This window comes from Sorex araneus, chromosome 9 (assembly GCF_027595985.1).
Source record: "Sorex araneus isolate mSorAra2 chromosome 9, mSorAra2.pri, whole genome shotgun sequence".
Lineage (NCBI taxonomy): Eukaryota > Metazoa > Chordata > Mammalia > Eulipotyphla > Soricidae > Sorex > Sorex araneus.
The window spans coordinates 33,578,608-33,866,965 of record NC_073310.1 but is presented as its reverse complement, the minus strand read 5'-3'; the positions used below and the strand labels follow the sequence as shown (position 1 = coordinate 33,866,965).

General features: G+C 42.8%; 2 protein-coding genes across 2 annotated transcripts in view; one reads left to right on the top strand and one right to left on the bottom strand.

Annotated features, from left to right (window-relative positions):
• The window catches only part of GALNT2 (polypeptide N-acetylgalactosaminyltransferase 2), a 224,189-nt gene extending 135,889 nt beyond the window's left edge, over positions 1 to 88,300 (top strand). Inside the window, exons 3-16 of the mRNA XM_055146756.1 lie at positions 11,548 to 11,701; positions 53,050 to 53,148; positions 53,610 to 53,677; positions 54,109 to 54,174; positions 58,589 to 58,710; positions 60,451 to 60,538; positions 63,725 to 63,812; positions 64,800 to 64,903; positions 68,526 to 68,652; positions 73,933 to 74,025; positions 74,503 to 74,586; positions 77,715 to 77,841; positions 80,338 to 80,457; positions 85,704 to 88,300. Of these exons, the coding sequence (XP_055002731.1) occupies positions 11,548 to 11,701; positions 53,050 to 53,148; positions 53,610 to 53,677; positions 54,109 to 54,174; positions 58,589 to 58,710; positions 60,451 to 60,538; positions 63,725 to 63,812; positions 64,800 to 64,903; positions 68,526 to 68,652; positions 73,933 to 74,025; positions 74,503 to 74,586; positions 77,715 to 77,841; positions 80,338 to 80,457; positions 85,704 to 85,859 (1,496 nt within the window). The 3' untranslated portion in view covers positions 85,860 to 88,300. The remainder of the gene's footprint in view (positions 1 to 11,547; positions 11,702 to 53,049; positions 53,149 to 53,609; positions 53,678 to 54,108; positions 54,175 to 58,588; positions 58,711 to 60,450; positions 60,539 to 63,724; positions 63,813 to 64,799; positions 64,904 to 68,525; positions 68,653 to 73,932; positions 74,026 to 74,502; positions 74,587 to 77,714; positions 77,842 to 80,337; positions 80,458 to 85,703) is intronic.
• A 17,178-nt stretch (positions 88,301 to 105,478) lies between these two features.
• PGBD5 (piggyBac transposable element derived 5) lies at positions 105,479 to 225,510 on the bottom strand. The gene is made up of 7 exons (XM_012935099.2): positions 225,053 to 225,510; positions 148,615 to 149,042; positions 136,867 to 137,001; positions 119,523 to 119,703; positions 116,588 to 116,785; positions 108,892 to 108,997; positions 105,479 to 107,489 (listed from the first exon to the last, which is right to left on the bottom strand). Exons 1-7 carry the CDS (start codon positions 225,387 to 225,389, stop codon positions 107,294 to 107,296), a joined length of 1,581 nt encoding a protein of 526 aa, XP_012790553.2. The 5' UTR covers positions 225,390 to 225,510; the 3' UTR covers positions 105,479 to 107,293.
• Positions 225,511 to 288,358: the final 62,848 nt, after the last annotated feature.

The following is a 288,358-nucleotide window of genomic DNA, read 5'->3' as shown; positions in this document are numbered from 1 at the left end:
CTTGTCTAAAAATCTCAGAATCCCTGGAGTGCACGGCCGCTTTTCAGCCACACAAGTTTCTTATACTGTGCTCCACATGACAGGTTTGGGTGGTGAGGGGTTAATTAAAAGGGATGGAAAGGTGTTATGATGGTGGAATTGTGTTGGAATACTGAATGTGGTAAATTACTGTGAACTACTTCATTAAAATAAAACTGGGGGGTTGGGAATCATTACCACATTGGATGGATTTTAAGTCACCAATAGTATAAACACTTAAGATGACGACGTCTTTCCTCTTTTCTCCACAAATGTCTTAAATCCACTAGAACAAAGCAAAAAAAAAAAATCCGCAGGAAGGTTCTCATTAATCCTTACATCAGATTATTATCTGACTGTTTCACTCAGAGATTCCACACCGTGTGGGTAATGCTTATTTTATACAGGAAGAAACTGTGGCTTAAGGCTCCCTGACCACCCCACCCCCAGGAGATAAGGAAGAAGGGGTGGGCACCACAGAACTAATAGATGGATCTAGCATAAGCCTTTAAACTTTCCTATGTCTGGTGCTACTGAGATAATGAGAAGAGTGTAGACAATGGAGGGTCTGCACTCTCAGAGGGGATGCTTGTCTATCTTCTGTAAGACCTGTGAGTATTCAAAGTCTCTGTCACTGGGAAAGACGAACTTTGACAAACCGGCTTTCGATTTCTGGTCTAGCATGGGATGAACTTGGAAGTCATTGATCTATCCTAAAAACTAGCTCTGAGGTCGATCCCTTGATTCTGGAGTTTTAACATCTTTCCATTTTCTCTTCCTAGAAAAGGGTTAATCTTAGTATCCTTAAGATAAACCAAGAATAGATACTTAAGTCTCTCACCCCATATTTCATTTCAAGTCTAGAGTAAAAACACTTTTGTCCTTAAATTCTATGATCTTTTCTGTTTCAGCATCACAAGTTCTGTAGCCACTAATTTTTTTTTTTTGAGTGCTGGTTTTCAGAAACCTGATGATGAATTTTTTTTTTCGTTTGTCCTGGATGTGAAGAAAGCTCTTTGGTATGAAAAATTAGCTTCCTCTATTTCTTTACCTCTGGTCTCTTCAGTATCGTTGGATCTGGGAGGTGAGATGCTGGTGGAGCAGCCTCTGATGCAGAAGAGCCTGTGAAGGAGCAGAGGCCAGTGGGCCACTGACATGCTGCCTCTTTCCCTGTAGACATTGCTCATGAAGGTCTCATTAGCGAGTTTCCTGTCGTCCGTTTACATGTCACCTGACTCCTGATTGTCTAGCCAAGTGTTGCAGGTGACTTTCTCATGAAATAGGGAGCAAGTGAGGATCAGCCTCCAGAGAAGTGCTGCCGCCTCCCTCCTCTGCCCATCTTGGCCACCTGGTACCTGACATGGTCGAGCCTGGCCAAGGATGCCACAGGACACTTCCTCTGGGTGGATGTTAGTGTCCAACCAGCCCCACTGGACAGTTGTTGGACCTGTCCAGCCTATAATAGACTTGATCTACATGGCGCAGGAATTGGTCCCCCCTACTTGAGAACTGTGTGCGCAGGCTGGAACAAGGAGCAGGAAAACCAGGCTAGGATTCTGGGTTCATTATCGTCCCTGCTTCACAAATAGTGGAGTGACTATATTTTGTTTAGAAAAATAGGAGAGTGAGAAATTTACATGCAGGGGACAGCATTGAGGAAAGCAAGTCATCCTAAGCAGGTTTCTATTCTGGGAAAATCCCCTCCCACCTTGGATTCCTCAACCCTGCCCGGTATCATAACCTTTCTCCAAACAGCACTTGCTTGTGTTCCCGTAAATATAAATTTACATATGTATAATTTGCCAATGATGAACAAGGAAACACTTCAGTTTTTCTAAAGCTTAAACCTGCCACAAAGAAAATGGGGTAAACTGATATCTGTTCAGCATTGCTGCAGATTTGGGAAATGCCCAGCCCTGATCTCTCCTCCTTCTGGGGGAGTGAGTGGGCTCTGGCATTGCATATTAAACTATTAGGATTCACTCCATGCAAAAGGCTACCATTTTTTCCCGTTTTTGTGTATACAAGTCAGTGTAGATGCACATTCTCCAGTCTTCTCCAGCACTGTATCGGCATCACCAACTGAAACTGTCCCCATTAAACAGACTCCCCGTTTCCCCTCAGCCCCCGGTAAACCGTTTTGCTTTCTGTCTCTGTGATTCTGACTTCCTGGTGCCACATTTAAGTTGAATCATGCAACTTCTCTTCTTGCGACTGGCTTCCTTCACATAAGGCAGTGTCTTAAGGCCACATCCTTACAGCAGCAAAACGGCATTGGCGCACACAGGGGACTTGAGTATTCAGTGGCCGAGAGCCGCCTCCCCAAGATCGACGACAGTGCCAGATGGACAGAGAACCCAGGGAACAGAGAAACAGGGCCGGGGCCGGTAGTCGGTTTATTTCTCTCTACTCCCAGTGTACTGTCTTCCTGTTGTTCATCGATGTGCTCGAGCGGGCACCAGTAACAACAGTGCTACTCTCCAGCGTAGTCTTACAGCACAATCGTAGTTGTAGTTTTGCTCGTATTCCCAAACTATGGTAAATAGTTCCATCATCCTAGTCTCCTTGTAGACTTCAAAGTCCTCTCTTCCGTTAGTTACATCTTCTTCCTCGTCTCGTCATTGTCTCATAGTCCTCTACTTACAGTCATCATTCATTGTCTAGTCCTCCTTCTAGTTCTTGCAGACCCTTTAGTCCTCAAAGACCTCAAAGTCCAAAGGTCCCCTTTTTCCCCTTGCAGCATAGTTAAATAGCAATCATGAAGGGTGGGGTACACATAGGTGGGGTTAAACATTGCCATAACAACAAACAGAGGTAAAGCCACTCCTACAGGGGAAGTTCTAGGAGATTAATTCAAGGACAAAATCTCATCTGAGGATTCTGCACTCTAGATTACTAAGATCCACTCAAGGGCGGGATTCCATCTAGGGTGCATTGCTTTCTCCTTTCCTCAGCTAGCAATCCATTTAACCAATCATAGTAAATTTACTTCTTACAATATTTTTATAATATTTCTATTCATTTTGTATGAACACAGTAAGAGGTATATTAAGCTTAAAGGTTGGCCCTTCCTGGAGACGTCCTAGACTTCAGTCCTCAGGCCAGGTTAGTCTTTCCTAACCCCAGGAGAGCCCTTATTAAAAAAAAACTTCTTTTTGGGTAATCACAGAGTTTGTTCCATGACTGTGCTCTTAACTTATTATACTTACAGTGCTTAGCTGTCTCCTTTCGATACCAGGGTAGTTTACAGCTTTCCCTGGGTCCATCCAGTCCCTTTGTAGGGACCCTATTTTTGGAGTGCTAGGAACTAAGGGTAACTGAGGCTTACGTCAAGCAAATATGCCCAGGAGTAAATATTATTTTGGAGGCAATTAGCTCCCATGATACAAAGCATAGCATGAACTGTCTTCTGTGTCTATACAAAAAGGACGTTGCTAAATAAACCAGACATGGCTGGCACCTTCTAAAAGAGTGTTTGCTATGGGGAAATGAAACCTGCCAAAAAAAAAAAAAGAGAGAGTGTAGATTGCCTTTGGAGGCATCACTTAAACTTTGCCCATTTACAGTGAGAACTAGAAACCTAAATTTGTAAGGGGAGAGAAATCTGGATTTGAGCTGTGGTTCTTGCATTTTATGGCAGCAATATGCATGATAAGTTTAACTTCTAAGTTTTAGTTTCTATTTCACTTGTGGAATGGAAAAGGTTATTGTACTTTGCATCTGCTTAGAGCAATTGACTTGTAGGTCCTGGTTTTTGATGTTCTTTTTCCTTCAGCTCTCCATGCATTGATTTTATGTGGGTGGTAGGTTTACTTTGTTCCCTGCACTAATATTTCATACAAGAAAAAGCTCTATGTATGACAAGCATGTATGACAAGTTGAGTTTATTGTGGTTAGATTCTGTCACTCATGAAGGAAAAGTGGAGTTTCTATTTAAAATTTGGAGAAGAATTATGTGAATATTCTTTTATTTCAAGCCAGATGTAGCCCTCAAAATGCAAATCAAACTATTTATGGGTGGGATTTTTTTCACTGTAATACTGGCACAAAAAAAATTAAAGTAAATAGTGTATTTATTGTGTTTACCCTATACCATTGGATTTCTTCTTCTATTTTCTTTTACAAAACTTTTGGTCATTTGAATATTTTTCTTTTTTTTCTATTTTGAAAATTAATTGCAGAAGATGCCTTATTCTAATATACAGTTTCTCCAGGTGAACCAAGTTCATTGTCATACCAGATATCCTGTGACAAATAATAAAGTATTATTTACTTACCTTTGTAATTTAAATGGATATATGTTTATTTGTAATCCTGGCCTTGCCCTGTCTTCCCTTTCATAATGAAGCATTGTAACCTTCTAGATGAAAGAAAATTAGGACTTTTTTTTCCTTTTAAGCATAGTAAAAATACGTTCAATTTGAGTTCAAACATGAGGTTGAAATAAATCTAAGAGCTTTGTCCTTTGATTCAAAATACATTCTATTTCCCTTTTTGGCTGCTTTCCCAGAAGGACGAGTAAAGAGAGGCTTCTAAAATCTCAGGGCTAGGACAAATGGAGACGGTACTGAGACTGCTCAAGAAAACCAACGATCAACGGGATGATGATGATGATGATGATGACAGTGACGACGACGACGATGACAACGACAAGGGCGACAACTAAAATGACTAGTTGAGGGGCCCTGATGATCCTGATATAGAGCTGAGTTTATTTTAGAATAGGCCACTAGCATTTTATTTTCCAAATAACTGGACTCAGTCCTACTTCTTTCTCTTCATAAAACCCAGGGCTTCTGAGCAGGTCTTCTCTCTTCCCCTCTCCCACCTTGATATGGGACATGTCACACATTGTACCACTGCTTGAAGCAATCAGAATGACAGTTATGTTTTCCAGGTATTTCCTGGTAACAGCAGGCAGGTGAGGAAGGAAGAGGTGTAAATATAGGCTGACCTTTGTCCTTTCAAGCACTGGAAGGTCATAGGCCAAAATTGCCTAAGGGGGTAGTATGAACTCAGCTACTGAATATAAATTCAGTATGCCTATGTGTTTCTGCCAGTGCTCACTCAGGTAGGTAGTGCCTAATTGGAGCATAGGAAACTGAGAATTCTCGGTGGTGTTTCCTGCTGGTCTCTCAGGGTAGGTGTACAAGTGGGAGGAGCCTCATGTGGAGGCAACAGAGAGATCCAAGGGACTAAGTGCTCTCAGTGACTCCTTGGAGGGTAATTGTGATTGAGGGTTAATTTTTTTACCTCTATTGTTCTGGGGATTGTCTTTGTGTTTGATCAGTTGTTTGTGTTAGGTCAGTTGCTTATAGATAACAGTGGACTTAAGAGTTGCTTTAACTGTCAAGATTTTTGTGTACTGTAAATCACAGCTCTGGGAGTAGTTGTGTATAATATAAAAATATTATGTTTTTATAAATTATATATTTTTATATATTAAGATATATATCACTGTCACTGCCACTGTCATCCTGTTTCTCATCAATTTGCTTGAGCAAGCACCACTAACATCTCCATTGTGAGACTTGTTGTTGCTGTTTTTTGGCATATCAGATACGCCATGGGAAGCTCACCAGGCTCTGCCGTGCGGACAGGATACTCTTGGTAGCTTGCCGGGCTCTCCAAGAGGGACGGAGGAAACAAACCCAGGTCAGCCACAAGCAAGGCAAACGCCTTATTTGCTGTGCTATCACTCCAACCATATTTTTATATATTCCTGGACCACGCAACACATCATCATAAAGGAACTATATATTTGTGCCTCTCGGAGCGCCCAGCAAGCCACCAAGAATATTCCTCCCACAAGGAAGAGCCTGGCAAACTCCCTGTGGCACATTCAATATGCCAAATACAGTAACAATAACAGGTCTCATTCCCCTGACCCTGAAAGAAGCCTCTAATCATTGGGAAAGACAAGTAAGGAGAGCTTGCCAAAATCTCAGGGCTGGGACGAATGGAGACATTACTGGCACATGCTGGAGTAAATTGATGAACAACGGGATGACAGTGATACAGTGATATATTAGATTGTTCCAGGCTCTGCCGTGAGGGCAAGATACTCTCGGTACCTTGCCCGGCTCTACGAGAGGGATAGAGGAAATATGCTAAAAGCAGTAACAAGTCTCACAATGGAGACGTTACTGGTGCCCACTGGAGTAAATCAATGAGCAACAGGATGACAGTGATACAGTGATTAGATTGTTACATGAGAGCTGTGGTCACAGTTTTAGGCTGAGCCCCCTTCCTTTTGTGAAGTATTTTTTCAACTGCTCCCCCACTCAGGTTCTGCAAACACCAGCTAAGGTCCCAAGCTCCGTCTGTGACATAGGCCATTTGTTGAACAGCTCCATGCCCTCAGTTCCCCTTGTGTCGGGGAACAGTTTTTCCCCAACATGCCCAGACATGTTATGCACCATGTCCGGGCAGACTCGGGACAAGGGATGATCGGTGGGTGGAGAAACCACTCCAGAAGACAGCTGATGGCCGCTCACTTTGCCAAATACACACATATTTTATAGGGGTTCTCGGCTTAAGAGGATGCTCCAATCACATAAAGTTTAGCGTTGCTGACCTATCACCTTTCCAACTCTGCTTTACTCCAACCTGGTCCCAATTAGGGCTGGATGCTGCAGTTACTTGACAATTCTCGAGGGGGGGTGGGGGCGGGGAAGGGGGGGCAGTTGGATGAGACTCAACACCGGATACCTGGTGCTTGCTTGTAAAATGCACCCAGACACTCCCTACTGGGTCACTCTGCAGGGATAGGTTTTATCTGCTACACAGGGACAGATCTTATCAGCTCTGGTGCCTGTTGCTGTGTTCTGCGCTCTTGCCTGGTAATCTGACTGGGATAACTTAATCAGCCTCGGAAGCAAACTCAAGAGGACAGCATTTTAAAAAATGTCTGCAGATGAATGGAAGGAGGTCTGGGAACCATGGCCCGACACTGGACAAGAGCATTTCTCAGTGGGGGTGTTAGCACTGCAGTGATATCATCTTCATGATACGGAATGAAGTTGTCTTCAGAAGTAGGCAAGAGTTGGGTTGCTTTATTATTTATTTCTATAATTTGGGGGGGGACAGTGATCAACTCTTGTCAGGGTTCAGGGAATTGAACCTGGGAGAGTGCTGGGGGTGGAATCTGGATTGGCCGTGTACTCAACAAGTACCCTGCCCAGTGTACTATCTCTCCAGCCTCCTGGAGTTGGGTTGCCTTCTATACGATGGACTTGGGGTGCCCTGACCCAGGATAAAATAATCAGATCAACAACAAGCATTTATGGATAGTACACAGAGGATATTGGGATTCTCTGGGTAAAAATTAGCAATACAACTGGAGACTTGGTCCATGCATATGGGAACTACCCACTAAGCCAGCTAGGAATAGAATCTTTGGTAAGAATACAGGACTGTGAGCGGACATGGTGCTCCCAGGACAGGAAGGGAAGCCTTGGGTTGATTGCATTGTGTTCAAGGAAGGGAACCAGAAACCCAGGGAGGCTGCCTGAGGGCTTGACTGGATTGGGGTATGTGTCTTCATCCTAACTCAGCAGGTCTGTATGAAATCACAGACATGTGGCTTGTCCTGCCTACACCAAAGAAAGTAGAGGAATGTGGAAAGATAGTGCGGGAGCTAAGGCCCTTGCTTTTGCATGTAGCTAGTCCCAGTTTAAATTCCTGGTATCACATATGGTCTCCTGAGCACCTTCAGAGGTCACTTCTGAACCAGGAATAGTCCCTGAGCACCACCAGGTATGGCCCAAATCCCCTTCAGCCCACCCCTACCCCTCAAAAAAAAGAAGGGAGGGTTTTTAAGTAAGTAGACTTGACCCTTGAACAAGTTGGATTTGTGCTGCCCAGAACTGCATGGCTCCAGTTACTTTGATGTTGGTTGGTTGGTTCAATCTGCAGACATAGAACATGTCTAAACATAGGATGTCCAGAAGCAACTCTAAGCTATATGTATGTAGGTTTTCAACAGGAATGGTATGGGGAATTGGTGCCGCTGACCCTTGGGTTGCTCAAGGACCGTCTGTAATCATCAGGAAGCAATTCCTTTACAGACACAGGTCTTGACCCTTTCTAGCTCAGATGACACAGCTCAGCTCTATAGACTGTCCAAGAGAAGTCTGTCCTCTGGAAATACATTTACTCATAAAAAATAGTTCCCTAGCCTCATTTAAGAAGTGAGCTATTTCTGCATCTCCTTGTAGAGTAATGTTCTTTTCCCTTCTTTTTATTTTATTTTTGTGAAGTCATTTATTTTTTTTATTTTTTGGGGGGGGTCACACCCGGCGATGCACAGGGGTTACTCCTGGCTCTGCACTCAGGAATTACCCCTGGCGGTGCTCAGGGGACCATATGGGATGCTGGGATTAGAACCCGGGTCGGCTGCGTGCAAGGCAAACGCCCTACCCGCTGTGCTATTGCTCCAGCCCCCTTGTGAAGTCATTTAATAAGTGAAATAAGTGAAAGAAATATATTTCAGACTCAATTCTTTTGTTTCCAGATATAATACCTACAACTCAATAATAAAAATATACAAATAATTGTTAAAATTTTTTCATCCAGTTTTCTTTTTTTCTTCCTCTTTCTTTCTCTTTCTGGGATTCTGTTTCTGATACTTTCTCTTTTTTCCTTTTAGCTTTTTTTTTTTTTAATTGAATGACCTCGGATTACAAAGTTACAAAGATCATTGTGACTGAGTTTCAGGCATAGATTGTTCCAAGCCTTTTGAAGTAGAAGATGAGTTCCAAATGTCATTTTTGGCAGTCTATAAGTTCAGACATTGAATCTATTATTTTGATTGTTTCTTTCCAGCCTCTCACTGAGGCCATTGAACCCTCAGTTGTCTGCTTATCTGACTGCTTTTCTTTCTGCCTAGACTTGTACTGGTAATGTGTCCCCTCTAAGAAGTCTGTTCTGTGCCTTCTCTGCCTCTTCCCAGGATAGCTTCAAACCTAATTCTATATATACAGTACAGAAATAACTGATTTATAGAATGCTTCTTTAGCCCAGTGATTTTTTTTAATGTTTTAATTGAATCACTATGAGATACAGTTACAAAGCTTTTGTGTTTGAGTTTCAGTCATACAATGATCGAACACCCATCCCTCCACCAGTGTACATTTTCCACCATCAGTGTCCCCAGTTTCCCCCTCATGCCACCCCTCCCCCTGCCTCTATGGGAGACAATTTTCCCTCATACTCTCTCTCTACTTTGGGGTGTTATGGTTTGCAGTACAGATACTGAGAGGCTGTTAATGTTTGGTCCTTTATCTGCTTTCAGCACACATCTCCCACCTTGAACCATCCCTCCAACCATCATTGACTTAGTGATCCCTTCTTTATTCCGGCTGCCTTCTCCCCCAGCTCTTGAGGCAGGCTGCCAACCATGGAACAATATTTCTGGCCCTTGTGTCTACTGTCCTTGGGTGTCAGTCTCATATTGCGTTAGTTTATATTCCACAAATGAGTGCAGTACTTCTATGTCTGTCCCTCTCTTTCTGACTCATTTCACTTAGCATGATTCTCTCCATGACATCCACTTAAAAGCAAATTTCATGAGTTCTTTTTTCTAACAGCTGCATAGTATTCCATGTGTAGATATATCAAAGTTTCTTTAACCAATCATCTGATCTCGTAACCCAGTGATTTCCAAATCCTGTTGTGATCCTATAGTAAAATATAAAATCAATTTCACTAGCTATACCCATGTTAAAGAACAATCCAGTAAAGTGAAACCTTTGTTTTAGTTTTATGTGTGTGCTAACATAATGGCTTCTGCACATGATGTAATATGTATAGTATAGGCAGGCCAACATGTCTCTACTGCATTCTTACACACTGCCAAGCAATGAAAGAAACCACTGTGACCTGACTTTTGTATGTTATTCCTTTGGAAATACTGTAATAAGACAAGACAGGCCCACAAGTACTATTGAAGACATTGCTATGTCAAGAGAAAGCTGTCACCTTGGGAATATCTTTGGATACGAGGCTATCTTTGGAGATTGAAGCAAGGTTTTTAAGTCACAGGAGGCTTCTATGTTACACTACATTGTTCAGCACGTAAGTCAAATCTCCCTTCTTGAGGGAATCCATCACAATTCCCTCTCTTTTCTTCCTCTCTGCCCCATTTTTAATCTGGTCTGTTAGATGCTTCCACAGAACATTTTTCAGAGTACTCAGCTCAGCTTTTTTATAGTACATGTATTTTTATGATTTCTTGTTATGGCTGTTGTCTCCATTTCCTAGAATGTGGTGTGCAGGGACAGACATTCGGCCTGTTTTTGCTCCTTTTCCTATAGGAACCAATATGATACCTAGCACAGAGTTAGCATCCAGAGTATTCCAGATATTTCTGGACAAGCACAGACCACCTCCAGCTCCTCAGGTGATTAACATAACATTTTCTGTCATAACCTTTTTATTCCAGGACATGTGTGGGATTGGAATTTGAAAAGCTCAGGGAGGCCAGCCCCGTAGTTACTGCTACCTCCTCATGTGGACCACACCGATCAAGGATAAACTCCCTTCTCTTCTTACCACCCCCACTACTTCAATGAGTAAGGTAGCACTGTAGCACTGTCGTCCTGTTGTTCATCGATTTGCTCGAGTGGGCACCAGTAACGTCTCCATTGTGAGATTTGTTACTCTTTTTAGCATGTCAAATAAACCACGGGTAGCTTGCCGGGCTCTCTGAGAGGGATGGAGAAATCAAACCCAGGTCGGCCGCGTGCAAGGCAAAAGCCCTACCTGATGTGCTATCACTCTGAATGAAGGTAGAAGTACAATTTTAGACAAAACACCTCCCACAGAATAGTGTCTTACAGTGAAGAAGATTCCCTATTAGGCAGTCTATTAGGCAGTAAATTGGACTCAGACCATTTGAATTCTGCAGTAGTTGCTGCTGATATAGATTTAACTGAGGTTCCTATTTGTGTGTGAGTGGAGTGAGCAAAGCTTAAGAGGAGAAAGGCTCAAGTGTTCACTGTCTCCGAGAGTGCATGAGGGAAAGGCAGGAAGGTACAAAGAGAAGGAAGATTAGTTAATGTTTCTAGTATTTCTAGGCATCAGTGAGTCAGTCTTGGTCTGGAGTGCATGTTCAGAAATATTTTAGGTAGATCAGCATTCTGACTGGCTCTCATAGCTAGATGTTTACGGGGACTTGAGCTCATTGTCACAGTCTGGGAGCTGGTGGGTTGTAGAACTGCTTTCCCCGGACCTCTCTGACATGAAGCATCATTTCCACAGCAACCAGTTAATGATGAGATAAGGGTTGTGACCTCAGATAGTAATTCTAACAAGACATGGTTGAGCTTTCAAATAGAAAATTTATTCTATGACCTTGGACAAGTCCCTGTAACTGAATCTGCTTCCTCATCTCAGAAATAGATAAATAGACAGGATATTCTCTTGATTGTTATAAAGAACCCATGTTGGGAAGCATATATGCAGGTTCACACATTGGCTGTCATAACTCCACGTCCCACACCTTCTGTTTTGCCTGGCTTTTTCCAGGGAAAGTCCGATGGCGGGACTTCAACCAGGAAGCTTACATCGGAGGGACGATGGTCCGCTCTGGGCAGGACCCCTATGCCCGCAACAAGTTCAACCAAGTGGAAAGTGACAAGCTGCGAATGGACAGAGCCATCCCTGATACCAGGCATGACCAGTAAGTAAGACACCGCCAGATACCAGCCTTGCTCTTGATTTTTCCAAAACCCCCAAGGAACTGGATTTTTGTTGTGTCTTTATGGGGTAGGAAACTTTGAAAGAGTACGGTGGATGTGAATCTTAACCCGTTAGCAAGCCAAAGAACTGATCTGTATTGGTACAGGTTCTAGTCTTTCAGATACTCCAATGACAGTAGGTGGGGACTGACCAAAGACAGGATGTTGGCAAGAAAAAATTGTGTTACTGGCTTCATGTTCATTGATCATATGTGATATTTGAAGTCCCCTTTCAAAGAAAGTACAGGTGCCATGATTTACAGCCTTGCTGGAAGGACAGAACTAAATTTTACTTATTGGTATAATGTAAGAATGAATAGCTACTGGAAAAGGGAAGGAAGGGCTATTGCTGTAGCTTCAAAGGGCTTAGGTGCTTGCTCTGCATGTGAAATACTCAGTCACTTAAAGGATCTGGCACTTGATGGTGCAAGGTACCAAATATCTGTGTCACCCCCGGGAAAGTGATATCTACAACCCTCATGGCCACTCAGCACCTTGAACCTTGTTGATAAGAAACTTTGATTGGGAGACTGTTCATATTGAGATCCCTAGAGGGTGAGTACTGATTCAGATTTAAAAACTTAAGAATCCACATTTAGGAGGCAGCCATTTGCCTGGAAACTTGGTGCCTTCCTGCTCACCAAGTCACTTTGAGTCATTTATCCTTCATGTAGGGAAACATAGTTTAAACATCTACAGTTCAGACACTGTGCTCAGGTGTTGAGATTCCAGTCAGAGAGTCTTGTCCCAGTTTGGCAGTGGGAATGACAGGTGACCCAGGAGATGAGGACATAGAGGAATCGGAGGTCTAAGGGTGAGGAAAGGCCCAGGAGGCATGAGTTCTGAGCTGGAGACATCCAAAGAGATGGAAAGCAAAGCAGTCAAGGCTGGCAACCCTCCAGAGAGCCAGTGAAGGTCTGCTTTCTCTTCAAGTGTCTTGGCAGAATTGAAAGGTGGGTAAGCAGGGTAACAACAAAAAAGTCAACTTATGACCATATGTTAAAATTTTTCTTTCCAGGCCAGAGCAATAGTACAGTGGGGAAGGGCATTTGCCTTGTACACAGTCAACTTGGGTTCGATTCCCGGTATCCCATATGGTCCCCCAAGCACCGCCAGGAGTAACTCCTGAGCATAGCCGGATGTGACCCAAAAAGCAAAAAAAATATAAAATAAAAATTTGCTTTCCATTGGAAATTAATGGCTTACATTAAAAGAGCACTTTCTCCCCTATCCTAACTTTTTCTCAAGAGGATGGGGAGTAGGGGAGCTTCCACACTGTACTCAGGAGGCCGGGCGGGGGTGGGGGCAGCACCTTATTTGGCAGTATTTGGGGAAACTGCAAGGGTGCATTTGCTTGGGGATCCATGTGGCACTGGGACTTGAACCCTTGTTGGATGCATGACAGGCCTGCACCCTAACCAGGTTGCCATGTTATCTCCCAGTCTCTCCTCTCTCTTTTAAGGAACTTTACTAACAGCGTCATCATGAGTTAAGTGCCAGTATTTGCTTCCATTTCTTAACAGCTTTCTTTGGGTTCTGATCCGTTCTCTTTCCGTATATCACACATACATAAGTAGATTCACAGTTATTTTTGGCTAAGGGAGTGTGTATGTGTAAATGTGTCTGATATTTTTAGTGTATAAAACTTATAATGGGTATACAATTCTTATGTTGTACATAATAATGTAAGAATCTAATCATTTTTCTAAACAAAGTCCAGAAGATTGTCTGTGCCTAATATGTCCTGTTATCAATTTCTAATGCAGCTTTAGATAGTTCTTAAACTCTGCTCCCGGAATAGTTAGTGCTTAATACTAAAGTAGAGTTTGTTAGGTGTCCAACGACAGATGAATGGATTATGATGTGTTATATATACACAATGGAGTACTATGCAGCTGCAAGGAAATATGAAATCATGCAGTTTGCAGTAACATAGTTGGAACTGGAAGATATGTTGAGTGAAGTAAGCGAGAAGAAGAAAGACAAACATACTATGATCTCACTTATCTGTGGAATATAGACTACTGGATGAGGAAATATATTGTGGTAAAAGAGGGATGCTTAGATTATCCTCGACCCCAGTGTTTAGAGCGGAGACAGAGAAGGAAAGAAATCAAGGGAGTGGGGGGAGAAGAGAATAAGAAATAATAGGTTAACAGGCATCAGGGCTTCAGTTTTACCAGTAGTATGAGTGAGGGGTATAGCCCGCTCAGATTCAACCCAAATCATTGATTCAACATAACTGAAAGCCTGAGATTTAAGCTGCGACCACAGAAACTTTGTAGTGTGTCTGTCAAGTTGACCGGCCGAGGGTGGAGTGAGGGTTGCGTTGGGGTGGGAATCTAGGAGCACTGGTGAAGGGAATTTGACACTGGTAGAGGGGTTGCTGTTGAATTATTGTATGCCTAAAACACAGCTATCAGTAATTTTGTAAATCATGGTTCTTTAACAAAAATGTTTAAAAGAGAAAACATGGCACTAAAAAATAAAGTAAGGGTTGTTGACTTAGAACCTAAGAAAGCTTTATATCATCTCTGGGACTCTGGGACAAGATATGTCTGCATATGTAGGATGAGAGTCCCAGGTGAGTACATCCCCACCCACCCTCTATCCCTTTGTACCTAGCCAGTGCTCCTGAGGCCCTTCTCAAAGTCCTCACGGCTTACTATGGTAAACACTAAGTCAGTGCTTACTGCATGAAGAGGAGCAAAAGCCCCCAGAGTGTAATAACTTGCCTGGTAACTAGGGGCAACTGCCTGAGACCATTAAAATCCACACAGAACTTCTCAGAGGGGCTTGGCATAAACACTGGAGTGTGGTTAAAGCACTTCGCTTTAAGACTCTTTAGCTGGTAACTAGAATTGTCTGCTGGAATTACAGCTCCATGAGTTCGACTCTGTGGTTTAAGAGTTGATTTTCCTGCTGAGACTTTCCCTCTACCTATGCTTTCCCTTAGACCAAAGAGAAGATGGTGTCCTCTCTGGTGACCTGTCAGCATGTGGGCCAGGGTTCTGCCTATGCCACAAGTCCCTCAGATGACCTCCAAATTATATGTCTTTATATTTGAGGGATTTGAAATATGAGTTTATTTGAACCCATTTGAATATTCATCATGTTTTGGGAGTTACATTTTTGTTCCAGTGATTGTGTCATATTCATTCATATGGTTAAAGAACAGCTGGCATGGGCTTCACTGATGTTGGATTTGGACTAAAAGTCCAGTCAGATACGGGGTGGGGCCTCGATCCCTGTGTGTGGTCAGCCACACCCATTTTGTAGGAGAGAACTGGAAACCCATGGGGGCTTCCACCGTAGAAGCAAAGATGTGGCAGAACCTCAGCCCTTCTGCACGCACTCCCACAGCTCATACTGCTTCCTGCCCAGTCTCAGCTCTGAGCACAGCCTGGTAGTGCTAGGAGAGTGAGTCCAGCCAGACAGGGTTCTGCATGACTGCTGCTAACGGGGATTCTCACCACAGAGACCTGCTTGGCCTTGGCTTCAGGGTGAGTGTGGGGACATGTGCAATTCCAGGACAAGTTTCCAAAGGCTGCAAGCACTGAGCTCACCAATAGGTCCATGAGGAGATGCTATATACAATCTGCCTTTTATTTTCTTTATTTGGCAGTGTGAGGAATTGAAATGCTGAGTCACATTCCCAGTCTAGCTACTTCTTATTGTCTATTCTTTTGTATAAAAGGGATCAAGGGTTTGGGACCTTGTAAAAATTTTAAAAAATAATTGCACATTAATAATATTTCATTTATTTTTTTTAAATGAAACAGGTTTATTTGGAAAATAAGAGGATTGGGAAGCAGTAGAAGAGAAGAGGAGAAATTGATTTTAAGGAGTTGACTTATGTGACTACCCTGTGACTGTTGAAACTGGAAAATCTCTAGAATAGGCCAACAGTCTGGAGACCCAAGGAGGTGATGTAGAAAAATAAGAAATTGCAAAAAAAATCCCATCAGTAGCTTGTAAGACCCAAAGAGAAGCAAGGAAAACTGATAGTACAGGAAGCTAAGGAGGGAACTTTAGTGACAAGATTCTCTGCAGTGACAGGCACTGCAGCAAGAGCAAGGAGGGGGAGATGAGCCATGAGAAACGGAGAAAGACAGCACATTGACATGGGAACTGACAGTCTGCAGTGGATTTGGTGGAATGTTTCCCACGTTGAATCATGGTTGAACACTGGATAAAGAAACTGGGGGTTGTGGAATATAAAATAACATAATATGAGACTGACACCCGAGGTCAGTTGACACAAGGGCCAGGAATATTGTCCCATAATTGGAAGCCTGTCTCATGAGCTAGGGGAAATGGCAGGTGGAATAAAGAAGGGATCACTAAGTCAATGATGGTTGGAAGAATCCTTCAAGATGAGAGATGTATGCTGAAAGCAGATAAAGGACCAAACATGATAACCTCTCAGTATCTGTATTGCAGACCATAATAGAGAGTATGGGGGAAACTGTCTGCCATGGGGCAGGGGGAAGGTTGGAAAGAGGGGGGTATACTAGGGACATTTGTGGTGGAGAATGTGAACTGGTAGAGGGATGGGTGTTTGATCATTGTATGATTGAAACTCAAACATGAAAGCTTGTAACTGTATTGAACAGTGATTCAATAATAAAAAATATAAAAAAGAAAGAAAAGAAACTAATACATCTACACAATGGAATGCTACGTAGCCACAAGGAAAAATGAAGTCATGAAATTTGATTATAAATGAATGGACATGGAGAATATCATGTCTGAAATGAATCAGAAGGAGAGGGACAGATATAGAATGATTGCACTCATTTCTGAAATATAAAAAACTAGTATCACTTATATCACTTATCGTCCCGTTGATCCTCGATTTGCTCAAGCAAAGGCCAGTAATATCTCCATTTGTCCTAGTCGCGTGCTAGTGTAGCCCAATGATATCTGCTTGCTCCAGGAATAGGACGAGCCTCAATCGTTCATTCAGGGTTTTGACGAAGTCTGACTATCTTGTTGGTGGGCGGCCACACGGTCTTTTGACATCCCGTGGAATCCAGTCAGTAACAGCTCTAGTCCAGAGGTCATCTCTGAATCACATTACGTCCAGCCCATCTGATTTTCGATGCCTTGGCAAACAAGACAGCATCCCTGATTCTTGACTGTTAACGGAGGTCGAAATTCCGGATTCCTTCTTTCACTTGAGTGAAACGTGATACTCCTAACATGGCTCTTTTGATTCCTCTTTGGGATATCAAAAGATGTTGTTATCCTATTTACGTAGGCCCAGGTCTCTGAGGTGTATGTTAGTGCAGGAAGAACGAAGAACGGTGAAGTCGAAAAGATGTGCCCAGAGCCAGAGGTTCTTCATTCTCTTAACCACTTCTTCGACGCTCTTAAAGGTGTTCCACGCTGCTCTCTTCCTCCTACGCAGTTCTGGCGCCAAGTCATTCCTCATGTTGAGTTCTCGATCCAGGGACACATAGCTGCTGCATTCGGAGATGTTCGTTCCATTGAGAGCAAATGGGATGTCAGGGACTAATTTGTTATTCATGAACATCGTTTTGCTGAGATTCAGCTGCAATCCAACCTTTCCACAGTCGCAGTCGAAGCCAGCCAGCATTTGCGCCGCTTGGCTAAAGTTTGGTGTTATGAGAACGATGTCATCAGCGAAGCAGAGTTGGTATAATTGCCTACTGTCTATCTTCACTCCCATTCCAGTCGTCACATGATGTTCTTGAGAGTGGCACTGAAGAGTTTCGGTGAAATGGTATCACCCTGCCAAACCCCTCTCTTTATGTCATTGATCACTTCCTTGTAGAATGGTGAGATCCTGGTGGTAAATCCATAATACAGCTCTAGGAGGATCTTAATGTACTGAGTTTGAATGCCCTGTTGACTAGGGCTTTGATGACCACTTCAGTCTTGACAGAATCGAAGGCCTTCTTTAAATCTATGAACATTAGACAGAGCGGCATCTTGAACTCTCGCAAAACTTCAGTGAGTTTGATCACTGTGTGGATATGGCCGATCATGCTGAATCCTTTTCAGAACCCAGCTTGCTCGCTTGGTTGTCCTTCGTCTAGTGTTTTGCCTATTCATTTAAGGATGACTCGAATGAACAACTTGTAGACGACAGATAACAAGCAGATTGGGTGATAGTTGCCAATGTTGTGGATGTCTCCCTTCTTGTACAACAGAACAGTTCTGCTGGTTTTCCATTGGGACAGAACCTTGCATTCGGACAGGTAGCATGTGAAGAGGCGAGCCAGTGTATTGACGAATACTGGCAGCAGATTCTTCAGGTGTTCGGGTCTGACCTTGTCGGACCGGGTGCTGTACACATCTTTACCGATGAAATGGTGTGTCAAATTTCGGAAGGGAGGATGTTGGGAATGACATAATCCATCCTTCGGAATTTGATATGTGGGCAGGTTGACGTGGCTGTCGAAGAGATCCAAGTAGAAGTCGTGAATAATCCTCTCCATTGCCCTTCTGGAAGATGTGATAGATCCATCAGGACGTCAGAGGGCAGTCATCTTCATCTTGTAGTTGGCGAAGGACAGGCGAGCATTGCGAATACTTTTCCCGACTTCTGCTGCATCGGCCAACGCTGCTCCTCTTCTCTCTGAGGTCTTCCTTTATCGCTTCTCTGCACAGCTTTGCGAGCTCGGACGTTAGCTGGTGGTTGCCTGAGTCTCATGCCAAACCACGTTGGCGAATGAGCTCAAGAGTTTCTGAAGACAGGTGTCTGTTTGTGATTTTCTCACTCTTGGCATTTTTTACGCAATCATGGAGGTGCTGAACCAGTCGATCGTATTCCTCGTCGATGTTGTCAATGACGGCATCCTCCCATGTTGCTGCAGTAGTGCCAAAGAGTTCCCAGTTCATAGTCATTCTGGGAGTCCCCTTCTTGAACTTAAACTTTGCAGTCCTTTCTCTCCGCCTTGTGAAGTAGGAGACGTCTGATCGTGTTCAGAATTTTGGGACAACAGCGACATCAGTAAGGCAAAACCTTCAATTGAATATGATGTGGTCAATTTTGTTGTGGAACTGTCCACCAGGAGACTTCCATGTCCAACGTTTAGATTCGGCCTTCGGGAACTGTGAGTTACCATGGATGGTCTTGGTCCACATGATAAACTCAGTCTCTCACCCTGTTCGTTCAATTCTGGTTCATGGGACCCAATGTGGAGTTCTTTGGTTGGCCTTCTCGGTCCTGTCTTGGCATTAAAATCACCAACAGTGATCTTGTAGAAGGTGTGGTCTTCTTTATAGAACTTCTTCAGCTCCATGTAGAACTTCTCAATTTCTTCTCATTGTAGTTAGATGTTGGTGCGTAGACAACGATGAGAGAAACTGCCAGCAGTGAGCCACATCTATTCAAGTGTAATCGTTCAATTTGAGTTGTTAGGCATTCGAATGAATCAATGCTCATGGCCAAGTTTGTGTTTGACAAGGACACTGATGCCACTGACGCCTCTGTTGTTGCATGTTCCGAGGAACAGTTCTCCAGTGTTGAAAATGGCGTAATGTGATTGATGCCTTCTTGTCTCGGTGCGACCAATGATGTCATACTTGGATCTTCTGTGCTTGCACCATCAGGTCCTCGATGGATGCTTCCAATGCCAGCGTACGTGCATTGAAAGTACAGTCATTTTAGTCTTTCTTCATTTGGGCAGTCTAGTTCGTCCCTGAGAACAAATTATCAGCCTTTCCTTGCTCATCCTTCTTAAGGCTGCCATATTGGGGGCTCTTTCTGTGTCAGGCAAATGAGGCCCATTGATGTTACTGTTTTTGGCATATCAAATATGCCACGGGTAGTTTGTCAGGCTCTGCCATGCGGGCGGGGTACTCTTGGTAGCTTGCCGGGCTCTCCGAGAGGGATGGAGGCTTTTAGGGTGGCCTCCAATCACCCTTACTGGTGTTCTGATGGTTCAGACCATATATGAAGCCCATCAAGTATGGTGCAAAAATTATGGAAAATGGGTATTAAATGTCTTATGCAGTGCCCAGAAAGCATCCTGGAGCGTGGTGGTGGCTGGGTAGTGGAGGTAGTGAAGGTCTGACGGTCATCAGACCTTCAGGAGGGTGGGTCATCTGGCTTTGATCCAGGTCCCGTTGAGCCTGGAGTACAGAAGGTCGCAAAGTTCTGCTTTACTTGGTTCTGTGGGCTTTACTCACACGTGAGGTTCGTCTCGACTGTCCAGAAAGCGTCCTGGAGCGTCGTGGTGGCTGGGTAGTGGAGAAAAAATAATTAGTATGAGACTAATATCCAAGGATGGAAAGAACACAAGGCAAGAGGGCTGGTCAGTGGTTGGAAGCTTGCCACAAGTGTGTGGGAGGCAGAGGGTAGTTAGGATATAGGAGGGACCACTATGACAATAATCGTTGGAAATGATCACTCTGGACAAGAGCTGAGTGCTGAAAGTGGGTAAAGGGATATACATGATAACTTTTCAGTATCTGTATTGCAAACCATAATGCCCAAAAAGGGGGAATGGAGAGAGAGAGAAGAAAATTGCCTGCTATAGAGGCAGGGGTCGGGTGGGGGGAGGGAAATTGAGAACATTGGTAGTGGGAAATGTACACAGGTGAAGGGATGGGTGTTGGAACATTAACGTGACTGCAACCATGAGTAACTTTCTGACTGTGTATCTCATGGTGATTCAGTAAATAAATAAATAGAATCATGGTTGAACAAATTAAGACAGGAAGAATGTTAGGGAAAAACGGGATTGATGGGACACTGATTTTCAGAAATGCTTTGAAGGGAAGGAGAAAAAAAAAACTTTAACAAGGAGTATAGAATAAAAGCACAGTGCCTCAAGACCTTTTGGTTCTGGCTTTCTGGCAAATTCAACCTGTGCCAGTCATAAAACATAAATTTCTATGTTTTGTCAAATCTCCTGATCATAGGAGCTAGCCTCAATATCTCGAAGACTCTTTTTGGGGACCTAGACCAGATTTTAAACTCATCAATCCTTGACCTCTTTGCAGTGCTAATAAGACACAGCCCTGCTTTCTAGGAATTTGTCCTTCAAAATATGTAAAGAATATTATTTGATGATTTCTTATATCAAGCATACTCATGTGGACAATAGGACAGTATACTGGTGAAATCTGAGACTTCTGGTCATTTTGGGAGACCGTATCATGGAGTTAGAAATGAACTGCTTTTGGTTGGCTACACATGAAGAAAGCTTGGTTGTTTAAATTCCTTTACAATAGCATGCAGTTGTATCTACTTGAGAGTAAATTACATTTAGAGTGACAGAAAATTATCTGTGGATGTCTTTTTTGCATGTCTCTAATATTGTCTCTAATGCTTGAAAATGCAAGTCAAAGGAAAATTATGTTTTGACAAAAAAATTTCTCTCTTATGATCAAGTTGAAATACAAATTTAATTCTAAAAGTAACTGCAACGTCACCCCCAAATTTGTGGGTCCAGGATACATCTTTTATTTGCTATTTGGCTTTATTTTGGTTTAGTGGTTTTTGAACTCAGCAGTGCTCATGGATTACTCCTGATTCTATTCTATCACTCCTGGTTGTACTTGAAGTGATATGCAGTGCTGAGAATCAAACTGGGGTCAGCCTCATGCATGGCAAGCGCTTAAACTCCTGCACTATTTCTCTGGCCCCAGAATGTATTTTTAAAGCTGGGAACGAGAGCCAGAGAGTTAGTATAGCAAGTTAGTCCCTTCCCTTGCACAATGGCAACCCAGGTTCAGTCCCAGTCACCTATATAAGGTCCCCTGAGCCCTGCCAAGAGTTATTCCTGAGTGCAGAGCCAGGAATGGGCCCTGAACACATTTGGTTGCGGCCCAAAAACCTGAATAAAGTAAAATTGTTGAGAGCTAAAAGCATTTATTTCTTCTGGTTTCCTTTAGCTATATGCTTTGAATACAAATTCTTGGCATTCTACTAATTTGCCTTCAGAACCCCTGCTCCCACCCCATGTATATGCTGCTAGCTCAACTAGTTATTATCTACTGCCAATCCAAGTTTCGTATGCATCTCTTTATATCTTTTAGGGTCCACTCTTTTATTTTTCAAACCCAAGGTAAACTACACCCTGAAATACTCTTCCTTTTACTCTATTTGAAGATTTCACTATAGAGTGTTCACTCATGACTCTTTTCACTCTTACTATTCCAGTTTTTGCTGGTCCAGTTTTGGCTTGTATACGGGTTTGTCTCTTTTCCCAATCTTTTTTTACATATTGGACTTACTAACTGACCTCCTTCGAAACCCATTTTGGTGAGAGTTTTCATCATAAACAGGTGAAAAGAACAATCCCGTTCACAGTCATGCCCCCAAAGGGGAGAGAGAACAAAAGGGAATGCCCTGCCACAGAGGTGGGGTAGGGGGAAGAATGGAGGGGGGTGGTAGGAGGGATACTAGGATCATTGGTGGTAGAGAATGGGCACTGGTGGAGGGATGGATACTTGAGCATTGTGTGACTGAAACACAAGCATGAAAATATGTAAATCTGTAAATGTACCCTCACCGTGATTCAGTATTAAAAAAAAACAATAATAAATTTTTTAAAAAAGAAAAAAAAAAGAATGTCAAAAGAAAATCATCAACAACTGTAAGTTCCCTCCTTAGGCAATCCTAGCAATGGGGTCAATTTGGAAAAATTATACATAAACTAAATCAGCAGATTAAAAAGGTGCTAATTTGCACTTAGCACAAAAGCTAGGATATGAAATCAACCCAGCTGTCCAAAGACAGATGAATGATAGGGCAACAATACTGTGCAGCTACAAGGAATGATGAAATTATAGTCTTCTACAACTTGATTGGAACTGGAGGGTTTCATGTTAAGTGAAATAAGTCAGAAGAAGGAAAAATACTGGATAGATTTCCATTATCTGTGGTAGAATTGTATTAAAAAAAAGGGGGGTGAAAGCCAAGGGCAGGGGGATCTGGATACTCTGAATCCTAGGTAAAAGAAATAAGAAGGGCAGGGAAGGAAAGAAATTGAGGAAGCGAGTCAGAGGGGAAATGGGAAGCTCTAAGCCCAGTCTCCACCTCTGAAAGCATCAGGAGAAGGCTTGGGCGTTGAGTACTAAAACATCACACCACTTCCCCAACCCTGTGAACTCCTCAGGTGAGCACCAGGAACATGAGCTTCCAGGCCAAGGCAGCAGGGAGCCCAGGATGGACAATAAGCATCTCAGGACAAGAGGAACATGTTCCTGGCCTCCATAAGGTGTCCAGTCCTTCTCATCCTAATAACAAACACAGAGCACACCGGGAATCAGGCAGTAAATTCACAAGACTACAGACAGGCAGAATGGGAAAGCAGTGCAGAACTCCAGCATGCTTGGTGACCAGAGGCAGTAGGTGGCCCTGATGACTCAACCAGTAATAGCTGCTTTGGTAAGGACTTTAGAGAAGAAATGCTGTAAATATTTAAGGAACTCCCCCCCCCCAAAAAAAAAAGAAAAAGAAAAAAAAGAAATGGACAACCAATACAAAACATCAGGAAATGAGAGCAGAAGGTGAGAGACAGAGACACATCTTACTTATATGTGGGGTATAAAGAAATATAGTAGGGGAATGGGCTGGAGCAATAGCACAGCGGTTGGGCATTTGCCTTTCACGCAGCTGACCCGAGTACGATTTCTCCGTCCCTCTCGGAGAGCCCGGCAAGCTACCAAGAGTATTGAGCCCACGTGGCAGAGCCTGGCAAGCTACCCGTGCATATTGGATATGCCAAAAACAGTAACAATAAGTCTCTCAATGAGAGATGTTACTGGTACCCGCTTGAGCAAATCGATGAGCAATGGGATGACAGTGACAGTGACAGTAGGGGAATAACTGATGCCCAAAGTCAATATAAACAAAGATTAGGAGAAGTGGCCCTTACTAGGAATCTCTCCCATGTGGGGAGAAGGGGCTAGGTCAGGGAAGAGACCACTACTAGGACCATGTCATCTACACAAAGATGACAAGGTGCTAATGGGAGGGAAGATGTTATGCATGATGCCCTGTCAGTAACAGTATTGTAAATTACAGTATCTAAAAGGAAAAAAGAAAAAGCAAAAAAGTGCCTTCCCTGAAACAGGCTGAGGGGTTGGGAGGGAAACTGGGGACATTGGTAGAGGAAGGTGAACGTTGGTGAAGGGATTGGTGTTCAGACATTATACACACAAAACCAAGTCATGAGCAACTTTTAACTCGTGGTGATTAAAAGATTTTTAATTAAAAAAGGAAGAGGAGGAATGGACTTAAGAGGAGCAAGGCTCAGAAGCCCACTGGTGGTGTCAGAGCCAACCACGCTGCATCCGAGGAGACCCAAACTGAGATAACTAAACTAAAGGTGTGTGCCTGCCAGTGAACAGGCTAGATGCGGAAGGGAATCTGGGGACACTGGTGGAGGGAAAAGTCGCACTGGTGAGCAGGTCTGGTGTTAGAGCCAAACTTGTATGCCTAAAACTCTATTATGAACAACTTTGTAAATCATTGTCACTGTCACTGTTATCCCATTGCTCATCGATTTGCTCGAGCGGGCACCAGTAACGTCTCCAATTGTGAGATTTGTTATTGTTTTTGGCATATCGAATATGCCATGGATAGTTTGCCAGGCTCTGCCGTGCAGGCGATACTCTCGGTAGCTTGTCGGGCTCTCCAAGAGGGGCAAAGGAATCAAACCCAGGTCCCCCTCGTGCAAGGTGAACGCCCTACCCGCTGTGCGCAGCATCTTAATAAAATGGAATTGTTTTTTTTTAAAGAGGAGGGGAATGGAATTCTTCAAGTGATTATTTTGGAAATTGGCTGCCTAGCACCATCCAAGTTACATACTTGATGAATATATCTGGCAGACTTTAAATCAAGACCATACTGTGTTTATGGATTTTGTATTGTTTGGGGTTTCCCCATACACATTTAGAAGAACCAGTAAAGGACTCTATTGGACTTAAAATACAGCCTAAACAGAGATCTGAATCTTTGAGGCGCTAGCTTTCTTTAGTTCTTAGGACATTTTGACAAGAAGGCCAGTTAAGTCATAGACTACAGCACATTTACCTGCCCCGGAATGTCCGCTTGATGTCAGTTGTTTTAAGCATGGCTAATCAGGACTTTAGGTTGCGGAGAAAGATGCAGTCAAAATAGTTCATTGTTACTCAGCAAGAATAAACATTGGTGAAGCTAAGGACAATATTTCAATATAAACTCAGCGGCTTGGAAGGAAGCGTCTGTTGCAGGTGACTTCAATAAAGTGGGGAGAAAGGGAAGTGTGTATTCAGAAAACAAACTATGGGGGCTGGAGCCATAGCACAGCGGGTGGGGCGTTTGCCTTGTATGCAGCCGACCTGGGTTCGATGCCCAGCATCCCATATGGTCCCCTGAGCACCGCCAGGGATAATTCCTGAGTGCAGAGCCAGGAGTGACCCCTGTGCATCGCCCAGTGTGACCCCCCCAAAAAAAAAACTATGAAAGGCCGAGGCGGCACTCTGTCTCTCTCTCTCTCCCTCTCTCTCTCTCTCTCTCTCTCTCTCTCTCTCTCTCTCTCTCTCTCTCTCTCTCTCTCTCTCTCTCTCTCTCTCTCTCTCTCTCGCTCTCTCTCTCTCTCTCTCTCCCCCCCTCCCTCCCTCCCTCCCTCCCTGCTTTCCATGGTCTTGCGCCGCTTTCCCCACTCCAAGGAGGTCAGTGGTGATGGGCGGATGAAAGAGGAAATGAGGGCCAGGCTGCTTGGTGTCAGTTGCAGTTTATTCCGAACTCACCTCCATTCCTCTTCCTCAACCCCTTCCCTGATCCCCCTCATCCTCCTCTTGGGTCCTGCTCCTTCATACTTCTCCTTCCTGCTTCTGCCTTCCCCCAGCCCACTCTTACAGTCTTCGTATATTCCAAAGCATGAGGGGTTGGGGTAACAATTACACATAGGCGTCATCATACAATCAGCAGATGTAAGGTCCTTCCCTCAAGGGAAGCTTCTTCTAGGACAGATTCTCATCTGCCAAGACAAACTGGCCTAAGGGCAAAATATGGGTGTGTTTCTCCTCTCCTTAGTCCAGCAAACATATAAACATTCATAATATTAGTCTTTTTGTATGGACACAGTAAGAGATACATTAAGCTTATAGGATGGCTCTCCTGGGGGCATCTCACTGTAGATCTCAGACTACAGTGCTCAGCCCAAATTAGTCTTTCCTAACCCTAGCAGAGTTCTAATTCTGTTGTTACTTTTTGGATCATGACAGAATTTGTCCACGATCATGCTCTTAACTTATAGGTAAGTATTGTGGTGCTTTGGCCTGGCCCACCTCTATGCCAGGGTAGCTCACAGCTTGCCCTGGGTCCATCCAGTCCCTCATTGGGACCCTGCTTTTGGGGTGCTAGGAACTAAGGGCAGCTGAGGCTTCAATCGAGAAAGCAGATGCCCAGGAGTGAATATTATTAAGATTAGTTATTTAATTATTTAATTAATGTATATTTAATTATTCAATTAACTCCCAAATAATATTAACTGTCTTTCTGTATCTATACAAAAAGGACATTGCTTTAAAGTAAACTATGCAAAGGACATACGAGAAGGAGAAAAGCAACATTTCATTCACAAATATAAAATCATGGATTTCTGAGAAATCTGACCTTACAAGTTAACAGAGTCTGATTAGGGGGGGAAAGGTGATAGACCGGTGGGGGAAGAGAGCATAGAGAAGAGTTTACAGATAAAACACAGAGGAATGGAAGTGCCTCAGGAGCACTGTGATAAACCTAAGCTCTCTGTGTCAAGGGAAACAGGACATACCAATGTTATCCTAAAAAGCTTAGAGCTATATTCCAATAAACACAGAGGAGTGGAGGTGCCTCAGGAGCATTGTGATGGGTATTACTCAGTAGACCTAAACTTCTTGTGGTAGAGGAGGAAGCACAACGTTATCCTACAGGAAGCAGCCAACAGAAAACAGCTGCCACCTCTGCGTACCCTGGGAAGTGCCTGACTTGGGTCAGGACTGGTAAGACCTGTCGAGAGCACCGATGCCACATGGACACTCAAGCCTCAAGTGCAGCATTCAAGCTGTGCCAAGCCCACTTGTTCTGCACAGTGGAGGAACTGGTCCCCACAATCCGAGTTTTTGGGGTGCCGTGAATGCAGCTTGGAGCCAGGAATTGCTGTTTGCAGGAAGGGGAAAGTCGGTTATCCCCTCAGCACAGGTGTTCCAGGTCTATAGCTTTCCCTTGCAAAAGAATTTTAGGAGTAGGGAAAATAGTGAAGCAAAGTAGCTTGTACTGAAAGATTTAGAGAAAGATGTTCAAGAGGAAACATCTACTTTTCCAGAGTGGAAAAAGCAGAGGATGACCTGTAGGAGAAAGTTATTTATAATTTCTCCAAATTGCATATTGTTTTAGCCTGGATTCTCTACATATAATTAAAGTTAATTTGGGTGTTGTCACAGGGAAAGCCTTGCACTGTTGACGATCCTTCAATATTATAACCTTTATTCTCCTGTAGCTTCATCTTTTCTAAGGTGGTCCATCCTGCTCTGAGAGATTCCTTGTTTTCTGCATCTGTGTGGTACCTCAGTTTCTCCATCTCCATAGAGATCAGTATTTACATCTCAAAGGGATGTCGTCCTCTGTTGGATATTAACAGAAGCCTAAACAGTGGTTTAGGCTTCATCAGTGAATTGCCCCCTTTCCCCTCTCCTAGAGAAGTTTACAGTTGCTAGCTTCCCTAATCCCGTTTATCTTTAACCTTTCCTTTGTGTTTTACATCTCATTGTTTCTCGTTTGTGTTTGTCCTTTGGCATCAGAGCACCTAAAAATCAGGACAACTTTCACTGTATCACTGTCATCCCATCGCTCATCGATTTGCTCAAGCGGGCACCAGTAATGTCTCCATCTTGAGACTTGTTACTGTTTTTGGCATATCGAATACACCACAGGTAGCTTGCCAGGTGTACAGGTGGGATACTCTCGGTAGCTTGTGGGGTTCTCCGAGAAGGATGGAGAATCGAACCCCGGTCGGCCACGTGCAAGCCAAACGCCCTACCCACTGTGCTATTGCTCCAGCCCCAGGACAACTTTAGTGGTGGTAGTTGAGAACCAACTCAGAACATAGAGAAAGGAGAAGCTGTTTGTTTCTCATTTCCGCCTCATTTCTCCAAGGAACCATCATGGAAGAGCACACTCAGTTTCCACTCCTCTGGAATGTGGTTCCTGCAGCTGGGAAACTGAGCCTATGCCGTGTTGGTCTGTGAGAACTCTCAGTGCTGTATTGGAACGGTGCAAGGGCCAGAGATGCATACAGCTGGGCTACTCAGAGGGTGCCAAGGCTGTTTGCTTCCACGTATCCTCCCCCAGCTCATCCCTTGTCCCAGGGGCAAACTTACTCCTCATGTGCAAAATTCAGACCAGAGCCATGCCACTATTCAGTTTGCTTTTCTAGTCTTTGCTTCTTTTCATTTTACTCTTTCTGTGCAATACGGATCCAGGTGCTCAGCTGCAGATCACTTTTCTTTTTCTCTTTTTGTCTCCCTTCCTCTTTTTATCTTACCATTTTATTTACTTTACCATTTTAAAAGGCCTTACCTACCTCTAAATTAATTACACACCGAAACTAGGAAAGAAGAAAGGATTTAGTAGAGATTCAGTTTGTGTCGCCCGTGTTTGAATCTCTGGAGGGCCTAGAATAGGGAAGTTTCTTTTTTTAAAAAAAAGAAGTTAGCAAATGTATTTTTAGACCTTCATCCCGAAGTGCCTGTCTGTATATGACTCAGTTTCTTTAGGTATAACTTTGGGCAGGAATGGATGGTCTAAATTGAGTAATGTAATTTTATTTCTTTATTCTTTGGCCCTTCTTTCCTGGGAGTTTGGTGAAGTGCTGTAGTGTGTGATGACATGAATGGCCATCCCTGTCCTCGGGAAGTGTGTGAATTGTGACTAGTGGGGGACGCAGTGCGCTGAAAAATAAGGTTGTGTTTCATCTAGTGTGTTCTAGACCTGTGTGAATTTTTGTTAACTTTTTAATAGTTGGACTCTTTATTCCACTATGGTATGCCTTTTGTACCTACACTGTCACTTTTTATATGGTCACACCATCTTCCTTTAGTTTACATTTTGCTTTTCTTACTTAAACTTGAATCGTTTTGAATCCACACATCAATACATCCAGTATATCTCCATACATAAGTATATGGGACCAGAAACATGGCTTGAGTGAGTATGTGCTTTGCATGTGGAAGGATGGGTTCAGTCCCAGCAGTTTTGGGAGTAAGCCCAGAGAACAGAGCCAGGAGTATCCGCTGAAGCCCTGCCAGTGTCAGCTCTCTTCCACCCCCAGCCCCACATACAAACAACGAACTGTAACTTAGCTATAACTTAAAATATCATTAGATTTTGGGGTTTTAATCTGCTGTGACAGTCTCATCCTTTCTCAGGAATATTGCATTTTTAATGCAAGTTCTGGTATATTTAGGTATAATGCTAATATCTCATCGTCTATGTTCTTCTATTAATCCCACCTGTTTTGTGTTCCTTTTCTTTTCATGCTTTTTTTAAAAAAAATTATTTCCTTTACATTAGCTCTTTGCACTCCTGACTTGTTAGAATACAATCTAAAAATAATTTCATTGCTTACTGGATAGTGCACAGACCTCAAATATGTTACTCTTCTCAAATTACTTCCCTCTCCCCTTTTATACTCTGTTGTGATTTGGTTTAATTCCCTCTGTATAAATCCACAGGACAACTTTATGCAGTAAAAAAAAGTTTGCTTTATCTACATATTCACATTTCCATTTAGTCTCACTTCTAATAGTTTATCCTGATTTCTAATAATTTATTTTTCCACCTGGAATTGTTTTTCCAGTTCTCATTGAATTTCTAATTATTTTTCTGTTAATGCCAATTTGATTGGAATGAATTGTATCACTTTTACTTATCTAGAAAGCATCTTCAGTTTAGTTTCATTTTGAAATAAACGTGAAATGAAGAGTGTTCTCAGTGACTGTACATTGTTAGTTGTTTGTCTTTTGGAGTTCATTGTTTCTGATGAAATGCACTCTTTGTTTCATTGTTGCTTTCTGAAAGTATTTTGACTTTCCCCTCCGGTGACTTAAAGATAACTTCCTTGTGTCTTTGGTTTTCAGCAATTTTGGTATGCCTTGCTTAAATCTTTATTTTGTATTGAATCTGAGTTTGTAGAATTTCACAAATCTGTAGCTTTTTTTTCTTTTCCTTGCCACTTTGGCTTGTGTCCCACTTTCCTCTCTCACTCTGGGGCCCTTCTTACATCTTAGTTATTTGTGCATATCTTTGTTCCCTCTTATGCCCTTTTTATCTTAATTTTTGTTCCCTATGCTTCATTCCAGAATCTAAATTTTTTTTTATTATAGTTTAGGTAACATGGTTAAAATGCTTTCAGTGTTCATGATACTGAGGTACAAAGTTGCAGTACTGCACAGCTATCAACAAGCTCAGTACCCTCCTTCCTCTTGTCACTTCCAGTTCACTTCTTCGTTCCTTCCAACCCTCCCCAAACTGCTTGGTCATTTGGGTTTTGTAGTCCAAGGTCAAGGAGTTTGACATTTTTGGTCACTTTATATTTAAAGTGGTTTTGCCTCCATAGGTGAGTGAGATTATCCAGTTATTTGTTCTCCTCCCTCAAGTTTGTTTCAGATAACATGTTCTAGTTTTATTCACATTTTAGTAAACTATATTTCATCTTTTTTAAAAGTTGTGTATATATGCCAGGTCTTCCTCATCTGTTCACCTGTGGTAAGATTTGGGTTGTTTCCATATGCTGGCTGTTGTAATAAGTGCTACAGTTAACATATATGTGCACTTTTTTTCAACTAAATTTTTTTATGTTTAGAGGTAGATGTCTAGAAGTGGGGAAAAGTGCAAGTTGCATTCTATTTATTTTCTTTTTTAGAAATCTCCATATTGTTTTCAAGTGACATTCTCAACCAGAATGAATGAGGATACTTTTTCACCATAACCTAATATTTGTTGTTTCCTGTTTTTTGATATATGGCAATTTTTTTTATTATTAATCACAGTGAATTGCAAAGTTACAAAGTTATTCATGACTGGGTTTCAGGTATATAATGTTCCAACACTAGGTGTCTACTTTCCTTTACCACTATCCCCATTTTCCCTCATGACCCTAACCTGCCTTTATGGAGGCACTTTTTTCCTTTTTTTTTTTTTTTTGTAATTTTTTTATAAAGTAAAACAATTAAAATCAGCCATTGATTAAGCTAATTGAATTGGGCATGAACATGCTTACAAAAAAGTGTTCATATAGGAAACACTGTGTAGATTGTTCTATTTTGGCAGGAGCCATAAAGACATTCTACAGGATACTAACATGTTAAAGTGTGGGTGATGTGAGCTTTGCTATATATATCTGAAGATATGTATATATGCACATATATATAGATATATACATTTCCCTCTATGGTTTGTTTCCTACTATCTGAACCCCATCAATTGTGGTAATTATGGAGAACGGGTAAAGAGTGTTTTATGATGTGGCGTGTTGCCACTTTTGGTCCAGGAATATGTTTACTCATATGTGAGGCTCAGCCCAAGCACCTGGAAAGCGGCCTTGAGCATGGCGGCAGTTTGGTTGCAGAGGTTTTTGGCTGCCAGAGCTGGGTTCCTTGGGGTAGGGAGGGCTCTCTCACCTGCCCCCCTCTGGGGCACCCAGGTAAAGACACCTTGGCGAGGGGTCAGGACATTCTGTGTCGCTCTCTTTCAGGAGCTTTAGTTTATAGCCTCTGGGTCTTGGCCATTGATGAGATTCCATGATGCGGGGGGAGGCGGGGAGTGGGGGGCGGGGGGGCATTTATGGGTGTGACTGCCAAGCTACTGGAAAACTGGGGAAGGGGGTAGGAGGCCCAGTCCCAATCAAGCTCTCAGTCATGGGTTCCTGCCTACCTCTGCACTACAGGCCCTAACTGTGTCTTTTGATCGCTTTCGAGATTTATGGGTCTCTGAAATAAGGCCAATGAATGAGCTTATATAGCTGAGCCGGAGGTAGTTTGTAGGTGTGTCTCCCACATACCTAACTCTTGGCCGTTTAATTTTTTGCTAAACTTGGCCCCAAGTTGTTGGGGTCTGGCCAAAGGCACAGCAGCAATTTTGGGATATCTGGAAATCTGAAGGCACCATCAGGCTGCTGATGCACTTTTCCCACAGGTACAGGTTGACCTGCTGGCGCCACCATACCCCTCACTTTTTCCTTTCTATGTTTTTCTTTTAGACACTGTGGTTTACAGCACTGTTACTGTACGGCATCGTGCATATCACTCTCTCTCCATTCGGTACCGAGTCCTCATCCAGAGTGACCACTTCCTGCTATTATTTTCATAGTGGTCTCTTCCCCCACCTACCTCTTCCTAACCCTCCTCCCCCCACACACACATTAGCCAGGTTCTTAATAAGGGCCACTTCTCCTGCTCTTCTTTTCTATTATCTTTGGGTATTAGTTATTCCCATACTGTTTCTTTATATCCCACATATGTAAGAACAAATCAATGAGCAACAGGATGACAATGATACAGTGATGTAAGAACACTCTGTCTCTCTGACTTATTTGCTTCAGCATGATACTTGCCAGATCCATCTATGTATCAGCAAATTGCATAGCTTCTTTCTTTTTATAACCAACTAGTATTCCATCGTGTGTTGTTGGTTGATTTTCCAAGCATCTTAGGTTTAATATTGGGTTGTCCTTTCTCCTCTTGCAGAGAACTCTAGTGCTCCTGGGGGTATGTCCAATTGCACTGGAGTACTCCCAATCCTCCGTATTTTTATCTTTAACCTCTCCTTTGTGTTCTTCTTCCACTACCTGTTGGTCACAAGTATCTCCAAATCAGGCACATAACTTATAAAGTCAAATCTTCTGATGGCTCTGTATTTTACATATGTAAGTGAACTATTGCTTTTCTCTTTCCTTTGTGTCCTTTGCACATTTTTTATTTTAGAGCACTGTCCTTTTTAACATAGACACAGAAAGGTAGTTAATGCTGTGTTTTTGTAATATGGGAGTTAATTGACCCCGAGTTACTCCTGGCTCTGCACTTGGGAATTACTTCTAGCAATGCTTGGGGGACCATATGGGATACCAGGGATCGAACCCAGGTCAGCCGCATGCAAGGCAAATGCCCTACCTGCTGTACTATTGCTCCGGCCCCATATTTACTTGACTTAAGCCTCAGTTGCCCTTAGATTGACCTTAGTTCCATATACCCCAAAGGTGGGTCCTGCCAAGGGACTTGGATGGACCTGGGGCAAGCTGTAAACTACCCTGACTTCAACATGGAACAGCCTAAGGGCAATAAGAAGTATAATAAGTTAAGAGCACAGTTATGGAACAAATTCTGTCATGATCCAAAAGAAATAACTGAATAAGGACCCTACTGGGATTAGGAAAAACTAGCCTGGCCTGAGGACTAAGTCTGAGAAATATAGTGAGATTTCCCCAGGAAAAGCTGCCCCTTTACCATGAGTCCAGAGAGACCATTTTAAGCTTAATCTAGGGTCTAGATAAATGTCTTTATCTCTTACTGTGTTTATACAAATTACTAGAAATATTTTTAAGAAGTAAATCTAATGTGGTTGTTTAAATGGATTACCAGTAAAGGAAAGGAGAAAGCAGTGTGCCCCTAAGTGGAATTCTGCCCCTGTGTGGATCTTCTAGAAGGAATCAAGAGTACTGAAGCCCCCTAGATGAAGTGTGTGGATTTCCTAGAAGGATTTCCCCTGAAGAAGGGGCTTTATATCTGTTGATTATTTATGTTAATGTTCAGCCACACCTGTGTGTAATTGCTGTCTCCCCCTACACACACACACACACACACACACACACACACACACCCCAACCCTTCAGGATTTCTCTACAGTAATCCTGATTGATTTGAATAAATTGCCACTGGTTACCAGCCTGTGGATCCAGTCTTCATCTGGGGCATGGTCATTGGCCCCAAACACACCAAGGGACTCCGGTCCCCACGGGGCAGTAACTCAGACAACTGGTGCCTGAACAGGCACATCTCAGGCAACGTTGTGTATATACCATAGCTTTTTATCCAGGCATCTTTTCTTCAGCATTTGGATTGTTTCCAGATTTTTACTATTATAGAGCTATAATGAACATAGGAATACAGACTTTTTTTCTGCCTTCTGGTTTTGGGCCCTTGAGGTATATTCCCAAGAGTGGTGTTTCTGGATCATATGGAAGTTTCGTTCCTCAGGGTTTTTTTGTTTTGTTTTGTGGTTTTGTTTTTTTGAGGAATGTCCATATTGTATTCTAAAAAGGCTAAACCAGTTGACATGCCCACCAGCAGTGACTGAGGGTCTCTTTTTGCCCACATACGTGCTAATACTGGTTGTTGTTGTTCTTTTTGTTTAGTGCCAATCTCTTGTGTAAAGAGATATCTTATTGTTGTTTTGATTTGCATTTCCCTGATGATTAGTGATAGCATTTTTGGGGGGCCTTTTTGGGTCACACCCGGCAATGCACAGGGGTTACTCCTGGCTCTGCACTCAGGAATTACTCCTGGCGATGCTTGGGGGACCATATGGGATGCTGGGAATCAAACCTGGGTTGGCCACATGCAAGGCAAATGCCCTACCCGTTGTGCTATCACTCCAGCCCCGTAATAGCAATTTTATATTAACCCTTTATCAAATAAGTGGTGGGAAAATAGTATCTTCCATCTGTGGGGCTGTCTTTGTATTCTAGTCATGTTCTCACCCACAAATAGCAAGAGCTTGACTTCTTCCTTTCCTATCTAGCTGTCCTTAATATCTTTTTATTGACTAGCTGCTATGGTAAATACTTCCAGTAGTGTACGGAATAGAATTGGTGTGAGTGGGCAGCATAGTTTTCTCCCTGATCTTAAAGGGAAGGCTTTTAGTTTTTCTCCTTAAGCATAATGTTTGCTGTCGGCTTGTGGTAAATGTCTTTGACTATATTGAGGAAAGTTCCTTCAATTCCCATTTTACTGGGGATTTTTATTATGAATGAGTGCTGGGTCTTGTCAGATACTTTTTCTGCATCTGTTAATATGATCATATGACTTGATTTGATATGATGTATTACATTGATTGACTGGCATATGTTAAACTACCTTTGCGTTGCTGGGATGAATCCCACTTGGTCATGGTGTTTGATCTTTGTGATGAGTTGTTAGATTTGATTGCTAGTATTTTGTTGAGGATTTGTGCATCTATGTTTATCAGGGCTATCGGTATATAACTTTTCTCTTTTGTGCTATCACTATCTGCTTCTGATATCAGGGTAATCTTGTTTTCTAGAAACCATTTGAGAGTGTTCTCTGATGTCCTGAAAGAGCCTTAAAAGGTTTGGCAATAGACTTCAAAGGTTTGAAAGAACTCTCTAGTGAATCCATGTGGGCTGGGCTGTTATTTGCGGGGAAGGCTTTTGATCACCATTTTGATTTTCTCAATAGTGATAATATATTGAAGTGCCCTGTATATTCTTGGTTCACACTTGGAAGGTTATAGGAGTGCAAGGATTCAGCCATTTCTTCTAAGTATTCTGATTTCATGGCATAAAATTTTTCAAAGTAATCCATGATGATCCTTTGGATTTCTGTGCCACTTATTATGATGTCCCACCTATAGTTTCTGATGCAGTTATTTTGGAATTTTTTCTTGTGAAACCATTGCTAGTGGTTTATCAGTCTTGTATATTCTCTCAAAGAACCAGCTCTTGGTTTTATTAATCTTTTGAATTATTTGATGTATTTGAGGAGGATTCTAATTCATTAATTTCTCCTCTGAATATTATTTGTTTTTTTATATGGTATATTTATTTGCCTATATTGAATCCTTGTGTTCCTAGAATGAATTCCGTTTGGTCATGGTGTATGATCTTTATGATAAATTGTTGAATTTGGTTTACTCAAGTTTTGTTGAGAATCATTGCATTAATGTTCCTTGAGTTCTTTGATTTTTTTTTTTTAGTGTTATCTTTGTCTTCTGATAGTTGGTTAATGTTGAGTTCATAGAAACTGTTAGGGAGGATCTTTTGTGTTCATTATTTTGGCAGAGCTTGAGAAATATTTCTTGTTTAGGTCCCTTGTTTCCTTACTCAGTTCCTTACTCAGTTGTTTTCTTGTCTAATTAGTCAGCTCAGTGGCAAGAATGGGATGTTTAAGTTTGCTACCACTATTGATGTATCTTTCCAAATGTATTAGTAGTTGCTTTAAAGTTTTTGCTGGCCCAAGATTCTCCCAGATTCCACACAAGGATGAGTCATCCAGGGAACCCCAGAGGTGGGCAGGTGAGCCCAGCCCCGCCCTGAGGCCTGGCAGCTGAAAACCTCCACATTCCTTAATCGCCTCCATGCTCTTGGCTGGACTTCACTACTGGGGACAGGCCTCATCCAAAAATTAATCTGTTGAAAAACTCAGGTATGCAGATTTTTCTGACCTAAATCTCCAGACTTTTCCAGAATCAGGGATGGAATACTTCCTCCTACCTCCCTGTGCATGGGAAGCCCCAGCAGTAAAGCATTTGTCCCAAAGGCACCATCCGGTTAAAAATTTAACTCCAACTCTGTCACTCCATGTAAAGTTTTGTTTGGCTTCCTGGAGCAACATATACAACACTGACAAATCAGGAGTACATCCTGACTGGACAAATCCCAGATTGGATGGGATGTAAAGTAGAAAGCAACAAATGCCATTAACAAAATGTAAACACAGAAGGCTTAACCTATTAACATCACCTTAGTAATCTCCTATACAAGGACTTAATGGCTCCATGGTGAGATACAACAGCCTTCACTAACTTTCTTCTAAGAAAATGTTTTTTGATCATTCTTTTAGCAAATTATTTATAAGAAGCAATATTTTAAAAAATGATTGATGGCCCGCTATGGGGGCAGGCTTAAGGGGCGATTGAAAAACTGGAAATGATGGTGGTAGGAAGATGGAGTGGTAGTGGGATTGGTGTTGAATGTTGAATGTCTGTAATAAATCATCATGAGCAACTTTGTAGAAAAATTAAATAAATAAAATGACCAAAAAAAATATTTGCTGGCCCTTTAATTGGCATATATGTCTTGGTGAGAGTTAAGCCCTCTTGATCTATTAATCCTTGAACCAGTATGTGATTATTGTTGTTGGTTTGGGGGAAGGGTTGTTTTTGTTTTTGTCAGACCTGCCTTGTCCTCTAGGCTTATTCCTGGCTTTGCATTTAGGGAACACTCCTTGAAAGACTTGGGGCACCATTTACAGTGCTGAGCATGGAACCTGGGTTGACTGTGTGCAAATCAAGCACTTTACCTGCTATAATATAATATCTCTCCAGCCACACTTAGTATTTCCCTTAGCCTTAATGCTGTCTGGTTCTGAAACAGGAATGGCAGAGTCTGCTTTTCATTTATTTATTTATTTTTTTATGATTGTTTTCCAGCATTTAACTCTGTAATTACACAAGTTCACATGAGTCTCTCAGAGGGCATCAGTAAATTAAACTTTGTTTCCTGGCTCATATAGCTAATCCGTGTCTTTTAATCGGAGAGTTGAGACCATTGGCATTTAGAGAAATTATTGATGTAAAAGCATTTGTTGTCATTTTCCGTGAAGATTTTGGTCACTTTTGCCATTTAATGTGTTTGTAGTTAGTTTTCCCTCTCGGAGAGCCTGGCAAGCTGCCAAGAGTATCCCTCCTGCACGGAAGAGCCTGAAAAGCTCCCCGTGACATATTCGATATGCCAAATACAGGAACAATAACAGATCTCATTCCCCTGACCCTGAAAGAGCCTCCAGTCATTGGGAAAGATGAGTAAGGAGAGGCTGCTAAAATCTCAGGGCTGGAACGAATGGAGAAGTTACTGACACCCGCTCGAGCAACTCGATGAACAACAGGATGACAGTGATGCAGTAATGCAGTTATATATATTGATATATCTTGATATAGGTATATATATATATATATAGTTACTGTTTTCGGCATATCAAATATGCCACGGGTAGCTTGCCAGGCTCTGCTGTGCAGGCGGATACCTTCGGTAGCTTGCCGGGCTCTTCAAAGAAATGGAGGCTTTAAGGGAGGCCTCTAATTGCCCTTGCAGGTGCTCTCAGTCTACCGAATACAAGCTTTTGGTCGACTGGCATGTTGTAACGATCTGCATGCTGACAAACACACACCTGCCTTCATCTCTGGGCAGCACCTCTTGGTTCACTCTTTGCTGGTTTGCACCGTAGGCACCCCCAACCACAATGAGGTGGTGAACCATCAACGGGACTTCAAAAGAACGCCTGGCCACCCACCTACAAAATGGTCAGACTTCTTTATCAAGACCCTGAATGAACGGTTTGATGCTCTTCGTGTTACTGGAGCAGGCAGACGCCATTGGGCTACACTAGCACGTGACAGGGATGAATGGAAATGTTACAAGTTCCTGCTTGAGCAAATCAATGAGCAATGGGATGACAAGTGATACAAGTGAGATATATATATATATATGTGATACAAGTGATATATATGAATATATAATATACATATATATATATATAAGAGCTGGAGCGATAGCACAGCAGGTAGGGCGCTTGCCTTGCACAAGGTCGACCCGGGATCGATTTCTCCATCCCTCTCGGAGAGCCCAGCAAGCTACCGAGAGTATTCCGCCCGAATGGCAGAGCCTGGCAATCTGTGGCATATTATAATATGCCACATAATATCCACATAATATCACCTGTGGCATATTTGATATGCCAAAAACAGTAACAAGTCTCACAATGGAGACATTACTGGTGCCCACTGAGCAAATCGATGAACGGGACAACAGTGCTACAGCGCTAAGGCTAGAGAGACCTTTATCTCGGCAAACCCAGAAACTTTAAATTTTTTATTTGTTCACTTGCTTATTTCTTATTACTTTGTTTTGTCAAGCTAGACTTGATTCTCAGAGGTAATGCAAGCTAAATCCACATACTGAATAAATCTTTAAAAAAAAAAGTGCATATGAGGAGCACCCCAGGCTTCCCTCCCCTCCGGACTGCCGGCCGAGTGGCCGGTACGCCGACCCCAAGCGCCGCTGCCGTCCTGTCTTCCGGCAAAGGTCTGTGACGCTCCCTCGACCCGCCCTTCCGGACCCAGCCTGCTCCGCGGCCCTGAGCACCCCGGGCTTCCCTCCCCTCCGGACTGCCGGCCAGGCACGCCACCCCCAGCACATTGACCGCTGTCGGGTTGTGGGAAAGGGGCGTGGCCTAACCACCAGGGGCGTGGCCTAAGAAAAGTGGGCGTGGCCTCATTGCCGGCGGCCAAAGCTCATGCGGCGGCAAGTAGTTTCTTCAACATCCTATCCAAGACTAACATCCTAGCTATTCGCAAGCAGTAGGACAATAAAACACAAGACTTCACATAAGAACTGAAGGAAACATCTCAGTAGGAGACCAGGTTCTACAACCGGCAAGTAAAAAGCCAACCACTGTTAACTGAGCCTATCCACAATCCTTTTTCGCAACAAAAGGAAACAGGGACACTCATCATCAAGGGCCCTCTTTCATATCACCACAAACAACATGAAGAAACAGCGAAAATCCCCATTGCAACCAGAGGACGATCAAAGGAGTTCGGAAACCTCACTGGGCGCTTCCTACAAACTTGACCTCTCTGAGAAAGAATTCAGACTTGAAATCCTCAACATGTTCAATGAACTCAATGCAAAGATGGACAACTTCAAGGAAGACCTGGCGGAAACAATACAACAGACAGCCGACAAAATACGGGAAGAAATGAGAGCAGAAATAAAAAACCTTCAAAAAGAAATGAAGGATTCCGTACATGAAATCAAAAACTCTCTCACTGCCCTCAACAATAGGATGACTGCAGCCGAAGACAGAATCAGTATGCTTGAAGATGAGCTGCAAGAGGCCTACAGGCAACATCAAACCATGGCAAGAGACCTCAAAATAGCTCTAGCCAGAATCAGAGTCCTAGGGGATGAATTCAAGAGGAACAACATTAGAATCATTGGACTACCAGAACCACAGGGAACCAACCCCAACGAAAAAGACACAGTCAAACAAATCATTGCGGAAAACTTCCCACAGCTGGACAATGCAGGCATCCAGATTCAAGGCGCCCGAAGAGTGCCAGCTAAAAGAGATCCTAACAGAAGAACCCCAAGACATATCATAGTGACAATGATGGACATCTTCCAGAGAGACACAATACTCCAAGCAGCAAGGTCCAAGAAGGAAATCGCATACAAAGGAGCACCCCTTAGGCTCACAGCAGATCTATCAGAGGAAACCCTCCAAGCTCGAAGGCAATGGTGGGATATAGTGAAAAAACTCAATGAAATCAACGCTTCACCAAGAATACTTTATCCGGCTAAACTCTCATTCAAACTAGAAGGTATCATACACTACTTTGGGGATAAACAACAGCTCAGGAACTTCATAGACTCAAAACCAAACCTAAAAGAAGCACTAAAGGGGCTATTGTAAGACAAGAACAACCTCTACAAGCACAACAAACCCTTGCACAAAGACGGCACAAAATCCCATAACAATAATCTCCCTTAATGTCAATGGTCTGAATTCACCAATTAAGAGACACAGACTGGCAAAATGGATTCAGAGACTCAACCCAACATTCTGTTGCCTGCAAGAAACACATCTGAATAGCCAGAACAAACACAGACTCAAAGTCAAAGGATGGAAAACAATCCTGCAAGCAAACAACTCCCTCAAGAAAGCCGGAGTGGCATTACTAGTATCGGACAACATAGACTTCAGGTTGAAAAAGATTAGAAGGGATAGTGAAGGCCACTTTTTATTAATCAAGGGATGTGTACATCAGGAAGAAATCACACTCCTAAATGTCTACGCACCCAATGAGGGACCAGCTAAATACCTACAACAGCTGCTAAGAGACCTCGAGAAGGACATCTCGAGCAACACAATAGTAGTTGGAGACTTCAACACCGCACTGTCTCCTCTGGACAGATCTAGAAGATTAAAACTCACCAATGACATACTGGCTTTGAAGGAAGAAATAGAAGAGAGAGGGCTAATAGATCTATACAGGGCTTTATATCCCCAAAAAAAGGAATACACATTCTTTTCCAGTGCACATGGAACATTTTCCAGAATAGACCATGCGCTGGGCCACACAACATACCTCAACAGAATCAACAAGATAGACATTGTATCAGCTATCTTTTCAGACCATGATGCACTGAAGATAAAACTTAACTGTGGACAGATGCAGAAAACCAAATCAAACACCTGGAAATTAAATAGCTCGATATTGAACAATGAGTGGGTCAGGAAGGAAATCAAGGAAGAAATCAAAAGATAGGTACCTAGAAACAAATGAGAATGAAGACACGAGCTACCAGAACCTGTGGGACGCAGCTAAAGCCGTTTTAAGAGGAAAATTTATAGCTCTGCAAGCATATCTCAGGAAGGAAGAAAGGGCCCACATAAATAACTTGACTTCGCAGCTCAAGACCTTAGAAAAGGACCAACAAAAGGAGCCAAAACCAGGCAGAAGGAAAGAGATAATAAAACTTAGAGCAGAAATTAATGACATGGAAACCCAAAAGACAATCCGGAAGATCAATGAAACCAAGAGCTGGTTCTTCGAGAAAATAAACAAGATTGATAAACCACTAGCAAGACTCACAAAGAAAGAGAGAGAGAGAACCCTTATAAGCCGAATCAGAAATGAAAAGGGGGACATCACAACAGAAACCAATGAAATTCAAAAGATCATCAGAGACTACTTTGAAAATCTCTATGCCACGAAACAAGAGAATCTAGAAGAAATGGATAAATTCCTCGACTCCTATAATCTCCCAAGGCTGAACCAAGAAGACCTGGAGTACCTGAATAGTCCAATTAACATCAAGGAAATTGAAATGGTAATCAAAAGTCTCCCCAAAAACAAAAGCCCAGGTCCAGACGGATTCACTAGTGAGTTCTTCCAAACATTTAAAGAGGACCTTTTGCCTGTCCTTCTCAAGCTCTTCCAGGAAATTGAAGAAACAGAAACCCTCCCTAACAGTTTCTATGAGGCTCATATCTCCCTAATACCAAAAGCAAACAAAGACACCACAAAAAAAGAAAACTACAGGCCAATATCCCTGATGAACACAGATGCAAAAATTCTCAACAAAATATTAGCAAATAGAATTCAACAACTCATCAAAAAGATCATACACCACGACCAAGTGGGATTCATCCCGGGGATGCAAGGATGGTTTAACATCCGGAAATCAATCAACATAATCCACCATATCAACAAAAGAAAAGATAAAAATCACATAATCATATCAATAGATGCAGAGAAAGAATTTGACAAGATCCAGCATCCGTTTATGATGAAAACACTAGCCAAAATAGGTATAGAAGGGACCTTCCTCAATATAGTCAAAGCCATTTATCACAAGCCTATGGCAAGCATTGTCCTCAATGGGGAAAAACTAAGAGCCTTCCCTCTGAGGACAGGGACGAGACAAGGATGCCCACTCTCTCCACTTCTGTTCAATATAGTACTGGAAGTACTTGCAATAGCGATTAGGCAAGAAAAAGATATTAAGGGCATTCAGGTAGGAAAGGAAGAAATCAAGCTCTCACTATTCGCAGATGATATGATACTATACTTAGAGAACCCTAAAACCTCTACCAAGAAACTCCTAGAAACAATAGACTCGTACAGTAAAGTTGCAGGCTATAGAATCAATACCCAAAAGTCCATGGCTTTCCTATATGCAAATAATGAGAGAGAAGAAAGTGACCTGAGAAAAGCAATCCCATTCACAATTGCGCCTCAAAAAATCAAATACCTCGGAATCAGCTTAACAAAGGAGGTAAAGGACTTGTATAATGAAAACTATAAAACACTACTTCAGGAAATAAAAGAGGACACGAGGAAATGGAAAGACATCCCCTGCTCATGGATTGGAAGAATTAATATTGTCAAAATGGCAATTCTCCCCAAAGCATTGTACAAATTCAATGCGATCCCTATAGGGATACCCTTGACATTCTTCAAAGAAATGGAGCAAGCGCTCCTGAAATTCATATGGAATAATAAGCCCCCACGAATTGCTAAAGCAATCCTTGGGAAAAAGAAAATGGGAGGAATCAACCTCCCCAACTTCCAACTCTACTACAAAGCGGTAGTCATTAAAACAGCATGGTACTGGAACAAAGGCAGAGCGGCAGACCAATGGAACAGAGTTGAATACTCTGACATACACCCCCAAATATATGATCATCTAATCTTTGATAAGGGAGCAAGAAATGTGAAGTGGAGCAAGGAAAGCATGTTTAACAAATTGTGCTGGCAAAACTGGACGGCTACATGCAAAAAAATGGGCTTAGACCTCCATCTATCACCATGTACAAAAATCAGATCAAAATGGATTAAAGACCTCAACATCAGACCAGAATCCCTAAGGTACATTGAAGATAAGGTCGGCAAAACCCTCCACGACATTGAAGCCAAAGGTATCTTCAAAGTTGACACGCCACTGGCCAAGCAAGTGAAAACAAAGATAAATAAATGGGACTATCTCAAACTAAGAAGCTTCTGTAACTCAAAAGAAACAGTGACCAAAATACAAAGACAATCTACAGAATAGGAAAGGATATTTATGCAGTACCCATCCGATAAAGGGTTGATAACAAGGATATACAATGCACTGGTTGAAGAAAACTGCCAACCCAATCAAAAAATGGGGTGATGAAATGAACAGAAACTTTTCCAAAGAAGAAATCCGAATGGCTCAGAGGCACACGAGAAAATGTTCAACATCACTAATTATCAGGGAGATGCAGATCAAAACAACAATGAGATATCATCTCACACCACAGAGACTGGCCCACATCCCAAAAAACAAAAGCAACCGGTATTGGCGTGGATGTGGGGAGAAAGGGACTCTCCTTCACTGCTGGTGGGAATGCCGACTGGTTCAGCCCTTTTGGAAAACAATATGGACGATTCTCAGAAAGTTAGAAATTGAGCTCCCATTTGACCCAGCAATACCACTCCTGGGAATATATCCCGGAGAGGCAAAAAGGTATAGTAGAGATGACATCTGCATTTCCATGTTCATTGCCGCTCTGTTCACAATAGCCACAATATGGAAAAAACCAGAGTGCCCGAAAACAGATGATTGGCTAAAGAAACTCTGGTATATTTACACAATGGAATACTATGTAGCTGTCAGGAAACATGAAGTCATGAAATTTGCATACAAGTGGATCAACATGGAAAGTATCATGTTGAGTGAAATGAGTCAGAAAGAAAGAGACAGACATAGAAAGATTGCACTCATATGTGGAATATAATGTAACTGAGAAATACAAGTTGGCAACGATGCAACTTCTGGCAGATATCTCTCTGGACTTAGTTACTAAAATACTAAATTACAGAAACCCAAAACTGAGAGGCCGCTAAGTGTGGTCACTCGACCTCATACTTCTTCATCCTCAGCAATGGAAAACAAATTATCTAATGCTTTCTTTTCAGCAGGTCTGACTTTAAGGGAGAGACTCTCCAAACAATAATAGTGAGTTTTGTTGAAATATTGTATGCAATCAGAGTGAAAGTAAAGTGAAATTTATTAGTTACACAGGCGGGGGGGCGGCTTAGGGTGGGGGGGGCTAGGGGCGTGGGGGGGTTTGGGGTGTGAGGGGGTGGGGTGGAGCTATACTGGGATTCTTGGTGGTGGAATATGAGCACTGGTGAAGGGATGGGTATTCGAGCATTGTATAACTGAGATTTAAACCTGAAAACTTTGTAACTTTGTAACTTTCCACAATAAAAAATTAAAAAAAAATGCATATGACCTGAAACAATACTTTGAAATACCATGCATGGCTTTGCATGACCTGGTGATAATACCTCTGTATAAGACACAGGCCTAGCTATGTTGTACCCATTGGGTAACTTGTCTGCATTACCTGAGGGTGGTTACTAAGGGTTTTTGTTCCCACTTGAGTAAGTTACTGGCATGCCTGGCAGCTTTCCCTTGAGTAAGTTTAAGGGAGTTGTAACCTGGCAGAAGATTGACTACTCTGGAGACTGATTTTGGGGAACCTCGTTGCCAGTGGATTTTTTTCTACATAGGACTCCAAATCAAAATTATAATCAGAATATGGGATGGGTATTCAATGCTTTGGTTAATGAGATTGACCTCCCCAGAAACTCCGGTAAGTATCCTGCTAGCTTCGGAGAGAAAGTACCTTTCTCACACTGAGTAACTAGAACATGCCTACTTAGGCTCAATATTATTTTCAACTTTCCTTTCCTTTCAAAACCTTTATATCCTTTATATCCCTTCAATGGGTATATTTTCCTTCCTTCCTTTAATAGAAATCTGTTGTTTCACCATTTATAAATGTTTTGTCTCTAAGTTCACTATTTTCTTTACAAAGACTGATTTTGATGAGCATTTTAGGAAGACGACATGGTGTTTACTCATATTCTTACTTTCTTGTGACTCTCTTTCCTCACCGTGGGCATCTCCCAACAAGTAATGCTCTTACTCTTAGCCAGGAGCCACCCACTGGTGCTTGTGGAAATTATGAAACTCTCTTATCATCTTTATCTCTCCTCCATCCTTTAAGCATGTTGTACAGACTGAAGAACCTTTATTCCTCTGAATCACTGACCATGCATTCTTCACTTGACTCATCAAATGTGCATTTAGAAGTGTGTCCAGGTTCTCCTTACTGACCACATTACCATGTTCCTAGAGAAACTCTTATCATGTGCTTAACTCTGTCATGTGTGAATCATTAGTACCTCCAGGTACTAAGTACGTTAGAGTTAAAGGGACTTCCAGTTTCATACATTTTTATTTTCACTGTTACTGTCACTGTCATCCCATTGTTCGTTGATTTGCTCAAGCGGGCGCCAGTAACGTCTTGATTCGTCCCAGTCCTGAAATTCTAGCAGCCTCTCCTTACTCGTCTTTCCCAATGATTGGAGGCTCTATCAGGGTCAGGGGAATGAGACCTGTTATTTTTACTGTATTTGGCATATCAAATATCCATGGGTAGCTTGCCAGGCTCTTCCGATTTTTATTTTATATTCACAGTAATCATGCAAAATTTTTTAAGATTGTTTTCACAGATGAGTGACAGCAAGTACCCCAGGTCTCACAAGCCCTGCCAGTCCTCTTTCCCAGCATCACGATGCTTCTAGCGCACATTATTTGGAAGAGCAAAACTAACTGCAAACACTTCCTGCTGCTGACTTCAAATAATCTACAGTTTCTCCTCAATTTCCAGAGAAAGTGTAAAATTTACACCAGCATCCACCTCCCCTTGAGTGTCTATTTGGGGTGTTCTTTCACTAGTTCTTGCACAGTGATGAAGACCATGCTGGTAGATTCTTTACAGGCAAGAATAATGAGGGGTCGCAGTGCCAGCACAGCAGGCAGGGCATTTGCCTTGCACACGGCTAACCTGAGTTCTATCTCCGGCATACCGTACTGTCACCAGAGCACTGCCAGGAATAATTCCTAAGTGCAGAGCCAGGAGAAACCTGTGAGTATCGCTGGGTGTGGCCCAAAAAGCCAAAAAAATTAAAAGAATTATGCTGTTTTCTTGAAGAAAATCTTTCAGCCCTTTATTTCTGGCTCAGTTGGTGAATGTGTGATTTGAAGTTCTATACATTCATACACATGCTCACAGGGTTTAAGAAAATTCTGGTTTTGTTTGTTTTCCTTTTCAGTCTTCAAAACAGGATAGTACTTAAATGTTTGGATTGCTAATTCCTAGCAAAACATGGCACCTTATGAATATGTAGAAGAATTTTAATAAGGTGACAGCCCTCTGTGTTCTGAAAATGTTTCCAGAATCTCTTGAGTCTTCTAAATGCTCATGGAAGCCTAGGATCCCTGCAGGAAAAAAAGGGAAAATGAGAAAATAGACATGATTGCATTCATTTAGTTAACTATCATTTTAGCATGAAAATGCTTTCTTCTCTCGCCTTTTTAATTCTCACGTGGCTGCATAAGTCATTCAACCCAGCCAGCTTAGCCCCGCGCTTCACACTGCACTGAGAGCTTCCTAATTGCAGAGAATATGACCTTCTAGGGTGGTTATTTCATTTGCATTACATATCAAATTCTAAAGAATGGCATTTTTGGTAATTTATTGACCACTGAACCTTGCAGATACCTGCTTCCTTAGTCTAACAGTCTGCTTCCAGAAACTGAGATGGTGTGGAGGTGAGGACCCACTAACTTCAGTCAGCTTGTCATTAAAAACGACCTACCAGACCTCTGAGAAAGAACAGTATTAATTCCAAAATGTAGTTTTTCTCCCCACATAACAGTGACTGTCATATTATGCAATATTCTTGTGGGGTCCCATCCTGTCCCGCAGGGAGGACCCTTCGTGGGGCTAAGGAGGGGATGTAACCGAATGAACAGACACAGAGCCAGAAGGAGGAGGAGGAGAGAGAGAGAGAGAGAGAGTTTATTCACAGCAGTTACAATACTTATACCTCTTGGTGGGAGGGGGCAGTACGCATGCTTGGACACCCATAGGAACAATAGTAAAATGCAGATCAGGCATGGGCGTTGGCTAGTGAGAGGAATGGCGAACTGATAAGATCAGTAAGGTCAGCAGTGGTGACCTTGTTACAGAAATCCCAAGTAAGCCTCCACTTGACTAGAGGATAAGAGCCGGGCTTGTAAAATGGCTCCCTACATCTCCCCCTGTTTTGTTTTAAATTAAATGTGGTCAGGGGAGGCATTGTCCGGTATCCCTTATGACACAAACACGAAAGCATGAAAGTACACATCTCAAGGGGGGGAGATGCGGGCGACACATGTGCTCGGCCACATGGCACAAGCAGCACATGGGCTCAGGCAGCATATGCGTGCCCTTCCTTTGTTCAAGGTGTCTTTTATAGGGTCTCTTCAACCTGCCCCCTCTCTCATGATTAACTAAAATCCAGCTATCCATATAACTAAAACAAACAAAAGAAGCCCATTCTCTGATTCTTGGTAATTGCTTTTATTTTTTGTTTACTTGGGCCATGCCCAGCACTGTGCAGTGGTTACTCCTGTCTCTGAACTCAGGAGTCACTCCTGGCAGGGCTCAGGGAACTACATGGAATACAGGGAACTGAACCGATTGTCGGCACATAAGGCGAGCACCCTACCCAATGTATGTCGTTCCAGCCTTCCTGATTGCTCTATGATTGCATTTCTCTCTTGATCATTTTCAGAACTTACTTGTCTATAGTACTAGTAGTCTCTTCCAAGGAGAAAAAAAAAAATCTCTGTTGGCACACTTTCAGGTGCAGCCATTGTTGTGGAATCGTAGGACACTGGGGACAGCCTGGCAGCTGCTTGAGTGTTGTTCATCCTTATCTGCTTTAGCTATGACTAAGCTCCAGAATATTTTTTTTAATTTTTTTATTTTATAAAGTAGTTCACAATATTTCGTTACATTAATATTCAAACACCGATCCCACCACCATGACACCTTCCCACCATTATATTTCAGGTGTTTCCATCCCAAACCCCAATCCCTGCCCTCAAGCAGAACCGAAATAATATATTTTGTATTGTTTGTTATAAAAATCTGCTGAGAAAGCTAGAAAGAAAGTATCCTTAGAGGAAAGAGTGTGAGGATTGTTGTATTTCACCCAGGGACCAATAAGCTCTTCTACAAGAGATCACTAACACGTTGTTAAAGGTTGAGCCTTATGTGCTTTAGATAGATAGATAGATAGATAGATAGATAGATAGATAGATAGATAGAGAGAGAGAGAGAGAGAGACATATATACCTGTAAAAAAATGTATATTTCACTCTAAAATTGGTTGCCTCCTGTTTTGAACCCTGTCAGATATGGTGCAGTAATCTTGGAGTATGGGTAGAGTTTTTGGTTTGAACGTGGCCACGCGGTCCAGGAATAGATGCACTTGTAGTTGAGGCTCGCCCGAGCGTGTAGAGAGTGGCCATGAGTGTGGCAGCAGCTGAGTTGTAGAAGTTTTGAGCTACCAGGACTAGGTTCCTTGGGGCGGGGAGGGGTCTCACCCTCCCTCCTCCAGGGCGCCCTGAGTGAAACAGCCTGGCATGGAGTCTGGTTGGCATTGTTACGTATGTTGCTCCCTTCCAGGAGAGAAGGACGTGCAATCTGGATGGTGGCCGATGACGTGATTACTTGGCACCAGCCAGAAGTGGGCTATGGGCGTGACTACTGAGTCACCGGAGACCGAGGGATATGGGCGAGGATCTCAGTACCCAGTCCCGTTGAGTCCAGTGTTCTCACAAAATCCCGCACACATGGGTTTTCCGGAAATTCACTCATGGGTGAGGCTTGGCCCGAGGGTGTGGAAAGTGGTCATGAGTCTGGCAGCGGCTGAGTTGTGGAAGCTTTTGGCTGCCAGGACTGGGTCCCTTGGGGCCGGGAGGGGTCTCACCCGCCCCTCTCTGGGGCATCTCAAGTGAAACAGCCTTACACAGGGTCCAGCGGCATGGTTATGAAGAGCGTCATGTTGCTCCCTTCCAGGAGAGAAGGACGTGTGACCTGGATGGTGGCTGATGAGACGTGATTATTTAGTCCCAGCCAGGGGTGGGTTATGGACATGGCTGCTGAGTTGCCAGAAAGTTCTAGAGTTTTGATTGGATTTTTTGTTGGAGTTTTTTGTCTGTGGGTTGGGGTGGGCTCCTAAGCAGTCCTCAGTGGGACTTGTGGCATTCTCCAGGCTATACTCTGCTAAATGGTTCTGTGCAAGGGTCAAGTGAAGTGATGCTATTTGGGTTGGCAGTGCTCACCGGTCTCTGGGGGGTGAGCATCTCTAGTGATGCTTGAGGAAACAGGAAGTGCTAGTGATCAAACTCAGGACCTCACCCATGCCTGGCGTTCCCTCCAGCCCTTTGTTTTATCTTCCGGGCCCCAGGACTTTTTTCCCTTTTTCCACTGCTTCCACCATTCAACATGGCTGTGGGACCAGCTTCCAGAACTCCATCCTGTTGCAGTGAAGTCACCTTCCCCATGTAAGAGTGTGTGGTGAGAGCCGCTGGATCCATCCAGGCTTTGGCTGCCAGCCCAGCCTTTCTTCCAGCTGACGTCTCACGAGGTCAACCTCTCAGTGTCCTGCAACACATTGGATCTTATCAGTGATCCACTGTGATCCTGCCCCATGGTGTTCTCAGGAATCTGGCACCTTTACCTCTATTCTGGTCTGTTCTTTAAGTTTATGGAACCTACTTGTGTGTCCCTGATACTGGTTATGCTGTGCCCAATTCTACAATAGGGCCTTTGTCTCTGGAGTGCGTGTTACTTTGGCGGCTTCAGCCTAGAGGTATAAAAACTCTGATTTTGTTTTATTTGGGGCTTGGGGCCACCACGGTGTTACTCGGGAGCTACTCCTGGATCTGCTCAGAGTTCACTCCTGGTGGTGATAAGGGGACCTTGTGGAAGTGGGATCACCCTCATGCAAGACCTTACCCCCGTCTCTGACCCAGTTTTTAAGTAGCCCTTTAATGCTCTGGTGGTTCTGCATCTGAAGTCCAGACTTGATAAACTCTGTCCTACAGAGGCCAGTACGTACGTCACCTTTATTTTTTTTAATAAATTATTTATTTTTAATTAGTGAATCACCGTGAGGGTACAGTTACAGATTTATACATTTTTGTGCTCATGTTTCCCCCATACAAAGTTCAATAACCCATCCCTTCACCAGTGCCCATTCTCCACCACCAGTAAACCCAGCATCTCTCCCACCCTCCCCAGTCCCGTCTCCCCCCCACCCCACACTGCCACTATGGCAGGGTATTCCCTTTTGTTCTCTCTCTCTGATTAGGTGTTGTGGTTTGCAATAAAGGTGTTGAGTGGCCATTGTGTCTAGTCTCTAGTCTATATTGGGCCCGCATCATCTTTCCCCCGCATGACCTCCGACCACATTTTACTTGGTGTTCCCTTCTCTGAGTTGCCCAGAATGAGAGACCAGTCTCCAAGCCATGGAGACAACCTCCTCGTACCTCACCTTTAGATGCAGTTCACAGCTACCCTGCGCAGCTTCACATGGGAGGAGCAAGTGGCAGGTTGAGGTCCCTTAGATCTCACGGTGCCCACAGGCCCCGCAGCACCTACACCACCACCATCTGTGGTGTTTGCAGACAGCTTGTCTGCCTTTTCTGGATGAACAAGAACAGTCGGCAGAGGACCAGCCCGGTTCTAAATACACTTTGGTGGTGGATCTGCAAAATTCTACAGGCTTGCTTTAGGCAAAGTGTACATGTTCACAATGTGTGGGCACTTGCAGCGTGCATTCAGTGGCCCTGAGCTGCTTCCCCACCCCAGGCCGCCACCACCAACAGACACAAGGAGGGAACAGGGCCTCCAAGATGGTTGGTGATCAGTCCACTTCATTCCAATCTCCGTTCCGCTTTATTCCATGCTCCCCACAATCTCACTGAGCGCCCACTCCGGTCTCACACTGCCCCTCATCCTGTCTCCTACTTTGCCCCAAGTTGGTCTCTCTCTGCCAGTCTTGCAGCCTTATTCATCGACCCACTGACCCAATTCCCCAGAGTTGGGGGTAGCAAATACACCTAGGTGAGATAGCACAATCAGCATATGTAGAACCTTCCGTCTGAGGAAGCTCTTCTAGGACAGTATCTTATCCTGCTAGGAGATCTGCCCAGTCCAAGAGCAGAATTTCATCTAAGGGCGTTATTTCTCCTTCCCCTAGTCCAGATCCATTTTAAAAAGTCATTTTAAACTTACTTCTTAATAATCTTCCTAGTCATTTTGTATGGACCCGATAAGAGATACGTAAAGCCTAAAGAGTGGCTCTCTTGGGGACATCTTGCTGTAGATCCCAGACTACAGTCCTCAGCCCTGATTAGTCCTCTCTAACCCCAGCAGGGTCTGTATGCAGTTTTTTTTCTTTGAGTCATGACAGAATTTGTCCATGACTGTGCTCTTAACTTACTATAAGTTTTATGGCACATGGCCTGTCCCATTTTGGTTTCAGGGTAGCTTTCAGCTTGCCCTGGGACCATCCAATTCCTTCATCAGGACCCTCCTTTGGAGGTGCTGGGAACTAAGGACAACTGCGACTTAAGTCGAGTAAATATGACAGATGCCCAGGAGTAAATATTATTCGGAGTCAGTTAACTCCCAGGTTATGAAAGCATAGCATTAACTGTCTTCCTGTGTCTATACAAAAAGGACATTGTTCTAAAATAAACTATGCAAAGGACATATGCAAAGGGAAAGAGAAAAAAAAAAGCAGTATTTCACTTATAAATACAAAATGCAGAGTCCTTAAAAGAACCTGACCTTACAAGTCACAGGGTCTGGTTTGGTGATATAGGTGATGAACAGGGGAAGCAGAGCACAGAGAAGTTAAAGATAAACACAGAGGAATGGGAATGCCTTGGGAGCACTGTGATGGGTGTGTCTCAGTAAACCTAAGCTCCCTGCAGCAAGAGAGAAAAGACAAGGGAGGAAGGATGAACCACTGTTATCCTACAGCAAACTAGATGAAAGAAGAACAGTAACCTATCATTGGTGTCACTGCAGAAAGAGGCACTGTTAACTGAGAAGCACAATAGAGGTGTATGTGCTCGTGAGAATAAGTGGAATTTCACTATTTAAAAACACGCTTCTAACCACAGTGCCTCAAAGGAAGGAGAGGAGAGAAAGGGAAAGGAAAAGTGTCTGCCCCAGAGACAGACTGGGGCTCTGGGGTGAGGTCGGGGGGCAGGGAGGAAGGGAAACTGGACATTGGTGGCAGGGAAATGTACACTGGTGAAGAGGTGGGTGTGGGAACATTGTGTGACTGAAAATCATGAACAGCTTTGTAACTGTGTCTTATGGTGATTCAGTTGAAAAAATGCTCTCCCCACCCACCACCATCCCCTGTTACCCCCCCCACCTCCATGATAGAAAAAAAAAAAATTCTTAGTTCCTTTTCCCTGGAATCATTCATCTAGTTTTGCTGTTTCCAAACACTGTCACTCACTCTGTCTCAGAATAGGCCAGTATTTTTTTTTTTTTTTTTTTTGCTTTTTGGGTCACACCTATCGTTGCTCAGGGGTTACTCCTGGCTCTGCCCTCAGGAATTACTCCTGGCAGTGCTTAGGGGACCATATGGGATGCTGGGGATTGAACCCAGGTTGGCCGCGTGCAAGGCAAACACCCTACTCGCTGTGCTATCACTCCAGCCCCAGGGCAGTAATTTTTGAGGTAATCAAAGTAACCCCTGTCTGTCTCTGCTGGTCAGTCCATGCTGTGCTCTGCAGGAGCCCCACCGCGTCCTAAAGGGCTTCGTGTTCAGAGGGTGGTGTTTCTTCTCTTCGAGGTGTCAACGGAAACAGTGGCGAGTGGATCTGCCAGCTACCAGTGTGGTGATCACGTTTCACAATGAAGCCAGGTCGGCCTTGCTGAGGACAGTGGTCAGGTGAGCACTACCTGGCCCATCCCTGTCCATTTCCACATGTGGTAGCTTCTGGGAGGGAGTGGACTACCCTAGCCGTGCACAGAGCTTAACCCTGACTCTGTACTCAGGGATCACTCCTGGAAATACGTGGGGACCATAGGTGATACCAGGGATAGAATCCATGTCAGCCACATGCAGAAGGCAAGTGTTTTAACATTTTCACTGCACTCTCTCTAATCCTAAAGTTGCAGCTTTTGAGAGCAGAGAGTTTGAGCAGTGCCCTGGCGATGATCTTATCCACAGGTTGTGAGCCCAACACCACTAGACTGGGGTTGTCTGGGTAAACACACAAGCCACTAGACCATAGAGCACAAGGAGGGGTCAGTGTCTCTTTCTGCCAAGGACTGACACCATGATAGGAAAATTGCCTGCCCCGAATGATATCCCAAAGACCAGTTACTTTCATCTTTGTCTTTTCTCAGTGTACTTAAGAAAAGCCCACCCCATCTCATCAAAGAAATCATCTTGGTGGACGACTATAGCAATGACCGTAAGTACCAAGACCAAATCTCACCCTGAGTGGCCCTTCTCTCGAATGCCAGCTTTTCTACAGTGTGGTTGCTAGTGATAATTTTCATGAAAAGATAGATAATAAGGGCCTCGGAAAGAAGAGGGGTCTCTGTGAAGGTAAAAAAAAAAATACTAGGGACTGGAGCAATAGCACAGCGGGTAGGGCGTTTGCCTTGCAAGCAGCCAACCCGGGTTTGATTCCCAGCATCCCATATGGTCGCCTGAGCATGGCCAGGAGTAATTCCTGAGTGCATGAGCCAGGAGTAATCCCTGTGCATCGCTGGGTGTGACCCAAAAAAGCAAAAAAAAAAAAAAATTACTAGTCTGTCAGTGATCAGGAATCCCAATGCTTGAAAACAAAGCCCTTAAGGACTTTGAAGTTCATGCTACTCTCTGCTGTTCTTTTTCTAGCTGAGGATGGCGCTCTCCTGGGGAAGATTGAGAAAGTACGGGTTCTCAGAAATGATCGCAGAGAAGGTAAGACACTTTGTTAAATTCAGGACCAAGACAGTTGGATTCCTACTTTTCCAGAGTCGAGTAATAACTTAAACATTTCATCCAAAAAAAAAAAAAATTGTCTCCTATTTTTCTCCTGCCAAAGCCTCTTGAAAGTTCTGCCAGTAAATACTGGATGAACATTCAGCGTTTAACTAGTGGAAATTATATACCAGAGCAAGAGTTCAAATTACATTTTTATTTATGTATTCGGAACTTTTTTCCCCCACCCCACCATCTACACAGAAAGTCTTATCAGCCCCTTGAGTACTAGAGTTAGGAAAAAAAATAAAGACTTTTGCATTGAGAAATTTAATGACTCCATACTCCAGGCAGGCATCTGATGAAATTAATTGGAATTCAAGTTTGGTAGCCTGCTGTGTGTGTGTGTGTGTGTGTGTGTGTGAGAGAGAGAGAGAGAGAGAGAGAGAGAGAGAGAGAGAGAGAGAGAGAGAGAGAGAGAGAGAGAGAGAGAGAGAGAGAGAGAGAGAGAGAGAGAGAGAGAGAGAGAGAGAGAGAGAGAGAGAGAGAGAGACTGCAATTACACACTTATTGGATTTTGCAAATGCCTACTTCAAAACCTGCTGTCAGTCTTGTCTGGGCCGGAACTGGTCTGTAGCTGAGTCTGCTCTCCTGGCAGGTATAAAAGACTCCAGACAGGGGAAGTATTACTTTGAAGTGTCTGGGGAAAAAGGCTTAAAGCATAATATAATTAGCATTTAGTGCACCAGTGCTGGTTTAGAGTTTGCTTAGCTGAATCCTAGGTTCCACGATGGTCCTAAGAAGAAATCTTTCAGTATAGTATTGACAAGCTTTAAAACATGAGCTGTTTTTGCAATTTGAGCTGTTTTTGCAATTTGAAGATGATTTTGTTGATCCTACAATAGTGCTTGTGTTTTTTGATCGCTTTATGTCTTTCTTCTGGTTCCTTGTTGCAGACCCGCTGGAGTCAAGGAAAACAGCTTTCCTTAGTGGGAATCTCATCAGCCAGTAAAGTTATTGAGCCTGTTAGGGTAATGTCATCAGCTCCATATTAAAACCAACAAAGATCTGTGAGCACAGATGTTCAATGTACATAAAAATGGGATCAGACTTGTTCTTCATCAGCCTTTGTTTGCTGGACTTACACACTTAGATTAAGCCAAAATCATGAGATCAGCCCAAAATGTTGCATTACATTTACCCCTTTAAAAACTGCACATTAACTCCTTGAATTTATTACTGTCTACCAGCAGAATAATAATTTTAAAAAAAGAAAGAAAGGAAAAAGCAGCTGAAGACACAACAATTTTTTTTCTTTTTTTTTTTTTTCTGTCTTTCATTTTTGGGCCATACCCAGCAGTGCTCAGGGGTTACTTCTGGCTTTGAGCTCAAGGATCAGTCCTGGCCAGGTTCGGGGAAACCATATGGGATGCCAAGATTTGAACCCAGATCGATCTCATGCAAAGCAAGTGCTCTCCCCACTGTGCTCTCTCCAGTGCCCAGAAAAAATTATTTTTCACATTGGTATTTTATAACTGTGACAGATCACTTACCTTATCAGAGAATGCTTTTAACCTGCTTGGATATCATAGTAATGCTTCCAAAGGTGAACTTTTCATTTGTTTTAAGTTAGATATTCACTTAGATAAGAACTGGATGCTTAGTTTTTTGTTTGTTTTTAGAACTTGATGCTTAGTTTTGAGAGGGAAAAATGTTACAGTAAGTCGGTGTGGAATAGATGAAATAACTGGCAATACCCCACACTCTAATAAATATATACTTGTATGAGTATATGTATCTATTTGGCCATATAACAAGTATTTACAATGATACAGTGATAGAAGATGTAAAATCAGGCTTGCTCTTCAAGGCCCATCATCTTCCTTGAATATGTATCTTACTTATTTGTCTCTGTGTCTCTTTGCTTTTTCCACTCTGGTGAAGTCTATATTCTCTCTTGAATACTTAATTCCTCTCCTTTCTTTTTCCTCACATCAAAATAACTTTCAATGAAATCTGTCTTGCTTCACTTAAAAAAAAAAAGATGAAGGTGGTGCAAAATCAATCACATAAAAAAGTCGCATAAAATGTTATTATAGTAAAAAAGCTGTCTTAGGTGTAATATAAGAAATGAGGATTTTATAATAACAATAATTTCTTAATATGGCTATTTACAGTCATGGGTAATTAAAAAGTCATGCTTTGAATAAAATTCACTAGATTTCTAGAGTCAGGCCTTGTCATGTGCATTTTTAAGCCACTTAGATGATTCTGATGTGCTTTCAAAAGTGAAAACCTAGTCCTTCTTTCTCATTTTACAGATAGAAATATAAGAGCCCAATTATAGTATGTGGCTTTCATGTTCATAACCTAAGTTCTGCCTTTTTTCCTATCTTGACTATTTCTGGATTAATTTGTATTTCCCCCAAATTTATTGATAATATTATAAATGCATAACTATTAATTTGATGTCTATAAGCATACTGACTTAAAATATGTTTATATTGAAAAATGATTGTTGTAGTGAGTTTTAATAGCCTCACTCACCACAATAACAAATTTTTTTCTTATGATGAGTTTCAAGATTTACTCTCTGTCGTTAACTATAGTCACCATGCTATAGTTAACTGTAGTCACCAAACTTAGTTTCTCTTATAATTGGAAGTGTGTATGTTTTGATCAAATTCACCCACACTTGACTCCCAACTTCTAGCAACCACCAAACTGTATTTCTCTGCATTCAATGTTCTGAATCTGCTCGGTATTTTTCTTCATCTATCTGACTTATTAAGATAATAAGTCCTTCATGTTGTCACAAATATCAAGCCCTTAAAGTCCTTCATGTTGTCACAAGTAGCAAGATTTCTTTCTTTTATATAGCATTATATTTCCTTTTGATGTTGTGTGTGTGTGTCCTAAGGATAGATCATATTTTCTTATGTAAACAATGCTGTTCTGAACAGTGGAGTGTTGATATATCTCCCACAAAACAATACCCAGAAGTGAAATTTCTGCATCATGTGGTAGTTTTATTTTAAATATTTTGAGTTTTATTTTAAATATTTTAATATATTTTAAAATAAAAATATATTAAATATTTTTATTTTAAATATTTAATATTTTTAAAAAAATTTAAATATTAAAATATTTAAATAAATATTTAAATATTTTTAAATATTATTTAAATATTTTAAAACTTTCATGCTGTTTTCCAGAGTGGCTGCATCAGTTTATGTTCCCACTAACACTGGTCAAGGATTCCCTTCCTCCATATCCTAACCAACACTTCTATTGTTTGTCCTTTTTATGATAATCATTGTAATTGGTAGGAGGTAATAATCCAATTTCCCCATTTTCCCTCCCACCACCAGCCTCCTTCTGTAACAGGCACATTTTCCTTTTAGATGCTGTGGTTACGGTACTGTTCTTACAGCACATACAGTCTGTAAAATCATATAAAGCCCATTTTGACTACTGTAAAGAACCTTAAAGCATTCTTATTGATTGTGAATAGTTGTGTCATTTGCATGTCTGTAAAGACCAGCGTAAGAGTCAGAGTCAAGCAGGATATCACCTACAGACAAACACTATTTATAATAAGATTTTATGTGGTAATCAAATATTTGTTACTAGATCACAAATATACAGACCAATAGCTTAACTCATCTTGTGTAAAAATCAAGCATGTGATAAGTCTTGTGACAGCTTGTGATAAGTCTTTGAAGACCAATATATTTGCAACATGGTTACCATTAAATTATCAGTTAAAGTCAGCATCATTAGCACTTTTAAGTGTCTGGTTGACACCTTACTTAGCCCAGCTAATTGGAAAACTCTTGCAGTCAGAGGAAAGTGTTTCTTGAAGTGCTGCATTTCATTTGCTTGATAAACGAGATATAAGTTATGTAAAGACCTTTTCTCAGAAGGCATCTTTACTTTCTCAAAAAGTCATCTTCACAGCCATCCAATTAACTTCACAAAAAGAAGTTGGAATTAGACTGGTCCTACCACACAAGTCTGCCATTAGTGAGCCCTGTAGGGCTGGAGCCATAGCACAGCGGGCAGGGCGTTTGCCTTGCATGCGGATGACCCGGATTCAATTCCTTCGCCCCTCTCGGAGAGCCCGACAAGCTACCGAGAGTATCTTGCCCGCATGGCAGAGCCTGGCAAACTACCCGTGGCATATTCAATATGCCAAAAACAGTAACAACAAGTCTTGCAATGGAGGCATTACTTGTGCCCACTCGAGCAAATCGATGAGCAGCGGGATGACAGTGATACAGTGATACAGTTGGGTGGGGCTGTAGAGCTGAGTCAGGGTTGATACACGTGCTGAGTGTATGATTTTTGTTGCTTTTTCCCTCAGATTCCATGGGTTCTCCCCACTAATGTAATTTTGAATTCACTTCTACAGGTCTGATGCGCTCCCGGGTCCGGGGGGCTGACGCAGCTCAAGCCAAGGTTCTTACTTTTCTGGACAGTCACTGTGAGTGCAACGAGCACTGGCTGGAGCCCCTCCTAGAGAGGGTTGCTGAGGTGAGGAGCTCAGCGGGAGGACCCGGGCTTCAGCTGGGGTTTTCTGTCATGGCAGAAAGGATGCCTCCTTTACTTGTGTTCAGAATTTCACTGCAGGACTCTCCTGGTAGGTGGGCAAAACATTTTGCCACATAGGAAAATTGCAGTGCAGTTTTCAGCTGGGGAAACCTGATGAGTGTAAGACGGTACTTCTCCTAGGAGGGTTTTCCTTCCTGCTGCAGCTCTTCAGTGCTCTCTGTTTTCGTAAGTGGCGAGGTGCTCAGTATGGTCCTTGATCTCTCCAAAATGTTATTTTTTTAAACTTTTTTTTTTTTTTTGCTTTTTGGGTCACACCTGGCGATGCACAGGGGTTACTCCTGGCTCTACACTGAGGAATTACTCCTGGCGATGCTCAGAGGACCCTATGGGATGCTGGGAATCGAACCCAGGTTGACCTCGTGCAAGGCAAATGCCCTACCCACTGTGCTATCGCTCCAGCCCCCAACATTTTTATTTATTTATTTATTTTTTAATTAGTGAATCACCATGAGGGTACAGTTACAGATTTACACATTTTCCTGCTTGTGTTTCCCTCATACAATGTTTGAGAACCCATCCCTCCACCAGTGCCCATTCTCCACCACCAATAAACCCAGCATCCCTCCCACCCCCCAGTCCCATCTCTCCCTGCCCCACCGTGCCTCTGTGGCAGGGTATTCCCTTTCGTTCTCTCGCTCCAATTGGGTATTGTGGTTTGCAATAGGGGTGTTGAGTGGCCATTGCGTTCAGTCTCTAGTCTCCTTTCAGCACGCATCTCCCTTCCCACACGTGGTCTCCAACCACATTTTACTTGGTGTTCCCTTCTCTATCTGGGCTGCCTTTCCCACAGCATGTGAGGCCAGGTTCCAAGCCATGGAGACAACCTCCTGTTACTTATTTCTACTATTCTCAGCCCCCAACATTTTTTTAAATGATTTATTTATTTTGCTTTTGGGGGCACACCCAGCGGTGCTCAGGGGTTTTTCCTGGCTCTGCACTCAGGAATTACTCCCAGCAGTGCTTGAGTGACCATAAAGGATGCCGGGGATCAAACCCGGGTCAGCCGCTTGCAAGACAAACACCCTCCCCACTGTCCTATCACTCCGGCCCTCCAAATTGAGTCTTTACTGCTTTTCTGCCAACGGAGGGTGGGAGTACTCAGCTAGGGAAGCTCAGAAGGGCATAAGGCTCTCGCCTCCAGCTATGCTGCTGCCTGTGAGAACCAGCCTTTGTGAAGGGGCAAGGGGGCAACAGTGACCACTTCGGGACAGGAGGTGTCTGTACGGGTGATCTGTGGGCACACTTTGTGCAGTTTAGCCTTCAGAATGCTTATAACAAGTATTCTCTCTGCCTTTTTGTCGTTTCTCTGGCCTTCTGCTGGTTTCACTGTCTGTTGTCTTCCTTCTAAGAAAACTCCCCTTAGGGTAATACAGCAAACTTAATGAAAGTACAGGAGAAATCTAAGGTAAACAACTCATTCCTTTCTACAGCATAGCCAAGATAATTGATGGGAAGTAAGTTAGGAAATATTAAATAGCCTCAAGGTCCTAGTAATTATGATCATTCTACTTGCTACCATTTATTAAGTGCTGGATACGTGACAGGTGGGAAAGCAGATGGAGAGAGGGGGGCGTCTCCCAAACGGCCTCATGTTATTCTTTCGTGGGGAAGGATTCTTGTTTGGGGCTTTAATCCTTACTCTTTTCTTTATTTGCATTGCAGGACAGAACGCGCGTCGTGTCACCTATCATTGATGTGATTAATATGGACAACTTTCAGTATGTGGGGGCATCTGCTGACCTAAAAGGCGGTAGGTGCCGTTCGTGTTCTATCCTGACGCTTTTCTGTCCGTCCTGCATCTGAACACTACTGCCCCTCGATGTTGTGCTGTGAGTGGCAGGAGCGGTCAGTTTGCACTGTCTGTGCGTGTGCCCCAGGCAGAGAGCGTGCCTGTGCTTGATGAATAGATTCCCACTGGGAGTGAAAAGTAGCATTGCTTCCTTTAAGGAGCTCTCTCTTTCCTGTTGTTCTCTTATCTCTTTAACCTGTCGCTGTTGTTGACACGGTGGTTTTGTACACACAATTTTGTTGTCATTTTTTTTTTTAATCAGAGAAGATTAAGTCTTCCCCGTAGGACTCTGGATGTCAATACTTCAGAGCTGACAGGCTGTGTGTGTTGAATGCCACACTGCCAAGGATTTGTGGAATTGAAGGAGCCTTGGAACCCAGACCATTCCTGGGGAACACTGTTCTGAAAGGCTCTGTGAGACTGATGGCGGTGCAGGAACCGTACCAGCCCTTCCGAGGGGGTGCTCATGTTACACTGACTTCCTGAGAAAAGTGTCTGTCCTCTGGATTGGTAGAGTGACGATCTTTACTTCAGTGACAGGTGCACCAGACTGTGAAACTCTGAGCACCAAACTGTGAGCCACTGTTGCTCTGCATAGCCTGAGAGCTGTTAGAGCCTCTGCCTTTGTGGTCCCTGTTCATTTTCTGCACCCAAGGTCAGTGAATCCTGTCCTAGAGATTCAGCACCTCAGTAGCTTTATGTAAGATGGGGGCCACCTTTCCCCACCCCCGTCTTAAAACTTAGCCCTTTATAAGAAGAGACACATAGACTGAAGATTGACCTGCAGTCTCACCACAAAAAAGAGAGAAAGAGGAGGCTGGAGCGATAGCACAGCGGGTAGGGCGTTTGCCTTGCACGCGGCCGACCCGGGTTCGAATCCCAGCATCCCATATGGTCCCCTGAGCACAGCCAGGGGTAATTCCTGAGTGCAGAGCCAGGAGTAACCCCTGTGCATCGCCAGGTATGACCCAAAAAAGCAAAAAAAAAAAAAAAAAGAGAGAGAGAAAGAGAGAGAAAAGGAGGGAGGGAGGGAAATGAAAAAAGTTATTAACACTATACAAAATGAGTTGAGCTTCAGAAAACAAAATTCTGAGAAATTTGTTCATGTTTCTCAAAAACCTGCTCATGGGAACTGGGCCGCTGGGACCCCCTGCCTTCCTCAGGGAGTACTGTCGTGTCTCCTCCTGCTCCTCAGTGCCCTGTCTGAGAAGAGCAGAGAGGGTAGCCACAGAGGAGCAGGGTGGGATTGGGTCAGCAGAGTGACCAAGCAGCTCCCCTCTGCCAGGGCACCAGCAAGAGGTCTGTCATGCTGGGTAGCCTCCCCTAGAGCCAGGGAAATAAACCAGGAAAGATTTATAACAAATGCTGGCAAGGTCTCTGGGCTCTAAAGAGGACTTCAGCTACCAGAAAGCTTAAGTATTGAGAAAGACTGATCTTTTGGGGAGTTGAAAGAGCTGATACTCGAGGAGTTCTTTCTCCTTGAGCAGCTACTTACGTGTAAAGAAGTGTGAGGGTGGCGGGTCACCTGTTGGATCAGAGATCAAGACCCAAATTTACTTATAGGATGTCTTCTGAGTTCTCTTTCAGAAAGAAAAACAAAAGCTTAGAGCAGATTCTTTATACTGGATATGATTTGTGTTTTTCAACCATACACGTATGGTTTTTAAAATGAAGTTAGGGGCTGGAGTGATAGCACAGCAGGTAGGGCGTTTGCCTTGCATGTGGCCGACTCAGGTTCAATTCCCAGCATCCCATATGGTCCCCTGAGTATCGCCAGGAGTAATTCCTGAGCGCAGAGCCAGGAGTAACCCCTGTGCATCGCCGGGTGTGACCCAAAAGGCAAAAAAAATAAAATAAAATAAAATAAAATGAAGTTAATATGGGCTGGAGCGATAGCACAGTGGTGGGGCGTTCACCTTTCACGCGACCAACCCGTGTTCAATTCCTCCGCCTCTCTCAGAGAGCCTGGCAAGCTACCTAGAGTATCACACTCCCACGACAGAGCCTGGCAAGCTACCCATTGCGTAGTCGATATGCCAAAAACAGTAGCAAGTCTCACAATGGAGATGTTACTGGTGCCCGCTCGAACAAATCGATGAGCAACTGGATGACAGTGACAGTGACGTGTGGCACTGAGGCAAATTGCTCAAATGGAGATGGGTCTTGAGTACTGACTAGACTGACAGAACCTTGCAGATGCTGTCTAATGAGTCACATAGTGCCCAGAAATTATCTACTCGTGTGCCAACAGTTTTGTCTGCTGACAGCTAGGGACTTCCATTAGGGCAGTTCTCAGTACGGCCGACACCTGATGGCTGGGTACAGGGACCAGGCTTTGCAGTCTGGAGTGCTCTGTGAATTTTGAATGTGTATCCAAAGTCGCCATGGTTACCAAATGTTCAAACTTGCTACATCTCTGGGGCTCTTTTTCATCTCCAAGTTTTCCTTCCTCCATCTCACCTCACTGCAGTTTTGTCTCCTGTGTGATTCATTTGCAGCTAAGAGATGTTGAGGCGATGAAATTTATAGGAATCCCTCCTTATGTCCTCTCATGATGTGTTGCCTTGTGCTGGGGAAGTGTGAGAGGCAGGTGGCTAAGTTATCCAGCTAACTTTTTATATATCACCTCCTTCTTCCAACCACTTTTCCCTTCCACACTTTTGTTCTTTGGGGCTTGTTCCCCTCCACTGGCTATTTTTCTTTAACTTTTCAGTGAGTCTCATCCGTCCAAATGTCAGATAGTCTTATAGACTGAGCATCATGCCTACTTAATACCTCTGTAGCAAACCACAACACCCAGAAGGAGAGAGAGAGCAAAAGGGAATGCCCTGCCTCAAAGGCAGGGTGGGGTGAAGGGGACGGGGTGGGGGTGATGGGAGGGATGCTGGGGCCATTGGTGGTGGAAAATGGGCACTGGTGGAGGGATGGGCACTCGATCATTGTATGACTGAATCTCAAGCATGAAAATTTGTAAGTCTTTAACTTTATCTCACAGTGATTCATTAATAAAAAAAATTATATGACTGCAATCTGGGAGGGAAAATTAAAATTAAAAAAAATGTCAGATAGTCTTAAACTGAGGGTCAAGGTAGTTGGGGCACACAGCAGTTCTTGTCAGCTCCACGTGTTCTCTTCTGTCGCTGGCAGGTTTTGACTGGAACTTGGTTTTCAAGTGGGATTACATGACCCCCGAGCAGAGAAGAGCCCGGCAAGGCAATCCCGTTGCCCCCATCAAGTAAGTACCAGACATCATGTAGAGTGTCCCTAGCAGGGGAACCCTGGGCTCTGGGCTCCCAGTTTCTCAGACACCCACTCAAATTCTTCATTAGATCTTATGCCTCCTCAAGGAACCGTATCTGTCACCTGATCACTGGGAAAAACACAGAGATTTCTTTTCCCCAGCCCAGCCTGGGTTCTGTGTACAGAGCAAAGCAAAGTTGCCACTTTTCTGTGTTCGGTCAGATGTGTTATATTGAGCATTTTCCACAGCTGGGTCTATCTTCAGGTTGACCTCAGAGGCCAGAGGAGGGGGTGGGCGGCAGGCACGCACATGTCTCTCTGCCGCTGCCTGTCCTGGTCTGTGGTGCTTCCTCAGCAGCCATGCCCCCCTGTGTCTTGTGCTCTCTAACACCTGTCTATGGAATCCCCAGGCTGTGACTTAGCTTCATGGTGGAAGCCAGGCAGGATGATGGGACCCAGAGCTAAGTAGGGGGAAGCTTGCTGCCCGTACTGAGTGGATGAGTAAGTGTTTATCCCCGCCCTTCGCCCTGAGTCTCCAGGGCCTCTCGAGTAAACCAAGGGTCTCAGTCAGTGGTCTACTACTAACCCTTCTCCGAGCTGATGAGATGAGGACAGTGGTGTTCCTCTCTAACAGACAAACCTGCCCCGTAACATGCTAGGGGAGTAGGCATCACCAGGGGTGTGGTTTGGGGACAGTCCTCTGAGGAAAAGCACAGAAAGTCTACTTACCGGTGGACTCTTGTCATTGAATATTCTGGCCTCCAGAGTCTATCTCCCTTAAGGAGACTTGGTGCAACCCCATGTACTCACATGTACTCTGGTAGCATGTCAGCATGGCAGGTAGGGAGATGAGAGGGACACCCAGAACTCTGACCCTTGAAGGTCAGCTTATAAGGTTGACTTTGATGGAATGGATGCCGGTAATCTAACCTTGACCTCTGACTTCTTTCTCCCTTTCCTCTCATCCTCTCTGCCACTTTAGAACTCCCATGATTGCTGGAGGGCTGTTCGTGATGGATAAGTTCTATTTTGAAGAACTGGGAAAATATGACATGATGATGGATGTGTGGGGAGGTGAAAACCTGGGTACGTATAAGCCTTGAATCTTCAGACACACACAGTTTCCAAGTGAAACTTCGAAAGTTTGAAAAATTCCTCAAGCAAGGGCATGTGTTAATCCAGGGTATGACTTGGAAAGAGTTTTAAAGATATTAGAATTCCTGGGGCAAAAGTGGTCCCCAGGTAAGTATAAAATCCACTCCTTTCACTCTTGAAAGTGTCTTGGGTTAGAAGATAGAATGAGTCACCCCAGGACCAGGAAGGTGGCTCTAAGGGCTGACATGCAAGCTTTGCATAAGGCAACACCAGTTTCAGTGCCAGCACTGCACGGTCCCTCCAGGCACCATAGGGTGTGGCCAAAAACAAACACAAAAAGAGCCATCCTAAAAGTTCAGGGTGCTATTCACTCTGTTAGATAACTTAAGTCCCTTAAATTCCTTGAAGTAAAGAAAATGAAATGTCTTTAATGAAATGGAGGGTCTAGAAAGAAAAGTTAAATGGGAAAATGTTCAAAACATGGCTCTTGGAGTCATTTTAGCCCTGTCGAATGGAAAATGAACTGGGGGGGGCAGGGAGGTCCCCTCGGATTTACTGAGTGGTAACCATGAAAATCATATGGGGTGGAAAGACTCTTTAGCTATCCCTAGGTTGGGAATGACTTTAATGTGTTTTTTTTCCCACTAAAAACATTCCCATTAACTTTTACCCTTTAAGGGACAATGAAATTTTATAGATCTTAATCTATATCACTAGTACCATCATTGTTACATAATGATAAAAAAAAAAATACTTCTCAGAGCCTTTTGTTTGTTTCCCTTGAAGTCTTTCATTCCAAGTGCTTGGGTTTCTGAGCCGATTGGCCTCCTCTCCCGGATGCCATATATTCACGCTTGTGATGACTGCAGCCCTCCCACCCAGCGACAGCCTTCCTCAGCGGTTCCCACAAGACCCCCCCTAAGTCCTCTCATCTTCAGAGGTTGGGTAGGGATACTGAGTTCAACAGGACAGCCCCCACCTTGAGAACTGCCCCAGACTCTCTGCCTGGGTGCTGCCAAGCACAGGGGCAGTGGACAGCAAGCCTCAGAGGCATGGGGAGCTGTACGGGAGAGACGGGGGCTGAGGGCACCTGAGTACAGTCCAACGCTCGTCTCCAAGTGGGCGCCAGCAGAACTACTGGAGTGCCCGGTTTTCCTTGCGAATAATGTAAATCTGACCTAAGCACTGAGAAAGAAGGCAAGGAACTCCTCCCTTCACCTGTGAGCTGCGGGTGTCGCCTCCTGGAGAGCATGATGTGTGTCCTCACAGTGTGGGGGCGGACGGAACCGCCTCCGTGTGGCATCTCACTTGATACTTTCTTGGAGGACTCGAATCTCCACTAAAGTCTCAGAGCTCATTGGCAGAGCCACAGTATCAACACAGGCTGGCTAAATTCAACACCCCCCAGTCATATTGACTTATGCCCCCCTCCCCCAGGTACAGGGTTCAAGTGAAGTCAGAAGTACAAACTGCAGTTGTACGTGACCTTTAAAAATCTCCTGTCAAAAAAACCCTGAACAGATCCTTTACTGCAAAGGATTTGGCCTTCCACCCCCTTTTCAGGGGAGTGGGGAAAAAAAAAAAAACACCATTCATTGGCCCCCCCTGGAATCTACCTTTTTTTAAGCCAAAGAACATTAAAGTACCACCCACTCCCCACCTTCACCAGGGCAACTACTGACCTCCCAATGGTTCCTGCCTCCTGTGGGGGTGAGAGAGAGGGGGGAGCAGTTATCACCCACTTTAGAAAGCACAGCTTTACTGCTTTAACAGATCACACAGAGAGAAGCAGGGAGACCTTCTGCTACCCCAGTGCTGAGCTTTCCAATTAGGCAGTGTCTATTTCAACTTTATATCCTGAAATATAGAGAAGTTCAAAGCTTTCTTGGGCACAGTGAGCAGAAAAGTCAAACTTCACTGCATAGGCTTGAGTGGTCGTGACCCCCACGTGTGAAACTCCTGATCCCTGGCCCAGGAAGCCACCTCAGCTGCGTCCGGCTCCTGGCCTTGGGCTCCTGGCCTTCTGTGCACAAGGCTGGACGGACCAGCATGAGGGCAGTTACCCCGCTCCTTCCTCACTCATCAGTCTGGTGGGGGGCCATGGCTGCTGATGCCCTCACTGGAGATTCCGTCTTGCAGATCCAAACGTGTTCTTTGTGGAGGAAGTGCCCTTTTATCGCATATGGACTGTTTCAGAGGGAAAAAAAATGACTATTTTCTTTTTCAGTTTAATCTTTTCATACATTCAGTTAACCACCTGGTTGGGGCTGCACTTGGAACAGGTGGTGATTGGGATCAGTGCATGGGTGTGGCCCAAGAGTTAACTGAACTTCTCCCACTCTGGGACACAGACAGTGTGTGCTTACAGGAGTGTCATGGCACCGGCTCTCTCTCTCTCTCTCTCCCTCCCTCCCTCCCTCCCTCCCTCTCTCTCCCTCCCTCCCTCCCTCCCTCCCTCTCTCTCTCTCTCTCTCTTCTTTCTCCTGCAGGAGCCTCTGCGAAGGCTCCTACCCACTAGGAACAATAGGTAGCGACTGACAGTTGTCTGTGGACAACTTTCAGGTATCCATTGGTCACTTTACCTGGTCAATACCACTTTACTTGGTCAATACCACAATCCACAAGGTATCTTTCCACTTTGAAAGGTGGCTTGAGGCCTGATGTACAAGGACAAACTATTTCCAGTTGGAGGTACAAAATATTTTTCCTTGATTAAAAAAGTCCAGATGTATTTAATACTGCTCAGTGCATTGAAATGTATATTAAAGCATTGGCTCCTGCCTTATATATGTGAGACTCTGGTTTTGAATCCTGGCACCATCAGGTGTGGCCTTCACAGTTTTTTTAAAACACTTATAGAAAAAATATATATAATTTTAGATAAACCTACCTGTTAAATCTCCCATTGAAGTTTAGTTGTGTTTAACTTTATTTTTTATTTTTTGTTTTGGACCCAATCCAGCAGTTCTCAGAAGTTACTACCAGTTCTTTATTTGAGATCACTCCTGGTGGTTCTCAGGAGACCATATTGGTGCTGGGGATTGAACCGAGATCTTACACGTCAAGCAGGTGCTTGATACCTTTGAGCTATCTCCCTGGCCCATAACTGTGGGCATTTTGATGCGTGGGTGCTTATGTACCTTCAAATTGCCTTTTTTAACAGTTTGGGCAGAGCAAGTCCAGTTGCACCTCTCCATGATCATGAACCCGTTAGTGAAGAACTCAGGATTTCACCAGTACTAACTGTTAATGCTACAGTGATAAGCCTGGAGTCCTTCATGTTCGGAATAGACCCCCCCCCCAATCACTCCTGTAAAAATTTCTGGTCTGAAACAATTCCCTATAGTCACACTAACAGGTTCTCCTCACTTAAAACTTTTGTGATTAGACCGTGGAGATAACCTAGATGTCCAGGGGGTGACAGCCATCTCCTCTGTGAAATGTTCCAGAAGCAAGTCTGCTCTTTACTCCCATCTCCTTCGGTAGTAGAGGGCATGGGGGGATTCAGTGATGGGGGAAGGTGGGTATGTGGATATCTACGCCCAGCTTTCGGTGACTGCTGTTCAAAGCAGCCTCCAAGCTTGGTTGATCACCCCTCTCTCTGTCATCTCAGAGATCTCATTCCGAGTGTGGCAGTGTGGTGGCAGCCTGGAAATCATTCCTTGTAGTCGTGTGGGGCACGTGTTCCGGAAGCAGCATCCTTACACCTTCCCTGGCGGCAGTGGCACTGTCTTTGCCCGGTAAGTGTTTGCGAAAACTGAGAAGGGACCAAGAATGTTGTGACCACCACGCAGGTAGAAGTTGACCTTGGACTCTGAAAGGAGATACTCAAAATGCTGAATAAAAAAAAAAAATTTTTTTTCAACCCAGAGTCCACTACCCTGCAAAGCAGTCCTTTAGATTTGAAGGATGCATAAAAACCTTTTCAGACAAACAAGAGCTGGTGACATTTGCTACAACCGAACTAATCCTGCAAGAATTACTGAAAGGTCATTTGTAAAAAGAAGTGACCAATTGCAAAAATTATTATAGCACAGCTATATGTGTTTGTATAATTTATATATATACACATAAATATACGTATATTAAAAGATCACTATGAATTGTAATGTACTGAAAGTGTAACTGGGTGGATCAGGAGACAAAATCCAACTACTTACAAGTTCATGGGCTCAGACTGAAAAGATGGAAAACAGTCACACAAGCCATTGGTAGACAAAAAAATATAATAAAAATAAAATTAAAAACTGGGACAGCCATACTATGTCAAGCCAAATACATTCAATGTAAAGACTGTTTAGAGACAGATGGACACTACTTAGTGCTTAAGAAAACAGTAAATTGAGGCATACTGTATTTGACAATAAGGAGACACCTACAGCAAACTCAGAATGAAAAGATGGACAAGTCACACAACCTTATTATAGACCAAAAAGTAGCTGGGACAGCCATACATATATCAGACAAGTAGTATTTTATCTAAATAAGATAATTAGAGATAGGGACAGACAAGACCTTTTGATTAAGTCAACAGTAGATCAAAAAGTACTAACATATGTGTACCAAATGAAGGGTCAAAGATGTAAAACTTTTGCCACAGACCTAAAGAAACATATTGAGAGAAACATAATAATAGTGACAGACTTTAACTTTCAACTCTTATTGAAAGATCCAGAGAATAGAGTATTAGTAAAGATACAAGAGCCCTAACGGAGGAGTTAATAATTCTAGAATGAATTGACATACTTGGGGGATTCCATTCTCAAAACACTGAACACATATTCTTCTCTTATGCATACGAAACATTCTTGAGGGTAGATTGTATACTAGGGCATGGAAAAATTGCCCATGTTTTTAAACTGGAACAATCAGTGTTGTCAGAGTCACCAGTCTACCTAAATTACCATATAGTTTCAATGCAATCTCAATCCAAATTTCTGTGTCCTTTTTTTTTATATATATAATGTAGGAGCACTGCTATTTATTTAGCCATTGATTAAGCTGATTGAATTGGGTATGACCTCCACATTACTTTTTTTTTAAATTTTATAAGTTAATACACAATGTTTGATTACATTCAGTATTCAAACACCAATCCCACCACCATTACACCTTCCCACCACCAAATTCGGGATGTTTCCATCCCAAACCCCAATCCCTGTCCCAAAACACAACCAAAATAATATATTTGTATTTTCTGTTATGAAGAACTGCTGAACATGCTTACAAAAAAGTGTTTATATAGGAAACAGTGTGAAGATTGTTCTATTTTGGCAAGAGCTGTTAAGACATTCTATAGGATATCACTAACATGTTGCTAAAGTTTGGGTGATGTGAGCTTTGGGGGGTGTGTGTGTGTGTGTGTGTGTGTGTGTGTGTGTGTGTGTTTACACATATACATATCTGTGTATATATATACATACATATATATTTGAATGTATATATATGCATATATATCTATATGTATAGATATGTATATGTATATATGTGTGTATCTATATATGCATATATAGATACATATATGTGCATATATATTTCCCTCTATGATTTGTTGCCTACTATCTGAACCCCATCAGATGTGGTATGGCAATTATGGAGAATGGGTAGAGAATGTTTTATGATGTGGCGTGCAGCCACAACAGTGGCCGCGAGGTTCAGGAATATATTTTACTCATATGTGGGGCTCAGCTCCAGCTCGTGGGGAGCGGCTTTGAGCACGGTGGCAGTTGGGTTGTAGAAGTTTTTGGCTGCTGGAGCTGGGTACTTTGGGGTAGGGAGGGCTTTCACCTGCCCCCTTCTGGGGTGCCCCGGTGAAGACAGCCTGGCGAGGGGTCAGGACATTCTGCAGGCTCTTTCAGGAGTTTTAGTTTATAGTCCCTGGGTCTTGGTCGTTGATGAGATTCCATGGCACCGGGGGAAGTTTGTGCTGTGACTGCCAAGCTACTGGAAAACTGAGGACCTGGGGTGTGACCTTAAAGGACTTAAAATGATCAACAGTAAGTTTCTTTTTGGAACCATGTTTCCCTGAATAGCCATAGCCCTACTGAGAAACAAGAAATTGGAAGTTATCTTATTATATAACTTGAAACTCTGTTATAAAACTATAGTGATCAAAACATCATGGTACTGGAATAAGGATAGATTCTCTGACCAAAGGGTTAGAATTGAGAACACAAAGACAAATCCCCATATCTGTGCTCAATTAATGTTTGACAAAGGGACTAGGTACATGAAGTTGAATAATGATAATATCTTCAGCAAATGGTGTTGGGGAAACTGGATAGGCATATGTCAAAACAATGAAGCTGGATCCATATCTTGCACCTTAACTCAAAAGTCGATTCGAAGTGTATCAAACCTTAAGGTCAGATCAGAATACAGAAAATATGCTGAGGGAAATATAGGCAGAACGCTCCAAGATTTGGACCTTAAGGTTGTTTTTAATGATATGACTCCACTGGCAAAGGCAAAAGAAACCAAGTTGGTGTATTACTAAAGAAACACGGGTAAACCTTAAAGACACCATACTACATGAGGAAAAAGAAAATTCACTTGACACATCAGATAACAGATTGATATCCAAGATAAATAAAGCACTCACAAAAATCAATAACAGAAAAGCAAATTGATTTTTTTTTACTTTTTTTATTGAATCACTGTGAGATAGACCCTTAAAAGCTCTTCATGATTAGGTTTCAGTTGTATAGTGTTCCAGCACTCATCCCTCACCAGTGTACATTTCCCAGCACCAGTGTCCCCAGGTTCCCTCCCATCACCCCCACCCCCTACCCCACAGCCTGCTCCTATGGCAGGTGCTTTTCTTCTCTCTCTCTCTCTCTCTCTCTCTCTCTCTCTCTCTCTCTCTGTCAAGAAAAATGTTTAAAACCCTTTCAAAAATATGGAGAGAGGAAGTCAACAGACTCTGAAGTGCTCGTCACTACTTATTACCCGGGAAATCCAAATAAAGATGATAATGAGATATCATCTCACACCAGTAGGAATGATGCACATCGGAAAACCTGGGAACAATCTTTGTTGCCCTTATGGACAATAGTATGGAGGTTTCCCAGAAAAGTCAAAATAGAGCTGTCCTCTGACACTGCAATGTTTTTTCTTGATGCCTACCCCCAGGACACAAAACATTCAAAAGCATAAGTACACCACTATTGCAGCACCTGAGCACTATAGCTAGGGTGGGGAATCAACCTTGGTAACAACAATAGATGAATACAACAGATAAACAGATAATGAAAGTATAGGTGTATGCGTGTGTGTGTGTGTGTGTGTGTGTGTGTGTGTGTGTACACATACACACAGTGGAATATTATTCAGGTACAAGTTCCACTGAAACTTAAATATTAAGTGAAACAAGTCAGAAGAAGTGGTGGATGGTCTCATTTTCTGTGGTATATGGAAAAATAATAAGAGAAGGGAATGCCTATGTATGGGGGGAGGGGTTAAACCCAGATTACACGACCCTGTGTCATAGAAATGAGGACTGGGAAGGAAAGAAACCAAGGGTAGGGGAGTAAGAAAAGTTGGATAGCAGGTAATGGGCACGGAGTACATAGTATATCTAATGAACGATGGCGTCAACTAGACTGGAACATAAAATCCAAAGTACCACAACCAAACTCAGGACACAGGCTGGGATATGAAAGCAGAGCCAGGGACATTGTTGGAGGGAAGTCAGCACTGGTGGTACTGGAGTGGTATTGGAACATTGTACACCTGAAGCTAAATATGAATAACTGTAAATCTTGGTGTTTTTGTATTTAATGAATATTTTTAAAAGAAAGATGCCTTCTCCAAACAAATGTTTTAATTTAGATTATTTGAAAAGCTAACCATTTTTAGGAGGCTTTTCAGAGAGAGAAAAAGAATTACTTTCTTTTTTTTTTTCTTTTTGGGTCACATCCAGCAATGCTGAGGGGTTACTCCTGGCTCTGCACTCAGGAATTTCTCCTGGCTGGGGGACCATATGGGATGCTGGGGGTTGAATCTGGGTTGGCTGCGTGCAAGGCAAAGGCCCTACCTTCTGTATTATCACTCCAGCCCCAATAACTACTTTCAAAGGGAAACATGACCACCTCGTGGATTTACTTTTGAGGAGCAGAATGCCATCTTTTGGGTTCTGGAAGCCAAGAAGCTAACTGTGAATGCTCTCATAAACACTTTACCGAAAGTTGGCAGGGTCATATGCTGATGTCTGTGCGGGTGGGAACCCTTCATACAAGTTAGTCTTTCGAAGTAGCTGGTTCCAGTGGCCTGATTGGTCACAAACCGTGCTTCTCTCTTGGTCATGAGATGTAAGCACATGATTCCCATTCTAGAAAAGCCCTGCCAGTTGAACAGAACAGACTGTAAGAACTCCAGAAGGAAGGCCTCTCTTCCCTCACCTCGTCCAGATAGGAGAGTGAACTCGGTTCTGTAGAAAAGGACGTAATTTTGATACAGCTCATTTGTTCTTAACTTTCCCAGAGCTACCCTAGAGGCAAGAATGCCTTTGTTCTGCCCCTTGGTACCAGCCTTCAGTGGATATGTAGTATTGGTTATTTCAGAATTCTCTTTTGTTCTATATGATACAGACTGGGTCCTTTATATGTGTGTGTATGTATATATATGTGTGTATGTATGAATATGTCTGTATACATGTGTGTATATATTGTATATGTGTATATATGTGTATATATGTGTATGTGTATATATGTATATATGTATGTATATATGTGTGTGTGTATATATATATATCTGCTTGTGCTACAATTTAAATTTGACTTGAGCTTTCTGACAGTTTGTTCCCTGAAACACGAGGGAGTGAGCTGTCTTGTTCAGTAGGCACAGAGCATGCCATCTCCCCGTAAATACAGCACAGAGTGCTAAACCAGCAGTCTTCTCCTCTGCCTAGTGCTGCGCATCACTGCCAGAACCTTAGCCCACCCAGCAGGAAGCAGTGCTCACAATGCTCTTTGACAGGAAGAAAGCAAATCACAGATCAAGGAGATTTGTTTTGTTTCTAGTAACACCCGCCGAGCAGCAGAGGTCTGGATGGATGAATACAAAAATTTCTATTATGCAGCAGTGCCTTCTGCCAGAAACGTTCCTTATGGAAAGTAAGTGTTACTTGGTCCTCTCCCGGGGTGCCGTACTTGGAATCACTGTGTGTGTCCTGGGGGGGTGGGGGTTGGGGGGCGAGCAGCGGTGTTGGGAAAGAGGAAGCAGGGCAAAGAAGGAGCATAACAAAGTCTGCACCCTAAGAATCATTCTGTGGCCAGACCTGAGAACAACTGCTAGGTGTCAAAGGATGGTCTCTGCTTAAGTTACGTGAGGGCCCTGGGTGGAAGCGCATGGATGGGGGTGGAGGTACAAGGGGGACTGAGACTGGGGGGAGGGGTGGGGAGGGCAGGGGGGTTGCATGGAGGCCCTAGCGGAAAGGTAAATGGGGGCTGGTGGGTCACAGAACAGAAGTTCACATAATCCGCACTGTGCTACCTTCCCCGACCCTATTCTGCTAGCATATTTCCAAGCTTACGTAGGAAGCCTAACCCTCCATAAAGTTTCATGAATGAGTCTTGTTTCCCTACCTCCAGTATTCAGAGCCGATTGGAACTTAGGAAGAAACTCAGCTGCAAGCCATTCAAATGGTACCTTGAAAATGTCTATCCAGAACTACGGTAAGCTCTTATGGATTTCTCCTTGTAAGCGCATAGAAGTGACAGTACCAGACAGTGAGACCTTACGAAATGAAGGAATGATTGAACTTGGGTGGCAAGAGTTGGGGAATTGGGGCTCCCAGTGAGAGCCCTATGCCCTCACCCCAGCTGCTCTCTGTAGGGCCCTAAATGTCCTCCCTGAATTCTGTTTTCTACTAAGTCGCTTTCCCTTTGTTCATGGACAGTCTCTAGACGGTCTCTCATTGTCATGCCTTTCTACTTGATCCCCTTTGGTAAGACGGCAAAGGTTATAGAACCCAGTGGACTGTTGCATCACCCTTCTGCTCCTTTTGCTCTCATCACTGGGCATCCAAACCCACTAAGGGTGGGCGGTGCAGATATTATGTCCCCCTTAGTGGATTTGTCACTTTCCATGTTGTTCTTCTTACAGCATGCATCATCTCCCGTGGGCTGATACCTTAGGGCCCTCACAGAGACTGGGAGAAGGGCCCCCTGCCTGTGCCTACCTTCCTAGACTGGTTTGCGACACATGTAATATGGGGATGAGAATGCTGGCATCCTGCATTCCGCCAGGACAAAAATGCTGCCTATCCTCTCTATTCTGGCCTTTCTTTTTTTTTTTTAGGTTTTTTTTTTTTCATTTTAATGAGTCATCATGAAATAACAGTACAGACTTAAAAATTTTCATGATTACATTTCAATCGAACAATGTTCAAGTACCCATCCCTCCACCAGTGCCCATTCCCCACCATCAATGTTCCTAGTGTCCCTCCCGTCACCCACCCCTTTCTAACCCCTGCCTTTGTGGTAGACACATTCCCTCTTTCTCTCTCTCTCCTTTTGTGTGTTATGGTTTGCAACATAGACACTAAGCAGCCATCATGTTTGGTCCATAGTCTACTTTCAGCACACATCTACCATCCTGAGCGATCCCTCCAACCATCATTTGCTTAATGGTCTCTTCTCCATCCCACCTGCCTTTTCCCCCAGCACATGATATCAGCTTCTGAGCCGTGAGGCCACCCTCCTGGCCTTTATCTTTACTATCCTTAGGTGTTATTCTCCTATTATGTTACTATGTATTCCACAAATGGGTGTAGTCATTCTGCATCTGTCCTGCTCTTTCTGACTCGCTTCGCTTAGCATAATACTCTCCATGTTGATCCACTTATGTGCAAATTTCATGGTTTCATCTTTTTTAACAGCTGCATAGTATTCCATTGTATAGATATACCAAAGTTTCTTTAACCAGTCATCTGTTCTCAGGCACTTGGGTTTTTTCCAGATTCTGGCTATTGTAAATAGTGCTGCAATAAACATACAAGTGCAGATGTCATTTCTACTGTGCTTTTTTGCATCTCCAGGATATATTCTCAGAAGTGGTATTGCTGGGTCAAATGGGAGCCCAATTTCTAGTTTTTTGAGAAACGTCCATATTGTTTTCTGAACAGGCTGGACTATGCAGCATTCCCACAAGCAGTGAAGGAGAGTCCTTTTCTCCCCACATGCATGCCAACACAGGTTGCTTTTGTTTTTCTGGATGTGTGCCAGTCTCTGTGGTGTGAGATGATATCTCATTGTTGTTTTGATCTGCATCTTTCTGATGATTAGTGATGAAGAGCATTTTTCATGTGCCTTTTTGGCCTTTCATTTTAAATTAATGTCAACTTTCTGATCCTAAGTCCTGAGGGATCCCTGCTGCTCTTAACAGAGAACTGGAAAGTTTTTGCAGGGTTTGGGCATCCTTTGGACTTTCAAAAGGAGCTGTCAGGCAAAGATTTTGCCATAATGTGGCACATTCTTTATTTCTAATACTGCCAAACATTTTTGCAGTAAGTCATGTCTCTCTACCACAATGACTCCAGACCAGAGACCACTGTACTGTCTTTTGTGCTGACAATGCCTTCAGAGCCTTGTCACAGGTTTGTGACAAGCTTGATAATGTGACCTCACTGCCTTACTGCTGTTCACCTATATTGCTCTCTGGAACTATTTGCTTTTAATATAATATCTGGGACCCATGCTACCCTGCTCCCGGGTGGTGAGGATTCCAGATATCCTCCTCACCTTACATTTGGAGTTGAGAATAGCAGTAGTCACCATGTGGCAGCCCCTGATCATTGTCTCCTCAACCCAAACCCCACCCCTGCCAATGAGGGACACTCCAAGAGTGGATTAAAGCCACATAGTGATACAGTGCTGTTTTCACTGCTAATCATTAATGGATGATGATGCCAGCCGGGACACACAGTTTTTCCCTTAGGTCACCTGTGAGTTAGGGTGACATTGGACTGTGTACTGCTTAAGATCACATCTGAGGGGCTGGAGAGATAGTACAGCAGGTAGGGTACTTGCCTTGCGTACAGCTCACCCAGGTTCAATCCAGGGCATCCCATATGGTCCTCTGAGCACCACCAGGAGTAATTCCTGAGTGCAGAGCCAGGAGTAACCCCTGAGCATTGCTGGGTGTGCCCCACCGCTCAAAAAAGAGACCGCATCTAAAGTATCCAGTACCACATCCATGGGAAAATAATGCAAGTTCAGGGAGACAGTAGCTGGATATTTATGCCAGACCTATATCATTTGCTGAGACCCTGGCTGCTTAAACTGCAATATTTAAGGTTTCATTTGCAACCAAGCACTGTGCAGAGGGGGAACTGAGGTTAGAGAATGTGTCCGAAAGACCACATGGCTGGTATTTGGCAGAGGCAGGTTCAGTTCCAATCTCCGCCTAAAGCATTTGGCTCTCAGAACCTGCCATGCTCCTTGGCCTCTTTTCATAGAAACCTGGCAGAACTGCTTCTGTTTCCCTACCAGGGCAAGGTCCAGTTTGCAGTCTTTTGGAAAGTTTGTGGCTATAGGACCTGACACCATTAATTGCTTTCCTAAGCGACTTATGACATTAAAGGAACTTTTTCTCGCCAGGAAAATTGCCCTGATGCAAATTATAAAGGATTCTTCTCTGACTTCAGTCTCGATATGGGTTAAAAACCTAGAAACTGAAAGACATGCTATTGCATGGGCCTGCCTGAGGTGGGGTGGGCCTGCGGTCTGGTAACAGCCTTCATTTCTCCTGCTGCCTCAGCGTGCTACAGAGCCTAGCAACTGATTCTCCCCTTACTTTCCAGGGTGCCCGACCACCAGGACATAGCTTTTGGGGCGTTGCAGCAAGGAACCAACTGCCTGGACACTTTGGGCCATTTTGCAGATGGAGTTGTTGGGGTCTATGAGTGTCACAATGCTGGGGGGAACCAGGTATGTATCCACAGGGGCAACCAGCTCCTAGAGAACCCAAGGAAACAGAGAGAAGAGGGACCTGAGATTACGAGTCCTGTGTTTGTGCCACCATTCTCCTGTAATGGGAGATGTCTGGTTAGAAGCACTGGGTTCTTGCTAGGAAGCAGCCTGCATTAGCTGGGAAGTACCCCACCCCACCCCCCACCATCGCTGCCGACATAGTCTGTACTGACTTACAGAGCCTGTCGTCAGCCTCAAGACAGGCTCTTCTGGGGGCTGGCACGATAGCACAGCAGGCAGGGCGTTTGCCTTGCACACGGCCGACCCAGGTTCGATTCCCAGCATCCCATATGGTTCCCCCGAGCACCGCCAGGAGTAATTCCTGAGTGCAGAGCCAGGAGTCACCTCTGTGCACCGCTGGTTGTGACCAAAAAGCAAAAAACAGAAAAAGAAACATTCAGTGCCCCCCTAGGGAGTGTAGTAACCACTTTGGGAAACCGTGCTCCACTCTAAGCATGAAGATTTCTGTGGGACATGGGGCACCATATTGGAGTGAAAAGGCAGTGATCTTCCTTACCCTCCCTACCCCCAGATCCTACCCAGAAGTTGGTATTTGAGCCCCAGAGCACTTCTCCCTGGAGAGCTGGGCAGGCCGACCCTGAGGCTACTGGATTCCTGTATAAGTTTTAGCATCTCCTTTTAGGCTCCAGGGTGTCTTGCTTTGTACCGTTAATCCTCGCCTCTGTGCTCTGTGCTTAGGAGCTGTTCCCAGGATGTCTTACTTGAGGGGAATAAATCAGGGCCTCCCAGTATCATGCTAAGTGAAATGAGTGAGAAAGAGAGGGACAGACATAGAGGGACTGCACTTTTTTTTTTTTTGTGGAATATAAAATAACATCACATGAGGCTGACACCCAAGGACAGTAGATACAAAGGCCAGGGGGACTGCCCCATAGCTGGAAGACTGCTTCATGAGCAGAGGGGAGAAGGCAGGTGGAATAGAGAAGGGATCACTAAGAAAATGATGGCTGGAGGAACCAGTTGGGATGGGAGATGTGTGCCGAAAGTAGATAATGGACCAAACATGATGACCTCTCAGTGTCTGTGCTGCAAGTATAATGCCCAAAAGTAGAGAGAGAGTATGGGGAATATTGTCTGCCATAGAGGCAGGGGAGGGTGGGAAAGGCCCCCCCTTTCCCAGGATATTGGTGGTGGGGAATGTGCACTGGTGGAGGGATGGGTGTTTGATCATTGTGAGATTGTAACCCAAACATGAAAGCTTGTAACTTTCGGTGACTCTCACGGTGATTCAATAAAATTTTAAAAATTAAAAAAAAAAAAAAGTAAGGGCCTCCCAGCGGTAGCCACTCCCAACTATATGAGGTAACAGTGTTGTATCATGATCTTAGCTCAGGTGGTGGCCTCACTCAGAGCCTAAAGCTAACCCAACTCAGCTCAGGTCTGCCTTGAAGAATAGACAGGACTGCTCTCTTGCCCTTATTGTGTTTGCTCTTTCGATACCCCTAGCAGAGGCTTTTGTTTCCTCTCCAGCAAATGTGACTGGCACCTGCCATGCCAAGTGCTATGTGAGGTCATTGTGGGTCATGGTTAAGGGCCAGAGAGATAGTACCATAGTACAGCTGGTAAGGTGCCATTTGATCCTTGACATCTGATATGGTCCCCTCCTCGACCCCCCCTCCCACACACACATACCCACAAAACATAACAGGAGTGATTCCTGAGCACAGCCAGGCATGACCTAAAAACAAAGACAGTCATGGTCAGGCTCTTTTAGCTCAGCTCAGTTTTTGTGTACCTAAAAGGGAAATTATAATTGCCTCTCCTGGGACTGTTGTGTAAAGCACTGTAAATTTTACTCAGCAGATAAAAGCAGCCAGTGGATATGAGAGTGTGTGTGTGTGTGTGTGTGTGTGTGTGTGTGTGTGTGTGTGTGTTTGTAAATAGGTCAATTTCTCATTTCAGAGAACTTACTGAGCAGTGGTGGTACAACTTACTACAATAGTCGTCACTGTGTTTTTGCTTCATTATGTAATTAATCTCTTCCATTAATTACAAAACACATTTACAAAGACTCACTCTCTCCAGCCCAACTGCATGCGGAGGCAGTCATTCTAAAATAATGTAGGTGGAACAGTTAGCCCTGAATTTTCGGGGTAACTTAAGTTTGAGCTGCAGTGTTTCTTTACAACTCATACGTAAATGATAGAAAATTGTCGCTCGGCATTTTCATTTGGGGCCCACATAATTAAACAGTTTGTCCAAGGAACTCTGGTTTGTGAGGAACGTTTGCACATCATTCAGGTCAGTCAGTGATGCATCCTGAGCCTTGCCTCTCCCAGGGCTCACTCTTAGGCAGGGTCCTCTGTTACGTGATACGATTTTTTTCCCGTAGTTTCATCCTTCCCTTTTGCCCCTGTCTCTGGGGCTTTTACCTCTCTCCTTTCATTTCACAGCCAGGTGCGGCATGCCTCTGATTTCTCTTTTATGTTCTAGGAATGGGCGTTGACAAAAGAGAAGTCAGTGAAGCACATGGACTTGTGCTTGACCGTTGTGGACCGGGCCCCTGGCTCCCTCATAAAGCTGCAGGGCTGCCGAGAAAACGACAGCAGACAGGTGCGTCTTCCTCCTGCCGTGGACTGCAGCTTGTGTTCATGTCGTGCTCTGAATAATGTGCCACTTCCCTTTCTCCCTGAAACTCCTGTCTCTCCTCCGACTCCCCCAAGTCCTGTGGTTCTGATTTGGGGTGGCTGTAATCATGAGGTGTGTTGGGGTCCTGACCAGTCAACCCTGGCACACTGGAGTATGATCCCCCAAAGTCGCCAGACTTACTCCCTATAGCAGAGGGAGTGGGTAGGAGAGAAGGCTCTGCCCCGGCCCTCTGCGCACCGCGGACTCCAGCCGCCTCAGAGAAAGAACCACCCGGAGACGGGGAAGGCTGGTGGTCAATCAGCAATCCGTTTATTAGCTCTCACACGGGGTTTTATACATATGTTTCAGGGAGTAATCCACGTGTATCACATTTACCTCATCAGGCTCAGTACAGATGTTAGTTAATGATTTGCATCTCCTGCTCTCAGGGCCAGGTGTATCAGCTCAGGCAAATGGTAACTGTTACATCCCTCATCCTCAACCAGAGTGCCTGTGTGTGTGGCACGCTGGAGCAAGCCCCTGGCCCCCCAGCTCTTGCTTTCAGGGGCAGGGGACTTGGTCCAAGCCTCAGGCAGGCTGCAGAGACCCCCAGCAGTGAACCTGCCCTGCAGCAGAGGCTGTTCTGTCTCACTCCAGCTCCATGCTCTGGATTGCTTCCGGAAATCTGCCGTACTACCCTCCCTTCATCCGTCCTGGGTCATGGCTTTCCGTATATTCATGATCAGTGTGTATTTGGGTCTCACACTCTGCATTGACTGAGAAGGCAAAGCCATATTTTGTCACTGTCTGTTCAGCTACCTTGAAGACTTGTTAGGACATGCTCTGAGCTGGGCACTAGTGGGGTGTTAGCTTGCTGCCTCCTCATAGTGAGGTGCAAGGTAAGCAGTGCTGGAAACGTCTTGGTAGTCATTATAATACCACATCGTCTAGATGTGGATGTCTCAAAACTGGTCACAGGGGCTACTGTCTTAGAGATGGAGATGTTGGTAGCTGGAACATACTTTCTGATTTATGCACATTGTGGTAGGAACCCCACAACTTTCACCTTATCAGACCTTTGTATGTAGCAGTACAGACAGGTGCAGGAGTAGGGAGGAAAAGAAAAGCGATATCCTGTGGTGCACAGCTTCTCTGTAGGGCAGAAGCAAAAGGCAAACTAAGAAGGCATGTGGTGGCAGCCCATCACACCACACCGTGCACATGGCCCAGGCTCAGATCCACCTGCAGTTAGGAAAAATGCCAGTCTGAATGAAGAAAAGCTCTCTATTAAAGCTTTGTTTAAAATATAAGCTTGGGGGCCAGGGTGAGAGTACGGCAGGTAGGGCATTTGCCTTGCACACAGCCAACCCAGGTTGGATCTCTGACACCCCTTATAATCCCCGGATTGCTGGGAATAAGCTCTGAGGTCACTCCCTCAAAAACAACAACAGAAATCAATAAAAGTTTGTAATAATATAACAAATTAAAAGCTGACTTTTGTTAGCAATTCTTAAGTCACTAACCTACAGATTAGGAAGAATAGAAAGTGAACTTCATCAGAATGTCACTGAGGGGGTGTCCTTGTTCTGTGTCCATTACTCATTTTGATCTCTGCCCTATCATGAAGATCTACAAAGAAGCCTTTAGGTTTTTTCCCCCCATTCTTATTGAGGTGCCCTAATTTATAACTTAATGATAGTTTCAAATATACATCATTCCAATACCACCCTCATCACCAGAGTGTCCGCTTCCCTTAACATATGTCAAAAAGATCTTTCCCATCCACCCAAGCCCAGATAAATTTAGTTCTGTATACCAAGTCTTCAGTTCTGTTGCCTTTGGCCATTTTTTGCTCCCTTGCTTTGAATCTTTATATTGCACATATGAAAGAGATGCTTTTGTATCTGACTCTCCGTCTCACTGACTTCATTCAGCATAATACCCTCTAGTTCCATCAACATAGCAAGTTGCATGAATTTGTCTTTTCTTACAGCTTCATAGTATTCCTTTGAATATATATACCACAACCCTTGTCCACTTATCCCTCATTGGACATTTGGGTTGTTTTCATATCCTGGCTATTGTACTAAGTGCTGCAGTGAACATAGATGTGTATATATGCTTTTAAATTTGTATTTTATTTTTGTAGGGCAGCTGCCAAGAAGTCTTATATGAGTCATATGGGAGTTCTAGTCTTTTTACTTTTAGAACTCTCTGTATTAGAAGTTTTTATTTTCTTGTCAAAGATTAATTTTTCCCATTTTCAGTTACATTCTCATTCTCCTTCCCAAACCACTCAATGTTTTTAAAAGATGTCATGTGCTTCTTTAATTCATTAATTATTCTTCCCATTTAAATTCACAAAGTCTAAATGATTATAAAGTTTAAATAGATACATGTGTATATGTGTGCATATGTCTGTGTGTTTTACTTTCCCAGTCAAGAATATTATTTTTTCCTTTTTAAGCTTCTCTTTTCCAAAATACTCCCTGGTGGTAACTTGAACCGTGGAATGGTGGCTAGTGGTAGAGCTAGAAACAGTCACAAAAAGACCTGCTATCATGACACTATGTGGAATACTGGCTCTCGGTTCTTCTACCAATTTCCTACACCAAATGTAGGAAATTTCCTACATCAAATGTAGGAAATTGAGCTGCTGAGCCTCCTGGAGTCAAATCCAACGCTGATTTCACAAAAAGAAAAATATTCAGTGTCATGTGGGAGACCCAAGGTCAGCACCAGGTCCTTTGCCAAGATCCTAAGTGTCAGGAAAATGCTGGCCAAGGACCACCACCTGCCCATCATCCAGGCCCTCCCTGTGCGTCCACCTCTCCTGCTCCACTCCTCCTTGTTGGGTAGAGGCTGTGTACCCTGCAGGGCTCTGTTTGCTTTGGCATTTCAATGCTTGTATGTGCTGCTCTTGCAGTTCCCTGACTGAAATGAGTATCGTCCCCGCCCCAGGACCCAGCCCCCAGGAATTCTTGCAGATCAGGCATTGGAGGAGCTTGTATTGCCTGGCCCTGCTCACACTCACACGGTACTGCCCAGACTAAGGGAGGTCTGGAGATAGCAAAGGGAAGATAAAATGATGCTTTCATTTGTCTCTAAACCTTTTTGAAAAAGAAAAAACAAATAATTCCTTAATCTTAAAAGGGATTACCTTTACTAAAAGTGTGTTTTATTTCATAAGGTAAAAGATGCTTCTGCTGTTTTATCAGTCTGTTATTTCAATTTGGGGGAACCATTACAACTGACACCCTTTAAATGCTCCCATCATGGGATAAAAAATAAATAAAAGGCCTGCAGACAATGTGCTTTTTGGAGTGTGTGGCCCATATAAATTCATTTATGAAGGTAAACAGCCCCTTGGAGTGGCACCAATTTTTTACAGCCTCCATGTCTCAGATATATGCCCATCCAGCCCTGTCCTCTCAGACCAGTGGCTGCAAGCTGCCTAGGCACCTAGAGAGTGAGAAAGGGTAGGTAAGTTATTGTTTTTTAGACCTTTAACTTAAGCTACAACAAGCACATCCCCTCTTAGGAGTAGAATCAGGTCCCATTCAGTCTGCCTTCTTTGGTCACGCATTTTCTGGCCACATGTAGTGATATTTGGATGCTGGCAGCCACGTTCACGCATGTATATGACACATGACAGTGGAGGGAAACAGCATGAGGAATGGCCGACAGCAGAGAGTGCCAGAAATGAAGAAAGAAGTAATAGGCAGGCACTGATAGCCTCGCTGGTGCACATATGATTGCACTGAATTTTACTATTAGTAAAAAAAAGTTAGCATCTGGAGTTCATAAGTATCACCAGGTCCCTCTGAGAGCTCTTTTGAAGAAGAGGAGACTGCCTCCCTAGCATGCTGGGCTCCTCTTTGTGGACTCCTTGCATCATTCATCTGCCCTTTGAGAAGAGTCTCTTCAGCTAATTTTATCTTAAATCTGCAGTTTTGCCAGTTGGAACATTTGAATTCCAGGTATACCTGTGTATTCATGCTGTTTATGCATCTGCAGGGCTAAAGGGGAAAGGGATGCAAGAGTAAGAAATACTAATTTCATACTGTCAAAAGATTTTCAGTAATACTTACATCTAGGAGCTTTAGTAGTGCACACAGTGTGAAGAAATCAATTAGATGAAGAGAATAAATGAAAGAGGAGATTTTGGAAGAAAAAATGTTACTTTTATTTTTTAAGAACAAACAGGTTTTCATATAAACAACAGGGTAAGTTTCCAATTTCCTTCAGGCCTGGTTTAAGCTTTTCTTTATGAGCAGAAGACGGTTGGCTGGTTGGTTGGCTGGCTGTCTCATTGGTGGTTGAGTCTGATTGGTTGACACAGTCATGGTAGGGTGCACTGTGTTACATACTTGAGAAGGAAGGCCCCTGCCTTTCACATGCTTTGTGTTCAGAACTCAGCAGGTATCAATTGATCCCTGTTACACAGAGCATGGGGTAACTCAGGACAGGTTTCTCATGCCCCAAGTTCACATAGCTGTAAGAACATAGCTAGAGATAAGTCTTTCATAACTGAGACCATAACTGTTCTTAACTGAGCAGGAGGCCTGAGTGGGAGCATGCTGATGTACCGGCCTCCGGGCAGGCAACTGCCCAGTGACCATGAGCAGGACCAGGGTCTCTCTGAGGGCTCAGCTTCCTGGGGCTCTTTTTTGGGGAGGAAGTGTATTCAGTTGAGCGAATGCAGGAAATTCCCTTTCTCAAGGTCTTGTGTGGGCACTCGAGAGGAGCAGGAACCCAGAGTTACTGGGGCTTGAACAAGGGGACATCGAAGTGAGTAAGGGTGGGACAAGGGACATGGTCTCTTGTCGTCCCCAAAGAGGAGCCTTAAGTTGCAAATCAGAACAGAGCACAGACTTATTTCCTGTGCCCTTCCCTGTACCTGGCTGGTCTTGGACTTCTGCTACCTCCCATCTTTCAGATTCAGAAATTTCCAAGAAGTTTGTTTCTTGTGATGAGACAAAAACAATCCTATAGGGGGCTGGAGTGATAGTACACTGGATAGGATGTTTGCCTTGCACTCAGCCGACCCGGGTTCAATTCCCAGCATCCCATAGGGTCCCCGAGCACCACCAGGAGTAATTCCTGAGTGCAGAGCCAGGAGTAACCCCTGTGCATCGCCGGGTGTGACCCAAAAGGAAAAAAAAAAAAATCCTATACCATGCACACATTGTTGATACTCATATCCTAATGGATCCTTGTTCTTGTTGCAGAAATGGGAGCAGATCGAAGGCAATTCCAAGCTACGGCACGTGGGCAGCAACCTGTGCCTGGACAGCCGCACTGCCAAGGTGGGGGGCCTGAGTGTGGAGGTCTGCGGCCCCGCCCTCTCTCAGCAGTGGAAGTTCTCGCTCAACCTGCAGCAGTAGGAGGGCCAGAGCCCAGGCCGTCCCGCTCCTGTGCCCTCCGGCTGAGTTTGATGATTACATTCTTGATTATGTTTCTTAAACTTTCCACGAAACTATATACCTCAGTATTCCATCACGGTTCAACAGTCGGAGGACTTCAGCAGGACACAGGGTACGGGCAGACCCGGCAGAGGCGAGGACAGAGAACTGCTCTCCTCAACTCCCAGGATGCAGGCGGGTCTCTTTCGGGGGGGGGGGGGGGCCCATGGTGCCCCTCCTCCCTCCCAGCTTCTGCTGAGCAGCACCTCCCGCGACGGCATGAACCAGTGGCCGAGAGGGAACCTGAACATGTCAGTGGAGGCCAGGAAGGGCGTGTGGTTGCCACATCACAGTGTAGAAGAGAAAGAAAAAAAAAAAAAAAAACGCTTTTGACTCTCCTCTCTTGATCCCATCCAGATTCCATATGGTTTCCGTAGGCCCGAGTTGTGTTTCTTTGTTTTCAGGTTTATGTGGTATCCCTCTCCCGGCTCCTCTGTCCCCACGGTCTTCCTCGCACAGACCCTTCCTGCACATGATGTGCTTGCTCTTTTCAAACATGGACTTTTCTACGGTGGGACACTAAATAGAATATATATAAAGAATGGGTGGTCAGTTCCCTATGGTTTCTCTAGGTTGTCCTCATCTCGTCACTTCCCCACAGAGCAGTTCACGGCCATAAGGAGGAGGACTGGTGCCCGCCGGGGCCAGTTCCCTGCAGGAGGAAGTCACCTCCTTTGCCCCTGCAGCCTTATCAGTGAGTAGGTGCTACTGTGGCCATCGGGGGTCTCTCCCAAACCTCCCCAAGGCTGGCGGTGTCTGAGTCTGCACCCTTAGCCTTCAGCCCTGGCGTCTTTGTTGGGCGTCAGCGTGGGAATTTACTCCAATGTCTTGAAATCCACTCTTTTGTGCCCTTGGTATCTGTAAACCTGGATGAGTTACTCCATTTTGGCAAATATTACTTTGGGTATATTTAAAAAATCATTTTTAAGAATAAAACTAATCCCACAGTGCACCATGAGGGTAGGAAGCTGGTTCACCTGCTGGAACTTCTGTCAGGCGCTCTGGGCCTTACGTCTCAGAGGGGAAGGCAGGAGTGGCCTGGCACTCAGTCCCCTGCAGTGAGCCAGGCCTCAAGGCACAGCTGAGGCTTGTGGGTCAAGAGCAGATATCATCGTGGTCCAGTCCAGACCCACAGTGGGAACAGGCAGAGGTGTCACGTGCTGAAGTTTCTGCTGGGCAGCGCCCCACCATAATGACAGAGCACACCTCAAGGTGACTCCTCTGTGACTCTGTGATCACTCTGTGATCACTCCTTCCTGCTCCACGTACCCCTCCTGTCACTCCTGCCCACACACATAACCAGAGGCTCTCAGGGCCTCCACATGGTGGGATATGCAACCTAAGTGCCCATTCGAATGCCCTGTAGGGGGCCTGGGAGTTGCAGGGTGAAGAGTATCCGCAGGAGACTCTCATAGGTAGACGCTTATTAAAGTGGCACCACGTTTCCTGCCTGTTTCATCTGGGAAGACCCGTCAGTGTTCACCATGTGGCGGTGATGTGTCCTCTGGCTTCTCCCTTCTTGCCCATTGCCCAGTAACCTGAAATAGGGTCTCAGGCTGATTCTTTTCTGCACACTTAACCTAAATCTCCGAAAACTGATCCTGCCAAGTCTTGAGAGAGCCCCCGGGACTTGTTTCAAAAAGTCGGATTCAGGGGTGGGGGCACAATCATTATACCAGTGTTCTCACCCAAGCTTCCGGGTTTCCTTGTCAGACCCTATCACCTGTGAGCTACCACAACTGTTCAAATAGAGTACCCTTTGGTGAAAAATCAATTTGGCGTTGATATAAAAGAACAAAAGTTCAAAAGAACAAAATTCAGGTTCTTGATGAAACCTTCATTTGCGCACCTCTACCCACCAGAATCTTTGTACCTCTGGGGCAGGTCCACTAAGTCTCTTGGGGTTGGGGGAGTAGTTGCCTATGCCTGAGCTGTGAGCGGCAGTGGCCCTGGGCAGTGCAGATGCGGTGAACAGAGGTGGGCTGGGCGGGCTCCCTTGAGGTGAGCTATGTTTACATGTCACAGTGTGCCAAAGTGACTTACTGTGGTTGCATTATTTTCTAGTCATCGGGACTATCCCACCCTCCCGCCCTCTTTTTACAAGTAAAGATTCTTTCCTAAGAGCCCTCTGAGCAAAGTGTGGTGAAGTTAGTTATTTCTCTGTGGTGGTTTTTCTTATGTCTTCATAAAAGCTACAGCGATGGTATGTTTTGCAAATTCAAAATATAGTTTGGTAATTTTTTTTCCAGTTGATTTTTAAAAAGAACTGCTGTACAGAGCTTGTACTTTGTCCATTTTATAGATGGAAACCATCCTTGAAAATTGTTTAACTTAAATAAAGAGAAGATACTTTATAGATAATATTCTACTGATGGCTGTTGTCATTCTTGAACTTTACAGGATAAACTATTGCTTGGGGAATATGATTATGGTCTTTCTCTGCAAGGGCCCTAATAAATTACTATTTCTTATCACATTTTTTGAAATGCATTCACCCTGGGATAAAGAAATAGTTCAGTGGACTAAGGCTCTACTTTGCATGCTGGATGTCTGGGTTCAGTTCTTGGCACCACGTGGTCCCCTAGCACTACCACAAGTGACTCCCACAAACACAGAACCAGAAGTAAGTAGTAGCATTGCTGGGTGTAGCCCAGAAACAAAACAGATCTAAAACTTGTGTTCAGCTTTTACTGCTACATTCTTGTATTGTTGATTCTTATTTGCAATAAAAATTTGTCATTTGTGGAGTGTTTATGTGTGCCTGGCAGCAAGCCACTCTTTTACATTCTCCCTGTCTCCTCACAGTCACCTGTGGGAGAGTGCTCAGACCTGCATTCCCCAATTGAGTGGGGGAAGTGGCACTTACAGCCTCATTTTCCTCAAGGTCAGACTACCCTTATGTTTGCCTGGAATCACGCCCCAGCACTCAGACTGTAATCCTGCATTCCACACCAGTGTAAGGAAAGGGCACGGGGCAGATCTTCTCACCTTTTGAAGCTTTTCACATCTATACACTCATTTACCAAATATCTCGGGATCTTCAGCTACATCAGAGGGTGACTTGGCCTCTTATTAGTCTAATAAGGGCCACACCCCATGATGCTGAGCCCAGTGCCAGAAGGAAGCATGTGGTGCTGGGGATGGAACTCGGGGCCTCGCATCTGCTTGGCTCATGTGCTACTGCTTGAACCTTCTCCCCAGTCCAGCTGAGGCCCTTCATCTCCATCCTTGGCCTTTGCGAGTACTGCCTTTGAACATCCCTACAGATAAGTCAAGGATACACCTGTTGACCAATTCTTGGTTTAGCAGTTTGGATCCACGCTGGGTAGGATAAAGGGGTGGGGGCTGAAAACATTGGCCTGTTGAAGGTTCGAACCTTCTGGAGGCCTCATTTTTGCATCCTTTTTCTTTCCCATTAATTGAGATAACTGAAAACTTGACTCTCCTGCCAACTGCAAAATAAAAGCTTTTCCTATAATTTTGCAGCACCCATTCGAGCAGTCCTTTAGGAATCATACGCTCTCTTGCAACAGTGAAAACAGATTCACTGGGCAGGTATCTGCAAAGCTCTTAACACTGTTTGTCCTGAAGTACTGAGAAGAAATAAAGCCAAAAACCTATCCCATGCCAGAGAGGGGGATAGGATGAATGGGCCAGGTACAGGGTCCTGGGAGCTCAGGAAGGTACTGGACCTATTTGATATATGGGTGCTGTTCCATGAGCTGTTAACTGGAGCAGAGAGCTTCAGGTTTCCAAAAACTTTTGGGAGGGGGGTCACACCCAGCGATGCTCAGGGGTTACTCCTGTCTCTGCATTCAAGAATTACTCTTGGAGCCCAACCTCCAAAGGAGTCCAACCTTCCGGCCGCCGCAAGTCACGCCCTCGACCCACCCTTGGCGCCATCTTGCCACATTCAACAGAGAAGAGGCCAGGCATTCTGGTGAGCAACGCGGCCGGAGAAATGCCACGGACCCGAAACCGGGCGGAGGAGGTACAGCCAGCACACCTTCTCTAGATGGAGCCCTGGCAACACTGAGCAGCAACTAACATGGCTCCAGGTTGCGGGACTGGGACACATCCGAACCGTGGGGGGGCACTGGAGTGGGGTGGCACCAGCCCAACCTCCAAGTGGCTCTGGGTTGCGGGACTGGGACACATCCGAACCGCGGGGGGCAACTGGAGTGGGGCGGCACCAGCCCAACCTCCAAGTGGCTCCGGGTTGCGGGACTGGGACACATCCAAACCATGTGGCCACTAACGCGGCCGCGCGACCTTTTCTAAAAACTGAAAACATACAATCTTCTAATGAAAAACCAATTATCAAATGCTTCCTTAGTAGGGCTGTCTTTCTTGGGGGGAAACTCCAACAACAATAGTGAGTTTTGTTTTGCAATATGGAACGTAATCAAGGTAAAGAGAAAATGAAGTGAAATTCATCAGTTATACAGTTGGGGGGGGCGGGGGGTATACTGGGGATTTTGGTGATGGAATATGGGCACTGGTGAAGGGATGGTGTTTGAATATTGTATAACTGAGACATAAACCTGAAAACTTTGTAACTTTCCACATGGTGATAAAATAAAAATTAAAAAAAAAAAACAAACCTGGAGAAAATACAAAAGAAAAAAAAAAAAGAATTACTCTTGGCAGTGCTTGGGGGACCATATGGGATGCCAGGGATTGAACCCAGGCCAGCTCTGTGTAAGGCAAATGCCCTACCCACTGTACTATCACTCCGGCCCCTGCAAAAAAAGCAAAAACTTTTAGAATCAGATTACTTACCCAAACTAGCACTTTGATCTTACAGTATAAGATCTCAAAATTTCAGAAAACTAAAATCTCATACTTCTTTTGACCAGGGACTTAACCTCAAGGAGATAAAGAAAATCCCTTCCAGCAGTCCTTTCATATTCCTGAGACTGTATCTGTAAGGTCCCAAAGAAATGATGCATGCTCAGCAAGTGATTAAGGTTGCGGGGTGGGGGTTTGGGGGGCCACGGGCTGCAAAAAGGACTAGTAGTCGTCTTCACCTGGGTCACAGCCACAGAAACAGACTTTAAACTCAGTAGTGAGAATAAGGACTAGGTCTCACATAAATCTCGAAAGAGATCAAAAGCCACAGTTAATCTTGGACCCTCGCAGGGCTGAACAGACGAGTAAATCAGAGGGGGCTGGGTCAGCCTGGTGCCCGTCCAGGCAGAGCCCCTGGCAGGCAGCTGTTTGTTTTCACAATCCAAAATTCCCTACAGGCCTCTGGTCTGACTTCACCATCTCACTGAGAAATAATCTGCTGAAAGTTGGGATATACGGGTTTCATGACTGAAATCTCCAGGCTTTCTCGGAGGTCAGAATGGGCTACCTCCCCCCCACCCCCTATACTTATGGAAACCTCAGCAGTCACGTCCACACCCCAAAGCTGCCACCCAGTTAAAAAGCTACTCCATCCTTACTGTCCCGATAAAATTACCGAATTCCCTAAATAAACACAATGACCTCTTTGTACCTGTATTGCAGACCATAACGCACAAAAACGGAGACTGGGGGTGGGGAATGGTGGGAGGGAAATGGGGAACATTGGTGGTGGAAAATGTATTGGATTGATGGAGGGATGGGTGTTGAATCATAGTATGTTTGAAACCCAATCAGGAACAGCTTTGTAATGATCTATCTCCAGGATCACTATCACTATCATTATCATCCCGTTGATCCTTGATTTGCTCGAGCGGGCCCAGTAACATCTTTGATCGTCCTAGCCCTGAGATTTTAGCAGCCTCTCTTTACTTGCCCTTCCCAATGGTGCCGCATTAGAAGCTCTTTCAGGGTAAGGAGAATGAAACCCATCATTGTTACTGTATTTGGCACATGAATACACGGGGAGCTTGCCAGGCTCTCCTGTACGGGCAGGAAAACTCTCGATAGCTTGTCAGGTTCTCCGAGAGAGAGAACTAAGCTATAAGATGTCGCAGCCGTGTGCTTCCAGGATATTCAATTTAAAAAATAAAGTAATGTGGAGTTCATGCCTGCTCCAGTCAGCTTAATCAATGACTGAATATACAGCAGTACTCCTACATTTAAAAAAAAAAAAGACTGAGTCTCAGAGGTGCCAAAAGATAGCACAAGGTTAAGGCAAAGCATGTGCCTTTCCAAGGATTTTTTATGTTGCTGTGAGCAAACTGCTTGCTTGCTGCTTGACTCGGCCCCCTTCTGGTTTCACCCACCAAAGCACACAAAAGACCCTCAGTGTAAACAAAGGAAGTTTTCTCCTGTGTGTCTCCCTCCCTCCACGGAATTCTAGAGAAGCAGCACTCAAGTCCACATCCTGGCTGCACAGGATAACCCCCTAGGAAGCTCTGTAGCCAGGGTAATGCTCAGCCTATCAGTCTTTTTTTTTTCAATTTTTTTATTGTCACTATGAGATAATAATTACGAAGCTGTTCATGATTGGGTTCAGTCATACAATGTTCCAACACCCATCCCTCCACAAGTGCACATTTCCCACCACCAATGACTCCCATTTCCCTCCCGCCACCCTCACACCCCCAGTCTGCTTCTATGGCAAGTGCTTCTCTCTCTCTCTCTCTCTCTCTCTCTCTCTCTCTCTCTCTCTCTCTCTCTCTCTCTCTCCCCCTCCCTCTACTTTTGGGCATAATGGTTTGCAATACAGATACTGAGAGGTTATCACGTTTGCTCCTTTACCTGCTTTCAGCATGCAGTTCTTATCCAGAGTGATCATTCCCAACTATCTTTGTCATAGTGGTCCCTTCTCTATCCCAACTGCCTTCTCCCCCAGCACTTCAGGCAGACTCCCAATCATGAACCAATCCTCCTGGCCCTTGTTTCTACTGCCGTTGGGTATTAGTCTCATTATTTTTATTTATAACCCACAGTGGGCTGGAGCAATAGCACAGCGGTAGGGCGTTTGCGTTGCACGCAGCCAACCTATGTTCGATTCCTTCGTCCCTCTCTGAGAGCCCGGCAAGCTACCGAGAGTATCGCACCCGCACAGCAGAGCCTGGCAAGCTACCCGTGGTGTAATCGATATGCCAAAAACAGTAACAATAAGTCTCACAATGAGAGACATTACTGGTGCCCACTCGAGCAAATCAATGAGCAATGGGATGACAGTGACAGTGACAGTTACATCGCACAGTGAGTGTGATCATTCTGTCTGTCCCTCTCCTGACTCAGCATTATACTCTCCATGCCCATCCATTTACAAGCGAATTTCATGACTCATTTTTCCTAACAGTGCATAGTATTCCATTGTGTACATGGTAGCCCATCATCAGTCTTTCAGTCTTGAAATGCCATGAGCCTCTGTTTTCACTTGGCTTCTATTAACTCTCAAAGGAAATATGTTGTATTTTAGTTCTAAGCATTTTAGGTTTAATGTTAGCTTATCCTTTCTCCCCCTTACAGGGAGCTTAGGTTTATTGAGTTATTCCCACCACAGTGTTCCCAAGGTACACCCAGTTCCATCAGGCACTTCTAATCCTCTAGCTTTACCCTCTCCTTTGTGCTCTTCTTCCACTGTTAATCACTTATATCCCCAAATCAGACTCTGTAACTTGTAAAGTCAAATTCTTTTGAGGGCTCTGGATCTTGTATATGTAAGTGAAATATGTAAGTGCTTATCTCTTTCCTTTATGTCCTTTGTATAATTTATTTTAGTACAGTGTCCTTTTTGTATATACACAGGAAGATAGCTCATGTTGTGCTTTTGTAACTTGGGAGTTAGTTGACTCTGAATAATATTTACTCCTGGGCATCCATCATATTTACTTGACTTAAGCCTAAGTTGCCCTTACTAAAGGAGGGTCCCAGTGAGGGACCCAGGGCAAGCTGTAAACTACCCGGGCATCAAAAAGGGACAGGCTAAGTGCCATAAGAAGTATAATAAGTGAGCTCTGCACCCACCCATATATATATGTATATATATATACTATTAATAAGTATTATAATAAATGTAATAATAAATATTATTAATAAGTAAATTTAAGGTGATTTTTTTAAAATGGATACTGGCTAAGGGAAGGAGAAAGCAATATATCCTTAGATAGAATTCCACCCTTGGGCAGATCTAGCTGGAATCTAGAGTGCTGGCACTTAAATGAGATTTTGACCTTGAATAGTTCTCCTAGAACTTCCCCTGAAGGAAGGGCTCTAGATCTGTTCATTGTTTAAGATAATGTTCTACCACACCTGTGTGTAATTGCTTTATAAAGGCCCCAGCCCTTTATGATTTGTCTATAACTAATGCCGTGAGACTTGAATAAAGGGCCATGGATTACCAACCACCCTGGTGGCCCCTATTCCTTCATCCATTAATTGCCATAAGATGGAGGAGGGAGGGGAAGGATGGTGATAAGCCTTGAATGTACCCTCAGGTCATCACAGGCTGGCTGGAAACCACAGGAATAGCAACAGTAAGTTTGAGAATTGGGAGAATGGAGTTTGAGGGACTCCTAACTATTCTGCTGATCCTTCCAGTTCTTAAACCTTTCTAAGCCCCTTCTGTTCATCTGTTGAAAAGGTGAAAGTGAGGGTTGGAGCAATAGCACAATGGTTAGGGCGTTTACCTTGCATGTGGCCAACCCCGGTTCAATTCCCAGTATCCCATATGGTCCCCTGAGCATAGCCAGGAGTAATTTCTGAGTCCAGAGCCAGGAGTAACCCCTGTGCATAGCCGGGTGTGACCCAAAAAGCAAAAACGAAAAAAAGAAAAAGAAAAGGTGGAAGTGGGAGTTGAATGAGATCACTCATGGCGTAACTAGCATGACTAGCAAAGCAGGCACTCAGTGAGAGCCCTCATCTTATAAATTGGCAGCTTGTGCATGCTCACCAGCTAATGCCTGAAGACTGGTTGTGCACCTATGTGCACAATCAGACACTCTGGAGATCTGACTGGGAGTTGGCAGGAGGTAGGACTGAACTGTGCAAGTGGCTTTAGATTTATAGAAGGATGTTCCGATAGATTTGCAGAGAGCTGGCTTGAACAACAGACATTCATTTTTTCACAGTTCTGGAAGCTTAAAGTCCAAGATGAAGATGTTAGTTTCTTCTAAGAAGTATTTTTTGACTCATCTCCTGACTCTGTGTCTGTAATTCTAATCTGCTCTACTGAGAGGGACCGCAGTTGGACTGGCTTTGTCACCAATTGAAAAATCAGATACCTTCATTATTACATTGATTATTGTATATGTTCAAAATACTGTTAATGACTCATACTTGGAAATTGTGGTAGCTGTTATAAATGAGGCCTTGGGTCAAAGTGATAGTACAACAGATAGAGAATTTATCTTCTATGCATCTGACTCGAGTTTGGTCCCCAGCACTACCTATAGTCCCCCAAACTCAGCCAGGCATGATCCAATCACAGAGCCAGGAAATAGCCCTGAGAACCACCAGGTATGCCACTACCCCCACAAACAAAAAGAAATAAGGTCTGTTTTTTTTTTTAAATCACATCTTGTACAAAATATTTTGATAACTTGTCAGTTTATCCCTTTGGTAGCTGTGTCTTATATCCCTTGGTAACCTTTGCCATCCCTACAATGTGTCTATGCATTGGAAACATCAGAAGAAGCCCAAGTGGCCAAGAGGTACCACAGGAAGTGGTGGGAGCTGAGTGAAAGCCCAGGCCTGCTGCCCTCGCTGAGGACAAGAACCTTGTTGGTTGAAGCTTTCACAATCCTTTGAGCTCAGTGTGAAGAGCACGAGGTTGCCCAATCAGTAGCTGGCCCTGTCTGCCCTCTAATCAATAGAGCCCCTAAGCTCCTGGTTCTGGGCCTTGGAACCTGAGAAATATGTGAGAGGATGGGGTGCTCGCTGGGGAAGAAAGAGACTTTGGAGAAGAAGGGACTACAAGAGTCCATACTAGCTCTTTATGAATGACCTCATTTGATCCTCACTGCCACCTTGCCTTTTTAGTATGTTTTTGTGATAGAGCCTCCCCAGGAATACTTGGGGGCCCAGTGGTCACTCACCACCACACATGGTGTGGACAGTATGATTCTACTTGAGCTGGTGGTGCTAGGATTCATCAGGACCACAGCTGACAGTATTGTGTGGGTGGGGGTCACATGGCCCTGGAGATCAAACATAGGGCGTCATTCTACCCATCTGAGCTATCTTGCTGGTCCTCTCTTCTAAATTTTCAACAGATGAACAGTTGGTGCTTAGAAAGATTAAGTAATAGTTGAGGGATCAGGTATATGGTTAAGTGGTCAGTTGAACAGTCCTCTGAAACCAATTCTCAGAACAGTTCTTTGTGTAATCTATAATCCCCAAACTTACTCATATTTCAATTCCTTTGAGAGTTAAAAAACAAAACAAAACATGTTCATACCAAGCCAAGACTGATCGGCTAAGCTTTGTCTGGCTACAGAACTCCCAGGGGGTGATCATGTGCAGTTTGCTCTGAATGAGAGCAGTGCTGCTTCAACCTCAGCCCATCAGAATCCCCTGGAGGCGTCAGGAAAATAGATTCCTGGGCCCAAGAGTTCCTAAGTTAGTGGGTTGGGATAGGATCTGAGAATGTATATTCTCACAAAATGCCAAATAATGCTAATCTCAGTTAAAGGAAAATAATGCTTAATTCATGCCAGGCTGGTTTGACAGAATGTGATAGACTGTGCCGGAAGTTCCCCAGGATTCTTCATTTGATAATATTACCAGAGTCACACTTGAGAAGAGTAAAGGGTAGCATTGGGTTCTGTCTGGCCAGTTGCCAGCTGCACCTTGAACTCTGGGATATGTGTTTTGACACACTCACTGTGGTGTCTCCTCCATAAAATGGGTTATGAGATGAGCAAAGTGAGAGAAACAGGGGAGTTAGATCCTTCCCTTTCCTCTTCTCTGCTTCAGCAGAAAACTATTTTCACATCTGCTGTTTGAAGAGATATCATGGCTCTGCACTCTTCGATTTCAATTTGGCATCTTTGAGTTCAGAGGCCTTTGAGTGACAGAACTTACAAATTCAAATTTTATCAAACAAGCACTGCATCAAGTATGCAGATATGAACGTTGATAACTTCAGATATCAAAGATTGGGCCCCCGACTGAGAGGAATCATTATGTATCTATCCCTTCCTAATGACTTCTTGGAAAGGACTAAGCAAGAGACAGGGGTGCCATGGAAGGTTCTGTGGTGTTTCTTCATAGGCATTCAGTTCTTTGGAGGGAACAAAGTAATGAAAGAGCTCAGATTTTTTTGATCAGCAAGGATGGAGCCCACCTCAGCTGGCACTTACCAGTGTAAATTGATTGGCCTCACAGATTGCTGTCAGCAAATTAGTGAACTGCCTCAAATAAGGCGGCTTCCCACCAGTCCCTTGTCTGATTCTTAGTATTTAAAGAATTAGAGAGACGTTTGAACAGTGGCAAAAATAGTAAACTTAAAGAGGCCCTTGCAGGGGAGAGAATGACACAGATGAGAAATAGTTTCTCAGAGTCAGTCAGTCCAATTTTAAAACCATCTCAGGCAGTCTTCATGATAATCTCACTCATACCAAACATTGGCCAGGCCTAGCCTACAGGACAGAAGAAAAATCTGGAAAGGTTATTTTGATAAGGACCAGATGACATGAGTGATAACCGTCAGTTAGGACTGTTTTGACAGTAAAATGTAATTATGTCCAAATTAAAAATATACACTCCAGGAGCTGGAGAGATGACTTAAAGGCTGGAGCACATGCTTTGCATGCGGGAGCTCAGGATTCAATTCTCAACATCACATGGTCCCACAAGCACCAGCATGTATGCCCCCCTCCAGTATGCAATAATGTCATAGTGGAGGTGGGAGGGGGTAGGAACCAGATAATAAGTAAAGTGGCCATTTACAATCTCACCAAGATAAGTGGTAGGCTGTCAGAAAATAGAAATGGCCACAGAGTGGGAATAGGAACACTTAAAAGGGGGAGCACAGGCCAGGTAACTCTCTTTGATCCACCTTACGGCAGTGGCCAGGTGGAGAACAGGAAAAGCAGCAGATATCATACACATGGCTGGCAAACAAAGAAAAACCAAAGGGAAAAACGAGCAGCAGGCACTAGCAAGGAGAGGTGGACAAGAAAGCATCAGAGACAGCTGGACAATGAGGATCAACCCAGCAAATGAAATAGAACTTCAAGAGACAGAGTCAATGAGAGATAAGCGTGGACAAGGATGACATCAAGCAGTAACACCAGGGACTGGAGCGATAGCACAGCGGGTAGGGCATTTGCTTTGCACGCGGTCGAGCCGGGTTCTATTCCCAGCTTCCCATATGGTTCCCCTGTGCACCTCCAGGAGTAATTCCTGAGTGCATGAGCCAGGAGTAACCCCTGTGCATTGCCGGGTGTGACCCAAAAAGCAAAAGAAAATGAGAGGAAGAGAGAGAGAGAATACCAGTGAGAAAGCTACATGAGACCTGAACACAGGATATTTGGGAGACCCAAAACCACCTTCTTTTTTCTTCTTTTTTAATTAAATCATCATGAAAGATACAGTTACAGAGGTGTTCATGGTTGGGTTTCAGTCATACAATGTTCCAACACCCAACCCTCCACCAGTGTACATTTCCCATCCCCAATGGCCGCAGTATTCCTCCCAGCACTCCACCCTACTACCACCGCCACCTGCCTCTATGGCAGGCACTTTCCACTTTCTCTCTCTCTCTCTCTCTCTCTCTCTCTCTCTCTCTCTCTCTCTCTCTCTCTCTCTCTCTCTCTCTCTCTCTCTCTCTCTCTCCCTTCCCTCTCCCCGCCCTCCTTGGGCATTATGGTTTTCAATACAGATACTGAGGGGTTATCATGTTTGTTCCTTTACCTGCTTTCAGCATGCAGTTCTTATCCAGAGTGATCATTTCCAACTGTCTTTGTCATAGCCTTCCCTTCTCTATCCCAACTGCCTTTAACCCCAGCATTTGAGGCAGGCTAGTCAATAGTGGACTAATATTTATGGCCCCTTTTTCTACTGTCCTTGGGTATTAGTCTCTCACTATGCTTTTTTTTATATATCACAAATGAGTGTAATCATTCTATGTCCATCCCTCTTCTTCTGATTCATTTCACTCAGCACGGTACTCTCCATGTTCATACATTTATAGGCAAATTTCATGACTTCATTTTCCTAGCAGCTGTGTTAATATTTCATTGTGTAGATGTACCATAGTTTTCTTTAACCAGTCACCTGTTCTCAGGCACTCAGGTGGTTTCCAAATTCTGGCTACTGTGAATAGTGCTGCAATGAACATAAAAGTGTAGATGGTTCTATAATTTTCAGTAATTTGCAATTCTATTTAATATGTTAAACTCAAATTTTACATCATTGCAAAACCTTGGGAATATAGTAAATATGTATGCTATGAAGATGTTGTCATGGTAATTAACAGGTCCCAGTAGAGGACACTGGTAGAACTTAGATATATTTCTCATCTCCTTTACTTTCTGTTCCCTCTGGCTTCTTACATTCGACTTAAACATCCACACATAGACACTTCTTGGATACAAGCAGTACATAAGCAGTAAATGCAAACAGTCAATTTTAGAATATGTTGTGAGCCAAGGAAGCCAACTATGTTGTCCTAAAGCTTCAATCATGTTCTTCACAAGAAAGTTTATGCAATGTAAATGATCACCCTCCAGGAACACCAGATACTGGTTTTCCTTTTTATGAAATACAAAATACTTGATATTTATTTTTGGTTTGTTTTGGGACCATGCCCAGTAGTGCTAAGGACGTATTAAGGACCATATGTGGTATAATGGATCAAACCCAGCTTAAACATATGAAAGGCAAGTGCCCTGCCCACTATACGACTCCAGATCTCCAGATGTAGATCTTTACTGTATGTCTCCTGCCCACTTGATAGCTTTAAAAGTGTTTTACAAGTACTGCTTTGGTTTGTTTCTTTTATGATGGAATGCAAAGTCTAGAATAACATGGGTCTTTAAATTTTGTGCCTGGAGGACCCCATGCCAGGCTGAGTCATCGGGACACCCTAGAGGGGCTGGGTGAGCCCAGCATCCGACCAAATAGAACCCTGGCAGCTGAAAACCTCCACACTCCACAATCACTGCCATGCTCACGGCCACACTCCATTGCTTGGGACAAGCCTCATCCATAAATTAATCTGTTAAAAAAAACTCAGGTACGCAGGTGAAATAGCTAGGCTCTCACTCTAGAATTCAGGGATGGGTTATCTCCCCGTATATCCCTATACTTCTCAAAACCTCAATAATCACATCTATGAACCACCTCTGGCACCAAATAAGCTCATTAACCACCCCTGATCCAGAGACTCAAAAGAGATCAACAAGTTGTAGAGATGCTTCTGGATCCCGGGCTTGGCTGTCATCTGAGGAACTCAAAGTCACCACATACTAAAAAATTTAACTCCAGCTGTATCACCCCGTTAAAAATTTTGGATTTTCTGGAGCATGAGGCTGCATTTGGGGCTGCATGACATCTCAAACGCTACATCATTGCTAAACCAGGAGTAGCACACCACATTGGATGGGATGTAAAGTAGAAAGCAACCAATCTCGATTAATAAAATATAAACACACAAGGCTTAAACTGTAACAACATCTTAGTAATCTCTTTTACAAGAGCTTAATGGCTCCATGGTGAGATACAATCTTCACATACTTTCTTCTAAGAAAAAATATTTTGATCATTTTTAATGAATTATTTATAACAAGCAATATAATATAAATTATTCATGGCCTGCTACAGGGACATGACTGAGTGAAGGTTGGAAGAATTGGAAATAATGGTGGTGGGAAGGTGCAATGGTGATGGGATTGGTGCTGGAATACTGAATGTAACAAATCATCAAGAAAAACTTTATAAATGATAAAACACACAAAATTTAAAAAATAGTAATAAAAAATGTGTCTGACGTCTAAGACTCAGAAAATGTTCAGCTGAATGAACATCAAATTTAGCAAGTTCCCTTTCCATTCTTGCCTTCCACCTTTCTATTATGGTTTTATGGTATGATGACTTGCTCATTGCTCTCTCATCTCACTGTGGATCAACAGAGACCCTTTTTTGTCTTATCTGCTTTATCCACAGTGCCTAGAATCTTGTCTGATCTCAAATTCCAACCACACTTAATAAAAACTCTGTATAGTATGCTTCAAAAGGCATCTGCTGCCCTCTGCTGAGCAATGTGGGAAAAATTTCATCTCAAGGTGGATGGTTAGGGAGAATTAAAAACTTAGTTTGGAAGATGATTGTTCCAAATTAAAACCAAATTGTTTAATATACCCCCACCCTCAGCCAACACTGTTTAAATGAAAAGGATCACCCACATCTTGTCACTTTGCCTAGACCTTCTGCACTCTATGCAGAGCAACAACACTTCTGGATTTTTTAAAATTCCATGCCATTATCTCTGAAAATTCGTTATTGCAGGGAATAGGTCTAGAATTTGCTGATTTAGTATTCCCACTTCCTGGCCTCAGAGTTTCTGGTCTTGATGATAATACAAACTAGAAAACCATTGCAACCACAAAGCTTGCCCACAAGCTGCCCAAAGTCAGGTTGTTCTATTATCCCGGTGGCTTGGGTTAGGAAATCAAGAAGAACCATCTCAATTTTTGTCTAGTTCCAGGGCTGGGGAGAAATAGGAAAAGGGAGAGAGCGAGGATGAGCTTACTACTCCCCTTTTTATCAGATATACCTGGTACATCAGATCCACCAGGTGCCTTACTTGCTATACTATCGGTCTGCCCCCCAATTCTGACATTTTAATAGAAACCAACATGACATTTTCTCACTCAGAAGTGTCAGAGTGTAAGCTGAAAAAAACTGTTGGGCTTGTTCCTATTTATTAACTGATACACCTAGTGGCAAATGCCAAGGACTGTTTACCCAAAAGGTAAGCCAGGGTCACGTGGGTTTACTTCAAAAAGCAAGACCATTTCAACAAGTCCATTCCATTACTGTGTGAAGTAACATTCAGGTGACCTCTTTTTGGTCCATATAAATCTTCTGCAACAATTCCTCTAAAAACACAGTCTCACTGGCAGAACATGATTCCATCTGTGGGTGAGAAAATAAGGTTCCTTGACAAGTTTTTATTTACCGTTAATTCTCTGGTCACAAAAAGTTGTGTGATACCCCACTTCTTGGCAATGCATAGTGGCAATTGTCTAGTTCAATGACTAGTGGTTTAAAAGAGCACAATTAAACTTTCTCTAATGAGTGACTTCGGTTTACTTTCTCTCTGCTATCCCATCTCCTATGCCAAAGAGCAGCTGTTTGATTTCCTGATTATTCCTGTGAGCCACATACATGCCAATAATCACTATGATGATTGTTTAATAAGTGTGACTTGGTAATTTGGCTCCTAGGATCAGTAAACTTAATCCTAGTATTCCTCTTCCATATAAGGGGTCTTCCTTTGTCTTCTCCTTGCTGAAGTCTTGGCTCTTTCTGAGATGTCTCTGTTCGCAAAGTCTTTGAGAGAAATATCTCACCCTGTATTCCTAGTGTTCACAGGGAATGATGACTGTGATCTGGAGGTGCAAGGCTTGAGACCCGTTTCTGGGCAAAAGGAGGAAGAACTGAGGCCAGCACCTCCCTAAATCTTAAAGGATAGTCCATTCACAGAAGGGAAGGAGAGGGAAGGGAAGGGTAGGAGGGACAAAAGAAATAGAACTACAGAAAGATGAGTTAGAGGTAGATATGTATAAAAGAAAATCAAATGGAAGAGAGAAATATGACAGTGGAAGGAAATCACTGAGTATAGTAAAACAATCACATTAGGGGTCAAGAGAACATATTAAAGGTAAATCCACTGATTTTAAAAAGCTCAGAGGTCAGGGACTGGAGAGACAGTATGATGGGTAAGGTGCTTGCCTTGAATGTGGCCAACCCAGGTTTGATTCCTGGCATCCTATTTGGCCCCCTAAGCAACACCAAGAGTAACATGAGCTTCCCTGAGTATGGCCTAAAAAACAAACAAACAAACCCCAAAAAAGTTTAGAGGTCAATGATTTTAAATCATCACAACACTTTAAAAGAGTGACTGAAGGTTGTATTTTGGTTTACAGAACTTAAAACATTGTCATGATATGTTATATCTTAATTGCCATTAAAAATCGAAAAGCACATGCTTCTTTGAAATCTTACTTTGAGGATGAAGTACAAGAAGAACTCTAAAAAGCAGCAGCAGACATGCCTTTATATATAAAGATTTTCTGTATTATGAAAACAATTCCCTCTGCGGATAAGTTCCCTTTCAGGAAATTACCACCAAAAAAGCTATACTCCCCTTTGGCATTTCCTCACAAAGACCCAACTCTAGTTCACAGGAACTTTTCCTTTTCCGTTTTGTTCACAAGGACCTAGTTTTTGTCAGAGGATGTCGCTCTCTGTCAGAATCAGCATCCTGCTGATTCCAGGACCAACTCTGATGGTGGAAGGGATCTTTGTGTTTCCTCCCCACCTCCCACATGGAGATACAAGGGAGAGATGATGGAGGTACCACACATGGAGATGATGGTGGAACTCCCAGGGGAGGCCTCCCTCTCACTTCATGGGGGCAGAGTGGAGAAAGCTCAGGTGTCAGGACATAAATGTCAACTTTCTGTGCCTACAGGAGACTCCCAGGGGTCGTGCCTAAGGCTCAGTCCAACTTCTGCCTCTGACAATGGATCACATGATTCTTCCTTTGAAATTCCTTTATCACGGCCTCTCTCCCTGTTTTCCTTCCCAGAAGAAATCATTAAAGAAAAAAATATTGAGTCACATAGAACATGAGCTTGCCTGCCAGGCCTTTCAAAATGTCACCCCTGGGTCAATGACCATGTGGGTGAACAGCATAGCCCCAAGTCTCCTTTCTCTTTCCCATCAGGAGGTCACTGACATGTCCTCACACTAATTCATAGGGCCTGGGGAGAAAATGTCTTTTGCCATTAACCTTAAGTCAGAGGAGAGCAAATGCAGTTTGCTGCTCCTCACTGATGTGTGATCTGCCTAAATTCCTCACAGATGATCCTCAGACTGCACTCAGACTGCATCTTGATTGCATCTTAGCTCCAAGGCTGGGTATTGTAGCTGTGTTCTATGCTATACGGGATGATCCAGAACCTTCTGGTCCATCATGGGGGTCTGTAATATTCTTGCATTTTGATTGAACTGCAGAATTAATTTGATTTTGTTGGTGAGGCCTTGTCTAATGTAGTCAACAAGCAGGATCTCTTTCTCCAAAATGACCATGACTTCCTTATGTGACTTGACTTCTGAAATACTGTACTTACATACTGCTCCATTAACCGCAATGAGACATTTTCAAAACTGAGGTTTCAAATCTAAAGAAGGGCTGGAGCAGTAATGCAGCAAATCTGGTGCTTTTCTTGCCTGTGGTTAAACTGGGTTCCATACTCAACACCACATATGGTCTCCTCAACCTGCCAGGAGTGATTCCTGTTCACAGAATCAGGAGTAAGCCCTGAGCACCAGCAGGTATGGCCCGAGAAACAAAACCCAAGCAGAATGTGTGTTGAGAAACAAATGAAATACAGAAACATTAAGGGAGCACTTAAGTTAAATTCTCCTAAGATTAATAATTCTAAATACTGTCAGCCACATTTATGAAATTATATACCAAATTATGATGCTCAGTATAAGTTGACATGAATTTCATCTACTAGAACTTTTCTTTGTGAAGTTTAGAAGATTTTGTTAATGTCTGGTTTTACACAAGAACAGGTGAGCTCCTTTTTCCTTCTCTTGACCTTGTACCAATGTGTACACATTGTGGCAGGAGAAATTGAAAGAGGTCTCATTGGTCAGAGTAAGCAGATGTGTCCACTGGCTATACAACCTTTGAGAGGCCTTTTCTTGTTACCAGATACTTCAGGCTACTAAATAAGCTAACAGTATCCATATGTGAGTCCTCAAACCCAAGGAGATATGTACCTGGTGAAGTTATTTCAGCAATTATCAAAGTAACTCCAGGCCAGTGTTGGGTTTTTAGAAGCTATTCTGATTTGTACTTTAGGTCGCTTTGTCTTTCTGGAAGAAGAAAATTTTTTTCTTAACCTTGTGAGGATTAAAGTGATCAGTCAATGCAAAGTCTATGAAACACCCAACTAGACACTCTTCTTATAAGAATTTCAATCTGTGCAACAAGTGGCAACCATAACGGTTCTAAAAGAGAGTAGTCACTCTCTAATTACTTGGTAATTAGATGCAAAGGAACACATTATTGCCATAAGTACACCTCAATGAGTAGCTCTGAAGAGACGCAGGACACAAACTAGAAGAAAGCAGGAAGAACCAAACAGTTGGAAGACAGGCTCAGTGTTTTTTTCAATGATCAATAGTGTGACTATATCCACTGGATCAAGACATCACAATGTTTCTATTATTCAAAACTTAAAAGAAATTTCTGTTTTAAACTTAACAGAAATTTGTTTGCAAACCGCCCAGTGATTCAGTTAAGATTGTAGCCATTAGATTATGCAACAAGCAATTAAGTCTCAAAAGAGCAGCCCGTGTTTTTTCCCCTGACCTCTGAAACAAGTCCAAATATTCATAATTAATCAACATCTAAATAGAATTTTATTTTTTCTTTTATTTATCTGGACAGAAAAGAAAATCCATCAGCTTTCATTAGTGTCTCCCCAAGTGTTGGAAACACATTAAACTCAGAAATAGTGGGCTTTGTAGAAAAGCATCACAAATTAAAAATATATTTCTCCATGTGGTAAAAGTGCTCTCAATCCAATTAAAGGAAACAGCAAGGGTATTTTGAAACAATCTAAGATTTGGCCTACAGTTCATGGCATTTAATGAGAACCACGGGTCAAGAATAATCACCATGAACCTCAGATACACAAAAATGACATGGAATTTGGAAGCATGCAGCCAGCAACACTTTTAATTTACTGAGTGTGAACAAGGAAAAAAGTCCCAAAGCCTGAGTAAAACAGATGTTGCATTTGTGAAAATGGGGGGGGCTACATAAATTGGGCTGAAGCAGGTGGTGTCATTCCAGAAATTACTTGTTTCTTGTCTGTGATGATCCCCAGAACCACTGGTGCTCTAGCTACAGTCATGTGACCACATGGACATGTGAATCTTGCTTTGGAAAGATCCCCAGATATTCTAGGAAGTAAGCTAGGCCCTTGCTGCCAGCTACTGGTCATATAGTTTGGGACCCTATGGGAGCAGCAACCTGACCCCCAGGAAATCACGTCCCTTAAAATGGCAGCCCACTATGCTCGTGGGGTTCACCAATGTCAGTCATAGCGATTTCAAGGTGTGGTCTAAAACAGGCAACTATCACTAGGTACTCACATGAATGAAGGAGAGTTAGTAAAGGCTCATCCACACAGACCTCCTGGTGTTTGTTTCAGCTGAACTACACATTTTTGGAAACAAGTAATTCTGTCACTTAACACTAGTGACAAAACTCAAGGTCCACAGGTCACCTGTGACCCTTGATGGAGCATAATCATATTTGTTCTGGAAGCAAGTTGCCCTTTCTGGCCCTAGCATGAGGCAGGGCACAGAAGACAGAACACAATCATGCAAGAAGCAATGGGTGGGGTGAGGCAGGAGGGTGAGGGGGCAGAAAAGGGGGACTTTTTCCTTTTACAGAAGATTCTTAAGCAACAGTAAGAAAATAACCTGAAGATATATTTAAAAATAAAAAATAGCTTCACACTGCACTGCAAGTCTGTGAGCGGTGTTTTTTCTTCCTTCTTCCCCACCCAGCAGCCAAAGTGATGAGATGAGCAGGAAGCCTGGGTTATTAATCAGAAAGACAACCTGCCCATTTCAACCCTTCATGTTAATGGCACCCAATTTGCGGTTCTGCTCTGACAACTGTCCTTAGCTGCTTACACAATGCAAGTGTTGAAAAACCCTGGTTTTATACACACTCACACCGCCTCAGCAACTGCTTGCTTCCAAGCAGGTAAAAATGGTAAACCAGGTCGCAAATGTCTTCACATCATCACAGAGCGGGAATTTCCAGAACATGCTGTGCCAGCTGTCCCTGGTGCCTTCTGCTGCAGCAGCCTTCCCAGGTCCCTGTACTGGGAACTAAGCTCCATGGGGAACTTCTGCAAGTGCCTTCGGGGTGGGGGGGACTCACAGAACTGGCTGGCATTAAAGTCTACAGAAAGCACTGGGGCGGCTTCTTCTCAGAGGGAGGACATGCTCCTCTGTCTCTTCTTTGCGTAGAAATAAGGATGACCGTCATGCCCTGGCCAGTCCTCCTTCCCCCCACAGGCTGTGCATATCCCTGACATCTCCAGATCTCTGGCTGACGGATCAGATGGTCGTCTCTCGTCTTCTCACCCCTCCTGCAACCTGGTCCTCTCTGAAGCCTGGGTCCTGAGGCTGCAGCATCAGTGGGTTGGAGAGGTGTCCTCCAGGCCCAGAAGCTCCCTCACGAGTCTCTCGCCAAACTGTGCCCGACTGTACCTCTTCACGTGGTAGGCGTCTGACATTTTGTACAGGATATAGGCGTTATTGATGGCGATGCTGATGGCAAACCAGAATACCTGTTGCCAGGTCTTGTTTGGTTTATGAGAAATGAAATACCTAAGACAGAAGGAAATAAAAAAAAAGGCTCACATTCACTGCAGCATTATTCACAGTAGCCCAAATCTGAAAGCAACCCAAATGTCCAAGATATTGCACGAAGAAATTTGCATAAAAACGCAAGGGAATACTATTTGGACATAAGAAAGGGCAAAATCATGCAACTTGCTGCTACATGGATGCAACTGGTGGGTATCATCTGACTGAAGTCAGCCAGAAGCCAGAGACAGATACACAATAATCTCTTGGATATGTAGGATATAAGGAAGGAATAATGAATGACCAAAAGTAACAACACCTAAGATCTGGTCCATAAAATGCAGTTTACCATGGTAGAGATTTGGAGAGGTAGACAGGAAAATTGAGGTGGGATGGGGTAGGGGGTGGGGAAATCCAGGGACAATGGTAGAGGGAAACGGATATGCTGGTTGGAGTGGATGTGATAATGAAATGCTGTATGCATAAAATCCTACCACTGACAATATATACAATTATAAAACAGTGACTAGAATAAAATTAAAGGAGAATAAGAAGAGAAAGGTCTGTGAGTGTCCAGTTCAGAAGAGACCTCCATGTTGTGACAAAGATGGGGCAGAAAGGAGGGACTGAAGAGGGCAGGAATCAGACCACGGGAGCCAGCTCACATTGAGGCTTTGTGGTAATAAACTTGACTCAAGACAAAGGGTAGGAGGTGGCCACTGGAGGAGAGGTGAGTATCACAAGCTTCTCTGAGACAGGACCCGACTGGATTGCACCTCTAGATCCCTGCTGGACTCTACTCAAGTGCTGAGTTGTGTGCATGGTGAACGGCTCCCACCTGCCAAAGGTCTCATTCTCCCTGAACTCCAGGCCTCTGCCTGAGTCTACCTCTCTTCTGCAATTTCTTACCTCAGGGGAGTCTCCTTCACCCCTGATGCTCAGTGGCTCAGGGGTGTACAGAAGGAGGGTGCAGAGTCTGGCCAACTTGAGAGATGTTGTGGCTGGTGAGGAAGGGGGTGACAGCTTGGGCAAAGGAGAGGGAGAAGGAGGGGGCAGCAGTAGAGGAGGCATCTGCCTGAAGGTGAAGGAGATACAAGTTGATAAGGAAGGCTAGAAAGAGGGTTCAGGATTTTACCTCATAGGGTTCTCAGTTTCCCATTCTGAAATTGGGGAAATGATATGTTGGGGTTTTTTTTAGTCACATCCATCAGTGATTGGGGATTATTCTCGAACTGATGCTTGGGATCACTCCCTAGTGATGACTGGGTGACCATGTGGTACCAGGGATTGAACTCAGGACTCCTACAGGCAAAGCATGGTTCCAGCGCTTTGAGCAATCTCCCTGGCTTGTGACATTAGGGAAACTACTGATAACCCCTATACTTGCTCCCCCAGGAGGAAGCACTTATACCCATTCACTCACTTGCTGTACTTGTCATCGTATCTGCAGATGTAGCTAAGGTGAGCAGCAAACGCCTCCACAGCCAAAGGGCAGGGGATCTCCAAATTCTTCCTCTTGATGATGACGCCTGCAGAGAAGAAGAGATGAATATCCCTTCTCAACCTCCTCTTCCCAACACTAATTTACCTGTCCTGACAAAGCAGAGAGCTGAGGATATAAGCACCTGGAGAAGGACCAATAAATACCTCCGACTTGAACTGCAACCAATGCTTGTCACTAGAAGCTTCAGAGGTGGAGGACAATATCATCAGGGGTCAGGGATGTGGCTCCATGGTAGAGCACTTGTCTTGCACATGTGAGGCCCTGGGTTTGATTCCTGACACTACATGATCTGCTGAGCACTACTGGGGTTAAAAAAAAAAAGTCATTTCTGTTGATAATGAATAACGATCTCTATTGACTGAGACCTAATATTTGAGGTGCAGGGTCTGTTAGAACATACCCTGTGTTCAGAGAGAGGAAAGGCTTAAGGGTGACCTTTAGTGACACCAGAGAAAGGGGCTGCACCAGACTGGCGTAGAAGAGACAAAAAGCAGCAAATAGAGCTATAAAAATGCTTACATCCTTTGACCCAGAACCACTTGAGGAAATTCCATTTGAAAGATGTAACTGAAGACTTATGTATGCAGATATTCATCATATCACTATTCATGTTGTGAAAGAACTTGACATCAATAAGAATCAAGATAAAGAAATTATGGATTTTTCCCATAAAAGACAGAATACTAGAGTTCATCATTTGTTTCTTATTTTTATAATTTTATTGAATCACCATGAGACAGACAATTACAAAGCTATTCACTATTGCATTTTAGTCATATGATGTTCCAACACCCGTCCCTCCACTAGTATACACTTACCACAACCAATGTTCCCAGTTTCCCTCCCACCACCCCCTTAGCATTGCAGTTTGCAACACAGGTACAAAGGGGGTTATCATATTTGTTCAGGGCGTTCAGTATTTTCATTGGGAAGACACAGGTGGAGTAGCTTTTTTTTAAAAACTGGGTTGTGTCTTTGGTGTGTAAACATGACTTCCGGGGGTAGAGGGAGGTGGGATGACAGCAATTTTGGATTGTGGGAGCAAGTGGTTACACAGCTTTTGCCATGTCCCATAAATTCTGGTAATCCGTGTCTTCATTCTTGTTTGTTTCCAGGAATCTTTTGATTTCCTCCTTGATTTCCTTTCTAAGTCAATTGTTGTTCAGTAGAGAGCTGTTTAATTTCCAGGTGTTTGATTTTCTGTTTGTGTATGTGATTCACTTCTATTTTCAGCACATCATGGTCTGAGAAGATCACTGATACAATCTCTATGGTCTGAATTTTATCTTCTTAATTTTGTGGCCCAGCATGTGGTCTATCTTGGAGAATGTCCCATGCACACTTGAGAAGAATGTGTATTCAGCTTTTTGAGGATGAAGTGTCCCGTATATATCTATTAGGCCCCTTTTTTGTATTTCTTCCCTCAGATAAAGTATGCCCTTGCTAAGCTTGAGTCTGATTGATCTACTGAGAGGAGTGTTGAAATTTCCCACTAGTATTGTGTTGCTATTGATGTCTCTCTTCAAGTTTATGAATAGTTGTTTTGAGTATTTTGCTGGTCCCTCATTAGGTGCATATACACTTAGGAGTTTAAGTCCTCATGTACAGATCCCTTGATCAATAAGAAATGACCTTCGCAGTCTCTTGTGACTTTCTTCAGTCTGAAATCAATGTGGTCTGATAGCAGAATGGCCACCCCAGCTTTTCTGAGGAAGTTGTTTGCCTTTAGAATTCTTTTCCAGACACTGACTTTGAGTCTGTGTTTGCTCTGACTGTTCAGATGTGCTTCTTGCAGAAAGCAGAATATTGGGTTCAGTTTTCTGATCCATCCTGCTTCTCTGAGTCTTTTAATTAGTGTGTTTAGCCCACTGACACTGAGACATTACTGTTATGGAGTTTTGTCCCATTTCTGCCAAAGTTTGGTGTATTTGAGGGGCTTGTTTTGTCTTTAAGTTCAGCATGTTCAGTTGTTCTTGTAACCCGTGGTCTTGAGTCTATGAAGTTCCTGAGTTGTTTGTCTGTGAAACTGTGTGTTGTTCCTTCTGCTATGAATGAGAGTGTAACTGGGTAAAATATTCTTGGTGAGGCATTCATTTCATTGAGTTTTTTCCCCACTATATCCCACCACTGTTTTTGGATCCTGAGGGTTTCATCAAGTAAGTTGGCTGTAAATCTTAAGAAAGCGGGGCTGGAGCAATAGTACAGCGGGTAGGGTGTTTGCCTTTACACGCGGCCAACCTGAGTTAGATTCCTAGCATCCCATATGGTCCCCCAAGCACCGCCAGGAGTAATTTCTGAGTGCAGAGCCAGGAGTAACTCCTAAGCATCGCTGGGTGTGACCCAAAAAGAAAAAAAAATCTTAAGGAAGCTTAAGATTGCTCCTTTATGGGCAATTTCCTTTTCTGATCTTGCTGCTTTCAGAATTTTATCTGTCTAAGGTTTTCGTCATTCTGATCAGATGTGTGTTGGAGTATTTTTATTTGGATTTCTTCTAGCTGGTACCCTTCAGACCTCCTGAATCTGACTGCATGTGCTCTTCAGCTCTGGGAACATCTTTGCAATGATGCTTTGACAGTTTCTTCTTCGTCAAGGTTTTCTTCCTGTCCCTCTGGGATTCCAATGATTTTTATGTTATTCCTCTTGGCTTCATCCTGGTTTTCTCTTGACATCTGTTGGTTCATTTTGAGTCTCTTTTCCATTTTCTGTTGTTGTCTGGAGATTCTCTGTACCTCATCTTGGAGCTCACTGATTCTGTCCTAAGCAGCTGTTACTCTGCTGCTGAGACCTTCCACTGAGTTTTTCCATTCACCTACCAGGTTTTTCAGATCTGTCATTTTTGTTTATAATTTTGTTCACATTTTCCATATCTCTGCCCTCAAATCCTCTTGTATTTTACTGGTGGTGCATTCCATTGTTCCTTTTAACTCTCCAAGATTCCTCAGTAGATCCCTTCCAAATTCCTTGTCAGAGAAGTTGTCTAGTGCACCATTTCTATTTGGGTCTCCTGGGCTAGTTTTTCATTAACTAAGCTTGGTGGGCTTCTGCATTGCTTTCATGCTCACTGTTACTGTTGTATTTTTGGTGTAATATTAATTGACGTGGGGTTATTGAATTATTGGTCCCATGTGTTTTTGGATGACACGCAAATTCGTGAAGCATATCATATTTTTTTTATTTGGGGAACATACCCTGCAATGCTCAGGGTTACTCCTGGCTCTGCACTCAGGAATTACTCCTTGCAGGCTCAGTGAATCATACAGGATTCTGGGGATTGAGCCTGAATCAGCCACTTGCAGGGTAAATGCTTTACCTACTACTATCACTCTAGCCCTGAGATAATTTTTAAAAATATAACCATTTTTATTGAGGTCCCAAGATTTAAAATATTATTATATTTTTCATGGGGCTGGAGTGACAGCGCAGTGGGTAGGGCATTTGCTTGCATGTGGCTGGCTGACCTAGGTTCAATTCCTCCGCCCCTCTCAGAGAGCCCAGCAAGCTACAGAGAGTATCTTGCCCACACGGCAGAGCCTGGCAAACTACCTGTGGTATATTAGATATGCCAAAAATAGTAACAAGTCTCACAATGGAGACGTTACTGGTACCCACTTGAGCAAATCAATGAGCAACAGGATGACAATGATACAGTGACGTGTTTTTGGTGATCAGACTGCCCTAGTGAAAATTCCACCTAAGAGGCTAATTTATGGTTCTTATGGAGGAGAAGAATAATTTGTGGTTGGTTAGCAGCCACGTCTCTGGAGACCATCCCCACTGGGCCTGTACCTGGATTGGGGGAGATCGAGTGAGTCCTTAAAAGTTGGGTCCTAGTGGCAGCTGACCATGTGGGGTCCAGTCCCTCGGAGGTTTGAACTTGAAAACCGGCTCAGACCACGCCTATCTGCGGCTCCAGACACCACCCCCAAGCTCTGGATGTCACCCCCATCAGGCCTTTACCTCTATCACAATTTCTTTATCCAGTTATCTGTTCTTGGGCACTTGGGGTTGTTTTCGATTCTTAGCAACTATAACTAGGTCTGAACTAAATATGGGGAATAAAATATCTTTTGAACTAATGCTTTGGATTCATACACTGTATATCAAGAAGTAGAATCACTGAGTCATACGTAAGCTCAATTCTTCTTTTATAAGTCTTCAAACTATCTTCTAGAGGCTGAACCAGATGACATTCTCACCAACAGTGCATCAGGGTTCCTTTTCCCCTACATACCCACCTTCACTGCTTGATCCTACTTCTTTGGATGTGTACCAATCTCACTAATGTGAGGTGGTATCTATTGGTGTTTTATTTCAATTGCCCTGATGATAAGAGATGAAGAGCACTTTTTCATAAGTCATGCTTTTTTAAGGGGATTGAACCCGAATCGGCCACTTGCAGGGTAAATGCTTTACCTACTACTACTATCTCTCTAGCCCTGAGATAATTTTTAAAAATATAACCATTTTTATTGAGGTCCCAAGATTTAAGTACACTGAAAAACTGGCAAGGGGCAGCTGTCTAGCTTGGCTCTCAACTCAAATCACCATCAACTCAGTCACTCCCGTAGCTCCAGGTCCTGAGCTTACTTGTTTTCTTGCCATTATGTGGCCTTACTCCCAAGTGCTCATGACACTCCTTTCCAGCAGCATTGTTCAAAGAAGCTGAAAGATGGCTCTAGGTACCTTGGGTGGGAGGTAAGTTTTCAGCAAAAACTTATCCAGAGTCATAATGTTCTTCTCTCCCGGAAGGGAGCATAACACAACACAGGCCATAACCATGCCACTGGACCCTACGCCAGGCTGTTTCATTTGGAGCGCCCCAGAGGGGGATGGGTGAGACCCCCTCCCCGCTCTACAGGACTCATCCCTGGCAGCCATAAACCTTTAGAACTCAACCTTCACCATGCTCACGGCTGCTCTCCACACGCTCAGCCAAGCCTCATCCAGAAGTGAATGTATTTCTGGACAGCAGGGCTGCAAACAACTCAACCTCACACCACCCATATTCCAAAAGTACCACACCACATTTGATGGGGTTTAAAGGAGGAGACAACCAATATTAGAGGGAATTTTTTTACAGATATATATATATATATGTGTGTGTATATATATATATATATAAAAGCACACAAGGCTCAACCTTTAACAACATGTTAGTGATCTCTTATGTGCTTAATGGCCCCTGGGTAAAATACAACAATCTTCCTCTAAGGAAACTCTTTTGGAGGATTTTCAGCAGTTTTTCATAACAAGCAATACAAAATATATTACTGTGCTCTACTTTTGGGCATGGGTTGGGGCTCAGGATGGAAACATCCGAAATATGGAGGTGGGAAGGTGTAATGGTGGTAAGATTGGTGTTCAAATATTAAATGTAATCAAATATTGTGAACTACTTTATAAACTTAAACATTTTTAAAAAGGGAAGGGATAGGGCAGGGGGAGTGGGGAGGGGGGAAGTTTAATATAAATAAACAAGGCTTTAAAAATAAATAAAACATGTGGAATATAAAGTAGCAGAGAGGTACGAGCTAGCAATGATGCAACTTCTGGCAGAAATTCCTCTGGACTTAGTTACTAAACTACAGAAATCCAAATCCTCACAGCTGCTATTGTGGCCATACGACCTCATATCTCTTCATTCTCAGCAATGGAAAACAAATTATCAAATGCTTCCTTTCCAGCAGGTCCGACTCGGGGGAAACTCCAAACAATAGCGAGTTTTTTGTTTGAATGTAATCAAAGTAAAGAGAAAGTAAAGTGAAATTTATCAGCTACACAGGCAGGGTAGGGGGCTGGGGTGGTTGGGGGGTGGGGGGAGGTTTACTGTGGTTCTTGGTGGTGGATATGTGCACTGGTGAAGGGATGGGTGTTCGAGCACTGTGTAACTGAGACTTAAGCCTGAAAGCTTTGTAACTTTCCACATGGTGATTCAATAAAAAATAATAATAAAATAATAAAAATAAAAATAAAACACACACCCAATAAAACCCCAAAAATGCACCATTTTTTTCTGTATAAATTCTGGCCACATCTGACGATGCTTGTGGGCCATCCCTAGCTCTGTGCTTGGAAGTGCTGATGGTGCTGGGGATCAAATCTGGATCCCCAGGTTTGTGCTCGGTGTGATGGTGCTGGGGATCGAACGTGGATACCCAGGTATGTGAAGCATTCACTTAGTCCTTTGAGCTATCTCTCCCCGCTAAAATTTGTGATCTTAATCCTACTGCCTGCTTCTTTCTAACTTTCCTGAATGTACTGTTTTTCTTCTTCATTTTACCCACATCAGGCAATACAGTGTACTACTTTCAGATAGCTTTTCAAAGACTATTCCTTAAAATTATTGTGGGAAGCATTTCTGGCACCTTCCTCCCAAACATGATCCTCTAGAAATGTCCCTGCTGAGAACTGAGGCCCCAACCACACGACTACAGAGGCCAATTCAAGTTTTGACCTTCAGCATGCGGGGGATCAGTCCTAGATGTCACCTCTAGGTGTCCTTGCCATAGCACTCGAGAACGGCCGCATCCTCTCAGTCTCTAACAACCTACGTGAGGTTGTTAGAAACACCAAATGCTTGAGTTTGTTGGTTGTAATCTTTATATAAATATTATCCACTTGGGGCGTGGGGGTAGAGTTGGAAGATGGAAATAAATGAACAGAGCTTAAACACATCATACACACCATATACATGTGCACATGCATGAACACACGCACGCGCACACACACACACACACACACACACACAGAGCCCTCTGAGTTCTTTGCAGCTATTCCTTCAAAAGTGAAGAGGAAAGATGTGAAAGAGTATGTGCAGATGCAGGAATGGGTCAGGAATGTATTTATACCTACAGCTAGGTATAAATAGTTTGTGGTATGTCATTGAATTTTCTTCCCAGGACTTTTAGAATTTTAGTTGTACTCATTTCGTTTATTTGGAAGGGGGTTGGGCCACATCTGGCAGTGTGCACGGCTGGCTTTGTGCTCAGGAATCACTCTTGGTTAAGCTCAGGGGCATGCAGTGTAGAGAATCAAACTGTGGTTGGCGGCATGCAAACACTTTACATGCAAAATTATTTCTCTGTTCCTAGAGTTAAATATAAACTTTGTGCAAAATTTCCTGCTTATGACTTTGAGTCTGCTGTCCCCCCACAAAGTTTGTTATTAATTCAAGTGAATACAGTCCCCTAACTTCAAAGCAAATGGCTAATTTCTAAGAAAGACACTAAAATGATATGGGTGGTTAATTTATTTCACTCTCATCCCATCAAGGGAGATTTTTCAAAAAACCCAGTATGTGAAGATGAATGTATATATGCCCTTTGAACACAGCCAATTAACATAGTCATGTACAACATGAGTTACCTAGGGGAAGTTATCTGGAAGCTGCACCACCACTATAAATCCCCAACAGCTAACAAGTAATGAGAGGAAACTCATATAAGCATTACACATTGCAAGGTACTCAAGGAACCTCGGGTTACTCATCATCCTAACCCCAGGGCTCAAAGTCAATAGGGGACTTGTAACTCAAGTCCTGATGAAACTCACCAACATCCCCACAATGCCTTTCTCCATCAGCCCCCAATACATACACACAATGGTCTGTGCCTACCTTGCTGCATGGGAGAGTAGGCATTGGTCAAGAAACGAAAGTGCCCTTTGTTGTACCAGCAGATCAGAGACATATTCCCCTTCATCTTGATCCAGTGCTGGCCCCGGACAGGGGTGGTGGTGGAGTTCGTGAGCATAGACAGTGGCAGGCCAGTGCAGTCACTCTTCCTGGAGCTGAGCAGTCCGCAGCAGTAAATCCCTGTGGATGGGAGGGATCCCAAACCAGATACACATGAGAGATTCAAGTGTAACTGCACCCTGCACCATATTCAAGGACAGACACTACCCTGTTCTGAGGCAGAGGAAAATGAATGTTCAAAATGTTGCTCTAGAAGAGTAAAGTTGGGGATTCTTATTCCAGACAGGCTATCTTTCCCAGTACTGGCAGAAGTGTAATTAGAATCACATAGTGAAACTGTAATGTAAGCAGCAAAGTACTAATGGTTCTCTGTGTTACAGTGCTTACTGTGTGCAAGGGACAATGGTAAGCGCCTACTATCCCCTCAAATTCTAGAACATTTGCACTTAGTAGGTTATTGCTGAAGAACTGAAGCTGCACAAAGCCCCATGAAGGGCTTCGCAGCTAAAAGGGCAAAGGTAATATCGAGCATAGTCCATGTGATAGCAGTTCAGTCACCCTAATCTATTCACCATAATTTGAGCAGCGAAAGGTCCAGCAAGTTACCTGTCAACACAGCTATCATAAGCAGCTGTTGGGGGAGGAGAATCATCCCCCTGTGAAGCTTTGTGAGAGGAAAGAATCATGAAAAAACCTGCAGCAGACCAGTAAGTATAAAGTGCAGTGACTGGATCAAGGAGCCTCCTGAGGGAGAAGGAATTGGAATAGCCTCTATTACCCTTAGGGTTTCAGGATTGTAAAACAGGGGAGAACTATGTGAATGAGGATAAGCACTTTTCAATCACCATCCCTGGTCTCCGTAGACACAGGCAGTTAAAAAGTAAATGCATTTTTTGGTAAGTGTGAAGAATATCTGAGCATTACTCATTTTCATTAATCTGTTCCTTGCTATAAATGATTATTAGATAAATGTCTTTTCTGGCTGTTATATCACCATAAATCTTTGGGCCCTAAGAGAAACAGCTAGACTCTCAGCTCTCACCTACAACTTCTTTTTGTTTTGGAGTCACACCCTATGGTGCTCAGGGTTACTTCTTGCGGTGCTGGGAAGGTGCCTGGGCTATGTGGTGTCAGGGGTGGCACCTGGGGCCCTGGGATACAAAGCATGCATTCAAGTCCAGCGAGCCATCTCCCTAGATCTACAGTTCCTTTAACTCTGGCTGCCTAGGAGTTTACCATAGTGCAGATGCTTAGAAAAGCATACTTGGTGGGAATGGCACCAGTCCGAATCTGTAGTGCAAGACATACGGGTGGGGCAGCCATCTATGGCCTGGTAAGTGCTAATCATCACAGCTCAAGCCCAAGAGATACTGCTTGGACTACAAGGCTTAAAGATTTTGATACTTAATTTAAAAAAAAATAGACAACGTAATATTTGACTGCTCTGGGAAAATTCAAATTACATACATTTTCTGGAATTTTCACACCAGAAAATTCTTCTCTATTGTTTTCTTAATTCTCTGAGTTGGGGATCACCCCTTTCTAGGTCAGGCACCTAGAACTTAACCAGCAGGTTCAGTTCTTAGAGAAGCAGATCTGGGGACCTGTGATACCTCTTTGGCATCTTTGCTCTGCCTCACACACTATGTGCACCAGACCCACACTGATGACTGAACTTTACCACCGGAATCCAGTCAATGGTATACAAATGTGCAAGGAAGGTACTGGGCCTCCATGAGGCACATGGATGCTATGAGGGTAGTTCAAGGATTCCCAAGGGTTTCACTGCCGTCCCCATGGCACCCACATTTGGGCTTGCAGCCGTGGTTCTCTCATCTATGCTTCAAGGAAGAAAGGCATTTTCCCAGGACGGCTGGATAACATGTATTAGCGCCAACTTTCTGCAACTTGCTCACATGACACAGTCTGATCCTCCATGCAAAATTCTCTCAATAACTGAACAACGTGTCCTTTTGTGCACTAGACTTCACATGTAGAATCCCAGGCCAGGAGGAAAAGAGAAACCAGGGACTGCCTCCACCTTGTGGTTCAGGAGAAACCCACAAGAAAAAAGGTCAATGCCCTTAAGAAAACAGATCCCACAGTTCTCCCTCAACCCTTCCTTCATGGAAGCACCTGATAAACCTAAAGCATAGAAGAGGGGTCATCTTGACTTGGCCTCCAGAGTAATGAGAAATTTCTAATGTTTTTAAGTCCTCATATATGTGGCATTAAAAAAAAAATAGGACCACAAATAAATGGAAACACTAGAACTTCTTGACTGGTCATATCTTTACAACAAAGGGAAAAAAAGAGAGAGAAGTGTTCTGAGGTCAGGGATGTGGCTCAGAGGTACAGCACTTGCCTTGCCATGTGACACCCTGGGTTCAATTCCCAACATGCAAAAACAAAACTTGGCACTGTCCCTTTGGGCAAGAGAGAACTAAATGGGCTGAGCACATGCTCTGCATACAAGAGGTCCTTATTTGATTCCCAACACCACATGATTCCACAAGCACCTCCAGGACTGACCATCCCCCTAACCCCCCAAGCACAAAGCAGGGAATGGCCCCTGGCACTGCTACACGTGGTCCTGAAACAAACAAACAAATATGTAATGAAGACAGGTGGAGCTTTGTTCCCCAAACCTCAAGCCTGGAATCCTTACAGCTCCCCAGTGCTCAGCAGAGTTCAGACATGCTGCGGGCTGAGACTGATCTGAACTCTCAGGGAAGGTCTCTTTGCTTGGCATTTCCTGGCTTATACTGCGCCTTCAAACCTGCATTTCTGGTTCTCTCTCGCCGTGTCTCTAGGGAAGAGAAACACTATGCTCAAAATAGTTCTCCACTTGACTGACCTTGCTTTTCAAACTCCTCAAACAGTGTCAGGCTGGTGATGCTTGGTCCTGTGAAGATGATGTAGTTCTTGCCTGTCGCATTTCTACAAAGGTTCCGGGCTACCATGCTGTGCAGCTGTGGTTTGTTCTTCAGTGTGTCCAGTCCATCTGGGCCCCCGCCTTCCTTCAGGTGGACATAAATCTTTAACAGAGATACACAGGGTTTACAGATCACCAGAAGGCCAAGCAAGAACGTCAAGAGCGACAGGCTTCTGTCACGGGCCAGAAGTGGTGGGAAAGCCACTCTCTCATTGGGTTACTGTCATGTGTTCAGCTCAGAGAGGGTCCAGGTCACTTCCAAGTTCACCAAGGAAGCTGACTGCACAGCTCAATTCTTCAGTTTGGAAATGTTGAGGAAGGAGGGGGGGAGCGAGAGAAAGAGGGAGGCAGGGAGGGAGGGAGGAAGGGAGGAAAGGAGGGAGGGAGAGAGGGAGAGAGTGTGGGAGGGAGGGGAGAGAGAAAAGAAAAAAGAGAGAGAGAGGGAGGAAAACACGGAGACCTGGGTGCTGAGGTCAGAGCAAACATCACCAAGTTCTGGAATAGAGAAGTGACCTTTAAGGGGACAGAAGTGACACATAAGGGGACAGAAGAAATGAACTTATCTGTGCATTTTCCACAGAGGCAGAATGGTACTATTCATCTCACCTTGCAAGCAGAAGACAGAGTCAGGAATTAAGAGTTCGCCTGGGGTTTGAGGACCATCAGAGAGGGTGTGCTAGAATTAGCAATTAGTTTCCACACTTGGTTCCACACAGCATCAAAAAGAACAGCTGTAGGAAGGAATATAGCCCTCCCCTGACTGGCAGAGTGAATAACTAGGGCACCAACTACTGTGGTCCTAATGGGAGAACAGTTCTCATGCAATGTTCTGAGTGTCTTTGCTGGCAGCAATCTAAACACAGTGCATACCTCGGCCTGTCAGTTCTTGGGGACCGAAGCTGACACTTGGTAGGAAATGAGGTTAAGCCTGAAAGTCTTTTGTAGCACAAAACTGCTGAGGGCATGCAAACTGCCACAATGCCTCAGTAACAAAATTTGAAATGAATTATAGAGGACTTGGGCATATCCACCATACCCACCCTTAGTGAAACATTCAGTAAATATTATCAATTTATTTTTGATAAATATCAAACAATAATATCTGATGCTCCTGAGACAGATAAAAAGCTAATGAATGTGGTACTAATTAAAAAAAAAGAACATCAAAACCCAACAAAACTTGTGAATATCAACACTGTTAAAAAAAAAACCTTGCAAATATTAATGCTGTCCCAAACACTCCTCTGTGATTCCTTGAAAGGAATGACTTTGCAGCTACAGGCAAAGTCTCTATGGTAACTAGTGGTTTCTTCAGGTAACTCAGCAAGACTCCACCATTCCATTTTGGGGTTTTTAAGCCTTTACCGTCTCAATTCCCAAAAAAGTTATCTTTGGTAGAGATTAAAGACACTGAGGTAGAAAACACGATTGTTTCAGCCAGATGTGACATGTGATTCTGGCTCAAATAGATTTTTTCAGATTAGGGGCCTTTTCTTCAGCACAGCCCATTTCTATGGCTATTCTCATGGGATTTCTGCTTGGACCCTTGCCCTCCTTTCCCAGATATCTTAGCTGGACTTGTGTGACGAAGTTTATCTTAGGGGCAGTTATATTTTTGTTCCATACGTCACCGTAAAATAAATCCCACATCTTCACTCAGAATTTTAACCCATAAATGAGAGGTATGCTGCTGGAACTTTTAAAGCCTAATCTTGATGATTCTGCCAAGATCTTCCTGCAAGTTGGGAGCAGTCATGGGCATACTCTGTCTGAGGTGGCTAAAATTAACAGGATTACACTGAAATCCTCCAACCTAGTTAAAAACTGTAGTTGCATCTGGTAAAGGATGTGTGACTCAGCAAGAACAAATGTTCAGCAAGAAGAAATGTGACTCAGCAAGAACATTTTTTTGGTTTGACATTGGGTCACACCTAGTGGTTCTCAGGGTGTAACACCTGGTGCACAGGGGCTATTCTTGGCTCTGTGCACAGGCGTGACATCTGGCAGTGTTTGGGAGACCTGCATGGTGCCAGGAATTTGAATCGGGTAGCCATAATGCAAAGCAAGTGCCTTATGCACTGATAAATATTTTTAGAAAACAAAAGTAAAGGGGCCAGAGAGACAATACATAGTTTAAGGTGCTTGCCTTGCATGTTACTGACCCCAAGTTCTTGATCCCTCAGCACAGAGTTGGGAGTAACCCCTGCAAATTGTCGGGTATGACACAAAAACATCACCTCCTCCTGAAAAAAGAAACATCAACCTTGAATGTGGATGACTGTAGGTCACTTACTTCCATGATGGGCTAAGAAGGCAATGGAATCTTCACCTGTCGTAACGACAAGGGTGGCAGCAGTCTTTTCTGGTCAGATCATGACCAGAATTTTTTCAAATGCTACATTTGACCAGGTGTAGAGAAGTGCTTTGGTGTTGGTGTATTAGTTTACAAGGGCTGCCATAATGTAGCACAAGTCTGGGGGGCTGTGTATGTAGGGTCAGGGGGAAGTAACACATTCATTATTTATTTCCTCAGAGCTATGTAAAATAGAATATGAGATCAAGAAGTTGGCTCTCTGTTCAATGTCATTGTGTCTGTGTCCTAATGTCCACTTCCAAGTTTACTAATCACATGACCTCACTATAACTTAAATACTTTTTTAAAAAGATGGGTATATTCTACAGGACTGAGGTTAGTTAAGATTCAACAAATGAGCTGGGAAGAGGGAGACATATATCAGCCTATAACAAATGGGGTGATGGGAAGCTTGACGAAAAGAAAGACTCCAAAAGCTATTTCTTATGGCTAGAGAGCTGCATGTTAGAATGCTGAGTGGGATCTTTCTAAGGCAGAAGAAGGATAAATGTATTAAAATGGTAAAGAGCAGATCTGTCCAGCTCCTTCTAACGCAGCTACCAAGCAATGAATGGTCCCTCAGAGACTCTCCAAGCAAGCTAAATGGCTACTTGAATAGTCTGAACATTGAATGAAGGCTGGGCTAGTGTTGGGGAGGGTTCTCTTGAGATTTCTTTCACACACTTTTTACCTGGATTTAAGTATCAGAGGTGGGTAGTGTATCTTAGCATCAGGGACCAATCAACAAACCAGTACAAGACACACACACCAAGTTCAGATGCACCAACAAAGCCACCCATGAGGTCGACCCCTCTCCTGATGAAGTTCAGCTTTTGTTCTCAGGAAAATTAAGACTTAAGAAATCAAGTCCAAATGTGGCATGCTAAGGGTGAGGCATACCAGTAATTGCCCAGGCCTTTTAAGTACTAACTAGAAAGGGTCACAGTGCCTAAATTCAGAAAACATGGATATCTCCTAGATCTAATAATAACCTTTCTAATGGATTCTTGCCTACAGTTTTTCCATAATTGGTTACATTTGCAGCTGAAACACTGGCCGAGTAAGAGCATTATAAACTTGCTTTCAACAACAAAGTCTTTCAGGAGACAGATCTAACAGGTCCCTGGATAACCTGAGTTTCAGAGTGCTGTGAGTCTTCATGCATCATCCTCTGATTTCCCTGTGCTCTCTCTCCCATATTCTTGAGGTGGGGAGAGGGCAGGCATGGCACACAGAGACTGCAAGAATCTCAGTTAGTCCATGGTCTCAGTTAGGGTTGTGGAAAGGAACCAGTGTACCTACCAGGGAACTCTCCACATATCGCTGAGAACTTGGCCATTGGCTTCCTCATTACAAAATATATGTATCAAAGTATGCAACTAATCAATTCAAGCAAAGGACGAACTTCCTGACACACGTTCATCCATGAAAGAATAGTCAAGGCCAGGAAGCAGCTCCAAATTTCCAGCAGCATGTAATCTTTCTCAGGAATTAGAGCTGAAAGACATCTGCTCAGATCTTGTCCAAAGTTACCATCATCACCTCTCTAGGCCATGGGTAAGACGTGTGCCCACTTAGCTAGAAACAGGCAGCATCAGGATTGCAATTTTCATCACTCTTCCTTCATAAAATGTTTTAAAACTCTATTTTGTAACTGCATTCACGTAAGGGAAAATATGTGAACATTATACATGTTAAATCCCTTTCTTCAATTTTCTTTATTTTTTTTCTTTTCTTTTTTGCTTTTTGGGTCACACCCAGTGATGCACAGGTGTTAGTCCTGGCTCATGCACTCAGGAATTACTCCTAGCGGTGCTTGGGGGACCATATGGGATGCTGGGAATCGAACCCAGGTCGGCCGTGTGCAAGGCCGCTGTGCCATCACTCCAGCCCCCCTTTACTTCAATTTTTAAGTTTGGTTTCATCCCTTATGGATTTTAAGAGAAACAAATGTTTTCATATTCGTGAAAGGTTTTAAGTGTCAGAAACACGGTTCTTGCTCTGCCTAATGGAGAAGTCAGCACTGGGCAAAAAGGAGTGAGTAATGGATCATCACTTGGACATGTGGAGAGAAGAAAGAAACTAACAAGGTGGTGAAGTGGTGGCTGTGGTAAGAAGCGGTACGTGTAAGACATGTAAGTCCAGTTGTGATTATGTTGAGTTTAAAATGCCTGTGATACCCCAAGTAGCAACCACATAGAGAAAACATGAGGAAAAGGCTGGATGTAGATGTAAGGGAGAGAGTCAATCACGTGGAATTAAATTCTGGATTGCTCTTGGGATCATGTTACAGGGAGGTGGAGAGAAGACCATGGAGTAGGAGCTCACAGAAAAATGGAAAGGAAGCATCAAGGAGACCGGAGGAAAACTAGAAGAGAGAGGTAAAGAGTAAGTAAGACATGTCCAGGATGAGTAAATTATTCAGAAACTTCACTAATCTTGTGGAAAAAAACATGACTGGATCTGTATATCTTGTCATTTCTTCAAGATCATGGGATTCAAGAGAGAACAGAGTAGAAATTCAGTTTCTAATTACGACGTTACTTAAAATTCAGCGTAACAAATCATTTCTATATTAACATACAGCCTGTCTCTCCTCACACAATGTGGGCTCTCTGTTTCTATTTGATGCTCAATTTTTAGAAACTCAAATTTAGAAACCCAGAGTATGAGGTATTTTGTTTATTTTTGCCAATCCAGTATTTCACTAAGTCTGGTTTACTGAGACCAAATTACTTCTATGGACAAAGATGTCAACCCATAACTTCAGCTAAGATGAAAAATGTATAATTTCCATGAAAGAGTCATAACCTTCAATAGCATCTTTTTCTACCCCTAAGTCATTGCTGTTACTAATGAAAATGTACAGATTCCTGTGTCCAGATTGGAAAGCCACCTTTGAGTCAATCCATCAGTAATGTTAAAAGGAGGCTTCACAAGACCCACACATGTATACACCGTGCTATCTGGAATGAGCTTTTTAAAGCTCAAAGACAATGCTGACCGCCATTTGCTTCAATGTCTAATTCCTGTTTCTTTCACATGTAACTTGAGGCAGCAAAATATTTGTTTCAGTTTTCAAGCTTTTCACTTGTACCAAAAAATGTTTTTATTACTCTTTTATTAGCTGGTAATAGTTTATTAAAAGTTAATAAAAGACTTACTAACTTTTAGATAAACTGACAGGAAGGGAAGAAAAATAATTTACTAAAACATGGCATTTTTACTTGTCCCAATAGGTTTTTGTTGTTTGCTTTGTTTGGAAGCCACACCCAGCAGTGATCTGGACTTATTCCTGGCTCTACACTAAGGGACCACTCCAGGGGGGGCTTGGGGGACCATACTGGGTGCAGGGATCAAACCCAGATTGGCTGCATGCAAAGTAAATGCCCTATTCACTGTACTACTGCTCTGGCCCCCAATTGGTTTCTACTAATGTTGTGTATTTTATAGTGGCATTGTGACAGCAAAAATAGGACGGTAGTAATAGCTCTGAGACACATATAACACATTACCATTTAATTTGGTCCCACTTCGAAAATGGGTCAAAAATTTTCAGAGATGGACTTAAGTTCGCCACACCCTGCCCCACTTTCCCCAAAGAATATTGGTAACAGAAGCAGTGACTAAAGGACTTCAAGATGATGAAGAAGCAAGAGCTGATGCATGCATCAAGCTGTCACTGGGGTTTTGGTGATCTTCTGTTTCCAGGAGCAACCTGGTTCAGCTGTGTTGTCAGATTTCTCTTACAGAATAGATGAAGATTGAGTTTTTCCAGTATTAATTCTGGGCATACTGGAGGTCAGTCATAAGGCACCATAATTCTTTGCTTGAACCCTTGGTCTCATTTAGGATGCAAGGAGTTAGAAGGTGAGGGCTAACAACAGGGAAATGGTGCAGGAGTACAAGGCGTACTCTCACAGAGATGGTGCAGGGGGAGGCAGTCATCTGGGACACAGAGGGGAGGCCCAAGTGTGAGAGCCATTAAATAACGTTGACTCGAGTTCAAAAGAAACGAGTCAGTCACAGGAGACAGCACACAGGCCCTAAATTGGATAGGAATGGGCTCTGTCACTTACCTGCTTTTGAGATTTGAGACTACTTTATTGCTCTGAACCTTGGTTTTTTTGTTTGTATCAACAGTACTCTGTTGGGGAAGAGAAATAATTTTTTTTTTCTGTCTAGCAAAGCTCTAGTCAGTATCTATTCGAGACACATGTGACTGCTTTAAATGAATTCAAATCAGAGGGGAAAAAAATCTAATTTCTAGTCAGGTTAGTCATATTTCAAATTCCAAGCAGTCTTATGGATAAGGTGGTAATCATAAAGGAGGGTGGAGAAAGAACATTAAAAAGTCAGTAGTGGGGCTGGAGCAATAGTACAGCGGGTAGGGCATTTGGCTGACCCGGGTTCAATTCCCACATCCCATATGGTCCTCTGAGCACTGCCAGGGGTGACTCCTGAATGTAGAGCCAGGAGTAAGCCCTGTGTATTGCCAGGTGTGACCCAAAAAGGAAAAAAAAGTCAGTTGATAGCTACTGCTTCCTGCCACCCTTAATTCATTTCTAGCAGTCTCAAAGCCATCGCCCCTGACTTTCCCTTCACTTGTCTCTCACCATGAGCATGGTCAGGGAGGACTCCGCTTTTATTTATTTATTTATTTATTTATTTGCTTTTTTTGGGTCACACCTGGCAATACACAGGGGTTACTCCTGGCTCTGCACTCAGGAATTACCCCTGGCCATGCTCAGGGGACCATATGGGATGCTGGGATTTGAACCCGGGTCGGCCGCGTGCAAGGCAAACGCCCTACCCGCTGTGCTATCTCTCCAGCCCCAGGACTCCGCTTTTAGACTTTTCTGTGCCCTTTTCTTCTTAAGCAATTCCTTGGCAGTAGCAAGCCTTACAAGAAAGAAACTTGTTTCTCTTAGATCCCCAATCTCAAATCCTGGTGATGCTTTCTTTCAAAACGACAGGCCCAGGGGCGCACATTCTGTAGCATTCTCTGAATACACCTCATATCCTTTTCATGGTAAATTCAGTCTTGGGGAAAGGATCAAAATTTAGTGTGATCACATCAGGGCCTGAGTCACATATCCACACTTCACTAAAACATACGCGGCTGTTGTTTCTGATTCCCTACCTGACAAGTGGAGGGCTGGGTAAACGAACTTCTTCAAAAGACTAAGGAAGACATTTGTTCTCAGCTACTTTCTCAAAAATATCAGAGAAATCTTGACAAATGTCTTGTTCCCAGTCAAATTAATCCTGGCAATCAAATCTATTGTAGATAATGAAAGCTAAAGTCCTTTGTCATGGCACAATTAAACAGATGGGTGAATTTTGCCTTCATCAGCTTTCTACTCTACAAGTAAAATTCACCCAGTAAATAAATCACATTCTGATTCCCATTTTTTAAGTTAATCTAGTTACATGTCAGAAGCAAAGGACTGCATTTATTTAGTGTATGAAAAACATTAAAAGTAAAATTAGAAAAAAAAATAATTAAAAAAAAAGTAAAATTAGAGACCTGGAGAGAGATAATATAAGGGCTAAGGCACTTGCTTTCCATAGGGCCAAACATGATTCAATCCCAAGTACCATATGGTCCCCTGAGCATACTTAGGTATAACCCAGAAGGTCCCCAAACACTGCAGGGATGGCCCAAGTAATCCCCAATACTGCAGGACATTAGCAGAACTGTACCCTTCAGACATTACCTTGAACCATTGCCCAGTTGGCAAAAAATTGCCAGGAAGGGTTCTTGAGGCCCCTTACCTATCTTGACAGTCCTTATCCCATCCTCCTCCCCTCAAAAAAATTAGGGCAAGGGTGACAGTACAGGAGGTAGGGAACTTGCCTTGCATGCGGCTGACCCAGATTTGATCCTTGGCATCCTATATGGTCCCCAAAGCCTGCCAGGAGTGACTTCTGAGTGCAGAGGTAGGAGTTACCCCGGAGCATTGCCAGGTGTAGCTCCAAAACAAAACGAGACATACAAAGAACCTTTAGTGGAAATATTTCAAGTTGTTTTTAACAAAAGTCTCAAAATAAAGGATGCCAGGAGCAAATGATACTAGAATGTCAAACAACAACTAAACTTGATAAGAAAGATACATAAGGAGGCTGGATTGGTAGTACAGCAGGTAGGATGCTTGATTTTGCTGTAGTCAATCTGGGTTCAATCCCTGCACCCCGTATGGTCACCCAACCATGCCAGGAGTAGCCTATGCATGCAGAGACTTACTCCTCTGGCTTAGGAGAAAGCCCTGAGCACTGCCGAGTGTGGCCCCCAAACAAAAACAAATATAAAAATAAACACAAATGAAGATACTTAGTCTTTGTTTAAAATGAGAACAATTTCTTCTTAAGGAGAGAATATAGCTTAATGGTTAGGAGAGTAGGTTCTGGGGTTAGGCAGGCTGGGTTTAATCGAATGGGACTGTAGGCCAGGTATTAAAATTTCTGTGCCTTAGTTTCTTCACTGAAATAGGGACAGAATAATGTTATAAACCACATCATAATGTTATTGTAAAGAGAAAATTAATAATTTAAGTAAAGTGCTTAAGCAAGGAGGTTGGCACCAGTGAGCACTCTATTAAAGCGAACTATCTTTTGCTGAACCCCATTAGAATCAATCTGCCATTAATCCACAGATTAGAACGCCTAGAAAAGCTGATGCAGAGTACTCCTCTTGGATATTCACTTGGCTGTCTGGACTCACCTGTGACAGGTACAGCTGAGAGAAATTCCTTTCTATAGGATTCCTTTCTATAGTTTCGTTTTGAATCCTGACTGACTCCTGAAGCCCAATTACCTCCAGAGTATGTCACATAGGAAGGTTCTGCCCCAAACTGTCAATCTTTCCAATCCTCTTCTGGAGAAATGTACCAATGAGCATAAAGCTCCTGCTAGTAATTGTTCCCCTATACCTTTTGCTCAGTGCTCTCTAGCCTGTAGCACTCCTCTCTGAGATCCCTGGTCAAGCACTGTTGACGCAGGTAAAAGACATTCAAACCAAAGGAATCTGCTCTTTAAACCAAATTTTTTATTTATCTCTCCCTCCTTCCTTCGTTCCAGGCTCTGCATCACAAACTGTCAATACAACATCAAATAAATTATTTTACAATATTTTCCCATTGAATTGCCAATCATTTTGATACTGTAAAGAAAACAGTCTGCAGAGACACATCAGCCTCAAAAATATCATAAGGTGTGGCTGGAGCAATAGCACAGTGGATAGGGTGTTTGCCTTGCACGTGGCTGACCCAGATATGATCCTCGTTATCCCATATGGTCCCCCAGCACTGCCAGGAATAATTGCTGAGTGAAGAGCCAGAAAAACCCCGAGCATCACCAGGTGTGAACCAAAAAGCTGTTTTTCCCACAAACTGAAAGCATTATCTATATACATCTTACCTCTTCCTTTTCCCAGATCACCAGGGAGGTTTTGGACAATTAGAGTTAGGCTAACTCCATTTCTGCAAACACAAAGGCTTGGGGACAGTTTTTGACTTATGACCCTGAAAAAATGCAGCATCAGCATTTATTCTCAAAATGGCCGTGGGCAGCCAAAACCAGAGACACTAGCTATGGTTTCATAGAGTACAAAGTGTTTCGTATCCAATGAGCAGAATTTTTAACACTCATTTTATTTTATTTTATTTTATTGTTTGTTTGTTTTTTGGGGTCACACCCGGCAATGCACAGCGGTTACTCCTGGCTCTTCACTCAGGAATTACCCCTGGCGGTGCTCAGGGGACCATATGGGATGCTGGGATTAGAACCCGGGTCGGCCGAGTGCAAGGCAAACGCCCTACCCGCTGTGCTATCGCTCCAGCCCCCAAACACTCATTTTAGAAACGATTCCCTGCCTATTTCTTCTGTTTCTATGAAAATTCAGAGTCAGGGCCTCAAAATCCACCATGTTCGAGATGGAAACATTCGAAATATGCTGGTGGGAAGGTATAATGGTGGGGGTATTGGTGTTTGAATATTAAATGTAATCAATATTGTGAATTACCTTATAAAATAAAAAATTAAAAAGAAAAAAAAAAGAATTTTGAAAGCAAGCATCCTCGCTGTATAGGCCTACAAAAACATAGCGGGACAATGCCCTTGACCTGAGCCAGGGCTCCTGTAAGATTAGTGTGAGGATATGTCGAGATTTGAGGATAAACAAGACAGTGCTGCCGTTCGGCATGGGCAGCATTTTGAGACACATACCCACACTCTAATGCTCCCAAGGCTCATCACATTTGCCTCCTTTTCCCAGAAACTGTGTACTGCCTACTTCTTGCACTCTCAGAAATCTATCACACACTGTCCTTGAACTAAACCATGGTGGATTTTATGATTTTTACTGGTTCTGGGATGAAACCAAGATCATCAGGCATGCAAGTCATGTACTCTATCACTGAGCCACATCCCGATCCGAGCATCTGTTCAGTGCTCTGACTTCTCTTGGATCAGCCTTGGAAAGTTACTGTAGCCTACTTAATTTTCAATAGCATTCATTCTTTAAAAAAAAAATTAAAAACTGCTCTTGCCTTAATTTAATGTGACAAAGACACTAGGAAGTGAGCCCCTGCTGTGGGGAAAATATGCCAGTGCCAGTGGCCTTACTCCATGCAGGGTCACAATAAAAAACTAACAAACAACAGAAAGCCACAGTGCCTGCAGAATACCATAAAAATATATGATCAGATACATTGTCAGATTCTTATAAATGACTTCCACTATACAAGACCCCTCCTAGGCTTCAAAGAGATGGATTCCAGCCTGCTGCATGAATGACCCTCCGCCATTCTGCTGTTCTCAGGGTCAGCAGTGCACAGCCCCCACACCCATTCTGAAGTTAGTCACCTGTTTTGTGGGAGACAGTGGAAGCAGATGTGATAAGAGACTTGGGAGGGTGTGATTCTTGTTTGATTTCTCTGCTCTAATCCTGAGAAAACATGAAGGACTCATGCATGACTTAGAAGTCTGTCATATAAAACTGAACTTTTGACATGACTGACAGTGACCAACCTATTAGCATTTGCATGACTGAGCAGCTAGCATTTTTTCCTGATTTGTTTTAACTTGAACTTAATTTTGGATTTACCATTGTGTTTGCAAGAGAAACCAAGACCGAACTTCAGCTTTGTGATTTCACTGTACCAAGTTATTGTTGTAGTCCTCAGAAGGCTGAAGTTGGGCTCGGGTGAAGATTATGACCACTTAAAATACCAGAGATAAATGAGAAAAAGAAATTACAGATTGGCTAGTGATACTCAGGTGGTCACAGGAAAGGTCAGCAGAAAAACTGATTAGGAACTGAGAGTTGTTACTCTATCACCCCCAGGGCATTTGGACACTTAAAAAATAAACTACTGTTTCTTTTGATGTACAGAAGCTTCTTAGTTTGATGTAGTCCCATTTGTTTATCTTTGTTTCCACTTGCTTTGGTCAGTGGTGTTTCATCCTTAAAGATGCTTTTAGCTTCAATGTCATGGAGGGTTCTGCCTACATTTTCTCCATGTATCTTATGGATTCAGGTCTGATATAGAGGTCTTTTATCAACTTTGATCTGACTTTTGTTAGACAGAGGTCAGAGTTCATTTTTTTTGCAGGTAGCTATCAGGTTTTCCCAGCACTTGTTGAAGAGGCTTTCCTTGTTCCACTTCACATTTATTGCTGCTTTATCAAAGATTAAGTAATCATATATTTAAGAGTCTGTAACAAAATATTTAACTCTTCCATTAGTCTGCGGGTCTGTTTCTAGTCCAATACCATGCTGTTTAAATTACTACTGTTTTGTAATACAGTCTGAAGTTGGGGAAGGTGATGCCACGCATCTTCTTTTTCCCAAGGACTGCTTTAGCTATTCATCGGTGTTTATTGTTCCGTATGAATTTCAGGAGTGTTTTGTCTATTTCTTTGAAGAATGTCAGGGGGATCCTTATAGGGACCATGTTAAATCTGTATAGTGCTTTGGAGAGTACTACCATTTTAATAATGCTAATCCTCCCAATCCAATACCCATCTGATAAGGGGTTAATATCCAGGATATACAAGACACTAATAGAATTGCACAGGGAAAAAACCTCCAACCCCATCAAAAAATGGGGAAAAGAAATGAACAGAAGCTTCCCCAAAAAAGAAATACAGATGGCCAGAGGGCACATGAAAAAATGCTCTACATCTCTAACCATTAGAAAGATCCAAATTAAAACAACAATGAGATATCATCTCATACCACAGAGACTGGCACACATCCAAAAGAACAAGAACAACCAGTGCTGGCGTGGATGTGGGGAGAAAAGGACTCTGTTTCATTGTTGGTGGGATGCCAACTGGTCCAGCCTTTCTGGAAAACGATATGGGCATTCCTTCAAAAACTAAAAATTGAGCTTCCATAGAAACCATAATACCACTCCTGGGAATATATTCTGAGGCTGCAAAAAGCACAGCAGAAATAACATCTGCACCTGTATGTTCATTGCAGCACTGTTCAAAATAGCCAGAATCTGGAAGCAACCCGAATGCCCAAGATCAGACAACTGGTTAAGGAAACTTTGGTACATCTACACAATGGAATACTATGCAGCTGCTAGAAAAGATAAAGTCATGAAATTTGCTTCTAAATGGATGGTCATGGAAAAAATCATGCTACATGAAATGAGTCAGAAAGAGAAGGACAGACACAGAATGACTGCACTTATTTGTGGAATATAAAATAACATAAGACTGACACCTAAGGACAGTAGACACAAGGACCACAAGGACTAGGAATATTGCTCCATAGCTGGAAGCCTGCCTCATGAGCTGGTGGAGAAGATAGCTGGAATAGAGAAGGGATCACTAAGTCAGTGATAGTTGGAAGGATCGTTCGGAATGGGAGATGTATGCTGAAAGTAGATAAAGGACCAAAATTTACAGCCTTTCAGTATCTATATTGCAAACCATAATGCCCAAAAGTAGAGAGAAAGAGTATGAGGACAATTGTCTGACAGAGAGACAGGGGGAGGGTTAGAATGGGGGGGGCGGATAGCGGGGACACTGGTGGTGGAAAATGAAAGCTTTGTAACTGTATCTCATGGTGTTCCAGTAAATAAATAAGTAAATAAATAAATATAGGACAAAAATACTATTTATGGCAATAAATTTTAGAAGAACTCCAATATTTCTCAAATTTATAGGTTTAATGCTTTGAATTTCTTTGAAGGGAACAGTTGGAATCAAAATGAAGTGGCTAGAAGTTCTATGTGAAGATCCTTTAACAAAATATTAGAAAACTTGGAAAAACTGGACAGCTACATGCAAAAACATGGGCTCAGACCTCTACCTAACACAATGTATAAAAATCAGATCAAAATGGATTAAAGACCTCAACATCAGACCAGAATCCTTACGGTACATTGAAGAAAAGGTTGGCAAAACCCTCCATGACATTAAAACTAAAGGTACCTTCAAATACGATATGCTACTGACCAAGCAACTGGAAGCAAAGATAAACAAATGGATCTATCTTAAACTGAGAAGCTTCTGCACCACAAAAGAAACAGTGATCAGGATACAAAGACAGCCTACAGAATGGGAAAGGATATTCACCCAATACCCTTCTGATAAGGAATTAATATCAAAGATATACAAGGCACTTATTGAGCTCTACAAGAAAAAAAACATCCAATCCCATCATAAAATGGGGCAATGACAAACCACAACACCCAAAATTAAAGAGAGAGCAAAAGGGTATGCCCTGCCACAGAAGTGGGGCAGGGTGGCGGAGATGAGGTGGGGGGGTGTGCACTGGGATCATTGGTGGTAGAGAATGGGCACTGGTGGAGGGATGGGTGCTGAGCATTGTATGACTGAAATGTAACCAGGAAAGTTTGTAAGTCTGTAACTGAACCTCACAGGGATCCATTACAAAAAATAAAAATAGAGATTAAATTAAAAAAAAAAGAAAATGGGGCAATGAAATGAAATGAAACTTACTCAAAGAAGAAATTCCAATGGCCAAAAGGCACATGAAAAAATGCTCTTCATCACTAATCATCAGGGAGATGCAGGTCAAAACAACAATGAGATATCATCTCACACCACAGAGATTGGCACACATCCAAAAGAACAAAAGCAACTGGTGCTGGCGTGGATGTGAGGAGAAAAGGACCCTCCTTCATTGTGTTGGGAATTCCAACTGGTCCAGTCTTTTTGGAAAACAATATGGGCATTCCTTAAAAAACTAGAAACTGAGCTCCCATTTGACCCAGCAATACTACTCCTGGAAATATTACCTGGGGGCCCAAAAACACACAGCAGAAACACCATCTGCACTCCTATGTTCATTGCAGCACTGTTCACAATAGCCAGAATCTGGAAACAACCCGAGTTCCCAAGAACAGACAAATGGTTAAGAAACTATGGCACATCACTAGTCGTCAGAGAGATGCAGATCAAAACAACCATGAGATACCACCTCACACCACAGAGACTAGCACACATCCAAAAGAACAAAAGCAACCGCTGTTGGAGAGGATGTGGGGAGAAAGGGACCCTTCTACACTGCTGGTGGGAATGCCAGCTAGTTCAGCCCTTTTGGAAAACAGTGTGGACGATTCTCAAAAAACTAGAGGTTGAGCTCCCATTTGACCCAGCAATACCACTGCTGGGAATATATCCCAGAAAAGCCAAAAAGTATAGTCGAAGTGACATATGCATTTATATGTTCACCGCAGCACTGTTTACAATAGCCAGAATCTGGAAAAAACCCGAGTGCCCTAGAACAGATGACTGGTTGAAGAAACTCTGGTACATCTATACAATGGAATACTATGCAGCTGTTAGAAAAAATGAGGTCATGACGTTTGCATATAAGTGGATCAACATGGAAAGTATCATGCTAAGTGAAATGAGTCAGAAAGAGAGAGACAGACATAGAAAGATTGCATTCATCTGTGGAATATAGAATAATAGACTATAAGACTAATGCCCAAGAATAGTAGAAATAAGTACCAGGAGATTGTTTCCATGGCTTGGAGGCTGGTCTCTCATTCTGGGTAACTCAGGGAAGGGACCACCAAGTAAAATGTGGTTGGAGGTCATGTGGGGGAAGGGTGAGGCGGGCGGAATACAGACTAGAGACTGAACACAATGGCCACTCAACACCTTTATTGCAAACCACACCACCTAATCAGAGAGAGAGAACAAAAGGGAATTCCCTGCCATAGTGGCAGGGTGGGGTGGGGGGAGATGGGACTGGGGAGGGGGGGAGGGATGTTGGGTTTACGGGTGGTGGAGAATGAGCACTGGTGAAGGGATGGGTTATCAAACTTTGTATGGGGGAAGCATGAGCACAAAGATGTATGGATCTGTAACTGTACCCTCACGATGACTCTCTAATTAAAAATAAACTAATAAAAAAAATAAATAAATAAATAAATAAAAAGAAAGAAACTATGGCACATTGGGGCTAGAGAGATAGCACAGTGGGTAGGGCGTTTGCCTTGCACGCGGCCGACCCGGGTTCAAATCCCAGCATCCCATATGGTCCCCTGAGCACGGCCAGGGGTAATTCCTGAGTGCAGAGCCAGGAGTAACCCCTGTGCATCGCCAGGTGTGACCCAAAAAGCCAAAAAAAAAAAAAACAACAACACAAAGAAACTATGGCACATCTACAAAACAGAGTATTATGCAGCTGTTAGGAAAAACGAAGTCATTAAATTTTCCTATAATGGATGAACATGGAGAGTATCATACTGAGAGGAATGAGTCAGAAGGAGAGGGACAGACATAGAATGACTGTATTCTTTTGTGGTATATAAAACAATATATAGTAGAAGACTAATATCCATTGCGAGGGAAAACAGGGGTTAGGAGGGCTGGTTAATGGGTGGGGTTAACCACAAGTGTGTGTGGGGGCTAAGAGAAGGTAAGATAGAGAAGATACCAGTAAGACAATAATAGCTAAAAATGTTCACGCTGGACAAGATCTGAGTGTTAAAAGTAGGTAAAGGAATATTCTTAATAAGCTTTCAGTATGAATATTGCAAACCATAATATCCAAAAAGAGGGGAGATATATAGATAGATAGATAGATAGATAGAGAGAGAGAGAGAGAGAGAGAAGAAGAAGAAGAAGAAGAAGAAGAAGAAGAAGAAGAAGAAAAGTGCCTACCATAGAGGCAGGCATGGGGGGGGGGCAATGGGAGGGAACCTGTGGACACTGGAAATGTACACTGCCCTGGAGGTATGAGTGTTGGAATACTGTACGACTGAAATCCAATCATGAATAGCTTTGAAAGGATCTATCTCACAGTGATTCTATAAAATAGTTAAAAAATGTATTAGCAAACCCAAATCTAACAATATATGAAAGATATCATATACCAAATAGGATTAATTTCAGATGGAAGGATGGCTTACTGTAGACAAGTTAATCAATGTAATACATCAAAATAAGGAAAAATTAAAAGCATATGATATCAACAGATGCAGAGAAAGCATTTAACAAAAATCCAACACCCATTCATGATGAAAAAAATAAAATGGGAATAGAAGAAAATTTCTTCAATATAGCTGAAGTCATCTACCACAAAATAGCTCTATGGAAGTCCTTTGGAGAGGTTCCTTGAGAGAAGAGCAAGTCATCATTAGTTACTTATAAATAAGTTTCCACATAACCTTAAACAGTCAACCAGTCATTCTATATAGCACCAGACTTATTCTCTCCCCTTATGTTCACATCTTTGTAAGACGATTTTTTTTGCTGAGTGTCAGATGTTCTAAGCACATGACAATAAAATAAAAACATAATGTTAAAACAAAAAAGAAAAAAGAGAGAAGAGCAAGTGAGGTCACTGGTTACCAAAAAAGTGCAGGGCCCTTGACTATCTACCCTCCACCTTTGCAGGCCCAGGCCAGAACTCACCTGGATGATGAAGCCAGTGGAAGAACACTGCCTAACCCAGAGACTGAATTTCCGCTTTTTCCTCTTTCGCAGTTCCCGCTCTGTACATGTCGCAATGAACACAGGGTCCTCATCAATCAAGGGTTCATGTAGCACCTGCCAGGGAAAAACAAGCAGATTCTCAAGAAAGTCAGCATGAGCTTGTGGGGTGGAGGGATTTAATTTCTGCCTTTGATCAGTAAAGTGACCCTGGCCAAGTTACTTTCGCTCTCTGATCTCAGTCTTTCTCATCTATGAAAGGTTACTATCAGTGTCTACACCCACATTTATGAAGGATTAAATAAGAAAGTATATGTGAAACACGGGAATTGACAAGAGGAAAAGTATCAGATGACATATAGATGATAGTAACGATGATGAATGTTAGACTTAGGTTCTCAGTAACAAACTCTTAGTAAAAGGATCTCTAGGAAGGGTTTCAGCTATCAGCTGAAAGTACCAATTGTGGGTAACCACTTCTTTCCAAGGAAGACCTTTTTCTATGGATAATTTTAATGCTAAAAAATGTTTTTCTCTAGTTGATTCAAAATTTACATACTTCTAATCCAAAATCTATTCTGATTTTGTATGATTCTACCACTGAATCTGGTTCCTGACCCTGTGGTGAATAAAGAAGCATACTGATTCTTTTATTTTATTTTTATTTTACTGAATCACCATGGATGGAGGGCATGAGCAGGTGATTTTGAACCCCATTTTTATGGGGTTCAAATATGGTGTGAACCGTGGGAACACCTATAATGGCGATTGTAGACCGCACTAAAAGCCTCCATCCTTCTTGGAGAACCCAGCAAGCTACCGAGAATGTCCCACCCACATGGCAGAGCCTGGCAAGCTACCCGTGGCATATTCGATATGCCAAAAACAGTAACAACAGTGGGCCTCATTCCTGACACTGAAAGAGCCCGCAGTACAGCAGCGTTAAGGATGAGCAAGAAGAGGCTGATAAAATCCCAGGGATGAACTAGACTGCCAAAATGAAGAAGGACTAAAATAACTGTCTGAACTTTTAATGCACATATGTTGGCATCGGAAGCATCCATCAAGATCTGATGGTGCAAGTGCAGAAGATCAAAACGACATCATTGGTCTCACTGAGATGACAAGGCATCGATCACATCACCCCATTTTCGACACTGGAGAAGAACTGTTCCTTGGAACATGTGACAATAGAGGCGTCGGTGGTGCCAGTGTCCTTGTCAACACGAACTTGGCCATGAGCACTGATTCATTCGAATGCCTAACAACCCGAATTGGACAATTATTCTAAATAGATGTGGTTCACTGCCGGCAGTTTCTATCTTTGTTGTCTACGCACAAATATCAACTACGATGAAGAAATTAAGAATTTCTACATGGAGCTGGAGAAGTTCTATGAAGAAGACCACACATTCTACAAGATCATTGTTGGTGTTTTTAATGCCAAGATAGGACCGAGAAGGTCACCCGAAGAACTCCACATTGGGACCCACGGCCTAGAATGGAACAAACAGGGTGAGAGACTGTCTGAGTTCATCATGTTGACCAAGACCATCCATGGTAACTAACAGTTCCAGAAGGCCGAATCTAAACGTGGCCATGGGAGTCTCCCGGTGGACAGTTCCACAATGAAAGTGACCACATCATATTCAATCAACGGTTTTGCCTGACTGATGTCGCTGTTTCAAAATTCCAAACAGGATTGCATCACCATCTCATTCATGCAAAATTCTACTTCACAGAGTAGGGAGAAAGGACTGCAAAGTTTAAGTTTAAGAAGAGAACTCCCAGAATGACCACCAACTGGGAGCTCTTTGGCACTATTGCAGGAATGTGGGAAGATGCCATCGTTGACAACATCAACAAGGAATACAATCGACTGGTTCGGCACGTCCATGACTGCATGAGGAATGCTGAGAGTAGGAAAGCCACAAACAGATGTCTGTCTTTGGAAACTCTTGAGCTCATTCGCCAACGTGGTTTGGCACGAGCCTCAGGCAATCACAAGCTAATGTCCAAGCTCGCAAAGCTTTGCAGAGAAGCAATAAAGGAAGACCTCGAAGAGAGAAGAGCAGAAGTGTTGGACGATGCGGCAGAAGCCAGGAAAAGTACTCACAACGCTCGCCTGTCCTTTGCCAACTACAAGACCAAGATGACTGCCCTCCGACGTCCTGATGGATCTATCAGATCATCTTCCAGAAGGGCAATGGAGAGGATTTTTCACGACTTCTACTAGGATCTCTTCGATAGCCATGTCCACCTGCCCACATACCAAATTCTGCAGGACAGATACGTTGTTCCCAACGGTCTCCTTTCTGAAATCCAATATGCCATTTTGTTGGTAGAGATGTGTATAGCAACCAGTCCAGACAAGGTCAGACCTGAACACCTGAAAAATCTGCTGCCAGTACTTGTCAATACACTCGCTCAGCTCTTCTCATGCTACCTGTCCAAATGCAAGGTTCCGTCCCAGTGGAAAACCAGCAGGACTGTTCTGTTGTACAAGGGAGACATCCATGACATCGGCAACTATCGCCCAATCTGCCTGTTGTCTGTCATCTACATGTTGTTCACTTGAGTCCTCCTGAACAGAATAGACAGAACACTAGACGAAGGACAACCATGCGAGCAAGCGGGGTTCCGAAAAGGAGTGAGCACGATCGATCATATCCACATGGTGACCAAGCTCATTGAAGTTTCGTGAGAGTTCAAGATGCTGCTCTGTCTAATGTTCATTGATTTAAAAAAGGCATATGATTCTGTTCATATTGAAGCGGTCATCAAAGCCCTAGCCAAACAGGGCATTCAAACTCAGTACATCAGGATCCTCCACAAGCTGTGTTACAGATTCATCATCAGGATCTCACCATTCTACAAGGAAGTGATTATTGATGTAAAGAAAGGGGTTCGGCAGGGTGATACTATTTCACCGAAACTCTTCAGAGCCACCCTCAAGAATGTCATGCAGCAGCTGGGTCGAGAACTCAGCATCAGGAAGAACTTGGTGCCAGAACTTCGCAGGAGGAAGAGAGCAGTGTAGAACGCCTTCAAGAGTGTCGAAGAAGTGGTTAAGAGGACGAAGGACCTCTGGCTCCAGGCACATCTTTTCAACTCCACCGTTCTTCCTGCACTAATATATACCTCAGAGACCTGGGCCTTATGAAAACAGGACGAGAACACTATTCGGGTACCCCAAAGAGGAATTGAAAGAACAATGCTTAGAATATCACATTTCACACAAGTGAGAGAAGGAATCCGGAGTTCTGACCTCCATCGACAATTAAGAATTAGGGACACTGTCTCATTTGTCAAGGCATTGAAAATCAGATGGGCAGGACACGTAATGCGATTTAGAGACGACCGCTGGACTAGAGCTGTTACTAACTGGATTCCACGGGACATCAAAAGACCACATGGCCACCCACCTACAAGATGGTCAGACTTCTTCGTCAAAACCCTGAACGAAGGTTTGAGGCTCTTCGTGTTCCTGGAGCGAGCAGATACCATTTGGCTACACTAGCACACAACAGGGACGAATGGAGACATTACTGGCGCCTGCTCAAGCAAATCGAAGATCAACGGGATGACAAGTGACAAGTGATACAAATGAATCACCATGAGCTATAGTTACAAAACTTTCATATTTGAGTTTAGGTCACACAATGATCTAACACCTATCCCTCTACCAGTGTACATTTTCCACCACCAATGTCCCCAGTATCCTCCTCCCCACCCCCCAGTTCCCTTCCCTTCCCCTGCCCCTATGGCAGATAATTGTTCTCTTACTCTCTTTCTACTAATGGGTATTATGGTTTGCAATACAGATTACAGATAATGAGAAGTCATAATATTTGGTCCTTTATCTATTTTCAGCACACATCTCCCATTCTGAGCAATTCCTCCAACCATCATTGACTTAGTGATCCCTTGTCTTCCAGCTTGATCCCAGCTGCCTTCTCCTCCAGCTCATAAGGCCAACCATGGAGTAATCTTCTTGGCCCTTGTCTCTACTATTGTTGGATATTAGAATTTGATCAAACACTCCTGAAATTCATATAGAACAACAAGCTCCCACGAATAGTTAAAGCAATTCTTGGGGGAAAAAAAGATGGAAGGCATCACCTTCCCCAACCTCAAACTGTACTACAAAACAGTAATAACTAAAACAGCATGGTATTGGAACAAAGACAGATCCGCAGACCAACGGAATAGGGTTGAATATCCTTACACCTTCAAATATATGATTATCTAATCTTTCGTTAGTGATCAAGAAATATAAAGTGGAGAAAGGAAAGCCTCTTTAATGAATGGTGCTGACAAAACTGAACAGCTATATGCAAGAAAAAAAATGGGCTCAAACCTTTACCTAACATCATGCACAAAAGTCAGATCAAAATGGATTAAAGACCTCAACATCATACCAGAATCTATAAGGTATATTGAAGAAAAGGTCGGCAAAACCCTACATGACATTAAAGCTAAGAGTATCTTCAAAGATGAAACGCCACTGACCACGCAAGTGGAAGCATAGATAAACAAATGGGACTATATTAAACTAGAAGCTTCTGCACCTCAAAAGAAATAGCGACCAGCCCACCGCCAAGATGTGATCCCGGGGGCCGCACATGTGTGCGGCCTCTCCACAGCTGCATGAGCGTGACTCCAGACACCAGCTAAATTTTTCGGCATGGGCAATTCCTTGCAGAATGTCTCCAGACTGAGAACTAAGCTGCGGCCCCTGCCCACCCAGGAGGGGAAAGGTTTTTCTCTCTCTCGCCTCTTCCTTGCCGGGGGTGAAGGGCGTGGTGACCGCCATATTATGACGGCCACAGATGGGGTTTACAAGCTTGCAATGATCCAATATCTGGAAGAAATCTCCCTGGACTTATTTACTAAAGTACAGAAATCCAAAACCTCATATCTCTTCACAACAGGTCTGACTAGTGACGTACTCCTAACAATAATAGTGAGGTTTGTGTTGAAATATTGAATGTAACCATAGTAAATAGAAAGTAAAGTGAAATTTATCAGTTACATGGCAAGGGGGGTGCGGGGGGGGCGGGATGGGAGGTGTGCTTTTTTTTTTTTTTGGTGGTGGGATATGGGCACTGGTGAAGGGATGGTTGTTTCAGCATTGTATAACTGAGTCTTAAGCCTGAAAGCATTGTAATTTTCCACATGGTGATTCAATAAAATAAAATCCTTAAAGAAAGAAAGAAAGAAATAGTGACCAGGATACAAAGACAGCCTATGGAATGGAAAAGAATATTCACCCAATACCCTTCTGATAAGGGGTTAATATCAAGGATATACAAGGCACTGGTTGAACTCTACAAGAAGAAAGCATCCAATCCCATCAGAAAATGAGGCAATGAAATAAACAGAAACTTTCTCAACGAAGAAATCCAAATGGCCAAAAGGCACATGAAAAAATGCTCTTCTCCACTAATCATCAGGCAGATGCAGAACAAAACAACAATGAGATATCATCTCACACAGATATCATCTCACACTGAGACATATCCAAAAGAACAAAAGCAACCAGTGTTGGTATGGATGTGGGCAAAAAGTGACTCTTCTTCATTGTTGGTGGGAATGCCAACTGGTTCAGTCTTTTTGGAAAACAATATGGACTTTTTAAAAAAACTAGAAATTGAGCTCTCATTTGACCCAGCAGTACCACTTCTGGGAATATATCCCGAGAGTACAAAACAACAAAGTAGAAATGACATCTGCACCTGAGTTCATTGCAGCACTGTTCACAATAGCCAGAATCTGGAAACAACCCAAGTGCCCAAGAACAGAAGACTGGTTAAAGAAACTTTGGTACACCTACCCAGTGGAATACTATGAAGCTGTTAGAAAGATGAAATCATGAAATTTGCTTCTAAGTGGACAGTCATGGAGAGTATCATACTAAGTGAAATGAGTCAGTAAGAGAGGGACAAAGAAGGACTGCACACATTTGTGAAATATAAAATATTGTAATATGAGCACACTAATTCTTTAGGTAATCAAGAGTGCTACATATTGGTATACAACCTTCTTTCCCAGGCCAAATGCTCTGCTTGCAAAAACCCTTTGCTCAAGTAGAGCAACACCTTGTTGCTGTAACTCAGTCTCTGGCTTTGCAGAATTGATGCAGGATCTTAATGCAATTTCTAAACTTATTTGACCTATATCAACTTCTTGATAATATTGTTACAGGGATTCTTCAGTGACAATAAAGTGAAAAAGAAATAGCCCAACAAAACAGATTCCATAGCCAGGGGTGAGGGGTGGATGGGAGAGATAAGGGGCGCTGGGGGGGGGGGGCAGAGATGGTCAAAGCTTTGCTTCTTCAGCCTCAAATTTTCCTGGGAGACTTCTGGGTACCTTTTAGTACTTCCAATCTAGTACTTCCCAATACTTCCTAGTACTTCCAACCTGTACTTCACAATCTGGTCATATTTCAAACATAAGCATCTGTGTGCAAACCTGTAGTTTATTAAAACAAAAGGTGCAGAAAATAATATGATTCAGAGAACTCTGTATAGTGCTCTAGTTTGGGGCTGTGAACGAAGTTTCTCTGATCCACTCCTGTTATAATTAAGACTCCAGTGGAAGCCTGGGGAGATAGCACAAAAGGCTGGAGCATACATATGCTGTGCATGTAGGACTACCAGGTTTAATTCCTGACACTGGAACACCACCAGAAAAAAACCCTGAGCACTGAGCTAAGAGCAGTTACTAGGCATGACCACCCCCCCCCCAACAAAAGCAAAATAAAAATAAAAGGTTCTAGTAGAACCTCTCTTGATTATGAATTGCCCATGAATGCCGCCTGGCAGTGGTGGCAGAGATGACTATCTATACAAGCCACAATTTATTCTAAGTTATTCACTAACTGGCCATTGACAGTAAAAGTGTACCAGCCCCTTCTTCCTTAGTACTGCTCAAGCTTCAAGAACATCCTTCCCTAGAGATTTTACTGAAAAAGTGGATTCATTGAAGTAATTCAGCAGATTTGTGGCCGGGCCCAAGTTTCCTCATTCCAACATGCTCCCAAAGCCAACACAAGGTTTCACAGGACAGAGAGAATACCTTTCACTTGTGATCTGGACAGTTTTCTTCCACTAATATTATCATGAGTTTCATTAAAAAACAAAGCACCTTTGTAAGCATTCAGTCTCTGCTGTGTGTACTGGCCCCTAGAGTTCTTTTTTTTTTATTGCTATAGGAGGGGTGGGGACTGGAGCGATAGCACAGTGGGTAGGGCATTTGCCCTGCATGTGGCCAACCCAGGTTTGATTTCTCCATTCCTCTTAGAGAGCCCGGTAAGCTACCGAGAGTATCCCGTCCGCACGGCAGAGCCTGGCAAACTACCTGTGGCGTATTTGATATGCCAAAAACAGTAACAACAAGTCTCACAATGGAGACGTTACTGGTGTCCACTCGAGCAAATCGATGAACAGCGGGACAACAGTGCTATGGTGCAGGAGGGGTGAGCATTAAACCCAGCCTTGTGTGCTGGGCTCATGACGAAAAGGCAGGAGAAGCTAACTTATTACACTTCCTTATTACATTCACTGCTTCTGTGTTCATTTGGAACCACTCTAGCAAAATAGACAATTCTCTTGGAGTGGTAGGGGGTGGGGTGAGGGAAGAGGGAATGGAGCAGAGGAAAGAGGAAAGACGGCATAAAGAAATGTTTTTGCTGCTGTGCTGTTCCCTGCCCAATTCTGCTTTAAAAAATTTATTTTAAAAAGTGTACACCACTTGGAGACCATCAGAGAAAGCTACGTGCTCACTCTCACTTTGAGAAAACCGCCTACCTAACTACACCTTCATGGAATAGATGATGAGTTGCAAATTTAGATTTAACCATATGCTTCAAAGCCAGCAATAATTCATAGCCTCCACTGGTTTTTTCCCATTTTTTCTATCATGACACAATGCCTCACCGAGCAGTACACTCCCCAGCACACAGAAAATGAAACCCGGTGCTTTCTCCTTCAGCTGAAGACTGTCAAGACTTCTGTTACCCAGTTGTATGTCCTGAGAGCCCCTCTGTGTGTACAGTGTCAGTGGAAGATAATACATTCGCTTCTCGGGGCTGGAGCAATAGCTCAGTGAGTAGGACGTTTGCCTTGCATGTGGCCGACCCGAGTTCGATTCCCAGCATCCCATATGGTCCCCCGAGCACCGCCAGGAGTAATTCCTGAGTGCATGAGCTAGGAGTAACCCCTGTGCATTGCCGGGTGTGACCCAAAAATGAAAAAAATTTTTAAAAAAAACATTCACTTCTCTGTATGATCCTTCCCTGAAAATATTCCTAACTAACCTGTCCCCAGTTCTGAGGAAATAGAGTCTCCAAGTTGTGTTTGTATGTAAACAAACGTGCATATATGAATGTGGAGTTACCTTTTGATTCTGGCAGCCCTGTGAAGATTTTAAAAGACTCTAAATTAATCCCAAAGAGTCATATTTTGGGGAATAAAAAAAGGTTATAAGTTTGCATGGCAGAGTGTATATGTATAGGTCTTTGAAGTGAGTGAAGTGTGTGTAAGGGGACAGGATGCAGAGAATCCTGGGAGTCCTGAGCAAAGCCATCGCCACACTTGGTGGAGAGATGAATGAGAATCATTCAAAACAGTCTTCACATGTAGCAGGAATGGCCCTCAGGAAAGGTGCTACGGAATTCACTGGCTGTAGAAGGCCAATCATCTTGTTGTTGATGAGCAACCAAACTCTCTGCCTTTCTTCTGGATTTGAACACATTCTATCTGATTATCAGCCAGTGGAAACACTAGTCCAAGGGAGTTTGCCTTTCTGTGTTCCTGTCACTTGGGTATAGTACTTTGGGCATTCTGTTTGCCCCCAGACCCACTTTCGACTTTTACTACCTGGTGCTGTGGTCTAGGGGTCACCTCTTATAAACTGCATTCCTATGATCCAGCCCACAGCATGCTGACTGCTAGTGGGAGGTGTGAATCAGAGAGAACTAGCCACTCCCTTCCTGCTTCCTAGGGGCAAAACCAGGGGTTCTTCCTCTCCTTGGAGAGGTCTGGTATTAGGTCCTACACTGTTGTTAACTTGGGTTATGCCACCACTCTGGTCATTCCCTTCAGCCCTGATCACATGCCTGTCCCTGCCCTTGCCCCTGCATCCAGTACTCTACATCTGTCTTCCAGTGCCCCAAATAGCCTTTAACTTTGGGCCCTCTCCTGTGTCTCAACAACTGGAAGCAAAGCAAACGTGAGGAATAAGAATAAAATAAAATAAAGGAACCATCTCCCCAGGTGCTTCCTGGACTGGCTCCTTACCCACAACAAGGCTGCCTTGTCATAGAGTTGCCATCTAGCCACACCCACAGTCCAACAACGGCTACTCAGAACACCACTGCACACCATTCCTACCCCCAAACACCCATGCCCATAAATCTCAAAAACTGCGAGTGAGCATTGCAGTCTCAGGATATCCAAGACTCCAGAGACATACACAGCCATGATGATCACTCTGGATTAAAGATTGTTGATGTGTGATATTTCAATTACAGACAGCATGGGTTTGACACATAGGCATCAACACACCTAATCAGAGTCACCAATGGACGAGCCTACCTTCAGAACTGAAAGGATCCTCAACAACCTTATCTTTAGACTGTTAAATATAAACCATCCAAAAAACTGGCTATTTAATGCCATAGCAATATTCAGCACAGACAGCCCACAGCCTTTTCCAACAACTTTTCAAATGATTGTCCCTAAGGATGTTGTGAATACTACTGTTTTCTCTTTGCATCTGGCAAACACATCCTTAGTTTTATTTTCAATCAAGCAAATGTTAAGTGAAACAAAAACAAATGCACTCAGTATTCTTGGTTTTGCAGGGACTATTAAAAGCAGAGCTCATGTATCCTAAAGACCCCATAATGTAAGAAGTTAAGTGACATAACTGTTAGACCAGGAAAAAATGCATTTTATTTAAATAGTAGGATCAGGCAGGGAATTGGAAGTCAACATGAGAATGCAGGGTTAGAGTTGACATTCTTTCCGTGACTTTCATTAGGCCAGAGACTGGGAAAAATTGCAAGGGCAGAAAGAAGAAACTTCCCAGAAGCCAGAAAAAGATGGCTAAGACTGAGGTCGTATTCACAGAATTGAGGTAGAACATCCCAGACAATTTTAAGGTAGCAACAGACCTTTGAGAGGAAAGTATCTTGCGCACTTGAAACCCGAAGGTTTCTTTTTCTTTTCTTTTTTTATTGAATCATCGTGAGATACAGTTATAAAGCTTTCGTGTTTGAGTTTCAGTCATACAATGACCGAATACCCATCCCTCCACCAGTGCACAGTTTCCACCACCAATGTCTCCAGTATCCCTCCCCCATCCCACCTCTCCCCCTGCCTCTATGGCAATTTCCCCCATATTCTCTCTCTACTTTAATCCAGAGATTTTGAGCTGTGTAGAGAAGGAGGTAAGTGATGGAGTTAAAGAAAGAATCTAGGAAGGAACATCAAAAGAACCTGAGGTTTATGAAGATCCCTAAGGGAGAGGCACAACAGTATGGAAACTGATGGGTATATATAGAAAATATATATAGAATATATAGAAAAATATATATAGGTATATATAGAAAAATGAAGTTGATTTTTGTTTCCATATAAAACAGCTCAAGGGAATTATGCTCATGTGAGTCGAGAATTTCCCAAAATCTGGGTTATAGAAACCTATAGTTAAAAACCACCTCTTTAGGGGCTGGAGCGATAGCACAGCGTGTAGGGCGTTTGCCTTGCACACGGCTGACCCAGGTTCGAATCCCAGCATCCCATATGATCCCCTGAGCACTGGTGGGAGTAATTCCTGAGTGCAGAACCAGGAGTAACCCCTGTGCATTGCCGGGTGTGACCCAAAAAGAAAAAAAAAACCCACCTCTTTAGTTTACTTCTATAGATTACTAGAGAAAAATCAAAGGATTATTCAGAAACTAACTTGCTACAGTCAAATGTAATAATCACAAGACTCAGGACAGGTTAGGGAGACCAGAACAGCACGAGCAGCCATAACTGTTAGCTGGCTCTAGAACGCTTTGAAATTCACTTTCTCCTCTTTCCCCTCTCCTCTCTCCTCTCTCTACTCTCCCCTGTCCCCTCTGTCTCTCTCTTTTTCTTTGTCTCTCTCTCACTTTCTCTCTCTCCCTCTCCCTCTCCTTCTCCCCTCTCTCTCTCTCTCTCTCTCTCTCTCTCTCTCTCTCTCTCTCTCTCACACACACACACACACACACACACATCTGCATACATGTACCAGGTAAAGCATGAGGAACTCCTGAAAAATATTCACATTTCAGGCTCATTCCTTTTCCCATTAGGCTTTGAGCACCTGGTTATCATCAATAGATGAGCACAGACTATGACAACAGAATTAATATTAGAAATAAATACAATTTGGAAAAATTACTGGGAAGGGAGGATGAGGATTAAATAACAGAACTGCATCCCAGAACAAGAAACTGAATCCTGACTTTTGTGGCTGGGTAGGGTAGCTATTATTTTTCTCCTCTTTAATGTGAAATTTATGCATTAGTGGGATGGGAGAGGAGCAGAGTTTCCTCGATCTGACCTCAGAACCCAGGAAGGACCAAGGGAGGCCCCAGGTTACTTCTGTTTCATGGGCTTTTATTGCTACCCAGTGAGGCCAAAGAAGAGGGAAGGGCCCTCTTGGTGCTCTTTTTCTGCATACATGCCTCACCTGGGTTTGGGAAGGCCTGAAGGCTGAGTCAAAGCTGCTCTGCAGAGAATCAAGGAAGGGCTGGACCTTGTAGAGCCCGTGTGTGGTCTGGCTGGAGCGGAAAGCCACAATGTGGAAGTATTTGAGAATCTTTTCAAAGCGGGCCTGGCTCATAACAAGGGCAAGACTCCTATTACTGTAGAAGCCACTGCTCCAGATGCTGAGGACTGACTCGCAGTGGGATATGCTCGTGGAGATCATGTAGCCCAGAAACGCCTTCATCTCCATGAGCGTCACCTCCACCCAGGTGCTGTCGCTCCCAAACCGTTCCTGGAACTTCTTGGCATACATGTTTGTCTGTACCACCATGTTCTTGAGGACGTTGTCAGGGACAAAAAGCTGGAAGAAGTCCATGGCACTGGCACTGGGGGGCATCTTTCTTGTTGGACCTAAAATAAAGATGGACATGTGCTTACTGTACTGGCCTGATCCAGCATGGAACACTCCGCATTCCTGGACCCCTCCAAAATATACCTTGGCAGAACTCAAACACTCCATCCCCAGAAGCTGTCCTGCCCGCCCCCACATATACAATAGCTGTGCTCCCAACAGCCTGTGTCCTAGCAACCACCTTTTCATTTGCATGCACCATGTTCTTACAAAATATGGCATACTCAAGAGAAAATACTGATGCATGCGGGAGAGGAGAAGACATCTGAATTCATAATACAAAGGCTTGACCAAAGCTTTCTGGCTTCCCTGTTTTTGCAAGTTAAGCTATCTTTCTACATAAAAATGGTTTTTTCAATTGTTTTTGCCTCTTGAGTCTAAAATAATTTAATCTAGGTGTGACATTTTTATGAGGTATTGCCTGTGTCAGGACTGCTTCAAATTTATCCACTCACACCTCTTTTTACTGAGAAATGAGACATGGGTGAGCATTGCCAGAAACACTTCAAATTCATAATATTTAATTTGGAATGTCTGGTTGTTGCACACTGAGAAAACTTTAACTGGACTAGAGAGATAGTGTAGGGGTTAAGGCATATTCCTTGTGTGCATCCCAACCTTGTTAAATGTTTGACATCACATACTCCCCCAAGCATTGCCTGACACAACTCTTAAGTCCTCCAAGTATTGCCATACCTGGTCCTAGATGCCCCCAACACTGCCGGGGTGGCCTGGGTCATCCCTGAAACTGCCTTATTGAACTGCCATCCTGGTTGACTGAGAATCACTTGGAAGGGGTCCTGATAATAGCTTGGGAGACACCAACCTCCAGAAAAAACAACAACAAAAATACAAACATCCCAAACCTGAAACCCTTAACTGTTGCCACACTTTTCAAGAGCCCCACCATAAGTTATGTGATGCTACGTAGGGCATGACCCATATTTTAAGAAGCTAGGTTCTATGTAGTATCTTTAATATATTAGAGAGTAAATCTTGAGGGGGCAAGTTTAGATAATTTCATCAACACAATTTAAAAAATCTCGTTTTAAAATTCTTTACTTCCTGGGGGCTGGAGTGATAGCATAGCGGGTAGGGCGTTTGCCTTGCACGCGGCCGACCCGGGTTAAAATCCCAGCATCCCATATGGTCCCCTGAGCACTGCCGGGGTGATTCCTGAGTGCAGAGCCAGGAGTAACCCCTGTGCATCGCCAGGTGTGACCCAAAAACCAAAAAAAAAAAAAAAAAAGAAATTAAAATTCTTTACTTCCTGCCCTTCTATCACTGCTGTGATAACCAGGGGTAGCACACATGCCTAGCTATGATGCACACATGTTAGGGTTCTGTGCTTGTACTTTTGGTCATGGCCCTTCCTAAGGTTTGCATTCTTTTAGTTGCAGTGCTCTCAGAGACTGCACTTCCTGGCCCCACTGGTGCTTGAACATCTTTCGTTGTGCTTGCTGGGAATTGCAAGCCTTTTAATGTGCTTGCACATACTCGCTGTGGTGTGGCCAGAAATTGTTGTGGCACCAGCAATATCAGATACCAGAGCTGCCAGGATGAATGTGTGTGGAGACACAAATGATGGAATATAGAACCATATATCTACAAGGTGCTCTCAAGCCACTGCAGACCCCATAACTCATAACCTATATTTTAATATTTTATTATATTGCAGCACCATGAGTTACAAAGTTACTCATAGTTGAGTGTGAGTAAATCATGGCAAGTCCCCATGTTTTTCAAAGTTGCACAATGTTCCAGCACCAATCTCACCACCAGTGTCAACTTCCTCTACCAATGTTCCCAGGTTCCCGCCCCTAAACCCTCCTGCCCTGCCTGCCATCATGACAGGCACCTTTTTAAGGTTTGGTTCTAAAAATTTGGATCTCACTATTTCAGTGCTGTTAACTCTCTGGTTTGGATATTTAGCTCTATCATCACTTAACACCGCTGAGGTACCGGAATCCCCTTGACCTCTTCTCCTGTTGCTTTTCATCTGTCTCTTCTCCCCACTTCCAATCAATTTCTTTCTTTTTCCTCCCTATATGCTGAGGCTAAGGGTGATCTAGGCATCCCCCCTTTAAACCACTGAGACAGTGAGGAGCAGAGGTGAGAGAGAGAGAGAGAGAGAGAGAGAGAGAAGTGTCTGCTGTAGAGACAGACTGGGGGTGAAGGGAGGGAAACTGGGTGGTGGGAAATGTATACCGGTGAAGGGAGGAGTGTTGGAACATTGTGTGACTGGTGAGTCATTAAAAATAATTTTTCTTAAAAATGGCACCCCATCATCCTGTTATTCTAAATATCACATGTAAGTGATAATATCCTGTGTTTATACTTCTTCTGGCTTACTTTAACATGGTATCTTCCAGTGCCATCCATGTAGCAGTAAATTACATGACTTTGTCACTCTTTACAGGTACATAGTATCCCACTGTGTATATATACCACATCTTCATGGTATAAGTGGATACTTAGGCCATATATAGATATATGTGAGATATCTTCATGACCTACTTAGGCCACATATGTATGTATATGTATATATATACACACACACATATATATACATATATATATATATCCATTAGCCCCAGCTCTTCTAATGCCTCATTTAAAGACTTTTGTGTCTTGACTGATTTCAGTCAAGTTGATCTATCCAATGGTGACAGTGAAGTGTTGAAGGCTCCCACTACTATTATGTTTCCACCCCTGTGTTTCTTTAGGTTTATGAGCAAAAGTCTTACAAAATTTAGTGATCATACATTTTTGGTGAAAAAAATGTTGATTAGAATTAGTACTTCTTGGTCTATTGTTCGTTTGGCTAATAAGTAGTGCCCAGAGATAGGGATTTGAGTATCCCTATTTCTAATTACTCTCTTTACAGTTTTAGAGTTAATGCACTTTGGTGTAATATAAGTATGGTATGCCAGCTTTTTTCCCTCCATTGGTTTGTATAATTGTTTTCATTCTTTCACTATGAGCCTGTGTCTGTCCCGTGATTTTAGATGTGTTTTTTGTAAGCAGCAAGTAGGTGGATTTTGTTTTCTGATCCATCCCTCCACTCTGTGCCTTTTGTTAGTAGAGTTTAGTTCACTGACATTCAGGTATATTACTGATATAAATCTCTGTGTTGCTATTTTACAGTGTAATGTTTTTGCTTCTACAATCAGCTATTTGGTTTATTTGATTTCAGTAGTTCATTCAGAAACAATTTGGTTATTACAAATGTCACCAGCTCTTGCTTGTATGAGAATATTTTTATCTCTCTTTTCCATTTAAATGAGAGTTTTGGAGTCTTGGGCTGGGGCTGATACCGGTTTGCGCTCCGCCGAGATTCGACCCGGGTGGCCATGCTTTTGCACGGCCACTTTGCTACTGAATGACCAAGATCCAGAGCCAGCTACATTACTTCTGGTCCCAGCAAGTGCTTGTAGCCATGTCTCCAGACTGTGAACTAAGCTTTTGCTCCATGCTGCCCCATGAAGGGAAATGATGCAATTTCCAACTTAAATCTCCCTGGACTTAATTACTAAAATACAGAAATCCTAAACCACGTGGCTGCTACTGCGGCCACATGACTTTATATCTCTTCATTCTCATCAGTGGAAAACTAATTATCAAATGTTTCCTTGTCAATAGGGCTGTATTTTGGGGGGATAAACTCCAACAAGAATAGTGAGTTCTGTGTTGAAACTCCAACAACAGTAGTGAGTTTGGTGTTGAAATATGGAATGTAATCAAGGTAAAGAGAAAATGAAGTGAAATTTATCAGTTATGCAGGTGGGGGTGGGGGGGCTGGGGGCTGGGGGTGGGACGTATATTGGGTTTTTTTTTTGGTTGTGGAATATGGGCACTGGTGAAAGGACGGGTGTTTGAGCATTGTATAACTGAGACATAAGCCTAAGAACTTTGTAACTTTCCACATGGTGATTCAATAAAATAAATTTTAAAAAATAAATGAGAGTTTTGCAGTGTAATAGCTTTAGGTTAAAAGCTTTTTCATTCAAGCACCTGCCATAGAGGCATTCTGGGGTAGGGGGGTGATGGGAGGGCACCTAGTACACTGGTGCTGGGAAATGTGCACTGGTGGAGGGATGGGTGTTGGAACACTGTGTGACTGAAACCTAATCATGAACAGCTTTGTAAGGGTCTATCTCACAGTGATTCAATAAAAAAATTTTAATATTTTCATTCAGTAAACAATATATCATTCTATATCTATCTTTTCTCTAACCTGTACCATTTTATATCAAAGCTGTGATTATGTTATTTCCCTTATATTTAAGGTTTTTCTTCTCTCTTGCTGCCTTAAGAAATTCATCTCTCTCTTTGGTTTTTGCCATTTTGATTACTATTTGTCTTGGTGTTGTTCTATTTGAGTCTACTTTGTTCAGTGCTCTTTTGGCCTCTTGAATCTGCATCACTGCCTCCCTCCAGAGAGTGGAGAAGTTCTCAGCTACCATCTTTCCCACCACTTCTCGCCTTTCTTCCCTCCCCCCCCCCGCCGCCACTTTCTGGTATTCCTATAATTTGGAGATTTATAGGAATTCTTGCCACTGTTTAAGTACCTTGCATTCCCTGGCCCCCTCCCCCCGCCTTCTTTGGCTTCTCTGTTCATTTTCCACTTCCTTATCAATGCTGGCTTGTATTATATCTCGAGTTCCTCCATACAGTTCTTCCCCTGTAAGATACTGCTACTATAGCTTGCTAGTCTGTTCTTTAGCTCCTTCAGTGGATGAGAGATTTGTATGGAATCTTTCATCCCGAGATGATTGTTCTTCGACTTGGTTGAATTTTTCATACAGTGATTGCTTAATGTTGCTAGCAAGTACTACCTTCATTTCTGTTTCCAGAAATTAAGTTCTGAGTGCTAATTTTATGCCCTTGCCAGCCACACTATTTTCTTCATCATGCTGTATTGTTTGAGTATGATCGAGGAATTTTCAACTATTTATTCTGTTGAGTTAACTAAGATTTAAGGCTGTGTACTGTTTGAGAAATAGGAGTGCCACATCCCACCTGTCCCCTATGTGAGAGATGTATCCAGTAATACTTGGGGCTTGGGGGATAGATGAATGTGAGAAGGGCCCAATCCCTGTCCTGGGGGTGGGCTACAGTATGCAAAGCAGAAGGATGGAACTCCCCTTGCTTGCTGGCTTGCAGCTGATCAGAGCTTGAGTGTGGGAAAGGGAGGTCAGGATTCTGCAGGGCACCCACCTAGGTTTGAAGGATAGATGGTCATGAGGCCGACCTAATTACTGGCTTAGGGGAGGGGTATGGCATGTAGGGCAGAAGAATGGGGTTCTGAAGGACTGAAAGCTTGTGGCTGATTCCCCCATAAACTAATTTTTTAGAATGCAGGGACGAGCTTTTGCTATACATTTATTTACTTTTACATATATTCTGTGTGTATGTTCTTACATGATTTTCAAGTCCACATAGTGACTTAAGCTAGGCTGAAAGGATGCAGATTCATTATTAGAAGAAAAGTATTGTTTCTATTGCTTCCCTGTAGCGACTTCTACTAAAATTCTCCAGAATTTTATCCATCTCTGAAAATTCCTCTACTGCTCATTACCATAGTCACTGAAAGTAAATTTTCTACAGCAAAATAAAAGCTGACAATATACATCAGACTATCTAAATCTTAGATTCAGACACAGATTTTGATAATTGAAACCCTAAATTTATCTCTACAGAACTGTGGTCTTACTTTTAATCTTTTCAATCTGTAAAATGGACACAGTAAGTCTACCTTGAAAGACTGTTATGAGGGTAGAGTGAATAAAGGAATTCAGGGATGCACCCAGTTTTAGTACCTCCACTTCACAAAATAAACAGGACTTGAGAAATTTTACAAAGTTATTATTCACTGACAAACAATGAGAATGTTTAGAAAATTTTAATAAGCAAAAAACCAAGCTTTTATTTTACAGAAGGAGGTTAGGCCAAATACAATGACCATCTCACTCTCACTGGCCACTTTTTGGAAAGGCAACAGGCTAACTCAGTTCCACAGGGGACATATCTGTTGACAGAGGTGTCACTGGCTGATTGGACAAGACAAAGAAAGTCAAAGGAGCTCCAGTTTGTAAAAATGATCTGATGATCCACTCCTACACTTAACAAAATCATTATTATTTTTGCAAAGTCTTGCATCTATTGGTGGATGAGGTCATGAATTTTCCAGAAGCAACTCTCAATGGGAAGAAAAAAAACACATCATTTTATTGACATATCATGTAAGCAGAATAAAAATTTCTCTTCTAAAGTTTATTGTCAGAGTTAATTTTGTCTCTGAGGACATGTTAAAGAGAATTCACATGGCAGTCTGGCTGGACCAACTGCTTAATGAAGAAACTGGGCAGTGGCTAGTTCCCTCTTATCTGCCTAATTTTGATTTATAAGCATTTTCCACAGCCTCTTGCACTGTTGTAATTCCTTGTATTTTAAAGTGCTGGTACAAGTCAGTAGTTGGGAAGGAGGGAGGGAAGGGAGAAAAGCAGAAAGTGTCTCCAAGTGATTCAATCTCTTGCACCACCTTAATAGTATGGCCATTTGGTAATATGTCCAGAAGGGGAAGCTTCATCCCAACCACGAGTCCCTTATGTTTGATTCCTATATAGATAGCTTTCCAGACACTATTCCACAAGACTCTCAAAATTTCCCTGTGAAGCGTCATCTCAATGTGCATAGGAGGAAACAAGAACACTAAAGTTTAAGGACATTAACTAAAGTCAGCCACATCTACTTGCTTGATAGCTGGGGTGACCTTTGTCCCACTGGGTCCACAGCTAGTCTCTGTGAACTACTATAATCATCAACAATAGCCTCTGTTCCTATGAGTGACCTCTTCTGGCAAAAAGATATGCTTGCTCTCTCAAAAACAGTGTCTACAATGATGTCCTCTACTTCCTGAATGCACACAAAGCATGATACACAGTGCTCAAAGGGTGAACTTGCACAGCCCGAAGGAACTGCAAGGAGAGGAGAAACCTCACTGCAGAAACAAGTAAATAGCGACTGGACATAAAGTACAATAAGCAGGGTGCTTGACTTGTACATGCCCACCCCAGTTTCTATCATCTCTGGCACCCCATATTGTCCCTAAAGCACTGACAGAAGTAACCTCGAGGTGCAGGGCCAGAAATAAGCCCTGAGCAGCAATGAGTGAGCCACTCCAAGGAAAAAAAAAGAAACCAAAAAAGGTATTTTATTTATACAAGAGAGAAAGAGAGAGCAAGGAGTGGGGGGAGGTTGTATATTAGCTAAACCTACCATTCAGCTGATGATCATTTCACAATATGTGTAAATCAAATCTTTGTGTATGATCGATCTCAAATGCTTACAAAGGTATAGACAAATAATTTTTGAATAAATCTGAAAACACACACACGTGTGTACAAAACACACGCACACACATTCCTGGGCTGAAGTTTCATGGGTGTCTCTTCTCATGGTTCGCTGATCCCTAATCACAAGCAGACATTAGTCTGGTTTTCTCAGTCCTTGTCCTTAGCCAGGTTCCCTGCCTTGTGTTCATCAATCTATGCTTGTTTTTGTAGGAACTTAAGTTTTCCTTTGATCCTAATTGAGTGCGATAGCAGAGGTCGAGGTGTCTTCCCACTGTGTCCTTCAAGGTCAGCACACATTACAGAGAACACAACTCTATGGATTGATGAATGGAGAGACTGAGTGGAGACAGGACTGCTGAGGACCATCCAGGAGAGGATATATCTGTGCTGGGCTCTGGAGAAAGGTTTTGGTTTCTGGGTCAAGTCCTGTGTCAATGCTTGGGAAAAGGCTAGGCCAGTTGTCAACACCTGTGTGCAAGATAATATCTGGGTGGGACAAGGCTGGAAGAAGCTAGGAATAGCTCTCAGCGGAATTCAGCTCTGCTGGTTCTTGAGGGGAGGTGAGCACATGTCGAATCACACCTGTCCACCCTGGGGAATAAGATGTCAATATGATTCCATAACTAAGAAAGGGTATGGTATCTCATGGGAGCAGGAGAATATGGGAGCATCATCCCTGGGAATTGGAGGCACTTAATCAAAGATAGATGTGGGGGAGCTGGAGCCATAGTACAGCGGGTAGGGCGTTTGCCTTGCATGTGGCCAACCCAGGTTCAATTCCAAGCATCCCATATGGTCCTCCAAGCACCGCCAGGAGTAATTCCTGAGTGCAAATCCAGGAGTAACCCTTGTGCATCGCTGGGTGTGACCCAAAAAGAAAAAAAAAATCAAAGATAGATGTGGGCAGAGGTCATATCACAGATGACTCCCAGACTCCCCAATTTGGCTAAGCATGCTCTGAAAATAACTCCTGGACCTCATCTCTTCTTTTCCCACCTGCTCAGCCCTTCCCAGCTGCTACCTAAAAAATCTCTCTGCACCTCGGTTTCTTTATCAAATGAGAGTAAGAATCATCACAGAATGAGTATGAACCATCACAAGATGATATCAAGTCCTGGCTGATCTGGGCTGGGAGGACCCTGGGTCAGTTGGGCACCCCACCAGTGGCTCTGACCCATTCCATTTGGAAGATCCATTCCATCTCCATTCCATCTGGAAGATCAGGGTGACTGTGTGTTCTCTAAAGCACAACGTTTTAGAGATCAAAGTCATCATTTTGAATTGAATATGGCATTTTGCATAAAATGGTATTTGGGGGTACAAATTATCAGCAGCTTTTATATGGCACAAATAAAGGCCATTTAATATTCTGAATTAAGGATTTAAAATAACGAAATAGATCATCTCCAGTTAAACCAAATAGGTATAAAAATAACAGGAACATCCTGTATCACCACAAAAATATTCCTCTCACTTAAGGCACTGAAAATTACATTCCACAAAAGGCAATGCAGAAAATAGCCAAACTCATTGTTACAGCGCCAGCTGCAACTGGTCTTTATCTTCAGTGAAATTATCTCAGATTCTTTTTCCTCAACTCCAGGGCCTATCTGAAGAATAAGCTACATATCTGACTAGCACCTCAGGTCACAGACCCAACTACAAAATTCAGAAATTTGGTGGCTGAAGATCTTCCAGACTTGTTTATCATGCTGTTCATAGGTAAGTGCCCTGCAATACATTCTCTCAGCTGGTTCATGGGTCTTCACACAGGGAGGAACAGAAGCCATGGGACTGGGTCCTGGTCACACTATGCAGTTGGAAGCAGTGTCAAGACTCCCAATCTGATGTGCCACACTTGCAACAATCCAAAATTATTTTCAAATTTGTCAGTCCTCCACGTTAGCATTTCTCAACCTTCTCCAACCTTAGCCCCATACTGACTTTGTATTTTTCCCGTGGTGCCACCCTTTCCTACCAGCAGACTCCCTAGCCCTGCTTTTTTCTCTACTGTATGTTAAGTGACTTGAACCATGTCTGGCCCACAGAAAACAAGACACAGATAACGCTGCTGACTGAGAATGAGTGAAGAGTGAAATGAAAATTAAAAGAGAAATGAACCTTCAGGATTTGAGTGTGGTCAGCAGGGACCCTTCAGCTGGAAGTTAAGGCCAAAAACAGGAAAGTAAATAATAAGGGAGCGAAGAAAAGTGTGTGTGTGTGTGTGTGTGTGTGTGTGTGTGTGTGTGAAAGTATGTATATATATACATACGTGTAGATCTCTAAAGAGGCAGGGAGTTGGATGAAACCCACTCTGCCCCACTTTTCCTAAAACTATAGATTTAGATCTTTGTTCCTGTCACATGAGATTAAACAGCTGGTTACAGGGATACACAGGCTGTGTTGGACATAAAGAATGTGACAATTTCAAAGGCTTATAATAAAAATGCTGGAAGCATAAAGAAGCAAGTAAACAAAAGGAAACAGACTGGTCTTATCTGTGGGAGGCCTGGGTCACAAACCAGAGACAATGGAACTCTTTGGAGCTTCTTCGTAAAGAAGCTCTTCATAAGAGAGAAGGTAAAGGTGACATTAAAATCTGCATGTGACTCTCTCACGTGCAGGAGCCCTTGCCTTCTGCGGGCATGGGAAAGACAAAACTAACTTCTATTCCAGGTCAGAATCCTGAGAAGCAGCTCTTCTGAAGTACTGTCAAGGGTATATGTTGACAGGACAGTGACAAGGACCATGACAGAAATAACACTGAAGAAAATCAGGCAGGTTTACTCTAGGGGAGAGGTGTTAAGGTCTGTTGGTGTCTGTAAGCTAGCTCTTGGGCTTTCCTCCTTGGCACAGAGAGCTGACATTAACTGGTTCATATAGGTAGACCAGTTGATTAGCTTAGGCAATTCTACCCCAATCCTTAAACCCCTGGTTTAGCATCACCAGTGGAGTTCATCAGAGACCTGTCAGTCACTTGCTAAAATCACAGAGCTAAGGTCTGAGGACTCTCATATTATGTTAGCTCTTTGACCATTAGTTCTCAGCATTTTCTGAATGTGTGTGTTGATGGCAGGGAAGAAGGGCTGCTGCAATATATCTGAACTGGGGGACACAGAGCACAGGGGTTTGTTTTCTGGTGGATACTTACTGCCTTTCTATTTCCCTTGGACATCCATGGCACCCCACCAAAGAAAGATACAGATGATACTTAGCTGTGTCAGCAGAGTTGATTCAAGAAAAACAAAGGCAAGCTGGTGATGCTTTATCCCTAGGTAACTAATTATATCTCTCTTATTCCTGCATACTCACCCACACCCCGTTGGAAGAGAGAAAGCACAATGAGATAAAAGAGAATGAAAGAGGAGGTTAAGATAAAGAAACATCAGGCCTATAGAAAGGAAGGAAAAGAGTAACTGGGTAACCACTGACTCACAGCCAACTAACTTTTTTGGGGGTTGGGAGGAGGATGGGTCACGCCCTGTGGTGCTCAGAGATTACTCCAGACAGTGTTCAGAGTACTTGGGCTAGAACCAGGGATCAAACCAGGGATGGCTGCATGCAAGGCAAGCACAATTTTCCTGGTCCTGTTTTTTTGTTTGTTTGGGGCCCACACCCTACGGTGTTCATGGCTTATACCTGGCTCAGGGATCACTCCTGACAGAGCTTGGGGACTATACATGGTGCCAAGGATAAAACTATAATTAGGGGGCTGGAGCAATAGCACAGCGGGTAGGGCGTTTGCCTTGCACGCGGCCGACCCGGGTTCGATTCCCAGCATCCCATATGGTCCCTGAGCACCGCCAGGGGTGATTCCTGAGTCAGAGCCAGGAGTAACCCCTGTGCATCGCCGGGTGTGACCCAAAAAGCAAAAAAAAAAAAAAAAAAAATTAAAAAAAAAACTATAATTAGCTATGTGTAAGGCAGCACCATACCCACTATACTCTCTCTGGTCACACAGGCAAATAAATGAGAGGCATGGATTCCAACTTCGTCATCTGAAAATTGCTATTTGGGCTAATGGTAAATATGTGTCCACTCTGAGCTGGCAAATGATGGCTGGTAGACCACATTTTCCAGTGGGACACAGGAACTTCCTTATTCCTTTCCATTTGGATAAGCTAGCACAATCCCAGACCCCACCTAGATCAGAGTTTCAGAGCACTTCAAAAGGCAAATTTATTTTTCATCTGTGTGAAGTTACCTCAGATCACAAGATTTGTCTTTGCCATAGTACAAGCTCTGACTGATGTCTGCGCATTTTTAAACTGCAGTTCATGCTTTCCAACACAAAAGCCACTTTAAGTGCCCCATCTTGTGGCAACATCATTTTCCCCTAAGTTTTATTTTTTATTTTTTATTTATTTATTTTTTTGCTTTTTGGGTCACACCTGGCAATGCACAGGGGTCACTCCTGGCTCTGCACTCAGGAATCACCCCTGGCGGTGCTCAGGAGACCATATGGGATGCTGGGATTAGAACCCGGGTCGGCCACATGCAAGGCAAACGCCCTACCCGCTGTGCTATCGCTCCAGCCCCTTCCCCTAAGTTTTAAATGATGCAGTTTCACATGAGATATTAGGAAAAAATGCTTGTGGATGAAATCTGCTCAAGGGCTGGAAGTCAGACCAGGCCAGTGAATCAGATTTGAGGGATACCAGGAAGATAACCTGCTGGGAGTTTAATTCTAGATACCATGACACTCAAAACAACATCGGGGTTACATACACTTAATAGTGCCAGTGCAGTAAAAATATCTGTGTATAATTTTTAACTTCCTCAGACAAAACTATATTAACCCAAGCCCCACCTTAGGTACCAAAACCTATGAGCACTCAAATCCCTTACAGTTTGCCCTGATCTGTGATGAAAGCAGATGCACTCACATCTTCCACAAATGCAGAGCCAGGGGGGAAAAATCCACATTTTAGCAAATCTTAGTATTTCAAAGCTATATTGTTCAAAGGTGAACTGAAATTCAGAGATTTTTTTAAAAATAGCTTTGAAACGTTGAAGATATAAAGGTAACTGTTCCTTCCACCCGATCGTTACCCTTCAGGCCCTGACCTAATAAAAAGCATTGAAAACAGAGGATCAAATGAGTTTCCCAACAAATTTGTTCAAGTTAGATAAAAGTCACAGGATTTTTTTTAGGAAGAAAGCTTCTGAGGTTTCAATTCCAAAAGAGTGCCAAAGTTGGAGGTGCTCAGTGTAGGCAGAAGAGATCAACCCTAATTTAGAACTCATCAGATGCCTGGAGCTCCACTAGAGCTTTATTTGGTGCTTAAACCCTGGGTGTCACACATGCAAGGCAAGTGAGCCACATGAGATGTGGCTACCCTCTTATTAATGAGCCACATCTCATGTGTGGGTCCAGGGGTTCAAGCCAAGAATTGCTCAGGACTCAAGAGTAAGTTTTATTCAAATAAACTAAATAGAGTGTCAAGCAGAGACACCCAAGAGAAGAGGTCTGTCATTCAGGCAAAGTAGCAGTGTTATACATCTTTCTTACTAGTTAAGTAAGTAGTTACATTTAGGAGAAATAATTATAGGAGCAAATGCCTTATTATCTAGGTTGGTTTTAATTACCTACTGTGTAAAGCGTTCTCTGTGGTCAGCAGATGTTTTGCAGGATTTCTTGGTCTTCTGCTAGGTTAGTATCACTGTATCACTGTCATCCTGTTGCTCATCGATTTGCTCGAGTGGGCACCAGTAATGTCTTTACTGTTTTTGGTATATTGAATACGCCACAGGTAGCTTGCCAGGCTCTGCCGAGAGGGGTGGAAGAATCAAACCCGGTTGGCCATGTACAAGGCAAACACCTTACCTGCTGTGCTATCTCTCCAGCCCTTTGCTAGGTTAGTAGAGGCTGAATTTCCTGCCTGTAAGGCACACCTGTGTACTCTATTCTTGACTTTTGTTGTGGATTCCCACTGTTGGGGATTGAACCCAGGTCTCATTAGCACGCTGGGACGTATGCTTTACTGCTGAGGCACATGTCCAGCACATTTCTAAGGGAAATTTCCAGATGAGGAAACCGCTTACCCTAACACTGACAACACCTAAGAATGAAGCCAAATGGGTACCCCAACGTGGCTGCCTTATTATGGATGCACAGGGAACAATGCTGTACCATAGGTGGCAAAATTATTATACACCAGCTACCAGAGTGCTGAAGTTGAGGTGATTTCTTGGACGGAAGAACCCTAAAATGATTTTATTGTGAGGCAGCCCTACCCAGCTATGACAGAGTGGCCTCTGTCACCTAAATGTCACTTAACAAAGTGGCAGCAAGTGGAATTTCCAGGCAGTACCCAGAGGGCTTGCTCACCATCCACCAGAATTATACTTCTCATATTATATGCCTAAGAAGAAACATGCTGAAGGAGTTTATGATAAAAAGTGGGAATTCTCTTCTAAAGTTCAGCACTCACTTTCCAAGTAATCAAATTATTTGTGTCTGATTGCATTGTGAGCAAGTTCAGAAAGTACCTTTATTTCTATTGAGTTTTATTTTTATCTTTTCTTCCTGTTAAAGATTACCCCATTTTAGCAAAGCCAAGAGCAAAGCACACACAAACACATACACACCCCCACCTGCATTGATTGTCATATATGTAGCACTGTCGTCCTGTTGTTCATTGATTTGCTCGAGCGACACCAGTAACGTCTCCACTGTGAGACTTATTGTTACTGTTTTTGGCATATCAAATACACCACGGGTAGCTTGCCAGGCTCTTCCATGGGAGCAGGATACTCTCAATAGCTTGCCAGGCTCTCCGAGAGGGGTGGAGGAATCAAACCCTGGTCAGTCGCATGCAAGGCAAATGCCCTACCAGCTGTGCTATTGCTCCAGTCCGATTTTTTTTGAACAGTTTTCACTTTTGAGTGTTCACTTTAGGTTTTTGTCCCTTATAAGCCTAAAGTAAACACTCAAGAATGAAAACTGTCCCAAAAAACCTCAGAACACTATAATCCATACCTAGCAAATGCCCTATGCATCCTTTTACTAATTTGGTAGAAAGCACACCTCTTTCATTAAAACCCTTCAGGATGCAATGGATACAAAATACAAGTTTGCAGTGCTTCTATAAAAACCCTATTTCACATATTCTTTTAAGATACTTTTTGCAACAGCTTCCATCCTCAAACAGTGAAGATGAAAGTAACTATTTGCTTCACCCACCAGCAGACCCATCTGCTGAGTGAAAGGTGATCAGCATGCAGAATGCCTGGATTCCTTCTAGAAATCCCTTGCTATGGTGAACAAAGGTTATTAACTGAGCTGCTAGGCAATGCTTCTTCAGTGCTCTGGTCTTCCTGCTGCCTCTTTCTGGTCCAGTCTTTGTCCATGATACATCCCCCCCCCCTCATCTGTCTCATCATGTACACTACTTCGCTGCCAGGGTCTAGATGGAGAACTGAAGTACTAGTAGGGAATGCCTTCAAATATGACCATTCCCAAAGGAATCTTCATTTTAATAAAGGCTTCACTGACTATTAGAAACTTCTACTTTCTAAATCACTCCAGATGTACAGTGAGAACATAGAGGCTACCAAGAGTCAAGGATGACAAGGCTAATGTGGACAGACTTTGTTTTGTTCATATGTCTACAGAAAGACTGCACATAATGTTTCCAAAATCAATCTGTGCAGTTCTCCTCTGCTTACACCACCCTGTACACACAGACTCATCTCCCCAAGAATAAGTAAAGCTAGATTTTAAAAATGTTTTATTGAAGCACTGTGATTTACAAAGTTATTAATGTTTGCGTTTCAGACATACAATGTTCCAACACAATCCCTTCACAAGTATCCACTCCACCAATGTCTCCAGTGTCCTGCACATCCATAAACCTGCCTCTATTACAGGCACTTTTCCCCCTTTTAGGTAGTGTGGTTTGCAATATTATTCTGATAGGATTTCATGCATAACACTTTTCCACCTTCCAATACCACCTCCTGCTCCGGCATGGAAGTAAAGTTGAATTTTAAATGCCACTTCAGAATAGGTGTCAATTCACAATCAGAGACGGCATAAGGGTTTTGGTTCTTGAGTTTGTTCCAATGGTGATGAAGTACTGTACATGTGCTAAGGAGGATTCTCTGAAGCTAAAGGTAATGATGTTCTTTGACTGATGATGCAACTAGTGTGACTGTGATAATGTGACTGATGGTTCTGATACTTGCTCAGAATGAACGTGGCTAGAGATCCAGGGAACTATTTGCCACGCCTAATTGGGTAGAGAAAAACAGGAAGACATCATTTGTTCCAAATACTTTAGGATAGGCTCCTTTAAAAATATATCCTCAAGGGCTGGAGCAATAGCGCAGCGGGTAGGGCATTTGCCTTGCACGCAGCCGACCCGGGTTCGATTCCCAGCATCCCATATCGTCCTCTGAGTACCACCAGGAGTAATTCCTGAGTTGCTCCTAAGACCCAGGAGTAACCCCTGAGCATCACCGGGTGTGACCCAAAAAGCAAAACATATATATACATATACATACATACATACATACATACATACATACATACATACATATATTATATATATCCTCAATTTTACATAGTACTGTAGCACTGTCGTCCCATTGTTCATCAATTTGCTCAAGTGGGCACCAGTAATGTCTCCATTGTGAGAGTTCTTGTTACTGTTTTTGGCATATCGAATATGCCACGGGAAGCTTGCCAGGCTCTGCCATGCAGGCGGAATACTCGGACTGGAGTGATAGCACAGTGGGTAGGGCATTTGCCTTGTACGCGACCGACCTGGGTTCTATTCCTCTGTCCCTCTCGGAGAGCCTGTCAAGATTTTACATAGAGCTCAAAGAAATATATTTTCTGCCTGGAGAAATGCATGCAGGTATAAAGTTTCTATAAATAAATTGGACTTTACAAAATGTTCATGGTTAGAGAGATGGAACAACTGATAAGGCACTTGCCTTGCACAGAGCTGACCTGGGTTCGATCCCTGGCACACTATATGGTCCTAAAAAGGGAAGCTTCTGTTTCCCCTTGCCACAGTTTTCTCTCTCTACAGATATTCCATCTATCCCCTATCAACTTGATACACATTCCATCCTCAAGGTTCTGTTTCAGCTTTCCCAGAGTTTTCCAGGAACACAAAACTCTGCCCTGGAGCCTAGATTGACAGGGAAATAAAGATAATGGTCTATTATGCTTGGAGAGATTTAGACCAGCTAGACATCCCAGTGATTTCCTGGCATCTTTTATAAAATACTTGTCAAGTGATAAGGAAAGCAAGGAGCCTTTAAAAGGGCACAAACACAACTCCTTTTAAACTTAGTCCTATACTAAGTACCTCCCCATTTGGGGAGCTCCTTTTCTTTTCTCTTCTTCTTTCCAATAAACTTTTCTACTTTCCAATAACACTGAGTCTGAGCGTCTTTATTACTCAATGTTTTCATTCTTGAAAATACTGAAGAACCTGGGAGTTGCTAATGAACACAGAGACCTGCCATTGCCACTTCTGCCTCATTTGCATCAGTCCCCTGAGCCCTGCCAGAAGTAACCCCTGAGCATCACCAGGTGTGGCCTAAGAACCAAAAACAAACATAAAATGTTCATCTGCTATTATGTTTTCCTAAAGAAATACTTATAGATTATGCATGCGTTTTTAAGGACAAATAAACTAAAGGTTCACAAACTTATTCGGCCAATTGCTTACTTTTCAGGGAAAAAAATACTCAGGATCCCCCTGGGAAACTACCTAAGTGAACAAACTGAAAGCATATCCCCCAAATGTACCTTACCTGGGTCAGTATGGTGTCTCCCAGAAGGGAGTATCACCTATATTGGGAAACAATGCTCTAAAACGTAAAAGGGATGTTCTTGAATATCTGAGTGTAAGAAAACTTTCATGAAAACATCTTTACAATGATTAAGAAGCATGATCCAAACTTGAAAGTGTTCCTGTGAAATCAAAATTATTTAAAAGATAGAAGGCTCTGGGGCTGGGTGATAGCATAGCGGGTAGGGCGTTTGCCTTGCACGTGGCCGACCCGGCTTCGATTCCCAGCATCCCATATGGTCCCCCAGCACCGCCAGGAGTAATTCCTGAGTGTAGAGCCAGGAGTAACCCCTGTGCATCACTGGGTGTGACCTGAAAAGCAAAAAAAAAAAAAAAAAAAGGTAGAAGGCTCAATAAAGGTCATCTTTAACATCTTTAAGTGTAGGATTATAGGTGATGTTCGTTTTTCGTTATATTTTTAAAAATAAGATTTCTGGAAATAATATAAATAGATATATGGCCTTTGTGAGCAGGAACAGAGGCTGGTATTTTAAAGAACTAGATAGAGTCTGAAATTCTTGTATTAAGCTAAGGATCCACTGTCATTTGCAAAACCAGAACCTGAGGGATTCCTAGAACCTTTCCTAGCACTAGTATTCTGTGCACTGGGGTCTACCTGTCTGTCCCTTAACAGGAGTCTCAAGAGCTCCTGAGAAGCAGACAAAATATGTCTCAGATCATCCTCCTAAAGCCAACAGTCCTAAGCCTAAAGACCTTGTGGTCCTACTCTGGAAGGGAGAGGCTTAAATCTGAGAAATTCCCCCAAAGATTTCTAGCCCTTTTATCCCCTTGGAGATGCCTTCTTATTCACCCTGCTTCCAAGAAAAAGCAAGGACAAGCAAAATCACCTAAAACCATGGAGACTGAAAGCAGAAGACCTGAGGGAGTAAATTTTTTATAAGCTGGAAAAAAATAGTATCTCCAGAGATGTTAGGATGATGGAATCATAACTGTGTTGTCCAGTGCTTATAAATATTCCTTTTTCTAAACAAAGGTATTATTTGTCAGAAAATAAATGCAGTCATTAGCAAAGATGTTGGCAACATCCAAGAACAACTCTCGGAGCTGTGTGGTAGTGACAGCAGTGGAATGGAGAAGAGAGTTAGAAGCCAAAGACCACAGATGAAGGCAAAATCTGTCCCACATTTCTTGTCATTAAATTCAGTGTAAACTCCTTTCAACTAGAAAAGAGGTTGAAATTTCTGCACTGAATGCTTTTGATAAAAAAAAAAAATCCCTAAATTTATTTGGACTAATGCCCTTTTTTTCAGAAAATAAAAAGTACTCAGTATCTCTAGACAACTTTAAGTTCTTTTTTTCTTTCTTTTTTGGATCACACCCAGCGATGTTCAGGGGTAAGTCCTGGCTCTTCACTCAGGAATTACTTCTGACGGTGCTGGGGGACCATATGGGATGCCAGGGATCGAACCTGGGTCGGCTGTGTAAAAGGCAAACACCCTACCTGCTGTGCTATCACTCCAGCCCCACAACTTTAACTTCTTTAAGTGAACAAACAGTTCACCCACAAGTGCACCTGAGACTACTACGCCCCCATCCCCCCAACATACCAACACTCTTTTTTTTAATTTTTTTTTCATTAGTGAGTCACAGTGAGGGTACAGTTACAGATTCAACATTTCGTGCTTGTTTTTCCCTCATGCAGTGTTCAGGAGCCCATTCCTCCACCAGTGTCCATTCTCCACCACCAATGAACCCAGTATCCCTCTCACCCCCCAATCCCATCCCCCCCACCCCACCTCGCCTCTGTGGCAGGGCATTCCAATTTGTTCTCTCTCTCCCCTTTTGGGTGTTGTGGTATGCAATAGGGGTATTGAGTGGCCATCATGTTTGGTCACTAGTCCACTTTCAGCATGCATTTCCCTTACCATGCAGGATCTCCAATCACATTTTACTTGGTGTTCCCTTCTCCATTTGCTATGACTTTCCCCCAGCGTGTGAGGCCAACTTCCAAGCTATGGAGTCAACCTCCTGGAACGTACCAACACTCTTAAGGAAAGGAATGTCTCTCACTTTGGAAAACATCGCTTTCAAAATACTAGGGGGATAACTCTCCATCTTCCCAATCCCTTATATGCAAGATCAATTTCCATCCAGCTAAAATGGTGCTCTCAGACACAAACTTATCTGAGCACTATCCCTCCCTCCCTCCCTCCTCTTCTCTCTCTCTCACATGATAGAAGAATCTCACAACAAAATAGCAAAACATTCATGATAATGTAGGCAGACAGCAAGAAAGCACTTCTCTCTCCCTTCTCCTAAATTTGTACCAGTCAGAGGGTGTTGTGAGCACTTCTACATCCTCCACTAATCCTCCCATCCTTCCACAACAACTAATGGTCAATAAAGCAGATTCTGGCACCAATACCTGGGTGTAAATCAGCCACCTGTTAGATAAGGGACTCTAAGCAAGAAACTCCTCTGGAGAGATGTGTGCTGAAGGTAGACTATAGACCGAACATGATGGACACAAAATGCCTATATTGCAAACCACAACACCCAAAGGGAGAGAGAGTAAAAAGTAAAAGGAAATGTACCTACCACCGAGGCGGGGCAGGAGTGGGGAATGGGGTGGGTGGTGGGAGATACTGGGAACATTGGTGGTGGAGAATGGGCACTGGTGGAGGGACGGGTACTTGATCATTGTATGACTGAAATGTAAGCACAAAAGTTTGTAAGTCTGTAACTGTACCTCATGGTGATTCATTAAAATAAACAAATAACATATGAAAAAATTAAAAATTAAAATAAATAAAAATAAAAGATCAAAAAGAAAAAAGAAACTCCCCCTGTAAGTGTCAGGACAGCTCTCTTGAAACTATGGGGGAAAAAAAGAGTAAGAACATATCAGGATGCACTCAGAACTGTGGGTCATCCCTACTCTTGCTGCTGTTACTGTTTTCCATTGTCATCTCACAGTCTCTTCATTTGATATCTAATCAATAGGAGCAGAGCACTGGAAATTTCTGCACTGAATGCTTTTGATAAAAAAAATCCCCAAATTGGAATATTGTCTGCCATGGAGGCAGGAGGAGGGTGGGAAAGTGGGGGGTATATCCGGGATATCGGTGGTGGGGAATGCGCACTGGTGGAGGGATTGATGTTTGATCATTGTGAGATTGTAACCCAAACATGAAAGCTTGTAACTATCTCACGGTGATTCAATAAAATTAAAAAAAAAAAAAGAATTTCATTTGAGAAAGCTCAAAAAAAAAAAATCCCTAAATTCCAAGCAGAATTGGGCAGATTCTTTCCGTTCTATGTAGGCACACTTTCAAAGGAAAACTTTAAAGAGGAAAATCTTTTGTAAGTTTATTGGCGCACTAAAGAGTTAATTTCAAGCCCCCAGGAGGTTGCTCCCTGCTTCCCACTACACCAGGAACTTTTCTGAAGTGTTTAAAGGTATCCTGTCTTCCCTGACTCAGGGTGCCTTCCTGCTCTACATGCCCTCCATTCTTACATTTTCAAATTTTCAGATCAAGTAATAAAAAATTAATAATCACAAATTAGTACAAAGTCCAATCCCCTGATTTCCCCTGGAGTGACCCCTGTCCTCTGCAGAACTGCTCCCGGGATCTGTTCACATTACACTTGCTCAGATTCTAACTGCTAAGGATTACTTAAACACAAGAGGCATGGACAGGGGTGGCCATGGAGTTGTGTTCTCAGAAAGTGGGTGCCAGGGCAGAAAAACAGAAAGAGAGAGGGAGGGAGGGAGGGAGGGAGAGAGGGAGAGGGAGAGAGAGAGAGAGAGAGAGAGAGAGAGAGAGAGAGAGAGAGAGAGAGAGAGAGCAGATAAAGACAAGTAGACTGGCTTTAACAGCCAGGGAAACTACTCAGTTTATTTATGTGCAGAGTAAAGGAGGTAGGTGCTGACAGCATAAGATTCTCTCTGGCATTTCAAAAACCACAATTGTCCATGGGTCAAGAATCAAGGTCGAAAATTCACTATTACTGTTCCTGTTGTAAGAAGGGACCTTCCCTGTGATGATATTGTAAAGTTCTTGGGACGACAGTGCCTGGCACAGAGTACTCAATAAATAGTACAAATATTACAATCAGCTACTAAAGAAAGGTTCACTCTGATAAGACAAGTCCTGATTTAAAGAAATCTTTAACAAGTGAAGCAAAGATCTATCCAGTCTTTAAAGGAGAGGTTAGTTCTCCCATACTAGGAAAATTTGCTTCCAAACTCCAAGTTCATTAAGTCTCACCCCACCCCAGAAGGATAGGACTCCTAATGCGCAGGTGCAAGCTGCTAAATTTTGATCTCCTTGAGTCAAATTCCTTAAGATAAAGGGAAATAGTCCATTCACAATTGTGCTCAGAAAAGTACCTTGGAATAAACTTAAGATAAAGGACCTGTACAGAGAAAACTACAAAACGCTACATCAAGAAATAAGAGAATTTTAAGGGATATGGTACCACCAACAGGTCAACTCATACCTATGGGGAGAGTGCATTAGCAGTCTGATGGTGCCTTCAGGCTCAAGTTTACCAAGAAACTAAATGGCCAAAAGTTAGGTATGTAGGAGCCATGCCCACAGACCATCTCTGGCTCAACTATACAAGCTCGTTTATTGGCCTTATTTCAGAAACCCATAGATAAATCTCAAAAGAGATAAAAAGCCACAGTTAATCTTGGACCTGTGCATGGCTGAATAGACAGGGGTAAATCGGAGGGGGGTGGGTTGGCCTGGTGCACTGCAGAGGCCTGGCAGCCACTTGTTTCCACAATCCAAAATTGCCACCATACTTCCAGCTTGACTCCATCATCTCAGGACAGACCTCACCAAGACATAATCTATTGAAAATTCTGGTATGCAGGTTTTGTAACTGAAATTTCCAGACTTTCCCTGAGTTGGGGTGGGCTACCTCCCCCCACTTCCCAATACTCATGGAAGCACTGGCAGTCACCCCCACGAACCAACTCCAGCATTACCATGTAAACTCTACTACCGGCTTTGTTTGAGAGACCCATAAATAAATCTTCAAAGAGATCAAAAACCACAGTTAAGCTCGGCCCCATGTGGGGGACCGGGACCCTGGGAAAAGGAGAACTTAGCCATTTCCCCAGATAGGGAGTGCCCACCAAGATATTGTATTATGTAACAGACATCCTGTACCAAGGGCAAGACCCACAAAGATGACAGGCATATCATGTTCCAGTCTGCTGATCCCCCTTACGCAAATGCCCCGCGAATGCCCCGCGTGATCCACCCTGGCCCCCTCGCAAAAGCCTTGCCCCTCAGCCTATATATTTTGTAAACTTTCCTTCAATAAACGAGACCTTGACAACAGTTCCTTGCTTGGTCTCCCTCTTCTTTCTCGCCCTTGCTATTTCAGGTAGCGCCTCTTCAGACCCTGGAATAACTTAGTCCCGCGGGACGGGACAAGTGGCGCCCTCAACAGGGACCTGAAGCACGGCCAACTACCGGACGGCGCCAGCAACGGAGAAGGCCCCCGAAGGATCAGTGCTGCCCGAGCGACCTTCGGAGGCGGGGGATATAAAAAAGGTACCTATTCATATGCCGTCCCATTCAGCATGGGCCATTCATTATCTAAGGAACAGAGCTTTATTAAGGAGTTCAAAAATTCATTCAGGGAAAGAGGAGTACGGGTTAAGAAAAAAGATCTGGTAAAATTTTTTTCTTTTATTGATGTTTCTTGTCCGTGGTTAGTATTGACAGGTCCCGCCATTGATCCCCGTTCATGGGATAAGGTCGGGACGGAACTCAATGATCTTTTAAATAAGGGACACGCCATTCCTGAGTCTGTTTTTAGTTACTGGGCCTTGGTTCGTGAGGTAATAGTCGGTCCTTTGAGGGAGACAGGAGGGTCTCACCTCCTCAGTCTGGTCTCTGATTTCCTTCGCCTGACTAGGCCCCTTTCTTGTTCAAATATTGGATCGCAGACTGACCCTCTCCCCCTCTCACCGACCCCCCAAAAATCTTCCACTCCTTGTCCCTCCATTATTTTGGATATGCCTGGCCCCGAGTCCGACACTCTAGATGATAAATCCCGGGCTCTCCTGGAAACACAGAAATCTCTCTTCCCCGCTCTCACCTCTGCCCCTCCTGAAGAGCCCTCTCCTCCGGAACCTCTTGATCCTACTGCTCAGGCTGAACTTGATGCAGAGGCTGCTGCCTATGATCGTGACAGATTTCCACCTGATCTCTGGGAGCCTAATATCTACCTTTCTCGAGCCTTTAGATATCGTCCCCCTCCTTACGCCCCAGAGTCCTCTTTAAGCCTACTGCCTGTCTCTGCCTTACGTGACCTGTCTCGGACTAGGGCCGCCTTGCAGGCTCAGCTAGGAGGTCTTCGCCAGGTTCTTACCCTTCACCAAGAGCTTAATGATCTCACCTTGCAGGTTCAGGAGACCCAGGAGGCCTTAGTTAAAGGTTTCAATCCCCGGAATGCCAAAAAGCCCACTAAACAGAAGGCGCTCACCTTTCCCATTTTAACCAGGTCTCGCGCCCAGCTGCTTCCAAACAGCCCACAGACACCTGGCCTCGATGCCGAGGGGGGACCACTGAATGAGGAAGAAGGGGAGGAGGAAGGGGAAGAAGGAGAGGATAATGAGGCCGTGGCACCTGCACCCCCTGACTCCACCTCGCTGCCCTTTAAGCCCATCTCACTGAAAGATCTAAAAGAACTGCATGCTGCAGTCAAAAATTATGGCCCCCACGCGCCCTTTACCCTTAATTTTCTGGAAGGACTTGCTGAATCTGGCTTTCTAATCCCAGCCGAATGGCATAAGGTGGCCCAGTCAGTCCTCTCCCGTGGGCAATACCTCACCTGGAAGTCTGAATTTTATGATAGGGCCGAACATATGGCAAGCAAAAACAGGAAGAACCCCCTCAGTCCCATTGCCGCCTGGACGGCCGATAAAATCAGCGGCCGCGGGCATTTTGCAGATGAAGAAAAGCAGAAGAAGCTTTCCCCTGGGATTCTTTCCCAAACAGCACAAGCTGCACTTACCGCTTGGAGAGCCGTTCCATCCACAGGAGCGGTCTCTACACCATTAACTAAGATAGTACAGGGACAACAAGAACCCTTTGCTCAGTTTGTTGGACGACTGCAGGAAGCAGCAGAAAGAATTCTTGGTCCTAACGAAGGCGAAGGGATTCTAGTACCAGCATTTGGCTTATGAGAATGCCAATGCTGCCTGTAGAGAGGCGCTTAGAGGAAAGGTTAAAGATTTGGAACTCTCAGGCATGATAAAATTGTGTAGTGACGTGGATGGTTTTTCTCATCAAGTTACAAAGTCTATCAATTTAGCCATTGGGGCGGTATTTCAGGGCCGGACATCTACACCCCCTAATATGTCTAAATTTTGCTTCCGCTGCGGCCAACCAGGACACTTTGCTAAGGAATGTCCTCATCCACTTCCTGCTCCCCCCGTTCCATTACAGGGGGACCGGCGATCTCAACCACCCACCCTTTGCCCAAAATGCCGTCGTGGAAAGCATTGGGCCAAGGAATGCCGGTCCTTAACGGACAGGGAAGGTCGCCTTATTGTGTCTGGTTTTCCTCAAGGTTATTCCCAGGGCCAGGGAAACGGGCGGAGGGCCCCTGCGCGGGGCCCTTACGTGCCTCACCCGCTCCAACAGGCTCCTCAGCGGTACCCAATCCCCGCCCCGCGAACTCTGCTTCCCTCATCTCAGGGACAGCAGGATTGGACCTGTGTTCCTCCACCACCCGGATTATAACCCCTGAGGAAGGCCCTGTGATCATTCCAACAGGTCAGTCTGGTCCCCCGCCCCAAGGCGCCTTTTTCCTTATCATCGGACGTGCCTCGACCTCACTTGAAGGCTTGGCGGTGATTCCTCTAATCATAGATTCTGACTACCTAGGAGAAATTAAGCTCCTTGTATCTGCATTCAGTGGCCCTTTGACCATCCGCCCTGGAATCCGCTTAGCTCAGGCCTTGCCACTTCCTGTAATTAAGCAACCGGCTTCTTCCAACATGCCTGAGCCAAGTGAGGCCTCAAATACCCAAGAGGCTCCCCATGTTATGTGGGTCCGCCAATTAAATGACTCTCGACCCATGATGATTCTTTGGTTGGACCGGAAGCCCTTCCGTGGCTTGATTGATACTGGCGCTGATGCCACGGTTCTCTCTCGAAATTTCTGGCCTTCAGCATGGCCTTTGAGCCCCACCACCACTCACTTACAAGGAATTGGGCAGACCCAAAGTACATTACAAAGTGCTAAGATTCTAACATGGAAGGATGAAGATGGTAATACTGGCCTCGTTCAGCCCTATGTCGTTGAGAATCTCCCTATCAACCTTTGGGGCCGGGATATCTTAAGTAAAATGGGACTCATGATGTGCAGTCCAAATGAGGTGGTCACCAGACAGATGCTCCAACAGGGCTATCTGCCGGGAAAAGGGCTGGGCAGGAACGAGCAAGGTATTAAAGAGCCTATTGAACTCACCCCTATAATAGGAAGGGCTGGGTTGGGATCTGATCCTAACCTTTTTTCATAAGGACCACTGACTCTCCTGCACTCCAGGCTGACAAAATATCTTGGAAATCTGATGAACCCGTCTGGATTGATCAGTGGTCCATGCCCCTAGAAAAGGTCAAGGCAGCCTGTGAGCTGGTGCAGGAGCAATTATGCTTAGGCCACCTTGAACCTTCTACTTCCCCTTGGAATACCCCCATATTTGTGATTAAAAAGAAAAATGGGACTTGGAGGTTGTTGCAAGACCTTAGGAGTGTAAATAAGACCATGCAACCTATGGGCGCGTTACAACCTGGACTCCCAACTCCAGTTGCTATACCCTCAGGCTTTCAAAAAATAATCATAGACATAAAAAATTGCTTTTTTTCCATTCCCCTACACCCCGAGGATTGCAAACGCTTCGCCTTTTCAGTCCCGATTACTAACCATATAGGACCCAACCCTCGCTTTCAGTGGAAGGTCCTTCCGCAAGGCATGGCTAATAGCCCTACTCTTTGCCAGCGCTATGTAGCCCAAACTATTGACCCCTTTAGGGTGCTTTTCCCCTCTGCATATATTATTCATTACATGGATGATTTACTGATTGCCGCAGCTTCCCCTGCAGAAGTGCAGCAGGTTACGCAAGAAATAGTTTTAGCCCTTCAAAACCGCGGCTTTACTATCGCCCCGGACAAAATTCAGACTCAGTATCCGTTCCTCTTTTTTGGGTTTTCAGCTTGACCCCTCCCTCATACACCCAAAGAAAATTCAGATCAGACGGTCTTCTCTCACTTCCCTCAATGATTTTCAAAAATTATTGGGGGATATAAATTGGCTTCGACCTTACTTAAAATTAACTACTGGGGAACTTAAACCTTTATTTGATATACTCCGCGGTGACCCAGATCCTACTTCTCCTCGGTCCCTCTCTGTAGAGGCTGAGGAAGCCCTGAAACTTGTTGAAACCGCCATTGCTCAACAGAGTTGCGGCTATTTTCACCCTTCCAAAGTCCTATACCTCATTATTTTCACATCCCCTTACTCGCCTTCTGGCCTCTGTGGCAGGAAAAACAACCCCTTATGTGGATTCATATGCCTGCGTCCTTTTCCAAGGTTCTGCATCCTTATCCTCTGCTAGTGGAACAATTGATCTTTTCTGGATTAAAAACTGCCGTCAGATATTTCGGGCCTGACCCTGACATTGTTATCAACCCTTATTCTAAAGAACAAATTGGATGGCTACAGAGCCGTCATGACGACTGGGCAGTCTTGTTATCTAGCTATTAGGGACAGTTTGACACACACCTGCCCGGGGACAAGCTTTTACAATTTCTTAAGACTACCCCCTTTAGGGGGAAACTCCAAATAATAACAGTAAGTTTTTGTTGAAATATTGAAGGTTCTTAATGTAACAGCCACCTCTGGACTATGAGCTAAGCAAAAGCCCCACGCTGGCCAACGTGGCGTGGAGTACACCATACTATGAGGCGCAGGAAGGGGGATGAGGGGGAAAAATTAAAAAAAAAAAATGGAAAAGGAAAAAGAGAAAAAAAAAGAGAGAGAGAGAGTTATGTCAACTATAGTGAGTTTTGTGTTGAATTATGGAATGTAATCAAGGTAAAGAAAAAATGAAGTGAAATTCATTAGTTATACAGTAGGGGGTGGGGGGGGCGGGGAGTAAACTGGGGTTTCTGGTGGTGGAATTTGGGCACTGGTGAAGGGATGGGTGTTTGAATATTGTATAACTGACATATAAACCTGAGAACTTTGTAACTTTCCACATGGTGATTTAATAAAAATTTAAAAAAAAAAAAAGACTACCCCCTTTATTATATCCAAAAACACCATCTCAAGACCCATCCCTGGGGCCCTAACCTTGTTTATTGATGGCTCACAAAACGGGATGGCTGCTTACGTCGTCCATGGTAGGGCATATCCCATCAAAACTCCTTTTTCCTCTGCTCAGTTAGTGGAATTGTTTGCAGCTCTTAAAGTTTTTCAAATGTTTCCTTTACAAGCATTTAATCTATTCTCAGACAGCCAGTATGTTGTTAGATCATTAACTGTTTTGGAAACGGTTCCTTCCATTCAACCATCCTCTGCTACTTTCCAGTTGTTTTCTGACATTCAAAAATGCATCCATTGTCGGTCCCACCCTTTCTTTGTTGGGCACATTCATGCACACTCTGATTTACCTGGACCTTTGTCACAGGGCAATGATTTGGTAGATAAAGTCACGCGCCTTGTTGCTCTAGCACTAACTCCTGATCCACTCAAGGACGCGCAAGAGGCGTGTCATCATTCCATGCCCTTCACCATTTAAATTCCTCCACATTACACCAGATGTTTGGCATTACTAGAGAGCAAGCCCGGCTTATAGTTAAAGGCTGCAAAACCTGCCTACCTTTCATGCCCGAACCTCACTATGGCATCAATCCCAGAGGGCTTATCTCTGGTGAACTCTGGCAGATGCATGTTACTCATATCCCCACCTTTGGCAAGCTTAAATATGTTCATGTTACTGTTGATACCTTTAGCAGATCCCTTTCTGCTTCAGCACTAGCAGGAGAACCTACTAAACATGTGATTACCCACATGCTGTCTACTTTTGCAATAATGGGACAGCCCAAGATTATTAAGACTGATAATGGTCCTGGTTATACAAGCCAAAAATTCAAAGACTTTTGTGCTCGGTTGAGAATTAAATATGTCACCGGCATTCCATACAATCCCCAGGGTCAAGGCATAGTTGAACGTGCCCACCAGACACTCAAAAACACTCTCCTAAAGCTGCAGGCTCAGGAGACATTGCACACCTTCAAGGGCAATTCTCGCCTCTTGCTTTCTCATGCCCTGTTCGTCCTGAATTTTCTTACACTGGATGATGCTGGTCGCTCGGCGGCCGATCGCCTGTGGCACCCCTCCTCTAAGGATAATTATGCTCAAATACTCTGGAAAGACCCTGTCACCGGTTCGTGGCACGGCCCTGACCCCGCCCTCATTTGGGGAAAAGGACATGTCTGTGTATATGACAACAAAAATCAGGGCGCTAGATGGCTCCCTGAGAGATTGGTAAAATTATATAACAAACCTCAGGAGTCAAGTGACTCCCCACAAGATTAGTTAAATTATATTATTGAACCAGGGGAAACCACCCCTGAGACAGACTTTTCTGTTCTCTTACAGGAGACATCATGGACCTGCCTCGAATGCTGTTTTTATGGACTTGGCTATTTTTTGCCTGAGCATCGCCAGCTTCCGCCTCAGTCTATCAACTTTTTAACTATACTTGGTTGGTTGTGAATGAAGCGGGCGATGCTGTCTACGCCTCCTCTTCCACTGGCACTCAACCCCACTGGCCCGAGCTTAGAGTGGACCTGTGTCAGCTGGCCCTAGGAGCCAGCTCTGACTGGGGCACCCATGAATATCTCTGGCCCCTGGATAGGACCCCTGACCTTCCTGATCGTTGCTTCTCTAGAGGCGTACCCGGCTGTGGTTGCTATAGTACACGAGCAGAACTTACTCACACTGACTTTTATGTGTGTCCAGGCCCCCATCGAGACCGCTCGCTCTCACATCAATGCGGCCAGGCCTCTGACTATTTTTGTGCCTCTTGGGGTTGCGAAACCACCGGCACTACGTACTAGAACCCCTCCTCCTCCTGGGACTTCATCACTGTAAAACGCCCCCCAGGCTACAGCCCCTCCAATCGTGTGCCAAATTGGAGTTTCAGCAGATTTCCCGGAACCCCATGTGACCACTTGAGCCCCGCCAGTGGCTGGTGTAACCCCATTGTCATTTCTTTCACAGCCAGTGGCAGACAACATGATTGGCTTAGTTCTCGAGACCTGCAATGGGGACTGCACCTCTACATGACCTATAAGGACTTTGGTCTGCTTTTTAGTATCCGTCTTCTTAAAGAACTTCCCAATTTACATAAAGCAGCTATCGGGCCTAATTCAGCCCTTCACTCCCCTTCCCAAGAGGACTCACACCCCTCTCCCCCTCCAGTGAACGCCCTACCAGCAGTAGCCTAGCCTATGCCCACATACTTTCGCCCCACACTTCCTGAAGGGAGCCCTTCCTCCTCTGAACTAATTTTGGAAATGGTGAATGCATCTGTTGAAGCCCTTCATGCTACCCATTCAGCCCGATACGAGCAATGCTGGATTTGCTTTTCCCCAAGACCCCCCTTTTATGAGGGTGTTGCAATTTTTGCTCAGGTCTTATTCACCAATGACCCCGCGGCCTTGAGATGGGCCCCAGATGAGGACCACGGCCTTACCTTAGGTCAGGTCCACGGTGCAGGTCTTTGTCTTCTAGGACCTGGAATGCTCCCTCCTTTTGAATTGCAGGACATTTGTAATGTCTCCCCGTGCATGGACACCTCTTTCACCTATGTCTCGGCCCCGCCTGAGTCTTACTTCGCCTGCTCTGCTGGCCTTACCACTCATGTCGAGACCAGTGCCTTCTTGCGCACCAGAGACTACTGTGTCCTGATCCACCTGTTTCCCAGGCTCTCCATTCATGACCCTGAGGATTTTCTCAGTTTTTGGGGAAAAAGGGGCAGTCTTACCCCACCACAAAAGAGAACCACTCACAGCAATAACCCTAGATGTTGTCTTAGGACTAGGCGCTACAGACGCTGGCACTGGCATTGTCTCCCTAATTACTTCCAAACAGCAGTACAATCAACTCAGCCAGGTTGTAGACAGAGACATTCAGGAACTGCAGAAAGGGCTGCAAGATCTAAAGGACTCTTTAACTTCCCTCTCTGAAGTAGTCTTACAAAACCGCAGAGGTTTGGATTTGGTTTTTTTACAAGAGGGCAGACTCTGTGTGGCCCTTAAAGAGGAATGCTGTTTTTATGCAGACAAGACAGGTCTAGTACAGGATAGCATTAATAAAGTCAAAAGGAGCCTGGAAGAAAGAAAAAGGGCTAGAGAAAAACAGGAGTCATGGTATCAAAATTGGTTTTCCACTTCACCCTGGCTGTCCACGTTACTGCCTAGTCTTTTGGGACCCCTTGTGGGTCTCCTGATACTACTATCCTTTGGCCCTTGGGCCTTTAGTCGCTTAACCTCTTTTATTAAGTCGCAGATCGATCGACTCGGCTATCAGAAGCACGGTTGCTGTTCACTATCATCGCCTTGGACCGATTCCGCCTCCGGAAGAGGGAGTTCCTGACCAAGTCCCGGAGACAGACCGGCTCAACTTCTCCCCTCTAGCCAAGAGACTAGGGTCCCCTTGGTACCATAGGCTCTGGGCTCATTTCCCAGGGACACGGCACCCTGACACCCCCTCTCCCACTCCGGGTCAGCTGTGAGGTTAGTCTATGACGGGAAATAGTGTAACGCCAGACCCGAGTAGGAGCAGCAAGGGGTCTCCATGACGGGAGTAGTGTGAGGCCTTACCTCTTGAGTCCCCATCACATTTTCACTAAGCGCTTACCCTGTGCAACCTCCCCTTAGCTTCACCTTGGGGGCGGCTGGCAGAAAAAATAACCAAGCGCCACATATAAGAGCACAGTGATGGCAAGAGTAAGAATCCCCTCACATAGCCTAAGACAGAGCCCCTGCCCCCTCGGGTCTGGAAGCACATTACATAGCCTAAGACACGGCACCTCACCAACCCAGGCGGCTCTCAGTAGCCCTCAATTTTTTCATATATAAAAACACAGGGGGAGATGTGGGGGACCGGGACCCTGGGAAAAGGAGAACTTAGCCATTTCCCCAGATAGGGAGTGCCCACCAAGATATTGTATTATGTAACAGACATCCTGTACCAAGGGCAAGACCCACAAAGATGACAGGCATATCATGTTCCAGTCTGCTGATCCCCCTTACGCAAATGCCCCGCGAATGCCCCGCGTGATCCACCCTGGCCCCCTCGCAAAAGCCTTGCCCCTCAGCCTATATATTTTGTAAACTTTCCTTCAATAAACGAGACCTTGACAACAGTTCCTTGCTTGGTCTCCCTCTTCTTTCTCGCCCTTGCTATTTCAGGTAGCGCCTCTTCAGACCCTGGAATAACTTAGTCCCGCGGGACGGGACAGCCCCACACATGGCTGAAGAGACCACGGTAAATTTAAAAAGAAAAGAAATGAAATTAAATAATTTTGAAGAATGGAAACACATTGCTTGCTCATAGATTGGGAGAATGAACATTGTCAAAATGGCAAAACTCCATAAAGAACTATACATATTCAACCCTATAAGGATACCCATGACAGTTTTCAAAGAAATTGATCAAACACTCCTGAAATTGATATGGAACAATAAACCCCCACTAGTAGCTAAAGCAATTCTTGGGAAAAAGAAGATGAGAGGCATCACCTTCCCCAACTTCAAACTCTATGACAAAACAGTAATAATCAAAACAGCATGGTATTGGAATATAAACAGACTTGCAGACTAATGGATTAGAGTTGAATATCCTGACATACACCCTCTAATAATGATCATTTAGTCTTTGATAAAGGAGAAAGAAATATGAAGTGAAGTAAGGAAAGCCTCTTTAAAAAGTGTGCTTGGAAAACTAGACAGCTACATGCAGAAAAATGGACTCAGACCTCTATCTAATGCTAGCAAAAAAGTCAGATCAAAATGGATTTAAGACCTCAAGATCAGACCCTAATCTATAAGGTACGTGGAAGAAAAGGTAGACAAAACCCTCCACAATATTGAAGCTAAAAGGATCTTCAAAGATGAGATGCCACTGACCAACCAAGTGGAAGCAAAGATAAACAAATGGGACCACATTAAATTAAGAAGCTTTTGACCCTCAAAAGAAACAATGACCAAGATACAATGACAGTCTAGGAAATGGGAAAGATTATTCACTCAATGCCCTTCGGATAATGGGTTAATATCAAAGATAGAAAAGGCACTGGTAGAACTTTACCAGAAAAAAAGTCCAACCCCATCAAAAAATGGGGCGAAGAAATGAACAGAAACTTCCTCAAAGAAGAAATTCAAATGGCCAAAAGGCACATGAAAAAGTGTTCTTCATCACTAATCATCAGGGAGATGCGAGTCAAAACAACAAGATATCATCTCATACCACAGAGACTTGAACACATCCCAAAGAACAAGAACAACCACTGCTGGTGTGAATACAGGGAGAAAGGTTGCGGGCATGCCGACTAATCCAACCTTTTTGGAAAACAACATGGACATTCCTCAAAAAACCTAGAAATTGAGCTCCCATCTGACCCAGCAATACCACTTCTGGGAATGTACCCTGGGGGCCCAAAAATACACAGCAGAAACACCATCTGCACTCCTATGTTTTTTGCAGTACAATAGCCAGAATCTGGAAACAACCTGAGAACAGACAAATGAATAAAGAAACTATGGTACATCTACACAATGGAATACTACACAGTGGTTAGGAAAAATGAAGTCATGAAATTTGCTTACAAATGGCTGGACATGGAGAGTATCATGCTGAGTGAAATGAGTCAGAAGGAGAGGGATAGATGTAGAATAACTGCATTCATTTGTGGTATATAAAAATATATAGTAGAAGACTAATATGGATGGAATCTACCACAATGTGTGGGGGGCAGAGGGTAAATAATATAGAGAGGAGACCAGTATGACAATAATAGTTGGAAATTATAATGCTGGACAAGAACTGAGTGTTAAAAGTAGGTAAAGGGATATACACAACAACCTTTCAGTATCTACATTGCAAACTCCAATGCCCAAAAGAAGAGGGAGGAAGAGAGAGAGAGAGAGAGAGAGAGAGGTCCCTGCCATAGACACAGGCTGGCAGTGGGGTGGAGGGTGATGGGAAGGAAAGTGGGGACACTGGTGCTGAGAAATGTACACAGGTGAAGGGATGGGTGTTGGAACACTGCATGACTGAAACCTAATTATGATACAATACAAAATAATTTTTTAATAAAGGCAAATGTGGTTTAACTTCAACAGCAGAGATGGATGAAAGTCCTGCAAATGACTCGATCTTGATTCCTTGGTGGTGCACTCAGGGTTTGCTTAATCAGAGAGCTGACTGTTGAGTGTAAGAGGTACAAATAACAGGCAACCCAAGTGAAATGCTCATGCTGATGATAGCAGGCACGTGGTAAGAAGCAGCTGTTGTGATGACGATGCTAGCAGCATACTGAAGATGACCGTATTTTCAGAGATGCAAGGACTTGCTGAGACAGCACTACCTAGAGATGGCTCATTTGACCATCCATACAAAGCTGCTCAGTTGTACAGGAATGTTCTCACCAAGAAAACACAGGTGCTATAGTCAGGTAGATCTGGCCCATTCAGTATGTATTTCACACAAGATACACAATCCCATAACACCTGTAGAATGGGAATAATTAGAGCACCTACCCCCAAAACTAAATATGAAAATAAAATGCCATACACAAAACACAGAGCTGTGGTTGGCACATACTAAACTTAGAAATAGCACCAGGGGATGGAGAGAAAGTGGGTCAGAACAATCCCCTAAGAAAAACAGTTTACGTTCTAGAGAATAGTGGGGCAAGCAAACAGCTTAGAAAAGAACAGAACAGATAATGGGGCAAGAAAATGTTCAGCTGGGGGGTGGGGAGTGGGGGAAATATAAAACACTTTAGGCCTGCTAGAGGTACAGGGTAATATAGGCAAAAATAGAATAAGAAACTATTCTTTATATTCTCTATTATATAGTGAGGACTTTGTATTTTAAGGGTACCTGATGACTGGCTCTATGAAATATCCTCGCCTCTGCTCTTCAAGAACTTACTGAAGTCTGATGTGCTTACTAACTGTCCTTAAAGTCTCTGTCAACTTAAAAAAGTGCTCACATGTTTGGAGTCAAGGTAGGGAAGTGATACTGTGTGAATAAATGGCTAGCCTATGAGCTCACTGGTGGCAGCTCAGGTGACCCTACAGCTTAGACAAGTGCTTATGTGTTTGTTAGTTTCCTTGTATGTTTGTCTCATTCTCTGCTACTGACTCCCTCTGGATGGAAGTCAAGGTACTAATTCCAAATCAGACTGGTAAATTGCCACAGGTTGTTACTGTTGGTAGTTGCCAAATGCTAATGAAGAGCAAACACAAGTTTCTCAAAGAAGACATGGTAGCTAGACTCAAGGTCTTCCCAAAAGAACCCTGCAAATTCTAGCAAGACTAGCAAGGCCAAATCTGGATGCGGCTGGCTTGGTTCTGAGTCTGAGCAGGAAAAAGGCATGTTCAAAGAGTCTTGACTAAGACTTAAGCCTGAAAGCATTGTAATTTTCCACATTAAATTCTTTTTTTAATAAGGATTTTATTTTATTGAATAAAATTCTTGTTAAAAAAAGAAAAAAAAAGAAAAAGACACCCTACAGAATGGGGGAAAATGTATCAGATACAGGGGTTGATAAATATTCAAGATATACAAAGCATTCACAATACAAGGACAATAAAAAACAATGATCCCATCCATAAAAGGATGTGGATGTGGTCAAAAAAGGATGTTTGACCCATAAAAAGGGTCAAGGAGATAAACAGACACTTTTCCAAAGAAGATATAAATGGCCAGCAGGCATATGAAAAGGTGTTCATCATAACTCATGATTAGGGAAACACAAATTAAAATAACAGTGATACCATCTTATACCTGTGAGAATGAAACATATCAAAAAGTCTGAAAACAGGCAGTTTTGGTGGAGTTGTGGTAAAAAAAAAGGTACCCTCATCCACTATCATGTTTGGTCCTTTATCTACTTTCAGCACACATCTCCCATCCCAAGTGATTCCAACTATCACTGATTCAGTGGTCCCTTCTCTATCCCAAATGCCTTCCCCCAGCTCATGAGGCAGGCTGACAACCACGGAGCAATATTCCTGGCCCTGTCACTACTGTCCTTGGGTGTCAGTCTCAAATTGTTATTTTATATTCCACAAATGAGTGCAGTCATTCTATGTTTGTCCCTCTCTTTCTGATTCATTTCCTTAGTATGATACTCTCCATGACTCTCCACTTAGAAGCAAATTTCATGACTTTATCTTTCCTAACAGCTGCATAGTATTTCATTGTGTAGATATGCCAAAGTTTCTTTAACCAGTCATCTGATCTTGGGCACTCGGGTTGTTTCCAGATTCTGGCTATTGTGAACAGTGCTGCAATGAACATAAAGGTGCAGATGTCATTTCTACTGTGCTTTTTTGCACCCTCAGGATATATTCCCATAAGTGGTACTGATGAGTCAAATGGGAGCTCAATACCTAGTTTTTTGAGGAATGCCCATATTGTTTTCCGAAGGGCTGGACTAGTCAACATTTCCACCAACAATGAATGAGAGTCCCTTTTTCCATGCAGGTGATAGAGTTTTAAAAGAAGAAAGAGCCCCTGGCACCATCTTGCTGCACTCAGCAGTGAAGAATCTGGCTGGCGGGTACCACAACACTGGAGAATGCTCCAGGCCCCAAACTGAGCCGTTATCACCAGGGTGCCCCAGATGGAGCAGGTGCAGTCTCCCTGCCTTCTCCAGATGGAATCCTGGCGACCAGGAGCTTCTACAAACATGCCTCCGGTAAGTGGGGACCAGGACTATTTTTCTGAACCATGCGGTTGCTCATGCACCTGCACAATGTTTCCTGACATACAAAGTGAGCAACGAAAAATAGATGATCTAGCATCTGCCCCTAGAAGGCAGGCTTGAATGGCGGTGGGAATATCCAAGCAAAATATAATGCCCCAAACTATCGAGAGAGTATCTGAACAATTGTCTGCTGTAGAAGCAGGGTAAGGACTGAAATGGAAAAGGAGGGGATAATGGGGATATTGGTGGTGGAAAGTTTGCACTGGTGGAGGGATGGGTGATCGATCATTGTATTGCTGAATATCAAACATGCGGCTTTTGGCAGAAATGTATCCGGAATACGTATTAGGTTTCTGGTGCCAGACCACTCCTGGTGGGAATGGGTTTCGTGCCTTGGCCTATTTCCCCTGGCAGCTGGATCGCCACTGCCATCTTCCAGAGGCCTACGGACAGCCAAGGAGGGACCCGCAGGGACGAGGAATGTGGGGCCTCACTGGATGGGGGAAGAGCCAGCCCTTCCCCCTCCCCATGCCCCTACGAGACCCAGAGTTGCCACCCACGAACAAGCCCTCTGGCTGCTGATTGAGCTGCTTAACGGCCATGATCCCAGAGACTCAGAAACAAAGCTCGGGACCCAGTGGCTTTTGGCAGAAATGCATCCAGACTACGCATTAGGTTTCCAGCGCCACATAACCCCAGGTGGGAATGGGTTTTGTGCCTTGGCCTGTTTCCCCTGGTGGCTTGGTCACTGCCACCATCTTCCAGAGGCCTAGGGACAGCCTGGGAGGGGCCCACAGTGATGAGGAATGCAGGGCCTCGTGGGATGGGCACAGAGCTGGTCCTTCACCTGCCCCCTAGGAGACCCCGAGTCGCCACCCACAAACAAGTCCTTTGGCTGCTGATCGAGCTGCTTACTGGCCATGACACCAGAGACTCAGAAACAATGCTCGAAACATAGAGGCTTTTGGCAGAAATCCCTCTGGGTTTAATTATTAAAAATTCACAAGTCCAAAATCGCATGCCCGCAATAGCAGCTGCACATCATCATATGCAATTCATAATCAGCAATAGAAAAAAATTGTCTAATATTGCTTTTTCGGCAGATCTGAGTGTTGGGGTAAAATCCCAAATAATAATGGTGGGTTTGGTGTCGAAATATTGAATGTAATCAAAGTAGAGAGAGTAACGTGGAAATTGTCTGCCACACGGGGTGGGGGATGGGAGGGGATACTGGGGTTTTTGTTGGTGGAAAATGTGCACTGGTGAAGGGTCGGGTGTTTCATCATTGCATGACCGAGACAAACTGAAAACTTTGCAATTGCTCTCATGGTGTTTCAATTAAAAAAACTTAAATAAAATTTAAAATCTGTCACTGTCACTGTCACTATCATCCCGTTGCTCATCGAGTTGTTCAAGCGGGCGCCAGTAACGTCTCTCATTCTGAGACTTATTGTTACTGTTTTTGGCATATCCAATACATCACAGGTAGTTTTCCAGGCTCTGCCGTGAGGGCTCGATACTCTCAGTAGCTTGCCGGGCTCTCTGAAAGGGGTGGAGGAATTGAACATGGGATGGCCGCATGAAAGGCAAACACCCTACCGCTGTGCTATCGCTCCATAAATTAATTAATTAAAAATAAAAGAAGACATTTTCTAGTGTGCAAGTGGTTAGTTCAAGAATGGTGGTAATTGGGGCACCCCAGAGGGGGGCGGATGAGAGCACTCCCCAACCCAAGGAACCCAGCTCCAGCAGCCAAAAAACTCCAGAACCCAACCACTGCCATGTTCAAGGCCACTTCCCCACACACTCTGGCTATGCCTCACATATGAGTAAACATATTCCTGGACCATGCAGCCACAAAAGCGGCTGCGCAACACATCATTAGACACTCCCTACCCATTCTCCATAATTAACCACACCATATTTGATGGGGTTCAGATAGTAGGCAACAAATCATAGAGGAAAATATATATATATGCATATACACATATTTTCATATATATATATACTCAAGCTCACATCACCCAAACTTTAACATGTTAGTGATATCCTATAGAATGTCTTAACGACTCCTGCCAAAATAGAACAATCTTCACAGTTTCCTACATGAACAGTTTTTTGTAAGCACGTTCAAGAGTTCTTCATAACAGACAATATGAAATATATTATTACAGTTGCGTTTTGGGACAGGGATTGGGGGTTGGGATGAAAACATCCCGAATTTGGTGGCAGGATGGGTGTTTGAATATCAAATGTAATCAAATATTGTGAACTAACTTATAAAATAAAAAACAAAATGAAATAAAATTCATTAGATGTTACTGTTCTAAAAATAAAGAGTGGTGGTATTTTTCTTTTAGCTTATTTGTATTTCTAATTTTCCCTTCGAAAAATTAGTTTCTCCTGTGCATGGACACACAGGTGGACACACTCCTGGATATATATCCTGGATATATACTGAGATTGGCAGTGAGGATGTCTCCAGCATTTCACATTCTGTGAACACATCAATGGAATCTCAGTTGGGATTGCTTTGCCAAAATTTTTTTTTCATCAGGAGGGAGGTGGAAATAATTTAAGGATTCATTTCATTTTTCCTGTCACATAAAAGTTGTGGGCCCAGCTCTTTAAAAAACTGTTCAAAATTCTCCCTTAAAAAAAAAAAAGGCAATTACTTTTAAATCCCTGTAGGAAGGAACCCGATAATTGCCGAGCATCTGTTCTCGATTCAAAGTCAAAGCCCCATAGCCAGAAGACACTGTGATTCAGCAAACAAGAGAACAGAATGAACTGTGGAAGAATCCACATCCAAATTCTGAAATATCATGTGCAGTAGACTGAAACTGAAACCCAAGACTACACTAAACTACATAAGAAGTAAAAGGGGGAGGGAAAACAAGCAAGTGGGTTACTGACTTGATATGCAAGGTCAAAGGACAAAAATAAAAGCAATTTTCACATCACCTTTGCAAAAAGCAACATTGACTTTAATGACTAAAACTATAGTTGCTCAACAGTCCTTCAACCAGGCTTCTTGATGTAACCCAGAGAAAAGAAGGTCATGACACCTGGGACAGCAGGTATTGAATCAACTACATTGTTTCCAGAAACTGCTATTTAGAGCAATGGTCAGGCACCAGAAGAAAACAGGAAGTAAGGAAGGAAACATATTTAACCTAGCATCTCTGGATACAAAGGACTGTGTTAAAGATTTGAAGACACTATTTCCTATAATCACAAGAGTCACTTTGTAGAGGAGGAAACTGAGATGAAGAGGGAATACTGCATATTGGGAGAATTCGACAGACCTGAGACCTTTGCTCTGCTTTTGTGACTTGTGTGACCTGGAACAAATCACTTCTATCCACTTAGTGTTTGTTTATTTAAAATGTGAGGATTAAACAGGTCCAAGGCAATAGTACAGCAGGTAGGGCATTTGCCTTGACGTGGCCAAGCCGGGTTCAATCCCTGGCACCCCATATTGTCCCCTGAGCCGCCAGGAGTGATCCCTGAGTGCAGAGCCAGGAAGAAAACCTGAGCACCAGTGGGTGTGGCCTCCAACCCCCCCCCCCCCAAATAAAAGCTACCTCCCTTCATATGTGTAAAGCACATATGACAATTTTCCAGAGGTACTAGTAGGAGGGATTATATTTTGCCTAAGGCCACCAATCTTATGTTCTAGAGGCAGGGTTTAAAAGCGGGTCTATCTCACCACAGAAACCTTGCAAACACTCTCAGCACACCCTACTGGCTCAGATTTCCAACACACATTTGTCAAAAACCCTTCCCACCTCTAGATCCCACTGCATGCAGTCAAAACCTATATTTTACCGAACAGTGCAAAAAACAAAATATTTATCAACAGCGCCAATGTATTCAATAATAATCTTTGATTGTAAGTGGTTAAAATATGTGATCAAATCTGTCCCCAACTGTCACTTCTATTTTCCCAGTCTTCTTTCCAAAAAGTATTTCCCAAAGAAATAAAAAATACTCCCAGAGAGAAAGAGAGAGAGAGAGAGAGAGAGAGAGAGAGAGAGAGAGAAGAAAAGTGCCTGCCATAGAGGCAGGCAGGGGATGGGGGTGGGTGGTGATGGGAGGGAACCTAGAGACACCGGTGCTGGGAAATGTACACTGGTGGAGGGATGGGTGCTGGAACACTGCATGACTGAAGTCCAATCATGAACCGCTTTGTAAGGATCTATCTCACAGTGATTCAATTAAAAAGTTAAAACTCTCTATACAACAAATGGGTTTTAAATGCTTGGTTTCATGAGATTTTTTTTGCCTAAAATGAACAAGTACATAGTCTTATGAATATATGAGTGAATATATATAAGCAAGCAAATTAAGTTTCCTAAGTTTCAAATTTTATCAACCCCAAGTGCTGAAAGTCTGGAGTCTCAGGAAACCCCACAACCATATTCAAACCTAAAGGCTCCAAGAATGAGTCAATAAATCAATAAATCAACTCTATGAGTTTGGAAAACCTGTATTACGAAAGGCCACCATCATAAGAATGGCCTGTTCAGTTCCGTTCAAGTGTCCACAGTTGATTTAACTGCATGGTAGACATGCAAATCTTCTGTTTATATTACTATGGAAAAATTGAATTAGTAGAAATTATCAAAATTCCAAGGCTAGGACTTACACTCCTTTGGGTCTTGACCCATGGTGTACAGTTACAAATTTAAATACCTCAAAATTACCAGGATGAGAAAACAAATCAGTAGTATTAACACCTATGGCAAAATAACTATTTTTATTTTAAAATTTTGTTTTATTTTGGGGCTACTGGCCCAAATATTCAGGGCTTACTCATGGCACTGAGATCAGGGATCACTCCTGACAGGGGTAAGTGTACCAGATGCTGTGTCAGGAATCAAGCTCCAGTCAGCTGTGCAAAGTGAGAGCCCTACCCACTGTACTATCTCCCAGCCCCTTTAATGCTCTTTAAGTGTCAAAATATTTTTTAATGGGGGCAAAAGTGGAGGGGAGAAGATACTGAAACCAGTGTGGGACCTTGGCCCCTGACATGAGCTGCACTAATTTCACACTATTACAACTTTGCTTACCACCAGCTTTATGAACAACCAAGAGATACTCTACATTTGTTTTTTTAAGCTCTTTTTTTAAAAAAGCTATTTTATATTCTCTTATGAGACATCAGCAAATGAAATTTAAGAGATGGAGTCTACTTCCCAAAAATATATGTATGCACAAAAATATATTCAGTATGTAAGACACATAACAAGAAGTGCTTCTGAAATTTAAATGTACTGAGAAAAAAATCTGGGGATGCTGATAATACCATTGCTTCAATGCATCTGGATGGGAAGCTTTTATTCAGTTACCAGATGGTGTCCAGTATACCTGGAATTGCAAGGCTACAAATTTGGGAGCAGAGAGGAAGTGGGGTTCTTCTTTTCCAAGAATCTCTTCTATGTAAATCCTAAAAATAATGGTAAATTACTAAATAGTTCTCTAACTGATTTTTTAAAGGGTGAGTTGTAAATTAGTTGACTGATTTCCAGTGACCAGGAGCAGAATTTGTATTAGATTGTGTGGAGGTGGCATATATTCCCAAAGGAATGACATGGACAAAAATAAATTGCAAGTAAGAGCAAGTCTTTGAAAATATCTAATAACACCAAGTCATTAACAACATCTCAACCCACTGGCTTTTTCTTAAACAGAGCAGTGGAGCTGCTTATGTCACTTTTCAGAGTATCCACACCGCCCCCCCACCCCCATTCCCAGCCCTGGAGAAAAACAAAGAGAAGCTGCTAATACCTTGGGCTTGTTGAGTCAGGTCACCAAATGAGACAGGAAATAAAAGAACCAGGGAGAACCTTATGGGAGACCTCTTTCTGGATTCTGGCCCTCTCAGATGCACTTCCTTACTACCCTGAAAGCCTTCAAGGAATCTAATTCAACATTTGGGCTGCAGTGGGATGTGGTAGAGTGAGCCTGGTCTCCACTGGAGCAGCTTTCTTGCTCTCATACGACACCTCCGTGACTGATGTTCAACATTTCACAGTGTTTCACACAAGTCTTTGGCAATGATGCATATCTCTTGGAATGTCTATATAAGTAATGAAATTTCTACTATTAAAATATATGCCAATTTACAGGTAAATTTTCCTTATAATTCTAAGGGTTATAAATACTCCCCAGACCTTATGTATGGACTCCTGAGAACTTCTTGTGTTCAGTACCTCTGCAGGTATCTCTTATTCCCTGAGCACTATAGTGCCAAGACCCAGGAGTGAAACTTCAAGGACTGGAAACACTCAATTCCTGAAGAATGCTTTACTGACTCCGTGACACAGAAAGGGGATTGAGAAAAATCTAATAAACATTTAGTTAAGCCAAAGCTTATCTTTCTGATAATCGGTCAATAGCAATTCAATTCCTATATTACTTAGAATTCCTGTGTAATTTGGGTGGTTGAGGATTGTAATCTGCAATGTTTTGAAATAGATCACAGATTACCATCTGGTTTCAGACTGAGGTACCTAGCACTGATAAAGGCAAGTTCCTTTTATAAAGAGAAAGTTGGGATCCAGAAAGACAGAATGGTGAAAAAATAAAAACCTGAGAGCCGGGCTGGGATACTCCCAACACAACACAAAAGATGGCCTGAATGTAACAAGCACAGTAAGGTTACTTGGCTGTGTGACAGTGGGATACACAAAGAAAAGGGCACTGAGAAATATTAAGACTAACCAAACACCTTTCGCCTACTGGGAGTTAAGACTCGGTCTCTCGCTCTCTGAATGAAAAAAAAAAAAAAAAAAGACTAACCAAACAGCACTTACTCCATCTACCTGATGAGATTACTGGTGCTTATGGCTTATTGCTGCCAACTCAATGCCACACTGGTCCTTCTATATTAGAAAAAAATAGCCAAGATATTATAACCAATAGATCTGAACATCATTAAAGGCAGAAATGGACTTGGCTTCCTTAAATCTGGCTAAAAGTCCCAGCAGAAACCCAAACCTTGTACTTTGCTGCTCCTAAACCATTCTTACCATGTCACTTAAAATTCTGGTATTTGGGCTCTCTCACTGCAGTGACTAGCAAATGAAACCAACCCAGATTTATTTAACAACTAGAGTGGTCATGATTGTACTTATAGGTGGGCTTCAACAAGAGTTACAGCAAAAATCAAGTCCAAGGCTGGGTGCTTGCTCAGATTGCAGACACAGTGTTAGAATCAATGGAGTATTTCCAAACTCCTGCCAATGTCAGGGAGCATAATTTTCCCCTGAAGCTCAGAGAGGAGCTGAGTCCTGAGTATGCAGAAAGGGTACCAGTGCTAATTTGACTATCTCCAGTTCATACTAACTGGTCATAGTCACCAGAATCTAGGCCTTTGGCAAAGGACCGTTTTCTGGAGTGTGAGAAAACAGGGTTAGTGAAGAGATAAGCAATTGGCAGCCCATCAGAAATGCTGACAGGAGAAATTTGGAACAAAGCAGAGGTAGGGTACAGCAGCTCAAAGCAGGTTCTTACACAGCCATCAAACATTTGGAAACTGCTATGGCTGGATAACTTTCAAACGCTGTTCACCTCATTTTTCCCAGTTAAAAAAAATTGTTCTCGCTGTGTCTAGATCTCGGTGGGACCTCTGGGACACAGAGAAGATGGCCCTAACTCCGGTTTCCAGCTGCAAGGACCAAAAAAACTCCAATTACAGGTCAGTAGCCTGGTGGGAGTGACTTTCAGAGCCTCGGCCACTAACATGGCTGCAAATTAATCTCCCTCTCTGTACCTTATAAGAACCATAAATTAGTTTCTTATGTGGACCTTTCACTAGGGCAGCCTGATTACCAAAACACATTAGGCAAATACTTCATTAACCCCTACCTCAAAAAATACTACACCAAAAACTCAATAGTAATGGTGAGCATGGAAGTCCAATCCACACGGATCACAAGAGTAAAGCAACACAGAAAAACACCAAAAACACATCAGACTTAGTGAGTGAAGAAGCTAGCCCAGAAACCCAAACAGCAATAGTGAGCAAGACAACCTCTCCAATAAGGAATATAGAAAGGAGCTATTAAGGATGCATAGGAGGCGAAAAGAAACAAGGGAATACACTGTCAATAAAATACAAGAGGACTTGAGAGCAGAAATGTGCAAAATGCAAACAAAATTAAAAACAGAAAATACAGATCTGAAAAACCTGGGAGGTGAATTGAAAATCTCAGTGGAAGGCCTCAGTAACAGAGTAACAGCTGCTGAGGACAGAATCAGTGAACTCCAAGATGAGGTGCAGGAAATCTCCAGACAACAGCAGAAAATGGAAAAGAGCCTCAAAATGAACCAACAGATGTCAAGAGAAAATCGGAATGAAGCCAAGAGGAATAACATAAGAATCACTGGAGTCCCAGAGGGACAGGAAGAAAACCCTGACGAAGAAGAAACTGTCAAAGACATCATTGCTGAGATGTTCCCAGAGCTAAAGAGCACATTCGACCAGATTCAGGAGGTCTGAAGGGTACCAGCTAGAAGAAATCCAAATGAAAATACTCCAAGACACATCCTGATCAGAATGATGAAAACCTTAGATAGAGACAAAATCCTGAAAGCAAGAAAATCAAAGAAAGAAATTGCCTATAAAGGAACTTCCTTTTTTTTTAATTTTATAACTGTTTATTAAATCACCATGTGGAAAGTTACAAAGTTCTCAGGTTTATGTCTGTTATACAATATTCAAACACCCATCCCTTCACCAGTGCCCATATTTCACCACCAAAAAACCCCAGTATACCCCCTGCCCCCACCCCCTACCCCCTACTGTATAACTAATGAATTTCACTTCATTTTCTCTTTACCTTGATTACATTCCATAATTCAACACAAAACTCACTATAGTTGTTGGAGTTTCCACCCAAGAGAGACAGACCTACTACCAAGGAAGCATTTGATAATTAGTTTTCCATTGCTGAGAATGAAGAGATATGTAGCCCCACTGCTACAAGTACATAACTCTTTTTTTTTCCTTTTTCCTTTTCCCTTTTTTTTTCCCCCTCATCCCCCTTCCGCGCCTCATAGTATGGTGTACACCACGCCGCGTCGGCCAGCGTGGGGCTTTTGCTTAGTTCACAGTCCAGAGAGGTGGCTGCTACATTAATAACCTTCAATATTTCAACAAAAACTTACTGTTATTATTTGGAGTTTCCCCCCCAAGTCAGACCTGTTCAGAAGGAACTGTTTCACATTGCTGACAATTATAAATGTTTTGGATTTCTGTATAAAATCCAGGGAAAATTCTGCCAGAAATCGCATAGCCCAGCTCACAGTCCCAGTGCATTGCTATAAGAAGTCTCTGGAGTCAAAGTCGTTAGGCGCAGAGGGTCCGCTTCACGCTCAGCGGCTGCGGATTTATCTGGGCTGAGGGCGTGCCAGTTACGCCCCCTTCTCATGAGTTCCTGGGAGCCCCAAGAGTAAAAACCGAATACCTCTGGGTTTGGAGTCTTAGAAGATGGCGCCTGCCACGTGGGTGCCGCCAACCCGCCATTTTCCGTGCAGGAAGACAGGGTGGGGAGGAAAAAAATCCACCCCCGGGCAGCACAGAGTTGTAGCCCAGTTCGCAGTCCCAGTGCATTGCTATTAGATGCTGGGCTGGATGCCCGAATGTGTTAGATCGCTGGAATCAAAGTCTTTAGGCGCAGAGGGTCCCTAAAGGAGCTTCCTTAAGATTTACAGCCAACTTATTTGATGAAACCCTCAGGTGCTAAAGACAGTGGTGGGATATAGTTTTAAAAAAAAACTCAATGAAATGAATGCCTCAACAAAAATACTTTACCCAGCTAGACTCTCATTCATAGCAGAAGGAACAACACACAGTTTCACAAACAACAACTCAGAACTTCATAGACTCAAAACCATGGTTACAAGAACAACTGAACATGCTACTTTAGAACAAAACAAGCCACTCAAATACACCAAACTTTGGCAGAAAGATGGACAAAACCCCATAACAATAATCTCTCTCAATGTCAATGGGCTAAACACACTAATTAAAAGACTCAGAGAGGCAGGATGGATCCGAAAACTGAACCCAGTATTCTGCTGCCTGCAAGAAACACATCTGAACAGTCAGAGCAAACAGACTCAAAGTCAAAGTCTGGAAAACAATTCTACAGGCAAACAACTCCCTCAGAAAACCTGGGGTGGCCATTCTGCTATCAGACCACATTGATTTCAGACTGAAGAAGGTCACAAGAGACAGCGAAGGTCATTTCTTATTGATCAAGAGATCTGTACATGAGGAAGAACTTACACTCCTAAATGTATATGCTCCTAATGAGGGACCAGAAAAATACTTAAAACTTATTCACAGACTTGAAGAAAGACATCAATAGCAACACAATACTAGTGGGAAATTTCAACACCCCCTTATCACCTCTCAATAGATCAACCAAACTCAAACTTAGCAAGGACATACTTTATATGAGGGAAGAAATGCAAGAAAGGGGCTTAGTAGATATATACAGGACACTCCAGCCTCAAAAAGCTGAATACACTTTTTGTTCTTTTCAAGTGTGCATGGGACATTCTCCAAGATAGACCACATGCTGGACCACAAAATTAAGAAGATAAAATTAAGAAGATAGAGATTGTTTCAATGATCTTCTCAGACCATGATGTGCTGAAAATAGAAGTGAATCACACGCACAAACAGAAAATAAAATCAAACACCTGGAAATTAAACAGCTCTCTACGGAACAACAAATGGCTTAGAAAGGAAATCAAGGAGGAAATCAAAAGATTCCTGGCAACAAACGAGAATTAAGACAAAAATTACCAGAACTTATGGGACACGGCAAAAGCTGTGTTAAGAGGAAAGTTTATAGCTCTACAAGCATTTCTTAGGAAGGAAAAGTGAACCCACATAAGTAACCTAACCACACAGCTTAAGATCTTGGAGAATAACCAAGAAATGGAACCCTACCCCAGCAGGAAGAGGAAGGAAATAATAAAACTCAAAGCAGAAATTAACGAGATGGAAGCCCAAAAACAATCCAAAATATCAATTAAAGCAAGAGCTGGTTCTTTGAGAAAATAAACGAGATCAATAAACCTCTAGCAAGACTCACAAAGAAAGGGAGATATAACTGAGACTTAAACCTGAAAGCTTTGTAACTTTCCACATGGTGATTCAATAAAATTAATAAAAAAAAAACAAAGAAAGGGAGAGAGAAAATCTTAATAAACAGAATTAGAACTGAAAAGGGGGACATCACAACAGAAACTACTGAAATGCAAAGGATCCTCAGAGATTACTTTGAGAAACTTTATGCCATGAACCAAGAAAACTTTGAGGAAATGGATAAATTCCTGGATTCCTATAGCCTTCCAAAGCGGAACCAAGAAGACCTGGAGAACCTGAACAGACCTACCACCTTCGAAGAAATTGAAATGGTAATAAAAAGTCTCCCCAAAACCCAAAGTCCTGGCCTTGATGGATTCACTAGTGAATCCTTCCAAATCTTTATAAAGGACTCACACCCAATACTTTTTTTCTTTTTTTTTTAATTTATTTTATTGAATCACCAAGTGGAAAGTTACAAACTTCTCAGGCTTATATCTCAGTTACACAATGCTCAAACACCCATCCCTTAACCAGTGCCCATATTCCACCACCAATATAAACAAAAACAAAAGCAAAAACAAAACAGACAAACAAACAAAAGAAAAAACAGTATACAGACCACCCCTCACCCCCCAACCCACCCCATAGGTGAGTGATAATTTCATGTCCTTTTCTCTTTACCTTGATTACATTCCAGATTTCAACACATAACTCACTATTGTTCTTAGAGTTTCAAAACAGACTCACTATTCTTGTTGGAATTTATCCCCTAAGAATACAGCTCTATTAATAGGGAAATATTTGATAATAAGTTTTCCATTGATGTGAATGAAGAGATAAAATGTCGCGCGGCCGCGGTAGCGCGGCCCCGACTGGGGCTGGCCCTGTATCCCGCGGCTGTTTCAAGTTCAAAGCACACATTTTTTTTTTTTTCCGCGCCAAAGTTCATACCTTCTCAACGGACCCACAAAATGTCGGACACCACGCCTTCTCCCGGAGGGGAGAGAGACCAAGAAGGAAGGTTATTTCCTCCGTTAGCCGGCGTGGGGCAAAAGCTTAGTTCACAGTCTCCATACATGGGTGCAAGCACTTGCTGGAACCCCAATTCCTAAAGCTGTCTCTGGTTCCCGCTTGTTCCACATCCACCGGCTCTGCAGGGGCATGGGCGCCCGGGCCGAAAACCCGGCCGGCCGGAGCCGAGCACCCAATACTTTTCAAGCTTTTCCAAGAAATTGAAGAATCAGAACACTTCCAAACAGTTTCTATAAAACAGATAACACTCTGATACCAAAAGCAGACAGAGATATCACAAAGAAAGAGAATTACAGGTTGAGATCCCCGATGAACACAGACACAAAGATCCTCAACAAAATCCTAGCAAACAGAATCCAACAACTCATCGAAAAGATCATACACCATAAACAAGTAGGATTCATCCTGGGGATACAAGGATGATTTAACATTCTCAAGTCAATCAACATAATCATCATATCAATAAGAGAAAAGAAAAAAACCATATGATCATATCCATAGATGCAAAGAAAGCATTTGACAAGATCCAGCACCCTTTTATGACGAAAACTCTCAGCAAAATGGGCACTGAAGGAATTTCCTCAATATCATCAAAGCCATCTACAAGTCCATTACAAGCACCATTCTCAATGGGGAGAAACTAAAAGCTCTCCCTCTAACTTTGGGGACAAGACAAGGTTGCCCACTCTTGCTATTCCTATTCAATACAGTACTGGAAGTTCTTGCCATAGCAGGTAGGAAAGAAAAAGATATCAAGGACCTACAGCTAGGAAAGGAAGAGGTCAAGTTCTATTTGTGGACGATATGATACTCTACTTTAGTAAATCCTAAAGACTCTACAAAAAATCAACTAGAAACAATAGCTTTGTATAGTAAAGTGAAAGGCTACAAAATCAACACCCAAAAGTCCATGGCTTTTCTATATACAAATAATGAAAGAGAAGAAAGAGGTATTAAAAAATCAATCCCGTTCACAATAGTGCCTCAGAAAATCAAGAACCTCGGATTCAGCTTAACTAAAGAAGTAAAGGACCTATACAGAGAAAATTACAAAACACTCTTTCAAGAAATAAGAGAGGACACTAGGAAATAGAGACACATCTCCTGCTCATGGGTAAGGAGGATTAGCATTATCAAAATGGCAATACTTCCCAAAGCACTATACAAATTTAACGTGGTCGCTATAAGGATACCCATGACATTTTTCAAATAAATAGACAAAACACTACTGAAATTCATATGGAACAATAACCCCCCACGAGTAGCTAGAGCAGTCCTTGGAGAAAAGAAGAGGAATGGCCTCACCTTCCCCAACTTCAAACTCTACTACAAAGCAGTAGTAATTAAAGCTGCATGGTATTGAACTAGAAACACACCCACAGATCAATGGAACAGAGTTGAATATCCTGTCACAGACTCTCAAATCTCACTTAATCTTTGATAAAGGAGCAAAAAGTGTGAAGTGGAACAAGGAAAGCCCCTTCAACAAGTGGTGCTGGAAAAACTGGACAGCTACCTCCCAAAAAATGAATTCTGACCTCTGTCTAATGCCAGGCACAAAAGTCAGATCAAAGTGGATTAAAGACCTCAATATCAGACCTGAATCCACAAAGTACATGGAGGAGAATATAGGCAGAACCCTCCATGACATTGAAGCTAAAAGCATCTCTAAAGATGAAACACCACTGACCATGCAAAAAACAAACCTAATAAAATGGGACTACATTAAACAAAGAAGCTTCCCAATACCGATCTGATAAGGGGTTAATATCCAGGATATACAGGACGCTAATTGAATTGTACAGGAAAAAAACCTTCAAACCCATTAAAAATGGGGAGAAAAAATGAACAGAAGCATTCTCAAAAAAGAAACACAAATGGCCCAAGGGAACATAAAAAAATGTTCTACATCACTAATCATCAGGGAAAAGCTAATAAAAACAACAATAAGGTATCATCTCACACCACAGAGACTGGCACACATCAAAAAGAACAAGAACAACCAGTGCTGGTGCGGAAGCAGGGAGAAAGGGACTCTTTTCCATTGTTGGTGGGAATGCTGACTGGTCCAGCCTTTTTGGAATACAATATAGGCATTTCTTCAAAAACTAGAAATTGAGCTCCCATATGACCCCACAATACCACTTCTGCTAATATATCCCAAGGCTTAAAAAAAGCACAGTAGAAATAACATCTGCACCTGTATGTTCATTGCAGCACTGTTCACAAGTCAGAATCTGGAAACAACCCGATTGCCCGAGAACAGGTGACTGGTTAAAAAATCTTTGGTACATCTATACAATGGAATACTAACAGCTGTTAGGGAAGACGAAGTTATGAAGTTTGTTTCTAAGTGGATGGTCACAGAGAGTATCATGCTATGTGAAATGAGTCAGAAAGAAAGGGACAGACATAGAAGGACTGCACTCATTTGTGGTATATGAAATATCATCATATGAGACTAACACCCAAGGACAATGCGTGGGTATACTTCAGACATTGGTGGTGGAAAATGTGCACTGGTGGAGCGATGGATGTTCGGTCATTGTTATGACTGAAACTCAAACATGAAAGCTTTGTAACTGTATCTCACAGTGATTAGATTTTTAAAAATTGCTCTCTCCTTTCCGCCATCAATATAACGGAAGTTTTACAGAGAAATTCTCAAATGGCATGACTATGAAAGTTAAACACACATACCACACACATTCTAAAGTACAACTTATGTATGGCCCTCTATCAGGGAAAAGTATAACAACCCACACAAATATAGTTCCTCCCCTCAGTGCCTTATGAGCTAAGTCACAACTTGGACTAAAGTCTCCTTGGACTAAAACACTTTCCACCATCTATGTGATGCTGTGAGGACCTAGAGTGGTATTTACTTATCCATTAAATATATTTCCTGGGGTCGTAGTGAAATACAATAGGTATTATTCCTTGCTTTAATACACTTGCTTTGCCCAGGGCTGACCCGGGTTCAATCACCAGCATCCTACATGGTCCCCTGAGCCCATAAGAAGTGATTTCTGAGTGCTGAGCCACAGTAACCTCTAGCACCACCAGGTGCAGCCCCCCCCCCCAAAAAAAACAACAAATGGTTCTGCAATGTTTTTGGTACAATTAAGAGAATGTGCTTTTTTTCTGAGAAATAAACCTGATCTTAAGTATTTCTAATCACAAATAAATACAATAAGATTTGTAATTATTCCCAGAAACTGCTTGCAGCCATGTCTCTAGGCTGTGAACTAAGCCACTGCCCCCATGCTGGCCGAGGAGGGGAAATATCCTTCTCTCTCAGTTTTTTTTTCCCTTGTCGGGGAGAAGCGGCGTGATGTCCGCCATATTATGAGAACTATAAGCAGGTACAAACTTGGCGCGGGAAGGAGAAAAAAAAGAGTTATGTACTTGGAACAGCGGGACGCTTGGGCAGTCTCGGGCCAGGGCCGATACTGGCTCGTGCTCCGCCCAGACTCGACCCGGGTGGCCACACTTTGGTGCGGCCGCTTTGCAGCTGATTGACCACGATCTGGAGGCCAGCTAGACTACTTTTGGTCCCAGAAACTGCTTGCAGCCATGTCCCTAGACTGTGAACTAAGCCATTGCCCCATATTGCCCCAGGAAGGGAAATGATACAATTTCTAATATAAATCTCCCTGGACTTAATTACTAAAATACTAAAATACAGAAATCCTAAACTGCACAGACGTCATATCTCTTCATTCTCAGCAATGGAAAACTAATTACCAAATGCTTCATTGTCAGTAGGGCTGTTTTTTTGGGGGGTGAACTCCAACAACAATAGTGAGTTTTGTGTTGAAATATGGAATGTAATCAAGGTAAAGAGAAAATGAAGTGAAGTTTATCAGTTACGCAGGTGGGGGTGGGGTGGAGGGTGGGGGTGGGAGATATACTGGGGTTTTTGGTGGTGGAATATGGGCACTGGTGAAGGGACGGGTGTTTGAGCATTGTATAACTGTGACATAAGCCTGAGAACTTTATAACTTTCCACATGGTGATTCAATAAAATAAATAATTAAAATTTTTTTAAAAATTGTAATTATTAAGGGTCCCCTAAACACCTGGCACTTATCTTTGAAAAGGCAATATACAACAAGAAGCTATTGTTTCTTTCACACTCAGTAACATCCCCTCTCTGTCCCAGAGAAGGGGCGGGGGTGGGGAGGTCACACAGTCTTCCCGCTGGGACTTGCTCATTTAATAACGATGTCAGAAAGGAATAGATAATTAAAAAATTTCTTTTGCAAATGAAAAGGCAGAACTGATGCTTACCAGGATTGTGAAACTCCAACATCCATATATCAAACAACCTAACCTCCTTCAGATTTTTTCCCTTAAAGTGCCATAAGGACTTTCCATGGGTGCCATGGAAGACACAGTTGGTGCTCTATAAAATTCTGTCTGGAACACCCAGAAGTGCCAACAGGCTACTGCTGGTAAGGAAGCCTGTTCCTGATTCTCACCAAATGAGAAAACCCTTCCTAATCACTGGGAGGGTAGAAGCTATTAAATGTGTCCATGTTCACTGGCATTTCAGTTTTATACATCAATAAAGAGAGCACTAAGGTTACAAAGCTTATTTTTCCATATGCCCCCTTAACCACACACAAAAAAACATAACCAGGCTTTTAGTCATTTTAAAATTTTTGAAAAGTAGAGCCAGGGCTGGGTATGTAACTCAGTAGTAAAGCACATGTTTTGCTTGTATCTGGCGCTGTTTTTGGTCCCCACCTTCAAATATTAAGTTTTTAAGTGGGAAGAATTTAATCTCTTAATAAAAGACACTATAGTTATGAAACTATCTTCCCAGAGGCCTTATTGCTTCTCTTTTCACTGCAGACAAATGGCAGCATCACTAAAGACCAGTAGTGGTTGCAAATGGGTACATGGGACTCTTCAGAGTAAGCAACAGTCTCACTCCTGCTACTCTGAGTGGCCTTCCAGACCCTGTGGCCAGTCCCTGCACAGAGCTGTGTGGTCACACTAGGCACTGCACTGGAAGCTTTGCTTCTCTGGACATCCATTCTCATCCACAGCATGAGGGGTTTCTCCCTCCCTCGACTTCAGTGAATTATCAACAAACAATTCCAGGCTTCTCTTCCTCACAAAGGCAATCCCCACCTGTTCTCTCACCCTAGGAACACGTGCCCTGTGTCTTGAAAGCTTGAGAAGAGAGAATACCATTACCATTCATATTTCTACCAGGACTTCCTTGACTCTAAGGGACCAACACCTGCAAAATGTTTATCAATTAGTGTTGACTACAGCAAGATAGAAAGAGGACATAACTCAGAAAGGAGAAAATACCTTGGACCTTGTTTTGGAAACTCTCCAGTTGGCCTCAGGCCTCAGGCCCTTCTAGGCCCTAAACCATACCTGGACTGAGAGATATGCGGAGCTAAGTATCATTGAAGGGCTGTGTCAACATTTATAAGAAACTCCCCAAAGACTTTATCATCTTCACAGGATGTCTGTGGCCAGCCTCTGCTTCAACCAGGGTCTCTGGCTGGGATGACTTTGCAGTCAGTGCCTCTCAGTAGGGGTAGGAGGTTGGCAAAAGCTGAAGTCTGGTTGTGAAGACAGAAGGCTTTGATGACAAAAGTCATCTGTACCTATTTTAAAGTCTCAAATGTCATTAAATTCTAACCATCTCTTCCAAAACTCATTTAAAGAGCATCCAGGGTTTTATCATTTTATCTCTCAAACTTTGATTCTGTTCAATCTTTCATCCTCTGATCCATCTTCCTTTGTGAGCTCCCTGGAAGGATCTGTTGATCCTTCAGAGCTCACAGTACATGTAATAACACCCATAGGCTACAGTCCACCACTACAGTGGGTCCATACAGCACTGTGCATATGTCCATATATCCCTAGTGCCTGGACGGCTCTTGGCTTTTCTGCTCCTGACTACTTCTGCTCAGGCAAGAGACTTCATCAATAAAAATGTCCCACAGAATGGGCACTGTTGAAGGGATGGGTACTTGAACATTGTTTGACTAAAACACAATCATGAAAGTCTGTAAGTCTGTAAAGTATCTCATGATGATTCACTGTCACTGTTACTGTCATCCCATTGCTCATCAATTTGCTCAAGTGGGCACCAGTAACATCTCCATGTGAGACTTGTTACTGTTTCTGGCATATGGAATACACCAGAGGTAGCTTGCCAGGCTCTGCCATGTGGACAAGCTACTCTTGGTAGCTTGCTGGGCTCTCCGAGAGGGGCAGAGGAATCAAACTTGGGTCGGCCGCATGCAAGGCGAATGCCCTACCCTCTGTGCTATCGTTCCAGCCCACAATGATTCATTAAAATAATTTTTAAAAATTAAAAATATTAATTTTTTTAAATGTCCCACAAATCCCTGACTGTTCCCCATTTCCCACCTCTCCCTGGCTCTCTCTTCCACTCTGTTTCCTTCTCCACTCCTCTCTAAAAGTTCCTTACTTCTACTCTCCATGCTACATCCCTCATCAGATTCTCCATCGAGGACTTATAAAGACTGTTTAAGAAACAGATGCTGGTGACTTCAGAGCCAATGCATGTGCGGGACACCCAAAGAGTTCATATACTGACATAGTGTCCCTATCCTATTTATCTTGAGTTAGAAACCTTCCAAGGATCCTCTGAGATGTCACATGAATGATGAGGACAACAGACAGGAGGAATGTACAAAACCCAGGATGCACCTGAGTCACCAATAGATCATATGTATCTCTATCCTTTAAACTGGAAGAATCTACCCAGGGACCACTGGAGGGTCCAAACGATTCATGTGAAAGGCACTTGGTGAATGCGAAGTAAGTAAATCTGAAGGTAAGCTTAAAATTTCACACACCTATGGGCGACTTCTAGGACTTGAGTATCACAGCCAGGATACCTATTATGACTAAAGCCAAGGAAAGTGGTGGCTATAAGTGGTAAGTACAAGAGGGCCAGCAGGGAGGTAGTTTGATTTTGTCTAATGCTAAATTTAAGCTCTCTGTGGATTCCAGATCACATTATGAACCCAGATCTACTACAAGCAAGGCAGTGCCCATCCCGCTGTACACTCTCCAGCCCCTGAAGACAAATTTTTAACTAACAAACTAATCCAAGCAACAGAGGGGACTTAGTATTAAATTCATTCCTAAGAAAAATGCTTTAAATTTAATGACTCAAAGATGTCTCTGTCATATAAATAGCTCTTTTGAAGGGTAAACCTTTATTTTTTCAAAATCTCTTCCAGGAAACATGGATACATAAATATGCAAAAATCCATGAGCTGTGACTTAAGATTGTGGACTTTTCTGTAGGCATGTTATAGCTAAAACACAGAAAGAAGTTAGAACTTCTTGTGAAAGATTAGTAGCTTCTTAGCTTCAGAGTCAAATGACATTTTTCTTATGTGACCTGTGTCTGTAGACCTGAACCACAGATGTTGCTGGGACAAAACAAGCTCAAAAGCTGGATTTTATACACATATTAAGACATGGAGCTGATTCTAGAGGTAGCATCCCCAGTGTGCACACAAGGCTCCTATGAGCAGGAATCACTGTTGCCCCCAAAATTCTTCCCAGGGAAGAGCTGCACACTTCTGAGGCAAATGTCCCCATCTATGGATCCCCTTCAAGTATAAAATGGCACATTTAGTCTGAGAGACATCAAAAGATCAGTGACATAGAGCAGAGACCAATTTCTTTGTTACCCTAGGCCCACCATCCCTGCCTTGCTCACTTATCTTTCATGTCTTGTTATAATATGGTTGCTAGAGATATTTAGTGAAGTACCATAGATTTGGAGGCTTAAACAACATTTATTATTGCTCAGTTTTGGAAGCTAGAAGTCCAAGGTCATCATGCCTCTAAAAAATCAAGAAGATAGAAATAGTATCAACTATATTTTCAGATCATAATGCACTGAAAACAAAAGTTAATCACACACAGAAACAGACCGTTTTTTTTTAATTACTATGGGATACACAATTACAAAACTTTTGTGATCAGATTTCAGTCATACAATGAATAAAAGTGGAAATAGTGGACGTCCTTGCCTTATGCCTGTTCTGAAAGGGACTGCATTAGTTTTTTTCATCATTGAGAATGATACTGGTTTTAAATTTCTTATATGTGGCTATTAGTATTCTGAGGAAGGTTGCTTTCATCCCTGTTTTGTTGAGGTGTTTGTTTTTGTTTGTTTGTTTATCATGGAGTTGGAAGTTGTCAAAAAAGTTTTCTCTGCATTGATCGAATGATATAATATTTTCTCTTTCCTTTTATTAATGTGGTATATTATTAATGTTAATTGATTTGTGTGCATTAAACTCTCCTGAATCCCCAGGATGAGCCCCAGTTGATATATTATATAATCTTCTTGATATGCTGTAGGATTCAATTTGCTAAGATCTTGTTAAAGATTTTTGCATCAATTTTCATCAGGGAAATTTGTCTAGGATTGTCTTTTTCGTTAGTATATCTGTCAGCTTGGGGATAAGCATAACATTGGTTTCACAGAAATGGTTAGGAAGGATTCCTGTGTCAGTATTTCATATGAGCTTGAAGTGTACAGTTAATAAGTTTTTTATGATGAATCGGTAAAAACTGAGCATTCCCTGAATACTCTGAATACCCTGAATACATGAGGGACCTCTCATGACAGTACTAATTACACAACTAGTACTAATTATACAATTATTTGAGGACCTCTATCTTTATCCCTTAGTCTGTGCTGTTCGAGAGCTAGAGTCATTGACTTCTCAAGTTCCAGTCTCTAACAAAGTTCTTGGTTCGTATAAATCATTCTAATGAATAAAACACTTTATTCATTAGAATAAAAAGAAAGAAAAGTTTACACTTAAAAATAAATCCCACAATGGGAGATGCACACCGAAAGTAGATAATGGACCAAACATGATGACCTCTCAGTGTCTGTGTTGCAGGCTATAATGCCCAAAAGTAAAGAGAGAGTATGGGGAATATTGTCTGACATGGAGGCAGGGGGAGGGTGGGAAAGGGGGGGTATACCCGGGATATTGGTGGTGGGGAATGTGCACTGGTGGAGGGATGGGTGTTTGATCATTGTGAGATTGTAACCCAAACATGAAAGCTTGTGACTATCTCACGGTGATTCAATAAAATTTTAAAAATTTTAAAAAATCCCACAAAAACCTTTCAGGGCAGGGGGTGGGGGGAGATGTCAAAGCAATAGTACAGCCACTTGCTTTGTATGTGGCCGACCCATTTTCAATTACTGGTCCCCGAAATGGTGCCCTAAGCCCTCCAGGAATGATTCCTGAGCACCACGAGGAAGTGACCCAAAACTCAAGATAAAAAACAAAAATACTTTATTTTGGGTAGTTGACCTGCTTCAGTTTCCCAGGCCATTTAATTTTTTATTAAAACTTTTTTGGTGGAGGACGGGGAGCAGATCCAGTGATGCTTAGGGGTTACTCCTGCCTCTGCAGCCTCTGCACTCAGGACTTACTCTAGGAGGTGCATGGGAACCTTCAAATGCCAGGGGTCGAACCCAGGTGGTTTCATGCAAGACAACACCAGTCCTTCTATTGCAACTAACTCTTGAGATAACTGCTCAAATGGTAGAACAAGTGTCTGGCATGTGCAAGGCTCTGAATTTGATCAGTCAGCACCACATGCTCCCTAAAGGGTACTGGGCAATCGATCCTGATTTCCACAAGCAATGAGATAGGATCTGTCAGGAGTGGCTCTAATTTAGGGGGAAAAAAGTGGGCTAAGATTCAGGAGGGGGTAATGAGAAATGGGGTGCCTACCAGGTTCAATTCCTCTTTCCCCGTAATACTAATTGTCACAGTCTCCAGACTTAAACCATAAACTGGTGAGTTCTCTCCCCTCTCCTTTATCCTCTCCCCTCTCTCCTCTCCCTCCTCCCCTCCTTCACATGTGGGATATAAAGAAAACAGAGTAAGGAAATAACAAATTCCCAAAAGAAACAGAAACTGAAAACTGGTCTTTAGTAGGACACGTATAGTTACCATAGGAGAGATGGGGGAGCAGAACCAGGACACAGGGGGCAGGGGCACTGATGGAGGGAATCTTACACTCTGATGGAGGGTGTGGTGTTAGAATATTTTATGCACGAAATTCTGGCATATCAATATTGTAAGTCACAATGAATAAAAAAAAATTTGTAAAAAGCAGGCATGGGATGAAGGTGGAGATCAGGGGTTTACTGTCTCCCAATTTAAATCTTCCATATGCTCTACCTGGTGACCCAAAAGACAAATTCCTAGAATTAGGATGCTGATAGGAAAAGTCATCTCTCAGAATGATGGAGAGTCTCTTTCCAAACCAAATCAACTTGATCTTTAAAGAATATTCTATATTTTATCAGAATCCTGTTTTATATAAAGTAAATTACACAATGGAAAAGAAGTCCCTTGATGAGACCCATAAATCTCTTTCTTGCACTCCCTAAGTAAATGTGCTGTAGAAATATGGGTACCAAATAAAATGTCCCATAAGTGACAGATGAAATTCTTTTGTTCAATTTTATTGGATCACCATGAGTTACAAAGTTAACAACTTATTCATGATTGAGTTTCAGGCATACAATGTTCTAACACCAGTCCCTTCACCAGTGTCTTCTTCCCTCCAGCTATGTCCCCAGTTACCCACCCATGTCCCAAACTACCTCCGTGGTACACACTTTGTATCTCCTTTCAGCAATTCATTCTCCTCCAGAGTGACCACTTCCCCCACAAATGTATTGTGCCCTTCCCTGACTGTTGCCTTTGGGCATTTTTTATTTCCTTACACAGCCAACCCGGGTTTGATTCCTCCGCCCCTCTCGAAGAGCCTGGCAAGCTACCGAGAGTATCTCGCCCGCACGGCAGAGCCTGGCAAGCTACCCATGTCATATTTGATATGCCAAAAACACTAACAGCAAATCTCACAATGGAGATGTTACTGGTCCCCACTCAAGCAAATTGATGAGCAATGGGATGTCAGTGATACAGTGATACATATTTTTCATAAGCCAAATATGAAAGAGATCATCCTGTGTCTGTCCCTCTCTTCTGACTGAAGTTATCAGCTTGATACTTTCCAGATCCATCCATGTAGCAATAAATTGTATGGATTCATCTTTTCTTAAGGCCAAGTAGTATTCCACTGTTTAGATGTACCATAGCTTCTTTATCCAGTCATCTACTTGTAGACAGTTGGGTTGTTTCCATATTTTTACTGTTGTGAATAGTGTTGCAATGAACACAGGAGTGCAGATGTCTTTTCTTTTTGGCACTGTGTTTTGGGACCAATTAAAGTTTTTCTATCCTTATAGGCGGGGCCTATTGATTTCTCCCACCCAAATAGAAGTGTGCAGCTCCGACATGGCTGGTGCTGATTGGCGGGGGGTGGGGGGGCAGGTCGTCATGGCAACCAGGGATTTATCTGAGGTTAATGGGTGCCCCACCATGGCTCCACATGAAATTCTTGTTGGTGCTTCTTAGCACAGCCCTAGATACAGATTTTAGGTGAAGGCAATATTCCAGAAGCAAATCTATATTCAGTGTTTGCTCTGTGAAGAACATGTAGGCCATCCAGTTCTTCCTGGAGAGCTTCCAAAGGAGATGTGAAAACATATATTCAGGTCTCCTAGAATAGTCACAGAAATTGAACATTTTTTAAGCAGTTTCACTTTCATGAGAATGGATTAAATTTATTATTATGTACAATATGGCCTAAGATGCAACCTTGATGCAAATAACCTAACAAGAAATACTGGCACACTGCATAAACCACCTAATTTGTCTGTCTTTGGGCAGCAGGATCGCTGGTAGGCTTTTATGAGCCAATAGATAGTGGAAAGGGTGCTTTGAGAATGGAAAGGGAGCTATTTCTTGTGTAAGACCTGAGTATGACTGAGGCAGCACCTTTGGGAGATGCAGTGTGCAGACGGGCAACCAGAGCTGTGTCTGTGTACAAAGCCCTAGTCACCTCCTCAAGCCTTTCTGAGAAAACTAAAGAGAGCTGCAGAGCCTCGATCCTCCCCACCAAAGATTATCTGCCATATCCCTGAATTTAGGGCTGGAGCAATAGCACAGCAGTTGGGCTTTCACCTTTCACGAGGCCAACCCGTGTTGGATTCCTCATTCCTCCGCCCCTCTCGGAGAGCCCGGCAAGCTACTGAGAGTATGGAGCCCACACAGCAGAGCCTGGCAAGCTACCCGTGCGTTTTGGATATACCAAAAACAGTAACAATAAGTCTCTCAATGAGAGACATTACTGGTGCCCACTCGAACAAAATCCCTGAATTTACTGATGTCTTCAATATCTTCTATTTCTTCTGTCATATTTCTTGAAGACAATGAAGTCAATTAACGTCAGACAAACCATGTAATTTACACTTGCTAATATTTATCTAAAAGCATTTTTTTGTTTTTTGCTTTTTTTTATTGAATCACCATGAGATACAGTTACAAAGCTGTAATGTAATACAAATGTTTGAGTTTCAGTCATACAATGATCGAACACCCATCCCTTCACCAGTGCCTATTTTCCACCACGGATGTCCCAAATATCCCTCCCAGCCCTCCCCCTGCCTCTGTGGCAGACAATTTCCCCCATACTCTCTCTCTACTTTGGGGCTTTATGGTTTGCTTGAATTTTCCCACCACCATTCAAGCCTGCCTGCCAGGGGCAGATAAAAGCATCCTCTTTCAATTTTAAAGAAAAGCTGTCTTAATTTAGTTGTCTCCAATTACCAAATGGGTTGTATTCCATCAGACTCCACAAGAATTTTGCATACATGCCTCCTAAAATCTTATAAATTGTGATCCAGTATCCCAGTCAGCCCCATGATGCTCAGGATGCCAGGAGTAATTCTTGGCTCTGCAACCAAGAATTACTCCTGGCAGTACTCAAGAAACCATATGGGGTGCTGGGGATCAAACCCAGTTAGTCGAGTGCAAGGCAAATGCTCTACCCACTGTACTATCACTCCAGACCCTGCAGGTAACCTTTTATGTAAATCTGGGCTGAAGGTTAATTACTCACAGAACATTTGTACCATTATCTAGCATGCCCTACTAACTCAGCTAGGAGTTTCTAGAGAAACTATTAAAGCTATTACTGGTTCTCCACTTAACCCCAAAGTAGAAGTTCAGCTATTCAAGACTATTCTCTCAATGGCTCCTCCATTTTCTCTTTCTTCCCAGTAAAATCTTCCCTTATCTCTTATTGTAGATACAGATATCATTCCTCTCTGGTTCTTCTGAAGGAATGCACTGCTCAACTTTGTCATGGTAGCTTTTCGGAGACTTTGAAACATCAGAATTGTTTTCACCTGTTGAATTTCTTTCCATCATCTCAAAGAAGTTGGTATGAAAGAAATGTAACCACAGCTCATGGAAGCCTCAGTTACCTGATGCTAGTCAGGCTTTCTTCTTTTCTTTTCCTTTTGTTTTCTTTTAATTGTTTTATCTAGGCACTGTGATTTACAAAGTTATTCATAGCTGAATTTCAGGTATACAATTTTCCAACACGTATCATGTCACCAATGTCAATTTCCTTCCACCAATGTCTTCCCATTTACCTATTGCCCCCAGCCTACCTCCTTGACAGGCACATTTTAAAGTTTGATTATTGTAGTTTGGATCTCATGCTTTCAGTTTTGATGGTTGTATGATTCATATATATATGTATACATATATATACATATATATATATAATCATAGCAGCTCTTCACTAGTGTACCAGGAATTCCTGCCCCTGCCTTTACTCTTCACCTGCCTCTTCTTACTTTCCCATCTTCAGTTTCTTAACTTCCCTGTCCTTAATTCTATAGTCCAGGTTCCAGATAATCTAGGTATTTCCCCCATCGGTCCCATGTTTTCCATTGTCCTATTATTCTATATACCACAGATAAATGAGTTCATCTGGTTATTTGCCTTCCTTTTTCTGACTTACTGCACTCAACATGATATTTTCCAGGTCCATCCAATTGCAGTGAACTGCATAATTTTATATTTCCTTGCAGCTGTGTCATGTTCCATTCATTATCCACCTAGGTTGATTACATATCCTGGATATAGTACTAAGTGCTGCAATAAATAATGGTGTGCATATATGTCCTTTTTAATGAATGTTTTTTGTGTGTGTACTTGGGGTATATATCTAAAAGTGGAATTGCTGGATAGTAACGCTCTTCTGACTTTCTTGAGACACTTCCATACTGTTTTCCCCAAGGATTGAATCAGAAAACATTCCCACCAGTAGTGAATGAATTACTTTTCTCCACTTCCCCTCCAACTCAGACTGTTTCCAGATTTTTTGAATGTGCCATTCTCATATCTGTGAGATGATATCTCATTGTAGCCTTGACTTGAATTTCCCTGACGATGAGTTATGATGAGCATGTTTTTAATGCCTATTGACCATCCATCTGCCCTCTTCAGAGAAGTTTCTGCCCAATTCCTCACCCTATTTTTGATAGGGTTTTTGGATTTTGTTGTTTTGTTGTTCATCTTTGTGAGTTCTTAAAAAATCTTGAATATTAAACCTTTATCTTATGTTCTGAGTGGGACTACTTTTTTCTATTCAGTTTTAATTTTAGCCTGTGGGATTGGTTGGTTTTTTTTTTTTTGGGGGGGGGAGAATTTATTTTGGGTATTTCTGCCACCGAGAAACTCTTTAATTTGATGTAGTTCCATTTGTTTGTTTTTGTTTCTGGTTTTTGTTGGTATTTTTTTTTTTTTGGCCAATGGTATTGACTGTGTCACTGAAAACCTCCTTGAGGTCCAAATTCTGTTTTGCCAATATTTTCCTCAATGTACTATATGTGTTCTTTCTGATCCTAAGTGCTTGATTCACTCTGAATTGACTTTTGTGTTTGATGTGAGATATGGATCCAGCTTTGTCTTTTTACGTATCATTATCCAGTTTTCCCAGCACTATTTATTGAAGAGGTTGAATTTGCTCCACTTCGTGCACCTGGTTCCCTTGTCAAAAATCAGTTGGGTACTTGATTCTAACCCACTGGTCAGTCTTTCCTTATCCCAGTACCAAGCTATTTTTTATCACTATACCTTTATCATACAGTTTCAGATTGGGTAGTGAGGTATTTCCCATGTTTGTGTTTCTCAGTATGGCTTTGGCTATCTGAGGTGTTTTATGAAAACAACTCTATGCTAATACCCAAAAAAAGATAGAAACTACAAGAAAAGAAAAATTCAGACCAGTTTCCCTGATAAACACCAATGCAGGGGCTGGAGTGATAGCACAGCGGGTAGGGCATTTGCCTTGCACGCGGCCGACCCGGGTTCTAATCCCAGCATCCCATATGGTCCCCTGAGCACCACCAGGGGTAATTCCTGAGTGAAGAGCCAGGAGTAACCCCTGTGCACCGCCGGGTGTGACCCAAAAACCAAAAAAAAAAAAAACCACCAATGCAAAAAACCTCAACAAAGTTCTAGTTAAACAAATCCCAATAGTATATTTTAAAAAATCATATACTACTAGCAAGTAGTATACATCCTGGACATGCAAGGATGGTTTAATGTGTGAAAATCAATTAACAGACCACCCTACATTAATATAAGGAAAGATAAAATAATGTGCTTATATCAACTGATGTAGAGAAGGCTTTTGATAAGATTCAGCATCCATTAATGATTAAAAAAAAAACTTCAATAAAATAGGGGTGGTAGGAGACTTACTTAAGATAGTAGTCACCATCTATAACAAAGCTAAAGTCTGTATAATTCTTAATAGTGAAAAACTGAAAGCATCTTCTCTGAGATTAGGGGGTCCACTGTCCCCACTTTCATTCAATACAGTTTTAGAAATCCAAGAAACAGCAACCAAGTAATATAAAAAAAATCAAAAGATACAAATAGGAAAGGAAGAAGTCAAACTATAACTATCTGGGGATGACCTGATAATATACATTAAAAACCCTGAAGAGTCCACTAAAAGGATCTGAGTAACAATAAACCAATACAGCAAAGTAGCCTGCTACAAAGTAAACACACAAAAATCTGTCACATACCTATATATAGATAATGAATCAGAAAAGAAAGATCTACAGAAAAGAAAGATCTGAAAAATGTCTACTCATTCAAAATAGTATCTAAAAACATCAAGTACTTCAAAATCAATTTAATAAAAGATGTGAAGGGTCTATTCCTTGAAAATTATACGTCACTTAAGAGATTTTTAAAAATCTTTTTTAAACTTATTTATTTTTATTGAATCACAGTAATATACACATTTACAAAGTTGTTCATGACTGGATTTCAGTCACATAATGTTCCAACACCCATCCCTTCACCAGTGTACTTTGTCCACCATCAATGGTCCCATGGTCCCAGTTTTCCTCCCCCACCACCACCACTATGACAGGCACCTCTCCCTCCCTCCCGCCCTCTTTCCCTCCCTCTCTTTCCTTCTCCTTCTCTCTCCTTTTGGGCCTTAAGGCTTGCAATGCAGATAATGATAGGTTATGAGGTATATCTCTTTACCTTTACCTACTTTCAACACTCAGTTCCTGTCCAAAATGATCATTTCAAACAATTATTGTCATACTGGTCCCTTCTCTATCCTAACTGCCCTTCACCCCACACACACTCTCACGGCAAGCTTCCAACCACTGACCAGTCCTCCTGGACCCTGTTTACCCTAGTCTATATATATCTGTATAAACATACATATATATTTATATACACAAACATATACATATATCACTCTATACCTATCCCTCTCCTTCTGACTCATTTCACCCATCAATATACTCTCCATATACATCAATTTACAAGCAAATTTCATGACTGACTGCATAATATTCCACTGTGTAGATGCACCATAGTTTCTTTATCCAGTCATCTCTTCTTGGGCACTCTGGCTGTTTCCAGATACTGGCTATGTAATAAATAGTCCTGCAAAGAACATACAAGTGCAGATGGTCTTTCTGCTGTGTGTTTTGGGCCTCCAGTTATATTCCCAGATATTGTGGGTTAAATGGGAGCTCAATTTCTAGTTTTTTGGGAAATGTCCGTATTGTTTTCCAAAAAGACTGGACCAGTCAGCATTCCAACCAGAAATGAGTTAGAGTTCCTTTCTCCCTGCATCTGCCCCAGCATTGGTTGTTCTTATTCTTTTGAATATGTGCCATTCTCTGTGGTATAAGATGATATCTCATAGTTGTTTGGATTTGCATCTGCCTGATTAATGATGTAGAGCATTTTTTCATGTGCCTTTTGGCTATTTGAATTTCTTTGTGGAAGTTTCTGCTCATTTCTTCTCCCCATTTTTTTAAAGATTTCATTATTGAATCACTGTGAGATGAATCTTGAGAAAGCTGTTTATCACGAATAACGAATCACGAAGTCCCGTTGATCATCAAGTTGCTCAAGTGGTCTCAGTAACCTCTACATTCGTCCTATCCCTGAGATTTTAAAAGCCTCTCTCTTCTCGGCCTTCCTAATGATGCTGCATTGGAGGCTCTTTCAGGGTCAGGGGAATGAGATTCAGCTGGTTATTGGCTTTGGCATATAGATACACTATGGGAAGCTTATGAGGCTGTCCCATGTGGGCAGGAAGCTCTCAGTAGCTTGCAAGTTTCTCCCAGAAGGAAAAGTAGGTTATAAGATATCTTAAAAGCTTCTGAGAGCTTGCTTTTAAGTCTCTGGATGTTGGCTGTTGATGGGATTACACACACCTGGGTTCTTCTGCCAGTACCTTCATGCGTGAGGCTTGTCCAAACGTGTGGAGAGGGACCTTGAGCATGGCTGTGGCTAGGTTCCTGTGGTCTTCGGCCACCAGGAGCTCTTCTCAGGGCGGGGAGAGAAGCTGGAACCCATCCCCTCTGAGAGGCCCCGGGGAAGACAGCTAGGCGTGCAGGCAAGAGACTCTCTCTAAAAAGCTGTTTATAATTTGTTTTATTCATTACAGCATTCCAACACCCATCCCTCCACCAGTGTATATTTCCCAGCACTAGTGTCCCCAGTTTCCCTCCCATCACCTCCCCCCACCCCAGCCTGTCTTCATGGCAGGGAGTTTTCTTCTCTTTTTCACTTTCTCTTCCTCTCCTCTCCTCTCCTCTCCTCTCCTCTCCTCTTCTCTCCTCTCCTCCTCTTTCCCTCCCTCTCTCTCTCTCTCTCTTCCCCCCCTTTTGGGCATTGTTGTACTCCCCATTTTTTGATAGGGTTGGATTTTTTTTTTTTGCAAAAGTCTACCAGCGTCTTATGTAACTTTGATAGTAACCCTTTATCAGATGCCTATTGGGTAAATAGTTTTTCCCATTCCCTGGGTGGTCTTTGTATCTTAGACACCATATCTTTTGAGGTGCAGAAGCTTCTAAGTTTCAAGGAGTTCCATTTGTTTATCTTTGCTTCCATTTGCTTGGTCAGGTGGCATTTCATCTTTGAAGATGCCTTTAGCTTCAATGTCATGGAGGTTTTGCGTACATTACCTCCATGTACCTTATGGATTTGGACCTGATGTTGAGGTCTTTAACTCATTTTTATCTGACTTTTGTGCATGGCCTTAGAAAGAGATCTGAGTTCATTTTCAATATAAGACAATCTTAGAAAATGGAAAAATATTCCATGCTCATGACTTATAAGAATCAATATTGTCAAAATGATCATCCTGCCTAAATGAATATTCCATACAATACCCATCCAAATACATATGGTATTCCCCAAGGACTTAGATTATCAATAATGAATTTTGTGGGGCCTGAGGGATAGCACAGCAGGTAGGGCGCTTGCCTTGCACGCAGCTGACCTGGGTTCAATCCCCGGCATCCCATATGGTCCCCGAAGCACTGCTAGGAGTAATTCCTCAGTGCAGAGCCAGGCATAACCCCTGAGCAATGCTGGGTGTGACCAAAAAGCAAAAAATAAATAAATAAATAAATAAATAAATAAATAGATTTTGTATGGAATTATTAAGCATCTCCTCTGACATAGGGCATAGATGAATACTCTTGACTAATAGAGTGAGGCAGATTTTTTTAAGATACATATGTACTTTATTTTTTTTTATTTTTAAAATTTTATTGAATTACCGTGAGATAATTACAAGCTTTCATGTTTGGGTTACAATCTCACAAAGATCAAACACCCATCCCTCTACCAGTGCACATTCCCCACCACCAATATCCCGGGTATACCCCCCTTTCCCACCCTCCCCCTGCCTCTAAGGCAGACAATATTCCCCATACTCTCTCTCTACTTTTGGGCATTATAGCTTGCAACACAGACACTGAGAGGTCATCATGTTTGGTCCATTATCTACTTGCAGCATGCATCTCCCATCCCAACTGGTTCCTCTAGCCATCATATTCTTAGTGATCCCTTCTCTTTTCCATCTGCCTTCTCCCATCCGCTCATGAATCAGTCTTCCAGCTATGAGGCAATCCCCCTGGCCCTTGTATCTACGGTCCTTGGGTGTCAGGTGAGGCAGATTCTTAAGCTGTGTCATCCTACAGTATCTCACTGGATGCCTCAGGAACCACATACTTCTGGAAAGAATGAGAAAGCCACCATATATATTCTGGTCCACTTAAGGTTTCTGGTTGCTGTACAGTTTTGGAAACCCAAATAGCATAAGATATACCATGTCAATTTTAACCCCATAAGAAAAAAGTAGCTGTAAATGAATCAAAATAAAGGTAACTATAATGAAGAACCAGCTTTGTGCTTCTCCAAACATCTTTTTGCTTGTCCTGGGTTTTATCTTAGGGCAGTACTCAGGGGTTACTCTTGATTCAGTGCTTGGGATTTACCTTTGGCAGTGCTCAGGGTATCACACAGTGCTGGGGATCAAACCTGGGTCTTTGGCATCCAAAGAACAGAGATTAACAATCTGCCTGACCCCTGCCCAGATATTTTTACAACTGCTCACAATTCTGAGTTCCTACCCAGGAGACTGGCTCTACTGGATCACTTCCCAAGATCACATGGGCATGCTTTGTAGAATCCATATCTTTTTCCCTGTGTCCACACACTACCTAGTCAGAAACTGGCATGATGCCCAATGTAAACCATTTACATCTACAAAGGATTGATGTGCAATTAAGCATCTGCAACAAGAATATTCTGTGCACATTGCTTATCCACATTAACTCTCCTGCCTACTTTCAAAGTTATAGTGAGTTTCACTGAGAATGCAATCAAATAATTCATTTTTTCCTTTAGGATTTTTAAAAATCATTTCCCCTCATGAATCCTTGCAAATTACTAAGTTGCTTACCAATTTAAAATCACTTTACCCCATAAAATCTTTTAAATATAGGTAAGAGTATTGGTACTGGCTCTCCCTTCGCCTATTAATGCCTCTATAAGAAACAGGATGATCAAGCTGACAAGAAATTCATTTCTGAATACACATAAATTAGTCCATAACAATATACTTGATCCATGAGTAGATGCTCCAAATGGTGATTCAAGCACAAGGCCCTTTCACTGGTGGTTCAAGCATTTCAGAAGAGCCTTCTGTGGTCTACTACTACCCAGAATCCAACCCCCAAGTTATTCCAAAGGGGCCCTGAGATGAGATATAGCCTTATCTGGAATAGAGGCCTTGAAAAATAGGTTTGAGAAACAACATTCTTCAATTCAGAGCCCTCTGAAAAGGTATTATTGTTAACCAGGTGTTCTACCCAATATGTCCACACTCATGTATGATGTCAATCCTTGTCCTCTAATCAAAGGGATCGGTCTTATTTTCTCAGTGACTCAACTTACAATGTTAAAAATAGGTATAATGATGGAAGAAAAATGAACTCAGATCTCTAATGCCATGCACAAAATACACAAAATATCAAAATGGATTAAAGACCATGGAAGAAAACATAGGCAAAACCCTCCATGACGCTGAAGTTAAAGGCATCTTCAAAGATGAAACGCCACTGAACAATCAAGTGGAAGAAATAAAAAACAAATGGGACTACATTAAACTAAGATGCTTCTGCACCTCAAAAGAAACAATGACCAAGATACAAAGAGAGTCCACTGAATGGGAAAGGTTATTAACCCAATATCCTTTGGATAAGGGGTTAATATCAAAGATATACAAGGCACTGGTAGAACTTTACCAGAAAAAAAATCCAACCCCATCAAAAAATGGGGCAAAAAAATGAACAGAAACTTCCACAAAGAAGAAATCCAAATAGCCAAAAGGCACATGAAAAAATGCTCTTCATCACTAATTATCAGGGAGATACAAATCAAAACAACAATGATATATCATCTTACACCACAGAGACTGGAACACATCCAAAAGAACAAGAACAACCAGTGCTGGGGCAGATGCAGGGAAAGAGACTCTAATTCATTTCTGGTGGGACTGCCGACTGATACAGTCTTTCTGGAAAACAATATGGACATTTCCAAAAAAAAACCTATAAACTGAGCTACCATTTGACCCACAATACCACTTCTGGAAATATACCCTGGGGGCTCAAAAACACACAGCAGAAATACCATGTGCACTCCTATGTTCATTGCAGCAGTGTTCACCATAGCCAGAATTTGGAAACAACCTGAATGCCCGTGAACAAATGACTGGTTAAAGAAACTATGGTACATACACACAATGGAATACTATACAGCTGTTGGGAAAAATGAAATAATGAAATTTGCCTATAAATGCATGGACATGAAGAGTATCATGCTGAATGAAATGAGTCAGAAGGAGAGGGACAGATATAGAATAACGGCATTCATTTGTCATATATAAAAAAATACATAGTAGAAGGGCTGGAGTGATAGCAGAGTGGTAGGGCATTCGCCTTTCATGTGGCTGACCTGTGTTCGATTCCTCTGCCTCTCTCGGAGAGCCCAGCAAGCTACCGAGAGTATCGCGCCTGCACGGCAGAGCCTGGCAAGCTACCCGTGACGTATTGGATATGCCAAAAACAGTAACAATAAGTCTCACAATGAGAGATGTTACTGGTGCCCGCTCGAAAAAATTGATGAGCAACGGGATGACAGTGACAGTGATAGGACATAGTAGAAGACTAATATCCATGACACAGGAAAACAGGGGCTAGGAGGACTGGCCAGTGATTGAAATCTACCACAACTATGTGGAGGGCAGAAAGTAGGTAAGACAAAGAGACAAAGAAGGGACCAGTATGACAATAATAGTTGGAAATGATCTTTTTGGACAGGAACTGAGTATTGCAGGTAGATAAAGGGATATTTCTGATAACCTTTCGATGTCTGTATTGTAAACCATAATAGTGCAAAAGGAGAGAGAGAGAGAGAGAGAGAGAGAGAGAGAGAGAGAGAGTGAGAGAGAGAGAGAGAGAACCATAGACTCAGGCTGAGGGAAAGAGGGGTGATGATGGTGGGGGGAAACTGGGGCTGGTGGAGAGGTGGGTGTTAGAACACTGTATGACTGAAACCTAATCATGAACAGCTTTTAAAGAACTATCTCACAGTGATTCAATAAAAAAAAATGTAATAGGTATAATGGTGGTCCACAGTCACAGGATTGTTACAAGGATTACACAGAAAATACTTAACACAGTTCTGGCACAGAGATCCAGCACCACATATTAATCAAATAAAGGGATACAAAGAGCTGGGTCCCTGAAAATTCCCAGTAGAGTCCTGTCTTCTAGGTCTCTAGATATTTGAAGGCAGGCAAGTGCAAGTGGTATTGGAGAGTAGGTTCTGAAATTATGTACTAAATTTCACACAAACTCCCATGTAACCAGTATTTTCTAAGCCCTGCTCCTTAAAAATAAATAAATAAATAAAATTAAAAATAAAATGAAACACCAAAACTCCCCTTACAAAGCCCAGGAGTAGCAGGGATTGAATAAGAACCCAAACAAAATTCTTCTGTTCCACATATACCATGACTGAGAGATTGATTATACCAACTCATACTTGTATTGCACCTCAAAGAAATGTACATACTCTAAAATTTCCGCTCCAAAATTCTATGTATAAATGTGAAAATATGACTAGTTAGTGTATGATCACTTAATTAGATAATGTTGTCACCCCACTGACTGAAAAGATATTTTTATAGAAATAATAACTTCTCTTTGGCACGGTGAAAAGACTGTGAAGATTTAAGGATACATGTGAAAAACAAGTTATAAATGTGAATTGCTGGTGATCATCATCATGAACTCAAGTGTCCCCACCATAGGAACAGGCTACTGGGAAAAGAGAAAAACATCGTTCCCAAGAGGCTTCCTTCTCTGAGTTGTGTGGTTTGATTATTATGTGGAATTGCTAAGATTTATCTTGTACTGTTTACTAAAATTCAGAGTACCTACTGGAGCCACAATGTTATAAAAAACTAAAAGTAGAAGCAGTGCTTTTATTGATAATAGAAAAGAAGGTCTATGTATTTTAGCTCACAAAATACCAATACACTCTTGGGTTTTTATTTAATTCTGTTGAATGTGGAGATATTATTTTGTTTTTGGTTGGGGGTCACTCCATCGCTGCTTGTGTGCTTACTCCTGGCAGTGCTAGTGGGAACCACATGAGGTTCTGGGGATTGAACCCAGGTTGACGGTATGCAAGGCAAATCCTGCCTGCTATATAACCTCTTCAGCCCCAGCTGTTTTGTTGTTTAAGTAAAATGAGTTTATTTGGGAAATGGGGAAAGACAGAGATTAAGATAGGCGTAAGTAAGTCTGAGAGAACACAGGTTTCTCCTTAGTGGGAAGAGCAAAGTAAACATCTTAAGAAGAGATGTGCGGGCCATTTCCTCATAATGCGAAAATGTGCCCTAAAGTAAGAAAGTATATATCTTGGGTAGATGCAGGCCAAGGAGATGACAAAATAAAAGGAAAGAAATACACATTGTAGGAAGGAATACAGGCAAATAAGAAAATTCTGGTTTTAAGAGAATGAGATTTCTTATTGTTACAAAAGATTTTAAAATCAAATAAACAAGTCTGTCACTGAACCATTTAACAATGTTAATTTTTCAATGCCGCATGTTTTCCTCTAACTTTTCAAGGTCATACCTCTCTACATGGCACAGAGAGGATAGGAGGGCTTCCAATTCCACATTTAAATGAAGAAGCAAAGAGCTCAGATCTCAGCCAGCCACAACACAGGCAAACAAAATAAAATGTCTGAGAGTCTCCCTTTCCCACATGCAGAAATCTCCATTTCTTTGCCCATTCTCTAAGAACCAAACAAGACTGAATAAGAAACCAAAAGACCAGGCCAGAAGCAAAAAAAAAAAAAAAAAAAAAATCAGAGGCACCTGAATTCCATGCTACTTCCAAAGCTGAGCTCACATGCTGTGTTGTTATATGCACAGTGGGCAGATGAAATTTACTGCTTGAAAGGTACTATTCTGGGGGAATTTGCTACATATTTGGTTAAGAGAAGGCTCCAGACCTTGCAGTTCCAGTATTTATAGCACTCAGCTGACTGACCTCACATCCAGAGAGGGATTTAGGGCCTATCACCCACCACTGCAAGCAATCTGTGCTGAAATCATGCTAAGGGGATTCACATCTCAAAGCCTGTGATGGAGAGAGAGAGAGAGAGATAAAAAGGGATGAGAAAAGGGGCCCTTGCCCTTATCCTCTTCTATACCACATTGCTACCTATAATTGTGAACTACACTTCTGCAGACCCCACTCAGGAAGCTAAATACAGAGAAAAAGAGAAGGAAGAGAAAGAGTCTGGGAAGACAACCCATCATGAAAAGAAGCCAGGAGTCTCAACATTTACAACAGAAATGTCTTTCTCTCCTCTCAGCTGAGAATCTACTGTCTCTCTACTGTGTGTACTCTCACCAGTCAGGCCAAAGGAGACTGAAAACTGACCAAAGTACAATGACACAGTGTCTACACTTTCATCACTCCTGTGGACTCTTAAAAGGGTTCTTGGACATCAGTGGGCTCACACACAGCAGTGTAGTTCCTTCCTATAGCAGTACAGAAGAAAACATTATTTTAGCCCAAACCAGAAATGTACACTAATATTCAATACACGAATATTCAAAGTTATACACATACATAAATATACATGCTAATTTAAATACAGTACAGTTACATATATGTGTACACATGTATTTATAGTAAAAGGTAGGCAGAAAGCTATGGGTTTAGAATCCTTTGCTCTCTCATCAGATTCCAGCAGCAACAGCCATTTCTATTATGAATTTTCTATAATGAGGGCTAATCAAAATGCCACACTCTCACCTGTGTCCCCATTCCACTCCACTTACCCAGTGAGATTACCTGAACTGGGGAACAAAGATTATAGAAAGATCCAGCATTCCTTGAAAGTAGGGCAAACATGCTTGTTGAAGTGTCTTAGATCTGTACTTTAATAAACCTAGCAGACTGAAACTTTCTGCGCTCAGAGCTTGCTGAGGCACACAGGGCCTATTAACAAACATATCCATTTTCTCCATGCCACTTAGTCCAAGGATTATCTCTGATCAGCAACACATATCTGCCATCTATTTGCAGCAGCAAGCCCCCAGTTTCACTGTTCCATGGACTCTAAATCCATGTTTAATAAGCTAGCATTCTCTCTCTTTTTTTTTTTTTTGCTTTTTGGATCACACAGGGGTCACTCCTGGCTCTGCACTCAGGAATTACCCCTGGCGGTGCTCAGGGGACCATATGGAATGCTCGGAATTGAACCTGGGTCGGCCGCATGCAAGGCCTACCCACTGTGCTATCACTCTGACCCCAATAAGCCATCATTCTCATATCTCCACTTCCAACCCTAAATTCCTCTAGGGGAGAGAAGCCACAAGGAAGAAATTCTTAATTTGATCTGGATTTTAAAAGCATGCTCCCACCCAGAAGAGGGAAACAAAACTGAGTATAAATACCTTCAAATAAACACTACTGTCTTTGATTAAAGTGTTGGACTGTCACTCTCAGGTCCATATGTGAACTGGATAGCTGACATCATAAAGAGGCAGAGTTTGAACATAACACCAACGGCTATTTAAGTGCCACAATAGCTGGGTTAAACTGCTCTGCTATAGAATTTCTCCTATTTATAGGTTTACATAGAAATCTAACATTGCTTCAAAACTCACTCTTCTCACCCCAGTACAATTGAGGTTTTATTCATTGCAGCTTACTCTAGTATAATCTCCTTATTAACCCTTCAAGTATTGGGAGACTCGTTGCATCCTGTCAGATGAACATCCATCTCAGTATTCCAAGATCAAGGATTGGATCGCAACCACTCATAACATAAACTATGCCAAACCAAGGTCCTGAGCAAGTGAAATTCTTAAGGAACCAATAGCTGGGGCCAAAGAGATAGTAAACAGTTAGGTTGCTTGCCTTGCATGCAGCCCTTTTGGGTCTGATCCCTGGTACAGCCCAAAAAAACCACTAGGAGTGATCCCTGAGTGCCAGGGGTAAGCCCTGAGTACTGCGGGATGTGACCTCAAAACAAAATAGGAACTAACAGCTGTCCAAAGCTATAAAGACCATATGCATTCCAAAAAATGTTGGGGTGATACAAAGAGATGTGACTTTGAAAATTCCAGAACTTCTGCTAAAGTACAAATGAAAACACGCTTTAATAATGTATCCATACAAAAGCATTACAGTACCAACACGGACATCCTAACACCAGTATTTTGAAGCTCAGGAAATTCACAGTGTAGCCTGATGGCTACAGATTTGCAGACCAATCTTTGCTGGAGTCCACTCAACCCAAACAACAGCATGATGTCCCAATCCAAGTCCAGGCACCAATCTGGGTTGTCCCACTTAGGATTCTATTACTGTCTGATCATCAGGGAGAGCCACGGGAAAAGCTGCATCATGCACAGCATGGCCACTTTCTGACTCACAAACACCGGTTGCATACTCTTCCACAAATGAAAACGGTGTGCTGGGATACAGACCTGCCCCACAAGGCAGTGGCACAAAAAAGAAAAAGTATCAGAGGACAGCCAAAAGGCTCTTCACCACTCAGACCACAGGCTGCTAAGCTTTGATGGTTATTTAAAAAACCAGTTTCCCACGAAAGGAGGCGATAAAGAGGGCGTCAAGAAGCCAGAGTGGCTAGCGCTGTAGTGATCTCCAGATATGGAGCTCGTGGACGAGAGAGTAAGCAGAACACACATGAAAGTGCCATCTGGTTCAGTAGATGCACCTCAACACTGCAAACGGTTCCTTCACTCTTCTCTGTTCTGATCAAGAGATGGCAAGGTCAGGAAAGTTTCTCAAATTAACTGAATAAAAGAAAAACCTCGCAAAGACAGAGTGGGTAACCTCCCTCTCACCGCACCTACCTCCACCTACTTATTACCCCCACCACTGGCACCTGCGAATGGTTTGCTCTGTTACAGAATGACACCCCAGCTCCCGGGGTACTGGGCTTGCAGAATCCCTTCCTGAAGTCATCCTGAGCAGCCAGAAAGCGGGATCCCACAGGAGGCTGGCATCTTCCCAAGAAGAGTGAGGAGGCCCACGGCACGTCCTTGCCATTGGCATCAGCCTCAGCCTTTCCACCCACGAGGACATCAGAGCCCCCACACGCAGTCAGATGGATTATTTTTTTTCTTCTTCTTCTCACTTGAAGTGCCTGCTCCCGCAGCCTCTTTTTAACCCTGAAACGCACAGCTGCCATCGCCCAAGCAGCCGCCGGAGCAGATGGGAGTCTCAAGCCGCCCCCGGGGCGAGGTTACACAGCCACTCAGGGTCCCCGCTCCGCTGCCGACCCTCCCAAGCCCTTACCTCCGGTGTCCTCGAAGCGCGGGGACGGGCGGTCCCACAGCTGGGCGCTCCAGCCGGCACCTGCCTCTTCCGCCTCGAGCTCCGCAGCGTCGGCGGCGCGGGGCGGGGGCTGGGCGGCCGCGGCCCGCGGGGTACCGGGGCGCTCGCGCTCGTCTTCTGACGAGGCGGCCGAGGAGGAGCGCGAGGCGGCCGAGGTGCTGTAGAAGGGGTTCCCGCCGCTGTCCGGGCCCGACTCGCCGAACACGTCGTCCGAGATGTGCAGGCTCTCGTAGCGCGCGCGGGCCGCCTCGAGCAGCGCCGGCGCCCTTCTCCGCGCGCCCCCGCCGCCCTCGGCCATAGCCCCGGCCGCCGCGCGCGCCCCCGCGCCCCACAGCGCCTCCCAGCCGCACGAGCCGGGCCCCAGGCCCGCGCCGCGGCCCGCCGCCCCCCACCAGCGCAGCCCGCAGCACAGCGCCCGGCGCCCGGCGCCCGGCCGGCCCGCCGTCTTGGCCGCCTCGGGCCCGCCGCCCGGGGAAGGAGCCCTCGGATCGCGGGCGCCGCCGGCCGTGGGCCGCGGCGGGAGGCGGGGGCGGCGGTGCTGAGATTCCGCACAGCCGCCGCGGCTGCTCGGGCCGCTGCGTCTTGACGCGCCCGCGGCGTCCCGGCGCGCCCTTCCCCGAGGCACCGGCGCTCCCAGGCCGACCTTCCCCCGACGCGAGCCGCCAGGGGCGGGCTCCGCCTCCTCGCACCTCCAGCCCGCCGGCCAATGAGAAGACTGGCCCGGGCCGGGCGGGAGGGGCCAGGAGGGCCCAGCTCTGGGACCCGCCCCGTAGCCTCCGCCCGGCCGCGCCCAGCCAGCGGCAGGAGCCGGCGGCGAGGGCTTAGACGACTGCGGGTGGCTCGGGTCAGTCCGTCAGCTTTCAGGGACGACCACCCGGGCGCTCACTCGCAGGCCCTTTGCCTGCCCCGCGGAGTGACGGAAGAACGGGGTGGGGGCTGGGGAATGCAGAGCATCCTTCCTGCGGCCCCGGCCAGCTACCGAGCGCTGACCAGCAGCCTTTGCTTCGCTTCCTGGTCTCGGTCCGCGCCCCAGGCCGGGGAGCTGTCCGCTCTGGTGGTCCTGAAACAGACCCGGCGGAAACCGTTCAGGTAGGCAGCAAGCCAGAGTCACACAATTCCTGAGCAACTGCTTCTGCCGCTTCCACTGCGTGCTTCTATAAATACAAGGACCATCTGTCCACCGAGAATCTTGCTCTAATTGGGAGACGGCTTTGCCGATTCAATCCCGGTTGCTAACTCAGTCTCACTTCAGTACCCTATATATTTAAGGAAAGCAGTGTCTGGAGTTAGATAGATTGGGCATTCTACATTGACGTTTGATTATCTTTTAAATTCAAATTATTCATTACCTCAAAAATTAATCCAAAGCAAATATTTTGAAATTTCTTTCACTTATATATTTGATCAACTCATCTGTTAAAATATAGCATAAGCACCCGGGCTTCCATCTCTGGTAATAGAGGAGGAAGCTTTAAATCACCCAGTTCCTTGATCAGGTGCGTATTTTGGTCACCTGTTGATTACAGTACAGTCTTGTCTTCTCGCTCCCTTCTCCAGTTCACAAATGGTGCAATAAATCACACAGTTGGACTATAAAGTTACTTTCCTTCTAACATAAACTAAAGCCATGCAGATGTGAAAGACTTACAAATCCTACTAAACACTGACTAAATAGTTGCACAAGGTGAAAACACAAGTTACGACTTCTAACCTTGCAGAAGGGATGAGATGCTGAGGGCATTTTGTTACCACGAGAAATTAGTGCTATCAACAGACATGCTCTTGCCCGCTGCTCTCCAGCTCTATTTCTTTTTGCCAAATTAGAGTCTTTGTACCAGCATGAATTCATGTTACTTTAAAAGCAGTATATTAAAAGAAAAAAATTCCACATAACATTATTTATTATCCCACATAATAATTAATGTTAAATATAATTTTATCCATTCATTATGTGGAATAACAGACAAATGAGAAATTGTTTGAAAACGATTTTTAGTCCCTTGGAAGAATTATGCTACAAGAAGGAACTGACATCTATATTGAGAGAAATTTTGAAGAGGACACATATAGGTCATCAGACTTAGTTGGAGAGTCACAATAAAGCGTAGATTGAAGGTGTAATGAATAAAATAAGACTCTGTAGTTCAAGTTGAAATTCTACAAGAATGTTTATGACCTATAAACTTAATGTTACTTTTTTTAATTTAATAACATCCAGAGGTGTAGAACCTACATAAAATCTTCATTTCCTTTCAGATGCCCTTATAACTCAGTTATACAACTTAAGTTAACTTATAAATTGAGTTAGCAATTCAGTGTGTTTAATAAACAATGAACAGCCTTGGTACCCATAAAAAGTATAGAACAGGGCAACAAATTCAAGAATTAGCAGTCTTCCACTGTATCTAATTTTTATTTTAATGGTGTAATCCCAAGGAGACCCTGCCACTTTGGGACTTCCCAGTCTCAGCTTGCAACATTGGGAAGAAGGTTATATGGTCACAAAAGAAATAGACTGGGAAATAGAATGGTTACTCTAAACCTTGTCAAATCAAAATTGGGTGACTATTCAGCTTACACAAAAAGTGTTTGACATTTTACTTTGTTCAGAAACTGCTTTTAGTTAATAGAAGAAAAATATTCCAACACTCGATGACAGGTAGTTGCTTCTTACTGAGGAAAGAGAAGAAAAAGTGAGACAATAATTGGAATTCAAAACAAACTAAAAAAAATCTTTCCCATATGCCTGATATTCTCCTACTTGATTCTACCATTATAATTTGATACAATAAAGTTTTATAACTAAAATTATTTGTGAGGATGATTTACAGAACCAGTATTGCACTGAGATTTTTACTGTTTGAATCATTTGAAAGCATCTTGCAAATAATGTACTGATGATATCATAAAATAAATTTAGATTGACATTAAACTGTTTTGTTTAGTTTCCCTGAAGAGCCCTAAGTAATAAAAATAATCCACTTCATAATTGATTCCTTATGTTTTGTTAAACCAGGAGTTGGTATATTTATACAATGGAGCTGATCTCATTAATTTTAGACCTACTTGCATGGTACAATGCACCATTGTTTAACATATACAGAAAAGAGAAAGGAAAACTGTTATTAAAACTTTTAGGGCCAGAGGGATAATACAGAAGGTAGGGCACTTTCCTTGCATGTGGCCAACCCAAGTTCAATCCCAGGCATCCCATATGGTACCCCAAGATCCACCAAGAGTGATCCCTAAGCACAGAGCCAGGAATAAGCCCTGGGCACAGCTGAGTGTAGCCCTCCCCCCACCAAAAAAAAATAATAAAATAAACTGTGACGCAGTGTATTCCTTTTTCTAATAATTTTAAATTATTTGTATTGAAAAGCTGTGATAATTATTTAAACATATTTGGTCATTTGTTACCCTACTACATACATAAACCTTAAAATATAAGTTAAAACTATTGATTATTGATTCTTTGTGTTTTGTTACAAAACTTTAAATTCAAAATCTTACTACTCATTTACAGTCTGAGATTTTTCAATCTCATGTTTTTCCCACAATATATTCCTCTGATCTAATCAGAACCTCTCATGTCATATTTCTTATGAAAGTGCTTTGAATACATAATATGAGACTGACACCCAAGGACAGTAGACACAGAGCCAGGAATATTGCCCCAAGTTGGGAACCTGTCGCAGGAACTGGGGCAAAATGCAGCTGGAATAGAGAAGGGATCACTAAGACAATGATGGTTGGAATAATCATTCAGGATGGGAAGTGTGGGCTGAAAGTAGATAAAGGACAAAACATGATAACCTCTCAGTATTTGTATTACAAACCATAATGCCCAAAAGTAGACAGAGAATATGGAGAAAATCATCTGCCATGGAGGCAGGGGGAGGGTGGGAAACTGGGGACATTGGTGGTGGGGAATGTGCACTGGTGGAGGGATGGGTGTTTGATCATTGTATGATTGAAACTCAAACATGAAAGCTTGAAATTCAAACATGAAAACTTGTGACTCTATCTCACTGTGATTCAATTTTTTAAAAAAAAATTTTTAAAAAGAAAGTGCTTTGAATACATCCAAGTTGCTTCTTTTCCATCTTCCTGGCTTAAGTAGCAAACCAGCAGTGGATTTCTTGTTTTACCTTTTTCAAGGTTTTCTTTTTTTTTTTTGCTTTTTGGGTCACACCCAGCGATGCTCAGGGGTTACTCCTGGTTCTGCACTCAGGAATTACTCCTGGTAGTGCTTGGGGGACCATATGGGATGCGGGGATCCAACCCGGGTCGGCCGCGTGCAAGGCAAACGCCCTACCCACTGTGTTATCGCTCCGGTCCCTCAAGGTTTTCATATAAACATCTTATTTTCTTTCTTCACATCAAAAGGCCGGTGACCTGGCATGCTGAGGGATGTAAATAGCCAGACATGCCCTAATAATAATAAATATTTTATTTTTTGTTTGTTTTGTGATTTTTTGGACTATACTCAGCAATGCTCAGAAAACTATGATGTGCCAGGGATTGAACCCAGGTCTCTTGCTTGTGACTCAGATCACTAGCAAACTCTTTCTTTAGCCAATAGTAATAATTTTAGCATAGGACCAGGCTATGGTAACATCATCAGATAGTCTACCTGCTCAGCACCTTTCAGCTACCAGAAAAGATAATTTCTTGTATTGAAATAAAGGGGGTAATGCCTAGATCATTCTTGACCCCGGTGTTTAGAGAGGAGAAGGAAAGAAACCAAGGATGGAAAAAGTGAATGAGAAGTGTTGGGTGAACAGGCATCAGGACTTCAGTTATACTCATTATATGAATGAGTGATAGCTATATATCCAAAACACAGGCTCAACAACACTTAAAAGCATGAGATCTAAGCTGCAATTATTGGAACTTTGTAATGTGCCTGCCAATTTGACAGGCGGGGATGGGGCAGGGCTTGGGGGTGGGAAGGGAATATGGGAGGAAAGTTGATCCTGGTGATGGGATTGATGATGAAATATCATATGTCTAAGACTCAACTATCAATAACCTTGTAAATCAGTTATTTGATCTGAAAAAATAAATAAAAAGAAAAGACAACTTCTTATCATGGAGATGTCAAATGTGAAAAAAGAGGGGATAGGGCTGTCAAAATCAATACAATAATGGATTCATAAAACGTGCAATTTTGACTTTGCAAATGGCAGACTCGTGCAGAGAACTAAAAGGGAAAAAACTTTAAAGGCCAGGATCACACTGCCCAGTTCAGGCTTGGGAATTCTGACAAATTCTCTACCCAATGTTGCTGGGGCACACTATGCATAGAGAAGGCAGGGGTGGAGCTGAAGTAGCTGCTGCACTTCCTCACATTGCTTTTCTCACCGAAAAGAAGTAGGTGAGGAAAAAAAGCTAGAGCCACAAGAAGTGACCAAAACTAAAAGCAGGAGGGGACAAGCTACTGTTTCTGAACCAGGAGGAACATGTGAGGGAGAAGGATGGAAGCAATGTGCATGGCACAGTATGATGTATCAGACAAAGGATCATATCAGACAAAGGATCCAAGGGATTCAAACTTGCTCAAAAAAATTTTGTATGATGAATTTATCTCTGCATCATTAACTGAAAACAGGCAAACTCAAATTTTAGCTGAGCTTATTAATGACTTAAACTGATCATTTTAATCTGAGTAGGTCTCATAGAACACTCAGTTTGCTGTGAGAACTCTCACACCTGGGTTCTGGTATAAATATTTTAAATATTGTGCATATGTGAGATGTTATAACAAATATCTTAAAATTTCTATAATAGTGCTAGAGTTTATGTCTCAGTATCAGCTTATAATCTCAGTATAACAATTCAGTGTTATAATATTGCATTGAGATTAACAACCAGGATCATTTATTTCACTTATTCTGACCCTTTAGTCAGAGTTCAATGCAGAGCACTCCATATTGTCACCCAAGCACCAACAGGAGTGACCCTTAAGCATAGAGCCAGGAGTAAGCTCTGTGTATATCTAGATCTGACCCCGAAACAGACAAAATGTCAACCTGAGAAAAACTGTCATAACTACCATATTTTAGCAGCTTTTTTCCTTCTCTTCATAATCATCATCATCCCATTGATTGTCGATTTTCTCGAGTGGTCTCAATAACATCTCCATCTGTCCTAGCCCTGAGATTTTAGAAGCCTCTCTTTACTCATCCTTCCTAAAGGTGCCACATTGGAGGAGCTCTCTCTCTCTTCATAAAGCATGGAAAATTCACCTCAATTTCCTAATCTTCCCCATTGGGTGCTTTCTATAACACTGGAATAATGCATTTTTAGCATAACTGCCTCAAAAGCAGCTAAGGGAAAACATAGTTTAGCTTCTTTCTCACCCCTGGCCTCTCCTATAAGAAGCCAGCCAAGGCACTCCTTACTGTTTACTTATAAATAGATCTGTCCCTGATACAGTTTGAAGATCTAAAAAAGGAAACAGCATCACTTCAAATACAAGTGGCTAGAATATCTACCTTTAATTTAGTGCTTACTGGAAATAAAGCATTGGATTAAAAAATGTGGAAAATGACTATAAACAGCTTTTAAAATTGTTAGTCTTCCTAATAAATTGAAATATGTTACTGTCATTAAAATAACTTTATTTCATATCATATCTGTCACTGGGTCTCTTAATCAACCTAGTATTGAACTTAAGAAAACAAGTTTTATTTACAACTGTTAAGTCCTTGCTTGTTTCATGGAAACATGTGTGTTTTAAATCTTTTAATATCTGAGGGTTTTCCTAGAAGTCAAAATTCTGAGGATGAAACATTTAAAGAATAACATGTTTTGGTACATTCACAATGTGAAGCAAACTTTCTTGTCAAGTGTATTACATCTAATGAGATCTTTAATTGTGGACATTCAAAAGACTTTTTGTCATTTGTAGAATTGTTCTAATAGTTTGTATTCCATAAGGTCCACAAAATAATGATATTAAATGCTTTGAAAAGTAATAACAAATATAACAAAGCATAAATTTGTCGTGGTAAATGGAAAGTTTTGTGAAATCAAAGTTTTCAATAAAGGACTGAATGAACTAATCAAAATAAATATTTTTTATATTTAAACTGTATATTCTACCTTTATAGATTTGAACACTTCTTAATTTGTTTGAACACTTTTTTATTTATAGAAAATGCTATAAACAGGTTTTAAAATTGTTAGCAGATGGCATCTTATCATGCATAAAGTAAAATATTGGTTTAACTCTCTTTCAGATACATTGAGTATGTTTTTAATACTTCACAGGTATGTATTTGCTTGGATAAATCCATAAAGGAAGTCCTTTCTTTCTGTAATAGGCACTGCCCTTAAACAGGCAGGAAATCTCAACAGTCAGCTATGGGACACCAATATCCTTTTCTAGAGAAAGAGTACATGGGATAGGCTTAAGTTACAAGTGCAAGATCAAATGACAGCAGTAGCTGTTACTAGTGTCCCAGCAAACCCCAGGACTGGAAAACTCAAGGTAAAACTGGTAGCATCCTGCTATATAAAAGAAAGCATTCTGTATAAAAGAAAGTCCAGATCTGTCACCACTGGTGTAAGAAATCATGCAACCCGGAGATTCTTCTGGCAGCGATTTATTCAGAGATCTTCTCAAGCAAAACGGGAAAGAAGAGGGACGAATGGGGAGGAATCCCATACCTAGCTAGGCAGCTTCCCTCCTTATATACCCCTCACTGCTTTCTTACGCCCAAGTGTCTGCAGCTGATAGACTAGTCACAGCCCTTCGTGTGACAAGACATCCTGATTCCTTATCAGGTATTATCTACGAAGCACGGTGTAATTAACAAGAAACAGGTGTCCACGAAGCACGGTCCTGTGGCGGCTCTCCACAGTTCCCCCTTTTTTGTTTTAAAACAGCAAGTCTGCGTAGCGACCTCGGGCCCCCTTGGCCTTACCCGTCATTGGGAGCCCTCTCGCTTGTAGGTCCCTGTCTTAGGTTGGTCCAAGGGTCAGGTGGGGTATAATGCACCCTTTCAAACTCCTCAACTACAGGAGGTCCCCTGAAGTTAAGGGTTCTCAGCTGCATAATACTTTTGCTACATCCAGCTAGACCTGATTGTTCTAAGTGAGATTGTTTCAGTGTTGCAAGCCAAAGCTGCGGGGATTGCTGTGCTTCCAGGGCGGCAAATGCCTGTAAATACCACGCCTTTGTAAATAGTTGTTTTTGTTGCATTTTGTATAGACACCAGGCAAAAAACCAAAGCAGCGAGAAGCAATAAGGATAATACTGCTCCCACCCCCACCCACTCTTTGATAAAATGGAGGGGACTTTCTACTCTGGTTTTATCAAGATGGGTAAAGACAGGATTAAAGCAGGCCATGTTGTAGCAATGGCCCAGAAAGCTGCTTCTTCAGCTCGTACTGACACAGGAACCAGGCTGAGCAGGAGCACCAATTTGCACATCTTGGTCTACTGGAGGCGCGGTCTTCTGTGTCAGGTGTTCAGGAATCCACACTGGCTCTGCCCTGTCCTGCGGAAAAACACAAACAAAACTCCTGGCCCAGGTTAACACGGGTTCCTTGAACTATCTTAGTAAGGATGCCTCGGCAGTCCTAGGTACAACCCAGCTCACGCTTGAAAAAAATACTCTAAAGTTACTAGAAGCCTCCGCAACCGGGACTTTTATCTCCATGTCTGTGAACAGAAAGAGTCAGAGAGAAGCTCCAACACGAAAGGATATCCCAGAGACAAACGAGAAGGTGCTCCTGCCAAATCATTCCTTTCTTCAGGAACCTGTGAATTTCAAGGAAAGGGTAGAAGTAAAGTATTATTAATTCAAAATATGGAGGCCTGGCATTGTCTGATCCACGACCTGAAAAATAAGAGTATAAGGAAAGGTCTTAATGTGACCTCATGAAATGTGTAAGGAGCTACAGGCCTTTGCTCTAGGTCCTCTGACGCTGGCTCCTCTTCTTTCCTTGTGACTTCCAGCTGAAATCAGTTTGGCGATGAATCAGAGCTGGAATTTGAAGGGTTGTGAGACTCTGTTGGTCTGAGATCCAAATCAGGTGGTTGAATTCTGCTTCTGATAAGACGTAACAGGATCCAAAGTTTCTTAGTGGGGTTATCATCTGTTGAAGCAAAAGCATAGCCTTTTCCTCAAATGAGTTTCCCTGCTACATTCAATTGAGAAAATACCTCCTTTTTGTATTTGATTTAACATTCCATATGTCCACTGAAAATGCAGAGGTGGTGGGCTTAAGGCCGCAGTGTTCTATACTGAAAAGGGGTTGTAGTAACTGTATCGGGGCAGAAAATAGGCTGCGCTTCCTGCCATCCCTGGCTGCAGCGATTATACTGATTGGAGCTCTGAAACTCCACACTGAGGAAAGGGGCTGAAACTGGGAACATCTCCTGATTTTGTGGGGCCTGGGGCTGGTCCCCTTGCAGGTGTCCTGAGTTGGGATCACTCACTGCACCAAAATTAAAGCGACAATCTCTAGCCCAATGATTTCCCCTCTTACACCGGGGACAGGGCCCGGGAGGTGCAAGTCTGGCTCTGCAGTCTCTGGCCCAGTGGTTTCCCCTCCTACACCTAGGACAGGGCCCAGGACATGCTCTCGTAGCAAGGCTTGGGGGCACATTGCAATCTCTACGAAAGTGGCCTGGTTTTCCACAATTAAAACATCTTTTCTGAGCTTGTCTCTGTAAGGCATAGACCTGCACCTGATGTTTCGCAGAGCCAACATTCCAGCATGCTTCCAAGTACCCGAATATGTCTTCCTTCTCCTTAATAGGGCCCAGAATGGCCTGGCAATCCTCATTAGCATTTTCAAAGGCCAATAGTTTAGTCAACAACTCCTGAGTTGCCTTATCCTTAACCTGCATTTCAATGGCTTTCATCAACCTTCCTATGAAATCTGCATAAGGTTCTGAGGCTCTCTGGAAAATCTTTGTAAAGCTTCCCTTAAATTCTGCTTCTGCATCAACCTTCTCCCATGCACGCAGGGCTCCGTCACGGACATAAGCAAGAACAGCACGAGGCAAGGTGACTTGCCTTTCTGGGTCGCGCCATTTCCCTTCACCAGTTAACATCTCACAAGTCAACTCAATACCTGAAAAGTTTTGTCCAGCATGGCCTAGGCCTTGAAGCTTTGCCTTGGCCTCCTTGCTGAGCCACATTCTCCACTCTAAGTACTGAGAACGGCTTAAGTATGTCTTAGCAACCATGTGAAAATCATGAGGTACCCAGTAGGCCTTTTTACTCCAGTATGCAAGATACTCCCTACAGTACGGAGATGTAGGCCCGTACGAGACACAGGCCTGTTTGAAACGACTGAGAGAATCCATCCTTAACCTGCGACAAGATGGATGCTGCTTCTCTGCCTGGACTGGGCGTTTGGGAGCATGTCCCGAGTGGCCTGGAGGCCATTTAGCTGAGTCACTCTCGGACTCAGAATCTGAGTAAGTGATAGCAGACTCATAACCCGCATCACTTCCAATACACTGGAAGTAGAGCTATATTCACTGGCCTCAGTATTTTTCCTATGAAAACCCTTTCGAGACTTAGTTGTGGGAGGAGCTGAGGCTGTATTATTCCTAATGTTCTCCATATCAATTGCACTATTCAAAAATAGAAGAATAGAAGTAACAATCTCCCATGTAGTCCAGAATTCCCAGGGGATCTTAGTCCCTTTCTTAGATGCCTTATAGACATTTTTCCTAACTTGTCTCCAAATCCTGCTTTCTAGAGTTCCTTCATCTGGGAACCATGGGTTAACCTCATAAACTACTTTAAGGCAGGACGGGAGTTGGTCTCTGGAAATGTAGAGTTCCGGGTCTCCAATTCTGCGGGAGAGAGACTGAATCAAATTCATAAATGACTTGCCCTCTTCAGTCCGGCTCGAAAAAATATGAAAGATTTTGAGAAGGCCCAGAATCTGCCCCATTTTAGTGGGGGATTGCTGTTTGGATTCTAATCTGCAGCACACAGAAGAATCCTGATCTCCCGCTCACTTTCTAGAGTGGGGTGCACCAAACGCTTATTCTTACCTTTAGTTGATTGTTCGGGCCCACCCAGGAATGCCAGCTGTAAGAAATCATGCAACCCGGAGATTCTTCTGGCAGCGATTTATTCAGAGATCTTCTCAAGCAAAACGGGAAAGAAGAGGGACGAACGGGGAGGAATCCCATACCTAGCTAGGCAGCTTCCCTCCTTATATACCCCTCGCTGCTTGCTTACGCCCAAGTGTCTGCAGCTGATAGACTAGTCACAGCCCGTGGCATGACAAGACATCCTGATTCCTTATCAGGTATTATCTACGAAGCACGGTGTAATTAACAAGAAACAGGTGTCCACGAAGCACCATCCGTGGCGGCTCTCCACATCCTGCTATATAAAAGAAAGCATTCTGTATAAAAGAAAGTCCAGATCTGTGACCACTGGTTGGCCTCTGCTCTCATTATCAAGAGAAAAGTCCTGGGATACATTATCTCCCCAACCTTGGAAAAGAATAGAATTGACTCCTGAATTTCAGGGCCCTCCTATTAGAAGAAATATACTCAAGGCCAGCTCTCTGAAGTGACCTGATATCACATTGGTCAAGTCTGAGTTCCCAGTGTAACAAATAATATATCAATTATTAATTAATATGAGAATCACCTACTCTGTCCTTAGCCAATCTCCATAATTTCTCAGCAAAAAAAGTTTCCTAATATTTTTGTGTTTATGCAAAATAACTAGTTTTTAAGGAATATTTATTGAAACATTGTGATTTACAAAGTTGTTCAAAATATAGTTGTTTCAGGCATATAATGTTCCAACACCAATCCCAGCACCAGTGTCCCCTTCTCTCCACCAATATCCCAATTCCCTCCCACCTACCCTCAGTAGGCATATAAAAAATTTATTTCAAATTATTAGGTTCAGTAAATCTTAAAGAAATGGGAAATAGAAGTATCAGAAAATAAATGAATAAAAGTCAAAATCAAAAAATGTTGTGATGATGAACTGCTGTATGCCTTCCTGTTTGTACTTCAGGAACTCCAATTATTCTTATATTGTTCCTCTTGAATTCATCTCATAGTTCTCTGGCATTCTGTTGTTTATTTTTTCAGACTATTTTTCACCTTCTGCTGTTTCCTACTGGTGTCCTTCTTCTCAGCTTGGAGCTCCTTGATCTTTTGCTCAGCTTCTGTTATTCTGCTGTTCAGAGCTTCTATTGACTTTTTAAGATATCACCTACCATATTCATTTCTGTTATTTCTGACTGTAGTAGTTTTTTCACTTTGATTGTCATACTTTCTTGTGCTTTTCTGACCTCCTGTTCTACTGTTTCTTTCAGCACACTGAACATCCTCATCACAGTGTCACTAAAGACACTGTCTGCAAATTTACTGGTGTTGTTTATGTCTTCAGTGATAATTGTTTTCACCCATTGAGCTGGAATTGAGCTGGTGGGCTTCTGTGTGTTTTCCCTTCTAATGTTCTTGTTGTACTGAAGGTGAGTCTTTGTAGTTAACCCCACACACATACACAAACACACACACTGAAGATACATAAGAATTAAGCTGAAAATTGCTCTCTCTTCTCTGCCCATCCTCACAGAGTGACAGGTTGAATAACTGTGAGCAGCAGGTAATTGGTTGAGCAAAGCTGTCACATTACCATACGCAGCCACGTGCTTCAGGAGATAGGGCCCTTAATACAGCATAGGTCAGGTGTGGAGGTTGCTGGGACCCCCCTGGCAGAGAGAGGCTATGCCTTTAATTTCAGAATAGGATCTATAATATCAGCCAGAGACAAGTCAGCAGAGTCAGCTAGCAAAACTTATAAAAATAACTAAAAATCACTTGGTAAATTAAAAACAAAGGTGAAGAGAAAAACCATGTTTAACATGCATTTTTGGTAGAAATCAAAGTCCAGCTCTCCAGAGTGATTTTTCTAATAGGCCTATTAAAAAGATGCCCCCAGTCTTGACCCCATGCCAGGCTATCTTTACCAGGGCAACTCAGAGGGGGACAGGTTGAGGGTTGAGTTTCCCTCCCCACACCAGCAGAAACCCAGTAGCCAAAAAACCTCCAGAACTCAATCGCAGCCATGCTCATGACAGAACCTGCAGAACAACCCAGGTATACGTGACTCATGAATGAAATATCCAAACTTGCTCTGAGTGGGACTGGGCCTCCTCCACCCAGCTCCCAAGTTTTCTAGTAGCTTGGCAGTCACACCTACAAACTGCCCCCAGTGCCATATAATCTCATCAATGCCCAAGAAGAGAGTGACATCGGCCTTACCCATGAGTAAATATGCTCTATAATCATATTCTAAATTTCAGAATTTCTGGAGTGCCCAGCCACATTTGCAGCCATGCAACCTCTCATACCCTAGCCCACTGATATGCCAAAAGTATCACACATTTGTTTGGGTTTAACATTCATGCTTGTAATCTCTTAAACAAGGGCTTAAATTAGCTCCAGGATGAAATACAGCAATCTTCATACACACTTTCCTCTTACAGTGGTGGGAAGGTGCATGGTGGTGGGATTGGTGTTTGAATATTAAATGTAATGAATTATTGTAAACAACTTTACAAAAATAAAATTAAATTAAAAAAAATGCCTCTCCCAAAATAATCCAGATGAAACTTGTTTTACTGACAGTAGTTGCCTAATTCACAAGGGGATTTGAAAAGCTCCATAAGTCTTTGTTAGCTTCACCAAAATAGTGGAAGTCAGAGCCTTTCCAGGGGGAAATTTAGCGCAAAATGTAAAATAAGTGCTCTTACATAAACTGACAGTTGTCTAAAGAATTTAAAATAAATATCTATACTATTTCAAAAGTCACTTTCTTAGTTCTATATGCACATACAGCAACATAGAATGAACGTATTAAACCAGCAATCCAAGAGCATACAAGAAGAGAAGACAAATGCTTAGTACCCATTACCCAATCCCCCTTTCTTCAAGCTGGCACATACTAACCATCTGTAATGAACAATAAGCAAGCAGGCGTAAGAGCTTGCAGAGCATAGTGGCAGAGAGCTGAAGTAATTAGAGATCAAAGTGGAGAGGAATATGATGTTAAATCTTGTAAGATTAGACTTTATTTTTTTAATAATGTAGGAGTACTGCTGTTTATTCAGCCATTGATTAAGTTGATTGAACTGGGCATGAACTCCACATTGCTTTTTTAATTCTATTTGAATGTTAACTTTATTTTGTTATTTTATTATTATTTTCCCCTTTTTTTTTTGATTCACCGTGAGATACAGCTACAAAGCTTTTATGTTTTAGCTTCGGTCATATAATCATCAAACACCCATCTCTTCACCAGTGTACACTTTCCACCATCAAAATCCCCAGTATTCCCCCAAATCCCCCGTTCCAACCCTTCCCCTGCTTGGGTGGCAGATAATTTCCCCCATACTCTCTTTGTTGAATGTAACTTTGGTTACATTCGATATTTTTTCTTTTTTTTTTTAATTCAATATTTTGACACCAGTCTTACCACCATTCAAACCTGCTGAAAAGGCAATGCTAGATTATTTGTTTTGTATTGCTTGTTATGGATAAAATATAATTTCCAGGAAATTCTGTGTCATTCTCTTCCAGGAGCTTTAGTTTATAGTCTCTGGGTCTTGGCCATTGATGAGATTACATGGCGCCAGGGGCAGTTTGTGGGTGTGACAGCCAAGCTTCTGGAAAACTGGGGACCCGGGAGGAGGAGGCCCAGTCCTGATCTAAGTGGGCTTGGAGATCTCAGTCACGTGTTCCCGCATATCTGGGTTTTCCTGCCGATCTGCACTCTGGTGAGGTTCATCCCATATAGACTTTATTTTGAATGAAAGGGGAGATACTGGAGAAGTTAGTGAAGAAAAGAAATAATGTCTGATTTGTCTTTTATTATTTTTTAAATTTTTTTATTTTAATGAATAATCGTGAGATACATTTACAGACTTACAGACTTTCATAATTGTGTTTTAGTCAAACAATGTTCAAGTACCCACCCTTCCACCAGTGCTCATTCCCCACCCCCAATGTTCCCAATATTCCTACCCCTACCACCACCTCTTCCCAACTCCTGCCTCTGTGACAGGCACAATCCCTCCTACTATCTGTGTCCTTTTGGGTGTTATGGTTTGCAATACAGGTAAAAAACAGCCATCACGTTTGGTCCATAATCTACTTTCAACATGCATCTACTATCCTGAGCAATCCCTCAAACTATCATTTATTTAGTGCTCCTCTCTCCATTCCAGCCTGACTTGTATTTTTTTTTTATTAGTGAAACACTGTGAGGGTACAGATTTACACATTTTCGTGCTTGTATTTCCGTCATACATTGTTCGAGTACCCATCCCTCCACCAGTGCCCATTCTCCACCACCAATGAACCCAGTATCCCTCCCACCCCCCAATCCCATCCCCCCACCCCACCCCGCCTCTGTGACAGGGCATTCCCTTTTGTTCTCTCTCTCCTTTTGGGTGTTGTGATTTGCAGTAGGGGTATTGAGTGGTCATCATGTTCAATCTATTGTCTACTCTCAGCATGCATCTCCCTTCCCTAGCAGGTCTTCTAACCACATTTTACTTGATGTTCCCTTCTCTATCTGAGCTGCCTTTTCCCCCAGGATGTGAGGCCAGTTTCCAACCCATGGAGCCAACCTCCTGGTACTTATTTCTACTATTCTTGGGTGTTAGTCTCCTTTTTGTTATTTTATATTTCATAGACGAGCACACTGACTTGTATTTTAAACAGATAACTCTAACTCCTAAATGGAAAACAAATGAGTAGAACAAAGAAGGAAACTTGAAGATCAGCAAAGGCTATAAACAACTGTTTGGGGCCAAAATAGTAATGTAGTGATGAGAACTTATCTGATTTAGAATACATTTTAAAGATATAACCCATTTTTTATTTTTAATTTATTTTATATTATGCTTGAAGGTTTTTCTTTCTATTTTTAAAGTTTTTTCTATTTTATTAAATTTTATTTGATTTTCAGTTGTTAATAATTGTGCTTCGGGCATATAATGTTCCAACACCACACCTTCCAACAGAGAGTGTGTGTGTGTTCCTCCACTAATATCCCAAGATCCCCTTCTACCATCCCACCCCACCCCCTTGATTCAGTTCTGTGGGCCAACACGCAGGATCTGTTAACATTGGGCATTTCTTGTTTCCTTACTATGTTTATTCATATTTCATATGTGAAAAAGGTCATTCTGTATTTGTCCTTCTCTCTCTGACTTTATTCAGCATGATACCATCGAATACCATCCATATTACAGCAGAGCACATGATTTTATCTTTCTTATGGCCAAGTATTCCATTATGTATATATATCAGTGTTCTTTATTCATTCATCTGTTCTTCAGCACTTGAGAATCCACAGTTTTTTGTTTTTGTTTTTAGTTTTAGGACCACACCCTAACCCCTGTGCTCAGGGCTTATTCTGGCTCTATACTCAAGGATTACTCCTAGAGATTTAACCTGGGTCAGCTTCTTGTGAGATTACAAGCACCATGGCAACCTGTGCTATCTCTCCACTCCAAGAACTGACAGATTTTACTGAGCAACTAAATGTTGGCAGGGAGAGAAAAAGATGAGTCAATAGTGATTCCATATTTTTTCTTAAGCTGCTGCATGAGCAATGAAGTTGAAGAATAAAAATATAATTTGCATCTCAAAATATTGGTCTGGAAATCAGGCACCTGAAGAAAGTTGGAGGTCAATGATCAGGTCAGAATTGGAAATCAGTAGAAAGATGGTAGATAATAGGGTGAGATCGGCTAAGGATTGAGTATATATAGGGGGGGTCTGAGAATGAATCTGAAATACACTATTTCAGAGGACTTTGGAATCTCTCAAAATGTCAATGCTTAGAGACTACAAATTTCAAGAAGGTAGTAACTATGCCAAATGCCATTGGAAAATTAAATAAGATGGGACCCACATATGAATCATTGGATTTGGCATGAAGGTGAGGCTGATTCAAGTTCTTGGTATCTTGGACAAATGGTAGAGGAAAACTGCAAAGTAGAACAAGAGGCTATTTGAAAATAAAACGAACACTCTGAAAAACAGAGAAGGCCAATCATAGGGTGGCTTGAGCATGTTACAATATGTTTTAGGCCATTTTAAATTAATGTCTTAAGGTTCTTAAGGGAAGTAACAAGTGATGTGTTGGGTGGTTAGGAATTATTGGCAGATACCAATTGTTGTATGAAGAGCTTTGGGTACTCTGGTGGGGCATTATTGTCATGTGGAGGTTATGAGACACTAAAAATACTTATTTTCCCACATAGATTGTTAGACAAAATTCACGGAATCTATTGATAATCTCATTTTCTCTACCTTCTAGCTGTTGTCTATAGGAAATATTTGGGAGTGGTATGCCTCCTGTTGAAAAGTCCTGGTCTGACACTTGATGGATTTTCCATTGATTTTGCTACCTTTATTTCCTGCTATATTACCTGCCTATAGAACTATTATTGCAGTAGACTTTAGTGAAAGGAGAAGAAATGAAGATATTTAGTAAAGACATTTGAAAAGGTGACAGAGGCTAGTTTAGTGTTGAGAAAGAAATTTCTTGAGAGAAGATACTTAAATATCATGGGAATGATTCAGTAGAAAGGATATAGGAGTTGTTCTTGAAGAAGAGGAAACAATAACTAAAATAAGATCCTTGGTTTCTGGGGTGGTAATGTACTGAAATGTGCAAGTAGAGCAGTTGGTCTTAGAGGAAAGTGGGGCAAAGACCCCATGTAGTTGATTTAGTGGGAGTCTGTGGGTATTATTTTCTTACTTACTGTATTTTCTTGTACTCAGACTTCCTGAAGTTATCAGAAAAGTCATCAGCTCTATCAGAGGAAGATGTTCAATGTTTGATTTTTACTACTGGCTATACGTTAGAATCACTCAGACAATTTAAAAAAGAAGAGACTCTATTATCATTCCTTCTTATCTCTAAGTGATGCTACATAGGCATTCTGAAAGAAATATGAACAGCAAATGGAAACCTAGGTAATACCCTACCTTCTGTGCTATCACTCCATTCCTAGGCAGTGTAAATTTTTAAAAAAGCCATGTACCACTTTTCATATACTATCTTTAAGCATTTTTTTCAGATGATGTAAGAGGATTCTACTGATATTAATCTATTGGTTCTAGCATTTTCCCTACCTGATGTGATAATTTGTTGTGTGTTTGGTATTAATAAGAGGCAACCGAGGATAGGAGGAAATAAAAACTTTTAGAGTTTTGGAAGAATTCTATAAGTATCGTATCTTACTGGGCCCATTTTTCCATATCTTTAAAGGGAGATGAAATCTAAGAGGTGAAATTCAGGAGTGTCTAGTCAAAACTATCTAGAATGACTGAGACCACCAACTATAATCTTAAATCTTGAGGAAATACTAAGTGGAGACTATCAATAAGAGAGAGCAAAATTGTATGATGTTATTGTAAAAATAATTACATGCAAAAACAGTTACCTACCATTATTGAGCACTTACTCTAGAGGCCAAGTACCAAAAAATATGTTTGCTTTTTCGTTCAGTCCTTGAACAACCCTATGAAGTAAATATTATTATCTTTATCTTGTAGAAGAGAAAATTTAAGATTTAGAAAGAAAAACTTAGCAAAGCCCACAAGAACTCTGCAATATTAACTCATAAAATGCCTCATGTAGCTCTAATGGAATGAAGAGAACACAGAGTCCCTCTTCCTTGTTTTTTAATACTCATAAAAATGCTCCATGGTTGGAAGCCTGCTTCATGAGCTGGGGAAAAAGGCAACTGGAATAGAGAAGGAATCGTTAAGTCAATGAAGGTTGGATGGATCGTTCAGGATGGGAGATTTGTGCTGAAAGTAGATAAAGGACCAAACGTGATAGCTTCTCAGTTTCTGTATTGCAAGCCATAATGGCCAAAAGGAGAGAGAGAGAGAGAGAGAGAGAGAGAGAGAGAGAGAGAGAGAGAGAGAGAGAGAGTATGGGGGAAATTGTCTGCTATAGAGGCAGGGGGTGGTTGGCATGGGGGAGGGGGATATTGGGAACACTGGTGGTGGAAAATGTGCACTGGTATAGGGATGGGCATTCGATCATTGTATGACTGAAACTCAAACATGAAAGCTTTGTAACTGTATCTCATGGTGACTCAATAAAAAAAAAAATTTAATGCCAAAATTCCAGACTGCAAAGAAAGTCTAAAGATGCATACTGGGATCTAGTTAGGTGAATTTCCTGCAGCTACTGATCTAGATGGATGGGGATACCAGCAGTCAAATTTGGGTTGAGTTTAGTATTAACTGCTTATCACTGGCTCTAGAAGCTTACATTATGTTCCCAGCTTGGTTATACTTTGACCAGGGATATTGTAAAGTGAATGAAAAAGACATTGGTCTGTCCCAGGATTATCTACATCATGGAGTTGGACAGGGAATACTTTTGTGTGAGTGTGTGTGTGTGTGTGTGTGTGTGTGTGTGTGTGTGTGGTGGAGTTGGACCACACCCAATAATGCTCAGGGCTTACTCTTGGCTTTGCACTCAGGAGTTACTCCTGGCATGGCATTGCTTGGGATGACAGGGATCAAACCTGGGTTGACTGCCTGCAAGACAAGCACTTTGAACTGTCACTCTGGCCACAAGGGCAGGGACTTCTTGGGCAGATTTTCTGAAAGGACTGAACATTGGAGGGTGGAACTCTTAGTTATTAATGTGTTGGATGTCAACCCTAAGTGTTTTAAGCTTATCAATGCATAGCCCCTTTTCCTCCTCCCAGAGAAGCTTAACGTGCCTTTGCTAGCATTCCTTATTTGGTTAAAGCTTATCTTTAATATCTTTAATTTTTCCTTTGTGTTTTACCTCTCATTGTCTCAGCTCCCCGAGTCAGTCTTGACTACTCATAAACCAAAACTTTCTGGTAATTCTGGACTTTGTATTTGTAGTGATTTGTATTTTAAGTGCTGTGTATTTGTACCTGCTTTTCTATTTTCGATATCTCCTATTTTCTATTTAAACTTTTAGTTTTTAAAAAGGACTGGAGCGATAGCACAGCGGTAGGGCGTTTGCCTTGCATGTGGCCAACCCGGGTTTGATTCCTCCATCCCTCTCGGAGAGGCCGGCAAGCTACTAAGAGTATCCCGCCTACACGGCAGAGCCTGGCAAGTTCCCCGTGGTGTATTCAATATGCCAGAAACAGTAACAACAAGTCTCACAATGGAGACGTTACTAGTTCCCACTCGAGCAAATCAATGAACAACAGGACAACAGTGCTACAGTGCTTTCTATCTTCCTATAGCCTTTTTATATTTTACTATAAAATATAACTTTACAGTAAATTTTAGTTTATTGCTCTATATTTTACTATAGAGCAATGTTCTTTGGTTAAACACAGAAAGATTGTTAATGCTATGTTCCTAATATTTGAGAGTTGATTGACTGAAATATATCTACTCCTGGGCATGGGTCATAATTCTTTGACTCAGACTTCAGTTGCTGTAGTTCCTAACACCCCAAAAGGGAGGTCCTGCGTGGGACTGGGGTGGACCTGGGGCAAGTGACATAGCTACACCAGCATCAAAATGAAACAGTCTAGAAAACATAAATGCATGGTCTTGAGTGCAAACTGTTATGGACAAGCTTCCCCTCTGGTGAAGAACAAGCTGAACAGGTCTGAAGAGACTTAGTCTGGGATTCATTGTTGTTCATGATTAGTGCCTTGGTTGTTCTCAGCGCCCAGAGGACTAAGTGGTGGGATCTTTGTCTCTTACTCTGTTTAACCTGTTACTCTGTTTAACATATGTTAACATATGTTAACATACTCTGTTTAACATATGTATATGTTAAACTTACTTGTTTAACATATACAACTAGAAGGAAAACCAAAATCAATGTAGATGTCTTTGGGAGATAGAATATCTCCTTGAGTTAATATTCCAAAGAGAATTGCCTCTGCCAAATGTTTTATCTATTTTCACCATCAGCTGTGGTGGTCCTCCATATCTCTCTCTCTCTCTCTCTCTCTCTCTCTCTCTCTCCTGGGAAGGCCTGGGGAGTATGGGAGGTGGCTCTTGGCCACTGAACGCAGGCGTTGTCACAGTACCCACACATGCTTTGTGAACTCACAAACGTCATATGCTCTCTGAATCCCACGACTGATCACAACAGTTCTCTCTAAGGCCTGGAGAAGGTTTTTGTTTTTTTTTTTTAATTGAATCACCATGAGATAGTTACAAGCTTTCATGTTTGGGTTACAATCTCACAACGACCAAACACCCATCCCTCCACCAGTGCACATTCCCCACCACTGATATACCAGGTATACCCTCCCCTTTCCCACCCTCCCCCTGCCTCCATGGCAGACAATATTCCCCATAATCTCTCTCTACTTTTGGGCATTATGACTTTCAACACAGACACTGAGAGGTCATCATGTTTGTTCCATTATCTAATTTCGGCATGCATCTCCCATCAACTGGTTCTGAGGCCTGGAGAAGGTTCTTACACTTTATATCATCTTCAGGCTCAGTACTGCATGCCACCTTGAGCTTCTCTGAGTCCTGTGATTGGCTCTCTTTGTGTCTACTGTAGGATAGACAGACTTATTTTCACAGACCTTGCATCTGTCATCCTGTTAGCCTGACTGTGTTGTAAGTTGAGGAAACCACATAAATATCTGATGATCACCAGGAAGCAACATATGGTTATTCATCTGAAAACATGCACGATGACATTTCATATTGCCTCTTCTCTTGGCATCTTAAGGTATTCAGCATTACTTCTTCCCATACAGACACTAGTAGAAAGAGCATTAAAAAAGGAAAAAGAGGGCCCATAGTACAATGGGTAGGGTGCTTGCCTTGCATGTGGCCTCCCCAGGTTTGATTCCTAGAACTCTATATAGTCTCCAAAACCCAGTTAGGAATAATCCTCTTGTTCAGAGCCTGGAGTAAGGCCTGAGCATTGCCAGGTATAGAACAAACAATCAAAAATCTAATGATCACACAATATAGCAAATTCAGATCTGACTATGAAGTGACAAAACTCATTAGGCAGCCTTAATAAGTCAAAATTAACCAAAAATGGCTTTCATATGCTATAGTACTAAAATGGCAGCACAAATAAAATTCACAATCTTTCATAGATTTTTTTGAGATTAAAAATTAAAGGATTGGGGCTGGAGAGATAGCACAGCGGGTAGGGCGTTTGCCTTGCACGCGGCCAACCCGGGTTCAAATCCCAGTATCCCATATGGTCCCCTGAGCACAGCCAGGGGTAATTCCTGAGTGCAGAGCCAGGAGTAACCCCTGTGCGTTGCCAGGTGTGACCCAAAAAGCAAAAAAAAAAAAAAAAAAATTAAAGGATTGGGGGAGGGTGGGAGGGACACTGGGTTTACGGGTGGTGGAGAATGGGCACTGGTGAAGGGATGGGTTCCCAAACTTTGTATGAGGGAAGTATAAGCACAAAAGTGTATAAATCTGTAACTGTACCCTCACGGTGATTCTCTAATTAAAAATAAATAAATTAAAAAAAAAAGAAACAAATATGTATTAATTTCTCCATGTACAGTTTTCATGACACAAATAAAATATTGAATAATATAAGGGAAAAAAATAAAATAATATTATTGAAAAAGTTAAAAAAAAAATTAAAGGATTGTTTTCTTTAAGGATTTTTGTCAATAAGCAGTTCCCATCACTGACTGCTTAGAAAGAAAAAAAAGACATTTAAATCTTAGGAAACAGACTTCAGATATGGTTTTTAAACTTGTAATTATCTAAATTGATTCAATTTGATCCAGTTTTGCTTCACACTAAGGTAAAAAGGACTTATGGCCTTGTGGGAAGAAATTTTTCAATTTTTAAAGAACAGAAGTAAGCTCAGAAAATTGACAATGAACATAAAAGATAGCTAACCCCTTAAATTAGTTGGTATGATGTAATCAGGGTGGAGAATCAACTTATCTTCAGTAATAAGGCAGAAGACTCATTTTTGTATTAACAGATTATATATTCTACCTTACACATATATGAGCATATTATACATCTTTGGGGAAAAGGGGCCTTCCAAGCAGTGCTCAAGGGAACAGAGATGGAATGGAACTCTGGTGGTACTTGGCTATCTAGGCCAATGTGAAGGTCTGAGGATGTGGTGTTGTTTTGGGCCTTGTAGTGCCAGGGACCAGCAGGGTTACCATGGGAGTTCTCAGGGGGCTCCAGTGCCACACCAATGGAGCTGGGACCAGTGCCAGGGACTGAACCTGGGCTAATACTTTGCAACTACCCCATCCCCTTATTTATCTCCTCAATATCTACCTTAACATATCATATTTTACTTAGTACTGACAAAAATTCTGTCAAGGAATGATCAGATTAAGAGGTCTCCCAGGTAGTAAATATGAGTATCTTGCTAGGCCTAAACACTTCCCAAGGAAAAGAAAAGAAATATTTTCATTAATCTTGGCTAATTTTTTTAAAATCAAGTTTTTAATAGTTTAGGTACAACCTTTCTGGAGTGATAGCACAGCGTATCTCACCCGCACGGCAGAGCCTGGCAAGCTACCTGGTTTTTAAACTTGCAGTTATCTAAATTGATTCAATTTGATACAGTTTTGCTTCACACTAAGGTAAAAAGGACTTATGTCCTTATGGGAAGAAATTTTTCAATTTTTACAATATGCCAAGAACAGTAACAACTTGGCGTATTGTAAATATACAATATGCCAAGATCAGTAACAACAAGTCTCACAATGGAGACCTTACTGGTGCCCGCTCAAGCAAATCTATGAGCAACAGGATGACAGTGACAGTGATACAGTGACAGTCATAACCTATCATAAAATTGTATATGCATTTTAAGCGATCCATTTGTTAAGTTTTAGCAGCTGTCCACATTTTAAAACTACCATCCAAAGGGAGCGGTACTGGCACGCCCTCGGCCCGGATAAGACCCAGAGCTGCTGCTCGAGAAACAGACCCTCTGCTCCTAAAGACTATGATCCAAGAGGTCTTCTAACCCATTTTGGCACCCAGAGCAGCTTCTTACAGAAATGCATCTAGACTGTGAACTGAACTAAAACATCAGAAATCCAAAACCAGAAATCCAGAATGAAGAGCTCATAGAATCTTCATTCTCAGCAATGAAAAGAAATTATTAAATGATGCCTTTTCAGCAAAAAAAAACTACCATTCAAAACAAGACAGAAAACAACACTTTTATAATCCCAGGGGGCTTCCTCCAGGCCCTATAAGTCACTCTCAGTACACCCAGGTTTCTTTCTATCACAATATATTGGCTTTGCTTGTTCTTCAAAATCATGAACTGAGGGGCCAGAGAAATATCTCGGTGGACCAGAGTCTATGCTTTACATTCAGGAGGCCTGGGTTTGATCCCCAGCACCACAGTGACCCCTGAACATAGGAGCTTGAAGTAGCCCTTGAGCATTCAGGGTGTGGCCCCAAAATAAGACGGTCATAAAATGAAACAATGCAACACATAATCTTTTATCTGTTCTCTTGCGTACAGGATAAACTGTGTCTTCTTTCGTAGAGCTTTTGGGATGACTGTCACTGTCCCTTTGTTTCTGTAGTTTATTCTCTTTCACTGCTGAGTACTAGTCTAATTAAAAGATATACCATACTATCTATATGTAGCCATTCTCCTCTTAATGGACATTTGGGTTGTTTGCCATGTTTAGCTATTAGGAATAAAGATGGCATACGCAGACCAATGGAACAGGGTGGAATATCCCTACACACAACTCCAAATGTATGATCATCTAATCTTTGATAAGGGAGCAAGAAATGTGAAGTGGAGCAAGGAAAGTCTCTTTAACAAATGGCGCTGGCAACTGGACAACAACATGCAAAAGAATGGGCTTAAACCTCGATCTGACACCATGCACAAAAGTCAGATCAAAATGGATTAAAGACTTCAATATCAGACCACAATCCATAAGGTACATTGAAGACAAGGTCGGTAAAACCCTCCACAACATTGAAGCTAAAGGTATCTTCAAAGATGATATGCAACTGATCAACCAGAGGGGGAGTGTTGGAAAACCTGACTGTGCTTAGGATTTACTCTCAGAGTTCACTCTTGGCAAGGCTGGGGAACTTTACAGGTGACAGATCTGGAGATTTGTCTTTGGATTTTCAGTTCTAATCCATTGTTCAGAGGATCTATCCTATTCCAGAACAATACTGTTTGGATTTCGTTAACTTTATAGTATAGTTTCAAGTAAGGTAATGAGATACTTCCCTATTTTTAATTTCTCAGTATGGTTTTGAATATTCAGGGTGCTATATAATGAAATACAAGCTTTATTATTGACCATTCTAAGTCCTTTAATAACATCGTCAGAATTTTAATGGGTATTTCATTATTCTATAAAAAAAGATCAAAATGGCCATTTTGACAATACTGATTCTCCCAATCTATGAACAGAGTATTTCTATTTCCTAAAGTCTACCTTTATTTATTTCATAAATGACTTATAGTTTTCATGGTAAAGGTCTTTCACATGTTGATTCCTAGGTACTTGATATTTTTACACCTTTTAAAATTTTTCCTTTTCTAAATCATTATTATCATATAAGAATATGAAATCCTTTGTGCATTGCCTTTTTTGGGGGGTCACACCCGGAGATGCACAAGGGTTACTCAGAATTCTGGGAATCAAACCGGGGTTAGCCACGTGCAAGGCAAACACCCTACCTGCTATGCTATCACTCCAGCCCCTATGCATTGCCTTTGCAACCTGTTTCTTTGCTGCACTGACTTATTGTTTCTAGGAACTTGTAAGCAGACTTGTTAGCATTTTCTATGTATATTACATCATCTGCAAGAAGGGAGATTTTGACTTCTTTTCCTATTTGGATTCCCTTGATTTCTTTGTCTTGCCTGATTTCTGTTGCTAAAACTTCTAACACTAGGGCTGGAGAGATAGCACAGCAGGTAGGGCGTTTGCCTTGCACGCAGCCGACCCGGGTTCAAATCCCAGCATCCCATATGGTCCCCTGAGCACGGCCAGGGGTAATTCCTGAGTGCAGAGCCAGGAGTAACCCCTGTGCATCGCCGGGTGTGACCCAAAAAGAAAAACAAACAAACAAAACAAACAAAAAATAAAATAAATAAAACTTCTAACACTAGATTAAGTAGCAGAGGAGAGAGTAGACATAATTTCCTTCTACCTGATCTCAGAGGGAATGCTTTCACTTTTCATTTGTTAAAGATGGCCATTGGGGCTGGAGCAATAGCACAGCGGGTAGGGCGTTTGCCTTGCATGAGCCGACCCGGGTTCGATTCCCAGCATCCCATGTGGTACCCTGAGCATTGACAGGGGTAATTCCTGAATACAGAGCCAGGACTGACCCCTGTGCATCACCAGATGTGACCCAAAAAGCAAAAAAAAAGAAAAAAAATGGCCATTGCTATCCTGAGAAAGTCTTCTATTCCTATTTTGTTGAGGGTTCATATGATAAATGAATGTTGGATTTTGTTGAATGTTATGTCTGAATCCATTTATACTGTCATATCATTTTTTCTTTTATTGCCATAGCACATTACATTAATTGATTTGCTTATGACAAACCATCCTTGCCGCCCTGTAAGGAGTTCCACTTGATCTTGATGTATGGTTCTTTCAATAGGATTTGGTTTTCTAAGATTTTCTTGAGGGATTTTTGTTTTGATGTTCAAAACAAAAGGAAGTTGGTCAGAGATTTCTTTTTTTTAAATTTTCAGTAGTATCTCTAAATGCTTTGGGTTTTAGCGTAATTTTGCTTTTTTTTTTTGAGGGGGGTCACACCCAGCGATGCTCAGGGGTTACTCCTTGCTCTACAGACTCAGGAATTACTCCTGGTGGTGCTTGGGGAACCATATGGGATGTGCCAGGGATCGAACCCAGATGGGCCGCGCCCAAGGCAAACGTTCTACTGCTGTACTATCACTCCGGCCCCCTATTAATGTAATTTTGACTTCATAGAAGTTGTTAAGAATTGGCTCTTGTTTCTCCAATATTTTAGAAGAGTCTGAGAAGTATAGGTAGTAAGTTTTCTTTGAGGGTTTGGTAGAACTTACTAGTGAAGCCATCTGGACCAGAGCTTTTGTTCTTTTTTTTTTTTTTTTTTTTTTTTTTTTTTTTTTTTGCTTTTTGGGTCACACCCAGCAATGCTCAGGAGTTACTCCTGGCTTTGCACTCAGGAACTACTCCTGGCGGTGCTTGGGGGACCATATGGGATGCCGGGGATCGAACCCGGGTCGGCCGCGTGCAAGGCAAACGCCCTACCCGCTGTGCTATCGCTCCGGCCCCCAGAGCTTTTGTTCTTGAGGAGAGATTTTTCATTACTTTTTCAATTGCTTTGCTTGTTATTTGCTGTTCTTTTGTTTTTACTTTCTCCTAGCTCAGTTTTTGGAGGTTGTATGCTTTTAAGAAATTTCTAATTTCTTCAAGTTTTTTCAGCTCAATAGCATAAATAGTTCATGGTAACCTCTCATGATACTTTTAATTTCTAAGAGGGTCTACTGTACTTTCTCCCTTTTTTCTATGATTTGACTTGGTAGTTTTCTCTTTTTTTCTCATAAGTCTAGCTAAGCATTTGTCTTTCTTGCTTATACTTTTGAAGAACAAGCTCCTGTTTTCATTGACTCTTTGTATTGCTTCCTTGATTTTTTTTATTGAATCAACATGAATTACACTGTTACAAAGTTACTCAGAATTAAGTTTCAGCATATAATATCTCAACACTAATCCCTCCACCAGTGCCCACTTCCTTCACCAATTTCCCCAGTTTCTCTCTCACCCCCCAGTCTTCCCTCTATAGCAGGCATTTTCCCCTCCTCCATTGTTTTAGTGCTCCTTTTTCTCTAGGCTTGGGGCATACACCACTTGTTCCCTACCTCAGGATCAACGTTCTGCTGAAGATCACTTCTCGTGCTCTTCATTTCTATTACCGTTGTTTTTTTGTTTTTAATGATGTTTCTTTATATTTTTATATCTGCATATTTGAGAGATTATTCTGTGTCTGTCTCTTTCCCTCTAACTTTACTCAGCATTATATTCTTCAGATTCATCCAAGTAGCAAAAAAATGTGTGACTTGATCTTTTTTATATGGCCAAGTATATTCCATTGTGTATATTATCATAGTTTCTTAACTTGTTTTTTTTCCCTCTTTTTGGGTCACACCCAGCGATGCACAAGGGTTACTCCTGGTTCATGCACTCAGGAATTACCCCTGGCGGTGCTCGGGGAACCATATGGGATACTGGGAATTGAACCCGGGTTGGCCGCGTGCAAGACAAACGCCCCATTCGCTGTGCTATTGCTCCAGCCCCTACCATAGTTTCTTTAGACAGTCATTTGTTCTTGGACTCTTGAACCGTTTCCAGATTTTGGGTCATTGTGAATAGTTCTGCATTAAACATAGGAGTGCCAATGTTTTTTTTTTCTGCACTGTGTTTTTGGACCCTTGGGTTATATTCCAAGGAATGGAAATGCTGGTTTTTACTGAAGTTCAATCCTAGTTTTTTAGGTATCTTCATATTTTTTTTGCACAAAAGCTGGGCCATTTGACATTCCTGCCAGCAGTGAATGAGTGTCCTTTTATCCCCCATCATGTCAACACTGGTTATTTTGTTCTTTTTTATATTTACCAGTCTCTGTAGTGTGACATGATAGATATCTCACTGCTTCCATTTGCTTTTCCCGAATGGTTAGTGATGCAGAGCATATTTTCATTTGCCTTTTGGCTATTTGTATTTTTTTCTTTGAGGAAGATTCTGTTCATCTCTTCTCCTCACTTTTTGATTAGGTTGGACTTTTTTTTCTAGTGAAGTTCTACTAGTGCTTTGTATATCTTAGGTATGAACATCTTTTCTGATAAGTAGTGGGCAAATATTTTCTCCCAGCCTGTTGGGTGTCTGTATTCTGGTCATTGTTCCTTTTGAGGTTCATAGATTCTTAATTTAGTAGAATCCCACTTATATATGTCTTTTGCTTTCACTTGCTTGCCAATGAGATGGTGTGCTCAAAGATACCTCTAGCATCAATATAATAGGAATTCTGCCTATGTCTTCCTTTATCTACCATATGGTTTTAGGTCTGATATCTAGGTCTTTTGGGGGCAGCACTCAAAGATTCTAAGGGCTTACTCCTGGCTCTAGGCTCAGAGATCACTTCTGGCAAATTTCGGGACCATACAGGGTGCAGGATGTTGAACCCGGATTGGTCACATGCAAGGCAAGTACCCTACCTGCTGTACTATTGCTCCCACCCCTGATATTGAGGTCTTTAATCCACTTTGATTAGACTTTTGTGCATGGTATTAGAAATGGATATGAATTAATGTTTTTGAATGTGACCAACCAATTTTCCCAGTACCAATTGTTGAAGAGGCTTATCCTGACCCACTTCATACTTTTTGCTCTTTTATCAAAGATTATCTGTCTATATAGCCAAGGACCTGTTACTGGATTCGCAGTTCTATTCCATTGATCTGAATGTGTCCTTGTTGCTCTTTTATTTACTAACACTTTGTAGTACACTTTGAAGTTGGGGAAAGTAACTGACCTGTGATGGGTGGAAATAGAGTAAACAAAGCTCTGGTCTTCAGGATCTAGCCACATGGCTCCACCATGTGGAGAAACTGTGATGTTTCTCCACATGGTGTTTTTTTTTTTCTGATCTTGTTTTACTGGCAGTTTGGGAATATTTCTTCAGGGACCAATTCTCTCTTTTTTTTTTTTTGGTTTTTTTTTTTTAATTTTATTTTATTAAATCACCGTGTAGAAGATTACAATGCTTTCGGGCTTAGATCTCAGTTATACAATGTTGAAACAACCATCCCTTCACCAGTGCCCATATACCACCACCAAAAAAAAAAAAAAAACCCACACAGTACACCTCCCATCCCGCCCCCCCCACCCCCTACCTTGTAACTGATAAGTTTCATTTTACATTCTGTTTACTTTGGTTACATTCAATATTTCAACACAAACCTCACTATTGTTGTTAGGAGTACCCCACTAGATTCAGACCTACTGTGAAGACAAATAAGGTTTTGAATTTCTGTACTTTGACACAAAGTCCAGGGAGATTTCTTCCAGATATTGGATCATTGCAGCCTTGAAAACCCAATCTGTGGTCGTCTTAATATGGCGGGCACCGCGCCCTTCATCCCCGGAGAGAAAGAGGCGAGAGAGAGAAATACCTTTCCCCTCCTGGGCGGGCACGGGGCCGAGGCTCAGTTCTCAGGCTGGAGACATTCTGCGAGGAGTTGCCCACGCCGAAAGAGGTTTTGCTGGGTCTGGATTCACGCTTGTGCAGCTGCGGAGAGGCCCGGACCAATTCTCTTTGGACACTCTGAGGCTTCCCCTCTGAATCTTGTAGGGAAGGGTCAGAGTTAGGGTCAATGCTCCCAGGAAGGAAGAATAGGCCCATAGATTCATTCCACTTACATCCTTGTCTGCAGCCAGAGGAACCAGTTAAGGAAGTTTCCCAGGCCCAGAATGATAGTACAGTGGTTAGGGTTCTAGCCTTGCACATGGCCAACCCGGGTTCTATCCTTAGCATCCTATATGGTTCCCCTGTGGCCCCTGAGCTTCGGACCTGGGTGTGGCACAAAAGTTGTATGCAGGAAGAGGGGGGATGGGAGTAAAGGAAGGGTGCTTTCTCCCACCTTCTTTTAGCACTCCCTTCTCCTCCAGAGGGACCATTTCCTTCCACCAATGTCATACTGTACTCTTCCCTATATAGGTACTAGAGTTTCTTTAGCTTACACACACTTGAGTTATTTCCAGATTTTGACTGGACCAGTCTAAATTCTGATCAGCAGTGAATGTGGGTTCCTTTTCCCCCTCCCACGCATCCATGCCAACACTGGTTACTGTTGTTCTTTGTGATGTGTGCCAGTCTTTCTCGTGTAAACTTGTTTTGATTTTCATTGTTGTTTTGATTTTCATTTCCCAACTGGGTGCTTCTTGATCTATTGTTCCTATCTCCAATTATTTTCTTTAGGTCGAATGCTTTTTTGGTCTTAAATAAGTGTGGCTGTTCCAGCTTTTTATGCAGAGGCTGGGGGTGGGACTGTGTCTATTAATGACTCGTATGATTGTTTTCCAACCTTTCACTGTGGACCTGTGTTTATACTGTGAGTTCGGGTGTGATTCATGTAAGCAGAAAATAGTTGAATTTTGTTTCCTTATTCATCAGCATCATAGTATGTTTTTTTCTGGGAGAATCGATTAATATTTAGTGATACAAATAGATATACTATCATTTTTGTTAGATATTTTGGGGTTTTTTTGCCTTTAGACATTTGTTTTTGTGGGAAATTAGTTAGCATTAAGTGTAGGCATGAATTTTATGTAGCAAATGTCTTGAGCTTTTGCTTGTCTGAGAAAAAAAAATTTTATAATGTAGGAGCACTGCAGAATCTCCTGCCCCTGTGCCAGGCTGTCTTCACCAGAGTCCCCTCGGAAGGGAGCAGGTTGAGTTTCCCTCTCCACCCTAAGCAGAGCCCCCGCAGCCAAAAACCTCCAGAACCCAGCCACAGCCATGCTCAAGGCCACTCTCCACATGCTCAGACAAGCCTCACCCATGAAGGAACCAACAGAGGAACCCAGGTATGTGGGAAGGGTGGCTGAGATCTCCAAACCTGCTCAGATTGGGACTGGGCCTCCTCCACCCAGATCCACCGTTTTCTAGTAGCTTGGCAATCACACCCACAAACTGCTCCCAGCGCTATGTAATCTCATCAATGGCCAAGATCCAGAAAATATAAAACAAAGCTCCTGGAAGAGAGCAATGCAGAATCTTGCATGGCAGAGCCCTTGACCCTGAATATGATAGGGACGAATGGAGACATTACTGGTGCCCGCTTGAGCAAATCTATGAGCAAGGGGATGACAGTGATACAGTGAATTAGGAAAACTGGTATTTATTCAGCCATTGATTAAGCTGATTGAATTGGGCATGAACTCCACATTACTTTTTTTTAATTTTTTAATTGTATAAGTTAGTTCACAATGTTTGATTACATTCAATATTCAAACACAAATCCCACCACCATTACACCTTCCCACCACCAAATTCGGGATGGTTCCATCCCAAACCCCAATCTCTGTCCCAAAACACAACTAAAATCATACATTTCATACTGTCTGTTATGAAGAACTGCTGAATATCCTTACAAAAAAGTGTTCATATAGGAAACAGTGTGAAGATTGTTCTATTTTGTCAGGAGCCATTAAGACATTCTACAAGATATCACTAACATGTTGTTAAAGTTTGGGTGATGTGAGCTTTGGTATATACATCTGAAAATATGTATATATGCATATGTATATATTTCCCTCTATGATTTGTTGCCTACTATCTGAGCCCCATCAAATGTGGTGTAGTAATTATGGAGAATGGGTAGTAAGTGTCTTATGATGTGTCCAGGAATATGTTCACTCATATGTGAGGCTGGGCCCCAGCATGTGGTGAGTGGACTTGAGCGTGGTAGCAGTTGTGTTGTGGAGGGTTTTGGCTGCTGGAGCTGAGTCCCTGGGGACTGGGAGGGCTCTCACCCGCCCCTTCTGGGGCACCTCATGTGAAACAGCCTGGCATAAAGTCTGATGGCATCGTTATGGGGCCTCATGTTATACTCCCTTTTGGGAGAAGCAGCCGTGTAATCTGGACAATGGCCAATGGTAAGATTATCTGGCGCTGGCAGGAGGTGGCTTATGGGCCAGGTAGAGGTTGACCCCTGGGTCGCTGGAGACTTGGGAAAGTGGGCAGAGGATCTCCACTCCTGATCCCGTTTAGCCCAGAGTCCAAGGTCACAGAGTTCCACGTTGCCTGGGTTCCATAGAACTTCACTCATGCGTGAGGATCAGATCAAGCGCATGGGGAGCGGCCTTGAGCATGGTGGCTGTTGGGTTGTGGAAGTTTTTGGCTGCTGGAGCTGGGTCCCTTGGGGCAGGAGGGGCTCTCACCTGCCCCCTTCTGGAACACTCCGGTGAAGACAGCCTGGCACCAAGTCAGGAGATTCTGCAGTTCTCTCTTTCGTGAGTTTTAGTTTATAGTCCCTGGGTCTTGGCCGTTGAGATTACATGGCGCCAGGGGCAGTTTGTGGGTGTAACTGCCAAGCTACTGGAAAACTGGGGATCTGGGGGGAGGAGGCACCGTCCCGATCCAAGCAGGCCCGGAGCTCTCAGTCACAGGTTCCCGCTTACCTGTGCGGTACAGGCCCTAACTTCGTCTTTTGATGTCTTTTGAGATTTATGGATCTTTGAAATAAGGCTAATAAATGAGCTTATATAGCTGAACCAGAGGTGGTTTGTGGGTGTGTCTCCCACATACCTAACTTTTGGCCGTTTTTTAATTTCTTAGTAAACTTGGCCCCATGTTGTTGGGGTCTGGCCAAAGGCACAGCAGCAATTTTGGGGTATCTGAGAGTCTGAAGGCATCATCAGGCTGCTGATGCACTCGCCCCACAGGTAGAGGTTGACCTGCTGTCATACTCTCAGGTCTGAGAAAATTTTAATCTCTTTCTCACATCTGAATGAGAACAATGAAAGACAGAGGACAATAGGCTGAAAATTTTTCTTGTGCAGTGTTTTTTTTTTCCTTTTTGGGTCACACCTGGCGATGCACAGGGGTAACTCCTGGCTCTGCACTCAGGAATTACCCCTGGCGGTGCTCAGGGGACCATATGAGATTCTGGGAATCGAACCTGGGTCACCCGTGTGCAAGGCAAACACCCTACCCGCTGTGCTATCACTCCAGCCCTTGTGCAGTGTTTCAAATATATTATTTCATTGCTTTATTGCTTGTATGGTTTCACATGAGAGATCTGTTGTGAATTTTATGTTCTTTCCCCTGTATTTAAAGTTTTACTTCTTTTCTTGCTACCTTAAGTTATGTGTCTCTCTTTGGTCCTTGTCATTTTTATTACAATGTGTCCTGGTGCTCTATTTTGGTAGGTTTTGTTTGCTACTCTTTAGATTTCTTATATATGTGCACAAATTTTCCTCTAATTTTGGGGGTTCTAAGTCATCATCTTTTATATTATTTTTCTTCCCCTTTGTCATTTTCCTCTCCTTCAGATATTCTAATGATATGAGGTTATTCCTTATCCTTTAAGTAATCTATATTTTATTGATTTTTAAGTCACTTTTATCTTTTAAATTTTTATTAAAGAGCCATGATTTAGAAAGTTACTGATAGTTATTTGAAAAAATTAACAAGATGGATAAGTCACTTTTCTATTGCCTCTTTTATGGTACCGGCTTGTGTTTTATATTCAAGATCACTGATAAGGTTTTCAAAATTCTAAATTATTTTTATGTGACTTGCTACTGAATTCTTTATCTCTTTCAATTCCATTTCAATGAATTATTTAATAGTTTGCATCAGTTTTTCTTTGAGTCATTTATGTTTCTCTTTTAGAGAAATTTCCTCTACATTATGAAGACTATTGTTCGAGGTTCAATTCCATTTCCTCTTCAAATGGAATCAAAGTTCTTTTATTTTATTTTTTTTTTTGCTTTTTGGGTCACACCCGGCAATGCACAAGGGTTACTCCTGGCTCTGCACTCAGGAATTACCCCTGGTGGTGCTCAGGGGACCATATGGGATGCTGGGAATTGAACCCGGGTCGGCCGCGTGCAAGGCAAACACCCTACCCGCTGTGCTATCGCTCCAGTCCCAGAATCAAAGTTATTGATGAACTTGAGGATTCCCCAGGACTCCTCGCTTGCTTTGCTTTAGAAACTGATTCACTTGGAATTCTCATTTTTCACTGTTTCTTTATGATAATTTTAGTTTCATTTCTTTAGAAAAATACTAGAAGTATAATTGCTGGATTTTGGTCCAGACAATTGTTAAAGCTTTTTTTTTGGGGGGGGTCACACCCGGCGATGCACAGGGGTTACTCCTGGCTCTTCACTCAGGAATTACCTCTGGCGGTGCTCACAGGACCATATAGGATGCTGGGATTCGAACCCGGGTTGGCGCATGCAAGGCAAACACCCTACCCTCTGTGCTATCGCTCCAGCCCTGTTAAAGCTTTTTAACTTTAGTAACCACTTTAATTTCTTTATAAAAGTTTCTGGAGCGGCTTTCTGCTAACGTTGCTGCACGAGCACGATCCTGGAGGCCAACTGAACTACTTTGGACACGAGCAGCTCCCAGAAATGCCTCCGGACTGTATACTGAGCCACTGCCCCATGCGGCACCAGTGGGGAAGGGTTTCTCTCTCCAGGCTTTTCCATCTTATGAGCACCACAAAAGGGAAGTAAAAGCTAGCAGTGATGCAATTTCTGGCAGAATTTCCCCTGGACTTTATACAGAAATCCAAAACTGCATGGCCACGACAGCGACCTAATATCTCTTAATTGTCAGCAATGTGAAACGGTTCTTTTTTAGCAGGTCTGACTTTGGGAATAAACTCCAAACAATAATAGTGAGTTTTTTGTTAAAATATTGAAGGTAATCAAAGTAGCAGCTATTTCTCTAGACTGTACTAAGCCATAGCCCCACGCCCGCCAAGGAGAGGAAATATCCTTCTTTCTCGGTTCTTTTCCCTTTTTGGGGAGAAATGCGGCGTGGTGTCCGCCATATTATGAGGTCTATTAAGCAGGCAAGAACTTGGTGGCGTGGGAAAGGGGAAAAAAATAATGTACTTGGAACAGCGGGATGCTTGGGCAGTCTCGGGTTTGGGCCGATACCAGCGCACGCTATGCCGAGATTCCACCCGGGTGGCCACACTTTTGTGTGGCCGCTTTGCTGCTGATCGACCAGAATCCGGAGGCCAACTAGACTACTTTTGGTTCCAGAAACTGCTTGCAGCCCTGTCTCTAGACTGTTAACTAAGCCATAGCCCCACGCCAGCTGAGGACGGGAAATATCCTTCTTTCTCAGTTTTTTTCCCCTTGTCAGGAATGACTATTAAGCAGGCACGAACTTGATGGCGCGGGAAGGAGGAAAATAAAAAAAAGAGTTATGTACTTGGAACAGCTGGACTTCATATCTCTTTATTCTCAGCAATGGAAAACTAATTATCAAATGCTTGCTTGGCAGTAGGGCTCTCTTTTTTGGGGGGAAACTCCAACGACAATAGTGAGTTTTGTGTTGATGTGTTGAAGTATGGAATGTAATCAAGGTAAAGAGAAAATGAAGTGAAATTTATCAGTTACGTAGGCGGGGGTTGGGGGCGGGGGTGGGAGGTATACTGGGGTTTTTGGTGGTGGAATATGGGCACTGGTGAAGGGATGGGTGTTTGAGTATTGTATAACTGAGACATAAGCCTGAGAACTTTGTAACTTTCCACATAGTGATTCAATAAAATAAAATTTAAAAAAGTTTCTGGAGCGATAGCACTGCAGATAGGGCATTTATCTTGCACGCAGCTGACCAGGGTTCAATTCCTCCGCTCCTCTCGGAGAGCCTGGCAAGCTACCGAGAGTATCTAGCCCGGACGGCAGAGCCTGGCAAGCTATCTGTGGCTTATTCAATATGCCAAAAACAGTAACAACAAGTCTTGCAACAGAGACGTTACTGGTGCCTGCTCGAGCAAATCGATGAGCAATGGGATAACAGTGATACAGTGACAGATAAAAGTTTCTAGAAACTGACTTATAGGGCAGATAATTTTTAACTTTTTTATCAAATAAATTACTCACAGCAATGCTCATGTTTGATTGGTGATTAGTTGTAGCTTTAGTCTGTAGATCATCAGGGCTATACCCTGAATTAGTGCATTACCATACAAGGGATTAAACTCAGGACCTCTTTTTTTTGTTTGCTTTTTGTTTAGGGCTACACACAGCAATGCTCAGAGCTTACTTTTGGCTTTGTACTCAGGAATCACTTGTGGCAGTACTCAGGGTCCCGTATGGAATGTTGGGAACTAAACTCGGTGAACCTCGTGCAAGATTACCCCGCTGCACTTTCTCTGTCCCCAAATTCAGGATCTCTTAAATACTAATTCAGGGCATCTTAAATACAAATCCAGACATTTAAATGATCTCCCTTGTCCAATAATTGTCAAATTCTTAAAGAATTACCAATATGTATCCAAATTGATGTGCACTTGGTTTAATATTAAAACTGATCAGCTAATCTTTACTGTTAATAAAATAAGGGAACTGTGTTTGGTGCTGTTGGGGCATTCAGTTGAGAAAGACACAACTGTAAAACAAGCAAGTTAAATATAAAATCAAATGGTGTTAAATGCTGTAGAGAAAAACAAGATTCTAAAGAGGGGCTGAAGTAATAGCACAGCAGGTAGGGCATTTGCCTTGCACGTGGCCGACCCGGGTTCGATTCCCAGCATCCCATATAGTCCCCCGAGCATCGCCAGGTGAAATTCCTGAGCACAGAGCCAGAAGTAACCCTTGTGCATTGCCGGGTGTGACCCATCTACGGGATGGTCGGATTTCTTTGTCAAGACCCTGAATGAATGGTTTGATGCTCTTCATGTTCCTGGAGCGAGCAGATGCCATTGGGCTGCACTAGCAGGAGACAGGGATGAATGCAAACGTTACTGGCACTCACTCGAGTAAATCAATGAGTAACAGGATGACAGGTGATATAGGTGACCCTCCCCAAAATAAAAGATTTCAGAAAAATATTCCAGAGAAAACATCTTAGTCTAGATCATTAACATAAAAGTTGGACATTTTTTTAAATAGTGGTTGAGTTCTACTTTCTTGTGATCCAAAGTCAACACATTAGATTTTTCAATAGGAAAATAGTTTGATGACTTCAGTCAGAAGAGTTTCAATGACTTATGAAATAAGTTAGCTGTGAATCATCTTGCCTGGGCACACAAATATGCCAGTAAACCTCCAAAGGTCAGCTCAGACATCACGGTCTGAGTTCAGATTGTGGTTTGTCACTTACTTGGCCATTAGCCAAGTTATTGCCTGCTCTAAAGTTCAATTTTCTTGTTTGAAAATAAAGATAATCAGTAGAGTACTAACTGTAAGCCTTCAAAGAAGATAATACTTATAAATCGTTTGACATAATGACTGAAACATGAGAGACTCCATTAGCATTGATTAGCAGCACTTCCTAAAAAAAAATTAGTCACCATGAAATTACAAAGTTATTCATGATTGGGTTTTAGGCATACAATGCTTCAATGCCAGTTCCTTCACCAGTGTCTACTTCCATGCACCAGTGCTCCCCTCATCCCCAATTGCCTCCAGCACATCAGTTTCTTCTATGAAAGGCTCTTTTCTTTTCTTTTTTCTTTTTTATGATTTTTCAATTCTATATATTCATTTATTTTTTTTTGTTTTAAAAAAAATTATTGGGGTATGGTGCCGCCAGCAGGTCAACCTCTACCTGTGGGGCAAGGACAAGTGTATCAGCAGCCTTATGGTGCCTTCAGGCTTCCTCAGATACTCCAAAATTATTGCTATGCCTTTGGCCAGACCCCAACAACTTGGGGCAAGTTTACCAAGAAATTAAATGGCCAAAAGGTAAGTATGTGGGAGCTTCACCCATCAGCCACCTCCAGCTCAGCGTTATAAGCTCATTTATCGGCCTTACTTCAGAGACACATAAATCTCAAAAGACATCAAAAGACGCAAATAGGACCGGTGGCATGGAGCAATGCTGGCAAGCAGGCACACCCTGCAGGGCTTATGCCAATAGTTTATTTCTCTGGAAAAGATGGAAACAAGGGCCATGATCCAGAGACACACAAAAGAATCTCTGAACCGAGCAACTCACTGCAGAGATCCCTCCAGACTTTAAGCCAGGCTGACTTCTTCGAGTTGTCTCAGATGGGGGCAGGCATCATCCCTCCACCTGCCCCTTAAAAGCCCCAGTGGCCACCAACTTCAGAAACCCAATGAGAAATGCAGGTACGCAGGTTCAGTGACGACAAACTCCAGGCCCCAAGGGATAGGGGATGGGCTGGTCCCTCTCACACCCGCCCTCCTACCTCACCCCCATCCCCATGGGATTCTGGAAGTCATGCCCACAAACTGCCTCCAGCTGCTACTTAAGCTCCTTAAAGGCCACGATCCAGAGACACAAAGAAGAATCTCCAAACCAAGCAGCTCACTGCAGAGATGCCTCCAGACTTTAAGCCAGGCCGACTTCACCAGAGTGCCTGGGATCCTGGAGATCATGCCCACAAACTGCCTCCTGCTGTTACTTAACCTCCTTAACTTGCCATGATTCAGAGACACACAAAAGAATCTTCAAACCAAACAGCTCACTGCAAAGATTTCTCCAGACCCTAATTATCTAAAATTTTACAATTCCAGGAGCATGCGGCCACTCTTGTGGCCACACGACATCTTATGCTATTCATAACAAGCAATACAAAAGAGAGTATGGGGGAGATTGTCTGCCATAGAGGCAGGGGGAGGGTAGGATGGAGGATACTGGGGATATTGGTGGTGGAAGATGTGCACTGGTGGAGGTTTGGGTGATAGATCACTGTATGACTGAAACTCAAACAGGAAAGCTTTGAAGCTGTATCTCATGGTGATTCAATAAAAAAATAATAATAATAAATCTAAATGACTTGAGACTTTTCATTAACTCAGTTACATCTTGAAGTTTTTCTGCTTCCGGTCATTCCTATTTTATTTTTTTTTGCACTGATTGATTAGAATTTTCTGATATAGTCCAGAAAATAATTTACTTCTTATACCAATGAAGTCAGAATCACAAGCACAGAGTTGACAGAAAAATGATGACAAAATGGAATAAAGCAACGTTTTTTTACAAGAAAAAGTTTAGTGTCAATGAAATAAAAATATACAGTCTCTTTAAAGTCATAAAAAGATTTTTGAAAGTTTATAGGTTGTGAAAAATACAAGTGGAGAATCCAGAGTGAGGAAGAGAATCCTGAGAGTGGGGATGGAGGACTGAGGAGCTAGAGAGGAAGAGTGCTGGGGGAGAGGGAGGAGAGAGAAGAAATGGGGAGCTCAGAAAGACTGGAACAGGCACATGGAGAGAATGGAATAAACAGCATTTGATCAATAAACCGGCGTGGCCCTTGTTTCCTCCTCCGTCTGTCCCATGGCCCGGGCTGCTCTGGCTGGGCGAGCGGCCCGAGACCGACCCCCTGAACCTAGGGGCGGCCAATGGGGAGAGCTGCCGAGCTTTTCCCCCGGTCGCCCCCTATCAAATGTTTTTTACAAGTGGCCACTAGTTAATTTTCCCCATCATACCTTTTTTGGGGAAAGAAGAGACCACCACTCATCAAGTTCCCCCAGGTCCCTTCTAGGAAGTGAAGGGAGGACGCTGATAGTGTATTAGAAAGAACCATCTCCAGAGTACAATAGCCACCAGGGGGAAAGCAGCAGAGAAAAACCACCATGAGTAGTGCATGAAGATAGGAGCCCTGAAGCCTTAACAGTACAGAGTCTCTCTGATAAAGAATTCAGAGACAAAATAATGAGGATGTTTAATGAGCTCAAAGAAGTGGTAGAATGAACAACCAATAAAATAAAGGAGGATGTGAAAGAAACAGTGGAACTAATATCCAATAAAATACAGTAGGAAATGAGAGAAAAATAAGAAAACTTCTAACAGAAATGGGATTAATTAAAAATTCAGTAGATAAAATGGAAAACCCAATGAGTGCCCATAACTGTAGAGTAACAACAAGACAGAATCAGTGAGCTTGAGGATGAGATGCAAAAAACCTTCAGGGACCAACTAAGAATGGAGCAAGCCCTCAAAATAACTCAAGGGTAGGACAGAGGACTTGGGATAATTTAAGAGGAATAACGTAAGAATCATCAGAATCTGAGAGGGACTTGGAGGCAACCCCAATGAGATAGTAACAGTAAAAGGCATCCTTGCTAAAAAATTCCCAGAACTGGAGAATGCAGGTATCCTGATCCAAGAAGCCTGAAGGGTACCAGGTAAAAGAGATCCCAATAAAAAGACTTCAAGACATATTCTTATCAGAATCACAAAGACCATAAATATAGATACAATACTGAAAGCAGCAAGATCAAAGAAGAAAATTGCATACAAAGGAGCATCCCTTCACTAAGGAAATGATGGCTAGAGGAATTAGTCGGGATGGGAGATGTGTGCCGAAAGTAGATAATGGACCAAACATGATGACCTCTCAATGTCTGTGCTGCAAGCCATAATGCCCGAAAGTAAAGAGAGAGTATAGGGAATATTATCTGCCATGGAGGCAAGGGGAGGGTGTGAAAGGGGGGTATACCGGGAATATTGGTGGTGGGGAATGTGCACTGGTGGAGGGATAGGAGTTTGATCGTTGTGTGATTGTAACCCAAACATGAAAGTTTGTAAATATCTCACGGTAATTCAGTAAAAGTTTTTTAAAAGGAGCATCCCTTAGATTTACAGCATGCCTGTAGAATGAAACCCTCAGGGCCTGAGGACAATGGTGGGATATAGTTAATAAACTTATCAAAATAGGAGGCTTCACCAAGAATACTTTACCCAGCTAGACTTTCATTCAGATTTGAAGGAATGATACACAAATTCATGAATAAATAACAGCTCAGGAACTTCATAGACTCAAAACCAACCTTAAAAGAATAACTCAAGTGGTTTCTGTAAGGTAAGACAAACCCCACAAACAAGCACAACAGTCCTCTAAAAAAAGATGGCACAAAAACCGTATGACAATAATTGCTCTTAATGTAAATGATCTAAATGCACCAATTAAAAGACACAAGGTGGTAAAATAGATTTTAATAGACAATAATTGTTGATCCCAGCAGTGATATGTAACTATATATGGTGTACTAACAATCAGGGATCTTAGCCTAAGCCTTGGACTATAGGATTTTTAGTAGAAATTTACATACACTCATGGAAAGACTTACATGACTGAGCTTATTTATGAGTCTACAGCTATTGCAGTCCATGGCTTTCCTATATGCAAATAATGAGAGAGAAGAAAGTAATATGAAAAAGGCAACCCCATTCACAATCACCCCTCAGAAAATCAAGTTACCTCAGAATCAGTTTAACTAAGGAGACAAAGGACCTGTACAAAGAAAACTACAAAACGCTCTTCAAGAAATAAAAGAGGACACATGAGGAAATAGGAACACATCCTCTGCTCATGGATTGGGAGAATTAACATCGTCAAAATGTCAATACTGTCCAAAGCATTATACAGATTCAATGCAATCCCTATAAGGGTACCCATGACATTCTTCAAAGAAATTGATCAAACACTCCTGAAACTCATACGGAACAACAAGCCCCCACAAATAGCTAAAGCAGTTCTTGGGGGGAAAAAAAAGATGGGAGTCATTACCTTCCCCAACCTCAAACTGTACTACAAAGTGGTAGTAATTTTTTTTTTGCTTTTTGGGTCACACCTGGCGATGCACAGGGGTTCCTCCTGGCTCTGCACTCAGGAATCACCCCTGGCGGTGCTCAGGGGACCATATGGGATGCTGGGAATCGAACCCGGGTCGGCCACGTGCAAGGCAAACGCCCTACCCGCTGTGCTATTGCTCCAGCCCCGAAAGTGGTAGTAATTAAAACAGCATGGTACTGGAACAACAGCAGACCCACAGACCAGTAGAATAGGGTTGATCACACACCTTCAAATATATGACCATCTAATCTTTGATAAGGGATCAAGAAATATAAAGTGGAGCAATGAAAACCTCTTTAACAAATGGTGCTGGCAAAACTGGACAGCTACATTCAAAAAAGTGGTCTTGGACCTCTACCTAACACCATGCACAAAATGGATTAAAGACCTCAACATCAGACCAGAGTTCATAAGATACATAGAGACAAAACCTCTACGACATTGAAGCTAAAGGTATCTTCAAGGACAAAACGCCACTGACGAGCAAGTGGAAACAAAGATAAACAAATGGGACTGTCTTAAACTAAGCTTCTGCACCTCAAAAGAAACAGTGATCAGAATACAAAGACAGTATACAGAATGAGATAGGATATCCACCCAATACCCCTCCAACAAGGGGTTAATATCAAGGATATACAAGGCACTGGTTGAACTCTACAAGAAAAAAACATCCAATCCCATCAGAAAATAGGGTGATTAAATAAACAGAAACTTTCTCAAAGAAGAAATCTGAATGGCCAAAAGGCACATGAAAAAATGCTCTTCATCACTAATCATCAGGGAGATGCAGATCAAAACAGCGAGACATCATCTCACACCACAGAGACTGGCTCACATCAAAAGAATAAAAGCAATCTTTCTATGTCTGTCTCTCTCTTTCTGATTCATTTCACTTAACATGATACTTTCCATGTTGATCCACTTATATGCAAATTTCATGACTTCATCTTTTGTAACAGCTGCATAGTATTCCATTGTGTAGATATACCAAAGTTTCTTTAACTAGTCATCTGTTTTGGGGCACTCTTTTTTTTTTTACAGATTTTGTGGTCAGAGGGATCTGGGATCATTGGTGGAGGTGAATGGGCACTGGTGGAGAGATGGGTAAATGATCACTGTATGAGTGAAATGCAAACACAAAAGTTCATAAGTTTGTAACTGTACATCACAGTGATTCTTTAATAGAAAATTTTAAAAAAAGAATAGGAGCAACTGGTATTAGCATGTATGTGGGGAGAAGGGGACTCTCACTGCTGGTGGGAATGACGACTGGTTCAGCCTTTTTTTCTCTCAGCAGTGATATGTAACTATATATGGCATACTAACAATAAAGGGATCCTACCCTAAGCCTTGAAATAGAAGGTTTTTCGTAGAAGTTTACATATACTCATGGAAATACTTACATGAGATATAAGGGATCAAATCCTAAATTTTCATCAAACCAAAATTTAGGAGAACAAAATACTTTGCTCTGGATGCGAAATGAGTGACAATTCCAGGGTGCTTTGTGAAAATAATTTATGACAGTCCTATTTCAGAACTTTGTTTTTAAAATGTTGCTCACAATGTACAAAAAAAGTATAAACACATACAATAAGTCCTGAGTCACTAAGAGTAGTCCCAAAACAAAACAAAACAAAATGGGGAAATACAATGAGTAGATACTTCCTCAAAAAAGATATACAGAGGCCAATAGGCATATGAAATGTTCGAAATCACTTACCAGAGAAATGCACATAACAACAATGAAATATCTCACATTAGTTAGAATGGCATATTTCAAAAAGGCTCAAAACCACTGGTGATACCAGCAAGGCATGAAACTTCAGGGGACAAGGAAACTTTAAAGAAAAAGGAGGACCAAAATGGATTCTCCTTGTCTAGGTGATACTGTACCAGCACAATATAAAATCACTGGGTCAGAAGCCCTCAGTAGCTGGAAGTCTTACAGGTTTCATTTTACCAGTGGGGTGAGAATACGAAGCAGGTAGTCCCTAAATCTGCAGACTAGCACTTGTCTTGCACTATCAGTGCGCCTACTGGCAGTTATATAACCAACCCAGTAGACCAGTGGTTTTAAACCTTTCTACACCCGCGAGTCATGTACATAGTGGTCGAATAACAATGACTTAAAATGCACTTGCTTAGGCTATTTTTTAAATTTACATTTGGATTTGTAAATTTGGTGCAGATTAATTTTGAGCTAAAGTGTCTTAGTCTTCAGTGAAGAAACAAATAATCTAGGGGTCAATATAAAGAGGCAATTTTTGGCATATTCACATGAAAAACATGTAATCTCTTACTCTAGACTTTTAAAAATATCCCTTTGGTGCTGAAACTGGCTTGAGTTGAGGCTCATAGAATCATAATCAAGAGGTCTATTCTACAACAAAATGTCTGGCTTAAACCTTATGGAGTCGCTTAAGAGTGATTAATCCCACTGCCTCTGTTTGCATTGGGCTTTGAGGTCTATACCATAATACTCAGGACACTGTTCTGCTTTGTGTTGTTCTTGGACAGTTTCCTGTTTTGTATTGCTTGTCTTCTGTACTAGGACAGCTCTTTGATAAGACCTTACCAGTTGCCTTCACTTTTGCTAGGAACTCTGTGCCTAGCACTGCCTGGTAGCAGTGGCTTCGTTATTTCTCTGCAGTTGGAAGCATCCTTCCTACTTCCTGGTAGCCCTCAGATGAAACAACCTGGAAATTTGATTTCTTCAAAATGAAAGGAGTCAGAGGTCCTAGAAGGTGATCATGGCCCTTCATGGTTCTTGTTCTTTATACAGTTTTAATTATTACTTCAATTCCTGAGTACTCACTGATCTCTTGGATTTTTGGCCACCTCTGTCTCTTATAAGAGATGGTCTATACCACAATCAATCCGTTTGAATAAAAAAAAAAGAGCAAACACCCCAACTGGGAATTTGCTTCTTGGTAGTATGTGGACTTAGATAAATCTCCTAAGGTTTTCATTACCTCTTCGTTTACAATCACTGTCACTGTATCACTGTCATCCCATTGTTCATCCATTTACTCAAGTGGGCGCCAGTAACGTCTCCATTGGTCCCAGCCCTGATATTTTAGCAACCTCTTCTTACTCGTCTTTCCCAACAATTGGAGGCTTTTTACAGGGTCAGGGGAATGAGGCCTATTATTGTTACTGTTTTTGGCATATAGAATACACCATGGGGAGCTTGCCAGGCTCTGGTTTTCTGCTTTTTGGGTTTTTTTTTTTTGGTTCTCACCAAAAATCAAAAGCAAAAAAAAATGTTGCTCAGGCCAGAGCCACAGTATAATGAGCACTTGCCTTGCACACAACCAACCCAGGTTCAATGCCCAGCACGCATATGGTCACCGCATGCCCACCAGGAACGACCCTAAGCACAGAGCCAATTATCAACTCTGAGCACTGTTGGGTATTGTCCCAAAACAAAACAAAACAAGAATTGCTCAATGAAGAGCATATAAAGGATGAGTTAACATGGGGCCGAAGAGATAGTATAGTGGGTAGGGCACCTGCCTTGAACACAGCTGAGCTGGATTCAATATCCAGCAACACATGTGTACCCCCACCCCCCACCCACCTACATACAAGCCCCAGGAAGAGTGATCCCTAAGCACAGAGCCAGGAATAATCCCTGAGCATCACTGGGTGTGTCCCCACCACTAAAAAAAAAAAAAAAAAGTCAATCTACAGATACTTAAGCTAACTTCCCTTTCCTTTTACGTTTTTTTCCATTTATATTAAAAAGTTTATCTCCTCTGGGATGGTACTCATTCTGTAAGGTCATTTGCAATAACTGCCAGTAATTGTTAACTTATAAACTGAGTTTCCCATTTATTTTCCAAGCCTTGAGCCTAGACTGTCTCGTGTAACACAGTATGAGACATGTGTTATAAGGACTCTTGTCTGTATCCAACATAAAACTTTTTTCGCCAACATTTACTAGCTGAGCACTCCCAGCTTCCCTCTGACTCTAGCCCCAGCACACTGTTTCAGCTGGCTAGCTTGCCCTTCCTTGCTCAGCCCCAGAATGGCTTTGCTCCTTGAGAACCATTTAAACTCATGACAGTCTGATTAAACATTAGACTGATTTGCAAAACTTCAGACAAATCGTTGTGTCTGGGCTTTTTCCAGGAACACTTAAAATGTTAAAGAGACAATACTTCACTGTATCACTGTCATCCTGTTGCTCATCGATTTGCTCAAGTGGGCACCAGTAACGTCTCGATGGTGAGGCTTATTGTTACTGTTTTGGGCATATCAAATACTCCATGGGGAACTTGCTGGGCATATCAAATACTCCATGGGGAACTTGCAAGGCTCTGCCATGCAGGAGGGATACTCTCAGTAGCTTGCCAGGCTCTTCGAGAGGGACGGAAGAATCGAACCCAGATCGGCGGCATGCGAGGCAAACGCCCTACCTGCTGTGCTATCGCTCCAGCCCACATTGAAATATTTTTTAAATTTATGGTTGATGTCAAATGGAAGTCAAAATTGTTTGTGTAAGAATTTTAAAACTCCGTAAGTTCACAGAGAAGGGATAGTTCATGTGGGAACGGAAACGGGCTGGCAGAAACACAGAAATGGGAAGACCTACCTGCTTCTCACTTGTATCTCCTCACCATTAATTGTCGAGTCGTATTACTGTATCACCCAGCCACAATTTTCAACAGGGAAAATTGTTTGTTTTTCATTTGGGGGCCACACCCAGCAGTGCTCATGGGTTACTCCTGACTCTGCACTCAGGGATCACTTCCGGCAGTACTAGGGGGTGTCGTATGGGATGCCAGGGATCGAACCCAGGTTGGTCACATGCAAGGCAAGAGCCCTATCTGCTGTACTATTGCTCTGGCCCCAATAAGCACAATTTTAAATGAAAATTAACTCCATTGGTTGTTAATTAACTTTACTCCCTTATTCCCTTTCAATACCTGATATGATACTTTCATCCGGCCAGGTGACTGGCTCAGTAGCCTGATTTCCAGAACCTGTAGCCGTCCATCTCTTTCTGGCTATCACAGAATGGGGGATAGCCATAAGGGGCGCTGTCCAGATTGAAATCTCTTAGTTCTTTCAGGTCTGTTCACACAATCTGGCTGGAGCGATAGCACATCGGGTAGGGCATTTGCCTTGCACGCTGCCGACGCGGGTTTGATTCCTCCACCCCTCTCTCTGCCCGGCAAGCTACCAAGTGTATCTCGTTGGCACGGAAGAGCCTGGCAAACTACCCGTGGTGTATTTGATATGCCAAAAACAGTAACAAATCTCACAGTGGTGCCTACTCAAGCAAATCGGTGAGCAAAGAGACAATACTTAAAATAGAATTTTTCCACTAGTTTGCTATCCTGGGAATAGTACTACTTTAGGATAGATAGGATGATAACTATTCTGTAATACATAAAAACAAGTGTTTGAAAACATGTGCAATAAATGTTTTAAAAATTCTTCCTGCTTGAAAAACAAATAAAATGTGTTTTGATGCTCTTATGAAGAACAGACTGCAGAGTGTTCATTGACTCCTCGAATTAAGAGTTATTTTATGTCTTGTTATTTTTGTTTGGATCCACCTTTTTCAATCAGACAGACATCTCCTGGTTTAGAAAAGGGCAAGGGAATTAGAACTGACCATTTTTAAAGAACCATAAAGGAACTGGCTGGTAGCGTTTGTGCCTTCTGTCTGGTTGTGGTTGTGGCAGAGACACAGAGGAGAACATTGTGGAATGGAGGAGTGTTACTGCTTTTGTAAATTTCACCAGGAGAGCAACTTTATGAGCCTGTGAGACAACTTTTTTCTTCTGAAAGCATTTTTTCATGTCTCTATGTCCCAAATTTCTGGGAACTGAGTGGCTACTTCCTTTCAGAGAAGCTATAAATATTCCTGGTCAGTTTAAATAAATAATGCAACAAAGTGGAGGTGAGAAGAGACAGGTGTGCCGGGAATCCTGACCTGGCTGCCAGCACAAATAGGGCATGCAAAGAGATGAGGGTATCCAAGACTAGGTTTCCCTAAGGGGCACAGGGACGAGGGCTGCGGTGCTTCTTTATGGGGGAACCTCAAAACAGAGCCCACAGTTCAGGTGTTTGAGTGGCCTGAGCGTCTGAGTGAACAGTGTCAAGCACATAAAGGGGTGACGTTAAAGTGAAAGGGAAATTTTATTTCCCCCTTTGTCAGTTGCTGTGAGCAGCGCCATTTTAGCTGTCTCTATTCTATATTTTAAATATTTCGGCAAATTACTGAACTCTTTCTGAGACTTCCCCAGACTTCAGGCTCACGAAGTATTAAGAAATAATGGAGAAAGGGCTGGAGTGATAATAGAGTGGATAGGGCGTTTGCCTTGCACACGGCAGACCCGGGTTCAATTCCCAGCATCCCATATGGTCCCCCAAACACCGCCAGGAATAATTCCTGAGTGCAGAGCCAGGAGTCAGCCCTGAGCATCACTGGGTGTCACCCAAAAAGCAAAAAATAAATAAATAAATAATGGAGCAATACCTGGACATATAGTAAAATATGTAACCTATAAGATATTAAATAAAAAGATATTAAATAAACAGACAGTCCTCCAGTCATAGAAGGACTGCATTCATTTGTGGAGTATAGAATAACATCACATGAGGTTGATATCCAAGGACAGTAGATACAAGGGCCAGGAGGATTGCCCCAGAGCTGGAAGCCTGCTACATGAGCGGAAGGGAGAAGGCAGATGGAATAGAGAAGGGATCACTAAGAAAATGATGGCTGGAGGAATCAGTCGGGATGGGAGATGCGTGCTGAAAGTAGATAATGGACCAAACATGATGACCTCTCAGTGTCTGTGTTGCAAGCCATAATGCCCAAAAGTAGAGAGAGTGAGTACGGAGAATATTGTCTGCCTTAGAGGCAGGGGAAGGATGGGAAAGGGGGGGATATACCGGGGATATTGCTGGTGGGGAATGTGCACTGGTGGAGGGATGGGTGTTTGATCATTGTGAGATTGTAACCCAAACATGAAATCTTGTAACTATCTCACGGTGATTCAATAAAATTAAAAAAAAAAAACAGACAGTCCTCACCAGTCCAAGAGCAAGTGAAAGAGGTCAATCTTATCTTAGAAACACAAATAGGCCCTAAATTAACAAAACATCTCTGGGAAACAATGGGAATCTTCTGATACTTTGTTTGATAACTTTAAGCTTTGCTCAGAATCACCCTTCCCCCACCCCCTGCATGGAGGACCAGACTGCATTCTACCAGGCTGCATTACATCCACCCCTGTGGAAAAAGAAGTGCTAGATCAACCATGCCATTCTCTACCTCACTCCCACCTGAAAGCATACCTTCCTTTACCCCCTTCCAGTCAGAGAAACCACGATGTCCTTTGTCCCCCTTCCTGACAAAGAGACTTTTAAAGTCCCACACAGCCTCTCCCAAGTGCGGCTCTAGCCCAACCTCACACAGGTCAGTAGAGCCTCACCGGAGTGCACTCCAGCAAACCTTTCCTATTTCTCCACTTACCTTGCCTGTGCCCTTCTCCCTATGCCTCGTAGGGTCCTCAAACCTAGCAATAATTAACAGGAAGACCCAGTTTTCTTCTTTTAAAAAACTCATAAAACCAGCCATACTTAGCTTAGTCTTAAACTAAGTTCTTCCACAGTGGGGGAGTTTCCTTCTCTTCTACTTTTCAAAAAAAATTTCTGTCTCTGTCTGAGCATCCTTTATTACTCAATATTTTCACTATTAAAAATATTGAAGAACCTGAGAGAAGAAGCCGGGCATTCTGGTGAGCAACGCAGCCGGAGAATGCTCCGGGCCCGAGACCAGGCCAGCAACACAGGGGATCCAGACAGAGGAGGTGCAGCCACCACACTCTCTCCAGATGGAGCCCCGGTGACACTGAGCAGCAACTAACACGGCTCTGGGATGCGGGACTGGGACAACTCCGAGCTGCGCGACCTTTTCTAAAAACTGAAAACATACAATCTTTTAATGGAAAACTAATTATCAAATGCTTCCTTGGTAGTAGGGCTATCTTTCTTGGGGGGAAACTCCAACAACAATAGTGATTTTTGTGTTGAAATATGGAATGTAATCAAGGTAAAGAGAAAATGAAGTGAAATGCATCAGTTATACAGTTGGGGATGGGGGGGCAGGGGCGGTGGGTATACTGGGGGTTTTGGTGGTGGAATATGGGCACTGGTGAAGGGATGGGTGTTTGAATATTGTATAACTGAGACATAAACCTGAGAACTTTGTAACTTTCCACATGGTGATTCAATAAAAATTTTAAAAATATATATTGAAGAACCTGGTAATTGTGGACAATCAGTCTCATTTCCTGCATCAAGAGTAACACATATCCTAGTTCTCACGGCTTCTATCAGGAAACTCTCACCTGAGCAGGTAAGTTTGCAGGGGGATGAAGGTTAGCACTCTCCTTTGAACTTGATGGCCATGATGACCCTATGGGCTGTGTTTGTGATCATTCTGGACCATAGTGGTTTTACTGCCTTTCTGGGAAAGATCAGCATAAAGCAAGAAACAATTGCCTAGGTTGCAAGCAGAGAGAGAAGGATGCCCTGACATTATATAAAGAGGCAAATCCTGGAACTAAGCCAATCCAAAGGAATGAATGTCTTTGATATACAGGACCCAACTGTCTCTCTTGAGGAACTCTCTCTCTCTCCCTCTCCCGCTCCCTCTCCCTCCATTCCTCCATTCTTCCATTCTTCCCTCCGTCCCTCCCTCCCTCACTCGCTCCCTCCCTCTCTCTTCCCTCATCTCCCAAATAAACTTATTTCACTTGACTATTTGTTTCCTCCTGAAATTCTTTTCTTCAAGGGAAAGTGAAATTCCTGAAAAGATTTAGGACTTTCCATTCCTTCAAATAGCAAGTCCTTGCTCCAGCCTGAATTCCAGGACTTCTCAAGAAATAGTGGGAATCAGGGCCAGAGAGATAGTTATGCAGTGGGTAGAGTGTTTTTGTTGCATGCGGCCAACCTAGGCTCTATCCCTGGCATCCCATTCCCATTACTCCCACCTCGAGCACTTCCAGGAGTAATTCCTAAACTCAGAGTCAGGAGTAAGCCCTGAGCATTGCCAGGTGTGGCCCCCAAACAAAAAAAATAAAACAATAAGATGGTGGGGATAATTTCCCACACCAAGCAGAACAAGTAGAACCCAGGTGTGGTTTGACAATTGTTTCATATGACTGGTGAGACATAAGTTCTGTACTGTGCAAACTCTCACTAGTTCAAAGGTTCCTCCAGGCACTTCCCTGGAAAATGGGTAGGGAAGGAAACCTTAGACTCTTTTTGTTTGGTTTTGGGCCACACGTGATGTGCTCAGACTTACTGCTGGCATGGCTGGCTTATTCCTGGCATGACTGGGGAACCAATCATATGTATACTAACAACTGAGCCCAGTTTGACAGCATGCAAGGCAAGTGCTTCCCTGGCTGTACTGTACCTCAGGCTTCGTAGCCTCTTCTAGAGGCTGCCGTGCCTGTCCTCTCTACCTCATAAAAGCCACATGGGAAACCTTAATTCTTTTTTGGTTTGTTTTGTATGGGTTGGCGGAGAGTCTCTTGCCCGCGCACCTGGCTGTCTTCCCTGGGGCCCCTCGGAGGGAGTGGGCTCCAGCTCCCCACTGCCCCACCTCGAGCAGAGCTCCCGTGGCCGAAGACCACCAGAGCCTAGCCACAACCATGCTCAAGTCCCCTCTCCACATGTTCGGACAAGCCTCATGCATGAAGGTACCAGCAGAGGAACCCAGATGTGTGGGACCTGGGGCTAAGACCTCCAAGCATGCTCGGATCGGGACTGGGCCTCTTCGGTCCAGATTTCCCATTTTCCAGTAGCTAGGCTGTCACACCCAGAGACTGCCCTCGGCGCCGTGAAATCCCACCAACAGCCAACATCCAGAGACTTAAAACCAAGCTCCCAGAGGCCAGAGCGATAGCACAGTGGGTAAGACGTTTGCCTTGCACTCGGCCAACCCGGGTTCAATACCTGGCATCCCATATGGTCCCCAAGCACCTCCAGGAGAAATTCCTGAGTGAAAAGCCAGGAGTAACCCCTGAGCATCGCTGGGTGTGACCCAAAAAGAAAAAATAAAACAAGCTCCCAGAAGTCATCTTATAGCCTACTTCTCCCTTGAGAGATCCTGGCAAGCTACCGAAAGTTTCCTGCCCACATGAGAGAGCCTTGTAAACTCCCCATGGTGTATTCATATGCCAAAACTAGTAACAATGCTGGGTCTCATTCTCCTGACCCTGAAAGAGCCTCCAATGAGCATTGTTGTGAAGGACGAGTAAAGAGAGGCTTCTAAAATCTAAGGGCTAGGACGAATGGAGACGTTACTGAGACCACTCCATAAATTCGATGATCAACGGGATGATGATGATTGTATGGGTCATACTAGTTGTGCTCAGGCATTTAAGGGTTACTCCTGACTCTGCACTCAGGAATTATTCTGGCAGTGCTTGGGGCACCATATGGGATGCTAACGATTGAGCCCTGGTTGGGCCACATGCAAGGCAAGTGTCCTACCTACTGTACTATTGCTCTGGCTCCAGGAAAACCTTACTTCTTCCAGTAGGAGTAACCTCTCCCACCTACAAAACCTATCTTCTCATCATTATCTGAGATTAGGGATCCTGATGAAGTAAATCAACAATTCAAAAATGTCCCTCCTCCTTTCTGAAAGGTCTGGTCCAGGGTCAGGGACACAATGCAAGGAGAAGGAGACCTCAAATAAGCTCAAGCGGAAGGGAGTTTAGTATGTAGACAAGGTCCACAAATCTCAAGTAAGGCTGGTGGAGAAACAACCAGGGTCGAGGGTGGGCCCTTTTTATTGAGCCCCAAAGATAAAATAAAAGAAGGACAATGCAGACCAACGTTATTTTTCTGTACAGCCTGTCTTTCTGGCGGCTACAGATGATAATGTGTCTGGACATAGCTGGCGTGAACATCTGGTTCCAGAAACTGGTGTAATAGTAAGGCAATGGTCCAACTTCCCACAGCAGTTGCTTGTCTTCCCGCACCTCACATAACCCTGGTGCCCTCTAAGGTCAACCTTTCATTCTAACCTCTTGGTCTATAGGAAAATGGGCAAAGACAATCTCTGACTACTTCCTGCTGAATTAAGCTGATGTCAAGAGATCATGGAATGTAGTTTGTCAAAGGGTTGCCCGGGAAGCATCTGGTTGAACGTGGTACTGGCCGTTTCCTGAATCCATGTCCAAATGAAATGGAGTAGGCAGGGGGCAAAAAGGAAACATGGAGGAGATTAGAATTAGTGGTCCTACTAGTAGCAAGAGCTAAGGCCAGATCCCTGCCAGTAGGTCCCAATGACATGAGCCAGGAGTCACCCCTGAGCATCGCTGGGTGTGACCCAAAAAGCTAAAAATAAAAAAAGGAGACCCTCTGAGACTCATATTTGCCTATAAACAGTTGTGCATTAAACCTGGTTTTATCTTCAGTTTACACTTCATTTTTCTTTATTTATTGTTCATTTCCCCAATATGATATAGAGGGATAGAGGGGGAAATGTTCCCTATTCCTGTAGGTTCTTCTCTAGCTGGTAAAGATATCTAAATATCATAAGACATAGTAATGGAAGAAAAAGAAGAGTTCAACTTTTGAGAGAAGATTAGGGATTAGGGTTCCCTTTTCTCCTTTGCCACATAATTCCCTCAGCATCTCAAGATAAGCATACTGGGATGTACAAATTTAGTTTCATTTCATTTGCTGGAGGTCTACAATCAATTTCAAAGAAAAAAACTGTAATGAATAAGTTCTAATTTATCTAGACATCTATTCCTATAGATGATTTTCCATAAATCTTTTAGTTTGTCATACATCACTGCCACATTCTTTTGTACCCTGTCTTCTAGTTTGTGATGCCTGAGATTGCATCCATGAATATGTGGCTTAGACTGAAAAGTTACATCTATTGTTAGAATTGATGATTTTTTCAGGTATGATGTTTGTAAGGAAATACATTTTTAATTGCTGCCACAATAAACTAAATCATATAAAGTAAGCTAACTAAGCTATGAAACATAGTCCAATTTAAAAAAAGAGGTGGTGATCTAAGAAATAAGAGGAATACAAAGGAATTATGAAAAGTCACATGCTGGTAATTGTTGAAGGTATGTATTAAACACATGGAACAAAGGTAGTAAAGGTACCCCTGTGTTCTTTGAAGTCTCATATGTTTAAGATTTTTTGTGAGTAAGCACTGTATCACTGTCATCCCATTGTTCATCAATTTGTTCGAATAGGCACCAGTAACGTCTCCACTGTGAAACTTGTTATTTTTTTGGCATGTCGAATACACCATGGGTTGCATGCAGGTAGCTTGCCGGGCTCTCCGAGAGGGACGAAGGAATCAAACCTGGGTCAGCCATGTGCAAGGCAAACGCCCTACCCACTGTGCACCAGTTTATTTAATTTTATGAGTAAATAAATTTTAAAATGATGTTTCAACTTATATTCAAATAAATATTAATATGAACATAAGATGGACTTGTGTGTGTGCAGGGTTTTTTTTTACTTTATTTAAACACTGTGGTTTACAAAGTTTCTCTTAATACAGTTGTTATAGGCATTCAAAGTTTCAACACCAATCCCACCACCATTAACCTTCCCTCCAACATTTTCCCCATTTTCCCAATCATCCTCAAGCCTGCCCCTTACCAGGCACAAAACGATTTATTTTATATTGCTTGTTACAACTAAATGTTAGTAGAATTATCAAAAATATACTTTAGCAAAAGAAAATTTGTGAAAATTGTTACCTCATCATGGTCATTAAGTTCTTATCTGATGGTTTACTAAGCTGTTGCTAGTTGAGCTTTCTTGGCTATTATTTTTATTTATTGAGTTTAGTTGGATTCTATGTGACTTTCCTGTCTAATTTGTTGTGCTCCTACTGGTTGTCAGTATTGTGGAATCTGGAAGTGTCACATGGAGGCAGCCACTTGCTCTAAGAGCTTCAGAATCTGTAGAATGGAGCTGATGGATGAGTTTACATGGTGGCTGTGGTGAGTGTGACTGCCAGGACTTCAGCAGGGGGGGACTAGGGTCACGCCTCTTCCCGAGGATGCCCCCGAGTTTTCAGGTGGACCTGTGTATCTATAGTTTCTGGTGGCCTGGCTTTCATCTACTCAGAGATTTAGTCATGAATCTGTAAAGCTAGACAATGGATGAGTTTACATGGTGGCAGCTGAGGGGTGTGGCTGTGGCTGTGGGGGCTTCTGGAACTAAGGAGGGTGGTGTATGCAGAGGTGGTTTGTGAAGTTTCATAACAGGTGATACTGGAGGACCATTTCAGTAGTTAGGGTCACTCCTTTTTTTGTGTGTTCACATTAGCAAAGTTTATTAGTTTGTACTATTCATTGGAGTGTGGGAACAACTTCATTGGGGAGAGCGAACATTACGCTAAAACATATTAAATTGAGTTTTCTCATCTGTAAAATGCAAGGTTTGCAGTAGATGAGCTTTGACATCTTCCTTCTCGAGAGGCTCTGCAGTCCTGCTTGTCTGGTTGCCAATTACAGCTGCTGCAGTTTCCTGGCTCATCTGCATGTTGGTGTCCCTGTTGTGACTTAGAGTATGTGGTGTGCTCTGAACACAGCCACTTACTGGACTTGTCACCTTGGGTGGTTTGCTTCTCCAGACTCTGCATTCTTCTCTGTAGATTGGGAATAATGGCCAGCTTGATCAACTCAACTTTATGGGTTCATCACATAACCAAGGGATACGGAAAAGGAGTTATCACTTACCTAGTTCTCTTAAGAATTAGGTAAATGTTACCTGGGTCGTTACAGGTGTAGGAGAGAAATCTGTTCACCTATATCAGGTGTGTGTATGGATGTATGAAGGTGCTGGTAGCATGAGAGGAAACTCTTCTGAAAACCTAGATAAGGATCATTGTATAATTGAGAAATTTCATGGTGTATGCAGTATGATAAAGTGGAAGAAATCATTGTCCTTTGTATTTAACTTTAATTGTTGCTAATACGGAATCCATAACCCTTCTCTGAAGAAGGGTATGGGATGAGTGAGAGCTGGATGGCCCTTCTAAGGAGGAGGTGGCTTGAAACTAGCCTCTTGGGGACAGAGCAGAGGCATCTACCTACTTTACCATCCCTTTCTAGGGAGATTTAGCAAAAAGATTCCTGAATTTGAGACTGACGGGCAACTTAAGTCAGGTTCCTAGGCAAGGATGAGAAAGTGTTGGTGTTGTTGACTTGCTTTCAAGCAAGATCCTCTGTGAGTCCCAGTGTGGACATGACCCTAGGGTAGATGACCTTAAAGAAAGAAATTGTTCCTCATGGTCCAGGCTTTCAATGGACCCAGTGCTCCTGGGCACCATATTTCATCCATTGAACCAGATGGAGACATTAGTACGGTCACAGGCATGAGGAGACTGAGGATCAGGATCATTCAGCACTGGCTTGACAGCATCACTGGCTCCCTCCTAGTTAGTGGCAAGGATGTTACAGCTACCCTGGGGGTACCTGTCTCATGAATTTGCATATTAGGGCTGACAATCTGAGGGCGCTTGGTGGAAGGGGGTAGGGCGTCTTAGGTGCGCTGGTACATTGGACCCTTGAGGGCTGAGCCACTGAGATCCATGTGGCTGCCTCTATGTGGAGGGTTGCATCTGAGTGGAGGATAATGTAGGGTTCAGGGGACCATATCTGGTGTTGGGTCTTGAACCCAGGTTGGCCGTATGCAAGATAGACACCTTAAATGCTGTACTGCTACTCTGACCACTCGTTATTCTTTTTTTTAAATTTATTTATTTTTAATTAGTGAATCACCATGAGGGTACAGTTACAGATTTATACACTTTTGTGCTCATGCTTCCCTCACACAAAGTTCGGGAACCCACCCCTTCACCAGTGCCCATTCTCCACCACCAGTAAACCCAGCATCCCTCCCACCCTCCCCAATCCCATCTCCCCCCACCCCACTCTGCCACTGTGGCAGGGCATTCCCTTCTGTTCTCTCTCTCTAATTAGCTGTTGTGGTTTGCAATAAAGGTGTTGAGTGGCCACTGTGCTCAGTCTCTAGCCCTCATTCAGCCTGCAACACCCTTCCCCCCGCATGGCCTTCGACTACATTATAGTTAGTGATCCCTTCTCTGAGTTGCCCTTTCCCCAGAATGTGAGGCCAGCTTCCAAACCATGGACTCAACCTCCTGGTACTTATTTCTACAATTCTTGGGTGTTAGTCTCCCACTCTGTTATTCTATATACCACAGATGAGTGCAATCTTTCTGTCTTTCTCTCTCTTTCTGACTCATTTCATTTCATGAAACTTTTCATGCCGATCCACTTATATGCAAAATTCATGATTTCCTTTTTTCTAACAGCTGCATAGTATTCCATTGTATAGATGTACCAAAGTTTCCTCAACCAGTCATCCGTTCTAGGGCATTTGGGTTTTTTCCAGATTCTGGCTACTGTATACAGTGCTGCGATGAACATATAGGTGCAGATGTCATTTCGACTATACTTTTTTGCCTCTCTGGGATATATTCCAAGCAGTGGTATTGCTGGGTCAAATGGGAGCTCAATATCTAATTTTTTGAGAATCGTCCATATTGTTTTCCAGAACGGTTGAACCAGTCAGCATTCCCACCAGCAGTGTAGAAGGGTCCCTTTCTCTCCACATCCTCTCCAACAGCGGTTGCTTTTGTTCTTTTGGATGTGTGCTAGTCTCTGTGGTGTGAGGTGGTACCTCGTGGTTGTTTTAATCTGCATCTCTCTGATGATTAGTGATGTAGAGCACTTTTTCGTGTACATTTTGGCCATTCGTATTTCTTCCTTGGTAAAGTTTCTGTTCAATTCTTCGCCCCATTTTTTGATGGGGTTGGATGTTTTCTTCTTGTAGAGTTCAACCAGTGCTTTATATACCATTGATATCAACCCCTTATCTGATGGGTATTGTGTAAATATCCTTTCCCATTCTGTGGATAGTCTTTGTATTCTGGTCACTGTATCTTTTGCGGTGCAGAAGCTTTTTAGTTTAATGTAGTTAGGGTCACTCCTGACACAGTGCTTAGGGATCATGAAACAATTGGGATGGAACCCAGGATTCCTGCAAGAAAAATCAGGTTCACTAGTCCTTTGAACCACCCTCTGGCACCATAGGATGCACTTTGAACTTTTTATAACTTTTCCTTATCAAGATATTGGCAGAGAATAGTCTGTAAAAACTCTTTACAGGTTCAATGCCAGATAATATATTGTATTGAATTTTATGTTCACCTTAAAAAGAAAAACAAAGCAAAAAAAACCCTCTCCGGAACTGGAGAGATAGTACAGCAGGTAAATCATTTGCCAGGCATGCAGCCAACCTAGATGTGATCCCTGGTACCCTGTATGGTCCACTGAGCCCACCAGGAATGATCTTTGATCTCAGAGCTAGGATTAACCAATGAGCACCGCTGGATATGGCAAAACAATACAACAACAACAATAATAACACAAATTTGTTTCTGTTTTGAGTAACGAATACAGGAGTATCTTTTCGAGGTATTTTCGTGGTCTATCCTGCTCCTCTACTTTTGGGAGCTGGTGTTGAGCCACCCCCAGTGGTGCTAAGGTCTTACTCCTGGCTCTGTGCTCAGAGATTACTCTTGGAAGTGCTTGGGGGACCAACATGTTGGTCTGTATACTGAACCTGAGGGGCCCACATGCAGGGCAAGTGCCTTACCTGCTGAACGTCTCTTTTACCCTTGTCCTGTTCCTTTAAAAATTATTTATTTATTTACTTTTAATTTTTATCAGAACATTGTGATTTATGGAGTTGTTCATACTAGAGTAGTTTAGGGCATTCAGTGCCCCAACATTAATCCCACAACCAGTGCCCCTATCCCTTCACCAGTGTTCCCAGTTTACCTCCCAATTCCTAGCTTGTCCCCTTGGCAGGCATAAAAAAATTTATTTCATATTATTGCTGCAACAAAACTTAAAGAAGTGGCAAATGGAATTATCAGAAAATAATACAACAAAAGTTAACTTGTGATGATTGATTGCTAAATGATTTGGCCACTATGAATAAGATGTCAATTCATTATTGAAAATGTATGAAATTCCTTAGCAAGCTAGGAATAGAGATGCATGTATTAGAGGGCATCCAAATACACTGTCAGTGAGTGCCATACTCAATGACACATACTGGGAAGTTTGTCCTGTCCTTTACAGAAGCTCTATTAGTGCTTCTTGTAAAACTGGTTTCAAGGTGAAGCTGTTGCCTGTCCATGAAGCTCTGTAATGTCTCTTCAAAGCTAAGTTTTAATCAAGTTGGATCAAGTATTCCTGTGAGGTTTTCATTGATTTTTTGCTATTATATCCCTCCATATTCTTCTGACTTGCAGTTATAACTTGAGAGATTTGATGTACATCTTACAGACTTTTCTTTGCATCTAAGTCCCTTTCAATGATTTTGCTGCTTTCAATATTATCTCTATACTTAAATTTTGTCATTTTTAGTACCATGTGTCTTGGAGTTTTCCTACTTGAGTCAATTTTCACCTTTAGACCTCTTGGATTTCAGTGAATGTAATCTTCAAATCTGGGAAATTCTTATCAGTGATCTCTTGAACTTGTTTCTTCGTCACATTTGCCTTCCTGTTTCTCAAGACTCTGGTCATTCTTATATTCTTATATTGTTCCTCTTGAACTCATCCCATAGTTCCCTTGTGTGCTCTTCATTTATTTATAAGATTATTTCCCACCTTCTGCTGTTTCCTGGTACTTTTCCTCTTCTCATCTTTGAGCTCCTTAATCTTTTGCTCAGCTCCAGTTATTCTGCTATTCAGAGCTTTTACTGGGTTTTTTTTTAATATCACTTACCATGTTCTTCATTTATGTTATTTCTTGTGGTAGTTATTTTGTTTGACTCAGACTTTCTTGTGCTTTGCTGACTACCTGTGCTATTGTTTCCTTGAATTTACTGAACATCCTCATCATGGAGTCATTAAGGACATTGTCTGATGATTTACTTTTACTTGTATTGTTTATGTCTTCGTTGATATCAATTTTGTTCATTAAGTTTAGTGGACTTCTGTGTTTTTCCCACTGATATTCTAGTGTTCTTGCTGTGCTGGGGGTGAATCTTTGTAGTTATATCCCTTGGAAGATGCTGATGGATTACATTGGGGTTGTGTTCTCCTTCTAGTCTGCCCATCTAGAATGGCAGATCATCAAGCAAAAAGTCAAGAGCTGTAGTGTGGGACCACTAATATGACACAGGTCAGGTGTGGACACTGCTGGGACTTAGCTAGAAAGAAGAAGCTCTGCTTCTCATTCCAGAATAACCCAGTGATGTCAGTTCAAGGGAAGCCTCACCTGGAATGGTAGAGCAATAAGCAAAAGGTCAGGGTTTATGTTGTGGGCTCATTTGTATAGCACAGGTCAGGTGAAAAGGCTGTTGGGAACTACGCACAAGGCAAGGCCTCTGTATCCTATTTCAGTTTGTTAGCTCTTTTTTTGTTTTGTTTTGGGCCACACCCAGCAGTACTTCTGGCTTTTTCCTGACTCTGTGCCCAACCCATTGTGCTATCACTCCAGCCCCAAGTTCTGCCAAGGCAATTATGGGTTAATATTTCCTCAAAGTAGAAAGTAATCCTAGAAGGATCAGATTAGAACCCCATTTCTAAATTCAGCTCTTCTGGAATATGAGATTTGTAGGGTGAAGACTGAAGTGAAGTTTGTTATGTGAGTAGTTTCAAGGAATAAAAAAGAGGAAAATGAATCATTATTTTATCATGGCAGAGGAAGATTCAACAAACAAAAAGCAAGTGAAGAAAACAATTCAGAATGAAACTGGGATGGTGCTCCATCTGAAAGGTGTTGCCAGTGAGGTCTCTGGGTGACTTATGTGAAGTAGAAAGGAGGAAGTCAGCAGCCTAGAGAAGGGAATCTGCTGCTTTCTCTCTATTCAACTCTTCCACCCAAGAATAATGGGGAAACCTAGGACTAATTAGAGTCAGTTGTGGGTCTTCTTGCAGGAAAGGAAAGTCAGTTTTAGATCTTACCTAGGCCTTTGGGGTTCTCGCCTTTCTCTCACAGAAAAGAATTTCAAGAGGAGAAAAGCAGTGAAGTAAAAACAGGTTTTATTTGGAACTTCTGAAGGAGTAGGGAGACAGTACCATGCTCAAGAAGGAAAGGGTGGGGCTGGAGCAATAGCACAGCTGGTAGAGCGTTTGCCTTGCACGCAGCCGACCTGGGTTCTATTCCCAGCATCTCAGGTTTGGTCCCCTGAGCACTGCCACGGGTGATTCCTGAGTGCAGAGCCAGGAGTAACCCTTGTGCATCGCTAGGTGTGACCCCCCCAAAAAAAAATAAAGAAAGAAAGGGTTTCTCCAGAGTAATAGTACACATTACAGAGTTAGATATGAAAGTATAAAAGCACACATCTCAAGAGGGGAGAGGCAGGTGACACATGGGTTCAGGCAATATATATACTCGGGCAGCATGTGTTTGTGCTTCTTTTGTTCAAGTTGGCTTTTACAGGGTCTCTCCCAAGCTGCCCCACATCGGGCTTTCTATCTACGTAAGAGTCCATTGTTAGGATGGTTGCTAAGTCTTAGAGTTGGGAGTAGTTTATGATCTTCTTTGACATCCTTTTACTGGCCTTTGTTCCTGCTGGAGCGTCTCTCTTATTGGGAGTCTAGCCTTCTCTGGGTCTGTATTGGTGCCAGGTAAAGGTCTATCAGGCTGTAGTTCCTGTGTCCATGAGGTATATCCTGTAAGCCTTGGAGTTAATTGGTTTTATTACTTCCAAGGAATTCATTGCCATAGCAGAGTGAGGGGGACTTCCCTATCTATCTGCTTTCCTGATTCAAAGGGAATTGATCAATTAAGAAATTGTATGATGAGTAGGGGGAAAACTTTATTAGCAGTAACCAAGCCTATAGGTTGAAAGATGACAGATTTATAGCTCAAAGAACCACTGCATACTCACAATAAATAGTTTCTATAGAAAGTAAAAATATCCTATTTTCAGGATGGGAATACTTTGAAAATTGGTGGCCACTGATATGATCAGTAATACCCACTGTAGACAAAGATTCTCCGAACCTCACTCCATTCTATCTGCAAATCTAAAATAAAGTCTTCTGAATAAGGGTTAGTTTTTCATCTTCCAGGCAACTGGCAAAAGGAGCTGAGGCAGGTTTGAAAAATTGTTGTGATGTGGATTACACTGATAGCACCCTCTCTCTCTGTCTCTCTCCTCTCTCTTCTCGTTCTGTCTCTCTCTCACTTCTCTCTCTCTCATACACACACACACACACACACACACACACACACACGCTGGTAGTTCTCTATCTTACAAACACATACTGGTAGTTCCCTCTGTATTCAAGAATCTTTTAAGATACAAAGCAGTGCTCAGAGACTGCACTCCTTGGAACTGAAGTCAAAGTGAACAGAGTTGTTCCCAGAGCTTCATAGTGACCACTTTCTTGTTTTATTTCATTACTATTGAGCCCACGGAAAGTATCCCTAAACTTCGAGACTATTGTCCCACCGAGTCTAGACAGCAGTCTCAGTGCAAAGGAACGCCAGGATTGAGTGTAATCAATGCCAGGACTGAGTCAAATCAGTTTGTGCACAACTCTGGAAGATTGGTTTGAAAAAACAAAGGACTGATAGGAGGCTCTGCAGCACAACAACAACAACAACAACAACAACAACAACAACAACAACAACAAAACGTAGTTTCAGGAAAAAGACTCAGAAAAGCACTGGAGGCTTATTTCTCCTAGTGGAAAAGTTGGGAGGGGAAGGTAGCCCCTTTGCCTCGCCTTCCTGGGCTCAGCTTTTTAGTTTCTTACTGGAAAGCTTACTGGAGTGATAGCACAGCAGGTAGGGCATTTGCCTTGCATGAGGACGACCCAGGTTCGATTCCTCCACCCCTCTCGGAGAGCCCGCCAAATTACCGA

Bases quoted from the DNA above. Each gene is read 5' to 3' on its own strand.
- PGBD5 (XM_012935099.2), bottom strand. From the start codon at position 225,389: ATGGCCGAGGGCGGCGGGGGCGCGCGGAGAAGGGCGCCGGCGCTGCTC. The intron at 149,043-225,052 runs GTAAGGGCTTGG...TCTTTATTTTAG, and splicing joins GCGCTTCGAGGACACCGGAG to GTCCAACAAGAAAGATGCCC. The intron at 137,002-148,614 runs GTGAGGCATGTA...TTTCCCTGGCAG, and splicing joins TCAGGCCTTCCCAAACCCAG to GTGCTACATGAACCCTTGAT.